Source organism: Lupinus angustifolius, chromosome LG11 (genome assembly GCF_001865875.1).
Source record: "Lupinus angustifolius cultivar Tanjil chromosome LG11, LupAngTanjil_v1.0, whole genome shotgun sequence".
NCBI classification, from domain to species: Eukaryota; Viridiplantae; Streptophyta; class Magnoliopsida; order Fabales; family Fabaceae; genus Lupinus; species Lupinus angustifolius.
In genome coordinates, this window is record NC_032019.1 from 454,294 (window position 1) to 694,746 (window position 240,453).

Below are 240,453 nucleotides of genomic sequence, written 5' to 3' on the forward strand. Positions count from 1 at the left end.
AAGAGATAAGTTATCACTTCCGGTCAATAAAATCATAACATGTGTTATAATTAATAATTTTCTATAAAAATATTCTTAAAATTAAATAAAATAATACATATATAATATTTTTACTGGCTGTAAGAGATAACTTATCTCATAAGATGTGATGAGGTACTTTATTGTTAATAGATAAATACTCCATGATGGCAAAGTTAGAGAAAACAAAACATTTCTGATTTAATAAGAGACTAACCCAAAGAACGTGGTTAGAGAAAAAAAGTTGTAGCACAATATTGTTGCTGCTAAACCTGGAAAGTCCACCAAAACAAGATTAACACTTAAAAAACAATTAATAAATAGCCATGTTGTTCATGAAGATATTACTTTATAATTGTGTTTCTTTTAGTATCATTATTATTAAGCTTTAAATATGGAGCACCTACATGATTGCAATTTGAAAGTGACATCACTCTCAACTACAAATAGGTAAAATGGAATTGATTTACTAGTTACATATATTTAACTAATAAATTTAGTGTTTATTTAATAATTTAGCTACTATAAAACGTTGTGGGCAAGTAAAATCTTTTGAACTAATATGGATGTGCAATTATGTATTATGAAATGTGACACAAATATAGTACTAGTTGAAGTTTATTTTGATGTGGAATTGTTCATTATTCAATATAAAGAAATACCAATATTACATTCTACACCAAATAAGTGTCATTATTCTCAGTTCTAACTGAGTGATAGTTACATATGGAGTTTAAGTAGGAATACAAATTACTTATTTTAGAAGTGTGTCCTAAACCTTGTCTTTATCTAATAAAATAGTGATATAATGGAAAATAAAATTGAAATTAATTGTTATTTTTTAATATGTCTTACATTTTTATTAGACGAGATATGATCGGAGATATGCTTTTGGACAAATTGCTCTTCACGAGTTAGGGTCATCTTCATTGACAAGTGAGCACTTTTGCACTTATACATCATATCATTGTATCTTAAAGATAAAAATGTCACATTTTTCTTCTTATTTTGGGTGTATTTGCTATCTCAATTCGCTCTTACAATTACCTAAAAGCACTTTACATAATTTAAGAAGATCAAGACCGTTGAATTTTTATTTTTGCCACGTGTCATAATCTCAATATGGTAATGGACTCTGGAGGATCCAAATTCATTTAAGAAAGGGGACATAGTTCAAACCAAACAAATTAAATAGAGGGGGCTACATTTGTTTCATGTGGACTGTTTTCAAGAAAATAATTTTTGACAAGGATGGTAATAATCTACATACACTCAACTCAACCACTCTTTCTCATTGTTATTCACACTTTCCTCTATCTTTATCATTCCACTTCAGCATTATGCATCATACATGTGAAAATGTTGGAACAAAAACATGAAAAAAGGTCTACATTCTTGTACAACAATGACAAATAACCTATCAATTCTGAATTGATTATCTAATTTGTCATTGCTTTTCTTTCTTGGGTACATTTTTGTCATTGCTTAAGATCAATGAAAGAGTTTGTAAAGAAAATACTAACTTTGTCATAACATCTTATAAATAAGAAACAAAGTAAAAGAAAGCAATGTGTTAGTAATTAAAGTTAAAAAATGGACAGAAGAACAACACAACAGGTGCATGACTACGTGTACCCTTAAGAGAGTCTCTTTGTTGGGTTACCAGCAACGTGTCAAGTAAGTAACAATAAAGATCACATGTGTCAAAATATTTATGTCTCTATCCCAAGTCGATCACATTATAATAAGTAATACAAAAATTATTTTCTGTTTATACGATTTCTTTTTTTAACTAGTTGACACTTTTTTATTCGATTTGTATACTAGTGACTTGGTTTTTGATGCACACACTATATCTTTCTTTGTTTAGACCACCAGTCTTTGTTCATACACTAGCCAGAGCAGTTGTTGTTCCTTCTCTGATCAAAAGGCTCAATAGAGAGATGAATACTATGGGTATGATGTTAACTTGGTGTTATTATAGTACTTAAATATTCATTCAATTCTTCCTCTTTGCTTCCAAATCAGTTAACAAGTTTTGGAACTTAAATGATTTGGAACTTGGAAGACAAGGTGTATTTTTGAGTGACTATCACATTAATTATAGTAGTAAACATATAGGTAAAGGGAAAGATAATGTTAAGTTATAAATATTATATCTTTTGTGATTGTGTTTTGACGCATGTATTGAACCAAAACCTTAAGATATTAGTTACTCGTATCTAACGTGGGACTTCACACTTGAATAAACTTTATTAAGAGATATGTTTTGAAGGATAACTCAATTAAGAGATACATGACCACAATTTTGACTAGGTTGAGTGTTGATGATTTTATTGTTCTTCTATTAGTCTATTCAATTTTACAATCCCAGAAAATGTAGCTCCAATTTCTTTATCACCCTAGTTATGGAGAATGAGAAAAAATAATTGTTCTCCACTACTGTAGCTTCTGAAGATGCATTCAAGGGAATATTAATTGCTCTTCCCAAACCTGGAGGTGGTGAATATGGAAAATTTTATAGTTTGCATGCTTTGAATGATCCTAGAATAGGTAAGAACACTACTCAGAACTGAACTATAATCTTGTACAAAAAATATAACCATACTAGTACATATCTTATGATAAATTTCAACTACATTGTTCATTTGCCTTATTGAAGATAGGTTGCCATACTCAATAAGGATACTTGTCGAATCTGCTATACGTAATTGCGACAACTTTAGAGTGACAAAAGATGATGTTGAAAAGATTATTGATTGGGAGAAGACATCGATAAAGCAAACTGAGATTCCTTTCATGCCTGCTCGTGTTATATTGCAGGTTTCCCCCACTTACATGAATGAATCCTTGGTTTGAAATTATGGAATTTTGTTATTTTTTGTTAAGTTATTTGCTTTTGTTAACAAGGATGCTACCGGAGTTCCAGCTCTGGTTGATCTTGCTTCTATGAGAGATGCCATGAAGAATCTTGGCAATGATCCTAACAAGATAAGTCCTTTGGTTTGTAACCAATATATCTTACCTTCTTTCACTATATATTTGCCAATCTTATAGTAAATGCATTTATCATACTTTTGGTTAATCAAATATGATATGACATACCACTTGGACACCAAATATGGCAATTTTGTTGGGATTATATTGAGGTGATATCGCAGATTTATTGCGTGTAGGTTCCGGTGGAGCTTGTAATAGATCATTCAGTTCAAGTTGATGTTGCAAGATCAGAGGATGCATTACAAGCAAATATGGAATTTGAGATACAAAGGAATAAGGAAAGATTTGGTTTCCTTAAATGGGGATCATCTGCTTTCGATAATGTGCTTGTTATTCCTCCCGGGTCTGGAATAGTCCACCAGGTAGAAATATTTATATGGATTACACAGTAACCGATTTATATCAGAAATATATCTTGGTTAGGGAAAGAAAGTATAGGGTTACAAATACACTCAAAATATCACAATCATATTGAATTGGTAGGTAAACCTGGAATATCTTGGACGGGTAGTTTTCAACACTGATGGCATTCTCTACCCTGATAGTGTGATTGGTACTGATTCACACACACCAATGATTGATGGGTTGGGAGTTGCTGGGTGGGGAGTTGGGGGAATTGAAGCAGAAGCAGCAATGCTTGGCCAGGTAAACATGTTGAATAATTGCAGTGGTTACCCCTTCTAATAAAAAATTAAGACGAGTCTATGTTATGAAATATTTGATGTTGCTCATAGCCGATGAACTGTTAATACTGTGATCTGGTTGCGAATTAGTTTACTAATTGTATCAAGAGCTGATAAATTTAACAAAGTTTCATCTCTCTATCACTAATTGTCAAGTATATCGTATGGACAACTGTTTGTGTTTGGATCAGTCAATAACATTGATTTTATCTCATGTTAGCATGTTCCTTCCTAGTCCTAATTAGTCTAGTCATAAAACTATTCCATTTTCCAGTAGTATTCTAACTTCGGTAATCTTGATAACTCTTTCATCCCTAAAGACTATAGTTTTAATATGACAGCCAATGAGTATGATATTGCCCGGTGTTGTTGGATTCAAGTTGTCTGGGAAATTGCAAGATGGTGTCACGGCTACTGACTTGGTTTTGACCGTGACTCAAATGTTGAGGAAGCATGGCGTTGTTGCCAAGTTTGTTGAATTTAATGGTAAGTTAATTATTATGAGGCTATTTAGGATAGATTGACTGCAGTTTCAGAAGTGAGTGAGCTTATTCAAATATGCTTTTAGGTGAAGGCATGAGAGAAATGTCGTTGGCTGATAGGGCTACGATTGCAAACATGTGTCCTGAATATGGGGCAACAATGGCATTCTTCCCTGTCGATGATGTCACATTGGAGTATCTTAGATTGACCGGAAGAAGTGAAGAGGCAGTGGGACACTCTTTCCTTTCCATTTTCCCTTGAAAGTAATTTGCTTTTCTCAGTTAATTTTTTATCGAATTTAATATTTGACCAAGTTTGCTGCTTACAGGTTTCAATGATTGAGTCATATTTACGCGCAAACAGATTGTTTGTTGACTATAAGAAGGTAATAATTAGAAGAAGTATATTTTGCAACCGAAGCTGTAGATTTAATGTCACGAAAACTTCTTGTTATGCAGGCTCACCATGAAATAGTATACACATCTCGTTTGGAGTTAGACCTGGGAGAAGTTGAATCTTGTGTTTCAGGGCCCAAGAGGTGTACAGACAAATAGTTTTCCACTTTTATTCCTTCGTGTTGTAACTTTCTCTCTTTTGTTCTGTTACAATTTATAATTTCTGAAAGGCCTATTGACCGAGTTCCATTGAAAGACATGAAGGCAGATTGGCATGCATGTCTCGACAATAAAGTTGGATTGAAGGTGACTTGGAGCATGCAGATGAATTTATTTTTTCTTTATTTATTTATTTTAAAAGTTGATACAATATATAAAACCTGGAAAAAAGTATTCGTTTACTAGGTCATGATGATCAAAGTTCGTACGTAATACACACTTATTTTCAATAGCAATAAAATCTCATTTCTTGAGGAGTAAATAATGATATCCATGGATCAGCCCTGGTGATTGTTCATTGTTGTGAGTGATGTCTTTCATATATATGTGCAGCCACTTTTCCATTTGTGCTTTGTGTTTAGCTCATTTGTTCCTTTTATTAAATTTCTAGCAGGGATTTGGAATACCAAAAGAAGAAAAGCATAAAGTGGTGAACTTTTCTTTCCAAGGACATCCTGCTGAACTTAAGCATGGAAGCATTGTAATTGCAGCCATTACAAGTTGCACGAATACATCAAATCCTAGTGTAATGCTTGGGGCTGGTCTTGTTGCAAAGAAAGCTTGTGAGCTAGGCTTGGAGGTTATTCTCGAATCTCAATACTTAAATGCAAATTCATCCGGAAAGTCAACTGCAAACACTCAAATCTGATTGATTCAATCAATCTTCTAACCATTATATCATCATTAAGATATGGTGTTTCTGTGTGTTCTTTATATCAGGTCAAGCAATGGATTAAAACAAGTCTTGCACCTGGTTCCAGGGTTGTTACGGAATATCTTTGGCAGAGGTTTTCAATAGGCGAATATTTCTGTCATCTAGGTTTTCAATATGCCAACATTTCTATTAAGTACATACCTTGCTTATGCTCTATTTTTATTCAGTGGCTTGCAGAAGTATTTAAACCAGCTAGGCTTTCACACTGTTGGCTATGGTTGCACAACTTGTATCGGGAATTCTGGAGAACTTGATGAGTCCGTGGCATCTGCAATTTCGGAAAATGGTACACAACAAAATCTATGATAATATTTTGATCATATTTAGTCATTAGGGCATGCCACTTTTCAATTTAAATGGCTTTAATCTTATTTAACAAGGAAGCTGCTTTAAGTTACCACACACACACACACACACATATCTTCCCTGATCTAATCCTAATCTTTGCAAGCTCTGCAGACATTATTGCTGTTTCTGTTCTTTCTGGAAACCGAAATTTTGAAGGACGTGTTCATCCAATAACAAGAGCTAATTACCTTGCTTCTCCTCCATTGGTTGTTGCCTATGCGCTTGCTGGCACGGTCAGTGTGTTCTTTTGCTTCCATAATATAACAGTTGCCTTTGAATGTGACTAAGATACAATCTTCAATTTTGAGAAGATGTAACACTTGGCTACTAATATCTAATCATCTTCTGTACCGAGGTGAGGTAATTCCTAGAGTACGTTGAGTTTAACACATCTCTGATGGATGAAGCACCAAACTAACTTACAAGCAATAGTATCTTGCCATGGAAAAATATGCTTTAAAACTTTATGAGGTCCACTTAGACAATGCATTACTTCATTCAAACATCTTTATGCAATGCCATAGTACATAAGACCGATGTCTCTTGAAAGAAAAATGATTCATAGATGGGAACTAGAGATTTTATTTGTATTATGAGAGGAATTTATTTATTTTTTCATATGCTTATTTTTTAACTTCAGATCAATGACAACTTACATTTCAGGTTGACATTGATTTCAGTAAAGAACCAATAGGAACGGGAAAGAATGGAAAGGATATGTACTTAAAAGATATCTGGCCGAGTAATGAAGAGGTCTCAGAGGTAGAAAAAAATAGAAAGTTTTAGCTATGATATTACTGCAATGATTGTTATTTTATTCTGAAGATTATCTACCAGTTAGGCATTGATAAGTATTGCTTGTTATGTGCATATAGGCTCTTCAAACTTATGTTTTGCCTGGTATGTTCAAGAGCGTTTATAAGGCCATTACAAAAGGCAACCCTCTATGGGATCAGCTCTCAATTCCTGCTTCCAGTATGTACTCATGGGATCCGAACTCCACATACATTCACGAGCCTCCTTATTTTAAGAACATGACCATGGAGCTTCCCGGTCTTCATCGAATAAAGGACTCCTATTGCTTGCTCAACTTCAAAGATGGTGTTACCACTGATCAGATTTCGCCCCCCGGGAGTATCCACAAGGACAGTCCTGCTGCAAAATACCTTCTCGAGCGTGGCGTGGATAGTAAGGGCTTCAATTCTTATAGTAGTCGTCGAGGAAATGATGAAGTGATGGTAAGAGGCACATTTGCCAATGCCCGCCTTGTGAACAAGCTTCTAAACGGAGAAGTCGGTCCAAAAACTATTCACATTCCAACAGGAGAAAAATTGACAGTATATGATGCAGCAATGGTGAGTATTAATATTTAAACATATAGGTAAGCTTCAATTATATATGGCTGCATAAAAAATGATCTCAACATAGCACAACAGTGGCTTGGTCTATATATTCAAATGCGAATAAGCTAACGATTGAATACGGGTCACTCACTGACTTGTTGAATTAGATTTTCCGCATGCTTCCTCTTTTAAATTATTTGGTGAATTGAGGTATAATTTATAGAGTACTGATTTTATGTTCCCTTGATAAATGATAATAAATCTAATGTGCATATCCTTCTTATTCCACCATGTTTTTTCTCAATGTACAATGTCCTGTTTTGACCACTTAATGCATCATTTGAGATTTTATTTGTATTTTATGTTAAGCCCATTTGTTGAAGTTCCACTATGCAAATAATTACTGTGTACTATCCTTTTTATAGAGGTACAAAAATGCTGGTCAGGATACCATTATCTTGGCAGGAGCAGACTATGGAATAGGAAGCTCGCGAGATTGGGCTGCTAAGGGTCCTCTGCTACTAGTGAGTTCGCATACAATGATGTTTATTATATTTATTGCATTCTTTTATTTCTGCACTTGTTTGGTTTACAAGTTTTGCTTGAATCCAAACATAATGGCGACTCCAATAAGTCATGTAGCCGAAAATCGGGATGTGACACAAGACATAGTGAGTGATTCTGATAGTCGAATCCAAGGCACAGCGAGTATGGGCAGAAGCCTCCGCCAAATGTGTCGATCCCTATTGGTAGGATTCCTTTATTGTGTTACAAATCCTTACTCATTGTCTTTTTGACCATAGGGGGTGAAAGCAGTGATTGCTAAGAGCTTTGAGAGAATTCATAGGAGTAATCTTGTTGGGATGGGAATCATTCCTCTTAGCTTCAAGAACGGCGAGGATGCTGAAACACTACAACTGACAGGCCATGAACTTTTCACAATCAATCTTCCAGGAAAAGTTGGTGAGATAGAACCTGCTCAAGATGTTGATGTAACCACTAACACTGGCAAAACTTTTACATGCAAGCTTTGCCTTGAAACAAAGGTAAATGCTTTCTATTGCAGTTGCCATAATATTATCTATCCTAAGATTGTGATTGGCCAATAAAACTAACACTAAATGGTTATGTAATATCTATATTTTGAACATGATTTTGCTTTACTCAAAGTGATGCAGATTGTGAGATTGGTGATATAATATAGTTGATTGAAATGCTTCATTCTAATGCTTAAGAAACACAATTTGTAGGTGGAGCTGACATACATTGATCATGGTGGTATTCTTTCCTATGTTATCCGCAACTTGATTAAGCAATAAGCCTTTGTTTGTTCTTTTGGGTTTCAGTGCATTGTGTCCTTCTATGGATACAACATCTATGAATTTTGGAATTCAATAAATTACATTTTACAATTTTTGTTGTTGTTGTTGATAAACCAATTCCATTTTACACTGTTCTTACACCTCATGAGTTTTTTTTTTTGGGGGACTATCAAGGTATCCTTCATCTTATGGATAAGGACCTAATCTCTTCCGATCGAAGCTTGACCTTTTGGTCATACTGGATCTAGCGGGACCTTATAACTAGACCAACGCCTTCTTGGTATATCCCATTGTTCCAATTTACTTACAATTAAACAAACTATTTCTTTAATAACAATTATAGAATTAATTTTTATGTCTGCCGTAAGTATAATTAAGTAATTTTCCTGATCCTCTGCAGACAAATATTAGAGAACAAAACAAATTGAAAAGTAATAATTTAAAATAAAAATTATACTAGTAACAGCATGCACAACCACTGAAGACAAAATAAAATAAGTGGGTACAGAATCTAGATAGTCCAAAGTAATTTGGGTGTGGATTCTTCTAAGATTACATGTCTGAATAAAATCTTGTCTCTATGTCTCAAGTCAATCATATTATAACAGGTAATAATAAAAATTTATTTTTTATTTTTATGATTTTTTTCTAACTAATTGACACTTTTTAATATGATTGATACATAATGAGACATCAAATCTTAGAAGTCTGAAATTCTTCTTTGTCTATCAAGAATAAGATACCCCATTTACCCAAAAGCACCTTATATTCTAAGCATCATCAACACACCACAATTAAACCAAGGTTCCAAACTAGTGGACTTGACTCATTGCAATTTCTTCACGCAATCTCATTGATCTTCTATATATATATATATATATATATACCCCCACCCCACCTTCCCATTCTCACCATATTCCTCACTCAAAGGTTTGTTTTTCCTTCAACCCAATATCTTACTACCCCGTATTGTATTAAGTTCTTCTTTGAAATATTATGTGTTCATTTAAGACTATGTTCCTAGCTCATGCATGTCAATAATTTGATTACATCTCTAAGGTAGCTTTTGTTATTGTTCTCTAATCTCTATGAATAGTAGGTTTTTGGTTTAGTATATTCAAAAGCAAGTGTACATATGGTTGATTTGGGAATTCAGATTCCTACAAGTTTTGATCCATTTGCTGAAGCGAAAGAATCAGATGCTCCAGGTGCAAAAGAGTATGTACATATCCGCATACAACAAAGGAATGGAAAGAAGAGCTTGACAACAGTGCAAGGGCTGAAGAAAGAGTTCAGCTATGAGAAGATCCTCAAAGATCTAAAGAAAGAGTTTTGTTGCAATGGCAATGTTGTGAATGATAAGGAGCTTGGAAAGATTATTCAACTTCAAGGTGATCAGCGTAAGAGTGCTTCTCATTTCCTTGTTCAGGCTGGTCTTGTTAGGAAGGATCAAGTCAAGATTCATGGTTTTTGACCAAATCTGTGTCTCAACTTTTTATATGTTCGTGTCTTGTTGTTGATTAAGGTTGTTGGGTTTGTGAGATTTGTCTAGTTTGATGATATAATGTATTAATGTTTATGAAATAAGTGAAGTCTATGGAGTTTATAAGAGTTGGTGATCTTATTGCTTTTATGTGATTCAAATCCATGCATGGTCATGTGGCTCAATGCATGTATGCAACTACTTTCATACTTAATAATTTAGTTATGAAAAAATACATTAAAAAAAATCAAAAGATAATAATTTTTAATTTTCATTGAAGTTATAAATTTTAGCCTTAAAAACATATTATAAAATATAATTAGCATCTTCATTAATGGAGAGAAATCTTTTACTACTAAACATGACAGGGGAGGTATTGGAAAACAAGGGTGAGAACTAAAATCAAGTGATTTGTTACTACAGTTTGATGTCATTTTTGCACGTCCTCCATATGTACCCAAAACAAATATTAAAAAAGAACCAATAAGAACAAGTATCACAAAACTCATTCAACCCATAATTTATTATTATAGGTATTTGTTACGGTATTTTTACAAATACTTAATAGGTTGAGTTTTTTTTGTAACCCTTAATTCAGTTTAGTTAGTAAAATTTTCCTTCCTAAATTTCCTCCAATCTTAGCAATACCGACCCCACATTATTTCTATCATTACCTTCATCAAGTTAATTTTATTTTATGTCCAAATATAAACCCTACCTCAATCGAGCTTGTTCAAGTGTTACATGTTTGATTCTTCTTAAATAAGGTATCTCGGTTGGAGTCTTGTGGATAAAAAATAAGTTAATTCACGTACTTGTAGATATTTTCGGCTCGAACATGATACATGTGGAAAACAAACAAAATATAAACCCAACCAAAGGAGAAAATAAATAGTCATACCCCCAACATTTCCTTGCTGTTACTAATTCTTCACTGCGATCACACCACAAAACCATGTCGTCTTCCGAATCCCAAGTACAACCATCACCTTCATCTGAACTTAGTAAAAAAGCCGCAAAAAAGGAAGCCGCCAAGCAAGAAAAACTCCGCCGCAAACAAGATTCCGCCGCCGTATCTTCCACCGCCGTCAATGACGACAACGACCCTCTCGCCGCCAACTACGGCGACATTCCACTTGTTGAACTCCAATCGAAAACCCTAGTCGATGTGAACGTCTGGACCCGCGTTGAGGCATTGGAGACATCAATGGAGGGAAAGAATGTTACGATCCGAGGGAGAGTTCAGACGATTCGACCTGTGGGGAAGAAAATGGTATTTTTGGTGATAAGAGAGAATGGTTACACTGTGCAGTGTTTGGTTCAATCTCAACCTGAACTCGTGAGTATTCAGATGGTTAAATTCGCCGCTTCACTTAGCCGTGAATCCATTGTTGATGTTGAAGGCTACGTTTCTGTTCCCGATGCGGCCATCAAAGCCGCCACACAGCAGCAGGTTCGGTGTTTCAATATAGTTCCTCAAGTTCTAACTATTAATTACTGTTATTCATTGAAATTAGTCTAAGCATTGGTCTTATTAGTCGCTGAATTTGTAACCATCAATAGTATTAGTTTATATGAAATTGTTATAATTTATATATCATGGAGACCTATTTCACTCACTCACTTCAATTTTAGGGCTAATATGATCTGCGTTTTTATGATTACAAGGAGTAAAATGACAATTTTCTGAAGTAAGATACTGATTTGAGTGAAAAGTGTTTAGTGGAGCACTGTAGTTCTTGCTAGTTACACATGTTTATTATTTACAGATTAGGTGGCTTTATGTAAAGAAAAATAATTGATTTAACCATGGATGAATAAACCATAAGACTTTTATTTAATATATGTAACTAATTCTGTATGAAATGTAAACTAAACATGGGAACCACCATTAACTCACTTACACTTCGAAGTTGTATTGCTATGTTAGAAAATGGTATAAACTTTAAGCTAATCAAACTATTTCCTGAATGGATCAAGTTAATGATTGTAAAATAGGTTACAGCTATTAACTTTTGTGAAAACTCCTTAAAGGGTTTGCTTTTAAAATGTTCAAATAGTTTCTAATTGAAGCTCGTTCTTAGAATTTATTTATGATATTTTTTTCCATACAATTGAACATTTTGTTTAGGATCTTTCTTTATGATTATGCTTTTGGGGTTATGTTCTTTTAGGTGGAAATTCAAGTGAGGAAATTGTACTGTGTTAGCAGGGCTGTCCCAAATCTACCAATTAATATTGAGGATGCTGCCCGAAGTGAAGTTGAAATCGAAAAGGCCCTTCAGGTACATTGATCAGAGTTATATGTGTATTGTTGCTTGTCCTTTAGTCTCACGTTTTGTTCAAGCAATTTATTTAACAAGTGTTCATTTTTATCCCATCTACATGAATATTGATGGATTTTTTTATTGTGTGCAGGAAGGTGAACAGTTTGTTCGTGTCAATCAGGATACACGCTTGAATTTTAGAGCACTTGACTTGCGGACACCAGCTAATCAAGGGATTTTCCGTATTCAATCTCAAGTTGGAAATGTAAAACCATACCAACTCTTAGTGTTATTCCGAAGTGTTAATTGAATTATTGATTTTTGAGTTATATTTGTCACAAGTCATGGTTGCTGTATATCTTGTTTATTGAGATGATAAATGCATACTGTGACACTCACATTTTCTATGTGATGCCTTGCTGATTGATCTGGTTTACTTTTAATGGCACTGTTGAGCAGGTATTCAGACAATTCTTGTTATCTGAAGGTTTTGTTGAAATCCACACTCCAAAATTGATTGCTGGATCTAGTGAGGGTGGAGCTGCTGTTTTTAGACTGGATTACAAAGGGCAACCTGCTTGCCTAGCTCAATCACCTCAGCTTCACAAGCAAATGTCCATATGTGGTGATCTTGGCCGTGTGTTTGAGATTGGTCCCGTGTTTAGAGCAGAAGATTCGTATACTCACAGACATCTGTGTGAGTTTACAGGTCTTGATGTTGAAATGGAGATTAAGAGTCATTATTTTGAGGTATATTAGTCATAGACATTTGTTATGTTGTTTCATGTGAAATATTGATAGACATAACTTGATTATTGTTGATTTGAATTTTTGGGCAGGTAATGGATATAGTTGATAGATTATTTGTTGCGATGTTTGACAATTTGAACCAGAATTGTGAGAAGGAACTGGAAGCTGTGAGGAAGCAGTACCCATTTGAACCTTTAAAGGTATTTATTTTCTATTTTCTTATGCAGCGGGTTTGGCATGCTATTAGTTGCAAAGAGTTTAGTACATAAATACATTTATTACATAGTGCGTATATGATGCTTTTGTGAAATTTTGTATGTGAATGAATGTGCTAGTTATTTTTGTTTCTGATCTGACAATCGCCTTTGAATGTGTGTAGTATTTGCGACAGACTTTGCGACTCACATATGAAGAAGGGGTTCAGATGCTCAAGGTAAGCTTAAAAGTTTGCTAACTAAATATTTAGTAACTGTTACATTGATAAGATCTGGTTCAGATGCTCAAGGTAAGCTTAAAAGTTTGCTAACTAAATATTTAGTAACTGTTACATTGATAAGATCTGGTTCAGAATTTGGAAAAAAAGCAAATGAATTTTATTATAGAACTCATTCTTATATATGATTCTTTTTATGATGTCATTGCTCCTGTTAAATCATTGATCTCCAGACTTGGAAAAGGACCTAAACCTACTATAACTACAGAATATCAGGAATTTACCATATGCATATCTTGCAGCTAGTAATGATTTTGCTTTGCAGGATGTTGGAATAGAAATTGAACCTTTTGGTGACCTGAATACTGAAGCTGAAAGGAAGCTTGGCCAACTAGTTTCAGAGAAGTAATTCCTTCTCAAGTTCTTGCCACTAAATATTTTGTCTTTAATGGTTTGAGCTGTTATTTTTAATATATTATAATTGGGCTGAAATTCTATTTATAGGTATGGGACGGAGTTCTATATCCTTTACCGGTACCCTTTGGCTATTAGGCCATTTTATACAATGCCTTGCTATGACAATCCGAAAGAGTACAGTAACTCGTTTGATGTTTTTATTCGAGGTAAACAATAAGCTATAACTTGATGAAAGTCTTTAGAACTTCACTCTTTATTTCTGGTTTAATTGTCATGCCTCCCTGCATATATAAAAATGTTTAAAAAATGAAGTCAAAATATGAAGAAAAACATAAGTGTGTGTAGAGAGAGAAGGTTTGGGCTTCTGTGACTGTTGTTTGATATGAAGTTGTGTGTATTCATTCACCCGTAGGTGAGGAGATAATTTCAGGAGCTCAGCGTGTCCATAAGCCAGATCTTCTGGAAGAACGTGCTGTGGCTTGTGGCATTGATGTGAAGACAATATCTACATATATTGATTCCTTCAGGTATGTTTTTTAGTTGTGGTTGCTTTGATTTAGCAATTAAGTTGTGTTAAATAAATGTGTGTTAGAAAGTAATTGGTTGAGTGATAAACATGCAGATATGGTGCACCCTTACATGGTGGATTTGGAGTAGGTTTGGAGCGTGTGATAATGCTCTTTTGTGGTCTGAATAACATTCGCAAAACATCACTTTATCCACGCGACCCACTCAGGCTTGCTCCATGATCATCATCATCATCATATTTTGTCCAAACAGTAAACATTTCTTTTACAATTCACTGAACATATCTTTTGAGCTAGCAGTTTGGATGCAATGTTTTGAATGGTTGGCTTAATTTAGTTGCTTAGAAATTATAATAATCATATGTTTGTGTTGACTCTTTTTAATGTTGGCATTAGAGATAGCAGTTAGTCCCAATGAATAAAAACTATTAATATACCCCCCACCCCACTTAAAAAATGTATATTCACTGGTTTATAGAGTTTAACTAAAAGTAAATTTGGAAAATAATGATAAATTAATGATCTGAACACTGTTTTGAATGGTTGGCTTAATTTGAATTATATAGTAAATATGCTTTTAAATGTAATTGTCTTGAGAATTCACAATTTTTAATATGGAATGACATAGATTTGGAATGAAATCTACTGTCCTATTTTGACGTTAAAAAACTCACTTAGATGCTCCACTTTAATGTTTTGCATTTTGGTTCTTGTTGTTTTCACCCCCAACCACAGGTTCGACCAACACTTTATTTATATATGTCCCTTGGAATTTGCTTACTTATTTATATATGTACAACCATTATAGATTGCATTACACCTTGCACCGGATTGAATCAAGGTCACTGTATCTGTTATAAGTCACAATGTTATTGTTTTCTCAACTTCATGCCACCAAGTATTGATAAGAAGATAAATTAGTGATGAACAAGTTCTTTTGTATCATGTTACTTCTTTCATAATGTGATGTGATGCACACCATCTTTGATGAAATAATATACTCCCTTCATTTCTTTATTTGTTGTTTTATTCAACAACAAAAAAGTTGTTTTTAAATGTTGCTAGCCAAAGTCATGAATGTCCCAAAACAATGTACTTCCTTTCCTAGGTGAGTCTTTATTTTATGATCATCCAAAACAAATTAAAACATGACTGAAATAATAACTTTACATGGCTGTAAGATAATCATATTAACAATATGAAGCCCTTCTCGGAACTAAAAGTATACCCCTCCCTTATTCACTCACTGGTGGGTCTTCACTGTTGGACATTCACAGTAGTGACATCTTGTGGTTTAAAATAGTTTGGCTTGTTGTTGGGTTCCACTTCTCATCATTGTACGAAACTCTTCATAATTGATTCTACCATCCTGAGAATAATCCAAGAAATGATGTGTTAGCTAAGGAACTAGAATAGAAAATTACAGTAAGTAAATAGAAAATAGGCATACATTATCTGCATCAACTTCAGATATAATTTCCTTTATTGTGGCTTTATCACCCATTCCATATTCTTTCATGGCTGTTTCCAGTTCATCTCTTGTAATAAACCTGTTGCACAATCAACAAAGACCAAAGTAGATGTGTCAATAAACATGCATGAGACTTTGTCAACAATCATGACAACAAACTCAACAGCCAACAGATTCTCAAGGAAATTATTTAACTTCAAAGTCTCAAGCTACAAGGATATAGAGTTGCATATTATAGGAAAACACTAGCTAATTACATAATGTAACATTTTGAAGAAGAACACAAAGATAGAAGGTCTTACCCACTATTGTCTTTATCAAAATATTGGAAGGCCTTGTAAAGATGCTCATCTTTTTCTAACCTGTGTCTATGCATTGTAGCTGTGATAAATTCTATGTAATCAATTGTGCCATTTCCATCTACATCAGCCTAAATTTAGGCATAGAAATATAAGTTTGGAAAGCTTCAAAAGCAAAAGCAGAAGAAAAATAGAAGACAAATCTTGTAATAATTTGTAAATCAATAATTGCTTACAGCCTCCATAAGCTGCTGCACTTCAGTTTCAGTGAGCTTTGAGCCAATTCTTTGCAACCCTGCCCTCAATTCTTCATAGGTGATTGTACCACTATTGTCTGTGTCCATATTTGTAAACATTGACTTCAACCCTTTGATCTCTTCTTCACAAAGATTCTCAGCAATGACCTAAAAGATCATTCAAAAATCACTCACTTTGTACAATGATGTACCCTTCTGATACAGTAATTATTGAAGAGCTACATGCAGCTTGTGGCTGGACTTACCTTGAGGGCAAGTTTCTTAAGTTTGTTCATTGCTCTGAATTGTTTCATTCTAGAAAGGACTGCACTATCTATTGGCTTATCAGGAGCATTTCCATCTTCTCTAATCCATGGGTGCTCTAATCATTCATACAGTACATGGATTCAATTAGTATACAAATTGGAATAAGTTAAAGAAAAATCTTAAGGGTGACAAAAACAAGCTATCTGTCAACATTAATAATAGTGGGGAACAGGTATAAGTCACTTCATTGAAACATTGTTACTTTCACCCTTCATCTTCAATAATTGATGATGAACAAACACAATAAAGTTACTCACCTAGAACACGAGTAGAAGTAATACGCTTCTTTGGGTCCTCTGTAAGCATCTTACGAACAAGGTCTTTAGCACTGTTTGATATGTTTGGCCATGGCTGACTTTCAAAATCAATATGACCTTGCAATATGGCATCAAATATACCCTTTTCTGACTCTAAAACACATAATTGATGAAAAAATTAGTATAAGCCTAAGAAGTAACAGAGAAAATACATAAATGGTAGGCTCTAATAGAAGTTGATTCCAATTTATATACCTGCCCAAAATGGAGGGACACCACTAAGTAAGATATACAATATAACTCCTGCACTCCACATATCTATTTCCTTCCCATATCTACGATTTAGAACTTCTGGAGCAACATAATAAGCACTCCCAACTATTTCCCTATGCACCTTTCCTGCAAATATTAATAACAAATGTTTAGCATATATTCAATTACAAGAAAAGATTAAAAGGCTACTTAGTAAGTCTTGACAAATCAAATACTACTTATAATGGATACAAAGCTGTAAAAATACCCCTCAAAACTTTAGCAGTTTATTTGATACTCAAAACATCATCAAGATCATGCTACAATTCACATATTATAATTTTGAAGATATCAGAAATAAACCATAAAATGGATATAAAAAAGTTACCTTCTTCAATGAAGACAGACAAGCCAAAATCTGTGACCTTGAGAATTGCCTTATCATCCTTACTAGACAACAAGAAATTCTCTGGCTTGAGATCCCTATGCATGACCCCCATGAAATGGCATATATGAACAACATTAACAATCTGTCTGCATATTGAAGCTGCAGCTCTTTCACTATAATGCCCTTTGGCAATGATCCTATCAAAAAGTTCACCACCTGCACATAGCTCCATAACAACATGAACTGAATTCCTATCCTCATAAGCACCTTTGAACTCAACAATGTTTGGTTGTCCACTCATATGCTGCATAATCTGAATCTCCCTCTTTATATCTTCCTTATCAGATTTGGTAACAAGTTTCTTCTTTGAAATGGACTTGCAAGCATATTGCAAACCAGTTGAATTCTCAGTGCAAAGATAAGTCACACCAAATTGGCCTCTCCCTAATTCTTTACCAAGTGTGTATAATTGCTTAACATCTTCCAATGGTTTTCCAAGGATTGTGTTTGTGACTGTATTTTGAACATATTTTGGGCTTGGAGCTGGAACAATTGGCTTCCAAGGTTCATGGGATTTGTTTTTGTTTTTGATGTTGTGATTGTAGGCCCCAGCATGTGTATTATGTCTGTAACCATTACTGTGTTCATTCCTTGATTCTCTTTTACTTATACAACCTCCCATAATTGTTATAGTTGTGACACAGAAACAGAAGGAAAAAAAGGATTTTGATGTACACTAGTTGAAACTGGTTGAGTAAAAGTATGAAAAAGGAATGAACCCAGATGAGAATTGAAGATGGGTATGAAGAAAAGAAGGGAAAGTTTGAAACTTTGATGAAGAGGGAATGGATTATTATATAGGATGTAGGAGAGAGAGAGAATTGAAAGGGTGTGGCTATGAGAGAGAAAGAAAAGATCAAATCAAAGGGAAGAAGAACAAGGTAAGGTAAAATATTGGATTAACAAAAAAAGATAAGAAAAAAATGGAAAGTAAAAAAAGGTTGAAGATTGATAATACAATATGTAAGAGGTAAGAGAGAAGAGGTCATTGCCAAAATTGGTTTAAGGATCAAATCTCAAATGTGACCACCACACTGCATCATTCACGGACACCACTTAATACTTAATACACCAAAATGGTTAATTAATTATCATATATATTCGAACAAGTATCTCTCCATTAACGGAGAGAGGTAAGTAATTCTTTTTATATATATTTCAATGTTAAAAATGTAATTTTACGATAAACAAAAGGATAAAAGTGTTATCACATGTTGTTTTTTCGTGTATTATTATATAGTATTAACCTCTCCATTAATGGAGAGGATCTTTACTCTATATACTCATATTAAGCTTTGTCTGATGATTAATATCTTTAATGAAACTACTAACCTTATTTTGTTATTTTCAAATATATATAAACACGGTTTCTCTCTTTATGAAGATTGATTATTAGGAAAACTCAATTGTAAAAGAATTTAGTGTATTCATTTAAAAAAGTAAATCTATGAAAAATAATGAACAGAATGTGAAGATTGATTTGATCTAAGTCATGAAAAAACATGATATGGGAGAACGTTTAAAACGTCAATAATGATTTGTGGATATGTCGACAGTCGACACACGCGCTTCGGATGTTCTTGACACAATCAAACATTAATAGGAAAAATGTTTTCAGTGGAAAAAATACATATATGTTGTGACACGTATTAATTCGAGTTTAAGATAATGGATATACACTAATGATATAATAAACTCTTATATTATTATTACATAGATATTCAACTTTTAATTTATGTCTGGTGAAGGTGGTATATGATACTTTTCAAGGTTATGAGAATATTTACACTAATTTGTTAGAAGAATATAGTAAATCTAGCAGTACTTGCAAGTATTTGGTTTTGATTTCATTTTCCTGATCTACAAAATGTTTACATGTGAAAATTAAGATATAAAATCAAGGAAATTTCAACTAACTTAATTGTAATTTTAATGAAATTATAGTCATGGGTCACTAAAAGAAAATCATTCGACTGAAGAATCTTGTGCCTTTTTACTTTTTAGGAATTGCTATGAATATCTCACTAGTATATAATTTCTCACATTTTGTATCATTCTATATAACATTATACCTTTTTCGTTGAAAAAATTATTTAATTTAAAATTGTAATTATTAGATATTTTTTTGACCAATCATATTTCCTAAAACATGAAGTGACACAAAATAATGAGACAACAGATATTTACCTGTATATAATGACACTAAGCAATAAGCAATAATAGTTGATTAAGATAAGAATGAAATGAACGTTGGCTTAGCTTATTGGTTACTCAAACAAGGAACACGTTTCTTTGGAAGCAAGTGCCCCAGCCTTTGTGCTCATTTTGGGCTAATTAGTAATTATTGCTGCTTAATTAATACAAACCTGCTCTTGCACTGTTCAATTCTTCTGTGACAATAACTTATTTGTCTAAGTTTTGGAAGCTACTAAATAACATAGCTTTCAAGTTACAATTAACTTTGGACAATGATGATTTGTTCAAGAAAATTTTATCTACATGTATCAAGTCAATCAAATTTCATAAAATAGTATATAAATATTAATTTATGTTATTATAATTTCTATTTTTAATCAAATAAGATTTTATGATTAGATATGTATATCAAATGGGACAGAAACGGGGACAGGTGATCCATCCTTAACTTTTTGGGTTGGCTTGCCTAGTTATGTTGCTTAATACTTAAGTAATTCATTCTAGTTTGGTTGGATGAGTGATTTAAAATTGTGGATGATAAAAAGGGTTACTAAAATAGTAAATTTAATAATGCATTCATAAAAAATAATTAAAAAAAAACATCTCATTTTTTATTATATTTCCTTTCTTCATCTTTCTTTCCCAATCCGAAACATTCTAAGAATTATATTCCTTCACACTCATGGTGTTAACTCAAGGGTTTTAATTGTCCCAAGTTCTGTAATGTTCCAATGACTAATAATTTCACATAGATCCACCCCTGGAAATTGTTTTTATTTTTATTTCTAATGTTTACATTTCCATACAAGGTCATCAAACCAATGAACATAATGATATCATGATATCGTAATTTATTAATTAAATTGCATATTCATATAATTATATATTTATGGTGTAAAAATTTAAATACAATTAATATATCAACTATCATTTATTTGTATCACTTTTTAAAAAAATTAATAATAATTAACTATAAACAATAAATAGTATAATAATAATATATAAAACTTGTTGCTTATAATTTTTTTCTCTATTTTTAATTGGGTGCTGATATTTGATACAATAGAAATTTCCACAAGATTAGAAAACAGGTAATCAGTGTGCAGATTGGAAAGTGGTTTTAAACTGTCAGTAAAGTTTTATACAAACTTATGTAACCTTCATTTGTTTATGATACTAATATTAAATATCGACGATGATTAAATATGAATGATAAATTACCCAACATATAATATTTCTTGTAAGTTTTATTTTGATGACCAATGTATGTGGCAGGCTGGGAGCTCCCAACTATCATGCAGACTCCAAAAAACGTTACAGTTTGAGAATTTGATGATATGAGTCAGATGTTTATCTTTCAAAATTTCAGTGCCCTGAACACTGACCACTAACACTATTTTATATTTTCTATCTATTTTCCGTTCCAAAAAGTTACATTTGATTTTTAGGCTTATTCATGTCATTTTAGAATTCAACAAATGGTTTCAAAGTAAAATATAAGCTTGAACTGAATTATAGAATATCTAAAGATGAATAATAAATATGAGTATAATTGAAGATAAAATATAAATTGGATTTATAAGACATCAAAAGATTAAGAATACCATAAAAAAGTTAAAACACAATGGGTGCACATTGTAATTACTTAATCATCCCTTTGATGTTAAACGATGCACATTGTCCCATAATTAGTGTCACTCTATGTGTTATGATCTTGTGATTGGTCATAAAATTACTTAAAAATTAAATTTTAATTTAAATATATTGTTTTCAACCAATCACAAGGTTCACATATATAGTGACATTAAATGTGCGACAACAGATGTACACTCGTTAGTAAATAATTGTAAAGATATGTTTTTAGAAACTAATGAGCATGGCTTTGCTGAGGCTATAAATGCTAGTGTGTGTCTGCATCATTTGTAAGCAATACATTTAGAGCATTTTCTTACCCCCCCAAAATTGAAATGCCTATTATCAACACTTTTCTAACTATGATGACCAAGTGGTTTTCTGTAATAGTAGAAGCAGTAACAAAGTTTAAGGAATACTTTTCTTCACCAGTTTTGGCTGCCATTTGTGGTTCTGCATTTACATCATTCATGGTAGTTTTGGAGAGAGTTCTTTTTGCTGCACTTATTTGCATTCTGGCACTTGGTATGATGCATTTATTTCTCCCCTCTCTATTTATTACTACCATTATTATTATAGATAATTTAGTCACTTATTTTATGCCTCAAAGTTACTGTGACTAATGGAAATAATATTTTATGGAAGTTATTATGGTCTTATGAGCAATGTTTGATCTTCTTGGCACAGGAGGGTCAATAATAGGAACAATTGCAGGAGGCATCAGAGGTAGAACCACAGTAGATGGTTTTTTTGGTGGTGCTGGCAAGGGAGCAGTTATAGGAGCCATTGCAGCCCTAGAATTGGTTAATAATGCTGCTAATGGTGAACCATTACCAGAGGTAATGTTTCCATTTCCTTAACTTACCAGAGCTTGAAAGCCCTATTAACTAGTACCATTCATACACATATATACAATTACTAGTACAATGCCATTGCTGTTCTTCTAACCTCTCAAGTTTTGGTGTTGAATTGTAGGTTCCCATGTTAAGCACTTTTTTTAATGCCAACATGATTATAGAATGGATGTGTTCAGCTGCTTCACGTGCCTATGATTTGCATGTGAGTATATTTTTTACATTCTCGGTAAATCATCGAAATTTGCGTAAATTTTAAACTGATTGGACTAACATTTGGTGGAACGTAACTGATCAGTTTCAGATGAATATATCGGAATCAAGTTACGGAGAAGTAACAGATATTGATGATAGTGATGGAGTGCCCCGAAGTTGTATTGAAAATCTTCCTTCTGAGGAATACAACTCAAGCAAAATGTTGAAACTGTACGATAAGATAAGTTGTTCAATTTGCTTACAGGTGAGACATATCTCAGAGAATTGATCTGATATTTTCTTCATATAAGACAAACGAATAGAAGTTGAACTTAGGTAACTGATAAATTAGTAGACACTTTTACCAATGAACTATGAACTATCATGAAATTGGACTATCAGAGAAAATTTAATATGTATTTAATGATGTGACAGTGATGTGTACTTACCATCCGAGGATTACTCACCAATGAACAATATATTACTACAATATTTATGTAAAGTTACAGTATATTTTGAAGAGAAATTGAATATATAGATAATTATTATTAAAATATAAATGAATAGTAGATTATGTATAAATTGTATATAAATCTTTATACTAATGTAATATAAATTTACTATCTATTTTTAATATAATATAAACTCATTATCATTATTCATTTTTAGAGTTAAATATTATGCATAAATGGCATAAGTATCTTTACATTATATATGTATATTATAAGATGTATAGTATAAGATTTGTTATTGGATTTAAACATGAGTGCATCATGAACATAAAAAGAGTTTAATCAATGGGGATCTAGGACTTGTGGATAAGGAGTGTAAGTTGCATTGAGTGACCTAAAAGGTAAAAGAAGATGACATATAAGGGTACAACATGTTATATAACGAATGAATACAAAAAATATTAACCAGATATTATATACACATACTTTTCAGATATTTATATGTATATTATCAGTGGTAGTAATATGCATAAATGATATGTAGACACTATATATAGATATTCATATAAGAATACTATTCTCATCAAATTATCTTTTAACATACATTATGATTTATGATTTGTTCTATAAAAAAAATACAGCATGACTTTGTCGCATTTTTAATATAATCTGATAAATATTTATTTTTTGTGTGGGGAGTCAATATTATAATGTAGTATGAGTATAATATAATAATTCTTAACACAAATGAAAAAGCATTTATCTCAGACATATACAACTAATGTATCATATTTGTTGTCTATTTTTGCAGGATTTTGAGGATGGAGAAATGGTGAGGATACTTCCAAAATGTGGCCACATTTTTCATCTAGAATGCATAGACAAATGGCTAATCCGACAAGAATCATGTCCAATGTGTAGAACTTGTGTTCTTGATCATTTTTATTAATTGTTCTGTAGTTGGTTGAACAATGGTTTATATAATAAAATATGCATCTTTTATAATTTTTTCGATTAGCAACATAATATAATATCAACTCAAAAGTTGAATCATGCAAATAACATAAATCTTCTATCCTCACTATTTTATATAATAAAATAGCCACCTAATTAAAACAAAAAATTAGTTTTTTACTAAAAAACAAGTCATCAATTTTTTTTAATAATTAAGGTGATTAATACTTATTCATGATAAATATATAAGATTTCACCTAAAATGTTGATCTAAAAAATTGAAATAGAAAGGGTCTGAAATTTCAGCCCACAGATTTATTTTCAATCATCTAATGAATATGGTTTAATGTGTCATTTTGTTAAAAATAAAGTAAGATTGTTATATTAATATATATAACACTTAATAAAAAATAATGAGGCATCTATTTCATAATGCCGATTGTGAATCCCAAAAATTGATCTTGTTCCAATTATGGGCACAGACTACCATGCTGATTTGCACCATATTGAAATGATAAGTTTTTCCCATGTTTGTTGGTATTCTTTATTTTTTTCATTAATGCCATGACCATGAGTAACTTCACTAGTTCCATTTCAAATGGTTTCAATCTTCTACATTTCAATTTTGGTTTGTTCCCCATGGATGATTCTATAGTCATTACTATTACTGTTGTATCCTAATTTCTTAAGATTGTGTGTATGTCCATTAAAAGTTAAAGAAACTAAGTCAGCGAAATTGTTCTTTCTGTAATGTTGTATGACATAATATCATTGGGCCATGACTGAATATCAACTTGATCTTATTGTTCCACATGATATCTTAGGCTAAAATTTAAAGAAACTTTCTCCAACAACAATGGATAATGTGCACAAAACTCCCCTTTAAAAAACCATCAACGTTCACCTCTTTAAAAGTATTGGTTTGTGAATATTATCTCAAAGTTATACATATTTTTGTACATATACAACAATGCATGGTTCAAATATATATATACAGTTATTTTGACTACCTACATATGTTTGTCTTCTTACATGGAAAGTGTAAGGTTGGACCATAAAGGTTCCTTCACAGATAGGATGCAGTCATGATTTCATATTATTTTGAAATAAAAATAAATAAATAAAGTTTAAAAAAATTTCAGCCACATGTTCTAGTAATGATATCTCCCTTGATGATCATGAGAACATATTTGTTGTCCCATAACTTTGTATCATTCTATATGTCAAGAGATGTGATTGGCTAGAAAAATATTTAATAATTATAATTATAATTTAATTAGTTTTTTTTCCAACCAAATCAGAATTATGGAATGGTACACAAAGTGGGACAACAGATGTGGTCGGCAAGCAAAAATGAGAAGCATTGCACCCTTTTTCACCATAACCTATATATCCAATGTTGTAAAGCAAAGTCTTATAAAAGCACTTGAATCATCTTGAATCAAAATCACCTAAAGCAGCTCTCATGGACCCTTATGAGAGACGACTGACACAAAATAGTGTGACATGTTTTAGGTTTGTAATATGTTAAGGTAGTAGAGCGTAACAATTACTATCATGTTGGACGTAGCTACCTGAGTTATTCTTGCTGAACAATGTGGTGGCTAGATCTCTATCAAAGAGGAAAATGAGTGTGTGCATGTCATGTGTGTGTATATATTGAAAAAATAGAGTATGAGTATTATCTTGGATTTGTGTATAAGCTCTAAATCATTTGTATCCAACACAGATATATTCGGATCTGTGAAGATAAAATAAATAAATAAATATGAAGATAAGATAAGATACGTTTTCAACAAAAAATAGGTAAGATAAGATACATTTTCAAAAAAAAAAAAAAATAGGATAAGATAAGATACGTTTTATTAATTTTATAAATTATTCTACTATATTTTATAGTTCTAATATTTGGAATTTTGGAGGCTAATGATTTACAATTTTCACTATATTTTCTATTTTTGATATTTTGATTTACACTTATAATTTTATCATATTTTATACATATATTTCGACTTGAATGTATAATATCTTATATGATTTAGAAAAAATGTAGGTAGACACATCAATTGTATATCAAATATCGTTATCTGTGCTTCTAAACACTTCTTAAGTTTGGGCCCGATGCAATGATAGGAACAATTCGTGTCATGAACTTATAATATGGAATTGAATTCAAGACCATTAGACTTCTAGATAAACAAATATGAATTAATTTAAATAATTTATTATACATCAAAAACTGTTATAATCCATAAGATAACAATAATCTAAATAAACAATAACCGATAATAAGATAAAGAAAACTATTCTAGATAACAATAATATTCTACAAATCCAAAATTCAAAAATCCAAATATAAGCAATGGGTGGAAAACATATTGAACGAGGTTGAAACAGAAGATTCTCCAAAGCTGTCACCTCCACTTATTTTCTGTCAACAAAAAGAGAAAACAAATTTTCCATTTTCATTCAAATCCAATACGCCATAACCATCCACCACCGCTTCCATAAGCACCAACCAGAGTAAGCTATTTTTCTTTATTAAATTTCTCTCTTTTATATTCTCTCTCCCCTTCAGATTTCATTCAAAACTACCTTTTTTTTTGTTTCTTTTAAGATACTACTTATATTGATTATTTTGTTTGTGTCCCTCTGTTCTGGAGCTGAGTATATATATATCTTTCAAATTTCTGATTTTTGCATCTGGGATTTCATTATCTTCCTGATTTGTGCTCCACCTTCTTCAAAGTTCTAATCTTTTCATTAATCAAGTTGAGTTCCACCAACAGATTTCGACCCTGATTCTATTTATTTGTGGCTTATTGATAAACTTCAGATTATGTTTTTTTCATTCCAAGTTCTTATTAATTATTATGTATGTATGGATACCAAGTTGATTTGAGAAATTCACTACCTCCTTTATTCTCTAAATATTCTCACCAAGTTCATTACTTTCACCAAGTTGTTATGTATCAAGACTAATGCAATACCTCATTCATGGCCTTTTTTTAATAATTTCTTTTGGGTTTTGAACAATGACCCTGATAAATTTTCAGGGTAATAGCTATCTACAATTTACATAATGGAAGGTGTTGTTGAGAGAAGAGTCATTCCCTCAGATAATAGTTGCCTATTTAATGCAGTTGGGTAAGCAATCGAATACAACCCCTTTTTTTCATGCAATATTTGTGCCAGCCATGATTCCATTTGTAATTGTTTCTCTCAATTTTATCATGTTCACTAATTTCAGATATGTTATGGATCATGACCCAAAAAAGGCTTCTGAGTTGAGACAGGTAATTTGCACGTAACTGAACCTTCATTTATGGCCCTTGAAATATTGTATCTTGATTCTTGAATATTTTGTTGTGCTAACAATTGTATAAGAAGCTAATATGCTATTGCTTCATTTGCAATTTTGCATTGCCTTGCATATCACTTTGTTTGTATCAATTCGAATTCCTTTTGCGAAACCAAAAATTCACTACAAAAATTTTGTTTGCCATTTGTGGAACAAATATTCCTTTAAGACATTATATAGAAATTTAAGTAAACTGGGTTGGCTTTTCAATCATGAAATGGTTACAACAAATGCAAATGATGAGTGAAATAAGTATATGTTAATGTTCTCATCATTCTATTTGATTCTGAACTGCTATTTCTTAGTTATAATGTCATTTTTGTATTACATGGAAACTTATTCAGCTGTATGTATAAATGCATGCTGGACATGGTTTTGTAAGAAGTTAGCCTTGGAGTATATATAATTGTGCCTACATGTTTTTTTTCCTTCTCTGGTTGTTCTGTTACCCTGCATTGGAACTTAAGCTTCTTCTTAGTTGGAACATCATTCCATCCGAAAAGTCCTTATTAATGTAGTTCTCATGACCGATGCTACATCACTCAACGCTGTTCATGTAATCAATTGCAACTAAAACCATGTCATCTTTAGATCATGCATTTATTCTTCATATGTGAAAGACACAGTTTGTCATTTGAGAAATATCAGTGATGTGGTACCTTTATATCCTTATATTGCCTAATATCATTACGCGTCAATCATGTTCTTGACATATATTACTTATGTATTTTGAGTTTTTGACTTAACATTTTGTGATGTCTAATTTGCTAAAGGTTATAGCTGCCACAGTAGCAAGTGACCCAGATAAATTTTCTGAAGCATTTCTTGGGAAGCCAAATGCAGAGTATTGTAGTTGGATTCTTGACCCAGAGAAGTGGGGAGGTTAGTTGATCTATGTCTTCCTAATCATGGCTGTTGTAATTATAGAAGTATTTAATGTATGCTGGGAATTTTTTTGCCTTCTAATGTGTGCAAGGTTTGACTGTATAACATCACATGAGAATAAATCATTTTCATTTGGAACATGGAAGCATAATGAAACTTACATAAGTTTAGGTTTGTTTATATTTTAATTTGTTGGCTTTTGCTTGACTTTAGTGCCATAAATATGATACGAAATATATATGAACAAAAGATGGTTATCCTGAAAGTTCAAAAGGAATATACATTGGCTTACGATTACAAACACCTTTACTTAAGCATCTAGATACTCAGATTAGAACTGAGCGGCACAGACAATTTTCTACAGCACTCGGTGGTTCTTTAAACTTCAGTCACATGTTTCTTTCTTCCCCCCCATGCTAAATGAGGCTGAAAGCCCGTGGAAATTATATAACCATAGGCTTTTGATCAAAATTTTATGGTTCTAGATTTTGTAGTTGAAAATTTAACATGAGTTTCAAAGGGTATTTCGAACTCTTACTTAGTAACAATTTTAGCAGTAGATCGCTATTAGTTTCCATTGGATGGATATGCTAATTAACCTACCTATTTCTTTGCATAGGTGCAATTGAACTTTCAATATTAGCAGAGTATTATGGACGTGAAATCGCAGCATATGATATTCAGACAACACGATGTGATTTGTATGGCCAGGTTAGCCATTTTGGTGCGCATTCTATAAGCTCTCAAGTTTTTTCAACCTCATATTGCTGAAATTTCCGTTCTCTTCTTTGACGGCAACTTTTGACAGGGAAAAAATTATTCTGAAAGAGTTATGCTGATTTATGATGGTCTCCACTACGACGCTTTAGCTGTATGTCTTTCCATTTACCAGAAATTACTTTGTCATCAATCCATTATCTTTCATGCATTTTGAGTGAGGAATGGAGGGGTAGGGAAGAGAACCTTAGAATCTAGATTGAACTGTATCTTCTCGTGATCTCCTCAAAGCTACTTAACTGTGGCTTGAGATGTAAGTTGTTAGCATTGCTGACATGTGGTTTATCTAGTTTCTGTCACACATGGATCACATACAAAATTAAGGTTTATATCGATTTTTCATTCATTTTTATGGGACTTGATGGTTATAACTTATAACTTGTGTGTGTGGGTCAGATGTCTCCCTTTGAAGGAGCTCCTGAGGAGTTTCATCAGACCATATTTGCTGTACAGAATGACAGAACCATTGGACCTGTTGAGGGGCTTGCTCTTAATTTTGCGAAGGAGCAACATAGGTACTATTCAATCCTTTATCTTCAAAGTAAGCTTGAATATGTTGAAAGAGGTTAGGATTAGCACATTTAGATGATGATAAAGATATATAAATCTTCATTTTTTTGCTTTCTTTATACCTGTCTTGTTGTAAATTTCCATAGGACTTGGTCTTTTTGGTTTAGAACCATAGGACTTGGTCTTTTTCATAATCATGTTATGCAACACACTAATGTTTATATTGGTGCAGGAAAAAGAGTTACACTGACACCTCCAACTTTACTCTACGATGTGGGGTGTGCCAAATTGGAGTAATTGGTCAGAAGGTAATATTCCTTAGCACTCATTCATTCATTGCATTATGATATAGGTGCCATTTTAGGTGTTAGCTCTTGTGATTCTGAGTACTTGTCTGTGAATGTTTTCAGGAAGCAGTGGAGCATGCTCGAACTACCGGTCATGTTAACTTCCAAGAATATAGCTGATGATTATGATGGTACACTGAAAGATACTATTTCACATGTTGATTTGAATGAGCATACATCATTGGTGCAAAAGATATTGCTTTGTTGCATTACTATCAACTCCTTTTATCATTTTAGTCAAAGTGATTAAACTACATTGTTTGTGCTTGGAAATTGTTGTAGCAAGTTATGGTGTAACTTTCTGGAAACAGTTTCTATGCTTTCGGGGACATCGTAGTTTACATCAACCTCCTCTTCAGACTCTACTGAGTAGGAGTCTCGTATATTGATAGCTCCAATAGTCTCAATCCTTGTTGATTGTTGTTGTTAGAAACCTACTTTACTTCTCCAGCAGCAAACCAGATGAAGAAAGAAAATAATTTTATTTGACATTATTTGTCCATAAAGAATTGTTATCACCACCATTGAACAACAATAACCAACAAAAAAAGTTAAACAAAATTAAGATGATGTAATGTGAATAACATCATATTAATCAGAAAGAACTTGATATACTGTTTTTATAAACAGGGGTACTTGATAATATATATAATTTTCCATGTATAACCTTCACAGAATAAATTGTCATATGGTTGATCATTACTTTCAATTATATAAAATTATGTGTTTTTATAATGAATGTTGAAAAGAGCTAGAATAAAATATAACTATAATATCATAAAATAAATATTTATCTACAGTTAATACATTATTCATGATTTAATTTTTATTTAAGAGATAATGACTGAAAATGAATGATAAGCAATACAGTAACACTATAAAATTCTACATACATTGTTAGTACTATAACCTCATTGATTTCTGTGCATTTTATGAAAATGGCTTTTCTGAAACAACTTTTTTATCCCTTTGATTGTATAATATAAGGTTATGATAAGCTATATTCAGATCTAAGACTAAGAGTGCATGAGAATAGAAGAGTATAATATAGTGTTGGGTCATTAAAATAAATCTTAATTTTCAGCAAGAAAGGCCAACCCCATGTGGGAGCACGTTTTAATTTGGAGAACACATAAGCTACGTGGAATTTCACTAGTGTGCCACGTGGATGTTCCCTCGGATGCTTTTCATTTTCGAATCTGGGATAAACCTGCACGTGACTTTCACAAAAATTATATTTTTAATTCAGAACAAATATGTACCAAATTATGGGACTTTATCAACAAAGAGACTTTTGATAGTTAAAGGACCTAATTTGTATTTTGAATGTATGAGTGTAATATCTATAACGCGTTTTATAGTATATAATTTATCATTCATTAGTGTTATTAAAAAGTATTAAAAAAAATAGTGATAATTAAATATGAATAGTGAATAATACAATGATAATGTTTCAAACTTATACTACATTTTTATTTAATTAACTTTGTAATACTGATGTTGTTAAAATTATTGAATTGAAACAGAGGGTGGGTTGACAAAATCATTAATATTCAATAAATACATAATTGTTTACTTCACCACTAATTTTCCCCATTCTTATTACTCTTCTTTCTCCATCTCTTTTTATTTTCTACTCTTAGAACCAAACATATTATAATTAAATGAAGTTTTTCAGGGACTCATAGACATGGCATTTGTTTCCCTAATTTCATACTTGTAAATTCTAATCAATGTGGAAAAAAAACAGAAATGAAATTAATTAACTATTAAACATAAATTGTTATCTTAAGAATTATAATTTTAAAATATTAAAACTAAAAAAACCTAATTAAATTTTAGTCCTATTAGGGGATAGATGTGTGAGTAGATCAATCATTTTAAAACTAAATTAAATTTTAGTGTGAAATTAATTTCAAATTGTAATTTCATACTTGACCAATATTAGATTTTGATTTTATTATTATATATATGTTTCATTTTTTTTTTTAATTTTAGTCCTATTATGGGATACATCATACATGTATCACTAGGCCATTCATTTCATTTACATCATAAATGACATAAAGTAAAGATATTTAAGAATTGCATATTTATATATATGATAAAACATGCAGATTTGTATTCGTACATGATGAGTGTACCAATCTCTTTTCTTTGTTGAACCCACACTCTCTTCTTCTCTATTCTTCTCTAAATGTCTCATTCTCATTTCACATTATGAAGATTCCTTACAACTCTCACCACGCGCCTTCTCACTCAGGTGATATTCACTCTCTCAACAACCCTTTCCATAAACGGAAACCCATCACAACCCGTTCAAAGAGACTCGGGGCTCCGACCGGTAAACGGAGCCGCCCTGAAACCCCTCTCTTGAAGTGGAAGATCAATGACCAAGCTCATGCCAACTCTTCGTCGCTCGCACCCTCCGTTCCGAGAACTTACCGGAACTCCGACAACAACAAGAACCGGACTCATGTTGCTGTGTCGGCACGGAGGCTCGCCGCCGGTCTGTGGCGGTTGCATATGCCGGAGATGGACATGAATGGTTGCCGGAGGACTGAGGATCGGTTGGGACTTCAGGTTGGATTTCGATTTTTCTGTAGTAGCTGCTTCAAGATCTTTAGCTAGTTTTATCTTCAAGTGAAGCTTTGCATCATGCATTTCATTTGTTTTTTCTGATTTCAGATTTTTTATTTTGCAGTTTATGTAGTTTATCATTATTTTAGGTTTTGAAATTTCTGCTGATTTTATTGTTGCTTGATTTTGAAGTGTCTATGATTGTGTTGAAGTGCGAGATAATGATACTCAATCCTTATCATCATTGCGTAACTTTCAGTATGGGAGTTGAGATTTATGGATTTGACTTTCTATGAAAACTAAAAAAATAAATTATTATTTCAAACCTACATCTTTTGATTTAGTTTGCTCATGATTGATGTGGCTATAATGGAAACCTAATTATGTTGTTGTTTGTGATGATTGGGCAAATGAGTTGAGTAGGGTTTGTCTGTGACTGTGTACTGTTGATAATCTATTGGTTTATGTTATATCTGTTGTCCTTCTATATTGTTAATATTGGCTTTGCAAATCTGTGTTCTTTTATATGCTTAATTTGTGACTTTATTTGGTTTTGCTGATTTGTGTTCCTTATGGATGAGATTCTGTTATTAGATGTCTATGCAACCATGCATTCCTCTTAAAAAAATGGTTTTCATTGATACTGCTATTGTTGTCTCATTTTTGTTCACATGGTTTGCATCATTATCAGATCTTTGTGGTTTCTTGGCATATAAATTTGATAGGTTTCTATTTTGATCTAATCACTGATGTGACTCATCTGCAGCATGGAATTGGCCATGTAGGCCTCCCATTCCATGGTCATCCAAATGGCACCACTCATGGTTATGATCTGAAGAATATATCTCAAAGTCCGCGATCCATCTCTGGGACAAAAAGTGGACACTTCTGCGAGGTATGATGTTTCTTATCAGTTGAATAAAATCATTTGAAATGTTAACAACCATTTATAATTGGGGTTATTGAGTGGAGGTCGTATACGTAACTCAAGTTAGAATTTTACCATTAGCTGTGCAAATGTCTGTCTTAGTCATATAGTTCTGTGCTTATGTCAAAGGATGCCACTTCCTTGAGATATGATATCAAACTGTAATCATAGCAAGGATGCTATATGCATTATTGTAAGATTTTTAGAAGGGCATGGATAAAATATTTTTACATGTTTCATGTAAACACAATTTGTAAATGTAGCATTTAAAATATTAGTCGTAGGATGAATTGTTTATGATTGAGGAAATTGTTTAAAGCTGTCCTGCTTTTACTTGCCAAAAGTGAATTAGTAAACAATTAAAGTGCTAATTCTAGACCCGTTTTGTGTTTTTCAGCCTGAGCCTCCTTTCCAGTTTTCCAACACTGAAATGGAGGGTGCAACAAAGTGGGATCCTTTATGTTTAAAAACATCAAACGTGGCGCAACATATCTACAGCCAGATGAAACTTCTTGACCATAAGGTAAGTGCTGTATCTGCTGTATCTGCTCTTGAAGCTGAACTGGAGCAGGCACGCTCGCGAATTCAGGAGCTTGAGACCGAACGCTGCTCCTCCAAGAAGAAACTTGAACATTACTTGAAGAAGGTAAGTGAGGAAAGGGTCCAATGGCGAAGCAGAGAACATGAGAAAATCCGTGCATACATTGATGACATCAAATCAGAGTTAAACCGAGAAAGGAAAAGTCGGCAAAGGATTGAAATTGTCAATTCGAGATTGGTTAATGAGTTGGCAGATGTCAAACTATCAGCAAAGCGCTACAAGCAGGATTACGAGAAGGAAAGGAAGGCCAGAGAATTGATCGAGGAAGTGTGTGATGAGCTTGCCAAGGAAATTGGAGAAGACAAGGCTGAAGTTGAAGCATTGAAGAGGGAATCTTTCAAATTTAGGGAAGAAGCGGAAGAAGAGAGAAGGATGTTACAGATGGCTGAAGTTTGGCGTGAGGAACGTGTTCAAATGAAGTTGATAGATGCAAAAATTGCTCTTGAAGAAAAGTATTCACAGATGAATAAACTTGTAGCAGATTTAGAATCTTTAATTAAGTCAAGAGGCATGGATCCCAACTCCAAGGAGATGAGAGAAGCACAGTCACTTCAACGAGCTTCTGCTGCAATGAACATTCAAGACATCAAGGGATTCTCATATGAGCCCCCTAATTCAGTTGATATTTTTGACATTTTTGAAGATGCAAATTTTGGTGAGCCCAATGAGAGGGATATTGAGCCATGTGTTTCTCACAGTTCCGCTAGTCATGCCTCAAATATTCACAAGGTGAGTCTTGAAGCCAATGTAGTAAGTAAAGATGGCATTAAGAGACATTCTGATGTATTTATGGACGACAATGGTGATATAGAAGGAGAGGAAAGTGGATGGGAAACTGTGAGCCATGCTGAGGATCAGGGCTCAAGCTATTCACCAGAAGGGAGTGACAAATCTTTGAGCAGGAATAATAGGGAGATTAATGTCTCGAGGAGGAGTGTGCTGGAATGGGAACAAAATGCAGGTGAGGAAACACCAATAACCGAAATTAGTGAAGTGTGCTCCATACCAACTAAGCAGTCAAAGAAGTTGTCGTCCATAGCGAGGCTCTGGAGGTCAGGCCTAAACAATGGGGATAATTACAATAATATCTCTATGGAGGGAATGAATGGGAGGATTTCAAATGAAAAGTTATCTAAGGTGGGAATCATGTCTCCTGATCATGGATTAGGTAAAGGCGGACTAAGTCCTCAAGACCTTCTATACCAGTTGAGCTCTCCTGAGTCTGGAAATCCACAATCACATCGAGGTATGAAAGGATGCATTCCTCGCAATACACTGAAGAGTAGTTTGAAATCCAAACTTTTGGAGGCTAGGATGGAAAGCCAGAAGTTTCAGTTGCGGCACGTTCTTAAACAGAAGTATTAGATATGAGCATGTTGTTCATACATGGCCCACCTGTATAACTTCAAGAATGAATGGCAGACAGAGAAGCAACTCATTTTAAATTGTCAAAGTGCAAATATGCTGCTATGGCTTAACTATACTGCTCAGAAGTGATGGGGTGCCATGAATAAATGCACATTTTCTGCCTCAGACTAGCTCGTGCTTCAGCTCTTCATTATCGTTCATATTTTGATTTGTAACAAATATTTTGATTCCCTATGTGACAAATAATCATCTTGGGAAATAGGTTGCTTTGTAATATGTAATGACAGTTGCTTGCTTCATTTTATGTAGGGGTCTTTTGAGTAAGCATGTGGCTTATGTTGTAACATGGAAAACAGATTGTCATAAATTATAAATGTATCATTATCTTTTCAGGATTTTGACTTTATAATTGCAGGTACATCTTCTATCCATAATTTGTGCTACTTAATATTAAATAATTAAACTTTTAACTTAAATTTATATCTTTCAATTAATCATAACTCATGTCATATGGATTGGTACATACCATGGAATATCATATGTGCTCAGTTTCTTTTACGTGTCAACTGTCGTAGGAGCGATACTTGTTGAAAGAGACAACCATGAATCTTGAAAGAAGTTAATTCCTTATCAAAAATGTGAGGAATTACAATTAGTGGTACTAAAAATTGTATTACTGTATATTTTTTGGTTGCCTTTGTTTCCTCCAACGTTATTGTTTTGCAGTATTTTTACTAAAATGTCTATATTGGCATAATAATTTAATAAGAATAAAACAGGAAAAACTATTTTTGACTAATATTTGAAGATTTAAAAGTATGGAAGGGAAAGAAGAGACAGAGTATGTAATAATATTGGAAAAAGTTGTGGAATTTGGTTAAAATTGAACGATTCTTAATTAAAATAAATCACTAATCACTCACCCGCCAAAATATTTTGTTTTCAATTTTCAGTGATTCCTCAACCATTGCTCAATTCATTCATTTTCCCTCTCCCTTTTCAATTTCCTCTATTTTCCTCTAATGGCGGATTTCGCAGCTCCCTCATTTTCTCTAGGGTTTGATCTCTCTTTCGATTCTCACCAATCCCCTCCTCTTTCTCCTTCCCCACACCATAACCACCACCGCCACGACGAGGATTTCCCCCCACAGGTCCCTGACTCCGATCCAGAAACCGGACCCGATCCTCCACGCCGCATCCTCAAGCGCCTCCGCCGAGCTCCTCCGCATTTGTGTTTTGATGTCGACGATGACATTCAAGAGTTTTCCTCTCAAGATGATGTTGATGATGGTGGTGATGTTGTTCAAGGAGGTAACACAAAACGTTAATATTTCTCCCAATCTCAGATTGTTCAACTTCTTAACATTAATCTTTTTTATCCTAAACTTATTTACAATTCAGTTTTATGTGTTGAGGTTTATGCTGTTATCACACTCACACCTTATCTAATATATACTGAAACAAGAGGTTGCTGAGTGTAATCAAATCAAACCTCATAGAGGTTAGTGTAATTTTTCCAAATAAGTTATGGCTTGTTTTGTTTTGCTTAATTTTAGGGGAAAATCATGTTTTACTCCCATTCAAGTGCTCTCTTAGTAACATTTTGATTGCAAGTTGTTTTCAATTCAAAACATTTTAATCCTAACACTGTTGATGAGCTGGGTAGTGTTGAGTATAGAGATTTTGATATAGCAGAACTGAAAGGTGTACACAACAATTTCTTCCAGTCAAGGTGTCTTGCATACATGAACCAAACTTATCCGGGTTAAATATTATTGTTCCCCTAGTTAAAAATTTAGAATGTCTAACCTGTCTCATCTGTTCAAATAAATATATAGTGTTAAACTGCATCATCTGGAAGAGGATATAGTTGTAATCAATCAAGTTTTATGAGCATTTAATGTTTCAGTCATTGTACTGTGATTCTGTTTTCTGCTGGCAGATTTTAAATTATGTCTTTGATTAGAAATGATTGATTTTGATTTTAAAGTTTTTTTTAATGTGACATTAGCACATGCATGTTGGTCAGCACGGAATCATTCTGTGTGTAGCAGCTCAAAAGTTTCATTGAAGGGTTGTGGAGTTTTAACTCCTTATTCATTGAGCAACTCTAGGGAGAGAAAAAGAAAGCAAGCTTCAGATATTCCCATTTCTCTTAAGATGGAGACAGGCCAGAGTGGGTTGACGTTTACAAAGTTAACAACTACCCCTTCTCGAAGGTTTCAATTGCTTGATTCTAATTCTGATGACCCGGTGGGTGAACATATTAATGCTGATCATAAAACTGACTCCTGCTCCAAGGAGGCAACACACAGCCAAAGCAAAGCCGCGACTTTTTTTGAACAAAATTGTTCTGCCAAGATGGAGATGGGTCAGAGTGCGTTAAAGGTTCCAAAGATAACAATTAGTCCTCTTCGAAGGTTTCATTTGATTGATTCTGATGACCCAGTAGGTGAAGATGTTAGTGCTGATCGTAAAATTGATCCCTGCTCAAAGGAGGCTACATATAACCAAAGCAAACCCGTGACTTCTATTGAACAAAATGGTTCTGCTAGGATGGAGATGGGACAGAGTGGGTTTAACTTTCCAAAGTTAAAATCTAGCCCTCTTCGAAGGTTTCAATTGATTGATTCCGATTCTGATGACCCAGCAGTTGGACATGTTAGCGCTGCTCAGAAAATCGACCCCTACTCAAAGGATGCAACATGTAAAAAAAGCACAGCTGTGAATTCTTTTGAACACAGTGGTTCTGCTAGGACGAAAACGGGACAGAGTGCATTCCTATTTCCAAAGTTCGCAAGTAGTCCTCTTCGAAGGTTTCAATTGATCGATTCTGATTCTGATGACCCAGTAGATGAAGATGTTAGTGCTGCCCATAAAATTGACCCTTGCTCAAAGTACGCAGCTTATAACCAAAGCGAACCTGTGACTTCCTCTGAAAAGAGTAGAAAAATGCCATTTGATATGAAACGAGGTCAGGGTCTATTGAAATATTTTTCTCCCCTGAAGAATTTTTCCATTCCAACACCTGCCCTTAATGAGGTATGTGAAGAATACTTTCGTTCTGCCAAGGACAAAGAAGTGGAGAATTCAGGGATTGATATATCAGAAAGTCACCCTGAAATGTATTTTGGGGTTAACTCTAGTTGCCAAAAGGATCAACAACTATGGGAGTCATCTGGCCCTCTTCCTCCTGCTCATCGTTATTTTTTCCACGAGGTTCCAAGAATTCAGCAATTAGTTCACAGGCGCTTGTGTAATTTTTCTCCGCTTGGTGTCAACAGAGTGAATCAACAACCTAATGTCTCACATATAGATTACGTGTAAATATTTTATTTTCTTATCCCACCATTTTTATCCTTTGGTAATGATTGAAAAGAAATATTTCTGCAAGTTATAATAAGTTCTTTGTGCATTTTGATTCCAGGGGACAATTTGGCTGCACGTGTGCTTCTAAAACGCATGAAACTCAAAAAGGTTTTGCTAACAGCTCAATAAGGGGGGCGAGCAAATCAGCAAATTTGACTGTGGAGGAAACCTTTGATGCTTCTGGGGGGTGGGTGGATCCAAAGATTAGTTCCCCATTTAGCAATGGAGAATCTTCTAGACAGAAAACCACAAAAAGAAATAGCAGGAGCAATGTGTCAAAAGGTAAAAATAAAACAGAGAAATCAACCTCTTCAAATGTTTCTTGTAGTTCTTCAAACTGGGTGGAACCCAAAAGATGCTCCAATATGCCAAAGGATGCAGGAAAAAGGCGTGTTCAAGCGAGTGCTCAATCTTCTGGTCATTGGTATACATCTGATGGAAGAAAGGTATGTCTACTGATAATTTGAAAAATCTAAAATATATTTAATGCCTTAATGATATTACCTGGTGGATTTTATTTTATTTTTTGATGCTCCTAGTATGATAGATTTGCAATATAATTTAAAAATGAAATGCAACACTCATAAGTGTATATAGATGCAATGAAATATCACTTTCACATTACATACCGCAAAGTCCAATATGTGAATTTGATGATTTATAATCCAGAAATTTATTCTCTGAATCTTTGTTTTAGTTATCTTGAATCCCCTGATTTGGCAAACCAAATATCACTCTTATTCTGTATCCTCTCACTGCAGGTTTATGTCAGCAAAAGTGGGCAGGAGTTAACAGGCCCAAATGCTTATAAACAATATCGAAAGGTACATCTATTTACAGTCTTACAGACTATTATGATTTTTTATTGTCCTTTTGGATGGAAATGGCAATGAAAGCCTTTGATTCTTTCAGGAGAGTGGAGCAGGATTCAAGAAATCAAAAGCAAAAACAAGTGCCAAGAAGACAAATTCAAAGAAGAGAAGCTAAACATTTGATGGCAAGGCATTTATTCCCCGTCTGGTCCTCATCCTGTAAATTGCTTGTATTTTTATCTTATCCCTACCATTATCCTACTCCAGACACGTTAGATTGTATTCTACTGTCATAAACTTCTGGTATCATGTTTCCCATGGGGGCACGAAATCCGGCAATTTGGCATGCAACATGATGTTTGAGTTTGCACTTGATGCTCAATGAGGTTTCAAATGCAAAAAATCATTGCAAGTGGTCATTGCTTCACATACGTCTTGCTACCATCAAACTGCAGCTTCGAATGTTGGTTCACCTTTTCTTCACAACCCACATTCCACAATGATTCTTTCATTTACTGTTTACCTATTTTTTATTCAACATTTGGTTCAAAAAACAATAGCCTGTGATGATGATCCTCATTTGAAAAGAAATGAATACATCGTGAGCTTCTTATTCTTTGTTAATAACTTAATACTACATTGTTTTCTTTTTTCCGAGTATGTTACGGGGAGAAGAAATAAAAAATGGTTTGAGCAAATGAAGATATTGTATCTCAAGTGTTCTAAGTAAATGAAGCCTGCAGACGTAAGTAAACTTGAATATGGACATGCAAGAGATTGATGAACATGTTCACAAATGATATGTGCAATTATGTTATCTATCTTCTCTAAACCATTACATCCTTTTTAGAATTGTAATGTAAGAAAAGGATTACAACATTGCATTTATATGGTAATACTACTACTACTAAACGCAATATAAAGCCTAAAGCTTCTGTAAAATAGGCTGCGAAAATCATCTGCTTAACCAAATGCAATCAGCTGGTGTTTAAGAATCATTTCCAGAACAGAAAGAAGAAATATGAAAAAGTAACTACACTGGCCAAAAGCAATAAGCTGATAAAAATTTAGATCTTCAGTTCATGAGGATATCAATCACATCATTATTGTCTTCATTGATGATTAGGAGTATTCTGCATGTCTTCTGAAGTTGGAGAACCCTTGGATCCCAATATCTGTTGGCACACCCTTAGACCCATCAAAATAGAAAATTCATTAGTCTTTAGATAAAATCAAAGGGTAATGATAAATGTGTTAATTAGAGCAGATTAACAATGTTTTTGCAACAGTACCCTACTACAGTACTATACAGTTTGAAATGGAAAACAGAAAGGGAAATCATACAAGTTTAACTCCTCTGTCTTGCTCTGGATATCACTTGACCAAAATACTGGGTCAGAGCACTTAGCCAAACAATCTTGTTGCTGCATCTTCTCTCTTAGCCACTGTTCTGCTTTATTGCACTCAATGATGATCTGAAACAATAAAATCATCACTTGATAGCTGATATAACAAAATATTTGTTCACCTATATGGCTATTTGTTTTTGTACCTGTTCTTTATTTTGGAGTGGAAGGGAACTTGCTGACATGCGACGCTCTACGATGGAACTTAGTAAATCTCTTGTAGCTTGGGCTCTTGCTTCTTCATCTTTATACCTATTCTCGATTGGAACGACCAGCTACAGCAAGAGGGAGAAGGTAAACAAGAAGTATGACAGGGGAAACATGGATATTAGAGAAGCTAAAACAAAATTAAACCTGTTTTAGATATTCAAGTTTAGCAGAATACACATGCAGGGTTTCATCTTCACCATCATCATAGAGCCACTCCTCGGTCTCTTGCAGGCCCCGAGATATATCATCCCTCTCTTGATCACTTGCAAAATTCCGATATGTGTTGAAGAGCTATTCACAAATATGCGAAAAAACTTAAATGTCAGACTATGAAGAAAAAAAGAGTGCTCAAACACAGAAAGAAAGCCTTTATTTATAAAATCAATGACACGACTGTATAAAAATTTAAATTTAAGATCCTATGCAGAACTGGTCGAAAATTATAATAGTAAAGCATCACCAGCTTCACAATCTTAGTTTAAGTTATACATTTACTCATGAGACTTGATAACCAGTCATTAAAGTCCAATCTACAGTGAGTATAAGACATTTTTGGTGCATTAAGTACTTCCACATTATCGTAGCGAAAGCTAAAGATTTAGTTTTAGAAAAAGGAGCACCTCACAGTAAAAGATATGAAAACAAAGGGTGAAAAAAGGACAATCTAATGGACGATTATATATTGTAGCAGATGAAATGCTTGACTGCATAAACCAAACATCTGAATCATAAAAACAAGTCATGTCTTTATCGCATGATGATATTTAACCTCTGTACCTTAGGCCTCATTTCATAGACATAAGCTTCCAAGGAATTCTTCTTGTCTTTAGTTAGCTCCATTGTTCTGTCCTGTTCAGTCAACTGGAGTTCTTTTTGTTGAGCTTCCAATATCTCATCCTTGGTCATTCCACCGTAAATATTCTCACTCACTTCTACATGATGCCTTCTGTTAGTTTTATCTTCTCTTGTACCATCAGCCTGAAAATGCATGATAGTAACATTTCATTTACACAAATGAATCATACCTGCAACGAAAAAATATCAACAAGATAAAAATGTACAGATCCATATTACGGAGATTATAATAATAAATCATGTCAGCCATGTCACAGAATTCAACATCAGATATACCCAGATAATGAAATTTAGCCTTACAGTTTTTCATGCCTGGAGGATGTTTTACTATAAATCTCGGACATCTAAGGTCTTTCATGGGGGTGTGGGGGCAATATGAGAGTACTTACTGCAGAAGCATGTGGAGATCCACATCTTTTATTAACAGTATCTTCGGTATCATTTACAACTGTCTTAGAATTGAGTTCAGTATCCGTTGCTTCAAAATTTGAATGATGGTCGTCTGTTGTAACTGAAGCATCCACACGCTCTTCGATCAACTGAAGACATAAAATGGTCGATGTACATAGCAAGATCTATCACAAAAATAATAGCGTGGAGAGATAAAAATGAGAGTTCGTACTTACTGTAGCTGATTCAATACAAACAATGCCATGCAAATTTAGTTGAAATTGAACTCTAGCTTTTGTCTTACAACCATGAGATCCATGGAACGGACCAATCTGAATAGAAGTAACAAAAATATGTGTGAGCATATATAAGGTGTGGACATGCATAACAAATCACACTTTCTTAATCACTGGTACAAGGAGCAGCAATATCTCGTAACTATTTGGAGTTATAGCATTATTGCACTGTTCTTGTAATAACAAGTCTTTTAATGTATAATGTATATTAGTCATCATCCTAGATTTTGGAGATTGTCATCTCTCTCTGTCGGGGAAACGTAGATAACAAAATGGTGCTAGATAAGAAGTGAAAGCTGCTGCTTGTCGTCATGACTACCTTCCACTAATAAATTTCCTTTTCTGCACACTGCACCAAAATCGTCTAGCATCAAAGAGTAAAAATTAAGAAAATGAAAACGCTTATAGAGGCTATACTGCATGCCTTTCGTGAAACACACAAAAGAGGAATGAGCATGGAGAGAGAGAGAAATAAGGAAAAGTAAGGAGACATAAATCACATAGAAATGTGCATAGGATGTTGATAAGTAAGTTCTAAAGCAGGCATACCGTGAAACTGCTAATCTTAGGAGATGTCCCTGGTGGCAGTTCATTCGGATTAACATAGAATGCTTCCAAATGGAGAAAATTTTTGCACTGAAATGTTAGGGTTTTAGCACTTGGAATGGTTTGTCCTTTTGGGAAAAGTACACTATTTGGTCCTGTATAAATTGGATTTTCGTCTGACGAAAATCCAATAGAAAAAGGGATAGAATCCTGGACCTGAAATAACATTAGAACTTACATTACTTTTATGAAGAATAATACAATATCTTGTAAAATACTACAAAGAAAGGTATATGATATCTAAGTTCAAATTGATATAAAAATGAGAAGTAGACATACAAAAGAAAGAAAATAAACCTAGGTAGCAACTGAAGTCATTTAATAACTATTACATCACTAAGTATCTACAAACTCAAAAATCCAATCTGCACTATATATCAGATAGATAAGATAAAAATCTGTGTCTTGTTTTAATATACAAACCTCATATTCTTTGACAGAGAAAATAGGACTAAGCATGGCACACTGTAGAGCACAACCACGACCTACACACTCACTCGCATTCAGCGTTCGGCTGGGTTCTCTCTTGAATACAGAAGTTAACAATGTAGATATCGCAGGAATCCTTGAACCTGAGCCAACAAGCTCAACAGAACTAATCTTTTCTGCAGTCAAGCCTGCATCAGCTAAAGCCTTGTTGCAAGGAATACATATTCTCTCCAGTAGGCCTGATGCCAAATTTTCAAACTCTTCCCTCTTGATAATGCCCTTAACATCTTTTTCATCCATCAAGCACTCAATGTTGAGAGGCGCCTCTGAGTTTGCGCTCAAAACTTTCTTTAACTTCTCACATCCTGCACGCAACCTAGTACATGCCTTGGCACTACAAGACACGTCAATGCTGTACTGTTCCTTAAATTTTGCGGCAAAATGACCGAATAAAAGCTCATCAAAGTCTCTCCCCCCTAAGCTCCTGTCAAAAGCATGTGAAAGTATCTTCATTTTCCCAGCCCGAAATGCAGCAATAGAAACCTGAGTATCACAATGACCTATATCGATAAATGCAACATTAACTGGATCCGTGGTAGGAAAATCTGTTTTGTAAATTCCATAGCGTGAGCTTCTTATTCTTTGTTAATAACTTAATACTACATTGTTTTCTTTTTTCCGAGTATGTTACGGGGAGAAGAAATAAAAAATGGTTTGAGCAAATGAAGATATTGTATCTCAAGTGTTCTAAGTAAATGAAGCCTGCAGACGTAAGTAAACTTGAATATGGACATGCAAGAGATTGATGAACATGTTCACAAATGATATGTGCAATTATGTTATCTATCTTCTCTAAACCATTACATCCTTTTTAGAATTGTAATGTAAGAAAAGGATTACAACATTGCATTTATATGGTAATACTACTACTACTAAACGCAATATAAAGCCTAAAGCTTCTGTAAAATAGGCTGCGAAAATCATCTGCTTAACCAAATGCAATCAGCTGGTGTTTAAGAATCATTTCCAGAACAGAAAGAAGAAATATGAAAAAGTAACTACACTGGCCAAAAGCAATAAGCTGATAAAAATTTAGATCTTCAGTTCATGAGGATATCAATCACATCATTATTGTCTTCATTGATGATTAGGAGTATTCTGCATGTCTTCTGAAGTTGGAGAACCCTTGGATCCCAATATCTGTTGGCACACCCTTAGACCCATCAAAATAGAAAATTCATTAGTCTTTAGATAAAATCAAAGGGTAATGATAAATGTGTTAATTAGAGCAGATTAACAATGTTTTTGCAACAGTACCCTACTACAGTACTATACAGTTTGAAATGGAAAACAGAAAGGGAAATCATACAAGTTTAACTCCTCTGTCTTGCTCTGGATATCACTTGACCAAAATACTGGGTCAGAGCACTTAGCCAAACAATCTTGTTGCTGCATCTTCTCTCTTAGCCACTGTTCTGCTTTATTGCACTCAATGATGATCTGAAACAATAAAATCATCACTTGATAGCTGATATAACAAAATATTTGTTCACCTATATGGCTATTTGTTTTTGTACCTGTTCTTTATTTTGGAGTGGAAGGGAACTTGCTGACATGCGACGCTCTACGATGGAACTTAGTAAATCTCTTGTAGCTTGGGCTCTTGCTTCTTCATCTTTATACCTATTCTCGATTGGAACGACCAGCTACAGCAAGAGGGAGAAGGTAAACAAGAAGTATGACAGGGGAAACATGGATATTAGAGAAGCTAAAACAAAATTAAACCTGTTTTAGATATTCAAGTTTAGCAGAATACACATGCAGGGTTTCATCTTCACCATCATCATAGAGCCACTCCTCGGTCTCTTGCAGGCCCCGAGATATATCATCCCTCTCTTGATCACTTGCAAAATTCCGATATGTGTTGAAGAGCTATTCACAAATATGCGAAAAAACTTAAATGTCAGACTATGAAGAAAAAAAGAGTGCTCAAACACAGAAAGAAAGCCTTTATTTATAAAATCAATGACACGACTGTATAAAAATTTAAATTTAAGATCCTATGCAGAACTGGTCGAAAATTATAATAGTAAAGCATCACCAGCTTCACAATCTTAGTTTAAGTTATACATTTACTCATGAGACTTGATAACCAGTCATTAAAGTCCAATCTACAGTGAGTATAAGACATTTTTGGTGCATTAAGTACTTCCACATTATCGTAGCGAAAGCTAAAGATTTAGTTTTAGAAAAAGGAGCACCTCACAGTAAAAGATATGAAAACAAAGGGTGAAAAAAGGACAATCTAATGGACGATTATATATTGTAGCAGATGAAATGCTTGACTGCATAAACCAAACATCTGAATCATAAAAACAAGTCATGTCTTTATCGCATGATGATATTTAACCTCTGTACCTTAGGCCTCATTTCATAGACATAAGCTTCCAAGGAATTCTTCTTGTCTTTAGTTAGCTCCATTGTTCTGTCCTGTTCAGTCAACTGGAGTTCTTTTTGTTGAGCTTCCAATATCTCATCCTTGGTCATTCCACCGTAAATATTCTCACTCACTTCTACATGATGCCTTCTGTTAGTTTTATCTTCTCTTGTACCATCAGCCTGAAAATGCATGATAGTAACATTTCATTTACACAAATGAATCATACCTGCAACGAAAAAATATCAACAAGATAAAAATGTACAGATCCATATTACGGAGATTATAATAATAAATCATGTCAGCCATGTCACAGAATTCAACATCAGATATACCCAGATAATGAAATTTAGCCTTACAGTTTTTCATGCCTGGAGGATGTTTTACTATAAATCTCGGACATCTAAGGTCTTTCATGGGGGTGTGGGGGCAATATGAGAGTACTTACTGCAGAAGCATGTGGAGATCCACATCTTTTATTAACAGTATCTTCGGTATCATTTACAACTGTCTTAGAATTGAGTTCAGTATCCGTTGCTTCAAAATTTGAATGATGGTCGTCTGTTGTAACTGAAGCATCCACACGCTCTTCGATCAACTGAAGACATAAAATGGTCGATGTACATAGCAAGATCTATCACAAAAATAATAGCGTGGAGAGATAAAAATGAGAGTTCGTACTTACTGTAGCTGATTCAATACAAACAATGCCATGCAAATTTAGTTGAAATTGAACTCTAGCTTTTGTCTTACAACCATGAGATCCATGGAACGGACCAATCTGAATAGAAGTAACAAAAATATGTGTGAGCATATATAAGGTGTGGACATGCATAACAAATCACACTTTCTTAATCACTGGTACAAGGAGCAGCAATATCTCGTAACTATTTGGAGTTATAGCATTATTGCACTGTTCTTGTAATAACAAGTCTTTTAATGTATAATGTATATTAGTCATCATCCTAGATTTTGGAGATTGTCATCTCTCTCTGTCGGGGAAACGTAGATAACAAAATGGTGCTAGATAAGAAGTGAAAGCTGCTGCTTGTCGTCATGACTACCTTCCACTAATAAATTTCCTTTTCTGCACACTGCACCAAAATCGTCTAGCATCAAAGAGTAAAAATTAAGAAAATGAAAACGCTTATAGAGGCTATACTGCATGCCTTTCGTGAAACACACAAAAGAGGAATGAGCATGGAGAGAGAGAGAAATAAGGAAAAGTAAGGAGACATAAATCACATAGAAATGTGCATAGGATGTTGATAAGTAAGTTCTAAAGCAGGCATACCGTGAAACTGCTAATCTTAGGAGATGTCCCTGGTGGCAGTTCATTCGGATTAACATAGAATGCTTCCAAATGGAGAAAATTTTTGCACTGAAATGTTAGGGTTTTAGCACTTGGAATGGTTTGTCCTTTTGGGAAAAGTACACTATTTGGTCCTGTATAAATTGGATTTTCGTCTGACGAAAATCCAATAGAAAAAGGGATAGAATCCTGGACCTGAAATAACATTAGAACTTACATTACTTTTATGAAGAATAATACAATATCTTGTAAAATACTACAAAGAAAGGTATATGATATCTAAGTTCAAATTGATATAAAAATGAGAAGTAGACATACAAAAGAAAGAAAATAAACCTAGGTAGCAACTGAAGTCATTTAATAACTATTACATCACTAAGTATCTACAAACTCAAAAATCCAATCTGCACTATATATCAGATAGATAAGATAAAAATCTGTGTCTTGTTTTAATATACAAACCTCATATTCTTTGACAGAGAAAATAGGACTAAGCATGGCACACTGTAGAGCACAACCACGACCTACACACTCACTCGCATTCAGCGTTCGGCTGGGTTCTCTCTTGAATACAGAAGTTAACAATGTAGATATCGCAGGAATCCTTGAACCTGAGCCAACAAGCTCAACAGAACTAATCTTTTCTGCAGTCAAGCCTGCATCAGCTAAAGCCTTGTTGCAAGGAATACATATTCTCTCCAGTAGGCCTGATGCCAAATTTTCAAACTCTTCCCTCTTGATAATGCCCTTAACATCTTTTTCATCCATCAAGCACTCAATGTTGAGAGGCGCCTCTGAGTTTGCGCTCAAAACTTTCTTTAACTTCTCACATCCTGCACGCAACCTAGTACATGCCTTGGCACTACAAGACACGTCAATGCTGTACTGTTCCTTAAATTTTGCGGCAAAATGACCGAATAAAAGCTCATCAAAGTCTCTCCCCCCTAAGCTCCTGTCAAAAGCATGTGAAAGTATCTTCATTTTCCCAGCCCGAAATGCAGCAATAGAAACCTGAGTATCACAATGACCTATATCGATAAATGCAACATTAACTGGATCCGTGGTAGGAAAATCTGTTTTGTAAATTCCATAGCCAAGACCAATTGCAGTACAATCATGAATCAATCTCAAAGGCTTCAACCCAACAATTGATGCTGCATTAAGATATGCCCATCTTTGCAAGTCGGTAAAGTATGATGGAACCCCAATTACACAATCTGAAACAGTGGTCCCCAAATCCTTTTCAGTTATAGTCTTCAAATGAGCAAAGAGCATTGCTAGTATTTGAACCGGAGTAAATGTATGTGTCTCCTCCAAGTATTTCAAGTGAATCAAAATGCCACCATCTGGGCCTTTAGAAGTTTCAATAGGAAACATTTTCAACTCATTTTGAACATCAGGGTCCACAAATTTTCTCCCTATCATTCTCTTCACTTGAGATATTGTGGACATGGGGTGCATCAAAGCAGAAGCAGCACCGGCTGACCCCAAAAATCGTTGCTTATCTCCGAAGCAAACCACACTAGGGGTTTCACGTTTGGATTCATCATTCAACAAAACATCAACCCCACGTTGTTTCACTACAGCAATGACACAATTCTCATTTCCAATGTCAAAACCAACAACACTCATTTCAACTCAGTGTATCCCTTCACCAAACTTCAAATGCAAACAACTAATTCAATCTAATTCACCCACTCTACTTGGCCAAGAATCCAAAATTCAAACTTTATCAGATTCCATAGAGCTGTATCAGAAACTATGCTTCACCCAGAGCTATTACTACAAACAAAACAAAAGGGTTGAAAGCAAACAAACACATCAAAATGAGAACTTTCTATTAATATAATGTAAAACTGAAACCACATTTATGGGTTACTGTTACCTCAAATTGTAAGGTATGAAAGTGAAGAAATGGTTTGAATGTAAGAAGAAAATGAAAGATGGAAACCTGAAGTTGGTTTTGGAGAAGAAAGAAGAATGGTAAAATGTTTTGGAGTTGGGATTTTGCATATTGAAATTGTGATGGTGAAGAGACAAAATCGCCATCTCAGTGAATTTGTCATTGGTCTACCATTTTCTTAGGATTTCATTTCTCTTTTAAAATTCACTTTTATGTTTTAATTCACTTTCATGAATGTTATTATTACGTGAACTTTGTTAATTAACATGTCTCATCTTCAATGGTTAGTGCTATCTATGTCTTTGACAAGGATGTATGAAAGGAGAGAAAAACTTGCAACAAGATATATATAATAAGTGTATTTATATGTGTTAGTGTTATTATTTATGATTAAATTTTAATTATTTAATTTTTAATGTGTTGGCAAAATTTAATTGATTATTTTCACATACATACGTCTCCATGCAAGTTTTTCTCATTCAACCGAACAGAATTATAATAGCAAAAATGTTATGCTTGCAATTCTTATTATAAAGAAAACTTCAATTAAATAGTACATCAAAATAAAAGTAATAAATTTTTAATTTTGTTGAATATGATAAGATTATATAATCTTACTCTAATTTAATATATAGTTGAAAACAAAAAAAGAAGTACAAATAATGAAAGTTTTTTAATGGTGACAAGTGAAGAAAACATAATAAATGACATAGAAAATATAAAGTGTTTCAACCTGCTTCACCTTCTCATATACAATTTTCTTCTAACCATGCTCAAGCAATTGCAAAACACACCATGTGTATGACTTTAGTTATGATGTTATATTTGTTTAGTAGTTGATTTATGATGGAATGGAAAATTGTGTTCATTTCAAAAATATCAAAATACTTTTTTATCCGATTCTGATATTATTTGTTTCTTTAGCTAACGACACAACATCTATCTCCTTCAACTTGCATCTTTTACAAGACCTTCATCATTAAGTTAACCTCTTAGTATATATAGATGATGGCATATGCTATTTCGAGTCTTGAAGATATTACACTCTAATGATTATCTCATTTTTCAAATAATTCTTAAACTAATCAGTGTGAAGATATTACACTCTAATGATTATCCCATTCTTCACATAATTCTTGGTCTTCTTACCATTCAGCTGTGCACTAATCACAATTGGCTGCAATCATAATATAATATGACTAAAAGGGGTGAAATTATTATCCAAGTTTTACAGATTTAATGATTCTATCATATTTCAGAACTGTTATATTGCTCAAAGTTGGAAATTATAATACACTTTATAAATGATATAAATATTCATCCAACTCAATCTTGCATGGTATACAGAAAATCAAGCCCCATCTATGTACATTATGTTCAATCTATCTACTACCAAGATGGTCAAATTACTTAAAAATGTTCTAATGTAAGACCATAACCAATACTGAATTGTCTGTACTTATTTTTTTCAATTATCTGTATACAAAGTGTAGAGGACACAAAATATGGTGAAGCAGTCATCCCAAGGATAATTGAAGAATGCTAGCAATTCTGGGTTCTTTGGTACTTGGGAGGAAGAGATGGGCACCTTTCATTCATATGAGGATATGCTTGCATGCTGTTGTATCCAGGTAACTCCATTCTATACTTGCCTTTAATCTGACAATAAGGAAGCTTCACTGTATCTCCATCATTGCACCACTTCGGCAACCGACTAGAATCGTTCTCGAAAATATTCAGAGTGTAAGCATCTTTTATCTGCATAAAAATAAGTCCATATGCACCTGGTCAAGAAACTACCTAAAAAAGTTCTGTAAATTCCGAAGTCATTGATTGTAAATTGATATCTGCCATACAAACAACTTGGTTTCATTTTTAAATTTATTGAAGGAGGAGAAGGACACTAATCAATACAGTAGTCATATTTGCATTAGTACAAATTTGACTACAGTTCAGCTCAAATTAGTTGTAAGAGCACAGAAAAAATACACAACCAAATACACATTTGATATCTCATCGTTTGTTTAAACTGTGTCGGATAAAAAACACTATAATATTGGAATGCAAAAGACAGAAATCAAATTTGCCAGACAAACTCACCGTAAACTCAGTCACTTGAACAGAACTAGCAATTGAATCAAACAATCCTGCCTCCTTGTACATTTCAAGTACAAAAGCAATACAAGAAGCTGACTTCCCATCACTGTAGATCCAGTCATCCTGTTCGGGAATTGTCAGGAGTTCATCAAAAGATGATCCACGTTTTTCAACTTCTACTAAAACTTCTGAAAGTCCAAGTCCCTGTAGAAACACAAAAAGTAATATGGGTCATTCATTTTTAGGTAATGGTGAAATTCCAGATTATCAAAAAATATTATAAGATAGAGGTGCCTAGTATGCCATGTGTTATGAATATTAGGTGCAACAACAATATATTGAATGAATAAAGAACTGAAATCCAATGGCTTAGTCAATGAATAGATCACATCACAAGCATCTTATGATACACAATTGAAAAATTCAATTTACTGTCATAAGCCAAAAATAATCAGTATCCTAATGATTTTTTTTAGCAAGGGGCAGGTAAAAATTGCGGCATACTTTAGTTCCAAGTCGTTTGTTCAAGGCTTCGTTCCACATATTTGCAGCATATTCAGGTTGGAGTTGGCTCCAAATTGTCATAACACAAGCAACCTGTAGAGCAACAAAGTAAATGCACAAGAGACTCAATCATGAACATAGAAAGAGAAGACAGACACCAAACACAGAAAATAGTTGATAGCACATTTCGTGAATTTGTTCTTCACTTTTTAAGAAGAGAGTGAATGAATTCAACAGCAATAGTTTGTTTAGGTGGCAGAGAAGCAACAACTTGCATAGAAAGCTCATGTTGCATTTCTGTAAGATCAAGATTATGGTTACTTTAATTCTGTTTAAAAATAATTCACATTTTTTATCGAAAGAGAGATCAGAAATATTACAGCTTGGAATTTAGAGGGAAACATACTTAAACTGAAAATTTAAGCAGAACAGCTAATTAAATTAATACCACATTAGCATCCAAGGGGGGTGGATAGTTGTTAGTTAAAGTGTCTATCCAACTGAAGATCAAGTTATGGTAACCATATAGTTTTCCAGCCATGCTCCGTGCATATTCCCATGCAGCAGTCTCATTAAACTTGGCACGTGTGTCAGGGTGCAAAGGAAGCAGCGCAATATGGGGATTAGAATCATCTTTAGTCAGTTCAAAGTCCCACCACTCATCCCAAGGAATCAAAGCAATTATATCATCTCCCTGCAAACAAAAAGAAAGGAAGGAAATAAACCACTTGCAACTTAACTTTAAACGCTAGTGCAGAGTTGACGAACAACCTTGCTTCAATTGCTCAAACAACCAAGTAGAATTCACTTATCATTAAAAAAACTATATATTAAACGTGATAAATATGATGCACTAATTTTAGTATAAATGTTGAAAGTAAATATTTTACCTTTTCATCTTCATGTCCCGACTCCCCAACCCAAAGCTTCCCATCTGAATCCCTTAAACAAACAGCAGTATGTCCAGCATAAGCTCCACTAACCCACTTCTCTAGAGTCTCGAAAGCGCCCCATCGTCCTCGAATTTTCGAAACGGCAAGGAAGTCACCAGAGTGAATATCATCAGCACTGACATTTGTAACCCAAGGCTGAGGGCGTTCTACAAATGAAGCTCCCATATGTTTCTCCAAAAACCCAATGTTAGAGTTCTCGCCCCATCCAGTATTTGAAAATAAAGGGAAGAGCTCCCAAAGTGCTTGAAGGGTACCCAACATTCCAGATTTCATGAGGAAAATCGATACACCATGGTTTTTTACCTGATTGGAAAGAGGGTAATGATCTCTATAACTATTTCAACACTGTACCAAAAATGGTCTCCAGAAAAAAGATACTTACATACTCGTACTCAGCTTTCCCTTCCCACTCTTTGAACTCAAGTGTATGCTCCCGCGACAGGAAATAATAATCCCAAGTTACACGATATGGAGTGGCAAAAATATAAAGATCTATGCATGTGAAACTATGAGCACTGCTAACCTAGATCAGCATAAAGATATTAATCAGTCAGTTTTCCCAAATCTACACGCACAAAAAGGGAGAGAGACAAAAGAATAGAGCTGGAAAGAGGCAAAGACTAATTATGAGTTATCAAAATAATGATGGCATTAAATCCAATGAACTCGATCTCTTCTAATGTATAATCTACATGACAACCAGAGGCAAATTTCTAAACATTTCAAAGTCAACTGTAAAACCAAAATCCACCAAACTACAACTCAAACACTTAATACAAACATACAATCTAGATCCCGTGGAAAGTTCTCTAATGTGGATATAAAGTATAGTAAGCTCCACAAACTACTTCGGACCCCGACTAATCCGAGTCGAATACGGAAAACCACCCTTCAAGTAAAAACTCTCTCAACACCAATTTTTATATTCACTCTAGTATCCTACGATCTTGAAGATACTCTCAAACACTATTATTCCCCAAAACTACAAATTACCTTACAAATAAGACCACTTTCGGTATATGCTTTATGCGATTCAATTTGAAATTTCTGAAGTTCCTAACTATCTTTGAAGCCCATAGCTTGAGCAAATAACACAGTTACCAGATTCCAAATAAAATTGAAAAGTTCATAACAACCACTAGAACTTAGACCTGTCATAAAATTAAAATATTCATAATAAAAAATGAAATAAAACAGTAGTCCCTCCATATTCCAAAATACTTCAAAATTTCCAAAGAAATGACCTAAAATAAAGGAGTATACCTTTAAATGAAGGGTTCCACCACCAAATTGGGTTTGACTCTTATTATGAAACTCCATCCAAGCTTTATTGTCGTAAAAGCAAGCACCTTTCCAGTTAATAGAGTCATCAATGGATGAAGAAGTAGCAGCACCAACGAATACAGGAAGAATATCCACTGCGCTGTAAAGAGAGTTCATGATTGGCCATGAAACCTGCTTAGGAAGCAGAGGAAGAAGGTCGCGAGGGTGAAAAGGGGATTTCAACGTCAGAAATTGGAGAGCCATGAAGAATAATAGAAGAAGGGTGCAAAGAGAAGATGGTGAAAAAGAAAAAGAAGCCATGGGAATGAATGAAAGTGAAGGAAGGAGTAAGAAGAAGAAGGTTTTGAATATTTTGGGGATGGAATTAAAACAACATTTCGTTATATATCATAATAAATAAATTAATTAATTAAGAGTTTAGTTATAAAATTCTTAAAGATGCTAAGGGTATAACCGTATCTATGTCCATTGTCCCTATTTAGCCACGTCACAAACAGAAGTTTTAATCACACATTGATGCAGATCTTCTGTCATATATAGTTCTGTTCTAGTCCAATCGGCTTTCAACAAGTAATATAAAAATGTCATATTTTGTTTTTAAATTTTTTTTGTTTAGTTATGAGTTAATTTTTAATTGATGGAGACATTGAATTGAGACCGGGTTTACCATCCCTTGTTCCACAATTATGTGCTAGCAAAATCTGAATATTGATGACAACTTGTGATAAATGGTGTGTACAAACTTAAATTCTTAAGGAACTGATATGAAAAGTCTTTGGGCAGTCATACTCCTAGAAAATAATATTTAGATGTCTCATCTTATAAGTCAACCTCAAACCATGTTCATTAGTACAATCTATGTTATTGTTAATTGTCTTGTGTACTTAATTGAATAGTGTTACATGTTGCATCCATTATCTGAGCATAACACAATGTATATGCACAAACACACGAAATTATCTAGCTTTCATTGATAACCATTGTTAGTTTGCATAAGGTGTATCTATTCAAAGTGAGTTTAATATTGTTAATTTAATGCCAAGTTTTTGTTCACTGGAGTAGCAATAAGATTATCAAATACAATATTTCGTAGTTCATTGTACTAACGTAATTGTACTATGACAAGTTCAGTTCTGGATTCAACAACACTGTATGCAAACACATAATCTTTGGCACTTGAGGAAACACTAATAAGCATAGGCAATGCACAAACCTATGTAATTTAATGACCTTACATGAATTTCAACTAATCACAAAACATGTGTTTTACGTAGTGTTGCTCCTTGTACTTTAGAAACAATGCTTTCTACTATCTGTTCGATGAATTTATGTTCATACCTGTAAAAACACAAGAGTCTTAATACATTTATGCATAGTTTTTGTTAAATTCTTATCAACCATAATATAATAACACATACCCATTTTCGAATTGCCAATTTTCCAAATTAGCAACTTCAGACAAAGCTAACCTCCATTTTTGCACCACATTAGAACCTTTACCAAATCTGTTTTCATGTTTTTCCATGGCTTTGCCATAACTATTTCTTTGATGCCAAACATCAAATGGTTTCACTTTGTAATATATCGGCCAAATTCGATGGTTTTGCATCCTCTTTCGCTCAAGAATATTCACAAGTTCGTTAAGACACCATGAGGAATATGCATAGTTTTCAGAGAAAACAATAATTGAAAATTTTGATTCTTGAATGGCATAATTAAGAGCTTGTGAAATTTGGTTCCCACGCTCCAATGCTTGATCATCCATGAAGGTCTTGAATCCCTTCTTGCACAAAGCATAATAGAGATAACTGGTAAAAGTGTGACGAATATCTTCACCTCTAAAACTTAGAAAAACATCATAGCGAGGCAAATTTTTGTTAACCAACCCTACAATCTCTTGAATAGTTTCATGAACATACCTATGAAATCACAACAAATATAAACCATATCATCAACAACAACAAAAAGTACTAGAAATAATAGATATAAGTCACTATGAAATTTCTAATTGAAAGTTATATATACTACTATGTACCCATTTTCAAAAGACCATCCTTTGAAGCTGGCAACTTCAGATAAAGCTGCTTTCCATTTCTGCACCTTCTCAGATTCCTTTCCAAACCTATTTTCATGTATAGTCATGGCTTCATGATAATAATTTCTCTGATGCCTTACATCTGAGGGCTGCACTTTGTAAAAGATAGGGAATAATACTCGTTGCTTCTTCAACTTGTGGCACTCAAGTATCTTGATCAATGCATCAAGATGGCACGTGGAGTGTGCATAGTTCTTGGAGAAAATAATTACTGAGAACTTAGATTCTTCAATTGCTTGGATATGAAATTTTGAGTTTTTTTCTGCATTCACCCATCCTTCATCTTCCATGAAGGTTTTGAATCCATCCCTATGCAAAGCATTATAGAGATAACCTGTGAAACTGTAACGAGTATCTGACTCACTAAAACTTAGGAAAATATCATATCTGTTAAGTGAACGTGTTATCCAACTCACAACCTTTTCTGCAAATTTATAGCTTTCTTCCAACCTACAAAAATCCAAGGCTATATTAATATATTCATGGAGTATAGTTTTTGATTTCTTTCTATTATAATGAAAATTTATTTATAGTAGTTTACCCTTGCGTTTGAATATGCCATCCACTCAAGTTGCTGAGTTCAAACAAAGCTGTTTTCCATTTCTTCACTTCTTGTGAGTTCCTTCCAAACCTATGTTCATGTTGAGCCATGGCTTCACCAACCCTATTTCTCAAATACCTTAAATCTGAGGGATCTAGGTTTACAAAGACAGGACAAAGAAGTTGGTTGTTTCTGAACTTGATGCAGTTAAGAATCTCAACAAGTTCATTAAGACAAAACACTGAAGATGCATAGTTTGCACCGATAGATACAATAAAAATCCTTGATTCTTGCATTGCTTTTAAACGTGGAGGAGAAATAGGAATATTATCATTCCTTCTAATAGACATATAATACTCGTTATTGTGGTTGTAGGTTAATCCCTTCTGGTTCATAACACTGTGTAAAGAATATGGAAAGCTTCGTAAACTGAGGCATCTTCCATAGCTATGATAAACATCATACTCATAATTCAGATGTTGTATGGCATTGCTATTCTCCATCACTGAATATTTTCAATATGAAATATCAATAATAATCAACAAGTACAAATTAAAGTAGAGTACTCAGTTTTTATAAGGATATATGAAAAAAATTCAAGTTCTGCAAGTGTGTTGTGCTTTTCTTCTTTCCTAGGATCCTTCTCAAGTCAATGAAGTCGTTTTAAAATACCCAAATGAATAAATAAATCAATAATGTTCAAGTGTGAACAAGTCTTTGATTTTGTCTGTTTAGTATTTTCTCTTTCTTTATATTATTTGTTCCCAACAGTATCAACTAATATTTTTGGATAGGCGTGTAGATATAAGAAGGAGATTATTTTTTTTGGTTTCTCACATGCATTCTTGTAGTGAAGGTAATCACGTTCGATCTGAGAATATTTACAGATATGAGAGACTAACTCTTTCAATGTGTATTTTTTTCATCTACACGTTAATGAGAATTAAACATATACCACTTGAATCAACGTTTGATTGATTAATAATGGAAGTATGCTATAATATTATATACTCTATACCTAATGCTATTTTGTTCTCTTGTTTAGTCTTTTTCTATACCTAACAAACTTCCCTACCAACCACCTCACTACGTACGACAATACCTACTCATATTCCTATCAGAAACATTTCTAAGTGCTATAATTTGTTTACATACATAGAAACTTTATCCCTAGTATATACCAAAAATCTTATAAACACCGAAGGAAAAAATATTGTATTTTCAATTCATTTTTTTCTCTTAACTTTTCTTTTCTCAATTTTTTTTCCTTAACTTTTCTCTTTTAAACCAAATATGGTGTAAATGCTAGTCTTATTTATTTCCTTTATTTGTGTACCAAAAATTGTTGCATGTAGTTTTCAAACGATTCTACCATGAGAAAGAAAAGTCATAACTATTCATTCCATGAAGCAAATTCATCTTTACATATCCATGTATTCTATTTAACTTTCTTTTATTATCATATAACACATATTAAGAAATATAGCATTAAAATTTGTTAATCTAGAGACATGTTTTTCAGGTATTCTTTTGTGATACTTAAGTCAAAATGTTTTATCAAATTCAGTAAATAAAAGACCACTGACCAATGTATCTTTTTAGACATTAGTAACTCAAGAGCAGCGAAGAAGAAAAAAACCAACAAACATGAGATAGGAAGAGAAAAGGTAATTAAGGGAAAAAATATTGAAATATTAAAGAAAGAAGTGTAGAACATATCTTATATCCTACAAAATGTGTTATTACATCACTTATTATGATTGGAAAAAAAATATTTTTTAGTTAATTTTAACTCAAATATTTTTTGATCAATCATAATAAGTGACATATAGAGTAATACACTTTGTAAAACAAAATATATGCTCCCGAGCAAGAAATGGCCCAGACTTAAAATGTTTAGATAAAAAGAAAAAGAGAAAAAAAATGTTGTTTTTACAATTTTATTGAAAGATAAAAATGTCATTTATTATATAGGTAAAGGATAAAAGTACCATATATTTCTATTTTTCAGTTTATGATATACTTTTCGCTAAACTCCTAAACATAGTGTGTAACTAAGTCAAATGACATTTGGTTAATAAAATATATTTATATGTAAAGAAGTGATGACAATTGGAAAAGTATCTTCTTTCGTCTATTTTCTTTTATAAATACATTTAATTAATTAATTATGTTAAGAAATCAGTTAAAAACAATTAATTGTTTTAATATCATAAAAATACGTATAAATAATTAAAATTATTTTTCAGCAAGTATTAAATGGGGAGTTATTTTAATTAAAAGTAATATTGTAAATCATAAATATATTTAATAACCTATTTATGTTTGAGAGAGAAAATATTAATGTTTTTCCTTATAATAATCAATTAGATTGACTATCTATTAAATTAAATATTAAATAAAAGTATTCAAGGAAAAAATATAATCAAGAAAAAAGAAAATCAGTTGTGATATTTGGTGGGAGATAACTTTTCCACACCAACCACAAAAATATTCATTCTACGGGTAATGGATATCTATAAAAGTAGGCACTACAATTATCTATAAAAATAATTTATAAGTGAGAACAAGTATTTACATATTCATAAATTATTTTTAATTAAGTATTTTATATATAATATAATTATTTCTTAATCTAAAATTATATATTATTTATTTTATTATTATTTTATAATAGAATTTTAATAATTGAAACATAGTAACAAATTTAACATCTATATAACAAAGAAAACTACATCCAAATCCAAAAACACAAAAAAGTCAAAAAGTGTATTCAAAAGTATATTTGATGTGATTTGTTTTAGTCAAACATTATCCCTTCAATTCTAATCATATTTTCATATTGTTTGAATTTCTGCATTTCCCATATGTGTAGACTCGTCAGCTTCTGGGTAAGACACCTAACTTTAGCTCTCTTCAATTGTGAATCAAAATGTGGCTCCTTCTTTTGTAGTACAAAAATTGGTTATTAGAATCAAATTACTATTCTATCAATGTGAGCCAATTTGATTGAATTTAAAGTTTCATGTTTTTTTCCTTCACTTTCTTATTTTTGTTCAAATTAATAATTTGGTTTTTTTGTTTGTGATTTTCTGATTTGAGTTATTTTTCGCCTTTTGCTTAAGCAATTATCATAATGGATTATTATAGTTGAGTTGGCATTCTCATCTTGTGGTTATTATGATCTGTGTTTGTAATTTCATATGCAAAGAATGTGTATCTTGTATTAGATATTTACCTGATTTTTGAGATCATGTTCCTCAGCCTATATATAATGGTTCAATTTTACTATTGCTCTTTCATGGAAAGTGGGTTTCCTTGTTTTTAGCATACAATTTCTTGAAGCTTAGTAGAGTTGTTTATATTGACAATATATAGATATTATATTCATTTGTATTAGTGTGTTAACGAGTATTTTGTGTCTCTCAATCAGTCCAGATTGTAAAGGACTAAATATTCAATTTTTATTAGAATATTTTTTTTTGTACTTTATATTATATTTTTTGTCTTTATTACATTGTTCAATTTAAGGTGAGAGATATGGTTAATATGTAACTGGATACCTAAGATTATATGATTTTTTTTGGAATTACATAGTTATATATAGTATAGCAAGAATAGAAGTATAGATATTGCTTTTATTTTATATCATGACTTGGCTTATGGAAGAAAAAACAAAATAGGTTATTCAATGAAAACTTTGATTACATTATGCTTGAATAAACCATTTACATCTCAGATCATTGACTAACAGTTACACTATTGTGAAACAGATCATTGAATAATTCTTAGAATATTTGGATATTTAAAGGAGGTAATAGGAATCATGAGTCATAATACTCTTGAAGGTATTAAGGGTGGAGGAGTATCCATTAAGCTAGGAACCACTGGAACAATTGGTTCCTTAATCACAAGGGAATTGGATGAGATATCTTGTACACAACACAAGCAATTATCTTCAAGAAGTGAACCTCGAACACTTGATGCTGGTTCATTTGCATGTGGCATTACAACTCCAAAAATAATACAACCAAGAAAATCATCACATGAAGCCAGTAGCAGTGGAAGCAGTGGTAACAACATAAAACTTGGAAGCCTTGGAATTTCTCATACTAATGCTAAAAATGAGGATAGAATACCCATCCTAGGTTCTGAAAACTTTCCAGAGGATAGAACCCTAGCCAGGAAGAAAAGTATAAGAAGGTACATAACATTGTTCAAGTTGTGGACTTAAAACGCCGGAACTCGAACAATGTGTATATACACAGTTGAAATTGATGGCTAGGATGAAGAGTCGTAGTTGTCTGATACATATACCATTGAACACATGCTTGGTTGGAGTTTGATACCTCCTCTTTTTTCCTTTGTGATTTTATGGAGTCATCTTCCTAATTAGTGTTAAATGATCTCACACTTTTCTTATTTCAGGACCATTACTTTTATTGTATATCAACAACAAAGTATTATAACCCACTGAAAATATTTGACGTGTAATACACAACTTCAAAACTTTACCATACCAAACTCCTACGAATCTATCAATTTTCAAGGGACCCCATCACTCAATTAAACCCATCCTTGTTGTGGTTATATATCATCATTACAAGTCGTGTGATTTACACTTTCTGTTTATTAACACAACACGTGTGTTCATGTTCAAGGTATCCACGAGTTAGGGAAATCTCAATCTAATCTCATTAACAATGACATTCATAGGCTATAGCTACACGTAACACATAGTGGAATTATATAGCTTATCACTTACAATGATATAGTTTGGTCACAATCTTTCTATATATTTCATTATTCAAAACTTACCAACACTATAAGTTTTCAATATCCAACAACATTAACAATAGCTCACTTCCATTTGGGTCTTACAATAGCTTTTTCATATATTTAAAAGGATCATTTTCACTTCTCTGATGATGACTTAACTTTCATATTCATAGGAAGACTTACAACACAAGTCTCGATCCAATACGTGGATCCACAAACAAACTTGTCTCGATCCAATCAATTTTTATACTACTTGATAGAAATTATGGAGCTAAAACAACTAGTGATCTACAACAATTGTGCTAAGCAGAAATCACAATAAACAAATAGCACAATCTTTTTCCTTCTCAATGCAATGGAAAGTTGAAATAATAAAATAGACATTCATTTTAAAATCGACTTTTAGAAGAGAATAAATAAGAAATCAAATATTTTTTTACTCTAAAAAACAAATAGCAAACAAACCTTAACAGTTTTTTTTTTTTTATCGGCAATTGTTAGTATGTTAGTTATTAATATGTTAGTATTTGTTGTGAGTGAAACTCCACGAAAAAATATTGTATTTTCAATTCATTTTTTTCTCTTAACTTTTCTTTTCTCAATTTTTTTTCCTTAACTTTTCTCTTTTAAACCAAATATGGTGTAAATGCTAGTCTTATTTATTTCCTTTATTTGTGTACCAAAAATTGTTGCATGTAGTTTTCAAACGATTCTACCATGAGAAAGAAAAGTCATAACTATTCATTCCATGAAGCAAATTCATCTTTACATATCCATGTATTCTATTTAACTTTCTTTTATTATCATATAACACATATTAAGAAATATAGCATTAAAATTTGTTAATCTAGAGACATGTTTTTCAGGTATTCTTTTGTGATACTTAAGTCAAAATGTTTTATCAAATTCAGTAAATAAAAGACCACTGACCAATGTATCTTTTTAGACATTAGTAACTCAAGAGCAGCGAAGAAGAAAAAAACCAACAAACATGAGATAGGAAGAGAAAAGGTAATTAAGGGAAAAAATATTGAAATATTAAAGAAAGAAGTGTAGAACATATCTTATATCCTACAAAATGTGTTATTACATCACTTATTATGATTGGAAAAAAAATATTTTTTAGTTAATTTTAACTCAAATATTTTTTGATCAATCATAATAAGTGACATATAGAGTAATACACTTTGTAAAACAAAATATATGCTCCCGAGCAAGAAATGGCCCAGACTTAAAATGTTTAGATAAAAAGAAAAAGAGAAAAAAAATGTTGTTTTTACAATTTTATTGAAAGATAAAAATGTCATTTATTATATAGGTAAAGGATAAAAGTACCATATATTTCTATTTTTCAGTTTATGATATACTTTTCGCTAAACTCCTAAACATAGTGTGTAACTAAGTCAAATGACATTTGGTTAATAAAATATATTTATATGTAAAGAAGTGATGACAATTGGAAAAGTATCTTCTTTCGTCTATTTTCTTTTATAAATACATTTAATTAATTAATTATGTTAAGAAATCAGTTAAAAACAATTAATTGTTTTAATATCATAAAAATACGTATAAATAATTAAAATTATTTTTCAGCAAGTATTAAATGGGGAGTTATTTTAATTAAAAGTAATATTGTAAATCATAAATATATTTAATAACCTATTTATGTTTGAGAGAGAAAATATTAATGTTTTTCCTTATAATAATCAATTAGATTGACTATCTATTAAATTAAATATTAAATAAAAGTATTCAAGGAAAAAATATAATCAAGAAAAAAGAAAATCAGTTGTGATATTTGGTGGGAGATAACTTTTCCACACCAACCACAAAAATATTCATTCTACGGGTAATGGATATCTATAAAAGTAGGCACTACAATTATCTATAAAAATAATTTATAAGTGAGAACAAGTATTTACATATTCATAAATTATTTTTAATTAAGTATTTTATATATAATATAATTATTTCTTAATCTAAAATTATATATTATTTATTTTATTATTATTTTATAATAGAATTTTAATAATTGAAACATAGTAACAAATTTAACATCTATATAACAAAGAAAACTACATCCAAATCCAAAAACACAAAAAAGTCAAAAAGTGTATTCAAAAGTATATTTGATGTGATTTGTTTTAGTCAAACATTATCCCTTCAATTCTAATCATATTTTCATATTGTTTGAATTTCTGCATTTCCCATATGTGTAGACTCGTCAGCTTCTGGGTAAGACACCTAACTTTAGCTCTCTTCAATTGTGAATCAAAATGTGGCTCCTTCTTTTGTAGTACAAAAATTGGTTATTAGAATCAAATTACTATTCTATCAATGTGAGCCAATTTGATTGAATTTAAAGTTTCATGTTTTTTTCCTTCACTTTCTTATTTTTGTTCAAATTAATAATTTGGTTTTTTTGTTTGTGATTTTCTGATTTGAGTTATTTTTCGCCTTTTGCTTAAGCAATTATCATAATGGATTATTATAGTTGAGTTGGCATTCTCATCTTGTGGTTATTATGATCTGTGTTTGTAATTTCATATGCAAAGAATGTGTATCTTGTATTAGATATTTACCTGATTTTTGAGATCATGTTCCTCAGCCTATATATAATGGTTCAATTTTACTATTGCTCTTTCATGGAAAGTGGGTTTCCTTGTTTTTAGCATACAATTTCTTGAAGCTTAGTAGAGTTGTTTATATTGACAATATATAGATATTATATTCATTTGTATTAGTGTGTTAACGAGTATTTTGTGTCTCTCAATCAGTCCAGATTGTAAAGGACTAAATATTCAATTTTTATTAGAATATTTTTTTTTGTACTTTATATTATATTTTTTGTCTTTATTACATTGTTCAATTTAAGGTGAGAGATATGGTTAATATGTAACTGGATACCTAAGATTATATGATTTTTTTTGGAATTACATAGTTATATATAGTATAGCAAGAATAGAAGTATAGATATTGCTTTTATTTTATATCATGACTTGGCTTATGGAAGAAAAAACAAAATAGGTTATTCAATGAAAACTTTGATTACATTATGCTTGAATAAACCATTTACATCTCAGATCATTGACTAACAGTTACACTATTGTGAAACAGATCATTGAATAATTCTTAGAATATTTGGATATTTAAAGGAGGTAATAGGAATCATGAGTCATAATACTCTTGAAGGTATTAAGGGTGGAGGAGTATCCATTAAGCTAGGAACCACTGGAACAATTGGTTCCTTAATCACAAGGGAATTGGATGAGATATCTTGTACACAACACAAGCAATTATCTTCAAGAAGTGAACCTCGAACACTTGATGCTGGTTCATTTGCATGTGGCATTACAACTCCAAAAATAATACAACCAAGAAAATCATCACATGAAGCCAGTAGCAGTGGAAGCAGTGGTAACAACATAAAACTTGGAAGCCTTGGAATTTCTCATACTAATGCTAAAAATGAGGATAGAATACCCATCCTAGGTTCTGAAAACTTTCCAGAGGATAGAACCCTAGCCAGGAAGAAAAGTATAAGAAGGTACATAACATTGTTCAAGTTGTGGACTTAAAACGCCGGAACTCGAACAATGTGTATATACACAGTTGAAATTGATGGCTAGGATGAAGAGTCGTAGTTGTCTGATACATATACCATTGAACACATGCTTGGTTGGAGTTTGATACCTCCTCTTTTTTCCTTTGTGATTTTATGGAGTCATCTTCCTAATTAGTGTTAAATGATCTCACACTTTTCTTATTTCAGGACCATTACTTTTATTGTATATCAACAACAAAGTATTATAACCCACTGAAAATATTTGACGTGTAATACACAACTTCAAAACTTTACCATACCAAACTCCTACGAATCTATCAATTTTCAAGGGACCCCATCACTCAATTAAACCCATCCTTGTTGTGGTTATATATCATCATTACAAGTCGTGTGATTTACACTTTCTGTTTATTAACACAACACGTGTGTTCATGTTCAAGGTATCCACGAGTTAGGGAAATCTCAATCTAATCTCATTAACAATGACATTCATAGGCTATAGCTACACGTAACACATAGTGGAATTATATAGCTTATCACTTACAATGATATAGTTTGGTCACAATCTTTCTATATATTTCATTATTCAAAACTTACCAACACTATAAGTTTTCAATATCCAACAACATTAACAATAGCTCACTTCCATTTGGGTCTTACAATAGCTTTTTCATATATTTAAAAGGATCATTTTCACTTCTCTGATGATGACTTAACTTTCATATTCATAGGAAGACTTACAACACAAGTCTCGATCCAATACGTGGATCCACAAACAAACTTGTCTCGATCCAATCAATTTTTATACTACTTGATAGAAATTATGGAGCTAAAACAACTAGTGATCTACAACAATTGTGCTAAGCAGAAATCACAATAAACAAATAGCACAATCTTTTTCCTTCTCAATGCAATGGAAAGTTGAAATAATAAAATAGACATTCATTTTAAAATCGACTTTTAGAAGAGAATAAATAAGAAATCAAATATTTTTTTACTCTAAAAAACAAATAGCAAACAAACCTTAACAGTTTTTTTTTTTTTATCGGCAATTGTTAGTATGTTAGTTATTAATATGTTAGTATTTGTTGTGAGTGAAACTCCACCTTCAACTTCCTACACCCTACCATCAAACCACCCTTATAACTCCCATTTTTGTTGATGGTGGGACTCGAACCCACAACCTCCTGCACTCCATTCCTTACGACCGCTCTCTTCACTATCAGACCAGCTTATGACTCCCAACCTTAAGAGTTTCTAATACCAATAAAATTGATTGTAAGTAAAAGAGAAAAAAATGAATGGAATCACATGTCCTATACGATGTCTCATTCTTTATTCTAAAGTAATACATGTGAATAAAAGAAAATTTTAAAAACAAATAATAATAAAATATAATATTCTAATTGACCGACATGAAATAAAACATATTTGAGATATATGATCTATGCAAGAAAAAAAAAAGGCAACGTGCGTACATCATGCACCCTTCCCATACCAAATCATTCTTTACATTCATTTTCTTTTTGTGATAGTGCATCTCGACAAAAAACATATATTCATATTCTAATATCTTCATAATCTAATATATTATCAACCCTCCAATTGCTTCTATTTACCAAACTACCCATTATTGATGTAGTAACTAGTAACCAAGAAGCCGGCAACAAAAGGATGTTTTAGGAAAACGAAATAAAAAATACCCGTCAACTATCCCTCTTATGTAACAGCAACAACAGTGGGACCAAAAAAAAAACCAAACACAGAACAAAACACAGAATAATGTCTATTATCACAAAACCAAAACCAAACCAAAGTCTCTTCCATGGCCAACAAGATCATTCATGAAACAACTAAGAAGATGTCACAACTGTGCAGGAAAGTTGTTCATTGGGGAGTGCTTCAAAGGGTATCTTTTGTTGGACAGTTTTTTCGGTTCATTTGGGATAGGTTTGTGGTTTGTTCTGTTGGAAAACCAGTTAAGTATCAGAGGTTGCCGCTTCAGGGTTCTTCATCTTTTACTGAAGAAGGGTTCATGCAAGAACACCACACTGTCATGAATAGTGGGTATGATACGGATTCGGATTTGGTGAACCTGAAGATTAGTTTATTGGGAGATTGTCATATTGGAAAAACTACTTTTGTGGTGAGCATGTTTCTAACTTCAACATATCCTATGCATAAGGACATTTTTTTTTAGTTCATTTAGATATTCTTATGGTTTTAAGGGCGTTAAGAACAGCTTATTTGATTTCATTAGTATACATTGTGAAAATATAGTTGCAAAAAATTGTTTATGATCTTCCTAGAATATGTTTTTAGCTTGTGTCAATAAACTTAATAGAAGAGCTTATGAAAAAAGGTGTTTTCAGCTTATTCAGAAAATATATCAAGTAAACGTGTAATTAAGTTGATTACCCCATAAGTTATTGATAAGTTAAATATATATATATAGTGGTACTAAGAGAATCCATAGTGTTGAAAAAAACTAATTCATAGTTAAATAAGAACGTTTTTGTTCCAATTTTACTATTGGAGAAGAACTGTTCTTTTGTTTATTTCACAACAGTGAACAAAATATGTATTATTATTATAGTTGAGATATCATTAAAAAATGAAAAAAATTATTAGAAGAGAGAAAAAAAATCAATATTAAATAAAAGTGAAGAAGAAACAAATGTGGGGTAGGTTCATGGAATCCATTTAAAAACGGAAATAGAGTTACACCATTAGAGATGATTTTGATTTAAGTTGCTCAATTGTTAAAGTGTATAAACAGATATAAAATAATCAATGAGGCTTATTTAAGAACGAAAAATGAGTTGCACCATCGTAAATACTAGTGCCTCAACTCCTTTTGTCAGATAAAGTATGTAGGGGATGAGCAAGAAAAGAAGAGTCTTGAGATGGAAGGACTAAATCTAATGGACAAAACATTATTTGTTGAAGGTGCTCGCATTTCATTTTCTATATGGGATGTTGCAGGTGCTTTACTTCAACTTTTCCTTTTCTCATTTTCTATGCTCTTTTGTTTTTTCAATCAATTTTCTATGCCAAATTGTTATGTCTATAGGTGATAAAAATTCCTTGGATCAAATTCCCATGGCTTGTAAAGATTCTGTTGCAGTTTTGATTATGTTCGATCTCACAAGTCGTTCTACACTGAATAAGTAGGTTCAGAATCATTATCATTATTTATCTGCTAATAAATTTTATGATAACTTTTTAGAAATCATGATTTTAATTTTGTACCTTCCTATGTTTTTTGCAGTGTTGTTGGATGGTATAGTGAAGCAAGAAAGTGGAATCAGGTACCATAAATTAACTTTACTTGGTTAATACTTTTGGAATTACTTGAATGAATTTTCTTTTTGTAAAGTTAAAGTCATTGATTAAAGTGTAGTACCCTATGCTTTTCAACTGAAAACTCTGCACAAAAAAAAAGAAGAGAAAGACTTTGAAGTAGGACAAAAGGATATAGTAACTGCATTTATTAATAAGCTTATACCTACTAGATATCAAAATGTCTTATTATTTATTAAAATAACAATCCAATTATAAGCTGATAATAATATCAAAACTTGAAATAATTTTGGTTAAATTTTTAAGGACCATGTTTTTCACTTGCAGACTGCAATTCCCATTCTAATAGGCACCAAATTTGATGATTTTGTTCGACTCCCCCCAGATTTGCAATGGACAATTGTAACACAGGTAAATAAATAATTATATTATTATTGCTACAGCATAGTTTTGTATCTTATATTAAAGGTATGTTTAAGTACTAAAAAAAGCATGATCAGTCACATTCTCTAAATCTTGCATGTGATTATTGCTCCCCATTTTAATGCATATATATAAACCTTAATTGACTTATGAATCATAGATAAATATTTGGGCCTACTTATTTAATAAAGTTAGAATAGTAATGTTCAGAGTTGATTACTTTGGAGTATAGATGGATAACCATACCGGATAGTTTGACTAGTTGAACCGAAATAACCCTGGAAGTGAATCAGACGATTTATTTCAATATAATTATACATAATTATTAATTATATAAAATATTGTATTTATATATAACTATATATTTATAGATAAAATTGATAAATTATGTATGAAATTATTCAGTTTGACCGGACGATTTAACCGTTTAAACTTAATACGAGACCTCTCTCAATTTGACATCTGGCACGGGTTTCATAATATTGGTATAGATGATATTCCTTAGCTTTTCAAATTTTATTAATTAAGTTACTATGACAAATGCAGGCAAGGGCTTATGCAAGGGCAATGAATGCAACCCTTTTCTTTTCAAGTGCAACCCATAATATAAATGTGAACAAAATTTTCAAGTTTATAATGGCTAAGCTCTTTAACTTGCCATGGACAGTAGAAAGAAATTTAAGAGTTGGAGAGCCCATAATTGACTTCTGAAATGCTCTTTACATTTATTTTAGTGTATAAATAAGGACAAAATGGAAGAGAAAAAACAGAAAAGGGATGAAAACAAGTTTAGCTATTCATATTGATTGCACTCTATCACCACCTACCTATGTACATAATTTACATGTTTTCTATATATAGGCCATTTTGATTATGCATCTTTAGAGAGAGGGTGAGATTGGGTCATTCAGTTTTACAGCTACAAAATTATGGTTGATGAAAAATTGTTTTTGCTTCTATTGTATGGTTGTAGTTGTACCTTAAGGGTTTGTTTGAGAGTTGTATTTTGAAGGGGAATGAATGGAAATGGAAGGCTTGTAACTCATCTTACAAATGTATTTTATGGCTCAAGTCTTCTCTTTCCCTTCATTTCTCTCCAAAATTCAACTCCCGAACTAATCCTAAAACAAATGGAGACAACAGAGGGAGAGGGATATAAATATCAATATGACAATCATTTGAACGTGAATCATCTGTTTTTAATGGTGTCTCATTCTCTGTCTCAAGTCAATTATATATTGACACTTAGATAAAAAAAGAAATTTTTGAAAAGCAAAAAGTAATAAAATGAAGTACTCTAATTGGCTTGGGACATGAAGTGAGACACTATTTGGGATAAGTGATATTCATCCCAATCATTTGAGTAGTGTGATTGATAATTTTTATTTTATTTTTTCTATCATCAACTTTTGCCTCTCCATCAAATTTTCTTAAAAAAAATCTAATTCTTGTTATGGCTAGGCATAATTCTCTTCATTTGTTTTAAGATTAATTTGTTAGAGAAAATCTAGATGGGTTAGTTTGATCTGTATTTATCCCTGATTTAGTTTATCTTATTAATTATGATTTGATTTGTTATTATATTATCTATTATAACAATTCTTGCTTACATGATAATTATATTTGAATTTAACCAATTTTTTTAAATTTACATATGTATTGGATTAACATTGCATAAAAAAAATTGGGACTATTTTTTTAAGTTGGAAACACGTTAACAAAAATTAAACCAATGGAAATATATTTAAGCCTAAAAACTTTCTTACAAAATTATAAATTAGTTTATCATTTGTATCCATAGAAATGATAATATTACATTTTGTAACGTGGACCCATTAAATCATGTATGCTTGCTTACTTTTTATTTGATTATTTTCACATAAACTATCATAAATAACAATAAAGAGTGGGCTAAAAAATATTAAAAGAAAATTGTTTATGATACTTATTCATTAAGAACAAAGTCAAAGTTATAAATAATTCAAGGGAATTCAAATGCTCCCTTAAATATTTTTGCACCAGTATATTCCAATGTAACTGAATTATATTCCACGAATAAAGTATCTATCTTGTGTGATCCATGAAGTCTTAGGGAAAGCCTAATTAATAACTATAAAATGAAGTATTATTAGATTTATATTTAAATATTTATCTAATAATATAAACATTTCAATTTTAATAGCTTTTTATTGCTGGTATACTCATTGTGATTGATAATGGAATGTGACTTGTAAATATAAAATTTTATTTTATTTATCATCAAGTATAATGTTGTTTGTTAAGAAGCACGTTGAATATTTCAAAAAAATCTAATAAAAGATATATATTAAAAATATATTCAAGTTTTAAATTAGATAATAAATCTAACTCTCTTCATAATTTTAAACTATCAAACTTAACAACTTATTAGATTAACTAATTTGAATTTATCTTTAGTTTAAGTTTATCATAACAACTTTTATTTATATAATAAATTATTTAGATTATCTTATACTTCACTTTCACCATTCATTTAACACTTATTAGATTGGAAAACTGCAATACCCCAAACGAAATTAGTCTCATTCATAGTAATAAACTAAGATGAATGAAAATTAGTCTCATTCATAGTACAATGATGAATATTAAAAAACAAAGAATTCTTGCAATTATAACAATATTAGTAACAATTTTTCTTCTATTCACAGAATCACATTAACTCATAGTAATAAACTAAGAGATGAATGAAAGTTATGAAACTAAATTACAAAAATGTAGAAACTAACAATAATATTACATTAGTTTCTTCATCAATTTAAATAACCGCCAAAGAATTCTTCTCGTGAGATAGTATGAGACACAAATTTACATCCAATGAGCTTCTCAAAGTCTCTCATCGAATCCATATTGTCAGTGAAACCAGTAGTATTCTTGATCAAATCGAGCTTCACTTTAGCCTCTCGTCGTTGTTTTGATATCCTCATTTGCTTCCAATTCGACAAAACTTTTTTCGTATCGTCGGGGTTGAAACAAGGAGGTGGTGGTGGATGATAGCCGATTTTAGAAGACGAGGGTTTGAAACTACACTCCCCTAGTAGGGTGCTCTTCCATCTCTTTCCCTTCAAAGCCAAACTAACTAATGGCTTCTTGGCTGATTTTTCCTTCCAAGATTTTGATGCCATCATTCAATACAAGTCTTAGTTAATGGTAATGTATATATATGAAATGGAGAAGATTATAATAAAGATTGAAAAAGATTTGGTTAATATTTAAAAATCGAATCTATCATGTATTACAATCTTCGCCAAAATTTTGGCAGATAATATTATAGTTATTCAAACATGATCACTATTATCTTATAACTTCACTTCAATGCTGTAACATAATCCAATCCGAATTTTTCCCTCCAAATTTATGTCATTTCAATTTATTTATTAAAAATAATTATCATTTAAATTTTAAGAAAACCATTATTATATTTTTAATATCTTGTCATTATCACTATCCTATTATAACAAACATGATCTATTATCTTATAACTTCACTTCAATGCCACATAACATCACCCAATCCGAAATTTTCCCTCCAAATTTTCTTTCATTTCAATTTATTTATTAAATATAATTATCATCTAAATTTTAAGAACACCATTATTATGTTTTCATTATCTTATGAACTAAACCATTTTAACTATTATTCAACAAAAGTTACTTATGTTTTTTGCATAAAGGGTTTTTTAGTTATGAATGATAACAAGGTAGATCGGGACCAAATTTTGCTTACCAAACTCTCGAATCCAGATGCAGTGGGACTGAAAAATGGTTACCATCCCTGCCCTGTCGGGATTCGAGTGTCCCTGCCCTTATCAAATTACGTGAACATAAGATTACCTAACTTCGTAACAGAACAGCACCATTAGACGGGAAGTAGACATAATGAAGAACATTAATACCCAACTGGCCTACTCTACCCTGCCATATTAGCCTCGAATTTCCCCTTTCGGTAAACTTACTAAATCAAAACAGTTCTAGTAAACAATGCCTTCATCAAATATAGGCATATAGAATCAGGTAATCACATGTCCATTAATCATCCATAAAATTATATTGGGCTCCATTTCATAAGCAAATAGATTACCCATCAGCCTAGCCACTGTCGAAGTTAACGATTTGCAAATTCTACATATGATTTTGGAAGTTGGTTCATACTATCGTATAATTTTAATGGAGAAACAAATTCAGAGACTCGACTAAATGACTAATGTATAAGTACACCTAAAGAATCACAGAGATATTAACATGACTGTCACTTCATTATAAGAATCCCAAATCCACCAAGATCATCCAAACGTATCTAGAAATATTTAAAAGAAAGATAGCAATATAATTAAGGGGATTGATATGGTACCTGCCTAGGCGAAAACCAAATACCACTCCACGCTGGTTAGAGGATCTTGTGTCCAATGAAGAGCATCTTCGTCTCTAATAAAGAGTGGTCGTCCTTCTCCTTCATCTTCATGTCTGCAGTGGAACCAAGGGCGGCGGAGATGAATCGTCATCCTACTCCTTCATCTGTGTCTCCTTCATCTTCATTTTTTTTTATTAATCTGAATTGGCTGAATATGTGAACCAAGTCATCCCTGTTTTAACCTAGTCGGACCGAATTTTTGCCAGTTCAAAACGGCCAAAAACAATCGTCCGGTTAATAGTGCGAACCAGGGTCGCTTGCAAGGCCGATCAGCGGCCAGACCGTCCGTTCCGGCTTGCATATCATTGGTATTTACCATAAAAATTGGGGTCCAATTTGAGAGGGCTGTTTGATATCCAGCTGCCCACATCTGTAGTCCCTCCACAGCCATTGCAAATGGTGTGAGAATTACCAAGGATAAAATAGATAAACAAGTGTAGTAATTCATTCCACTGACCAACTTTCCCCTCATGCCCTTTTTTGAAGAGATGTTACAGAATACAAATGCCAAATTTGATATCATAGTCCCCATAAAACCTGAAAAAACAGAAAGATCATGAAATCAAAGTCGGGAGGGTGTATAGAAGTCCTTGCAGAAAACTACGAGTATATAACTTGCTTGAATGACATAAACACCCAAGTATATAACAGTAGATCATCCTTGACGTTGGTGGCCTAACCCAATCAAGAATGGACAAAAGAAAAAAAAATAGTTCAAATATCCAGTTTGCCAAACAGAAAGGAGGGGATAATGATATTGCTTAACACAATAATTTATGATCAAACTCTCTTTTGCATGTGAAATTCTACAAATATATTACTCTCTTTTGCACATAAATATATTCTGCAAGTGCACATCCACTAATGATTGGAACTAAAGAGAGATAGAATGGCATCGGGAAGGTCTCACCGAAAAGAAATCTGGAAACCAGTACACTAAATGCAGGTTCGCCACTCTTGATAATATGGGTCAATGACACTGCAACTTTCGACCTAGTACAGTTGCAGCTACATGTCCAATTGTATGTGCAACAGTAACCTGTAGGCAAAACACCAAAAACTAAGGCCCCTGTAAGGATAAATAGATAAAGTGAAAAGTCCAAAATTTTATCCTCTCTTTTGAATCCCCTAGCATAGAGAATTATTACTCTTCCAAAACTTCAAAGGTCTCCATCAATGAAAAAAATCTACATCTCAGTTTCTTCAGCTTAATTCATATGTATGGTTCAAATGGATTGAAATTTCCCCCTCATCGAAGTTCCATTGATCAAAGTGTTAAACTACAGGATATCGAGAAATAGGACTAAAATTGTTTTAAAATAATATATATATACCACATGAACTTAACAAAAAACATAGCTTTCACTTTCCTTCTCCTATCAAAATTTTCCTCAGGAAACAAACAAAAAGTAATTAACTTACAGGGAACAAATACTTGTAAAACTCAAATTCAGTGTTGGGTGCATTAACATCATAAGAAAAACACATGCAAGTGAAAGAGTTTTGAAGTAATCAAAGGGTAAGGATAAGCAATCAACACCTTCTGGTTATAAATATTGAAAACCACATTCAAAGGCCACCATGTTGCAAAAATATATCCCAATCTTCATCTCCTTCAACCACTTATTTATCACCCCCATAAGCTCCAAAAAAAATAACTTTTTTCACATCTCACTGGCTTAATAAGAATCTCAACACCACCCACAACAGAAGAAAGTTGCAAGGACTTTTGCACTTAAATCAGAGAACCCACCAATTTGTTTCACAGTGAAAATCATGATTTGATGAAGTGGGTGGAGAACAAATTAATAAAAACGTAAACTTTCAGATCAAAATCTAAATGGGTTGCTATATTAGAGATTTGCGGACCTGAAACGTGAAATATACGGACCTGGGCAGAATATTATAACAGAGTATCAATATTTTGTTAAGTTGAGAAATTATTAATTAATTATAAAATGAGGTTAGATGTTTATAGCTGAAATATTTTTAGAGTTTAAAATTTATGTGTGTAATTTTTTTATATTAGTATATTATTTATTATTGATTTATATTATTTTTATTGTTTGAGAATCATGAATAATTAACATGTGAATATGATGAATATAAATGATTTATTAGCAGTATAAAAATACTTACATTGTCAATCTGAAATTTTCTTTACAAATTTTATTTTATTTCAATTTATTTATTAATTATATTTATCAATTTTAAGATGACCATTATTATATTTTTCAATATGTTATCATTATATAGTTCTCTTATCAATATAATATCCCTTGAAAATTTTCATCTTATTAGGGTTAATACTTAATACAACAAAACATAATGTTTAATTAAATTTTTATAGAAATACAACATGAAATAGTTACTATAGTTCTCTTATCAAAATCAACATGAAAGCTTAGCGTGGTTTATTAGGCCCAATAGATTGGGCCTGTGAACGTGGTTCATTTGGGCCAAAGGCCCATTTCCTTTCCTTTGAAAACTCCCCAATTCATTTTCTTCTAAAACCCTAGAGCTCTCTGATTCTTGAACCCTAATTTTTGAGATTCAGAAGATTGTTGTCTTCTCAGCACAATGTCGATGTCGAAGAGTTCGAAGATGCTTCAATTCATCAACTACCGCATGCGGGTTACCATCCAGGACGGTCGCCAGCTCGTCGGAAAGTTCATGGCATTCGACCGCCACATGAACCTCGTCCTCGGCGACTGTGAGGAGTTCCGCAAGCTTCCACCGGCAAAGGGAAAGAAACCCGCGGAGGAGCGTGAGGACCGTCGTACTCTCGGCCTCGTACTCCTCCGTGGTGAAGAGGTTATCTCCATGACGGTTGAAGGACCACCTCCTCCCGAAGAATCACGTGCTAAGGCCGTCAATTCCGCCGCATTAGGTGGCCCTGGTTTAGGCCGCGCTGCTGGAAGAGGAATTCCTGCTGCTCCTGTTATTCAGGCCCAGCCTGGGCTCGCTGGGCCTGTTAGAGGAGTTGGTGGGCCCGCTCCTGGGATGATGCAGCCGCAGATCTCTCGTCCGCCGCAGCTTTCGGCTCCTCCGGTTTCGTATCCACCTGGAGCTCCAGTGATGCGTCCTCCTGGTCAGATGCCAGGGTATCCTGGTGGGCCTCCGCCGCAGATGCGAGGTCCACCACCGGTAATGCCGCCTGGACAATATGCTCCGAGACCAGGTGGACCGCCTCAGCCGTATCCTGGACCGCCTCCTCAGTTTGGGCAGAGGCCTATGGGGCCTCCCCCGCCTGGACAGATGATGAGGGGACCTCCGGGTCCTCCTCGTCCTGGAATGGGCGGTCCACCACCACGCCCGGGGATGCCACCACCGCCTGGTGGGGTTCCTGTTTATGGACCACCCAGACCTGGCATGCCTCCTCCACCAAACCCTCAGAATCAGCAACAACAGTAATGGTAATTTTTATCACTCCTCTTTTATTTGCTGTGTTTTATAGCTATTTAGCATCCAGAAGAAAAATATATTTTTGTCATGTACCAATGAGGCAATGACTATTTGATTTACATTTATTATTTTATTTATGTTTTCCATCATTGTTCACCTGCTATTGAATTGAGATGACCACAGAAAACGAATGCGAACTTCTGGAAATGTGAAGTATTTTACTAAGTTTGTAGCTATATTGGAATGCAGGGCTGGACCATATTTAGGAAAAGGGTTAATAGAAGTGTTTTATGTTCTTTTTTGTTTATTTATTATAACCTCCTGTAGGTGATTTCCTACTTCAGTAGTCTTATTGATTGTTCTACAGCTGAAGTTAGTCTGTGGTACTATTGGATAGATGGCAGTGTGAAATTTTTGTCCGTGGTGTTTTGTTTGTATAATCTACAGGACATGCAAATTGTGAAGCCAACCTTCTATTTCTGTTTATCTAGGCTTTTACAAGTATACTCTTCCCTGTGCTTGTCACACACAAACTTGTCAGAGAATCTCTAATGTCACCTACCCTTCCTTGTTTTAAAGACTTTTATGATTCTAATTTTAAACGTTTTCTCCGTTCAATCATAAATTATGTAACCACGGTACTGGATTTTAGTTTTTTGCTGTAGTCTATGCTTAAACTTTGTACCTTTGCATTGTGATTCCTGCCCTGCTGAAATTTGCTGAGATTTTATAGCTTCGCCTATGCGTCTGTGGTTGTGTTTGTAAGTTGTACATGTTTTATCCATCTAATAGTCTCTTGTTTTATCTACTGTACATCAGTGATAGAATACCTGCTTGTGCCAATAAAATAAAAACATAATTTACTTTATTAATTTCTTTTTCTATGTGATTGACAAATAGGAATGACAAGAAACAAGTAAAATAGCATTACAACTGAAGTAACTTGGTTGGTTATTTTCACTAGTTCATACTCTTAGAGGTTAAGATAAACAATTTTCCCGTTTCCATAAAATTTGTATGTAGCTGTTAATACATTTCAGCAAAAATATAATACTAATGACATGTAGCTGATTTGGCATGCATTTCTTTGCTTGCCACTACTGGGCACTTAACATTGCATTGCCTCAAAATTTTGATGGTGATATAAAATTCACTCTATCTGTGACCTACACTGTCGTTGTATGCAACTCAAAGTCGTTTTATGCAACTCAAAGTCTTGGCATTGTGCTCTCTATTTGTGACCTACACTGTCATTTTATGCAACTCCAAGTCTTGGCATTGTGCTCTCTATTTGTGACCTACACTGTCGTTTTATGCAACTCAAAGTCTTTAACTAACTACCTCAATATTTTTAACTAGTCGGCTTTTATTTTTGTAGTGCATATTGAGCTAAGTAAAATGTAGAAAGTTTATTAGCAAAAGAGTAATTTGGGTTTCCCCTTTTTATTTCTGTATATTCCTTATGCCCTTGTGATATCTTAGGCCTTTGCACTTGTTGGACAACATTTTTTTATATAGAGTTCACTGGTTACTGGAAAATTATTGTGGACTACATATTTCCATGAAGGAAATCCATTCTTTTACTATGAAGTATTAACAACTAATGCACTTCATTGAGTACTAATCCATTCTTTTACTAATTGGAGTTTTACATGGCTGTAGTACTGCTGTACCTATGGTGTTGAATCTTTTTGTTTTACATGTTTGTTACATCTTGTAGTTAGATTTATCTTTTCTTATGACGTGTGTAGTTAACTATCATCCCTCATTTTTGGTCTAATCTAAATGGAGAACATTACATTATTGTGGCAGGTTTGTTATTTCCAGTGCAATGAAGATTTGGGACCATGGATTTCTTGCGCACACTTCAATATTCAGCTTGTACTTAGGAAGTGATTTTTGCTTGTACAACCTTGAATCATTCTCTCGTTAGGGATTTTTCTGTCATGATGGGGATGTGGTATGTTAGAATATGTTTCGGAGGAGGTTATGCTACTGCAACATGAGCATTATTAATATTAATCGGCTATGTACATTGTCAAGGAAAGAAATGTGAGATTGCAAAGATGGCTTGTTGATTTCTAAGTGTAGGACTGGATCTCTGACTTCTATATTCTGGTTATATGATATAATTATGACTTGGTTAATGTTTTCTGATAGTATTTTGTATATGTAGTTCCATGTGTTTGTTGTACTGGTGCGGTGGTTCTCACTCATCACAGTAGCACTACAAGTTAAGCACTCACACCTCTCCTGTATTTTCCATTTCTTCCACTCACTCTCTGCAACCTATTAACCCATCAACAGAGACACAGTAGATAGTACTTGTTTCTTTTACTGCATGTTGTCTTCTTGTTTTCTGGCATTGTCATCACTATGTGGAATGGCCTTGCCACACCCAAAATTCCTTTTCTTCTACATCCCATTATTACAACATTGAAGTCATTAATATTGATGGCTCTATTTTTCAATGCGAACGAAGTGTCCATACATTCCTGCTTCTAACCATTGCATTATGTCTATTTCAACCAAATTCTATCAAAGGTAAACATATTTTCAATCTGAATACCTTTAAAGCCTTGGGGACTCGCCCTCGATTTTGATAGAATTGGTATAGGTTGAGCTGATTTCAGTGTTCATAGTTAACTCTTGCCGTCATAGTCCAAGCTACATAGTCACTTCATAACAGAACCATTGTTGTACTTAAAAATTACCCTCCTCGCTCCATATTACGTGTCATCTTACACAATTCAACAATATCCCACCCCTTCCCAAATCATACCTATTCTGTTCGTCTCGATAAAACCAGCCATAACAAGGTTTATTTTTTTATTCTGTTTGTTAAACTTTGAATGAATTTAAGGAGGTAAGTTATCTCTTGATATGAGGAGATACTTTATTCTCATTAAAAATATAATAGTTGTAGTTTTATCAATTCATTTTCTGTCTGTATATGACAAATACAGGAGCAAAAAGAACTAGTAAAAGTAACTTGGTATAAATCACATGGTTTATGTCATGAGCCTTATGTAAGTTGATAGTTAATTATCAACTTGTATACTTTGCCTATAAATATGTCTTAAGTTCCTACAATATTGATAGGGTGCTAGTGTTTTTTATGGTAGTTATAATTCCTTGCATTCCTATTAATTCTACCCTTCCACGTTGAGGGTCCTATGTATTTTGACATGATATAGATATTGAATGTTAACTAGCAAAATAGTAGTAACATGATCAGAAATGAACATTCCATCTCTGACAATTACAGGAATGTCAAAATCTGTAACTGAGTAAGCATTTAGCACATATTATTACAAAATTCATTACATACAAGTACAGGACTTCAATGAAACCTTCAACAATGATTGGCTTTAATGCTGATCACTTCCAAGCTGCTGAAAAGAAAACCAGTTGCAGGAAGCTACAAATATAATATATGACTGAGTAAGGCTTTCTCAAGTACTAATGCTCACATGAGATGCAAGTGCACATAAGTTTGATTTTCATGATTTCACCCTTTAGTTGTATCTAATAATAATGCAAGACACAAGGTTGTAATTTACATATTGAATATATTAGTAAAAAGGGTGGCTCAGACCATGACTATACCCAGTGGCCTCTAACTCACAAGAGGGTAAAGTTACTACTGAGCTAAGGCACACTCTTGAAGATAAAAACAAGATAAAAAAGGCTAATATATTTATGCATCTGTAGATAAATAAATTATTAGATAATGATTTGAAATCATCATTTAAAAAGGGTCCAATTAAGAAACTCACTTTAAATTTAAATGATGCGCAGGAAAAGGCCTCAAATGGTATCATCTTGCTCATCCATCTCCTCAAGAATAACATATTTGGCAGCAGAATCTGTTGTGTGAAGCCCTGCCAAATCACCTTCCTTGGTATGGCCTTTCTGAAGCTTCAGATATCTGAAATCAGAAATAAAAACAGATGAAGAAAAAAAGACTAGTATATGATTTTTACAGTTAACAGCATATTGTAACTTGAACTCTAATGTTCTATTAGTTTATCAGAGAATATGCAGTTCAATTGTTTTACATATTATAAAGTGGTTGCATACTTTTGTTTGCTCTGTTAATATATGAAAAATGATTAAAACAAAATGGAAGAGGTTTTGGTAAGTATAAGTTCAAAACACAAATAACAAAAAAAAGAAAAATGAACAAAAGAATATATGTTTTTTCCATTATAAGTTAAGATATTTGTTACAATGTATACTAACAGTTAATTATATATTTGTTAAAATATTTTTTTCCTTTTCTTATTCCCAATAACTTTCAAACAATGCTATGGACACAGCATTCCAAGATCATGTGGCTAAAAGTCTAAAACCTTGACAGTCCAAAAAGCATCATGACACAGTTTTTCCTACACTGAAGCTTAAAAGCAAAGGAGAAAAGAATGATAAAAAGTTGCAGAAGATGCTTGAAAGACATGTCAAGTGATGACTTACTTGTACCAATTAAATAAACTTACGCCAACCATAATAACAAGGAGACCAACTCCTTTCAACCAAGTAAATGCATCATGGAAGTACAATACTGCAGCCTACAAACATACAACATGAAATCAGAAATTAATACATGCCTAGTGCCCCAAAGACATGCATGTTAGCAAACCACACTACAAATTTAGCGAATTCATTCGATACAATTTCACGAACTCATGCTGATAGTATATTTGATTCCGCATTTAACTTTCCCATGAATGCTCTTGTTTTACTTAACAAGAATCATATCAGAAAATAGTACATATTGCTGCTCATCGAAGCATACACTGCATCAACTTATTCTTGACATAATTGTACCACAGAGCTAGGTAGTCTAGAAATATCTAAGACTAAGAGAGGGAGTCATTGCATATTCATATCAACAAATGGGAATCATCTAAACAATAATTGATACCAATATGGTGATAGCCTCCTTGACAACCCCTGCTATTGTGATTGTGACTGCACTAGTTACCGAGACCAGAACATATTCCGTTAATACCTGCAACATGAAAAAGATCGAAATGTTAGAAGGAACAAAGGCAAATTAACTGATATGACTCTAAACAAACAAAATCTTATTCCCAACTAATCAAATAAGCAAGTCCTACTTGTGTGAGTATGGTTTCATAATTTAAAAAGGGGGAGGAAAGAGGAGTGCATTCTCCTACTGTCCTACCATAAAAAAGGCAAGTGTCCCGCCCAAAAGCAATAGCAAGCAAGTTTGAGTTATATGCTGCGAATTATCGAAGTATTTGTTTTCCCGGAATTCATCCCATGGATCCAGCGCAAGAGAGAGAAGAGCAGTTGCCACTGCCATAACTGGAGCTACATAGCTCATCAAGGTAAATGGATTTTTCAGACCTGAAATCATTTGAAAAACCATATCAAAGTTTGCCTAAAATGTAACATTAATTAGAAAGTGAACATGGGATGATAAAAGATAAAGGGAAGATAAAAAGAGAATTCAAAGAAGAAGAAAAGGATGGAATTTGATAATTTAAAAGTTAGCCCCAATAAGTCTCCTAAACCTTTGATAATTTTAGTCCTCCTAAGTCCACATTAAATTCTTGAGTTGTACCATTCTTTCTGTTAAACATTAACAACATTGTTTCCTCATTTTATTTTTATAAGTTAGGATCATGAATAAGTGCACTGGGCCACCCTTTAGTATCATGCGTTAACTTCTTATTCCCGAGTTTAACGATCAAGAGTCCTATGCTTAAACCTAAGAATTCAACACTCAAAATATCTTCTGGTCATCCTAGGGTACTGTCCCTGCAATTACTTATTTCCTGGGCCTAATTGACCTTTCAAGGTTATTAAGATCTGTCTAATAGTGTTGAAGACAATTTGCTTTGAGAAAATACTTCCAATATTTATATATCTTACATGGATACAAAAATATGCTACAAAGCAACAAAGGGAGGATTCAATTGACATGAAAGGAGTAAATAATAGAGGGCAGTAAGTAAAATGCCAACAAAAGTATTCTTCTTGCCACATAGTTGCACTGACCATTGCTGATCGATCAGCTATCCAACGAGGAGAGTCCGGCACAAATGTATCTCAAACTTATGGATTGATTGACCAAAACCAACAAGAAATAAATGAACAAGAGATTATTTTAATTAATCGAGAACGTTTATCCACTATTTCATATAAATCTACTGAGACTAAATATGTGCCAATAAACGATTAACGTGTAGTTATGCATGGCACTTACCATAGGCTTCTTTCTTTCATTTAGGTTTCCATGTCAACATGCATGACGAGAACGAAAATCAGGTTCCAGGCCAGAAAATGAAGAAGAATATTTAGTCATTAAGGGCAGAAAAAAAGAAAAAAGTTATGCTTGTGGTTCTATGTGTGTGATTGTATATAGATGGAGATTTATATATAAAATATATAGAAAAATGAAAATGCAAATATCATACTTGCAAAAGAATCTGAGTCATACACCAGCGAAAGCCAGACATAACTGCAGCAAGCGTAACGAGTATGAAACCCCATAATTGAAACTCCGTCTCTTTTGCAACTGCAGTGCACATCAATAATGTTCATAATGGAAGGTATGAAATACTGAATGTTATATATATTCCTAATGCTTGAGAAATGCACTTGACAAGTTTCAATTGAAAATTAAGAATCAAGAGAGTGGTGGCAGTGGTATTGTACTTGTGCATAGCATAAACAACACACAGAAATAAAAATATCTATAATCCATATCAACTGATAATCATTCAACATTCGAAAGTATGATAACCAGTTTGAAATATTCACTGAAAAACGATATTTATAATTAACTGACTAACTGAGAACTTCCAATAGCGCATGAGGAAGAACTCATCAGCTATTCTATATTCTGATAAATGGTCCTAAATATCATGGGAAAACAAATTATCTCAATTTCCTTAGTAAAGTGGCCTGGTTCTATTTACTTAACACTGTGCTTGTTGGCAACCAAATCGGGTCAGATATTTTGATTTCCTAAGTGCATTCAATGCAAACTGTAAATTCCTAAGGTGAACATGAAGGGAAACATCTATACCTGTTAGTAATATCCCGACGGAGATGACTAGGATGATGCCTGATAGTTTATAGCTTGGTGTCTCCAACCTTGCCACCAATATTAGCAATTCAATGATAGCATACACATACGGAATTATTAATCGTCATCCAGAATATTTAAAAGTGAACAATCAATCCTTTCAATATATTTACACAAATTACCAGTATTAGAGAACACAGCAGCATGCGAAAATATAACAGAAACTGCAGAGCACAGAAACATCATTTTTTACATGTTTATACTTGAAAAGAGTATGAAACATCATATTAGAGAACAAGAAGTCATTCTAAATGCATATCCGAATCTCATCGCATCAAGAGTTATAGGGCTGTCAGATCAATGACATATGCAGATTCATGGGCCTCACACCACTCCTCCCAACATTATGTTTTACGTGCATAAGCAGCATAACTAATTAAGAAACTCTAGGTTACTTATTCTTGCTTTGTAATGCAACTACATTGCAATGAAATGATAATTTTTCGGGGTCTCGTGTCAATTAATCCTGTTATGGCTTCTCTTTAGCGACCTAATCATGGCTCTTTTAGGGGTATTGCTACATTCCCTTTTTACTATTAAATTTTCTCTATTTAAACATAGAAAGAAAGCAATGTTTTGTTTGATTTTTCAGTAAAATGGTTTAGGCTGAGAAAGAGTTGAGGTAAACAAGAACGGCCAGCCAATGTCATTGTGCCTAATGTCTTCTATGAAATTCTAGACTTGATAAATTTATTTTACATAATGCGGCACTCGTACAAATTATCTCAAACAATCACAATAATGGCATAATCAAAACTCGGCTACAAAGACAAAAAAGGCAAGAAATTTACCTGAACGCAAAGGCAAACAGAAGGAGAAAAATTGGAGCCGCAGATTTACACTGCAAGAGCAAAAGTAAAGGTAAATGTTGAGGAGAGATAGTATCTTCAGCAGAAAAGGGGGAAATGCAGGATCTTATTCTGATGCAACATTTCAAAAGAATTTAAATGAAAATTCTCTCAGTTTACATGAAAAGCAAAATATTTTCACCAACCATTGTAGCAAAAGTGACAGAAATGGAAATCAAAGATGCATTGCTCAAGTTAACATCCATCGCTGTTCCTAGAGCAGTCGGTACAACTGTGAAAGGGAAAGTCCATCTGTGGCATTAGTTGATAGAAAAAGTAATATAAGAAGTGGTGAGAAAATTGTTAGAAAGTGCTTCAGTGTTTAGTACTGCAGAAGAGGGATAGAAAGTAAACCGAAAAGGCGGCATGTTTATCCATCCTAGGTATTTTTACAACGGGAAGAAAAAATATTTTTATCGTTTCCTCTAATTCATAAGAGCTATTCTCACCACAGATAATTACTAATTCTTTTCAAATCTAAAGCACTCCAAATAAAATGATCAATAACACTAAACGAATAGCCGAAATGTATTAAGAATTTTCAACATGGCATACCCAATCACCATAACGATGTAAGCAGAGAAAGCATAGTAATATTGAGATAGAAGAATTTAGAATTTACCTTTCAAAAAGTAATCACTCCAAGACATGACAACACTGGTTTGGAATCTACGAGACCAGAACCAGGTGATAAGTTTTGATAGAACAGCTTGCATTGCAAAGTGGATAGTGTTCATCATAAAAGGAGCAGGAAACTTTCCCATATCATTTCCTAACAGACTTTTATTATACCTGTTCGGATTAGTTGAGAATACGGAGAAGAATCAGAATCACAAATAACATTAGATAGGGAATCACAATTACCATTTGTGTTAGAAAGAAACTTACAGGGTCAAAAGTAGACTGAAAGTGTACCAAACAATTATGAAAAACAAGGCCTTTAAAATATTGGCAATGGAAATAGGATTGGTGACACTTTTTTCCAATGATCCGTGAGCATCCACAGAAAAGGAGGATTCAACACCAGTAACTCCCTCCTTGGACTCGTTTTCAATATCAAAAGACACATACTTCTCCGATCCATTACCTCTGTGATGAATAGTATCTTCATCCATGGTACTAACACCATTCAAATGCAAACTTCTTTGTTGAAACTTAAGGGGAAAGAGCTTCTGCTTATCTAAAGGTCCGCTTTGTAGCTCAAACTTCTGAATAAAAGGTAATTCAAAATCAGAGTCTTCTTCTACACTAGTATCTTCCACATTACCTAAATCCTGGTCCAAATGGACAACTCCATCATCATACCAACGTGAAAACGAAGGCTCTCTACGAAGGCCAGAACCTACGCTTCCACTATTGACATCGTTGATACCTGTGTAGTCAACCGTATCCGAATCCAATTCACTCTGTACCATCTCCTTCTGTATATTGAGTTATAGCCATTTCTATACTCCAAGACAAAATCTGGCAAGCTAACTTTCGTTCGATATTATCACTTATCATCCACCAAATCGGACAACATCAGTTCACTAGGGAGTATGCATGTGACCTGCTTTTATGATTGAACTTGTTAAATTACATCTACATGAACTGAAAATCATTCATCAGAAACTAACAATAATTCTCTTAAATCCCTAACATCATAAGAACATAGTTTCCAATTTAAAAGATTGCAATTGCTCCAGAGCTCTAACAGATACATTACAACACTCAAGAGTCTAACTCTGACCAGCAATAGTAAAAATGTTCATAGGGGATGGCTGCATCAACACAAATTATATTTAAATGAAACCAGAATAGCAATATTTTGATTGATGAGAAATCATGGAGGAAAAACAAGTCTTCAAAAAAATGATATACTAACATATGAAATACTCCATTTAGTCAACTACTAATATGAAACACTACTCACTGGTACCCAGAATAAAGGATTAAAAAACTGAAAAATTAAAGATTAACATAAAACTTAAGCTCTTTTCTAAATCATTGAGAGCATTATTTAGATTAAAATGAATAAAGATAAGATGACCCATCTGAACCAAGACTCATTAAACATGAAGAAAGTGAATAAAAATGCAATCTTTGAGATAAAAACATAATTTTGTTGATTGGGGTATGAGTGTGAAGTTTGTGATAGCAATGATAAATATTGAGCATGGAAGGAACCTGAGAGAATATAGATCCAATCTGTGAGGGAGAGATAGAGCTTGATTGAGTGTAGATTAATGTGAATCAATCAATTCATAAAAACAATAATATGATAGTTGTACTTTGCATCTTTCCTTCCATTTGAAGAAAACGCTTTGCTTTGAAGGTCACGGTAAGTCTTTGCTTTTCCAATTTATTCCTATTACCTTATGTTACATCAAAAAATACCTATGCATAACATAACATGACATTTACCTTGTAAATTTGTTACTATTACTATGGAAACATTTTCCCTGTTAGCTTCAGATCGATACACTCACTCTGTTCCTAAATCCTACTTTGTTTTATATCAACACTATTACATTACCTGTCTTTATTAAATGCTAAAAATGGTGAATAATAATATCCTTGAATTATAATATCAACACTATTAAATGTTAATTATAATATCCTTGAATGCTAAAAATAGTGACTAGTTACTCTAAAAGTGTATAATTAGATTGGAAGCCCATGTAGTGTAAAAACAACACAAAATTTTAGTCATCATGCTTCTATTAATTTACTATAAAACTATTGTTAAAATGGAAACACAAATATGGAAGTTTATAGTATTTATAGTCACACATTCACATTGCTCCCAAAATATGGTAATCAGTTTGGAAAATGTGGAAAGTGTTCAGCCAACAATCCCCAAATAACCCTTTACCATGTAAACCCAAGTGGCTGACAAAGTTACACCAAGTTTATAAACCAAACTCATATTTCAGTTTGTCAATATTTAGTACAGGTGGCATCTCACATCGCAATTGCAGAGTGATATCGAACGATAATTATGTGTCTGTATTGGGCTGCAAGTAACTACGTATCAAATTCAAAGATATTATGGGACCCAAGTGATTACAAAAAATCTTCCATTCAGTACTGATTTCCTCTGCTTATATTCTGCACCCTTCATGCTCATATGCCACCACAATCTTCATTATCTTATGTTACCAAATACCAAACATTAGTACTAGAAATGGAAACTGATCTAGTCAGAAGCAGAATTCACATAATTGCTTCTCACTTTCCACCAACTGAAGACATTTCATACACCCTTCTTCTCCCTATGGTAATATACTCTTTCTAACAACTCTTTTTACTTGTGTTACTGTTACTGTGTTTCTTGAGATGTTGCTGAAAATAAAGGAATTTGTTTGAATTACAACTATGGATGAGAAATTATTGAATATCTCTAAAGTGAGAAAGTAAACTGTTAATTAGTTAGTTGATGTGATTAAGACTAGGTATGGTTACCTGTTCACTTAGCCTTATCCTAAGTCCAATGTAAAGTTTCTATTTTATTGAATCAATAAATACTCCTCTTTGGAACTTGTTAGTATTCTCTTATTTTTATTTGATAAATGATGCAAATTAGTTTTGAATAGAGTGAAACATGCACCTTCTTTGAATTGTCTAGCATAATAACATATCACCTTCTTTGATTTTGCAATTAGACTGCAGAATACAAGTTATGTTTGTCTCTTATGCTGGTTAGAGTTAGTTACTGTTAAGTGTGTATTGATCTTGAGGTTCAGGACTGGAAATTTAATTGTTCAAGTTAGCTTTTTCCTTTTATGGTTAGCTTAGGCAAGAATAAATTCAAAACTGCATCAAATTAATACATCTTCAAGGGCTTTTCAAGCAACTTCTAATTCAAAGGTCTAAGCATTTTCCTATATCTTTTACAAGGAACTAATAAGTTTCTGTCTCTTGTATCCCCTTTTCATGAGTATTTGTTTGCACTTGATTTTCTTCACTCCATAATAGTTTGTCCCTTTTTTTCACTTCTTCCAGAACTGCAGTAATAGTTTGAGCTCTGTGCTCCGGAGATGTGATAATAAGGTGTATTTTGCACGCCAATCATCGGCTTCTCTTGGTTATTTTATGAGGCAGGCTTCAGTGGAAGAGGTACAGTGTTGTCATTGTTAAAATACTCCACAACATTCTTCACTACTTATTTTTTCTAAAATGATTCTTTTCTCATGAGCTTATATAGTACAATAAATTTCCAGGGTAGGTCAACTTCTTTTGTTGCTCCTAAAACCCATGGTGCTATATCTGAAAGTCCTTCTAAAGCAAGAGCGCCATGTTTTGCTAGACCTGCGAGAACAAAATCAAATTTCGCAAATTCAATGTTCCAACCAATGGCTCAGGTGCAGGAACATGGTTTTAGAACACCTGATCCTCCTGCATTTGCTAGGCCAAGCAGACAGATCAGAAGAGGAGACCAGTTACACGCCGAGAAAAAAACGCGCTATCCCGTTGGTGGTTAGTGCTTTGAACTCTGAAAGCTATCATAGCTAACAGATAGAAGTGTATAAAAATTTGTAACCTTTTCTTAGCAGGAATTGAGTGGTCTCCGAGGATGGATGTTGCTGAATCCGAAGGCAAATATGTTATCACAGTCGAAGTTCCAGGTGTCAATACGAGTGACATAAGAGTGGAGGTTGATGATCAAAAGTAAGAAGCATTTCTTGTTTACATCCTTTTATTAATTGTAATAGTCTCTGCAAATTAAGGTGTTGACCAATATTTCCTTCATTTAGCTATGCCAATTATCAATAGCAAAAGGGAGTGTGTGAAGAAAAGCATAATGTGTAATCAACTGTTGAATACTCCTCTTATCTAAGTCATTATTCATATTCCGAAATAAGGATACTAAATTGAGATTGTAATGTTGAACATTCTGTATAAATCATTTGAGGTGTAAGACTTGTTTTCTTTGCAATAAAATAGCTACTATGTGAACTGTGACAGGTTGTCTGTTAAAGGTAGTCGTTCTACTAGAAGTTGGACGGTCGAAGGCCGTCCAAATGCCTCGGTTTCTTCGTATCACAAGAGGGAGATACTATATGGACCATATGAGGTGGCTTGGCCGCTTCCTACTGGCGCGAACAAGGAGAGTGTATCAGCTGAACTTTTGTAAGTTATATGAAGTACTGTTATTTTCATGCTTATGCACACTTTTGTAATTTGGTCTATTTGCATTATGTTAATTCAGTTATTGGTTCAGGGCTGCAATAAATATATAGGTAACTATAATACTATATACAATAGGAAGATATTTGGTTTGAAGATTTGGCCTTGAAGCTTTGACACTGAGCTAAACCAACAATAGCAAGTTAATAATTTCTTCTATTACCACAAAAAGGTGGGTAAAAATATTATAAACTTGAAGTTCAATTCACATAATACCTTAAATAAAAACTAAGGGTAGTTTGAATCTATTTAATTTAATTAAAGAAGCATATAAGGCTATCAGCAGCAGAGTATATATATATACATGTGAAACTGATATATTTTTGCTTATTTTTTTTATTTTCAGGGATGGGTTTCTGCACATTATAATTCCTAAACTGTGAGTATCACCAAACAACATTGATTGCAGCATAAATGGGAGAATAGCAATCTAAGATATTCATTGTTTATAAAGTTTGAGATAAGTGATCCATGTACTAAGAACTACCACACTTTTAAGGACTTTGGTTATCATTTTTATAATTTTATTTGTTTCCTTTCACTGTGTAAAAGAAACCATCCTTTAGCATGGTTAGTAACTTGAGTAATACATAAGAAGTCCCAAAAAGAGGTCCCAAAGATTTCAAATGTGAGTGAAATTAGTCCTTTTTATAGTCAAATTAGTCTCTACCAACTGTTATAAAACAAGCTAAAAAAGATTAATTTCTCTTAGATTTGAAATTTTTTGGACCATTTTAGATCTTTTTTTGAAGTAAGATTAAAAATATGAGAAATTAAAATGGGTATTTACTCTACATAGGTGCAGATTTGATTTAATAAGCATTTTGAAACATGCAAGTATGTCTCTACCAATATATTTGAAATAGGGTAAGCAACCAATGATATCTAAAGTCTAAACCACAAAATATTCATTACCATAGTAAGATTCAGATATAGATATGTATGTCCATATAATAAAAGTTAAAGTACCCAAATTGAGTTTAATTAAGCTCAATATATAGTAAATAATTTCAGCATGTAGACTGGATCAACTTTGTCCTAAGCAGCAGGTGTTGGAGAAACAGCTAGAACCTAATATGAATATCATAGACAAACAACCTCATTAGTATAAAAATAATACATTGATGATGCACACATAGCAATAATATAATAGAAGGTACTATATACTTGAAAACTGTATATGATTGTAATAATATATATAAAAATCTAAGTACCTCACGTCAACTTGGCTGGTTGTAGAAGATTTTAATGTTAATAAAAACAGCATTCAGAGTGAGAACTAAATTAAATAATGTTTATAAGCATAAATGCATGCTTGAGGATTGGCATCTTTTATTATTAATTTGAGATAGCCTCAATATATTATATATAATTCAAATGACAAAAAACATTTGTTATAATGTAAAATTGCAAAGGATATGTTAATATGATGAATAAGGGAGGATTTACATAGTAAAACTATGACAAATGTTGTAATGAGTTCAGTCTATAAATTAAAAGGACCTAACCTTTAAATTCACACGGTCAAACAGTGTTGGGAGGAGGAGTCTTGGGCAAGTCTGAAAATAATAAAATGGCAAAAATTAAGATCCTATTATCAAAGTTGAAAAATATGGACAAACGAAATAATAAAATGGCAAAAATTAAGATCCTATTATCAAATAATATAATCTATCACCTTCTTCCTAGAAATTGTGACTTCATTTAGTTTTAAAACCACTCTTTTTCACAACAGGAAAATGTTCAATTTAAGATTGTTATAATCTTTGTATTATATATATCTATTCTTAGATAATTTCCTCCTTATAAATTTTGTACTATGCATATCATTAAAAACTTGCCTGATGTTATGTTTTGTTGACCGCAAAATATTTGAAGATTGTTGTATGCATCAGCCAACAACATATCAATAGTGACCACCTCCTTAGGGTTCTTAGCAACCCTTTCCTGAAAATTTCATTAGCAAACCATAAAAATATATATAGTAATGAAAAATTAATGAATCGTTATATAAACTTATCAAAATTTGTAAACTCACTCTCTCTACTTCTTCAACATTTTCTATCTTTTTTCGTTTTCCTTTTCGCTTAGGAGGAAGTGTACCATCAGCTTCAAATCGTTCAATTTCTAATAGAGATCGACACATAACTGGAAGAACCTTATGATAATACTCCTACGTAAAAAGAAGTTATTAAATTAAAAGACTTATTATAATAAAATGCTAAACATTTATTTCTTCATTGTGGCATGTGGGACAATATTATAGCTTGGTTACAAATCCATTATATAGTACATTATAAAGAACACTAAGGAATATGAAATGTTCATTTAAAGTCTTAACTAAGATACCTTGTCCCATTTTCCATTGGATCGTTGTTGTGCTTCAATTTTCCAATTCACACTATATTTCTCTTCTTTAGCTATTGTTGATTTTCTACAATTAGGAATTGATGATCTTTTGGACGAACTTCCATTCTAGATAAACATTGATTCACAAGCATATAAAGTATATAAGAAAATTATTAGTAAAAAATCAAAACCATATTTTATAAGTAATTTGATAAGAATGTACAATTAGGATTAAATGCAAATATTTGAATATCACTAATCAGAAACAAACCTGAACCACTTTAAGATAGCTTGAGTATGATTTATCATGTGGTATGGATGATATAGGAGTAGCAATAATCACATTGTCATGTGTTAAGCTCTGAACCTAAACATGCCATAAAAAACAAAACAAAGAAGAATGTAAATTACATATATTGAAAATATAATTAACATAAACAAAAGGTAATGCATGTGAATTTAATTACGTTATTAATGAATAGTTTGACATTAATATTCCTAAGGGAAAAGAAGGAAATGATATATAATATATATTTTAAAATCTTTGTTTTTCTTAAATTATTAATTTAATTAGGTAATTAATTAATATTTATTATTAATTTTCCAAGCCAAAAGTGAAGGAAATATGGTTTCCTTATTAAAATACCAACATGTTTTACAAGGCCGACCCTACCCTAATATCTTTAAGACCTAAATAATTAGGTCGAGTTGGCCAAAGAATAGAGGTATCTTGACCCTTGAGGTGTTTAATTAGTCTCAACAATAGATCAATTGTAGAATACAAATGAATTCTTTCTTGAGCTCATGTGAATCATGAGACAAGGAAGTTGGAAAAGGGAACCTTTGAAGTTGGATCTAAGATTTTAAGACAAATTCGATTATGAGGTACAAAAATTAGATCTAAAGATAAAAAATAAAAATAAAATTATGTAAACAAAGCCACAAATCCCAAAAACATTTTAGAAGTAAAACAGAACACATAAGGCAAAAGCTTACTCACTGATTCACTTACCTTCGTGAAAGAAGAATGTGAAAGCATCTCTAGTTTGTTCAGCAAATTATCTCGAATTTTGTTCCCTTCATAGATTATCAACGCTTTTGTATTTGGATCCATTTTTGCAATGTCAATTGATAATCTTACAACATAAAGAAAATGAAAAATTGAAGATGAAGAATCTAGAATGATGAAGAACAAGGGCATGACAAACCCCTTTCAAGTATATATTGTGGGGTTGTACATTTGGTGTTTGTTGCATTTCATTCATGCATTTCAATTTTGTCATATAGCTAAATAATATTAATTATTAAAATTTATTATATCAAAATTTAAGTTTGATGAATTATAAATTTAATCAATTATACAAAAAAAACATGTGAAAGCATCTCTAATTTGTTTAGCAAATTATCTAGAATTTGTTCCCTTCATAGATTATCAATGTTTTTATATTTGGATCCATTTTTGCAATAACGATTGATAATCTTATGATATAAAGAAATTGATAATATAAAGATGAAGATTCTAGAGCAATCAAGAACGGTTTAGAACAAAACCCTTTCAAAAATATATTGTGGATTGTACATGTAGCCTGGTGTTTGTAACATTTCTTTGAGGAATTTTAACTTTGTCATATATCCAAATATTATTAATTATTAAAATTTATTATATTAAAATTTAAGTTTGATACACTATAAATTTAATCAATTATAAAAAGAAGCATATGAAAGTTGTAGATTGTTCAACAAATTATCTCGACTTTTGTTTCCTATATAAATTATCAACGCTTTTGTATTTGGATCTATTTTTGTAATAACAATTGATAATATTATGATATAAAAATTTGAGAATTTGAAGATGAAGATTCTAGAACAATCAAGACGAGTTTATGACAAACTCTTTTCAAGTAAATGTTGTGTGGAACATTGTATATGTAGCCTAGTGTTTGTTGCATTTATTTCATGCATTTTAACTTTGTCATATAACCAAATATTATTATATAGTTTGATGCGCTATAAATTTAATCAATTATATTAAGAAACATGTGAAAGCATCCCTACTTTGTTAAGCAAATTATCTCAAATTTTGATCCATTCATAGATTATCAATTCTTATGTATTTGGATCCATTTTTGCAATAACGACTGATAATCTTATAATATAAAGAAATTGAGAATTTGAAGATGAAGATTCTAGAATAATCAAGAACAAGTTTAGGACAAACTCTTTCATATATATATATTGTGGAGTATATTGTACATATAGTCTGATGATTGTTGCATTTCTTTCTGGCATTTTAATTGTCATTATTAAATTATTAAAATTCATTATATTAAAATTTAAGATTGATCCACTATAAATTTAACCAATTATATAAAGAAGCATGTGAAAGGATCTTTAGATTGTGTAGCAAATTATCTCGAACTCTGTTCCGTAAATAGATTATCAATGTTTTTGTATTTGGATGCATTTTTACAATAACGACTGATAATCATATGATATAATCAAATTGTGAATTTGAAGATGATGATTCTCAAAAAATCAAGAATGAGTTTAAGACAAACCCCTTTTAAGTATATAGTGGATCATCTTGATGTTTGTTGCATTTCTTTTAGGCATTATAAAATTTATCTTATATCCAAATATTATTAATTATTAATATTTATTATTTTAAAATTTAAGTTTGATCCACTATAAATTTAATCAATTATATAAACAAGCATGTGAAAGCATCTTTAGATTGTTTACCAAATTGTCTCGAATTTTGTTCCCTTCATATATTATTAATGCTTTTGTATTTTGATCCATTTTTGTAATAACGATTGATAATCTTATGATATAAAGAAATTGAGAATTTGAAGATGAAGATTCTAGAATAATCAAGAACGAGTTTAGGACAAACTCATTTCAAGTATATATTGTTGGATACATTGTACATGTAACCTAATGTTTGTTGCATTTCTTTTAGGCATTTTAATTTTGTCATATATCCAACTATTATTAATTATTAAAATTTATTATATTAAAATTTAAGTTTGATGTACTATAAATTTGATCAATTATATAAAAAAGCATGTGAAATTATCTATACTTTGTTTAACAAATTATCTCGAATATTGTTCCCTTTATAGATTATCAATGCTTTTATATTTGGATCTATTTTTGCAATAACAATTAATAATCTTATGATATAAAGAAATTGAGAATTTGAAGATGAAGATTCTAGAACAGTAATGAACAATTTTAGGAGAAATGTCATTCAGGTATATATTGTGGGGTTGTACATGTAGCCTCATGTTTGTTGCATTTCTTTCGGACATTTTAGCTTTTAGCTTTGTCATTTATCTAAATATTATTAATTACTAAAGTTTATTATATGAAAATTTAACTTTTATGCACTATAAATTTAATTAATTTTATAAAGAAGCATGTGGAAGTATCTCTAATTTATTTAGCAAATTATCTCAAATTTTGTCTCTTATAGATTATCATTGCTTATGTATTTGAATCTATTTTTGCAATAACGATTGATAATATTTTGATATAAAGAAATTGAGGATTTGAAGATGAAGATTCTAGAATGATCAAGAACGTGTTCAGGACAAACCCCTTTCAAGTATATATTGTGGGGTTGTATATATAGCTTGGTGTTTGTTGAATTTCTTTCAGACATTTTAACTTTGTCATATATCCAAATATTATTAATTATTAAAATTTATCATATTAAAATTTAAGTTTGATGAATTATAAATTTAATCAATTATATGTCACCACATCATTAAAATTATTTGACTCCTGTAATATTAAAACCATTTGGACCAATAATGCACATAAATATTTTAGAATGATCAACCCTTTCAAGTATATATAATTCAAGACATACCCTTTCAAGTATATATTGTGGAGTCGTACATATAGTCTAATGTTTGTTGCATTTCTTTTATGCATTTCAACTTTATCATATAGCCAAATATTATTAATTATTAAAAATTTATTATATTTAAATTTAAGTTTGATGCAATATAAATTTATTATATTTAAATTATATATCTCAGCATCATTAAAATTATTTGACTATGGTATTTTTAAAACCATTTACACCAATAATGCATGAAATTGGTCTCATACTATAATAAATTATTATCATTATCTTAGTGAAATTGCTTGGACCAACAATTAATGAATTATTAATTATCAATGAATAAAAAATGTTCCTCATTAATGTTACATATTTAATTTAAAGAAACATTTAAAAAAATTATATATCAGATTAAATCTCATTTATTTTAATTTTTAAAATATTTATAATCTAATTGTTTCTCATAAATGAGAAAGCTATTACAGTTCATATATTCAATGAAAAGTAAGTTGATAATTGAATTCCTTCACATTTTTAATTGTGAAGTACATGCACTGAAATAAATGTTGACAATTTTTCTTTTCAGTGTAACGCTTTTTATAAAAGTTTTATACTTCTCCATTGTGAATATAAAATTACATAATCAATATATCATCTATTATACATGTACATTATTTTTATTTTAGAGGAATTAATCATAATTGATAGAAAGTGATAGATATTGTGGTGAGAATAAAATTCTTATACGACTAGCACATATATTACTCTCACTTTCTCTAAAATTAAAATTTCACTATTAAGTAAGGTTATTATACGTTAGGGTATGCAATTTAATACTTTAAAAATAACTGTTACAATTAGTAAATATAATATTTCTTTGAGTTTATATTTATGTATTAACTGTATAAGATTTTTTAAGTTATTAATATATTATTTATCATTTATATATTAATTATCATTGATTTTTAAATGAAAATAATATATATGAATAGTAAAGAATAAATTAACAATGTATTACACTTTACAAATCATCTGTACTATATTTATATATATACTATATGTAAAGCTAAAACTACAAATAATTATCATGACATAGTTTTCACATTCCAAAATTACCCTTTGTAACTCTTACATTAATAATCATCGTAAACTCTCAAATATTTTTTTTATTTTTTTCACAATACATCATTATTCTTCCACACATTTTTTAATTTTTATATTGCCTTCTTCAATTCTATATTTGATTAATTTTCTTACCTTTTAGTCTCTATTGAGTTTCTATGTAACATTTCTTATATTAAATTATTTTTCTTTAAAGAATGTAACACAAAAATGATACATATAAAAAAATAAGAACACTGGTCGATAGACACGAGATACCGATCTACCCGCCAGTATATATTAAATTAAAAAATAATCACACAAAAACATAGCACCATTATTCCAAAAATATCATAATAGACCATGAATAATAGTATTATTGAGATGCTTCAAATCAACCCACTCTGATATAATATATATAATACTATATGTGTTAATCACTTTAAAATAATTAATTGCTTTGTAAATTATCTTCTCTCAAAATCCCATATCAATTGCAGCACCTCACCAAGAAGAGTGAGGAAAATATATAAAAAAAAATTTATGACAAGAAAAAATGGTAAGACCAAGAGAGAATAATAATTTAATGGGTTTGTATTACAATCTAAAATGTCCTGTCTATATTTGAATGGGTTGTTGGTAACTCAAAGAAAGAAAGTTACAGCTTACAAGAATACTATAGAGGTACGACACTATCACGATTCACGTATATATCAATTCTCAAAAATTTCTCAAATCATGTATTAAATTAACAAGAACGTGTTATATCAGTTAGAAAAATTAATTTTTTTTTTACTTTAACTTTATTATCATTAGTTTGAGATATACTTTATGATATATTTTGAAACAAATCAATACTTATGAAAAAGATTCAAACAAATATTGGATAACTATTTTGGAAGGGGACCAACCTTCAATTATTCCTTAACAAAAAATAATTCCAATTACTTTATAACCTGGGACATTATATGTATTTAATATTTTAAAAATATTACAAAATAAAATTATTTTATAAAATATAGCAAAACTCTCGATGAGATCGTTTCCTCCCTGTTCTCATTTTCTAACTTCTATTGGATAGTGCACTCCTTGGGACCCACTTAGGCCATTTGTAGTGCAACCTTCATCATCAATTTACGAATAAATAAATTCTAAATTAATATATATATATATATATATATATATGATTATTAACCCAACCTAATATGAGAATTATAATAAGATGAGATAATTGAATGTGAATGCACACCTCTATTCTACTCCTAAGACAAGCACACACACACAAACCCTCTTTGTTCATTTACATTTTGAGCTTCACCAACCGCTCCTGCCACCTTTTCATCTCTTTCTTCTTTTCACATTAACATGGGGTGGTATTTCTCCATATCTATAGTGTTTTTTCTTTCTCTTTTCACCATTAAGATACATGGAGATGATCATCACAATGATGCAAAAAGAGGGTGTGATTTGTTTCATGGTAGTTGGGTTGTTGATGATGATTCTTCATACCCTTTTTATGAATCCTATGAATGTCCATTTATTGAGAAACAATTTGATTGTCAAAACAATGGTCGTCCTGATAAACTCTATCTCAATTATAGATGGAAGCCATTAGGCTGCAACTTACCAAGGTACACACAACAATATCCATTAATTATTTCCTTTTACTCAGTTTTTTTTAGACCATACAAACTTCATTGTTTCTCACATAATTACGTAGTTTTTCTGTTATTTGGCACGTTGTTAGAGGTTACATTAATGCATGTCATGTCCATAGTAACTAACGAAGTTAAAACAGAGAAAAAGGCTAACAAAGTTTAAATAGAGAGAAAGACAGAAGAAGTGATGGAAGGAAAGTCCTAGGGATGAGGCAGGGTAAATTGTTTTTTGTTTGCGGTTATGTTTGAACAAAGATACGTTGTCCCAAATTCTGTCTCGCCTTTTATTGATATGAAATAAGATTTAGTACATGATTCGAGACAATCTTATTGAGTAGGTTTAGGTCTAGCGGCTCCGGTTGGAAAATGTTCTGATTGCTTGATTAATTTAATCGTGGTCTACAACAACAATAATTTGAAGATAATTGTGGCCACATTGACAATTGGATAAAATTAGTCTTTGATCAAAACTGTGATTTTTACTTATTGAATAGGTCTTTTTATCATTTTTTTCCTTCTATTAGCAATTCTAAGATCAGAAAACACCAACCTTCATCCTGAATAATACAATTACAATTATTATGGTAATTGAATCTCAACAAATTCACCAGAAGGAAATTTCAATCACAGTTAAGGCTAGAGAGAAAATAACTATACTTCAAAGTTTTTTTCTTTTTTTCAAACGACCCCACTCTTAAGCTATTTTTGGGACAAGTACCAATCAATTAGTGCTACTTTTATAGGTAAAGAAGCTTTGTCAAGTAATTATGTTTCTGGTAAAATGACGAGCTAATAAAACATTAAGAAATAGTTTAGAATCTCTGGTATGATATCATACTATAAGACTCTAAACTTGAATGTGACATTTAATGTAGACTTCACATTTCTTCATGTCCACTTGTTAGTTTACGTCCTTTCTAAGCCAACTCAAGGGCTAACTAACAATCACATATATTTGTTTTTTAGTACTACCAATGAATGATATTCTCTCGCATTTTTTGTTAAGAAACTAATTATTTTCGGGTTTTGTGTCTGTCCCTTCCAACAAGTGTTGCTCCCAAGAATTGAATCTCGACGTTGAGAATCCAATAAAATTTTACACTACTAGATTAATGTTTTGTTGGTATCGGTGGATTTGTTTGGCACAATTGCATCTTAGTTTGGCATAGCAACTTAGCAAGAAAGTATTACTAAATGCATATCATTTTTCTATCATAATGAACATTAATCAATTGTCTCGTTATCATGTACAAGACTTAAATTTGACATGATTATCTCTTTTTTCCTTCCATTATACAAAATTTCCATTTGTTGACTTGAACTTTTACTTACCAAAATTTTGTTAACTGGACGTTTTTGGTATATTAGAATTTGAGATAATTCTTGTATAGATGTGAAGCACCCAATTTAAGTCACAAAGCTACTCACATTATTAATTATGACCTATAACCATTGTTTAACTATAATAGTTTCATATTAATTATTAATGTGAATGACCTGATGCACTCAACTTTATTGTATAAGTTTAATTAAGAAAATTTGTTAGATGGCATACAAGCAAGTCTTTGCATCCTTAGTTAACTTTTATTAAACCATATTTGGATTTCTATTTACCCATTATTTATCATATATATTGATCAAAGAACGTGTCATTAATTGTTCTTTTTATCGAGTTTAAATTTGTTAATTACTTTTTTTTAGTTGAAGTCTCTTTCGAACAGTAAATTTGTTTGTCTTACCACTTAAATGTCACGAATTCAGATAATTAAATCAATTTTATTAGTTTATTATGATAAGATAAGATTGTGTACATCTACCTTATATATTAGTACATTTAAACCAACATATAAAGCTAAGTGCACAATTGTACATACTTCCTCTATTGAGAGGATGTTGTTGCAATGTTGCCTTCATATATTCTATCCTTGAATATAATAGAAAGCTGAACATACCATATTATATCTAAACAAAATAATAATTTAATGATGAATGGAGCTACATATATATGATTGGAATGAAGTTTGGTTGGTATACAGATTCAATGGTGAAGATTTTTTAAGAAGAGTTAGAGGGAAGAGTATCTTATTTGTGGGGGATTCCTTGAGTTTGAATCAATGGCAATCACTTACATGCATGCTTCACATAGCTGTGCCACATGCCAAATACACCTTAGTTAGGACTGGTGATCTCTCCATTTTCACCTTCCAGGTTAGACTTTTATCACCTCTCACTAGAGTAATAACATGGTGCTATTTAAAGATACGAGTTTATGGTAGATAGTGTCACCTTAATTATCCAACAACATTTGCAAGAAACTCATTGATATGTAGTAACATTTGCAACAACATTTGCAGAGGTATGATGTTAAAGTGATGTTTCTACGCAATGCATTTCTGGTGGATACTGTAACTGAAAGTATTGGTCGAGTCCTAAGACTAGATTCCATTGAAACTGGAGATATGTGGAAAGGAGCAGACATATTGATATTCGATTCTTGGCATTGGTGGCTACACACAGGAAGAAAACAACCGTAAGTATAACTATATACATACACACACACACATATATATATATATAGCTAGAGATATTGTTCATAATTTTGACATGCAAGCTTTGGCTTATTCACATTAACTTTGAAGATGGGATTTCATTGAAGATGGAAGTAATAGATACAGAGATATGAATCGGTTGGTTGCATATGAGAAAGGCTTAAAGACATGGAGCAAATGGGTTGATGAGAATATTGACACTAACAAAACAATGCTATTCTTCCAAGGAGTCTCTCCAGATCATCTTAAGTATGTACACTCACTTACTTAGCTACTATTCTTCAAAGGGTATGCTTCATTATAATTAAGCTTGTCTGAAATGTTGCAGTGGAGCAAAATGGGGGCAAGCAGGTGCAAAATATTGTGAGGGGCAAATGAGGCCAGTGTCTGGATTAAATTATCCAGGAGGGGCACACCCAGCAGAATTGGTACTAGAGAAAGTGTTAAGAAGCATGTCAAAGCCAATTTATTTGCTCAATATTACAACATTGTCACAGCTTAGGAAAGATGGTCATCCATCTGTTTATGGACATGGTGGCCATAATGACATGGATTGCAGCCATTGGTGTCTACCTGGTGTTCCTGATACTTGGAATCTTCTTCTCTATGCATCTCTACTTCACAATTATGCTCTCTAGCTACTTCTTAATCCTTCTACTCATCAATCATATAATCAATTATATATATAACAACCTATATGCTATACAAGATATATTTCAGAAAAAACCAATAAACTTTGTGTAGGTGCAGCAATGTCACTTATTATCTTGTATTTCTATATATAGTAGTTGTTTGGGGTATCATATATGTATATATATTGAATTTTTCTTCATAAACATGATACTTTCTCAACTTATTTTTTAACTATTTTAATAATGTGTATAGGTTGAAAGTCATGTTATTAATGTCTTAGGCCATCCATCAATTATTAGACACATAAATAACATACTTATGCATATATAATGGTAGTTGATGTAGTGTGGTAAAAAACAGAAAATTGAAATAGCGCGTAAACGAGAAATGGAGAATAGTATAGAAGGGTTGAACTCAAATTAAATGATTGGAGAAATGTAGATATAGTCAAAAGAAGAATGAAAAGAGTAAAGTCCAAAATGGGATGCTGCAAATAAAGCTATGCTAGCTGGCATATACATTCATGAAGCCACTCAACTTCACCCACCACAATCATCATAGAAATAGGGAACACATATGTTCTATTTTTTGTGTCACTCCATGCCCCATTACTTCTAATTGATTGAAAAAATTATTTAAATTAAAAATGTAATTATTAAATAATTTTCTAATCAAAATATTTCCTGACACATAGAGTGACACATACAAGTGAACTGCAGACTTCTGCCCATAGTCATACTCCTCCATGCATTCTTTAATTTCCTTATCTAATCTCACTTCATCAATTTATTTTTCTTCTTTAAAACCAAATATTATTATCTCTTCAGTTTAAATGAACTTCTCATCCTACTCTGAGTTTATATTAATTATTATTGTAATTAAATATAGTTTTTTATTCATTTTTATGAGTTTCCTTATGCACTTATATTGTTTTTGTTAATAAAGTTAGAATGTCGTTGTGTCAATATCACCTTGTAAGTATTTTTATCTTCTAATAAAAAATTTACTATAAAAAAAAATCTGACTAGGATTAGTTACTAGCATATCGCCTCTACCTTATTATTTTAAGAGGCGTTATTTAAATATTTTGTGAAAAAGTTCAACTTCTTTCTCATTATTATCACCTTTATTGCCCATCATACATTTGGATGTAAACGTTTCGAATGAATATGATGAAATAATAGGTGAATGAATTTTTAACACTTGGAAATGAGAAGCTATATATAAATATATACATAAGCTCCTTATTGTAATTATGTGATTATTAGATTTTTCCTTATAAATTTTGTATCATTAGTACCCTTTTATTAATACAAGTTTTCTTATCAAAAATATATATAATAACTCTATAAATTATATGTTTGCGTCCAATCCATTAATTAATGTGGCCAACATCCAAAACATGAAAGCGTAAGGATAAGGATAACATGTACACAATTTTCTTGTCTCCCTATTTGGACCAATCAAACATCACAAAATAATATTAAAATATCAATTTCTGTTTTTATAATTTTTTTTTAAATGAATGAAACTCTATGATTGACTTAGTACACCAAGTGAGCATGAATGAGGACATGTGATCCTCATTCAGCCTAAAACGTGGTTAGGAAAGAGGACCACTTAGCATTGGGTACAAGGCTTTTTCTCTTAGTTCTTTGTATTTTTATTCCTCTAAGCGCGTTTTTCCATGCCCCACGACCCCCTCTTGTTACCACATATATCTCATTATCATATATGTCCCCATACATTAGTTCTACTTTTCCCTTTCTAACAAAATCACTTTCTATTTCCAATTATATTCCATCTCCATGTGGTGGAGCAACGTGCATGCATGCAAATCATAATTATAGAAGCTGTCCTAATGTCATACGTTGTTATGCGTCAATGAACATTATTATTGAGTAAGACATCGTATGAGACAAGATTTGAAATAATAAATCTATGTAATAATTACCATATGAAGAGGAATCACAAGTGTATATGAAAGGTTGAGATTACTCTAGCAAAAAGTTTGTGAGATTGTGTCTATAAATCAATCGATTAACATAAAATGGAAGTAATGAAGATGATATCTCCTCTACAAATCCTTTTCAGGTTCTAAGATTGATCATGAAGACCCTGGTCAACCACTCCACGACACTCAACTTCACTATATAGTGGTGGTACTCATCACTAATAGTGATGTGGTGATGTGGTGATGTTGTCTTCAACTATTTCTTGGTTCAGATTTGTTATTGCATTTGGACAAACAATAATCTCATATTTCACACATTGGTTAGTTTGCTTTTATACTTTCTAATAGTCATGATTATTCCAAAGATTATATTCTTTGATTTGGTTTGAATCACCCAAAACATTTTCTATCATATCATCTGGTTTAGAAAAAATTATCTAGCTATCAAATATATATTAATTAAGTATACTTGGAAACTAGTTGTTTTCTTTTTTCTAATAACTGGCATGGGTTTGGGTCAAAGACGCAACTAGCTTCATTAACCAAAGCCAACCAACCGAGCTTATTTATATTTAATATTTAATTAACAACCTAATAACTATACGCAAGTGTAGGAGGTCGTAGATTCGAGTTCCACCATCGACAAAAAAAAAATATGAATTATACACATGCAACAATCACATGACAAGGGGATATTATTTTGAAGGACAAATGGAATCTTTGTTGACCCTTAAAAATAATAAAAAGCTAATATTATTATACATCACAAGTTGATTAGGGACGCAAATGTTGTTAAGTAGTAGTGTCTTCACACTTAAAAGTATCAAACCAAACGTTTTTATAGGTAAGGCTTAAAAGTATCAATTCACATTATTCTGGCTAATCATGCCACCACATCTCCTAGATCAGGATCACCTTTCCTCAACGTCACATTTCTTATCTCAAACTAATCATATATTAACATGTAGATAAAATAAAAATTTAAAAATAAAAATAATAAAATGGAGCACTCTACTTAGCTAGAGATATAAAATGAGACATTATTTAGGACAGGTGATATCGTTAATGCTGTATGTCCTCTATACCAAGTTGCAACTTTGGATCTACCAATCTAACCATTAGGTTTGAGATATTTATTTTATGCTAGTGTCCCCACCCCACACCCCCTTACACTGGGACCTATTATAGCAAAATCACCTTTTACTCAATCTTATATTTTTTTATGATTCCTTTTTAACTAAATTACACATGATAAAAATGATTACTTTTTTAATATTATAAGATTAAAATCTTAACCTCGTTAAATATTATTCATTAAAGCAAAAACTAGATATAGTTAAAGCTTTCTACAAAAGCAATGCAAAAAAATAAACTTTACATAAAAATACAAAGTGTCTCTTATAAAAATATCATGGACAATTACCAGAGATATATAGTATACTATTTATGCTACCCAACCCTCTCTATCCTCATTTGATTAGTACTAGTACTAAATATAGACTCTTCCTCCTTCACCATTTTCCTTTTGCCCAAAGTGAAATAAACCACTTTGATGGAGTTCTGTTATGGTTATTCCATTCTCCACTTTCTTTCACTTCTCATTAGTTTCACTGTGTTTATTTCCCTCTCATACTTGGCTTCTGCAGCCACACCTAAGCTCATCATTCAAGAGGGTATAAAGCATTTATTCATCAGAGTTAGATAAAAGGAAATGATATTTGTGCTTGAACTGGGATCAGATTTGTTATTGTAACTTGGAAATCTCATTTGGCCATTCTTATATCATACTTTATAATATTACTTTACCATAAATACTACTATACAAAGTTTCATAAGGCATAGTCAATAGTTTTAAGATAATTACATATTTGTGTCTAGATTTTCAGATTTTTCATAATATATTTTGTTGGTGGTGGTGTTATATATGTGCAGTGAAGGCATTGGAAGAGATAGGGAAGAAGATTGGGAAGAAAGAGTGGGACTTTGGGGTGGACCCTTGCAATTGGAGTGTGTCTCAGTTTGATAATAGGAAAGGTTCTGAGAATTATGTGTTATGTGATTGCACCTTCAACAATAATTCATCTTGCCATGTTGTAACCATGTAATGTTCTTTCAATTCTCTCTATTCTTTCTTTCTTGATGTCAAGTATAGCAGAAAAAGCACATGGAATCATGTGGTTTAAGGAACCATTTTTCTTAAGTTTCATTTCATTATTCTTCACGTGCATTATTGCTCATTTTTTTACTACAAAGAAGACTTGAAGTTACTGTCAAATGTTTACACCGACATAAAAAATAGGGGTATTGCATTTTTTTCTTTAATTATGAGTTTATGGTTATCTTTCTTGGATTCCATTAACTTGGCTAATTGAGTATCATAAAGAAATTAAGAAAGGCTAATGATTTTTTGTACACCAATTTTCTTTCTTTATTTTTCTTTTTGCTTAGAATATGTTTCTGGTGGGTTGTGCACATTCTTATTATCCCCTCACTAAAATGTTCACTGTTGTGAATCTTAATCTTTTCTAAATCATACACTTTTGTAAGTATTCAATTGGTCTAAATAAGAATGCTGATTAAAAAATTGTAAAATGGTCAAATCATAATTATTATTGTCATCATTCTTAGAAAAAGAGAGTCACTCCAATCCAATCCACAGGACAAACCACATACTTTGACTTTGAAATAGGAGTTAGGATATTCTTCCATTAATGGAAAGATAAGTTATCACTTTTATACTTATATATGTAGATAAAAAAATTATTTTATTATATCTTAAGGATCAAAATGATAAATTATATTACTTTTTTTTACTCTTATTTTGAGTGTATTTGTCCTTCTGTTAGTAGAGAAAATCCTGAAATAGGCCCACTGTTTACTTTTATGTTTTTAGGGCTCATGTTCTGTCCTGTCACTATTGTTTTCTGTTCATTTTTATTTTCCTATATTTATGCTTTTGCTTCAAACTGTTTATTTTGGGTAAACTTTTCCTTTTAAAATTTGATAAATACATTTTTCTATAGTAAATTAAAAGTGATTAATAATTTTTAAATAGAATAAATTAGGATTGCATCTGGTGAGTAAAACAGATTCTTATTACATGAAAAAAACATTTGGGAATTGCATGATGAATAAAATATTTAAAAGAAAAAATTGGATGTGCATAATATATAATGGGATTAGTTATAGTTTCAACTTTGGTTAAGATTTATTGTTTTTTTAAATAAAATTATCTCTAAGTGAAAGAGCAAACTCTCAACATTTTTATAAATATATATAAAAAAACATTTATATGCTTCTAAGGACTTATTATATTGCACCTTTCAAGTTTGTATCAACATATTTATCTTTGTTTATTGATTAGATATATAAATGCAATTTCTATGCATTATATTTATATACACTTAGTGTATAAAACTTTAGATATATTTATTAGTTGTTCTAGCCATCATATAAATTCTAATGTTGTGTTTTGGATTTGATATTATTGTAAATGAACAGATACTTGAAGTCTCAAAACCTGTCTGGCACACTCTCACCAGAGTTTTCGAAGCTTCATTACCTCAATGCATTGTATGATGATAACCAAACCTTACCTTATAAACTAATATTATTTTCTGCATGGTGATGAAGTCCATTAACTATGTCTTACTCTTTCAAATAGGGACCTTAGTCGTAACCTTATCACTGGTTCTATACCTCAACAATGGGCTACTATGCATTTAGTTGAGCTGTAAGAACATTCTATTACAAATCTACCTTTTTCTCCTTATATTCATTTTCTATGAAAACCCAACTTAATCCTTATTTTGTTGACTCAATGTGTAGCTCTGTCATGGGAAACAAATTATCAGGGCCATTCCCAAAAGCTCTCACCAATATTACAACCCTCAGAAATCTGTATGTTGAAATCATTTTCTTTTTCTTTTTACATACATTTATGTGACTCAGTTACTAAGCATAATGGTGAATCCAATCTTCTTTCAGAAAAAGAAGGAAAATTTGTTTTTACCTAAGGAGAACTTGGCATAGGTGTTACAGGATTACTAGCTTAGTATAGTTCACAATTTATATCTTCTGTTCTGTTTATATTAAATATTTGTATGAATGGTACAGGAGTATTGAAGGAAATCTATTCTCAGGCATCATTCCATCAGAGATAGGAAAGCTGGTTAATTTAGAAAAAATGTAATTCTTCTGAACTTTTTCTTCTTATTGGATTGCAATGACAATATATATATACATACATATATATATATATATATGCTGTTTTCCTAGTACTATTGTGTATGACATGAATATGAATTATGTTTGTTCAGAGTTCTGTCATCAAATGCATTCACTGGAGCATTGCCAGTGGCACTTTCTAAGTTGACCAACTTGACTGATATGTAAGTAAACTCTCTTATCAATTTTTCACATCTTCTGGCACATCATTTCATTTAAAATTATGCATTTTCTAGCTCAATTTATTACTTATGTTCTTTTATTGTTTCATTTAAATCTTTCACATTTCTTTGCATACTTACTAACTTTTATGGAAACACATTGTAGGAGGATAAGTGACAATAATTTCTCTGGAAGGATACCCAATTTCATTAGTAAATGGACATTGATTGAAAAGATGTAAGCATTGTACTTGGTCTTTTCATATTGTATTTATTATATATATATATATACACATATTGTTTAGTTCATCATTTCATTTTTTTATGTTACAGGCACATTGAAGGTTGCTCTTTTGAGGGGCCTATACCTTCTAGCATTTCTGCCTTGACAAGCTTAAGTGATTTGTATGCTTCTCATACTGTATTTATTTATGTAATGATCATAGATTGTGAATATGTGAACTTGTGAAGTGATTGTTTTTGTTCATTCTTTGATACCTTAGGAGGATAACAGACCTAAAGGGTAGTAAACTCTCGGTTTTTCCACCACTAAGTAATATGAAATACATGAAGCAATTGTGAGTTCAGAGACTTATCTACTTTCTCTTTCTCTTTCTCTTAGAAGTGTTCTTGAAATGGCCTTAATTTTACTTGAACAAAATAATGCAGGGTACTGAGAAAATGCAACATTATAGGACACATTCCAGACTATATTGGGACAATGGACAAACTGAAAATCTTGTAAGTGGTTATACAAGTGACTTTCAATAGTTTTGGTACATTTGATTGTCATGTTTCAATTGAGAGTGTCTCAATAACAAAATGATCCTTGAAACACTGCATGCACAAAACAAGAACATGCTTTTCTTTTTTCATTTTCCATGTTGAAGTTGAGGATAAAATATCATTTTTCTATTAGCTTTTTCCCTTATATAAGACAAGTTCATTTATTTATCTCCGTTTCCGCAGAGATTTGAGTTTCAATGGCTTGAGTGGAAAGATACCTGAATCTTTTGCCCTACTTAAGAAGGTGGACAACATGTAAGTAGATGGATCGAATGAAACGTGTAATTCGAACATCTCATTTATGATGTAACAAAAGTTCAGCTAAATAATGCAGGTATCTTACTGGGAACAAGATATCGGGGACTATACCTGGTTGGGTCCTCCTTGAGAACAAAAATGTGTATGTAAAATTTCTCTAATAGTCATGCTTAAATGTTCACTGTTTCATCTTTATTTCCTTCAGTTACAACTGTGAATAACTCCCCAAAAATCATTTGATTGCTTATGCTTGATAATCAAAGCCATTGGGGTCGGCTAGGTGATCAAAACGACGCCATTAAGTTCTACCATAGCGCAAATTTCAATAAATCCATTAAAACAATTTTATAGTTGGATAGCTCATGGCTTATATTCTCTAGGAACTTTAATGTATTGATCTCTGCAACTCTGCATAAAGTTAACATATGTTATATTTGAGATTAAATGTTGACTATTGCAGCAACATGAGATAAACATTTTGATTACATATTTTGGTTTACAGTGATATCTCTTCCAATAACTTCACCTGGGATAGCTCAAGTCCACGCGGTGATTGTCAACGAGGGAACATGTAAGTTCTGCTTAAGTTGCATCAGTTCCAATATCCTGAATGAGTGTTAGTAATCAATTATCATTGCAACCGATCTTTCTTATTTTTGCAGAAATCTTGTTGAGAGCTACTCATCATCAATGGATAAAGAGTAAGTTATTGTGCTTAGAATATGAAGTGTCATCCTTTTATTTCTGATGATATATAACCTTGGAAGATGTCGGCGTTGCATTATACCTCTTCCTAAGTTGCGTAGCCGATAATCTGCTCTTGCATTTTTCTGATATATATAACCTTAAGTTACACTCTTTGTTGTAGAAGTAAGATTCATCCGTGCCTAAAAAGGAACTTCCCGTGCCCGGCTTCAACTGATGACTGTAAGTGTGACACAACACTCCAAATTTTTGATTTAGATTCATTTACCTGCCTTAAATAGTGATTCAAATACTGTTACCAGAAATTAAGTGAACTAAATTGATGATGAATTCTCAGCATTATTACATAACAAAACAGAGAATAAGATATTATTCATATAAGATGATTTTGATTATGCTTATCTTCACAAAATAGTCCATTGCCTAGTTTAAAGACATTAACCCGAAAAGAAAACGTTTCTCAGAGCTGTGCAGAAATTCAATTAACTTGAAAAGAAAGGGAGAATGAAATTGTCCATAAGGAAAGAAGCAACAATGTATCTGTTTTTCACAACAGAGCTAGAATAATTTGGAAGTTTTTTATCATAATCACGTAATCTTTTCTAAGATAATGAAATAACAAAATAGAGATTGTATGATTCTGATGAGTAATGATGACACCTTATTAAATAATTTGATATAATTGAACTACAAGTTTAAGGTTACAATACAAATTATAGTATGTTCTTTGTGAATTTTTCCTTGCTTTTTGTCCAACTTTTCCATTTCTAGTACGAGATTTCGCATAAAGATTTCTTTCTTTTTAATCCATTTTGGCATTGTTTCTTCAACAGATCATTCCTCTGTGCACATTAATTGTGGTGGTAAGGAGGCAAACATTCACAGTCTTGATTACGATGCTGACATAGAACAAAGAGGTGCTTCAACATATTACTCCAGTCAGAGTTCATGGGCTCTTAGTAGCACTGGGAACTTCATGGACAATGATATTGACTTTGATTCCTATATTGTGATCAATACTTCTAGACTCGTCAATGTATCTGTACCGAATTCTAAACTATACACAACGGCTCGTGTTTCTCCCCTTGCTCTCACATACTATGGCCTCTGTCTGATAAATGGAAACTACACTGTTAAGCTTCACTTTTCAGAGATCATTTTCATCAATGATAAGTCATATAACAGTATCGGAAGGCGGATATTTGATGTTTACATCCAGGTAACTATTACTTACATGATGCTAAGTAATTAATTTTCGCCGAGTCGTGCATTCATGTAGATGGAAAATATTACTAAGTGCTTTAAATGAAGGGGAATTTGGTGCTGCAAGATTTTGATATCGAAAGAGAAGCCGGTGGTACTGGCAAGCCAGTTGTGAAGACTTTTAATGCTACTGTCACACAACATACTTTGAAGATTCACTTCTACTGGGCTGGAAAGGGAACAACTGGCATACCGACTCGAGGAGTTTATGGACCTCTAGTATCTGCCATCTCAGTAGACCCTAGTAAGTAATTCTAACACCCTATACTCTTGTTGAACTTTTTTTTCATTTCTACCAAAGCTATAAGTACTCTTCATTTGAACAGATTTTAAACCTCCATTAAAAGATGAAAAGAGACACTATGTTACACTCGCAGTTGGCATAGTCGCTGCTGTTATAGTTGTTGTTCTTATTGTGCTGGGTGTCATGTGGAGGAAGGGATGGATAGGAGGCAAGGAATCTGTGTATAAAGGTATAGAATATGCCACCAAGTTTTTACAATTTTGCTTTTATGTTAGAGTAAGTATATCCATTTCTTTCTAACATAGCATACTTCATATTAGTATCCCAGCTTCTTCAAGAATTAGTGCTCATTCAATTATTTCTACAAAGTTTATTCAAATGTCAAAAAAAACTAAGTGATATTTTAATCATATATAAGGTTGTTATTGAAAATATGTTTCCATATCTGAATTTCCAATTTCATCCAGAGCTTCGGGGCATAGATCTACAGACGGGATTATTTACTTTAAGACAAATCAAAGCAGCAACAGAAAACTTTGATGCAGCTAATAAGATTGGTGAAGGAGGATTTGGTTCTGTTTACAAGGTATTTTTTGTGATCCTTTCATATTTCTGGTTTCCTATGCTGCCTTATGGTTGATTTATATGTTACATACTTTAATATACAAGAGATACTGCATGATATAATAATGAAAAAGAAAAATATCCAAATTTTTCCATGCTTATCTGTGTGATAATAATGCAAGACAAAAATACATCTTGATCATGATGCAGGGCCTACTATCAGATGGTACAGTAATTGCAGTAAAGCAGCTATCTTCGAAATCTAAACAAGGAAACCGCGAGTTTGTGAATGAGATAGGAATGATATCTGGATTACATCATCCCAATCTTGTTAAGCTCTATGGATGTTGTGCTGAGGGAAACCAGTTGATACTGGTATATGAGTACATGGAAAATAATTGTCTGTCTCGCATTCTTTTCGGTAAGTTTCACAATGATTTCTAACCTGACTCATATCTGCCATTTGAGTTAAACATATAGCCAAATAATTGACTATTCTGAAACCATATCTCATACAGGGAAGGATCCAGACAGCAAATTGAAACTGGATTGGTCAACCAGGAAGACAATTTGCATTGGTATAGCTAGAGCTTTGGCTTACCTCCATGAAGAGTCCAGGATAAAAATCATACACAGAGATATAAAAGCAAGTAATGTGTTGCTTGACAAGGATTTTAGTGCCAAAGTTTCAGATTTTGGCTTGGCAAGACTTAATGAAGATGACAAAACTCATATTAGCACTCGAATTGCAGGAACAATGTAAGTTCATATATAGTACTATTTCCCTTTTATGTTGTATTCCAATGTTCACTGCTTGTTTGTAACAAAATATGTATGAAGAAAATACATGTCTACTCAATTTCATGCTAAGTTGTGAATTAATTTGAAGCATGGAAGCTGCAAGGATCAAACATCTAAATTCAAGAACAATCTTCTTATAAGTTTAGCATAGGTGGAGGCACTAGAATAGTTTATACTTCTGTCACATATCATTTGTGTGTTTTATGTTATAACACAAATCTCAATTTCCTCCTATATGCTTGTTGTTATTCTGCAGTGGTTATATGGCTCCTGAATATGCAATGCGCGGATATTTAACTGACAAAGCAGATGTTTATAGCTTCGGTGTGGTTGCATTAGAGATAGTGAGCGGAAAGAGCAACACGAATTATAGGCCGGACGAGGAATTTTTTTACCTTCTTGATTGGGTACTTTTTTTACCTTGTCTTAAGAACAATGTCCAATCTTTAGGATTGTATGTGAAGCAAGTCAGAGAAACAATGGTCTTATACTAGTTCATATCTATGCAATTCTTTATTGAGGAACTTTACCCAAATGCTATATAGAGCCTGCAAGATAATGAAGTTGCTTCTTTCCATTCCACATTTTAGTACTGGTTATTTTTTCAGTCCTTCATAGTTTGAGTATTAATCTGCATGACATAAATTGATATCACTGAGTCTGAAATTTGAGGTTTATTTCAGGCATATGTTTTGCAAGAGAGAGGAAGTCTTCTGGAGCTGGTTGATCCAGATTTGGGTTCAGAGTATTCAAGTAAAGAGGCCATAGTAATGCTAAATGTGGCTCTGTTATGTACTAATGCATCTCCTACACTTAGGCCATCAATGTCCCAAGCTGTGAGCATGCTTGAAGGTTGGACTGACATTCAGGATCTACTTTCTGATCCAGGATATTCAGCAGTTAGTTCCAATTCCAAAAACAGAAGTATAAGAAATCACTTCTGGCAGAATCCAGGCACAACACAAAGCATGTCAGCACATAGTATATACACTGATTCCTCTAGCTCACATGTTGAAACAGGTGAGAGCTGCCATCTTGTTACAGTTAGCTCCGATCGATCGGATGAGTGAAAGATAGGGTAATAAAAAAACAGCCTATGTATTGACCGCGTAAGATTTTTTATCATGTCAACGCATCATTCATTATTAATGTTAATGATCATTGACTCGAGTCTTGAATGAAAGTGATATAGATTAACATTTTCATGATTTAAAAATTATCAGTAGACTTCATATATCTCAAGCACCCAGCACACATGCTTCAAAATTTATTTGATAAACTTATACATATGACTGTCTATGATATCTTTGAAGTTTAAACTATGCTTATTTATTACTTATACCATTAATAATTTCAAAGAGACATTGAATTTAATAGTAGAACTACTGAAATGTATACTAGCATAAAAATGCTGGAACAACAAATCCCACCAGCATCATTCATCTAGATGAGATACCAGTTGCATTACTTATCCATGACATGCTCTACTCATTGCATCTTCCTGCTTATAGCAAAAAATTAGTTAGGTAATAAAAATGGCATGAACCATGAATAATTTTCTTCCAGTACTTTCCTAAAAATTATATATCACCTTTTGGTCATGTCACGCTGCAAGCTATATCCCAGATCCAGCAAGGCGACGCTTCGAGGCATTTGATATGGCTACCTGACCAAGCTTGTCAGCATCATTTGATACACTCCTTTCTCTGATTGATTTATAATGCCGTAACCATTCTCCAACATAGACCTGAAACATTAAAATAGATTTGACGAAATCAGGGAAGAGAAATATGCGCAGTAACAATATCTTCTGGTAGAACTGAAAAGGGTAGTTATAGGTGGATCTAGTACAGGTCCATCATATCATATAGTTGCATTATGGAAATATTTACTAGCACCGGTGTTAAGAAAGATATATTGCAGCCTTAAAGTGATACAATACATGACCATTTTTCACTAAGCCACATGGTGCACAACATGTACAACATATTGAGACAAAATAGTGTATAGTTTATAATTATGATACATTTTTAATGTGCAAGAAAATCATGGCCACGGAATTGATTTAAAGACAGGAAGTAACCTGTTGAGGTCTCATAATCTTTGTATCAGGATCATCCAAGGATTCTCTCCAATGTGCCAAGTACCCGGCCATTCGAGGGATAGCAAACAAAACAGTGAAATACTCAGGTGGGAACCCCATGGCCCTGATAGTATAAAATCATCAGTTGAAGACTTCAAGTCTTGTAAAGTTGTATGATATTCTTGGAGGAGAGACATATTATCCTCCCTAGTTACAATAATTGGCTGTAATAATAGATTACCTATAAATTAATCCAGAGTAGAAGTCAACATTTGGATATAGCTTCCTCTTGATGAAATATTCATCAGATAGTGCAACCTTCTCCAATGCAACTGCTACCTAAACGGTGAAATAATTTCAAAGAGAAGTTAGAACTCAAAAGTTTTAACTAAATATAATGAACCAAATTGACATTACATTAAGCACAAGTTTTCTTGGTCGGGTAATAACTGTAGTGTGAGAACCCCTAAGTAGTGCTTTAAATTTGAAAGTGTAATAAGTTACTACATATTTTTGAACGACTTCATATTATCTGACTTAATCTGCTGTCCTGTTTTCAAACAAAAACGACATCTAATCTAATGCATATGCATTACGGGCCAAGCCTACATAGACAGTTAAATTTTAAAATATCTGTGAGCCTGTTCAGGTATGCATTATATGCACAAATATGTATAGATATATATACATTCTGCATTATAGTTCATAACCAAAATAAAAAATAATTTTTTTTAATTTTTCTAGTTTATCATTGTATTCAGAAACCCTGATTGGTTGATCATATGCCTCATGACCTGCACATCTAGCTTAAGGAATATATAGCTGACAGGCAGCACAATAGAGCATAGACAGGGACAATAAAATGGACAAACACCTCAATAAGAGGATCCCGGCCAACAATTGAAAACACTTCCTCTGCCAAGCTTCTTAAGACCTTTGCTCTGGGATCATAATTTTTGTACACTCGGTGTCCAAAACCAGACATCTTTCGTTTCCTGAAAGAAAAACACAGGACAACATTATCAATTAAAAGTTAACCTATCATTTTCCCTACTTTCTGCGAATAAGCAAGGCATCATGCTATATGTTAGTATATAAAGAAAGCATCTCATAATACTGTTATTTTATCTTAGATGATCTCTTAGGAGTTACTTTGTATTCATTAATTAGCTTCCTTATTTAATCAGGACTAGGATTCTAATTATTAGTATAAAAAGGACTACTGGTTTTTTCCGCATGACATTATCATACCATTGCACACCATATCAAATTGTTATTCATTTATTCTATTATTGAGAGTCTCTATTCTCTCCTTTCCTCCTCTATCTGAAATATATATATTCAACATCATTCTTACATTGCAGGGTAATCTTAAAGCTAACCACTAGGAAAAAGGTACGACATAGAAAACAAAAAGAAAGTAGTAGCCACCTGGCTTTGACACCTTCAATGAACTCTGGAATCTTCTCAACAGTTCCAATTTCACTCAGCATTTTGAGGACAGCCTACAATGGCAAATGTCAATCAGCATGCTTAAAACAAACAATATACATAAAATCAAGACAGAATTAACTATTTATAGTCACCTCATTAGCCCCACCATGCAGAGGTCCATACAGAGCTCCTACGGCTCCAGCAATAGCAGTGTATACATCAACACCGCTGAAATAAGATAATAGTTAAGCAATATTAGAATGACTACTTCATGTTGCTTGAGAATAATTGTAGTAAGATGTCTACCTTGATGAAAGGTGTCGGACAGCGGATGTAGAGCAATTCATTTCATGTTCTGCATGCAGGATGAAGATGATGTCCAGCGCACGAGTAAGCTTTGGATTAGGTTTATATGACCGATTGCCCCTGAAAACATGCACAGTGGAGATTTTATTTGTTATATACTCTAATTCCACACACACAAAAAAGAAGGTATATCTGGCTACCGTTATATCATCGAACATTAAATTATAGTTCTTTTGAAAAGAATTGGATTTGTAATACACAAGCACGAAAGTAAAGCCATCACTAAGCCATGAAGAAAAAATAAAATATGAAAAAAACAAGTTTGGCTTATTACAAAATGTAAATCGGCTAGAAATATCATACGACATACAAAGAATCGATCATGTATAGGAAGTTCTCTGTGTAAGAAAGGTGGTTGGATGGAAGCACAGGTGACCTTCCTGCCATTCTGAGAAGCACTGCAGCAGCAATTGTTGTTATCTGCAATTAAAAAAATGATATTGCAATAAAGCAGTAGGAAAGTTGCAAATAAGAGTTACATGAATACTGCACAAAATCCAACAGCATACAAGCTGTAAAACCAGTGCAAGAAGCATTCAAAATATATCAGATATAGGAAGGGTGAGTGGAGTAAAAAGAACTGAATAAGCAGACCTTTCCAATAACCCGTGCTATTTGTTTGTCTCTCACTTGCTTTGAGTTGTAAATATCAAGGCCCTGCATTAAATCATAATAAAAATTATACGAAAAAAGTCAAAGCCAAAACAAATAATATAACACAGGATTAACAATATAACATGTGGAATCCTAATAAGAAAAGAGTGCCACTCGCATGCACACTGAACTCACCCACAGGAAAAAGCAATATCCCAAGGGAATTTCTTGCCGAATATAAAAAAGCATCAAGTCTATATGGAAGGCAGGATATGTAGAATCGACGCAGAATATTTCAAAAGGTGAGGCAATAAGATGAAATCCAATACATGAAAAAGTAATATTGCCCCAGAAAATTAAGATATGCAGTGACATGTTAAGGTGTCACCATTTACTTAAACCAATGCAGAACAGTTCAAGAGGTGAGTAAGTTGACAGCAGTTTTGGTTACTTACTCTGAGAGCAGGATTCGCATCAGGATGAAAAACAGATAGAGCACTCATGGCATTAACAAGCACACCCATAGGATGAGCATCATGAGGCATTGAATGTATGATATCCTACAAAACAAATGTAAGTTGATACCACAACTCAATTAGATAACCATCTCATACTTTATCACAAGAAATGGACAATGTGATCTCACTCATTTTAAGAATCACTACTACAAAAGAACTCTATAAATGGTTGCAAAAGAAATTCCAAAGCTTGTCCATTAAAAAACAAACCAGTCTGGAAAATTAACAAGTGATCTTCTGGGACATGTACTACAGTTCTAAACATGATTGAAGTCATAGTCAGATTTTCTTTCAACCTTGAATGTATATAAAAAGCAGCATATGATTCCAGAAAACCCAGTTAGAAAAACTATTCCACCACATTTCTCTCATAAAAAATAAAAAACAGTGTGATTAAAGATCAACTAGACTTATTTAAAATTATAAAATATCACTGGCATATTAAATTTCCAACAGTAATACAAATGGTGGAAATCATTTACAAATCTAAAAGCTGTGACTGACTGAAAGAAAGAAGTTATCAGATAGAATTTTGAGACCATAAACCCACAGCAATAGTTATAAGATATAGCTCAAAAGCTCACCAAAACTCCTTGTGGAACAGCTGAATGCTGAGATATAGCGAACTTCCATTCCGCTAACTGACTTTCAGAAGGCAAATTTCCATACACTAAAATACATACAAAGATGTAGTCAATACATTCATCCTATGGTTAAAAGCATGTACTAATTAGCAGCAATATATGTCTATCAGTTAAAAAGATTTGTGCATATAAACAAGAGCCTCGGAAGGCCCCATACATACAATTGCAGTAAGAGTGAAAAAAAACTCACTTATGAGATAGGACACTTCCACATAAGTGCTTTTCTCTGCCAACTCCTCAATTGGGTATCCTCTATATCTAAGAATTCCCTCGTCGCCATCAATATAACTAATTGTTGATCGAACTGGAGCTGTGTTTAGATAGCCTGGGTCATAAAGCTTGAGCCCCTTGTCATTCTTCCCAGTCGATATCTGCAAATCAAATATTAGATAACCCCACAATCCAGCAGTATAAAACAATAAATAGATATAAACAGCCATACTATAATAACAGAGGAAAGTGACTTTTGTACATTAATTTTGTTTCACGAATTTAACGCCTCTTAATGATGTTTCCAATTAACAACTATATTATGTGCTTAACAACACTTAATCCATTAATAGCCCCGCTAATTACACAATACACATTATTGATGGTGGGTAAATTTATGCATTTATGACTATTGATTTATAAATCAAACGTTATGATCAAAATAATATATTTGCACAAATAAATAATAAATCATGGAGTTGTGATAATCACTGAATATAAGTGCACAATTTAACCACAACCTAAATACAAATGTGTGCATGTAAAATACAAAAATCTGGCTAACCAATGTATTATTTTAAATACAGGAGAAAAACTTGATAAACTACAAACACTGAAAAAAAGAGAAACTACAATTCGAAACAATTGAACAGAGCATAAAGGAGCAAAATTGACAGAGACCCAATTTTCCAAATAACGAAATCCTTTGAAAACGAAGATAAAAAATGAAACTTTGATGATCATGATTGATACCTTCTTGAAATCAGAAGCTTTGACGGTGCCATCAGGTGAGACCTCAAGCTGGTACTTTTTCCCGGTCCTATCATCGACGACGGTCAAAGTACCGTTGACGTTGGACGGAGGCGGCGGAAGAGGAGCGGAGAGGAGAGGAAGAGGGTGGAGGTGAGGAACAACGTGATCGGTGGAAGAAGGAACGAAGTGAGCAGAGAGCGTGGCCAAACGGCCACGCGCGTGAAGCATCGGTGATTCAGAATCGTTGTTTGACATTTTCTATGAAGAAATGGAATTTCGATGAGAAAGAGATGCAAACAATTGTGGATTGAGAAGAAGAAGAAGAAGAAGAAGGTGGTGGTGAGAGAGAGAGTAAAATACACTTTATGATCTCTTTCTTTCAATTATATAGTAATTGTCACACGTCAAAAGTACTCGTGAACTATGTTTTTTTGTGGATTAAATCTGCTTTTTTGTGTTGTTCTCTTAATAATTTTTCCATGTATGTTAAGAAATATATTTTGTTATCTAATTTTTTTAAATTTGTTTGTACCAATGATATCTTTTATTTTTTGGATACTTTTTGGGTTTATGTCTACTCTTCCCAACAAGTGTCGTTCTCAATAATTGAACACTTGATTTTGATCTTGGAGATCCAGTAAGTCACTTTTTGGGTCTCTTTCGAAGTTTGTGATTACGTCTTTCAACAAGTGTTGCTCCTAGGAATTGAACTCTCGACTGAAGAGATCTTGTGGGAGCACATCTGATGCCTCACTTTTTGTATAGCTCTATGTACCATCACCTTTGAAAAAATTATTTAAGTTAAAGTTATAATTATTAAATATTTTTCTAGTCAATCATACCTCATAATACATAGAGTGGCACAAAAGAGTGAAACAACATATGTGAACCCAAGATTCAGATCCAGTAGGGTCTTACGCTACTAAACCAATGTTTTGTTGGTAAATTACTTTTTATTTAAAATACATTTTCGAATGAGAACATGATGTATTTTTTTTGGATAATTACTGCACTCTCACATCTATTAATGAATAAGTCAAATAAGTATTTTAGTTAAATTTTCAATTGAAGTTATAATGTATTTTCCTCATTTACAAGATTCTGGCACGAAATATGAGGCTATAAATGAAATCTTATCGTATTTGCCTATTCCAAGTTTATGGTATTTTCCTATTCCAAGTTTAAATTAATTATTTTTTGAACAGATGTAAGATGTAGAACATATTTAGAAAATTTTGTATGAAAATATATACATCATGTATATCCGGATATAATATATTTATGATTTTTAGTATTATCATGTATATCTAAATTTTAATTAAAATTAATTTTTATATATTGTTGAAATTTTAGTGATTGTCTTTACATACATATAGATATCTCCACACAAGTTTTTTCTAATATTTAAGATTTTACTAACTTTTTTACTAAATATTCCACAAAAAGGAATTTATGTTTAAAATGGGAAGGGGGAAATCCTTCAAATAAGAAAATGGTAAAAAATGGGGTTGGAAATGAGTCGAACCTAGTCGAATCAGAGTTCAGTTCAGCTCGATAAAGATTAGTTCAGTTCAAAATTCAACTCGAGTTCGATCGAGTTATTTTTTTAGCTCGAGTTCGATTCGGTTAAAACTCATAAACTGTTTGGCTCAATTCAAATTGGTTCATTAACTCAAATAATTAATTATTTTTAAAGAAATATTGCTTATATATAATTGTTTATACATACAAATATAACATTATTTATATATAATAAAATAAATATAGAAAATAAAGTGTGAATCATAATACACATAAAAATTAGTTTATATATATCGATTCAGAAAACTAACGAGTCGAACTGTATCAAACTTAAGTTCACGTCGTTTATTTAGCGAGCTCAATTTCCAGCTCAAATTAGACTCATTTGGTTCATGAACCAAGTTTCTCGAGCAAAATAACGAATCGAATTTCGAACGAATACTGAATTGATTCGATTAATTGTCAGCCCTAGTTAAAAGGTTGAATATAAAATATTAATTGAGATCAAATTTTATTATATAATCCCTCTTGTAGGAGTACATGTAGCCAATAATAAACTTGCATTTGATAATACCAAAAAATATGGTTTTAAAATGGATCAATTTTCAATAACTACTCCTAAAAACACTTGATCCAAAAAGACCAGGAGAAAAAAAGTAGGAACTTTAAAATTTAGATATTTTTTCTCCGGTACTAGTTAGTATCTTGTCACACTAGGATATAGTTTATCTCATCCAGCTAATAAAAGTACACTACTTATACTATTTTGTTTAGTTTAAAAATATTTTTATAGAAAATGATTAAATATGATATTTACAAGTTTTGAGGAAATAAGTTATATCCTTTATTCTCTCCTAGCTATATGTGCCCTTCAATTAAATGTACCTACATGGCAAATAAGTTACTTGATTGAAAAATTCTGAATACAATACAAAAAAACCTGAGTACACACACTTTCATTATATATACTCATACTATAAGATATAGTAAGTGAATCTAAAGAAATAAGTTATAAATATTTTATTCTCTGAATTCAATTACGTAAAGAAATCGAAGTGGTTAAGTGAAGAAAATTTTGCGTGACGTAAGTGACAATCACTAGAATCTAACAATTCCGTGACTTCATCATCTCCACCCTTCTATTTTTTTTCATAGATTATAATATTATCCATTTTTATTAGTTAAATATAATTAGTGCATCTTTACTTTTTCTATAGTCATATATTAATTATATTACTATAGAGTTAAAAAGGTATGCATTATCCACGAACAAAGCTAGAAGAATTAATACATAACTGAGCTTAAAAATATATATATATATATTAATACTTTGTTGGAAAAGGTGAAGGGATTAGTCTATGTCAATTAACTCTAATGAATCAATATTTAATAGGTACCACCACATTCATTTATCAACTGTTGTATTTTGAACTTTTGATTGTTTTTTATTCAGACTTCAAAATAATTTCACAAATAAATAAAGAGAATAAATAATATTCTCATATGAAGAGATAATTTATCTCCTTAAATCTACTTATTGTGTTTTTTATAATATATTTTAAAATGAAAACTTGAGAGCAGGAAAGTAAGACACAGTATATTTAAGAAGATAAATTATCTCCCGACATTCTATACAGTGTTTTTGGTAGAATATCTGAATATAATTATCCTATGCATTGTTTTTGGTAGCAAAGGCAATGAAATTAACACTGATATCATCAGATAGGGACCATCGACCTGTGAGAGGGTTATACACAAATCCTGCCATCTCCTCCACCTGTTTTCAGTGCAAAAATGAAGTAAACAACTAAACATAATTTGGGTTTGTGAACCCTTCATTCATACTTATGATTACGAATTATGCGTCGATAATGTCTTACATTGATACCAGCTTGTTGCAGGATGAGGACTAGTTCCATTGGAGTAAGAAAAGTGGTCCACTGATGTGTACCTTTTGGAAGCTGCAAAGTAAACCAAAATATAGATGATCGAACTTAATGCGAAATGAAAGCTGTCGCTGCCGAATGAAGAAAAGAATAAATACCCAGCCGAGAATGTATTCTGCAGCAACTATGGCAGTTGCAAATGCTCTCATGGAACGGTTGATTGTCGATATCACAGTAGCTCCCTCTGGAATTGTTAATGCAGAAAGAGATTTGCAGAAGTCTGCAGGTTCTGCAACATGCTCAATCACCTGGTGAAATTCCAAGCAAACAACGTGAATATAATACCGAAATCAATTCCCAAGCAGAAGTATCTACTAAATGAAATATTCCATAAAAGGAGGTAAACTCTAGCATGCATCTCAGTGATTCAGGAATATTGAGTCTGATCATAACCATATATAGTGCTTTATCATATCTATATACATAAAGCTACATGTATGCATTCCAATGAGTGCACATACACCAGATGTAGGGGGCAGAAAAGAGAGAGTACCTCCAAGGCCATAACTGCATCAAATTGTCTTCCTTGTTCAACTAGTTTTTCTGATCAGTCATTCCAAAAAAATTGTAAAAATTGTGATTTGCGAAATACTGTGTATAATATGAGAAACATGAACTTAACGGTAGAAGGAAAAAAAGATAACACACACAAATGCAAGCTATTTTTGCAATGACTATCCTCACAGATGTAACAACATATAATATTTTAACAGCATACTATGTGACTGGCAATGAAAAAAATTGGATGGACGTAACAAACGAAAACAAAAATAGTTCCAACATGTAGAATGGAACAATGGAAGAACAAGGGTGTGTAAGTGTAACTATCATTTTAATTGAAAATTTATTCTGCCACTTGGCCAGTTTTTATTGTAGAAGTATGGCATCTTGTTTAAAGAAAAGTATCCAAGGATAGAAATAAAATTTCCTTTTATATTAAGACCAGACATGGAGAATATACAATCAAGGCCTAAAAGAGGTTTAACTTCCTTAACCTTTATCCACTGCTTTCTTTCCTGATTTCAAAACCCACTATCACAAAAGATAAATTCCAAGTTAAGATAAACAACATAAAGTGGCTATTAACTGCAAGCTGCTACATTAACAAGAAGTGAAAAGTAACTAATAACAGACTTAGCATGCACATCATGTTGTGAAACAAAGTACAAAAGAATGCTTGACCTACACATGAAATGAATTAAGATTTGCATATGTACCAGCTGTGGTGCAACAAAACTCAATATTTGAAGTTGTAGGATCCATATCCTGCGGACGGGAAATAACAAGTTGTTCAGCTAAGACTAAAGATGTCATGTACTAAGTTTACTTAACAATAGCAAGTTTTCAACAACTGCTTCTAACAATAAACAGTAATTTAATCAATTAGGGAGGACAATGTGACAAATTTCAAATCGTAAACAATTGTTGGCTGTAAGCTGTCATTCCATAATTTCATATCTTGCACAAGCTCAATGCATAATATCAATAGTCAAATTATAAAATGAGCATACAGCATGCAGTTGAGCAATCTTGATATTCTTCTCAACAGCATCAACACCCGTCACTGTAGCTCCCATTCGAGCTAATGGCTGCAGACCAAAAGAAAAGTATAAGTATATAACTATAACAACAATAAAATATCATTCGTTTGCATTTGAAACCAAATAACATGCATCAAAGAAATAATTTATCCTTCCACAATTCTAGGTAAGAAATAGAGTCACCACTGAACTCATCATAATGCTATAGATTCCCATGATAGTTATGATTAAAAAGAGTAAAGTCACAACCATAGATTTTGACATTTTTAGCTAATAAATATTGTCACCTCTAAACACCCCCACATTTCATTCTGGGCCAAAAGATAAAAAAAGTAAATAGGGCTTTCCCAGACTTTACAAGAGAAAAGAGATAACACATACCTCAGAAAGAATTCCACCTCCGCAACCTACATCGACAATTTTAAGTCCTTCAAGGGGTCGAACACTATTAGGGTCCCTCCTGGTACAAGGAAAATCTAATTATCATCTAATAGTGCCCCAAAGAGACAAAGTACATAAATCTATCATCTTCAGTACAAAAACTTTTTCTCCAGGTTTTTTCTTTCTTCATTTGGTTTGTGTCAAAAACTTTATGTTACAAATAATTTACTACAGTCATCTTACATAGCCTTACATGATCATGCTTGAATCAAAGGGGTTTACTTAATGCCAAATGTCTAATCCCATATGTCCCACAAGTACAAGTTAAAAATGACAATGACGCCTTAATCAGTAACATAAGTTAAGCGCATAAAGGCCATTAGAATTAGTGGTGGCTTGGAGTCTGATCCAAACAGCCCATTGTGTCTTAAACCCACTAAACTTTTCGTGTGAAGAGTGGAACTAAAACAATATAGCAGTACATCCTATCAATGTAACTTATAAACTAAACACACCACAGACTAAACATGGCAGTAACATGGTGTAAATGAATTGGAAAAGGTAATAGATATATAGGAAACACATCGATTGAAGGAGGCTGCTCACTTGAAATGCCGACAAAGTGTAGAGCGAATGAAAGCGAGCCTTGTCGGATTCATGACATGCAATGGTTTAAATGGTCCTTCAGAATCCCACCTAGCAGTTACAACAAAGAAAATAAAAAGGAAAATATAAGTCATTCATATTCTCAACTTAATACACACGTATCTACCTATTACTATCATTCATTCATCCACTGTCTTATGTGAACTTATGCACTTAAGGATATGAATATTTAACCAAAAGAAACATACACATGGTAACAAATTCAAATAGATAACAAAATTGCAGCATTTGAAAATTTTAACCCAGATAGAAAAGATTGAAACTTTCACAATATCCAATTTGAAAAAAGAAGACCCAGAATTTTATTATATAAAATTATGGAGGAAAGGTTACCAAGTTTCGGAAATGGCAGCAAACTTGGCAAGTTCATTATCCTTCAATGAAGATTTGGGAGTGGTGTGAGGATGATGATGTGGCAATTTAGAGAAGCATCGCTGAGTTGCATTCGAAGATGATTGTAGCAGAATGCGTTGGATGGTGTTTAGGTTTCGGAGATGATTAGAAAAAGCAGCCATTGTTTCAGAATCAGAGGTTTTGTGGAAAGTGTTCTCTCAAAATTGATTTTTCACCTCGTACCGGTTCGACCCATGGATGGAAACGGGTAACTCGGTTCAACAAGTCACGGATTGGGTTGGGCCCAATATACAATTGATCGGAAGAGGTTAGATATTAGAGCAACCACAATAATTGTTAAAGAATAAGAATATTTTTACTACTTTATTCTCTATCGTGTTATTTTTATTTTCTGTATTTTGTTCTTAAATAATAATAATTCTTGATTGTTTTAACCAAAGGAAAATGATGAGAGATAAATGTTGTGGGACTCAAATAAAAATAATAACACTTAATTTATAAAAACTTAGGAAAAATAGTAAGATAATGTGTTTGGTTTGAGGGTAATGAAGGGAAAATAAGAGGAGGGGAAGATTTTGATTAGTAGGAGAAAATATAGATATCATTTTATAGGTTTTGTTATCTTGTTTTTCAAAGACAAATATGTGTCACAAATTATAATTAAAATCAAATTATAAAATATGCGTATTAGCACACATATCATTGTGAACAATATCAAGAAGGTTAAAATCCCTCTAACTCTTATTCTTCACTTCCCTCCATAATTGATTATTTTAGAGAAATAATTCATACGGATTATTTTAGGGAAAGTTCCTATGAACCAAACCAAGTACATTATTAAAGTAAATAAGTAAGGATATATCATATGTACCATTGATCTAAAAAAAGTGCAAAAGCAATGGGTTACTTCTAATTCCGTTACATCATTAGTGACACAATTTATTTCTCCATGTTTATAATTAAACATGATTTTTTTGGAAAAATATACCCCACTATAAATAGTAGACAAATATCTCCATTAACAATCAAAGTATATTCTAGAGTAAATTTTTTATTAAATAGTTCAAATTTTAAACATGTACTGGAGTTTCATGATGCTGATGAACATTACTAATGTTTTCCCAACATGTGTTTACCGAATGATAAAAACCAAAAAAAAAGTGCAACATTTGAACGAGGAAAAGTGAATTTTAATAATCTACAAATCAAAAACAAAAGAAGACATATCAGAAACGTGATCAACATGTAGCAGATCTTCTATAGCCACCGTCAAAATCTTGCCCTTAGGGGCAGAGGACAGAGACCACAAAAACAACATAAACAACCATCACTTATAGTCAGCTACAATGCTATATAAATTATGATAATAACCGAAGAAAGTTGTTTGCATAAGCCATTGGCTTCACATCTGGGTGTGCCTGCAATTTCAAAAATGAACCAGACCACAACAGAAACAATATTAGTTTCAGATTGCTTTACCAGTTGAGAGTTACATTCTTAGTCTTACAAACTCAAACTTGAAGCAATACAAGACAATGTAGAGGGAAACTACGATATTTATTTTTGGTGAACAAGTGAAAGTTGAAACATTTTAGCGAATGAGAAAAGCATTATGTAACATAGCACGGAATAAAAATATACAAAAGATACTAACCACTGCAGAGAATGTTACGATGTTAGGCTTCAAATCAGGTGCTTCAAATCGAATAAAGGCACCTTTGTTACCCATCTGCATGCAGTATGCAATGAAAAATCACATTTTCTCGATTTTAACTTCATAGGAGCAAAGGTGATTCCTCAGGTCTTATATAATTAACTAATACAACGTATATATGACCATACCAAGCAACAAACGAAACAATACAAAGCAGAAGAACAATGTTTTTTTGGTGACAGAAACCACGTGTTTTTATTCCCACTTAATATGACAGGAAAAGCCGACCCCAACTATTGAGACTAAGGCTTGATTATTGGTTGTTAATATGATAGGAATTAGGAAAAAGGTGCAGATAAAACAACTTGAATCAATATGCCTAATTAATTGCCTCACTTGTCAAACTTATCACGACTTACAAATTTACATAAACAAAGCACAGACTATGCAAATGATCAATAACAACAGAAGGGAATAAATGACAATTATAATAACCCTTTCTTCTTGCATAGAAAAAGAACGGCTTAGTAGGGTCACGGGAGGGTACATGTACACAACCATACCCTCACAGATGAAGGTTGTTTCCAGGATTTGAACCCATAACCCTTTAGGTCACATGGCAAACAACCATACCATTGCACTAGCCCAAAACACTTCTGGCTTGCTAAAATATAAATAAATTTTCAAAATGCAATTTCTAATTCAATAAATGAACGGCAGTATCAAATTCACTCTTTGTTGAGTTCTAAAATGAATATGTAACATGATGGGATGTGACTCCTACTCCACAAAATCCATATCCTTCGCCCCACCCCTTCTCCATCTTCCCAACAAATCTCTAGAAAAAGTCAAGCCAATCCCTTAAACTTCTTACGAAGGAATAACGTTGAAAAATAAATATGAACTTTTACTTACCTGGTCACAATAATTTGGAGCAGAAAAAACAGTTATGAGTTTACCATCATGGTCAATCTCATAACCCTCATCCTTTACTTCATGAGATCGCACAACTAAATCTGCAGATTGGTTATGACTTATGTGTTCAATCACAGATTAAAAAACAAGTTACAAACCAATGAAAAACTGAAAAAATACCTAGATTGTTTTCTTGCAAAAACCTTTTTGTCACATCTGCACCAAAAGAAAGACCTACACCCCGCTTGCTTGGACCTCTTCCAGGGAGAGGTTGTGGATCACTCCAAAGCAATTCACACATCAATCCTGCCCATACCAAATATAACTACATAGAATTACTATACAAAAAGTAACAGGAAAGACAAAATAGGCAGAAGGGTTGGGCTTGATGCCTTTAATATGGTAGTGTTTATAGCAATTGAAAAAGGAAGAAAAGAAGGATGGATCTAACCTTCTTCTGGAGGCTCACAAAACCGATCAATTGCACGGATATCAGAGAGTTTGACCCCATCAACACTAAATAGACCTCCATGAACTACAAAAACTTTCTCATTTATCACATGAGCCAAAGGTAAACAGCAGAATACTTCCGCAAACAGTTCCACAAATGTTTCATTCAATTTTGAGCGCACCTCGCCCTCAAAACCATATATCTTGTTCATGTTCTTGCTCTCATGATTTCCTCTAGCTAGATAAATCGCTGAAAGTTATATGACAAGAAAATAAGATGATATCCCGGAGGAAAATAGATTATTACTTTAAACATGTGAAATGGATAAAGTGATGAAAGGAGTACCTAAGGATTCATACAAATTCAATCAAACAAACAACAGTGTGCAATTCAAAAGAAACAACAGTAAGCAGTTCAAAAGAAACAACAGAACTAAAAATAACAATTTATGAGGGTTAATTTCAAAAGAAACATAAGTTAAAACTTATAATGCAATTAAGAGCATCCTTTTGATTCTAAAAATTCTTAGGAAGTATCAGGGTGCTTAAGAGATAAGTTCATAATGTATCTATAAAATATGATAGACTGGTAGACATTCAGGGTTTACCTGATGGAGACATGCACTTAAATGCAAACAGGGTGAGGATGACTTCCAAAGAAAAAGATCCTCTATCCACAAAGTCACCATTAAATAGATAAGGATTATCTTCTGAAGGAAGCCCATTAAGCTCGAAAATATTCAAGAGATCATAGTACTGAAGAAGTCAAGAAAGGAAATAAAAATTTGAAACATGATTAAAGGACAAACAAAAATTATAAAATAAATCACTAAAGCCAAGCAATTACTCAATGAAAATATTTTCACATTCAAGTTTGTTTGAGAGAAATGAAACAAGAGAAAATACGCCAAACTGAGTTTTGCATTATTTTTAATTCTCAATGTTACTGTGGTAATGCTATCCACATCATTGCTGAGACTAATTTTTCCATTAAGAAATTAGCTAAAATTTTTGAACTCTTAAGAGAAATTCTCTGAAGTATGTCGTGGAACATAAAATCTTTTTCTAGTTTTATTTCCTAATTTATTAAAATAAAATTTTCTACTTATAATTACACACAAGCACCCCTACTCTCCCACCATACTCTCTTTTTTGTAAAACTAAGTTTTTTTTATAACAAACCAAGTAGACTCAAATAAAATATAAAAACAAGTTACCTGACCATGCACATCACCACAAACAGTAAAACGTTTGCCACTAGGAACATTTATATCCACAAGAGAAGGCAAAGCTCGCAATATCTCTCGTGTTTGCAAAACAATCTGGAATGCATAACTATAATAATGAAGCAGAACAAAAAGAATGAAGACTTGTCAATAACACTTCAAGAAACTAACAGCTATACAATGAAACTAATGTGTTTCAATACCGCTTATGTAAGAACTTCTGATTCTTGAAATCACCCATCATATTCTTCACAAAATCCAAAGTAACAACATCCCCCTCTATTCTTGCTCCTGAATATTGTGGCTCCACATCTAGCATAAAAAAACACCATTTTCTTCTAGCCCATTAATGAAATCAAGCTATAGTATAACAAAGTTAGATTAATATCAGAATTTTCAATTAGAAAACAAAGGGAGTGAAAGCCAAGAAAATCATATCATCACTACAAGCACAACAAAAAATCACCAACTTCCATTTCATCTACTCTCCTTACTGGGGTTTCTAACGGTCTCCTCCACACATGTCCAAACCACCTACACGAGATTCTTTCATATTTTCCATAATAGGAGCTACCCCAACTTTCTCCCAAATGCATTAATTCCTAATCATATCTTGTCTAGTGGTACTAGTAGTTAATTTTAAAAATCTTATTGGCGATTACCAAATAAATCTAAAGAGATGTGGGCTTGTCTATGGACATATGAACATGCAAAGACTAATATTGAATGATCTCTGATCATTCAAATTAAATTATACTTTGCAAATGCCAATCTCTGTGGCACTTGACCATATGCTAAAAGAATAAAACCAAACAATTGCAAAAGCTAGAACCTTAGAGCCTTAGACAAACACATAGCATATAATTTGATTTAAATTAGACTGTTTAGGATGTGATTCATCTTCCATTCTAGCACTTCTTTTCAGTTCTCTATAATGTATCATCTTTTATTTATACTAAAAATAAAACAACACCAATGCTCAAAACAATGCTTACATTGAAAAAGGCAAAAGAACCAATGGGCAAAGAATAGCTGATTAAAGATTTAGTAGTCTAAGATGCCATATTTAAAAAGTACCTATAGAGTGGAAATCTATGGATTCGGCAACTGAATGCCTTTGAGATTCTGGAACAGCAATTGCTTCTTCAAACTTAAGTTTCATAACAGCTTTTTCACATTCCTTCAATTTCTTTGTAGCATCAGGATCATTTGGGCACATTTTCTTCACCTATTTCAGTATAAGGAAATAAATCATATATGCTTGCATATTACCCAAAGTATAAGTTACAAAACATTAAAAGTGAGGTAGTCGCAGTAGTGTTAAAGGAAAGGAAAACAAAAAAAGGAAAGGTTGGCCGAAAAAGCTCACAAACAATATTCCAATAAAACAAAAATATTATGTCTTTGTGTATACTTTATCTACATTAAAATAAAAGGACTACAAATATTAACATATCATTGTTCACCAATGTTACAACGCCACTATTCTACAAATATGAACATTTTATTTTCATCCTGTATACCATGATATTTAAATGTCTTGAAAATATTTTTAAGAAAACAGACATATATAATTGCATATAACTACCTGCTGAAAATCTTTCAGTGCTTCCTTGAATTTTCCCATGGCAAGATGAGCAGTACCTCGCCTGTAATAACCCTATGACAACTATCCATAATTAGCACATGTTTTTTCGTTGTGGGTAAGTAAGTAAATGGAGGCAAAGCTTTGAAGTTTTAGGAAGCAGAAAAAAAACCTTTGAATATTTAGGATCAACTTCAATCGCTTTTGTAGCATCTTGTATTGCACTACCATATTCCTCAAGCCGGAGATGGGCAAAGGCACGATTGGCCAAGTAAACTGCACTTTGACTGTTCAGTTCAATTGCTTTAGTATATAGCTCAATAGCTTGGGCATATTTGCGAGCTGAAAAAGAAAGTCACAGGATCAGCAAGTCTGAACAAAGAAAAATGACATATTGTATTAGAACATCATGGCAAAACCCATTCAATGAATCATTTGTTTGATAATATCACCTTCAAAATCAATAGATAACTATATAAAGGGTAGAAGACAACGATAATTTATAAGAATACACTTCTATATTTGCTAGTGTGTGAGGATCAACTATGGAATACAAAAGTATAATGCAAAAATTGAGCTGCATTCAATAATTCAGCAGAGATATACAATGAATTTCACTGATTTTGAAAAAAGTACTTGAATAAATCACATCGTGATGAAGCGGCAAAAGGATTTAAACATTAATTACCACCGAATGCTTCATTGGCAAGGCGTTTGAACTCTTCAGCTTTTGAATTATCAGTTTCCATATTTGGCAAAACTTTTGTGCATACGATGAAGAAATTTAGAACATAACAGAATCCATCTTTAAACTTCTTTAATTCACAATACTTGACCTGCTGGAATAAAACATAGAAAACAAATTAGCTACAAAATTGCAACTACAAACCGGCACAAAATACTTTACTAGTGAAGAATCTCTATAATAATTTGGAACTCGGAATGCTCTAGTTTGTTATATTCAAATTACCAAGATTTTGGAAAAGACAGTTTTGCAAAGAGCAGTAATGATATATAGATAGATAAAAGTGGTAAAACACATATAAGACCAACATGAAAGGGACTTTTCTGCTTTTACAAGTTATTATTTAGATAATTGCAGTCTCTCTAGCTCATAACCCACCATTTTTCCAATCATATTAATATCAAATAGAACAATCCATTTAAATTATTCATAAACTTGGCTCTAAACATGTAGATATTCACAGCCTTATAATCACATGTCGATAAGCAACCTTATACACTCTACATGCTCATTTTACGGTTTATTACACACAAACTCACTTTCTTCCTATATAATAATATCATTATCACAAACCTCGTTTCATAATTTCTAACACAACATCCTCATACTAAATTTACATATTTTTTTCTTCAGAATAATGAACCAGAACTAACAAAAATCCAAAATCAAGTGCACACTATACATTGTCCAACAAAAAAGGCTTCTAAACAAGAGATGTAGGGTAAAATGATTAAAAAAATGCAAAAATTAAAATTGTACTGAGAAAGAAGCATAGATAGATTGAGATTAGTACTAAGTAGTAAATAAAACAAATAGAGTATGAAAAGCAATAGTGTAAGTGAGGAAGAAAAGAGAAAACGTTGAGAATTGAAAGATGCAAATAAGTGGAAGATTTTGAGGTACCTTGAAGCGGAACAAAGAGAAGAGAGAAATAGGAAGAGAGAGTTTGAGTTAGTCACACCTTTATATATGGACCTGCCAACTCATACTCTTTTATGGGCCCGGCCCATATGGCCCAATTAAGCCTTTTTCCTATATATTATATAATTCAACTATTTTTTTGTAAATTAATTATACTATTTTTCTTTTAAATATATTGTTCATAAATAGTATAAATTATATGTTTTCTAGCCAGCTTGAATATTAAAAACATCAATTCGAATTGCATGGACATTTTTTAATCTTAAACAAGTATCAAAGAGGTAGTTCAAAATCTATAAGTATATTTTTTTTACCTACCCAATATTCATAAAATAACTAATTGATTTAAGTTTGAGTTAATATTGTTGATGTATACAATGGGTCGTTGGTAATAGAGACAAATCCAACACTGAAATTAGAGTTATGTTTGACTATATATATTTTGTATACTATAATTAAGTTAAGAAATACCAGAGTCATGCTTGAGTATAATTATAGTTGCTAATTTTAATTTCTAATGATATTTTTATAAGAAATTGTTGACAAATTATGGTGTCTATTCTTCTATTTTTCCACAATTTATTTAATTGTTGGTAGATAATATTGTTCATTGAACATTTTCACTTTACCAACACAAATTATAACTAATAACCTTTTTAAGTGCTTAAGGTTATAGTTGCAACATCAGCTTTAGGCAAACTCATATTGAAGTAGGGATGGCAACCAGGTCGAGTGAATGTGAATACTATTTTTTTCATATTCATACTTATAATATTTGCGGTTCTTGGTAAAAGTTATGTGTGAGCACCGAACATATTTTTAAATTTACTTTTATATCTATTCTCTCTTAGGCATTTTTATTTTGAACGGTTCAATCTTCACCATCTTTCCTCAATATTCCACATGATAACTCTTCAACAATCATATTAACATGTATTACAACTATGTCCATAAAATGAAATTTAAAATAAATATGCAAATTGAAGAATTTTGTGAATGAAAAAGCCTCCCTCAATGGGAATACTCTTGTCATGTCTCACCACCCACCACCCAATATTTGTTCTTTACACCCATTCTCATCACATTCGTTACTCTTTCCCTCCTACTTCTCTCCTTAACCCAAAAAAAAATGAATGAGTAACCATGGAAACAAGACAACATTCGAAAGTAACCACACGAAAATAAGAGAGTAATAGTAATGATGGTTGGTGTATATGGGAGAAGGAGAATTGCTTCTTTTTCAAATGAAATAAATAAATAAAGGACGTCAAAAATTTATTAAGATGATGAGATTATTTATCTCCTTAAATAAATATTTTGTTATCATATAATATATATATATATAATCATTATGTGGATAATGAAATCTTTGTATATGTTAAAGTTATTATTATATTTTAATCATTAAAATTTAATATAAAATCTATATCTATATTTCTATATTATATACGAAGGCAAAATATTATGTAATTATTATTATGATGTAACTTTTATTTCCCATTTTCCCCTTAACATTATTTAATTTATACAAAAGAACCATGTAATCTTATGTAACCACCACTAACGTAATAACCACATATCTCACATTAAATTTGACATTATAATAAATACAAAAATTTATAACATATAATACATACAATAAAAAATATTATAGTTATCTAAAATTAAAATGTATAAAAATTAAATACTTAATATTATAAAATAAGAATACGAGTCTGTGAGTACGAAATATTTATCGACATGCTAATAATAAATAGATAAAATATAATTATACAATAAAAAATATAATATATAAAATATTTAATTAAAAAATTATTTAAAATACGCGACTTTCTAGCTGTAAATTATTTGTACCAGTATTGATGATACATGTATTTTGTCATTTCTATATTAAACAAAGATTTAATATGAACTTTTTAACAGTTGATAATTCCAAACAAAAACATGAAAGTTTGAGCTAATTATGAGAAAGTGAGATTCACATTAATGGGGTCCATGCCCTACTTTGCTGAAAGTTGAAAACAACATATTGTTCCCTGTCATTTTTTCAACTCATCCCTATCTTCTTTGAATATAATTTCACCTTTTAATATTCTTATTATAATATTCTATTAAAATATATGAGAACATAACTCATCTTTTAAGTACATTTAGTCTTTGATGTATCTAGTTTTTCTATATTATTATTGAAAAGATAATAAAATATTTTAGATAATTTATATTATGACAATTATAATGTTTCGTTTAGTTTTAGAAATATTTTTATAGAAAATAATTAAATATAATAACATATAAAAAAGTAATACATTTTTATAAAAAATAATTAAATATAACCTATTAAATATTTTTATACTAGAAAAAAGATAACTTATGGTAGATAATTTATTATCTATTAAAAATATATGTCATCATAAAAAGGAAATAATAAAACACATCCAAAACAAAAAAACATTTAATAATACATATTAAAGTGTTATAGACTTGATTCTCTTTGAGTAATGTTGTTTCGAGTTCGAAATATTGTGTATAAAACGAAGCTCATGTATATTTGTATGTTCCCGAATTAGACAAAATTTGATCTATTGTGTGCAAACATACTTGTCCGAAACCAATATATATATATATATATATCCCTAAAATCTTTATCTCTATCATTCCAAAGCTTGACTCCACACTCATTCTCAAATCCTGAATTCAATTCCAATGGAAAGCCCTTCCAATAAGCTCCAGCGTCGATTCTCGGTCGGAAGACAATCCTCTCTGATGCCGGAACGCAGCAACGATGGTTCCACCTACGACGGATCATCGGTTTCCGAGGCGGCGTTGGACCCGGCGGTAGGGTTGATGTATATGGCCAATGAAGGTGACTTGGACGGAATGGAGGAGCTTTTGGATTCAGGCATTGACGTCAATTACAAAGACATTGACGGCCGCACCGCCTTGCACGTCGCCGCATGTCACTCTCTCACTCATGTCGTTGACTTGTTGCTCCAAAGAGGTGCCAACGTTGACCCTCAAGATCGCTGGGGAAGCACGGTAATGCATACTCCTAACCTGACCTATCTCAATTTGAGTAGAAAGATACTTTATGTTCTTCATAGAATGTTCCGTTTATATTTTAGTCTGTGAAATTAAATCAAACATTAATTAAGATTATGTTATTCGAGGATTTTGTGGGGTTTGGGAGGGTATATATAAGCAGTCTTACTTTAGCAATAAGATATGTTGTTCGCAGGATTCGAATCTGCCACCTAGGGACCTCTATGTTACTAGGCCGCGATTTTAATGTTGTGCCGAGGCTTACCCTCTTCATATATTTACATTGTATGTGTTTTCTTGACTCTGATTATTAGTGTCTCAAAGTTGGAATTTTGGCTAATTTTGTTGATACGGCATAATATGTGATCTGATTATATTTTTGTGGTTTGTTTCACAGCCTCTATCTGATGCGATGTACTACAAAAACCATGACGTTGTCAAACTCTTGGAGAAACATGGTGCAAAACCCCTGGTTTGTATCTTCACTTAAGGCCTGTAGGCTGTAGGACCCTTTGTTTATGCACCCGACAAATAAGTGATTGTTATTTTGATTAAAAACACGTTTCTTGCACTGACTCATTTGTTTGACTGGGCTTTTACTAAAAAAGAACTGCAAGAAAAGCTTCAATTAAGTTTTGTTGAGAAGCTATATTTTTTCAGCTTCTAAAAATCATTTTTGCGCCTTTTTTTGAGTTCAATCAAACAGGCCCTTTATTCCTTAGTTTCCACTGACTTTTATTTGATTGACTGTATTGCATGCATTATTTTTTCCTTTTCTCTCTCCCTCTCTTTATGTAGATGGTACCCATGCATGTCAAAAGTGCTCGTGAAGTACCAGAATATGAGATTGATCCTTCTGAACTTGATTTTACAAATAGTGTGTGCATAACAAAGGTAAGCATTTAAATTTCCTTTGTATATAGTTAACAATCATGTTATTCCTTGCTTTCTCCTTTTATATTATCATATTCTTCCTGAGTCACCAACACCCATTTTTTCATTGCATATTTTGTATTGAATATAATTCGGATTTTAGGGAACTTATAGTATTGCATTATGGCGTGGAATTCAAGTTGCTGTCAAAACACTGGGGGAGGAAGTGTTTACTGATGAAGATAAAGTGTGGGTTGGTCTAATCATACTATTGGTTTTTTTGTTCATGTTAATTGAATTGATCAGTTCTGGATTTGTATTCTCATAGTGGATTTTAAATGTTCTTAACTGCCACCCAGAAAAGCATTTCTTGATGAGCTCACTTTACTTCAGAAAATACGGCATCCAAATGTAGTCCAGTTTTTAGGTGCCGTAACACAAAGCACACCAATGACGATTATCACAGAATATCTACCCCAGGTTAGTCTTGATCCTACACTGCCTGTAAGGAATTTTTTTGTGATCATTTCTATTTGCTCAATGTTTGTGGTGTTTATGAGAAAATTATGTTGGTTAGTTGACTATCACAGAATAGAGAGTAGAACATATGTTATTTGAACTTTGTCATTTTGAATTAGTCTTTAGATAGAATGTGACAACTGTAGTTTCAATAGGACTAATCCAAATCAAACATACATAGGATCTCGTGTATAATTATGAACTTAAGATCATAAAAAGTGCTCACCTAGATTTGTACTTAATTACTAGTTTTTTTATATGCAGTAATTGTTATTTGCATGGATCAATCAAATGTGTCCTTGTTCTGCCTAGAAGTTATAACTATCTGCAATGAAAGAATTTAAGTATTGATTACATATACCAGTTTGTACCCAGTAATTTATTGATGTCTGCCTTCAAATTGACCAGCCATCGATGTGGGAGTTTTGTTTCTGTTTATTCAGTAGTAAACTCCATAACTATGAAGTGGTAATAAATGGGGAAGTGCAAGAATATTAAAAGTGGGCATGAAAAGATACACGTTTATGTATGGGTGCTGGATACATAAATACTGATATACATGTATGAATGCGTACTGTATTTAAATATTTGTATCCCCACCCGAATTCTGCCATTTATCATTATTTAAATACGTACTTTAGATATTCAAATCCAGCTTTTCTTTTCATTTGTGTTTTACATGTGGTGTTTGCTGTTCCAACAAATAGAGAGATATCTCTACTTACATGTAATGTATTTCACTATTATCTGCATCTTTCACAAATGTAATTCCTAACAATTTGCAATGGATTGTCATCTTTTTAGGGAGATCTTCGTGCCTACTTGAAACGGAAAGGTGCTTTAAAACCGATAACAGCTGTTAAGTTTGCACTTGACATTGCTAGGTCAGTCAGGAGATATTGTATTACGAATTTATCACTACCTTTCATTAATGTTTGCATGGAACAAGTTGTCTAATTGGCTTGTTTTAGAGGAGTTAAACGATATATAAAAAAATCACAATTGGATGTTTGTAATAAATACAATACTGTCAATGCATATTTTGTAGGGGGATGAATTATTTGCATGAACATAAACCAGAAGCCATTATACACCGAGATCTTGAGCCTTCGTATGTTTTCTGCTCTCCTGGCCATCTAGTTAATATTCATATTCTTCTAGAATTTGTATGAACTATGAAGCATCATATATTGTTCAATAGAAGCATGCATTTTTCCTTTGTTCTTGAATGCTTTAAACTGTTTGAAGTTTCTTCATTGTACATGAGTAAGAAAACAGAAATATACTGCGGGATGATTCTGGACATCTGAAAGTTGCAGACTTTGGAGTCAGCAAGTTGCTTAAAGTTGCAAAAACTGTCAAAGAAGACAAACCGGTGACATCCCAGGATACGTCATGTATGTTCTTTTCCTCCTTAAAACCTTGTAAAAATCGTTGTTGATCATGGCATTCTGCATAAAGGCAATATTGGAAACTGTTCCTCCACAAGGGCTGTAATCTACAGTATCTTGCATATTTGGCAAAACCCTAAACCAAAGTGCTTTTTACACCATGACAGTGCCTACTAAATACAAATTTTGTTTGCTGGTGCTTAAGTTTTCTAATTTGAATTTATCGAATAACTTATCGAACTTGCTATCTCGTATTCATATAATTGGTTTATTTCAATATTATTGCCATTGGGTCTAGTTTGTGTATTTCTTATTGTTGAAGTAATTCAAAAAATGTATCAGGGCGCTATGTTGCTCCAGAGATCTATAGAAATGAGGAATATGACACCAAGGTGGATGTGTTTTCATTTGGTCTGATATTGCAGGAGGTAAAAGGCACCCTTTTCCCTCTTCCCCATCCTCAGGTGGACTATTCATGTGAAGTAAATATTGTAGACATTTACCTAATAAACCCTAACCTTGCAAATTTAAAGTAAAATTAGCTCTATGAATTGATGTTTGATGAATATTTTTGTGGTATTTGATGAAATAATACTACTTCTGATCCTTTTTATAGGAACCTCTCAAGAGATTGATTTTGGTCCTTTATATAGGACCCTTTCCAAATTTCTAAGCATGTCAAATGGTTATGTTACCAAAATACCCTCATTAGTTAGCATGTGGTGGAAAGAGAAAACAAGTGAGTCATATTTTTTGGTATAACCAATGGTATCTCTGCACCCTATGGTAAGAAGTTAATTTCTTTTGGGGTGTGTGGTTGTCCCTCCCAACAAGTGTCGCATCCAGGAATCGAACATTTGGCCTAGTACGACACTTGTGGATCTAGTGGGTCTTTACACCACTAGGCCAACACCTTGTTGGTTGAGTGAGTCATAATAATGAAGGATAGTTTTGCAAGAATAATTCTAATTATTTACACATTTAATGAAACTAATAAGATTAACTAACCTCCGTAGTTCCCGTGAAAATACCCAAAATGTTCCTATAAAAAAGCCTAGAAGTAGTATATGGTAATTCAATATTCCCCTGTTGATGAGATTTTTGCAATTCCAGATGAAATAAGGAATGTGTTAAGCGGTGTCAAAGCATGTTGCTTCAGGCATTTGAATTTCAATATTGTTTGAATTTTGATGCTTTCTTTTATAAGTGGGACCTCTTCCACTTATCAAAATATATACTGGGCGAAGCATGAGCTCTGCCCTCTATTATGAATCACATCATCCTAAAGATTGTGTATTTCGTATGACTGTTTATCATGTTTTATTACATATTGTTAGGTTTGTTATTTTCTTTGTGGAGGGTGAAATTTTGAATCTAGAATATACAAGTGGGCAAACTTCAGTGCCTGAGTGAGTAGTTATTTGCAGATATGTCTAACAAAATATTGACTGGAACACACACTTTTTTTGTTACTTTAGATGATTGAAGGTTTTCCACCGTTTTATCAAAATCCAGAAAATGAAGTTCCTAAGGCTTATGTTGAGAATGAGCGACCACCATTTAAAGCTCCACCCAAGCATTATGCTTATGGACTAAAACAGTGAGTATTTTAAATACACTTTATTGGCAACAGATTTGAATGCTGAGTTTCAGAGCAAACCACAAGTAAGAGATATTAAGTCCTTTCGCATTCATGAAATTTAATTATTCCATAGGTTAATTGAAGAATGTTGGGATGAAAAACCTTCCAGAAGACCAACATTTAGGCAAATAATTGAGATATTGGAAGACACCAACTACCGTCTTGCTCCAAAAGGGGGCTTGAAGGTATTCCTCTAACATGCAAAACTCAAGTTTTCTTCAATTTTAATACCAGTTGTCATAGTATTATCTTTAAATGCTTAAAAGTGATTTTTAATACCAAAAATCACAATGTACAGAATTTTAGCTTTAAGGACTTTTCTTGTATCATTGCTGTTATTAGCAGCATGTGTGGTTTATGTAGGCAGTATAAATGGCCACTTCAAGAGGGGTTGATGCCAATTTAACTACACAAGGATATAGTATATTTCATTGCATCCACCTTATCCCTTTAAATACAAGTATAAGCTGGAGAGTGAGATCATGGATCCAAAATCCACCACATTCACCTTTAATCCCGTTAAGGAAGAGTGATATGTAGAATACTTAAAAATATGACTTGTATTTTGCATTTCACTACTGATTTAGACTGATTTTAATTGTACCTACCTCAATATTAGATGATGAGTTATAGTGTATCAGTAAGGTTTTTGCTTAGTGACTAAGAAATCGCGTCAGATCCTGTCAACAACCTCAAAGTATGAGCCTCATGCATTTGACTGCCTAGTGGTAAAGTTGTTATGTAGTAACCAAGAGGTAATGTGTTCAAATCTTATAAACAACCTCTTTGTGGCTGCCCACATCTACATTCCTTGGACCCCAATAGTGGGCCTCATGCACTGGGTTGCCAAACAGTAAGTTGATGCTTAGTGACAATATGTTACAAGTTCAAATTCGGGAAACAACCCTTTTTGTTTGTGGAGATAAGACTGCCTACATCTATCTTTCTCATACCCCACTAGATGAAAGTCTCGTGCACTGACTACCCTTTTCAGTATTAAAATGCCCTCATGCTTAAAAAAGTGTGGATGTTGCTAGATTGTTATTTTACAACGTGGCCATGTATGATTCATTTTCAAATGTGTGTATTTTCTTGTATGGTACACAGGCTTGCACTCCTACATGCATCCAGAATCTGAAGGGCCTTTTTAAGGGGTATCGCACAAGTCCAACTAGTAAATCATCTTGCCCTACAATCAGATAAACAATTAGCCGTATAAAGCAAGAATTTGAATTTTGCTGTTTGAAGTGAAAAAACTTCTCGTGGTTTCCATATACATGCATGATTCGTCTTTCTTACTAAACTACCATGTCATTTTGTGATTTCTCATTTGATAATGTGGCTTCATGAGAACCTGTGCACAGTTTTTTCTACCGACCCTTGTGTCAGCTCTTATTAAATTGATGACAGTTTAGTTTTGACTGTACAAAATAGGTGGATATATGAAGAATTTTCTTGCCAAATAGAAATAAGGATAAAACATTCTTTGCAATGTTTAAATCTCTTCATCAGTAATTATGCTGCTGCAAATGATGTTCATGGTTAATACGAGCTGCCAATGTTTTTTGTTTTAGTGGAACAAATTTGTTACTTGTTTAAACCTTCATATATGTTTTTTTGTTTCGTTACAAACTCATTGCATATTCTTTCCATTCTAATTTATAAAAGTCTTCTCCCATATTCTAGCGAATGCATCATTTCACTTCTGGTTGGGTACTGAATTTGTAGACATATATTCAAATGACAATTTTACAATAGTAACATTATAAGTCATTCGAATAAGAGGAAACAGAAAATGTGAGGGTGTTAAAATGTGACATGCATACTGTTTTGTTTTGTTTTATAAATATTTTTGTAGAAAATGATTAAATAGAATATGTCATCATTTTGTTTCAGAACTACTCACGTTTCTGAAACACCAATAGATGGTCTCAGAACAAAGAAAATATCTCTCTGATTTTGGTGAAATGTTGATGAAGAATCTTACAACATTTCATTTGTGTACCACACAAGCAAAAGAGGAAATTAATTCATGATTGAATAAGCAGTAGAATGTGGAATGTACATAATTATCAAACTCAGAGATTGCTGCTATTTAATCAAACTAAAATTTTGTAACTTAAAATGATATAATGCTACAGAATATAAGCAGAAAATAGTACTGATTACAACATGCATGTTTACATTCTTTTCAATATCAACTTCAATGGATACTCATCAGTGCTTCTTTGCTTCTTTCTCAGCCTACACATATATATATAGTAGTGAAAGAAAATGTTAAATACACAGAAATATATATATATAATATATATATATGAGTGATGTAGTGAAGCAAAAAATATGTATGGCTAGTAGTTATATATATATATCATACCACTCTGATTACTCTCTCAAAAGCATCAGGGCCATATCTATCAATATAACGTTCAACTGCTTTCCTTGCATCAAAAGTCATCATCTGAAGGACCTTCTTATACTCCTCAGGGTAATTGGAAGAACCTCCATAATTTCCAATTTTAATGAAGTATTTCCTTACATAATTCTCATATATGTATGCAGCTCCATTGAACATTGGTAGCACTAGCCAGAGGCAAAACACAAGCTTCATGTATGGCCAAATAGGAAACCTATACTTATATTATTATATATATATATATTTAGCCACAGAAATAAGTAAACATATAATAATGCTAATAATATAAGGAATCTCTACATGTGTATAGTTACCAAGGTAAGATTTTGTAACATGAAAGTTCGAAGAGGGTTGTGAAGGAATATAAAACCCAATATGTTAGCCATTGTTGATCATCTAAGGTTGAAGGACTCTCAATAGCCCTCATTGATGCGTACCTATGACATTTACTCAGAAACCAAAGATTTTAATGACTCATATCATATAGTACAAAATATAACGTGCATGTCTTTGCATGCATGTGTAGGGTTCTATAAAATGATATAAACATTTACTTACAGAGGGTAAAGAAGCATAACTCCAGGCCTAGTGCAAGGAAAACAAAAAGTATCATAAATTAAGGACATATAGTGAGTATATATAATTGTATGTGGGTGTAACATTTTATCATAAGTGTTTTTACAAATATATTTTTATAAAAATGAAAATGATATATATATAATGCACACTAAATTAAAATAACTTCTAATTTAAAGAAAAAATGGGGAGAGATTTATTTACCCTACTATTGTATCCAAATGTCTTGCCATTGCTCCAAGAACACCCATGATGTAGAAGTTTTAGGAAGATTTGGAGCAAGATAATTAAGATGAATGAAGGAATCTAAGTTCTAAGTATATATATAAATATGTAGTAGATGCAATGAAGTATAATAGCAAGCAAAGGATTTTTGTGGGATGACACAAAAGTCTTCTTTTCTCTAAGGAGAGGAAACAACCATAAAAATTAAGGTATATGTAAAGATAAAGGGATAGGATAATATGGATACCTAAAGTTTTGGGTTTGCTTGTGCTTTTTTAGTAGTGCATATGTAAGAGAAACAAAGATTGTAATTTCATTGTAATTAAAAAGGTGAATATGTTTTTAATTTTAAAGATTTGTTTCTTCGTTAATGAGAGATAGTGAATTCTCATATTCCTTAACTTGTGTGATAGGTTCTTCAATCATTTTTTTGACATTTATTGTTATGCTAAGGACAACAAAACAAGGAACCTTATACCTTTAAATTGGGTTGGGCTCCTCTCCATAATTTTGTGGAGAATGAGAAATTTATTCTTTTAGTTTAAAAATTGATAAATATTTAGATTCTTTAATTTTTGTGTGTGCCAATTGCCAAATGTCAAGAAATCAACTAGAGAAAGGTTTCGTAGATTTGGAAGGAGTTAGACTCCTCTCCATTAATGGGGAGGCAAGTTAGGGAGAAATACACTAAAAACTTAATAGACGATGACATTTATGACATTTACTTTTCATTGATATTACAATTTTGACCTTAAAAATACACTATAAAATATCACTTGCCTCTCCATTAATGGAGAGGAGTCTTACTCATTTGGAAGTTATGGAGAAAAGTAAGCAACTTCTTTTACATCAAATCAAATTGATGATGAGTTTAAAATCTATATAATGATAATGTAAGGTTTTTTATACTGTCAGTAGATCATCTATCATTAATTTATATTACTTTTGTTTGAGAGTCAATAGTAGTTAAGAAATCAATGGTGGATGATTCACTAATAGTGTAAAAAACACTTACATTGTCAATGTATATATATTAAACTCATTGTTTATACAAGTTGGTCGAATAATATAATATGATGCTAGATCTTCAAAAAAAAGACTAAAAAATTAAATATTCAATTTTGGTAAGTAATATTAAATGAGATGAACAATCACAAAGAAAAAAATGTTTTTTCCTCTTTGGGTGATGAGATTGGTAATCCAAAAAATCAAATTGTTTCCTTCTCTTAATTTTCATGTTCACATATCTAAAACATCCATTAAAATCCAAAAGGAAAAATATTGTACTAACATTTTGATACATCATGATCTTTTTAACACACTTTTGTGCCTATTAAACCACATTCTTTTTCTTTGAACTTGAGTATATATATATCTTATAAATGCTATCATTAACATGTGACATATAAAATAAATGTATAAAAATCATGACTTTGTGTCATCTTTAATAAAAAAATCCAAATTAAAAAAGGTGACTTAATGATAAAAATAACTTTTTTTAAAGATGAAAAACAATGGTGAGTAGTAATTTATGGTAAAAATAAGAAACAGAGTAGTGGATTGATCTATCTCTTGTCTTCTATATTTTATTAGGGTTTGTTTCATTTTTCAGAGTTTACAAAATTCCTCTTTTTCTTTCTTTTAACCTTCACCAATCATGCCATAGAAATTGGACTATCATATTCCTCAACCATTTTATTTGATTATTTAGTGTTTGCAATTCCTCTTCACTTATTCATCATACATACATACAGGTATTTTTTTCTCTCCCTTCAATCTCATTTCTCAAATTTACTTGATTGTTATTTGGAATGTTATAAGATACAATTATGCGTTGCTACTTCCTACATACCTATTTGATTACTAGGTTTGCATATAAATTCTGGATTTTTTTTCCCAATTTAAATAAAAGGTGCGGTGTTTCTTAGTAATTAAAAAGGCTTCATGGGATAGTGCTTCATGATTGTGGGGATTTTGTTTTTTTTGATGTACCTATTGTAATTTATTTTATTGTATTTAATTTTGTGTGTGAAGTATTACTTATACTTCAGTTATAAAAAAATCGCATTCTCTTTACATAGTTTGACCCTACCTAGTTGGAAAAAGGCTTGGTTGTTCTATTTGCATTCTCTTTTAGATTTTTTTCATCATATATACATTCAGCGATGTTTGTATGTAAAGAGAGTAGATTGTGCAATGGTGTTATCCTTTTTATTGTATTTGTAACCCTTTAAATGTGAAGCCTTTGAATTCGATTTAACGGGCGTGCTTGTTTGCCAGGTTCGTGGGATGGACATGTCAGATGCTATAATTGTGAAATCCAGCAGGTTGAAATCTGTTGTATGGAATGATTTTGACAGGATTAAAAAAGGTGATACCTGTGTGGCTGTTTGTAGGCATTGTAAAAAGAAATTGAGTGGATCAAGTACAAGTGGAACATCGCATCTAAGGAACCATTTAATCAGGTGTCAGAGAAGGTCTAACCATGGCATAGCACAATATGTTACGGCGAGAGACAAGCGAAAGGAAGGGACTGTCACAATTGCAAATTTCAATTTAGATATAGACCAGAAAAAAGATGATTCCCTTAGTCTTGTGAATATTAAATTTGAGCAGGAGCAGATGAAAGAAGAAACTGTCAACACTGGAAACAGTAACTTTGATCAAAGGCGGAGTCGATTTGATCTCGCCCGCATGATTATTCTTCATGGATATCCATTGGCTATGGTTGAGCATGTGGGTTTCAGAGTATTTGTAAAAAATCTACAGCCGTTGTTTGAGCTTGTGACATTGAACAGGGTTGAGGCTGACTGCATGGAGATTTATGAGAAAGAGAAACAGAAGATGAATGAGATGTTGGATAGATTGCCTGGGAAAATCAGCCTTGGCGTTGATGTGTGGACTGCTACGTGTGGTTCTGAGTATTTATGTTTGACAGCAAATTACATAGACGAATCATGGTTGTTAAGGAGGAGGGTTCTAAATTTTATCATTATTGACCCTTTGCATACTGACGACAAGCTTTCGGAAACTATCATGAGTTGTCTGATGGATTGGGATATTGACCGTAAGTTGTTCTCCATAGTATTGGATAGTTCTACCAGCGATAGCATTACCTTAAGAGTGACCGAGCGACTTTCGGAAAACAGGTTTCTTTATTGTAACGGTCAATTATTTGATATACGCTGTGCTTCAAATGTTCTTAGTGTCTTGGTTCAGCATGCTTTGGAAGCTGTGAGTGAAATAATCAACAGGGTTCGAGAAAGTATTCATTATATTAAAAGTTCACAAAGAGTACATGAAAAGTTCAATGTGATGGCTAAAGAAGTTGGGATCACGAGCCAAAAGTGCTTATCTATAGATAATCCACTGCAATGGAATTCCACATATTCAATGCTTGAGGCTGCCTTAGAATTCAGGGATGTTTTTATGCTTTTGCAAGAAAATGATAGTGGCTACACAATTAATTTATCTGATGTAGAGTGGGAGAGAGTCACTGCCGTTACTAGCTACTTGAAACTTTTTGTCGAGGTTACGAGTGTTTTCACTAGGAGCAAGTATCCAACTGCAAACATATATTTCCCTGAGCTCTGTGATGTCAAGTTGCATTTGATTGAATGGTGCAAAAATTCAGATGAATACATTAGTTCTTTGGCATTAAGAATGAGAAGCAAGTTTGATGAATATTGGGAAAAATGTAGCTTAGGGTTGGCAGTTGCGGCCATGTTAGATCCTAGATTCAAGATGAAGTTGGTGGAATATTACTATCCACAAATCTATGGTAGCACTTCAGCTGGTCGGATTAATGAGGTCCTTGAGGGCGTGAAGGCCCTATACAATGAACATTCAATACGCTTCCCGTTAGATTTCGATGACCAGGGTTTGGCCTGGCAAGTTGGCAATGGCCCACTTTGCTTGCCCAGTTCTGTAAAAGACTCAAGGGACAGACTCATGGGATTTGACAAATTCCTTAATGAAACTTCTCAGGGTGAAGGTGGTAAGTCTGATCTAGACAAGTACTTAGAAGAGCCTCTTTTCCCCCGCAATGTGGACTTCAGCATATCAAATTGGTGGAAAGTCCACACTCCCAGGTATCCTGTCTTATCCATGATGGCACGAAACGTATTAGGAATTCCAATGTCAAAGGTTCCGCAAGAGTTGGCATTTAATAATAGTGGCAGAGTTCTTGATCGTGATTGGAGCTCACTTAATCCCGTCACTGTCCAAGCTTTGGTGTGTTCACAAGATTGGATTCGGAGTGAATTGGAAAATTAAGAGTTGCTTTTCCGCTGCAGCTCTGCATGTCGATTTTGGTAGCAGCATCACCCTTGTAAGTTAGATGTTCTAACTCCCCATGTCCACTTTCCTGACCTGTATTTCAGGTTCTGTTTGGTTTATAACCTTATGCAACTTATATAGTTGATATTATAACTTTCTTTGACTGCTCTATGCTTTTGTTGTTTTGGTAATCTGTGGCTTTATGAGGCACATCAAGAGATATTCATCTTTTGTATTTGTCTGCTTAACAGGGCCATTCTTAATCTCTAGTATATATTTTATTCAATTTTGCCTTTTTATTCACCTTACTTAAAAAGAATAATTTGAATTTATGCATCACATAATTTTATTTTTAAAAAAATAAAACAAAAGTTCCATCAGATATTTGATTCTGGTGTTTTGTCTAATACGATCACAAGTAAATAGGATACTCAACAAATTTGAAAGCTTATTGGAGAAATATATGTCTAGCATCATAGGTTTTGCTTGTATTGATATAGTATCTAAATGATGCTAACTTTATTTTGGGAGAATTACTTGCATTCACATTATATACCATTCATTAAGGAATCAATTCAAGTGGGTAGAGCATGCTTTCAATTCATGTCTCTCCATTCATAAAGCAGATTGCTACTATACAGATTCCAAGTAGGGATGGCAATAGGTCTGGATGGGTTCGGGTAGTATATTACCCAGACCCGCCCCTTTGCTTCACTTTTGGACCAGGCCTGTACTGATATCTGCTGGGTCTACTTCCCATGGGTCCTTGGGTACCCACAAAATTCAAAAATATCAAAAAATAATTGCGAATAATTTATGTAATCATGTATTTATTTTCTACAATCTTATATGTTTTTTAAGTAATCAACAAGAGAAAAAATTATAAAACATATTTAAAGTTTTAAACACATTTTAAATTGACTATTTCAACATTAAGATGTAAAATTGATTTAGTAAGAATTGTCCAATCAACAAAATATTGAGTTATACATATCAATTAAGAATATAACATCACATATTACTTAACAATATAATATTATTGCTTAACAACATAACAATCACATTTATGAATTAACAATATATATACAGAGGAAGGAACAATGGGCCTGGGTACCCGTGGGTCTGGGTACCTCATTGCCCGAATCTGGATCCATCCAACAACAGGTTTTAAAATCTCGGGTCTCAATTACCTGTGGGTACAAAAACATGGACCCAGACCCGACCCATTGTGAGTATTTTTTGTGGGTAGTCACGGGTCCGGGTACCCATTGCCATCCCTAATTCTAAGTTTATGTAACTTTTGAAAGAAATCACAAGCAGTCTCCTCTGTGCACTCTAACGATAAGTATGTTCTTTGTAGATTTAATTCCCTAGACTAATGAGTTGAGATTAATTACTCTTCCATTCCATTTGTGGAACAAGTGTGAATTGATGTTAGGTTGAAGCATAAACATTTTGTGTTGTACTTGTGGTCCTTACCTTACCTAATCAATCCGTTAGCCAGTACCTTTCATTTTATTCAATTGTGGTTCCCAACTCTTAACCATGGTTACAATGTTCCTATTATCAGCTACTACTACTGTTATATATTCTCTCTTCATATTATAGCATTTGTGGTCCAATCATCTATTAATTTGTGAAGGAAAATATGATTTTATTTTTATGGGCATATAAATTTCAGACACTATGATTGCATGGTAGGTATGAAGGCATAATTGCAGTTATGAATATATGGGTTATTGTCAAATCCCTTTCCATGTTAGAACAATATGTGGTCCTCAAAAGAATAAATTTTAAGGATTCAAATTTCCTTTTATGATGTCATGTCATCTACTACATAGAATATAGCCTTATAATAATGATTAATGGATATTAAACTGCTTCAGAGAACGTGTGGCATGCCCAAGATTTCAATCAAAAGTCTAGCAAAAATGGTGGAAAGAGAAGTGCAAATGTAGCTACAGGTAGAGTATCAAATGCATAATGAGAGAGATTAGGAGAAGTGTACAATGAAAATGGACCATTCACAAAGCTATTTCACCTAGCTATCAGTATGCCTATTAAATGATTTTCCCAAAAGAGAATCAAGAATGTGTTAGTATAAGGAGATAGATTATCTCCTCTAGTCACTAAAATTACGACATGTTTCATACTTTTACCTATAATGTTGATAAAAAAATCTATAAGCATTGTGTCTAAAAGAATGATCCCTTTGCATTCAGTGAAGTAAAAATGCAATTGGGAATCCAAGAGTTTGTTACAGTTGCTACCTGTCCTTATCTTTCCAACAATTTTAGGATCTAATTTTCCAAATATAACGAAATTTAATTGATCCATAAATTGATTATCAGACTAAATCAGACATAAAAGCTTTAGCTAAATCACCATTGAAAATTGTAATTCAAAGTTTCTTGACTTAATATTAGATATACTAGTACAAAGTTATTTTACTTAATATATATATTTCCTTCAATAATACCCTTAAAGTATTGATTAACAATTTTCAGATATTAAATATAATTAAGTCCAATTACTACTGATGGACATTTGTTATTCATTTTTACCAATATATGCCACTTTACTTTTTTACAAGTAGAACCATATTCAAGCAAACCGTAAAACTCATACCAATAAAATGTTAGTTTTGTAATGTAAGACTTTAGTAGAATGATAAAAAATTCAATTTTTAGGAGTGATACTTATTGAGAAGAGCAACTACATACACTAAGACCAAATAAGAAACAAGTCTTAACATTTTGCAACTCAACCCATCTTTACCCCTAAATTTAAGTATCAACATAAGACACAAATATCATATATATCATATAGTTGAGAATTATAAAAAAACAGAGGTTTGAAGTAGGAAAAAGTGAAGGACAGTAAAGTAAAAAGTGTTCAGGTGTGAAGGTAACAAATAATCTAAGATTCTGTGAGGTAAAATGCCAAAACTCAAAATCCAACAACTCTGCACCATTACTATATATGCCTCTCTTAGTCTTAGGGAATTAATATTTAGTGCTTTCCCAGTTTTTGCGTGTGAACTTTGCTTCATAATTTAGGATATGCTGTCTCAAAACATGTTTTCAAGTTTGTCTCAAATTAATTACAATGATGCAAAATAGATAAAATTATAAATGTTTAATTTTTTAACTAATGTTACATATTTTGTTTAGTTTATAACAGACTTTGAAACATATTTGAGGACAATAAATTCTTTCTTCCATGATTCATATCCCTCTCATTCAAATTGAACATCACCAAAGTCACTTTCAAAAAGACCCTTTCATTTCATGGCACCTCGCCTTTTCCCCATACATGAACAAATGAACGGTTAATATTATAGCTTCAAACTTCAAAGATGAATCCCAATGTACTTCCTCTCCCTTTCACCCTTCTACCCCTTTATTCTCTCAGGTAGTAAATTTTAGTGAGACTTGGAACAAATTATTCAATGGTCCCAACTCCCAACCAATAATGATCAAGGCTATCAATAAAACATATGTATCCTCGCACTCGAGGCAATCCTATCCGAGTTGGGAACATCCACAGGTATGTGGGGCTAACTCTCCCAATGAACATTTTTCCATCCACAAGACTCGAACCCGGATTCTTACTTAAGAAGAATCAAGTGTGTACCACTTGAACCAACGCCCGTTGGTACATTTGTGGTGTGTTAGGTTGATCAAGTAGTAATATAATGAGTTAGGGTGTGATTGGTATATCATTTGTAAAACTAAGTTGAGTTGAACTAAGTTTTGGAAACTTCAATTTTGATACAAGTAGGTTTGATGAACTAAAATTTTGTACCATTCAAACTAACATTTAGATATATAGTTATCAGATTGCCCAAATAATTTATATTATGATTTATCTTTCCATTTATTATAAAAAATGAAATCAATAGTGATGGATCAATTTTTAATAAATTATTAAATGAAAAATATAGTTCTCATTAAAAATATCAAAATTTAGATTAGATAATGAAATACAAATGTTAAGTTAGCATAATCACTAGATCTAAAACATCCAATTATATGTTTTTTAAATTATTAAATTAAATAAAGTATAATAATAACATTAGCTAGGTAATAGTAGATATATGAATTGATAATTTTTAATGGTATCAATAGAATTATAATAGTATTTGAAAATTAAAAAAAATTGTTTTACACTTTTTTCCAAATCATTATTTTGAGCCAAAACTCAATTACAACTAAGGGGGAACATATGTTAAGTAGCTTATTGGGGCATAGTACATGAAGGTCAGATCTTTTAGGAATAGAGATATTTTGTCTCAAAATTGTCTTAAATTTTAGCTCACACTAATGAAAATATATATGTCAATTAGAAAATTTAAACATTTATTATTATTATTATTATTATTATTATTATTATTATTATTCTTTTTGCTTCCTTATCATTGATTCAGAATAAGATTTGGAACATCAGATCTTTGTTATCATAATAGACCTTTGTGTAAGTAATAAGTCCATGAAGTTATAGGTTCGAGTCGCAGAGTCTTCCTCTTGGAGATAAAATACTACAGAAAATATTTAAGCTTAATAGGTGACACGTTCAATAAATTCATGGGCTTTGCATGTCAAGGCTGAGATGTTACACTAAACATATTTAAAAAAAAAATTGGAAGCTTAAAAGTGATTTTGAGCCTTCAACAAAATCACACTTACCAAATTTTTATGTATTGTTTCAAAATGAATATATATAGAGATATATTTTGAGATATTTATTTTGATCGGCAATTATTAGTATGTTAGTATTTTGTTGTGAGTGAGATTGCACCCTCAACCTCCTACACTCTACCATCTAACCACCTTATAACTCTTTTTTTGTTTGTTGATGGTGAGACTCGAACCCACAACTTCCTGCACTCCATTCTTTACGACTACTATCTTCCTCATCAGATATTGATTTTGAGATATTGATTTTGAAATATTGATTTGAGACCATCCAATAAGTTATTGATGGTTGGAGGGTCTATTATCTGTCCATAAATACCTGTCTGCTAGGCCATCCTCCTACTTCCATATTTTGCATCATTTTCATCTCAGTTGCAAATTGCAATATAACACCATTCAAGACCTACAACATTGTGAGACCTTTGTTTCCTTCTTTTTCTTATAACTCCATATTTCATTATTATCTATATTCATGGCTACTCAACACTTAACACCTTCTATACATAATAATAATCAAGATCACGTAAAAACCCTCATGCTTCATGCCCTTTAAATTGAAATAAACTAGTTTTGCTTCTTTAATTTCATCCTATATCAACTATATTTCTTTTTATAATTACTTTCAGCTACTGCTAATACCAGCCATGGAGCTTGATCCAAGTAATATTGAAGGAGGAGGAACAGAAGGGTGTTCTTCTCATCAGAAGAAAACAGGAAGAGGGAAAATAGAAATCAAGAGGATCGAAAACACAACTAATAGACAAGTTACTTTCTGCAAACGCAGAAATGGGTTGCTCAAGAAAGCTTATGAACTATCAGTGTTGTGTGATGCTGAAGTTGCTCTTGTTGTCTTCTCTAACCGTGGTCGACTCTATGAATATGCCAACAACAGGTCCTTCCCTTACATTTTATTTCTTCAATATCATATATAATTATTTCCTCTGATTTTTTATGAATTTATTGATAAGTTAATCTTTGGTGATTTGTTAGTGAGTTTATTTCTGTTGGTGTGTATATATATACATATCAGAAATGTCCATTTTATGAGGGAAATAAGACTACTTATCTTTTAATTTCACTCAAAAGATTTTGGTTATATAAGAAGTGGTTTGAATATAAAAGAAGTTTATGCAGTCACACCTAACATTTGAATATCTTTTTCCTTTTCAATATTTTTTGTTTGTTTTTCCACTCTATGAGCTTTGAAGAATATTATATTCTATAATTATTGCACTTTTTTGTGTCTTCCAAGTGGTTTTTCTTTAAAAGGTTTCAGATCTGTGTAAGCAATAGAAATATATGTTAAGGTGCAACAATATAAAGTAATATACATAGAAGCAGGTGAAGAAGAGTAAGAGCTTTATTAATTAGGGTTACAAAAATTTGCAGGTAAGAGATTTTAGCTTCCTTTCCTTGTGTGTGTGTGAATTCATACCTTTTTCAACTCTCTCCTTCCCTCTCAAATTTCTGTCTACATGTTAAATTGTTAACAATCAAATCTTAAAAGTTCTGCACAAAAAGCTGTAATGCACTCAATCAACACACTTTCTCTTCAATCTCTTGACTTTTCCTTAATATCACTTAGTACTTACTTGTCAGCTCAGCTAGGAAAACAGTGACATAACACAAGCAAGATCATCCAATAGGAGTTAGGGTTTCAAATTTTCACTGGTCACTCTTCAATCATTTCAATTATGAGACTGTAAAGCAGTAAGAGACTGATAATCAGGATTATCATCTACAAAAGTAATAATTGAAAAATTAGAAATATTTTTTAGGTTTTCTTTAATGGATCTGATTATGAACTAATTAGATCAGGTATTAGGGTTTCTGGACTTAAAAGGGGTGGGATCTCTTTAAAACTGAAATGGTTTCTTAGATAATTTGTGTCTTTCCTGAATGTCTAAATTTTGTTCCCCACTTACATAATTTTTTTTGTCCTTTACACAGTGAAGGGTTAATCATGGCGCAGTTAGGGTTTCCTAGCCCATAACTCATTGTCTGCAAAAGAAATGTCTTTGGTCCAGGGATTTTGAAATATTCTCCAATTATTTTTCTATTTATCTCTCAATACCTTGAATTTATTAGCTAAAAGATAGTTGTGAATTTCCTTAAAATTATTTTTATTGTTATCTTTATAAATATTATTTTTACTTAACAATTGATAAAAGTACAGTTTTCTATATTAAGTTGCAAAATACGATTTTTGGGTGACTTCAGATATGGTAACTTAGTTTTTCACTAAGGACATGAGATTATTGTCTTGTTTTAGATTCATTTCCTGAATTTTGAAAGAAGTTATATATGATAATGTTTAGATATTATTCTTTCTTGTTCTCTCATTTCTGATTTCTGTACCTGGAATAGCTAAAGGTAACACCAACATGATGATGTCACCTGAATTCTAAGAATAGATAAAAGCAAATGACTTCTCTTTTTTCATCAAATTTAATTTCTTTCATCTTTGTGGAATAAAGCTTCTCATTCCTCACGTCAATTCTCAACCTACTCTTAATTATGTGTTTTGGACATTTCAATCAAAAAGGAAACTTGCATTTACACCTTCTGAACAATACTTACTAGCAATATCTCATTTCATCTATTTTAACTATGGCATTGGTATATATTATATTCCTCAGAATTCAAAGAATGAAACTTCATCTAACAATTCAGCTATGAATTTGTTAATTTATTTTGGAGAGTGTTATACAGAAGAGGTAACAATGAAAGGTAAGGTGAGGGAAAGATAGAAAGAAAGAGATGGCATGCGCATTTCTCTGTTGAGTGCTGACACAAACTCTTTGATTTCTTCAACAAGAGCAGTACTACTATATTGTAAGGGTTTTGTAGTAATCGAGAAATAAGAAAATAAGGAAAGAGTATTTGCATATATATATATATATATATGTTTGTCCAATTGTCCACATAATAATTTATACATGCAGATATCATTTTGACTTGAAATAAGGATTCTTATGGCATGGTTAATACACCATGTGTAATGGCATGATGGGTAAAAGACACACGTTGTCTGAACCTAGGAATACTTATATTTGAGCCAATCACATTGTCGGATCTTGTGCCAACTTGGCAGGGACAACCAATCAAAGCTACAACAATATTAAGGTTCAGAGAGGAACCAGTAGCAGTGGCATTTTACTACTTATTATATATCATACTTAATATACTATAAAATTATGGTATTACTGTTACATGTAAAACAAGTCAATGATATATAAGAAATCATTGGTTTCCGTGTAAAGATTACATATTTATAATTTCAATGTCAAAAAAGATCACATATTCTTTGTTGTTTTGTTTAAGCAGAAGAAGAAAAAGAATGTATTAAAGGATATTCAAACCATGTATCTACATAATCAGTACCCATAGTAGAACCAGCTTAATTAATTGCAATGAAATTTGATAACTCTTTTAGCTTTGCATGTATTGTATGCAGTGTTAGAGGAACTATCGAAAGGTACAAAAAAGCATCTGCTACTTCCACAAATGCAGAATCTGTATCTGAAGCTAATACACAGGTATGTTTATTATTCAGATAATAGTATCAAACATAAACATTGAAAATTGCTCTACTTGTCAAATTGATCAAGCTGATGAACAAACTGCATTAATGAACCTTGGTTTGTCATCAAAATTGCATTTTATCCCTAACCCATCAATTTTCATATATTTCACATTGCTGTATCATCCTTTATGGTTTATGATAGATTAGGGTCAATAATTGTACACTTCATTTTTTATATATCAGCAACAAAAAATTCCTTAAAATCAATAAAAAATAGGAAATCCAAGTATTCCCCTTCCAAACTTGCAAACTTGGTACTAACCTTTTGATGACTGATGAAACATACAAGGGATTGTATGCTTTAGTTGTCACCATGAAAATTTAGCCATCATGTTTGTTATATTCAGAATTTCAGTTAGATTAATATCTCCCTATGAATTATTTAAATAGAAGTAACACTTTTTATCAATACCAGTTTTATCAGCAGGAGTCATCCAAATTAAAGAGACAGATCCGAGACATTCAGAATCTGAACAGGTTAGTCTCTTCTCTTAGAAATGAGTTTCATCATAATTTCTCAATTAATTAAATTATGAAATCAACCAGTGAATTTTCCCTTGCAGGCACATTCTTGGTGAATCACTTAGCTCTCTAAGTCTCAAGGAACTAAAGAACCTTGAGAGTAGATTGGAGAAAGGTTTAAGCAGAGTTAGATCCAGAAAGGTATTATATAAGCTTAATTAGCATATGATTAATTTAATTAAGCCATTTGGCATGTGATATGATTTATTAACCAAAGCATGCATCATGCATTAATATCGATAAATGCGCAACAATTAGTAAAGAAAAACTAGCTACAAGATGATTTCATTTTTCTCCTAGTATTGTAAAAATAAATATGCATTATTTCCCTTCTCATATTGTACTACATATCTTTAGTTCTTTGGTTTGACAAACCCAAATTCTTGCAGCATGAAACATTGTTTGCTGATGTCGAGTTCATGCAAAAGCGGGTACCCATCATTTCCTTTGATGTTATTAATTTCTGCTTTACTTGTTTTCTTCTATATCATTACATGGCAGCATATATAGTAGGACTTTCAAAATCATGTTGAAGATGGAGATGTTATTTTCAGTGTTTTCTTATCTTAATCTTCACTCCCACCACCCACCCTAAAATAAATTAAAAAATTACAAAGGAAAGGATATTACATGTGCTGAAGAAAACATATGACAAAGAATTACAAAGACTGAAACTTTTCTTTATTATTAATATTTGATAAAGTCTCAAACTGAAACTTTTCTTTATTATTGTCAGTGTTAATTAAGTTGCATCTCTAGTTATTATATCAAATACTAACACTAAGTTAAAAGCTAGACATCGGTTACTAAGGAGTGACTTTATTTCATTAATGTAAACAATTTTACTTTGATGATTTAGAACTTGCCATTGTAGGTTAAAGTTAAATATGGCTATTGCTTAGATAGGACACAACTTTATGTATTTATTATTTGCAGCACATACTTCTACCAACATCTATAAGTGTTATAGGTAAGCCCAATCAAGATTTTTCGGATTCACTTATTTCAGTATTTATTTATTTTTCCTCCAGAAAACACATGTGAGGATTCATTTCCTATAATTGTATTCTTTACTTTTTCTTCAACAGAAATAATGGAAAAATAACAACACAAACTCCTACACTGCAAATAGAATACTTAATTACATGGGTATAATACCTCTTCTAACAAATGTATACTTACCACAATGTGCAGGAAGTTGAGCTGCAAAACCATAATAACTATCTGAGAGCTAAGGTATCTCTCATTACTTCCATAACTAACACAGAAATCAATGTGAAATCACATCAAATTTGAGTGTCATTAATTCATGTTGATGGATATATGGTGTAGATAGCTGAATATGAGAGAGCACAACAACAGGAACCAAATATGATGCAGCAGGGAAATGTGTGTGAGACCATAGCATCACAACAATATGATAGGAATTTCTTCCCAGTAAATCTCCTAGATCCCAATCATCAATATTCACGTCAAGATCACACTGCTCTCCAACTTGTGTAAGTACTACCTACCACATTCATCTCTTACTGTTACAATATGTTGTTAAATTTCCTTAGGCAAAAACAAATGGTGCAATTAATGACTAGTGCATAAAGAAAAACATTGGTCTACGAAAATGAATTACAAATATCATTACTTTTCATATTTTACTAATTCCATTGGTTAAGGAAACATTAAAGATAATTTTGTCTAAGAAAATGTCATGCTTAACATGATGGGTAATTCCAATACTGAATTTTTTCGTTTGTAATCCTTAATTGATGCCCTTATTGTACTTATCAGAAGGATCCTATATAATATTAGGGCTATAATTTACAAGCTCTGGAAGACTTTAATCCTTCTCAAAGGCTCAAACAATATAACTTGGAAGTATGCTATACAATTAATAACACTATACTTCTATGGTTGGGTAAAGTCTATTAAGGGTTTTAAGAGCCCTTTCATTTCATAGTTGATGATTTCCCATCTCAATATTAACCATTTTGATATTTACTTATTTCCATTTTCACTTTTGAATGCAGTTGATGAGCTAAAAAGTCGCTGGAAATTCTGCTACAGCCTATCCATGATTTAATTAGTGCCTTTAAAATTTCCTTTATGAAGTTCTTCAAACTGAGATTTACCTAGAAAAAAGATACCATCATTTGGCACCTATACTTTATAAAATATTGTTTAACCTTTCATTAATTAAGAACTACTTTATATAAACTCCTAGCTCGTACATTTATGTGTTTGGTTGAACCTACTACTATAAAATATATGTTTAAATATGTACCCAGTATTGATTTTTTTCTTGGAAAGGTGTCTACATACATTTTATACAAATTTCTCCTTCCCCTAAATAATTCTGAGATTACAAATTAAAGTAATTGCAAATATTGTAATTATATAGTATCTAGTATATTATTGAAGTCAGTAACTTCAATATTATACTTCATTCTTAACTGTAGCTGCTTGTAAAAGCTAGAACTTAATATTATAATTAAGGACTAACATATGAAAACCTAATTTCATCATTTCACAAAAATGAACTATGAAAAAAAATCAGCTAATCAGTTCAGAAACAGTAATGCTGATAGGAATGTTAGACACTTTTTCAGATCTTGTTATCTTAGTGATGAAGTTGTGTGGATTGCTGAGATCAGATGATACTGAAAATTGGATTACGAGTGTGCATACATTTTCATAGTCCTTAAGAAGCTCATCAACCTGGTACCAAATGATGAAAGAAATTAACTTAGTAGCTATACAATAGAATAATGCTTAGTGTGCATCACCTCACACATACGTGTAATAATGATATGGAATCTACTTGAATAATTCAATGAAAACTGTACAAATCTGAGGTGATATATGTGTTGTAACATTATGATATACAGAAGCTTTATGTAAAAAATTGTGCACTAGGTTAGAGAATTCAATGAATGTGTATGATGGATTTGGTTAGAGAATTAAATCTGAAACATTGATTTTATTTTGCAGTGGTAAATATGAAACCAATGTCATGTACAACAAATGAGCCTTATTCAAAACATGGCTAGAAATATTGGCATAGAAAGAGTCCTAAGGGTTAAGGGCTGATAATGTACTTGAAAGATTAATGAGATTGTGGCCTCTGTATTCTTCAATCTGACTAATATACCTCTAAATAAATAAAGAGCAACTGTAAAAACTAGGTTCACTCCATAACATTATTTCAATTCACCAAAGTGCCAAATAAATCATGGAAAGGGATGTGTAGAATGGTGATGGGTGTTTAGTATATTGAATTTTCTAAAATTAATATGAGATTTATCAACAAAGCTATTAGTATAAGCGATGGGGATCACCTGTCCCTAATCATGTCCCATTTTCTATCTCAAATCAATCACATGTTGACATGTAAATAAAATAATATTTTTAAAAATAAAAAGTGATAAAAAGTAACATTCTGATTAGTATAGTATATGGAGTCCGGTAATACAAGGCTCTCCTAGATTTTTATACACCAAGAAATATATTAGTTAGTGGAATAAGTGAGAAAGAAAATCCCACTTATTTGAGTTCTCACTTGTTTTTTGGAAATGTTATTGTGCCGGTGTCTTATCAGTAATTATTTCTTTTAGAAACCAAAATTTAGGTAAATGTGTTGTTGATATCCAAAAATAAATATAAAGAAAAGTAGATAAAGATTATGATATTTTTATAAAATTTCTCCTTCCAAAATAATAATGGCATCAAATCTTAATCTAACAAACTATTAGTTTAGTGATATAGGTCGTGCGAGATTTTAAGATGAGTAACAGTTAATTATTCAATTATTAGAAATGATACTTATTAGGATAATAGTTATACATTTCGGAATGGATATGATTAGTAGATAAAAACATTGCAAAGAGGCTTGCAAAGAATAGCTGATGCAATAAATATGATGAGAAATAATGAAAAATTCACTTATGTTGATTAATTAAGGAATACGAATATGATTGATGATGATATTCTCTCTATTTTTCTTTCATACACTTATTTCCAATGTGACCTAATTCATATTAACATCAGGCATAAAATTTACTAGTTTGTTTTTTTTAGTGTAAAGAAAAGACATTTGCATCGAGATCTTCGTGAGCATGGTTACAAAAGTTTTGTTTTCTTCTTCCCCAACCTTATTAAAACAAAAAACAAAAATTGGGTGTTTGGTGTTTGGTATGAAATTTTTCCCAGAAAACCCAATTTGATCTTGAGTCACTGCAAAGCCATTTACACCAATTCATTCAACACTCAAAAGGGATCAAATTCAGAATTCTGGAGTTCCACACTTTACCACATGATTCCATTAGAGTATGTGTTTACAATTTTCCCTGTAATGTGAGTGATACAATTCTGTTGACCATATGATATCGACCCTTTATGTTTTTTCAAGATTTTTTTGTAAAAACTTGATCTTTTATACATTCATAAAAAAGGGTTGTGTTGCACATTACATGTAAATAACTCGTTTACTTCTATTTTCTGTTGATTTGTTTATTTAGTTCTATGTGTGTCCCTTTTTTGCAGCATGCTGAAGCGTGGATACAAATCAAATCAAAGGAATGCTGCTCATAATTGCAGGGTTTCGGTACTTGTCATGTTTCTTACATTGATGCTAATGCTAGTGGTTCTTTATGTATTACTTCAAACTGTTGGTGAAGAAAAGTACACAAAAACAATGAATGATAGTGAAAAACTTAGTTTAGCTCATGAACTTCCTAATCCTAAACAAAAGTGGAATACTTTTGACTCTTTCGTGCAATTTCATCCAACGAAAGAGTTCCGAAATGGAACAGATTTGATATGGCAAGTACCTGAATCATCACCTAAGGGTGTTCTTTTTGTAGCTCATGGATGCAGTGGCAGGGCCATCAATTTTTGGGACCAATCCCCTGAATGCCCTGATTGCATTGGTTTGCCCGAAGAAAGATTATTTGTTCTTCATGCTCTTGCACAAGGTTTTGCTGTTATTACTATTTCAAGTGCAAGAAGATGTTGGACATATGGTAAGGAAGTGTTACTTGTTGAGAACATTATAGAATGGTGGATTAGTAAAAGGAAGCTTGAGAATCTTCCTCTTATGGCTTTAGGTGCTTCTTCTGGTGGATATTTTGTATCTGTGCTTGCCACTACTATGAAGTTCAGTAGTATAGCGATCATGATTGCTGAGGGGATGTTTCACAAAATGGATATTAAAAGGGACTATCCTCCTACCCTTTTTGTTCACATGCCCAAAGATTTTGGAAGGCAGCAGAAAATAGATGAGTATGTGGATATTTTGAAAGATAAAGAGATTGATGTTGGTGTTGTTGAATGCGTAGAGTTCCCATTGTCACCAAACACCTTATCTGATAGAATTCCAGGTATTGATCAGAATCTTTCTGGAAAGTTATTTGAATTCTTTAAGGAAAAGGGCTTTGTAGATCAAAATGGATATATGAGGAGAGACGGACGAGTAATAAAATGGAAAAAGGCTCTTGAGGAGAAGAAAACGGTTTCACTCGATAAGCGTCTTGTGCCTCATATACAGGAGGAGCTAAACCTAGCATTTGCTTATCATGAGATGACTAGTGTGCATTCTGACCAAATTTTTAAATGGTTTGAATCTCATATCAATTGATTAGACCTTATTTACTATGCTCTCTGGTATTTAAATTCCTATATGCTGTAAGACAGTTATAATCAACAGAGCATGTATGCATTCAAAAGCAGTTGTATTCAAAGCGATTCAGGACATGCCCTTCCTCTTATTTTCAAAAGAACCGGTCTGACTCTGACATCCACTGAGTCACTTGTAAAATTTTCTATATCTCTTACTTTATCATGCAAAGGTCCAGTCTCAAGGGCTGGAAATTCTTGTTTGAGCATTTCTGTTGGAAGTTATTAATTTAAAAGGTGTGCCTCTAAAGTCTGAACTTTTGCACCAATACTGATGTATGACATCCTAAATTTTCTTCTGATGTTGGGTTCTTGTTTCGATATATTCTTTTTAAAATGAAGTTCAGATGGAAACATTTGATAAGTTTGAGATAAGAAAGACTAACATGATTTTTAAAACAAGAGGTGAAAATGATACAGTTTAAGCAAGTTTTAGTGGAGGATGTATATTTCGGCTAATAAGTTTTAGGTAAGTGGTGGAAAGTGTCTTACTTTGATTCATGACCTTAGTTTAATAAAAATGCATATAATCTTCCTCAGCTTTTAAAGCTTTGTTCGAATTGGTGGTGAAGTATGGAATGGAAAGGAATTCAATGGAATTCAATGGTGAGAAATGCAACTATTTGGATTTTTAGAAACGGCCATCGGATTTACTACAGATATCAGCCAAATGCTGATCTTATCTAAATGAGTGGCATAGACTGAACACTGCCACAAGGGGTTGGCTTCTTTTCTTCTCCCAATAACCAACACTCTCCAAAAAAAAGTATTCCATAAAGAAATATGTTAGAAAGTTGTTAACAAACCCCATCCAAATATCAGTGGACTAAGCAAAGAGCGAAATAAGTGAAATTGGCACCACTTATTGATCCAAAACCTTAAAAGTCTTAGGTTTATAAGTTCATCCAGTTATATATTCAATTTCTCCATAGTCGAGCGTGTGAGTTGGTACGCTTTGAATGTTTGGTAGGCTGAGGGTGTGAGTTGGTGTGTTTGTTTTTAAGCTTTAATGCATCTTCTGACTTTCCAATTGAAGATCTACTCTTGAATCTTGATTTATTGGGTTTGTTTCTAGCTTTAATGAAACTACTGACTTTCCACGTGAAGACTACTCTTGTATACTTCCTTTTAAGGGCACATAAATATGCAGTCACTGGACCATCTATGCCAATGCTCTTCAATCCCTCCTCTTTCACTATATTGCTTAGCACTTCCCATTTCATATAAGGACACACACTCTATCACCTTGGACCATTTATTGTCTTTGTTTATATTGACAACAAAACCATTCCCTTGCATTTTAATGGGGGGAGAACTTTTAAATCTTACTTGGAAAGATTGAAAGAATTCTACTATGGTAGACAACTATTTAACATTTGACAGTGTTAGACCTTGCTCATGTTTCCAGAATGCAGAAACTCACCCAATCATCTTAAATGCAATTCATGTAGTATGAATCATTCACATTTAATGTGAAAACTTACCATCATTGGATTATTATGTACTGCCAATTATCAATCCTTCCATAACCCCAAAATCTTTCTCTTGGTTTAATTTTTGTTTTGGCACTTCCTGTGGTGTACTTAGAAGTTAGAACCATCCTCAGTTTTTGTTTGATGAATAATACAAGGGATTCTGATTTTGCTTGCATTTTAATGGAGTTGGAGTGATTGTTGTACATTTAAATGTAGGATTTCTTAATAAGAATTTGGCATTGCAACATATAAAGGGCTTTATACTGAAGATCTTATATTAAGTTTATTCTGAAATAAGAAATCATAAGAACTTACATTAACTTATTAAGTAACAGGGTATCCATCTTAAGGTAAACTAACATGATAAGAACCTAAATAATGCATTCATAATATAAGTCCTTCAGACATAATTATGTTCTTTGCTAAATAATAAACTGACACAAACTAAATTAGTAATATCACTGATGTAGCTTCATTTTCCCCTCATTGGCCATCCTGAAGAGACGGGCTTGTGCTGCTGCAACCTTGTTTGAGGTAAGTGATGCTGTAAACCTGTCTCTGACTTGCTGAGTTGTGTAAGGGAACTTGTTGTTAACCAATGAGTTGAGAAAGGAAGCAGTTCCTTCTCTGTAGAGTGCTCCAAGCCCATCAGTTCTTGTGTTGGAAAGTGCTTGTGGCAAGGTGAGGCTGGAACCAAACCCTGGCATACTAGGAACAGAAAATGCATTCCCTAAAGTTCCCCACCACCCTAGCAGTTTCCATATGATTCCTTGGTGATTCCTCCAGTAGCTGCAATTTAGAGGAAAGTATGTCACAAGGTTACTTACCAGTGTGGGAAATATATTATAATGTGACAGTTTAGTTTATAGTGTAATGTAGTAAAAGGAACTTACTTGCATGTACCAGTGAATGGAGATGGTGAAGGAAGGAAAGGTGGTATGGAGGGGGTACCTGGGTTTATTGGGGTACTTGGTGGGCTCACAATGATTGGTGTTGGGGGGCTATCACCTCCATAAGTTGGTGGTGAGTTATAGTTCCCGCCTCCTCCCGAGGGAGGGTTTGTTGGTGTTGAGGGTGATGCAGGGTCTTGTGTTGGTGATCCACAGTTGCTACCTGATGGTGGTGATGGTGTAGGGTTGTAACTTCCATCACCTGAACCTGAGGGTGGTGATGGTGTTGGATTGTAACTACCACCACTTCCACTACATGAGGGTGGTGATAGGGTTGGATCATAACTTCCACCACTTCCACTACCTGATGGTGGTGATGGGGTGGGATTATAGCTTCCTTCACTTGGGGGAATTGATGGTGTTGGATTGTAACTACCATCACTTCCACTACCCGAGGGTGGTGATGGAGTTGGATCATAACTTCCATTACCTGAGGGTGGGGATGGAGTTGGATCATAACTTCCATCACCTGGGGAAGTTGATGGTGTTGGATTGTAACTACCACCACTTCCACTACCTGAGGATGGTGATGGGGTTGGATCATAACTTCCACCATTTCCACTACCTGATGGTGGTGATGGGGTTGGATTATAGCTTCCACCACCTAGGGGAGTTGATGGTGTTGGATTGTAACTGCCACCACTTCCACGACTTGAGGGTGGTGATGGGGTTGGATCATAACTTCCACCATTTCCACTACCTGATGGTGGTGATGGGGTTGGATTATAGCTTCCACCACCTGGGGTAGTTGATGGTGTTGGATTGTAACTGTCACCACTTCCACTACTTGAGGGTGGTGATGGGGTTGGATCATAACTTCCACCATTTCCACTACCTAATGGTGGTGATGGGGTTGGATTATAGCTTCCACCACCTGGGGGAGTTGATGGTGTTGGATTGTAACTACCACCACTTCCACTATCTAAGGGTGGTGATGGGGTTAGATCATAGCTTCCACCACTTGGGGGAGTTGATGGCGTTGGATTGTAACTACCACCACTTCCACTATCTAAGGGTGGTGATGGGGTTGGATCATAGCTTCCACCACCTGGAGGAGTTGATGGTGTTGGATTGTAACTACAGGTAGTTGATGGTGTTGGATTGTAACTGTCACCACTTCCACTACTTGAGGGTGGTGATGGGGTTGGATCATAACTTCCACCATTTCCACTACCTGATGGTGGTGATGGGGTTGGATTATAGCTTCCACCACCTGGGGTAGTTGATGGTGTTGGATTGTAACTGTCACCACTTCCACTACTTGAGGGTGGTGATGGGGTTGGATCATAACTTCCACCATTTCCACTACCTAATGGTGGTGATGGGGTTGGATTATAGCTTCCACCACCTGGGGGAGTTGATGGTGTTGGATTGTAACTACCACCACTTCCACTATCTAAGGGTGGTGATGGGGTTGGATCATAGCTTCCACCACCTGGGGGAGTTAATGGGGTTGGATTGTAACTTCCACCGCTTCCTGAGGGTGGTGATGGGGTTGGATCATAACTTCCACCACCCGGGGGAGTTGGTGGGGTTGGATAGTAACTTCCACTACCTGAACCTGATGGTGGTATTGGGGTTGGATCATAACTTCCGCCACCAGGGGGAATTGATGGAGTCGGATTGTAACTTTCATCACTTGGTGGAGTTGATGGGGTCGGATTGTAACTACCACCACCTGAGGGTGGTAGTGCGGTAGATGGTGGTGTAGAGTCTTGTGGTGGTGATCCACAGTTGCCACCTGAAGTTGGTGATGGGGTTGGATTATAACTTCCACAACCTCCATGTCCATTTGATGGGGTTAGATGAGAAGGTGGTGTGCTTCCATAGCTACCTCTAGAGCCATGATGAGATGGAGGACTGTTGTGTGAGCCTTCAAGAAGTGAAAACAATGTATACTATTAGTTGAGGAAAAAATATATCAAATGCTTCTTTATGAGCTTTTCATTTTCCAAACTTCAAATATGAAACTGCATGGCCTAGTGTATGTAGCTAGGAAAGTTCAAATGCTCATCAATAATATTATCTATTTTGCATAAATAATGAAGTAAAAGAGATACTACAGTTAGAGAATTACTGTTTTCACACAGGGAGTTAGATAAAGCTGTGTTATTAGAACTTCTTGCATGTGATGGGTTTGGAAAATAGTAGTTGTTCTGGTCCTCAATGGTGGTGGATATTACAGGGATGATAAGGTTCTGAGAAAGCAGTGCCAGCAATGTAAACATGGTGAGAAAAGCAGGATTGGTTATTGTCCTCTCCATTATCACTGAGTGCTTAGTTACACTCTGAGAATGAAGGGGAGTTAAGTGGGAATAAAATGGCTCACAGTGAAGTAAATATAAGCATTCGAAGGAGTATACGTGTTAGTTGGTTGTTGCTGAAAGAAATCACATGTCTTTAAGGATGTCTCATTCTCTATCCTGAACCAATCAAATTTTAATAAGTAATACAAAAATATTACATTTTGTTTTTAGAAGTTTTCTGACAATATTTGATTAGTCCTAAACACGGAATGCGACACTCTTAGGATCTTAGGAATAGATGATATGTGTCCGGTTGTTGCAGAGATGCATTTACTACTATTTAGTACGTCTTGTGGCAACAATGCATGAATATTCTAAAATAGCTCAAAACATAGATCTTGAATTGAATCCTTGTTTTCGTATGTATCTTTACTCATCTTCTTCAACTTTGGTCTTGTTTCCTACAAATTATTCATTTGAGTGAGATTTTTCGTCTTGTTTATTTGTTTTTTTTTTCTTTCTAAAGAGACTATGGAGTGGTATAACTTAGGGAGAATAACAAAGACATAGATGTGGTTGGGTCGGTGGAATTAAGATCCTCTGTACTTGTTTGTATCTCAATTGCTGTACTAAATCAATTAAAATGCATCATTCAGTTAAATAGAAAAGTCATAAATAAAAAATTATATTACTTAGTATAATTTAATTGGACAGACAGGATTTTTCGGGACAATTGGTCTAGATTATGGTTTGGTGTGTGATGTGTTGGTATATTTGGAAGTTAAATCGGATCATTGGTGATTAAAAAGTTTCAACAATATATGTCTATTTTTTTTCCTTCACAAAACTTAGTACGACAACTTCAAATTTTTACCCCTTGGATCATGATGCATCAAAATTTAAAATCATTGTTAATTAATAAGAAAGTAAAATGATAATCTAAGTAAGGGGTGATTTTAGTTTGCTCCTTATAGTCATGTTGGTCACACCTACCAACCAAATATGATGAATGGGCAGTATTAATGCTCTGTAACATATTTTTGATCTAATTGTTTAGTTTATGAGAATTTGCATATTAATTTCACGAGAAAAAAAAATTGAATTTAGGGAATGGGTCGTCGTGGACATGATAGCGCCTCACAAAATACGACTATTTAATGAGATTAAGGTTTGGTTTTATGTTTTTTAACGACACTAATGAATACATCTATCAAACGCCTATCACATATTCAACAAATACTTGTTTGTGTCTTTTTTCTCTTTCTTTTTATATTTAATATTTATATAAAAAGAAGAAGGGTTGTTTACTTGTTAAGTATGAAATTCCACTAGGTTCATAAATGAAGTTCCTCTTTATCCAGCTCATTTCCTATTCATCACTCTTTCAAGCTTTCATGACCCTAAGTAAGTTTATTGGAATCATCACATTAAAAAAAAATGGAGATGGAAACTATAAATCTCTCAAAAAATAATAGCTCTCTTATTCATTTTTGAAAAAACCAATCTAATACCATTAAGGATGATGATATTGTACACATTTTTTTCCATGCAATTTGAACATGAATTTAAGATTACAAATTAATTCTTCAAAACTTGGTAATATATTTTGTAAGAGTGGAGATCTACTTAACTTACTCCACATCCTAGCTATCAATTTTATGGACATCTAATGGTTTAGATTACTCACTTATTGAAACCATTGGATTTTCCGAGAATTGATGGCGTGAGGAATAACTGTCTCCAACCAACAATTCCTATCTTACTTTTATTTCCTCTGACATGTACAATAAGGAACCTTTATATTATGTTAAATATGCAATTGATTCATAAAGTCCAGCTTTATAACATGACTATGAATCATGATTTAACCAATTGGGCTTAGGCGGTTCCAAACAATATTATCTCCAAAATTGATGAGCCTACCTTTCTAGTTACTTTAACAAGATATTGTAAAGTTGAGACTCAAAGATGGTTGATTCTGCAGCTTTGATATCTACATGTATTGCTGCAATTATGAGCAACATGTTGGCTCAAACAAAATCATAAGTCAAACAAAAAATAATAACACTTCACCAGATTTCTAGGGATATTTTGCATAATTAAAAAAAGATCCTAAGGTTGACCCATAAAAAGATCAATGATTTTTTTTTCCTTAATGATGATTATGTGTCATTCTTTTGGGACAGTGAATCTATTACTATGAAGAATCATGCATAGTATTCTTAACAAGCTATGGTATTATAGCCTCTAGTATTCTGTTATTATTACAGGCTTTCATATAAGAAATTTATTAGCAAGGAAGTGACTTCAAGAGCAAGAATGGTTAGCATTATTTATAAAATACAACTTGTTTGACTTCATTCATATTCATCCACAAACCACAGGTTACTATAAATATGTGCATCAGCATATGATAATAACAACAATTTAAAGTTGAGTTCAATGTTTTCAAACCCCTTTATCCTTAAAAGTTCACAAATGTTTGTTGATACTAGCTATGTTCTCTTATGGACCTTATTTCCCTTGATTGCAGTAGTTTATTTCAGTTTCTTGAGGCACAAGAAATGCTGCAACAGAGACAAAAAAGTGCTGCCACCTGGGGACATGGGGCTTCCATTTATTGGAGAGACCATGGAATTCTTCAATGCTCAGAGGAGAAACCAATTGTTTGAAGAGTTTGTTGAGCCTAGAATCCAGAAACATGGGAAGATCTTCAAAACAAGGATAATGGGGTCTCCAACTGTGGTTGTGAATGGAGCTGAGGCCAATAAATTTATATTGTCTAATGAATTCAAGTTGGTGAAAAGCTCTTGGCCTTCTTCCTCAGTTCAACTCATGGGAAGTGACTGTATCATGGAGAAAGATAGTGACAAACATCGATACCTTCGCGGTGTTATAGGCACTACCCTTGGTTATGCTGGACTTGAGGTACTAGTTCCGAAAATATGCAGTTCGGTTCGATTCTATTTAGCTACAAACTGGAAGGGTCAAGAAAAGGTTAGTCTCTACCATTCAACTAAAGTGCTTACATTTAGCATAGTGTTTGAGTGCTTGTTAGGGATCAATGTGGAGCCAGGTATGCTAGATACATTTGAAAGAGTGTTGGAAGGAGTGTTTTCACCAGCAGTCGAGTTTCCGGGTTCTAAGTTTTGGAGAGCAAAGAAAGCAAGGGTGGAGATAGAAAAAATGTTGATCAAAGTGGTTAGAAAGAAGAGAAAGGAAATGGAAGAAAAGTTGTTAAGCAAAGAAAATGGAATGCTTCTGTCTAGATTGGTGCATGGAATGATCCAAGGGGAGATTAGTGAAAAAGAGGTAATAGACAATGTGGTGCTGCTTGTTTTTGCAGCTCATGATACTACTTCTATTGCTATTGCCATGACATTCAAGATGCTGGCTCAAAATCCTGATTGCTATAAGAAACTTCTACAAGGTAATATAGTTTCAGCTTTTCATGCAGTTCAAAATCATTACCCCATCTTTAAATTATCCAAAGTTCTTATAGTTGATAATTTGAAGTACTTTAACTTTATGCAGAACATGTTGATATATTGAATAACAAAAAATGTGGTGAGAATCTTACAATAGAGGACACAAAGAATATGAATTATACTTGGCAAGTTGCTAGAGAAAGCATGAGACTATTCCCTCCTATATTTGGCTCCTTCAGAAAGGCAATTACTGATATTGAATATGAAGGACTCACTATACCTAGAGGATGGAAGGTAAATACTAGTCTCTTCCTTCTTTATCTATTGGAACTACTCAAGTGAGAACAGTTCTCGTATAAATATTGTGAGAACAATAAATCTGAGTCTTACAATCAATCATGGATGGTTAGGATTAAAAGTCAGTTATTGGTCACATGATAGTCATGTGCGTATATCTTTTAATCTTAACCGTTCAATCAAAATCTAGTGGTTCATATTAAGTGTTCTCATTATATATATATTACTACGTTTGCCAATCTGTGAATTTAATCTTAGAACTTAAATTTTGGGGTTTTTTTTTGCTTTTTTCAGGTGCTATGGACAACATATGGGACACATTACAATGAACAATATTTTAAGGATCCTATGAGTTTCAAACCAAGTAGATTTGAGGAGACAATACAACCATATGCATATGTTCCCTTTGGAGGAGGGCCAAGATTATGTGCAGGGTACCAATTAGCAAAGTTGAATATCCTCATCTTTGTACATTATGTTGTGACCCAATATGATTGGTTCTTACTCCATCCAGAGGAACCAATCACAATGGATCCTTTGCCATTTCCTTCCCTTGGAATGCCCATAAGAATTTCTTCCAAATATACATGAGAATATGAGATTATGACCTCAAAAGAATTTATTTTTCAGAAGATAAATTAAACTATGTTTGTACACATTACCAATAAAAAATAATTAATATTATTCTGTTTCCTCTGACCTATGTTGTCCATGAATCAAGGCAAAAAAGCACATGTTACTCAGACATGAAACATTTTTTATATTAAATGTCTGAGTAAATTGAATGAAAAAATTAAATATTGAAACACAGGAATAAGAAGAGAACCAAATGCAGTAATTATAGTGATTAAAGTCAAAGTAATATGATGGAATCGGATGATCTTTTATCTAGCTTGTAATATTTAACAAGTGTTAAAGAGTAAAAACCAAAACTAAAAAAGCTTAACGTTAAAACTTATTATATGTTCAAATTTTAGGGAATAAAATAAGACCAGATAACAACTGAATTCCTTGTGAAAACAAATGGTGCCCGATTGTGTGTCCCAATGCGAACGAATGCAACTCCTCTCCAATACTGAAGAGTCCAGTAATAGAATATGTTAAGGGGTGCTAACAACTAGTTAGCTACTTCAATTACTACACTTGACCAATTATGCATACCTTATGATCTAATGGGATATCGGACCAATTATGCATACCTTATCATCTAATGGGAAAATGGATATCTTTTGTTTTGTCAGTTTTGAACTATACAATGTTGAAAAAGTTAGATTTTGCTTTTGATTTACCCACTGAAGAGTATATGCTAGTTGGCTACTTCAATTACTTCCTATGTAATGTATACTGGTTCTAGATTTTATCTCAAAAGCAATCTGGCTTCAGAATCTTTTTAATGTTTATGTTTTATTAAATCTGGAACAAAACAAGGCTGCATATGGAAATAACATTGGTTTAGAGCTCTAAAAATTTACACCCTTTCAAAATCTCATACAATTAATTTTATACAATAACAACCGAACCTTAATCCCAATCGGGTTCTAAAAAGTGTTTTGATTCTCCTAGAGTCCTAGCTGCATAACATCTTATGAATTACTGAATGACCAAGCTCTTTGGCCCAAGCATGGAAAATGGTTAGCTGTCATGCAAATAAAAAACTTAAGCAGCCTCACTATGTCAGTGTTGAACAAATAGCTCTCCTCCATATTAGTGTATTAATTAAAGTAAGTCTTCTAAACAAGTACAATGCACGTGATGTTAGGAATGTTCACAGCTGTATTTGCCTTTGATTCTTGCTGAATAGTTTTAACTTTATTTTCTGGGCAACACTTTGGTTTTGTTCACCCTTTCAGAGATTCCAAAGTGACTCACAAAAGTTGAACTGTCCTTTAGGTACTACTTTGCAGTAATCTATAAAATGGATAACGGTGTTAATAATAATGGATACTGCAACCATATGTATATTCCTGGTAATTCTCCTGGGGGTCAAAAACCTTAGTTACAACATTGAATGCTTTGATAATATCAGAAGAAAACCTGTGATAAAATTACCATTGAATTTTGTACCGAACAAGGCTAAAAACTAAGCTATTGTAACTGCTCTGGGGTCATTTTCTAACTAGTGAGTCGTTTTGTTAAGTTCATTTCTCAATACTATAGGATGTAGCATCTTTGAAGGTTCGACCTTGAGCTAAGGCTTTGAGGAATTGCACAATAGTTACTTCAAAGGAGACAAATTTTGTTCAGCATGTATACTTTGAGGTTTGAGCCTCAGGCTAAGAGCCATGTCTGTTACATGCTCTAGCTTGCTGTACTGATTGGCTTTGCTTCACTTCAGAAAGGAAAACAAGTATCCTGCGTTATTTTTGTCATGAAGTATCGTGCGTTTTTGTTTTGGTCGTGAAGTATCGTGCGTTTTTTTGGGTCCTGAAGTATAGTACATTTTAGTCCGTGTATACTGGAACATGCAAGAAAAAAACACATTTAAGTGTCCAATAAGTTCATTATGATGTTTCATTTTTGTGGCTCTTAGGGGTTGAAATGCTTCTTAACCATACACAACGACAGCTAAACCAAGCTACAATACTTTAAAAGCCGTATTTTAAATTTGTACTTCCTTAACAAAAATAGTTTCAAATTATAAAAAAAAAGTTTTAAATGGACAAAAGCAAACTGCTAATTAGCATATTGGGTCACTTAAAAAATTGAAGTCATACACAACATTATAATCTTGGAAATGAACGAAACTGTGACATACTCCAACAGCGTTACTAAACCACAATCACAAAGCATTGGTGGACAGAATCTAAGTACTTCATCTCCCAGCTGTTTGATTTGGATGCATGTCCACCCAACTTACTGAAACAAACACTGGCATTGACAGAATCAATTAAATAACATGTAGAAGGATGATAAAAGGTTTTCAACAAATAGATTATGTGCAACAATGACAACAATAATCAGACAAACTGCCACTTTTACAAGGTGTACATACCACTTGAGATGATTACATTGGAGCCGTGCTAGCAAAATAATCCATTAAGAGAGGTAAAGCTCTTGCTTATGGGGAACATGAGATATTGCTTATGGGAAATCAAAATCCTTGTTAATTGGACCAATAGTGTTGGTTATGTGATCATGATGAATATATTTGTTTTTACCTTAATTATATCAACTTTAGCTTGACAATTACGTTCTTAACAGAAAAACTCAAATTATAATCTTATGCATACTTAAAAGTTAAAAGACAAACTCAAATCATAATCGTATTCAAACTTGAAAGGCAAGTGCAAAAGACTTGTAATCACTCAGTACAACAAAAAGCCAGTAGTTTCAATAAACCGAGCATTGTTCCAACACACAAAATGGTTTAATCTTCACAATAAGCAACTAACGATCAAACTAGCATGCCATCTATGACATGAACCAAAATTCATAGGCTCCAAAAACAAAAGCCAAAGAAAACATTATTTTATAACAAACAACAAAATTGAAGCATAGTTATCACTATAAGAGAAAACTAACCTCTATAACCTCCCATTCAAATTCCCCTCCTTCCTTATTTGGTCACCAAAATTCACCTACGTTTTGCATAAAAGGCATAGATTACAGCAGCTGCTATGACAACAGCTCCCGTGGAACCAGCTGCAACCACAGGCCACTGCAAGTTCAACCCTTTCTCTTCACCTTGTGTACCATTTACACTGCCATTCACAATCTCGACCGCTTTCTCTTTAAACGATCCGATCACCTTCTCAGCTTCCCCTGCCTCCTCTCGCAATAGAGCAACTTTTGATTCCAAATTCCTAACTTTCTCCTCAGATTCTCTCAGTGCCTCCTGCAAATTCAATTTCTCTTTATTCCACTCCTCCGACTCAGATTTCTTACCAGCAGCATCACCCTCTTCCAACACATCAATTTTCTTCCTCAAGCTTAAAATTTCCTTCTCCTTTTCATCAATCTTTTCCCTCAACTCCTCCTCAATCCTAATCCTCTTATTCCTCTCCTCAACTTCCTTCGTCTCCAAAACTCCGACTCTCTTCTCCAAATCCCTGACCTTGACCTCATTCTCCGCCTTCAGCTTCTTCAACTCTCCCAATTCCCTCTCCAGATTCTCAACCCTAGACTCCTTCTCCTTCAAAACCTTCTTCGTCTCAGCCACCTCCGCCCTAGCCTCCTCCGCAGCACCCGTCTCCGATATGGAATCATGCTGGAGCCTCACAAGCTCCGTCTCAAGCTCCGCCGCCCTCGCAGCAATAGCCTCAACGGCCTTCTCCGCATCCTTCGACCGCTCCACCTCTTTCTTCAATTCTTCAATCACATCCCTCAATTCAACATCATTGCTCCTCAATCCCTCGATCTCCGCCCTCAGTTTCTTGATCTCGTCATTCGTCTCGGCGTTCTCAGTAGCTAATTCGTCTCTCTCGCTTTCCAACGCCTGGATCTTCACCGTCGATTCCACGCCATTGGCAACGTTGTCTTCAGCCATTGTTAATTCTGCAAAATCGAAAACAGAAGAGTTTAAGAGTGAGTATGTCAAAGATTCGAGTAATTAGTTTTCGAAAAAATAGTTTGAAAAAGTGGAAATAAAGAAGAGATAGATTTAGTGAGAAACCGTGGAGAGTGAGAAATGAGTGAAAGAGAAAAAATGGGAAAGATTTTGAGGGAAAGAGAATCGTGGGATTAGGGTTTGTTTGTGAAAATATCTAAAACTTTACCCAAATTCGCTTTTAAAGAAAAGGTATTGTGTGTTGTTTGTGATGTCAATATCTAATTGGGTATTTGGGTGTTGATAATTTAATACTGTGAAATAAATCGGCTTATTTTTTACCGTTCATTTAGATTATTTTTTATGAAAAATTAATAATTATTGAAAATGAGTCGATTTTTATATTGTTGATATATATATATCTTTTTCTCTAATTTTAATTTTATAATTTTTTATTCATTAATATAATATACTTTGTCCTCATCTCCAAGACCACTTCAATTCCTGAACATTTCCTACAAGATAATTCTTCATTCCAGGTTCCCACATACATATCCATCATTCTTTATCTACTTAGAATTCTTTAGTGTTTTTTAACCATCAATTTTCTATGTCACTTTAATGTTTAATTTGAGAACATTGCTATGTACATGTAGATGGATTTTAGTTGAATTAGCCTCGGTTCATTTAACTCAATTGCTTAAAGATAGATTTATAGATGAAGCTCAGCTCAAAAGAATTATGGTGAGCTCAAATAATGTGTATTTATTTTTTAATTTTGACAATTCAAATAAGATCCAATGAGTTACTTCTTATATAAATGTATTAAGATTTGAAGAGGAATGAAAATTTGTAATCAATTTTTATGAATAAACTTGGGTATTATATTGGTTTTATATATTACTTATAAATTTATATATGATTATAAATTTAATCTGTATACATTAAAAGATCTCAACAAGGGTATAAATAAACATATACAATAGTCAATTTTTGAAAGAATAGATATTATATTGGTTCAATTGGTTGTAAGACTTATTTGTTTGTGGATATTAAATTTGTGTGTCAACCTATGAAGTACGGATTCGTCAAACACCCTCACGTCTTGGTGTCCGACACGGATGTGCTCGGATTCGTGAATGATACGTATCCATAGAGTATCCAAAAATTAAAAATATAAAATAAATATTAAAACACGTATCCGATTCGTTTTCAATAAAATATAAGATGTATGGATTCGTTTTCAGTAAAGTATAGGATATATAGATTTGTTTCCAATAAAACATGATAAGATAGATTCGTTTCCAATAAAATAAGATAAGATAGATTCGTTTCCAATAAAACAAGATAAGATAAATTTGTTTTCATTAAAGTAGGATAAGATATATTTGTTATGGAGGGCAATGAGTTTAGGATAGATTTTTTTTTATTAAAATAGAATAAGATAGATTTGTTATGGAGGACAATGATTTTAAATTTTCATTATATTTTTTACCTTGGATATTTTTTATTTACACTTATAATTTTACCATATTTTATGTGTTTTTATTATTTTATACACATATCCTTGAACATATTGTATCCTATATTTTGGAAAAAATGCATGTCAACGTATCAAATACGTATCGTATCTAACACACGTATCAGTATCTGTGCTTAATATGTGTCAGGTTATCGTGCTAAAAAAAGCACAAATTTAATTTAGACTATTCGGGTGGGATCAGACAAAAATGACACAATTCTACTTCATCTGGGGTGGGATTTTAAGAATCTAAATAGGATAAGCCCATTTTGTAGGCTCTGCTTCATTCACTTGGTGAAGTATTTGGTTAATGGAATGTTGGGTAACCATTTGTGTGAGACATAACTTTGCTATTTTTAAGAGTTGCCCAAGTAGTGGCACGTCAAAATGGTGTCATGTTACATATTGGAATCATTTATCTCGAATCGTATCTCATTTCATGTCTCAAACCAATCAAAATGTAACTTTTTGTTAATTTTTGTTTTTCAAATTTTTTTTATTCATGTGGCCAAACGTAATAGGTTTGGGATATGGAATGGGACAAGGTTGGGAACAAGTATCCTTCTGTCAGTCATGTTATACCTTTTATGGTATATCTTGCAAGATCAAAAGTTAATATTTTATTACTCAAAGTGCAACCGTTGCTAAACAAGAAAAAAATAAGAAAAGTTCAATCATGAAGAGTAATTAATCAAGATATAGAATAAGTCATCCCATCTTGGCTTCCTCAAATATTTGTGTATTTCATAGCCACCCCAAAAGAAGTTTAAGCTCCTATATGGAGAAGAACTATTTCAAGATCAAAGTTCATGCTGTTTTTTGCTTAGTGATAAGTAATGTAAGTGTTGTGCTCATATTATTCACTAAAAATTAATGTAGATTGTGATTGCTTAGAGGATGCAATTATCCATAAAATTGTGTGAGGCATATAACAATGTGATTTCAAAGGCACTCTAGCTATTAAATTAATGAATCTTGAAGTTACACACATGATGTAAGAATTTAGAGTCATCAATCTCCAATATATATGTCTATTTTTAATGATTTTGCTAACTTATACCAACATGTGCTTTTTATCCTAATTAAATTGTGGAAGATTAAAACCTTGTGAACTTTATGAACCCATCAAATTGGATGCTCTCTTTTTCTTCATACCACATTATAATTCAATGTTAATGTGGTAGTAAATGGCTAACAGCCAAGAAATCAAACAACCATATCCCAAAAATCTCCAAAGCAAAGGTTTGACAACAAAATAAAGAGAGAGAAAGTGACCAATGACAACATGTGTATGCACCATGTTGCTTTTCACAATGTCTGATCTCATCCAGATTTTTTAGACACAATAGGCTGGCCCACTTGACCAAGATGAAAAACTCCGTTACAGTCCACATACATCACCTATTGATAACACATCATGATCTCGAGTCAGAATCGTCTCCAATATTACACAATGAGATGATAAAAAATCAAAGAAAAAGTAATTTATCGTAAGACTTATATCATTTTATTTATATTGAGATAACATTTTTATCTTTAAAATTATAAACAAAACGCAGAACTTCTATTAGGAGAGAAGATCCTATTTCCATAATCCCATATGAACTTTCATGCATTCTAAGTTCTAACTCAACTCTACAGATCATGAAAACAGATCAAGATTCCTAGAACCAAATACTCAAAATTCATAAGTACTTATGTTATACTAATCAAGCCAATCTTCATGCTCGAATATAAACTATCAAAATGCATATAGATAAATTAAAACATACTAAGCACTTTAAAAAAAAAGCCCAAGAACATAATGAAAAAAATTATTGATCCCAACCAAAAGCACAAGAACAAAAAACCAAAAGGGGGTAATTAAATTAAATAAAAAATATATAACTAATAGATTTGTAGTGAATGAAACCAAAAGAACCTAACCTAGGGTTCCATATTGATGTTGATGAAACATGATTATCAACCTCCAAGCTTTGTGTTCTCCTTTTCCAAGTTATCAAAGAAAGTAGCAAGAGTTCTCAAGGCTTTGATTTGAGACTGCAAAGCCATAATATATCCAGCAGTTTCATCAAAAAGATTTTCTACACCAAGTGATTCTCCATTTGGTACAATCCTCTTCAATGCATGAATCTTATTCTCTATTTCTTCTTCTTCTTCTTCTTCCTTCACAACATAACTTTTATCATTACTATTACTATTATTATTATTATTATCCTCCTTCACAGTTTCCTTTATATGGTGTTGCACCTTGAGTTCTCTGCTGCTGCCATCTTTCCGCCATAGCCTCCGGCTTCGACGGAGGACATGGAGGGATTTGTGAACAGCAGGAGGGAATGTAGGTATGGTTGTTTGTGTTGTTTCAAAGTTTTGTTCTTCCATAGAGGGATATTAATAAAAATGGTGAGAGAGAAAGAGAGGGAGAGTTATAAGAATGGAAGAAAAAGGAAGATGATAAATAATTGTACAACTCTAGAAATGTCAATGCCAACGAAGCTGGTCCCACTGCCTTTGTTTGGCCTTACAATACAACCAACTTTCACCTTCATGCTCCACACTAACACCATCTTCTTCCGATCTTCATTCTAGCTATCAATTTTAGAGATATTTAATGGATTAGATCTAGCCACTAATTTAAACTATTAGATTTTCTTAAAATTTATAGTTAGGATGAGAAGTAAAGAGTAAGTTTAAAACTCTTACTCTTAAAAAGTAAATGGATCTCTCTAATTATAAAAGAGGCATAGTAAGTTAGTTTTTTAAAATAAATGTAAAGTTACCCCAATATTCACAACCATAGGAAAGATGTGTGAAATGATGTAGTGCCCTAATGGATCCATAGAAATTGTATTAGTCAAAAAATTGATTTCTCATACTAATATTTGTTGGAAAAAACATTCAAATACCTTGAAAATGATTAATTTTTTACTCATAGGATAGAATAATATTATTCATTTAAAAAGTTACTGAAAATGAGAATATCATATTTTTGAGGTTTGTTAGAAGATTAAGGTATAAATTTATATGGTAGATGTAAAAGTGAAAGGGATATGGAGTGAAAAATATGTAACCCCGTTATGGAGGTATAGAAAAATGGACCCACAAGAAAGAAAAGAAAAGAGAGAAAGCACATGTTGTCACATGAATTCCTTGAACCTAACACCCACCCATGTGCCTCTCTCCACTCTTCTCTTTCATATGTTAATTAATTAATTATTAATTTATACTTTATACGCTTCAACAATATAAGTGAATTCACATAATTAAAAACAGAAATTGAAAAGAAACATAACTACTGTATGTAATTTATTACATGGTTGTTTGTATCAGTCAATGTAGTAATCCGTGAAAGCTATTACTCTATCAATTGCCTTAATTTACAGCCTTCTTTTATGTTACATTCATGATATATTTCTCATTCATACACACAAAAAGGAACCATTAATGACCACTTGAAAAGGAAAAGGAAAAGGGAATTAATGGTGGTTATCAATGTTTATGGAGTTTGAAAAGTATTAAATGTAAGGAGGAGACATGTTAGATTTTGCCTTAATATAAATCTGGAGTCTACTAACAATGTGTTAGTCTAGTGGTGTAAGGTTATAGTGATCCCAAAATAATCAAAAGGTCAATTATTCGATTCCTAAGAACGACACTTGTTAAGATAGACAAACACACACTGAAATGAATTAGTTCGTTACCCAATAGTTAAAGGGATATAATTAGTAGTACAATAAAATAGATGAGTTATATGTAACATATAAATGTTTGAATGTAATATGTTTATCTATTTATAAAAATTTAAACTCTAAGTATCACTTGTTTAAAAATAAGTCTTAGATTATTTAAATGTTTGTTATATTATGAGATCTTTACAGTACTGACAAATCTATTTTTTTTGTTTCTCATAGGTATTTTTGTACTGGAGACTCTCTTAGCTGATATTTTTTCATCCATAAGACTCTCGAAACCTAATTTAAGGGAAATTAAGTATATACTACTTGCACCAACTTAAAAAGTAGAAGTATACATTATTTATTGAAAAATATGCCCTAACCTAACGAGTTATAAATCAGCTCTTGATAAACGATTTAGCTTATTTCAAAACCTAATCAAATGCCTTATTTGACAATCTTTTTAATTGCATTGATGAGAAATTTCCCACATACACAAAGAATAGTCAATCATAAATTGTGAGGAGAAAAAGACATTGATGCTTGAGATTAATGCAACAATATTTCTAAAGTCTGAGAATAACAGAAATGTTATTGACATGTAACAATCTAAAATTAGTTTTTTTTATAAAAAAGATATATACGTGTACAAATTTTTTTATAACATAAAAAGTAACATGTTATACCATAATATTTTAATTTCTTTATTATTGATTAATTTATAAGTGACATATACTATTTTATTATATTATACGAAGATTTGTAAGAATTTTTTATAAAATGATAGTTAATTGCAATGATAGGGATACTAAATCACTTGAGAGTCATCATTGTAGGTCTTTATCCTCTGGGCATGAAAATTTATTGTGTGATCCGAAACCAATAATATTTATTATATTTAAGTCATTAATTTAACAAATGTGTATATTAATTTTAATTTATAAATATTGTATTCATAAGTTAGATACATCCAGAGAATGCAATGATTCTGTACTATACAATAATTTATTGCCACCCAGTGGGGAAATTAGTGGTCCAAGTTAGTCTACACAAATACCTGAATATTATTTTACTAAATCTTATTTCCACCGAGAGAATGAGAGATTATTTTGATATTTAAACTATATACCTCTTTATATAGTGTTCTTTTAAGTTAATTCAATGAACATATTTAAGGAAAAAAATGTTACAATAATTATAAAATACAAATAAAAGTTACAAAGATTATGTGGTATATGACAATTTGTGAGTGTAAAGTTGATTGATACTCCATTAGTGATACCAATTAAGGTTCTCTATTATCTATTTTTAAGAATTAATTTCGTTTTTATTAACCTTTTGAAAGTTAAAAAAACATCATCAACTTATTAACAATTATGACTTTTATAGTAAGAGATAATTGATGAAATTATTAATGATGGCTGATGAATAGATGAATGACAAATATAAAAAAATAAAATTTTATCGAAACTATATATATTAGTGTATATATTTATATGCTAATAAGAAAGATATAACAGTAAGATTATTTCTAAAGATACTTTACTAATAGTCCTATGGTGGAAATTGAGAGGAGTAAAGATATTCTCTATTAATGGATAGATAAATACAACAAAAAATAAAGGAAATAATAATATCATAAAACATTTGCATCTTTTATATATAATGTCATAATATTTTTGTTATTGAAAATACGGGTAAAATTAAATATTTGTCTCTTTATTAACGTGAAGATACTTATTCTATCAAAAGAGGTGAGGTGAGGTGGTTGTGTTTCCAATAAGGAAACCATGGGTGAGTTGGGTTATTGGGCCAAGAAGATCATTTGTCCTATTTATGTTCTAATTAGTGTACCAGACCAATTAAAATGTATCATTAAGTTAAATAGAAAAACTATAAATGAATAATTATATTACTTGTTATACTTTGATTGGATAGAGACACGAAGAGACACAGTTTTTTGGGATAGGTGATCTGGGTTCATTGGGTCATTACCATTGTATTTACTAATCTTAGTCCCACACCGTTTTCTTGTCACATTCACACACTACATCCTCTCTCTTTTTTAATAAATAAATCATACCCTCCATATTAATTTCCCATTCCTTCATATATTTTTTTCTTTCAATTTTGTTAATGAGAATCCATACCCACATTTATAATTTATGAGAGAGCTAGCTAACTATATAATTGAATATTGCATATATATATATAATTGCTGAGTGTTTTTCTTCAACTTTATAGCATCCCTTGTTTCTCTTTTGTTTGAACATGCAAAGATACCAAAACCATCTTTTGACACAAGAAATGAAAGTCTCTCACATGGTAGGGCTCTATTGATTCATAATAACATGTTTCTATTTCCACCAAAGCTAAAAGTTAGTAATAAAAATATACAATGAAGGTTTAATGTTCTTTGATTATCCTTAAAAAGTTATTAAATTCCAATGTAGTAAATATAAAGGGACACCTATGTTTTATCAAAGATTGTTCCTTTTGAACAGTATACATGGAAAATTGAGCAAAGTTGAATTACTAATCTTAATCAAAGAACATTCTCTGTATGAATGAACTAGAGAAAAATACTTACTGCAACAATATCATTGATCAGAATATTTTTTGTTTAATATATAAGTACATAAAAGAAAAGTAAATGCATGCAGTAGAAGAGTAGGTGAGAAATATTGATACATTTTGATTTTCTGAACTTGTTTAACTTAATGATCATCACATGAACTGACACAGAAATTAAATCTGTGAGCCCCTCTATCTGCAATTTGCAGCTATTGCGCTTGCATGTTGTAAATGTCAAATAATATCAACAAAGAAAAAGGATTCAAATGCATTATCTCAACCATGTGTTTCAATATATGGTAGTGGCAGGAGTTATTCATCAGATTCTCTCATAGCTTTGTAATAAGTCTCTTTCCATCACACTTTCCACTATGTTCATCTTAAAGCCACCCTCTACACACATGTCAATCTCATAAAAAATGTTTATGTACCTGATGATAATGTAAAGGAGTGTGTGGTTGCCTCTCCCAACAAATATTGTTCACTGAAATAATCATGTTACTGTTTGTTTGTTTTAATTTGTTTTTTTAATATAAGGAAATGATATATAAGTTTAGAATATATAAGGAATCTTTTTGTTTAAATAGTGTTTACTCATTTTCAATGTTGTTTTTGTTAGCAAAATTTTAATACAAAATAATAAAGCAAATGCTACTGAAGCAATAAATCTCTTCTACCCTTTCCCTTTGGTGTGTGCACCCTTTAGCCCAAAATATGAAAGAGTGGTGATATTGGTATACTTTCATACACACTTCATATTTCTTTCTATCTCTCTTTCTTATAATATTATCGATCGACATTTCTGACACATGAAATAACACATGTTATGGGATCAAAGATATACTCCCCTCTTTACATATGGAGTTGTATAATTTTCCTAGTATGAATCCAAAATTTTATATTTATGCTAATACATGATGTCATAGGTTCAAATCCTAGAAACAATATTACTGCTTGCAAGAGATAAGATTGCATGCAACTACCCTCGTCAGACCTCACTAAATTAGAGTCTCTATAAGGTACCATTCATGCTCACCAATAAAAATATAAAGAAAGATAAATAGCCAAGTGAAATGGAAGTTAACTATGAGTTATTATGAATAAAATGACATTATTGATAGACTTTAGTTCTTATTCTGTCAAATGTTTGCTCAAGTTTTGCACATTAGTGTCAAATGATGAACAATCTCTAAATGTCAAGGAATTATATGGGAACACAGAATGGTGTTTATAGAATTACTAGGACTCAATTTCAATTGTACAATTTCTTCATATGTTGTGTCCAAAGTTAATAGCTGTTTAACCAGAGAAAGCTGGTTCTTTATGTGGAAGCACTAGCTCATGTCATTCACAAGCACCAACTATCAGAAACTACAACTCCTCCACACAAAGCACCTTTTTCTCTACAAGGTTTTGCTCCACCCTGGTCAATCAATATTCACAAGACAACACTTTTTTCCACTAGAACATCCTTGTCGTCACACCATACTGAACAGGTCCAACTTTTCTATGAGCAGTGACACCAGCACCAGCACCTGCACTAATACCACCATATTGAGCCTTCGGCTGCAGCAAGTTTGTGTCAATAGCTATCCGATCATCTCGTTCTATCTTGTTCACTCCTGCCCTTGTCATGAAAAAGGGGTTAGTATCGATATTAATAGCTACATCTGTTGCTATTCTGGCATTGACACCACATTGCTGTTGAGCATGGTTTGCTTGTAAAGACACACCCTTATCAGCTTCTATTGGTGCTGGCTCTTCTTGATTTCCAGAGCTAGATCTTTGATAATAATATGTCGGTGGTATAGGTCGGGAAGGAAGAACAGAACCTCTTATGAATGTCCTTGGATCATAAGAATCCTTGACGACACTCGCATACTCGTATGGAACAACTGGCCCAACAACTTTACCAGGTTTTACTGAAAATAAAAATGTTAGTGTTTATTACTGATGTAATATACATATTAATTTTAACAAACTTATGATAATGATCACATACCCAATGGAATTCTTTGCATTCCCTGAATGGACCTTGCCACGGGGTTTTCCGCATCTCTAGGAATGTTATTATATTCTTCAGCTGTTTGACGGTTTTTGGAGGAAGCAATATTTGATTGCTGTTTTGGCAGTGCCATATTCGAATGTACAATTGTTGACCTATCAATAATCCGAAAAATATCAGTATGATATCCTCTAACTATGCTCATTATGAATGAAAACAATGGTAAATCATGGAAACAAATGCAGCTTGGAGTATGCGAGAACTATTTTGGTCCCGTGCTTGTGATGTCATCCCACACCATGCTAAGACATAGAAGAACAGGTAAATAGATGGTTGGAAATGCAATAAGAAAAGGGCTTCATAGATGATAATTTACCACAATATAAACCCTGGACTATCAAAGAAATATTAAGCCTGAATAAAAGGGTATTTGCAACTCTTGCATGTAGTGGACTAATCCACACTACAATTGACTACTTCCGTACTTCGGCACTGTATCCTATGTAAAAACATTTAGATTGATTAAGAGTGCCCATGTTAAGAGGATTATTTGTCACAAACACTTTTATTTTGATAAAACATGTTTTTGATATCTTATCAGTTGTTTGGTTAGGATTAAAAAAAACTATTCATACAAAATAAACATTTAGAAAAAATGACTCTAACATGGGAGAAATTAGAATCACTCATCAAACTTGCAGCCAAGCACAAAATAGTTTCTGATTTTACATAAATCATTTTTGTCAAGATTTCAGAAAAAACAATTTCCAAAGGATAAACAAACAGGCCCTAAATTAGAACTAATTTTGCATCACCAGAGCCAGCTGCTATATACTAGTTTCGTTTCACATATGCATCATTTCAATGCATCTCATGCGAGTGTATTTAACATTAATCTTAAGTATGTATGATACATCATAGTAACCTTTTACAAACAATCTATGATTGCAACAAATGATAAGCAAAATCCAAGGAGATAGTACATTGATCAATTACCTGGGAAGTGATGCATGCTTTCTTTCAAGTGGCATGACTGGACTACTTTTACCACCATTTTCTTCAAGATGAGCAAACTGGTTTTTGAACTGATCCACAGCACTGTGAAGAATAAGCACCAACAAATGATAAGGAGAGAATGATAGAAGAGAAATGTGAATAACCAATTAAGGGAAAAAGGACAAACATTGGAAATAAACCAAAAAATAAAAACCTTGGATAAAGAAAATTAGTTCTCTCTGTTCCATTTAAGTAGTCTTTCAGCAGTTGAGGATGGTACTCTAGAATCTCGCGGAAAATAAGCTCTCGGATTTCTTCCTTTGTGACTCTTCTCCTTTCAAATTCAAACTCCATTTTCGTAATAGGCTGGCAAGATGGCTCCCTCTCAATTCGTGAGAGTCCCTTGAAGTAAGGATCAGCTAATGCCTGAAAAAAACCAAACGTTTCAAAATTCTAAAACAGGGAGTAAATATTGTATCTGTATAGTAATATACTTGCTCTATGAATTATACCTTCTTTTGTCCAAACGAAGAGCATAAGCTAAAAACCACTTAACTATCCAACTAAAATAATTCTCATTACATATACATGAGAAATAGACCAAAATAAAACAAACCTCTTCGGCAGTAGGTCGGTCCTTCGGATCAAAAGCAAGCAATCTTTCCAATAGTCGGATAAGTTAGATACATCCAGAGAATGCAATGATTCTGTACTATACAATAATTTATTGCCACCCAGTGGGGAAATTAGTGGTCCAAGTTAGTCTACACAAATACCTGAATATTATTTTACTAAATCTTATTTCCACCGAGAGAATGAGAGATTATTTTGATATTTAAACTATATACCTCTTTATATAGTGTTCTTTTAAGTTAATTCAATGAACATATTTAAGGAAAAAAATGTTACAATAATTATAAAATACAAATAAAAGTTACAAAGATTATGTGGTATATGACAATTTGTGAGTGTAAAGTTGATTGATACTCCATTAGTGATACCAATTAAGGTTCTCTATTATCTATTTTTAAGAATTAATTTCGTTTTTATTAACCTTTTGAAAGTTAAAAAAACATCATCAACTTATTAACAATTATGACTTTTATAGTAAGAGATAATTGATGAAATTATTAATGATGGCTGATGAATAGATGAATGACAAATATAAAAAAATAAAATTTTATCGAAACTATATATATTAGTGTATATATTTATATGCTAATAAGAAAGATATAACAGTAAGATTATTTCTAAAGATACTTTACTAATAGTCCTATGGTGGAAATTGAGAGGAGTAAAGATATTCTCTATTAATGGATAGATAAATACAACAAAAAATAAAGGAAATAATAATATCATAAAACATTTGCATCTTTTATATATAATGTCATAATATTTTTGTTATTGAAAATACGGGTAAAATTAAATATTTGTCTCTTTATTAACGTGAAGATACTTATTCTATCAAAAGAGGTGAGGTGAGGTGGTTGTGTTTCCAATAAGGAAACCATGGGTGAGTTGGGTTATTGGGCCAAGAAGATCATTTGTCCTATTTATGTTCTAATTAGTGTACCAGACCAATTAAAATGTATCATTAAGTTAAATAGAAAAACTATAAATGAATAATTATATTACTTGTTATACTTTGATTGGATAGAGACACGAAGAGACACAGTTTTTTGGGATAGGTGATCTGGGTTCATTGGGTCATTACCATTGTATTTACTAATCTTAGTCCCACACCGTTTTCTTGTCACATTCACACACTACATCCTCTCTCTTTTTTAATAAATAAATCATACCCTCCATATTAATTTCCCATTCCTTCATATATTTTTTTCTTTCAATTTTGTTAATGAGAATCCATACCCACATTTATAATTTATGAGAGAGCTAGCTAACTATATAATTGAATATTGCATATATATATATAATTGCTGAGTGTTTTTCTTCAACTTTATAGCATCCCTTGTTTCTCTTTTGTTTGAACATGCAAAGATACCAAAACCATCTTTTGACACAAGAAATGAAAGTCTCTCACATGGTAGGGCTCTATTGATTCATAATAACATGTTTCTATTTCCACCAAAGCTAAAAGTTAGTAATAAAAATATACAATGAAGGTTTAATGTTCTTTGATTATCCTTAAAAAGTTATTAAATTCCAATGTAGTAAATATAAAGGGACACCTATGTTTTATCAAAGATTGTTCCTTTTGAACAGTATACATGGAAAATTGAGCAAAGTTGAATTACTAATCTTAATCAAAGAACATTCTCTGTATGAATGAACTAGAGAAAAATACTTACTGCAACAATATCATTGATCAGAATATTTTTTGTTTAATATATAAGTACATAAAAGAAAAGTAAATGCATGCAGTAGAAGAGTAGGTGAGAAATATTGATACATTTTGATTTTCTGAACTTGTTTAACTTAATGATCATCACATGAACTGACACAGAAATTAAATCTGTGAGCCCCTCTATCTGCAATTTGCAGCTATTGCGCTTGCATGTTGTAAATGTCAAATAATATCAACAAAGAAAAAGGATTCAAATGCATTATCTCAACCATGTGTTTCAATATATGGTAGTGGCAGGAGTTATTCATCAGATTCTCTCATAGCTTTGTAATAAGTCTCTTTCCATCACACTTTCCACTATGTTCATCTTAAAGCCACCCTCTACACACATGTCAATCTCATAAAAAATGTTTATGTACCTGATGATAATGTAAAGGAGTGTGTGGTTGCCTCTCCCAACAAATATTGTTCACTGAAATAATCATGTTACTGTTTGTTTGTTTTAATTTGTTTTTTTAATATAAGGAAATGATATATAAGTTTAGAATATATAAGGAATCTTTTTGTTTAAATAGTGTTTACTCATTTTCAATGTTGTTTTTGTTAGCAAAATTTTAATACAAAATAATAAAGCAAATGCTACTGAAGCAATAAATCTCTTCTACCCTTTCCCTTTGGTGTGTGCACCCTTTAGCCCAAAATATGAAAGAGTGGTGATATTGGTATACTTTCATACACACTTCATATTTCTTTCTATCTCTCTTTCTTATAATATTATCGATCGACATTTCTGACACATGAAATAACACATGTTATGGGATCAAAGATATACTCCCCTCTTTACATATGGAGTTGTATAATTTTCCTAGTATGAATCCAAAATTTTATATTTATGCTAATACATGATGTCATAGGTTCAAATCCTAGAAACAATATTACTGCTTGCAAGAGATAAGATTGCATGCAACTACCCTCGTCAGACCTCACTAAATTAGAGTCTCTATAAGGTACCATTCATGCTCACCAATAAAAATATAAAGAAAGATAAATAGCCAAGTGAAATGGAAGTTAACTATGAGTTATTATGAATAAAATGACATTATTGATAGACTTTAGTTCTTATTCTGTCAAATGTTTGCTCAAGTTTTGCACATTAGTGTCAAATGATGAACAATCTCTAAATGTCAAGGAATTATATGGGAACACAGAATGGTGTTTATAGAATTACTAGGACTCAATTTCAATTGTACAATTTCTTCATATGTTGTGTCCAAAGTTAATAGCTGTTTAACCAGAGAAAGCTGGTTCTTTATGTGGAAGCACTAGCTCATGTCATTCACAAGCACCAACTATCAGAAACTACAACTCCTCCACACAAAGCACCTTTTTCTCTACAAGGTTTTGCTCCACCCTGGTCAATCAATATTCACAAGACAACACTTTTTTCCACTAGAACATCCTTGTCGTCACACCATACTGAACAGGTCCAACTTTTCTATGAGCAGTGACACCAGCACCAGCACCTGCACTAATACCACCATATTGAGCCTTCGGCTGCAGCAAGTTTGTGTCAATAGCTATCCGATCATCTCGTTCTATCTTGTTCACTCCTGCCCTTGTCATGAAAAAGGGGTTAGTATCGATATTAATAGCTACATCTGTTGCTATTCTGGCATTGACACCACATTGCTGTTGAGCATGGTTTGCTTGTAAAGACACACCCTTATCAGCTTCTATTGGTGCTGGCTCTTCTTGATTTCCAGAGCTAGATCTTTGATAATAATATGTCGGTGGTATAGGTCGGGAAGGAAGAACAGAACCTCTTATGAATGTCCTTGGATCATAAGAATCCTTGACGACACTCGCATACTCGTATGGAACAACTGGCCCAACAACTTTACCAGGTTTTACTGAAAATAAAAATGTTAGTGTTTATTACTGATGTAATATACATATTAATTTTAACAAACTTATGATAATGATCACATACCCAATGGAATTCTTTGCATTCCCTGAATGGACCTTGCCACGGGGTTTTCCGCATCTCTAGGAATGTTATTATATTCTTCAGCTGTTTGACGGTTTTTGGAGGAAGCAATATTTGATTGCTGTTTTGGCAGTGCCATATTCGAATGTACAATTGTTGACCTATCAATAATCCGAAAAATATCAGTATGATATCCTCTAACTATGCTCATTATGAATGAAAACAATGGTAAATCATGGAAACAAATGCAGCTTGGAGTATGCGAGAACTATTTTGGTCCCGTGCTTGTGATGTCATCCCACACCATGCTAAGACATAGAAGAACAGGTAAATAGATGGTTGGAAATGCAATAAGAAAAGGGCTTCATAGATGATAATTTACCACAATATAAACCCTGGACTATCAAAGAAATATTAAGCCTGAATAAAAGGGTATTTGCAACTCTTGCATGTAGTGGACTAATCCACACTACAATTGACTACTTCCGTACTTCGGCACTGTATCCTATGTAAAAACATTTAGATTGATTAAGAGTGCCCATGTTAAGAGGATTATTTGTCACAAACACTTTTATTTTGATAAAACATGTTTTTGATATCTTATCAGTTGTTTGGTTAGGATTAAAAAAAACTATTCATACAAAATAAACATTTAGAAAAAATGACTCTAACATGGGAGAAATTAGAATCACTCATCAAACTTGCAGCCAAGCACAAAATAGTTTCTGATTTTACATAAATCATTTTTGTCAAGATTTCAGAAAAAACAATTTCCAAAGGATAAACAAACAGGCCCTAAATTAGAACTAATTTTGCATCACCAGAGCCAGCTGCTATATACTAGTTTCGTTTCACATATGCATCATTTCAATGCATCTCATGCGAGTGTATTTAACATTAATCTTAAGTATGTATGATACATCATAGTAACCTTTTACAAACAATCTATGATTGCAACAAATGATAAGCAAAATCCAAGGAGATAGTACATTGATCAATTACCTGGGAAGTGATGCATGCTTTCTTTCAAGTGGCATGACTGGACTACTTTTACCACCATTTTCTTCAAGATGAGCAAACTGGTTTTTGAACTGATCCACAGCACTGTGAAGAATAAGCACCAACAAATGATAAGGAGAGAATGATAGAAGAGAAATGTGAATAACCAATTAAGGGAAAAAGGACAAACATTGGAAATAAACCAAAAAATAAAAACCTTGGATAAAGAAAATTAGTTCTCTCTGTTCCATTTAAGTAGTCTTTCAGCAGTTGAGGATGGTACTCTAGAATCTCGCGGAAAATAAGCTCTCGGATTTCTTCCTTTGTGACTCTTCTCCTTTCAAATTCAAACTCCATTTTCGTAATAGGCTGGCAAGATGGCTCCCTCTCAATTCGTGAGAGTCCCTTGAAGTAAGGATCAGCTAATGCCTGAAAAAAACCAAACGTTTCAAAATTCTAAAACAGGGAGTAAATATTGTATCTGTATAGTAATATACTTGCTCTATGAATTATACCTTCTTTTGTCCAAACGAAGAGCATAAGCTAAAAACCACTTAACTATCCAACTAAAATAATTCTCATTACATATACATGAGAAATAGACCAAAATAAAACAAACCTCTTCGGCAGTAGGTCGGTCCTTCGGATCAAAAGCAAGCAATCTTTCCAATAGTCGGAGTGCTAAAGGATCTGCATTAGGAAATTTTTGTGCAAACGGTACAGGCTGCTTCTTCCTCATACTAGTTAGGTATCTCCTCGCCTTATCATTGCGTACCTGCATCGAACAAAAGATTGTCACCGGTAAAACATGATGTTAGTGGAATTAAGTTAAGCAATGCAGACATTTTTCCCTCTAGAGGGGAAAGAAATATTACCCGGGATATAGTATCCAGTGAGGGAGTCCCAAGCAAATCTGTCATCAAATCTAACTGATGGACAACATTTTTTCCAGGAAAAAGTGGCTTTCCTATTAATACTTCAGCGAAGATGCAACCTATGCTCCAAATATCAATTGCTGGTGTATACTGCGGTCAATACCTTCGTGTTAGTTAATCAACAGATATAAAACTAAAAGTATCAGATATAACTAGAAGAATAATAATAAATAATAGATTGGTCCTAGATCCTATGTTTAGTTGTTGATGGGAAAGGTGACAGAAAGTGTGTATCATGGATTGACATGCAACTTCTACACACAATGCTGATGAGCAAGAATTAGCAACGGTGAGTCAAGATAGTGCATATTCAGGATCTATGCTACTTGAATGATGTCCAAAAGAATCTCGGAAAAGACATACCTTTGAGCAAAATGATCCGCAGAGCTCTGGTGCTCTATACCACCTTGTAGCAACATAGTCCTACAGATGTGCATCAAGCAGGAAAACATCAGCCCCTAGTCCCCTACTAAACTAATATCTAGCTGAGATGGGAAAAAGGTAGATAGCAAACAAACAGAAATAATGCCGGAATGGAATACCGTCCAAAATACAGTTGTTGGTGTGTCATTGAAAGCAACTCTAGCTAAGCCAAAATCACAGATTTTAAGTTTACAGTTTGCATTGGCCAATATATTCTTTGGCTTCAAGTCTCGATGGTAGACATTGGCTGCATTGAATTGATAAGAATATTAGATAAGCAATTTTGACATCAATGGCATCAAACTTATGTTGATAAAAAGGCAAAAAAAAATGCAAAAAGGGCAAATGAATGGGTGAAGCTTTTGAGAAAATGTAGTATGCAAATTTAAGAACCAAGAACAAAGTGGGAAAAATCAACAACAGTGACTATTAGAGAAGATAATATGCACGATCTTTGACATATTTGTAGGCAAAGATGCTGAGGGTGATGCAATTTAAGTTATGATTTATGAAGTGACAAACACAAGTGAAGTAACTATTAGATATTGAAGAATACCAGTGTGGATATACTTCAGTGCTCGAAGTAACTGGTATAGAAAAAACTGATAGTGCTCTTTCGTTAGGTCATCATTAGCTTTAATGACTTGATGCAGATCAGACTCCATGAGCTCAAAAACAATGTAAATATCTTTGAAGTCCCTCCTAGAAGGAGGCAGCATAATGTGTTTAATTTCAACAATGTCAGGATGGCGTAGAAGTCTAAGCAACTTTATCTCACGGAGAATACGTGCAGCATCGGATATATGCTCAAAGATATCATGAATCTTTTTTATGGCTACGTTTTCACCAGTCTGAGTGTCAATGGCTGAACAGACAACACCATAACTTCCTTTCCCAACGACTTCTTGAATTTTGTAGCGGTTGGCATCACCATATTCAGAGAAAAAATCCATTTCCGTTGAACTCTGTAGCAAAGATAATAGAGTCATTACACGTAGAAAAATCAGGCAAGCTCAAATTTGCTTGTTTCAGAACATTAAAAATCAAGCTAAAGGAACAAAGAGATACCAAAATTTCATTAAAGATAATGAAAGTTAAAGGTAAAAGGTAAAAAAAAGGCAAATTAATTTATATTGGAAATATCTCAAGATTCATCAATAAACTGACCAGACATTATACAAACATGTTTTTTCAACTACGAATGTATTAAAGAATCATAGACTTCAAGATAGAGGGATAAGAGAACAGAAAATAATGTGCACATAAATTAGAAGAACACAGGCAAACAGGAATAGTAAACATAAAAACACAAATTATCTTCATGAAAACCTCACTCACTGGCCTTGGTGGAACAACACTATGCAAAGGAGAAAATTAAGCATCTAATACCATCTAAAAATAACACTACTCTTCTGATAAACCAACCAACACTTCAAGAGCATAAGACTCATCTTCTCTAATCTCTTAATCCAATTCACCATTTCTTTTTATTCCACTAATTAAAAATTATATTGAAACAAAGTGATATTTTTTATAATTACTTCTTGAACACACCAGCAACGTAACAAATAATGAATAGTATTGATGATTCAACCAAGTCCAATGCACTTAAAAGCGTGCAAAGCACACCTCAAAAATGAAAACCGAAAGAGTACATTGGGGGTGAATATAACAACCACCAAAGAGAACGCCATCAAAGGCAGTTAAAATACAAAACATGTATATTGCATCAATAAATGGAACCAAGTAAAGTTCAATTCATCTCAGTAATCACCAACACAAACAACACTTCAATTTTTTAAATCAACTAGATATAAATGGGTACTTTACTTCATTCACTCACTCACTCACAGATACATGAAAAAGCAATGATTTTTCACAAACGAATACAGAATTTCAAGGAGGGTTTAGAAATGGAACAACAAATCAAATCCACCTTTTTTCTATGATCTGGCTGCTGCATTCTATGACAACACGAACAAAGTCTCGAAAATGTTCTTATTGGGTGAAGATCAAAACGAAGTTCTCAATTTCCTCAGAAAAATTTCAGCCGCACTTTCCCCACCTACCCCTGCTTCGGATCACAAGCCCAAAATTCGAAGAAATTATTCTCTTGCCAAAATCCTTGAAGAAATAGCATAGAAGGATAATCCAAATGAAACCCCACATGCACCTCTTTTCCAATTCCAAAAGCACCGAACTTTTACTCAACCCCACAATCATGAAGTGAAAAAACTCCAACCCAGTGACAAAAAATCTCTCATTTTTCAAACCCCACCAAAGATCTAAGACTTGTCGAAACTTTTATTGAAGTTGCAGCTGAATAATGAAATGAAGTGAAAATGAGAAAGAGAACCCAGTAAAGATTACACCGACACAGAGAGAAATAATTTATATATAGGTGAAAAATATTTGAGATTTTTTTGAGGATTTGATCTACTTCTGTTGCGCTTCCTCTTATCCAAAGCGTATAAAAGTACGGTTCAGTAGAAATGGTTATACCAAAGTGGTGTATATGTTAATTTGGGAACTTATGAGGGCATTTTTGTAAATTGAGATTGTGTATAATATAGAATGCAGTGAGGTTTTAAATTTGTTATTTATCTTATTCATCAATTTTTATGGACATCTAATTGTTTAAAAATAAAAATTTCTCTCCTATAGAATAAAAGGTATTGAAGATTCACATTTTGATAAATAAAGAACACTGATTTTTTTCAAAGACAAGAGTTACACATTCTCATACAAAATACAATATATAATGACAATATTATTATTATATTTCCTACGAAATCATATTTTTATTATTGAAAATTTGAATAAAAGTAATTGACCTAATTTTATTCCACTACTAGTAACTTCTCCAAACCATGTAACTAGGGAAGTAATAATTGGAGTCAAATTGAATGGCTATTACAATATGGAAGGATTTTATATATTAAATGAATTATAAAATGAGTAATTATTCAAATGAGGATTATGCGAATATGGGTATAAATAGATCCCATTCATCTCATACACATATTGTTAGGTTGTTATTTTCAATAATTTTATTTATTTTTCTTTATCTTGCTCATCTAGAAGTCTTATTGTCAACCATATTTAATACTCACTTGTTTGCGTAAATAGTGTAAAAAATTATTTAAGACAGAAAGAAAATGGATAACACTTTTATATATTTTAATGGCTATATTTTTTCCAATAAGAAATAAAAATAGGAACATATGTAATAACTAGTAGTTACACATTGCTATGCACTAGATATAGAATTGATTTACCTTATTTTTTATTTTAGATGCAATTGTTGGCTATTTATAATTTATAAATATTTTAATTTATGAAATTTAATAATCAATTTATAAAAATGGTAACAAATCCAATATGAAATTTGAGGTCAAATGTGTAATTAAGGGATAATTATTAAATTGTCAATAAACAATGGTTTAAAATACAATGTTAGTATTCGTTTAAAATAAACACGATGGAACCGTGGTTATCGATGGTGGATGAGATAATCATTGGAGAGTATCCTTACTCTTACATTCTGTGTGTGGTTCTATTATGGGTGGGTGAGGAAACAACAAAAGAAAAATTAACTTTAAAAAACTACATGTATGATTTGTTAATTTATTAAATACGCCATTTTTAATGATGCCTTTCCTTGATTATTGCCATGAGGGAATAGTGTAGTTAGCAAAATCATTTTCTTAAAGAAAAATAATTTATAATATGACTTGTTTTTTTCTTTCAAAAAGTAAGTTGTGCATGTTTGATGTGTTTAGAGTATAAAATCATTCTTGTTATATTAAAAAAGTTTCCGAAATTAAAAATGGTGGATTTGATAAGATAGTGGTTTGAATATGTAGCACACAATATTAGCTTCATCCACAGAATGTCGCTTTTATAAAGTTAAATGATCTCTTATGCATCTGGATAAATAATAGTGAGGGGTTATTAATTACTATGATCAATCTAAGCTAAATTTTTGTATTATTTTATTAGTTAATGTGAGTTAGATGAATTGTTTTAAATTATGTCTCAAATTTTGCTAATCACCAATAAAAATATGTCATGTTAATTAAAAAATTAAACTTTTATTATTTTTTCATGTTTTTACTTCATTGCTTGTCATTAATAAGGAACATAATTTAACACATAGTTTAAAACAACAAATCGTTGTTTTTACTGGATATGGTAATAAATAATTTTTTTGAGTACTTGTAGATATACTTCTAAATTATCCACCAAAAAATATAAAGTAAAAAATGGGATTAAATAATACTTATGAATTATTAGTCAATTCTTTACGAATTAAATCAACTTTTTAATTGGCTAAAGTGTGATTTCAATGTACATAAAATCTACATGAGCATATATGTATATATATATATATATATGCATTATTTTCTATATGAACTATAACTAAATAGTGGCTCTATATAGCTAATATATTTTCTAAACGACCGTCCAAATTGAAAAGGTGACTTCATATTAAAAATGGAATATCTGAAATGAAAAACATGTCTCTTTCGTCTAATAATAAAAAAGTCATCACTATTTATATATATGTGTGTTTTGAAACGTTAAATACTCATCTTTTTTATATCATATGAAATTGGGTTATGCATGGTATAATAATACTTCAAAACAATGCAAATCCATGAAGGAGGTACCGTGTTAGTATTTCCTTACTTGTTCAAAATTAATAACCTTTAATGCTCTTTTATTTTTTAACGTTTACGTAGAAAGCGGAGAGAAGCATGAGATAGGAAAATTATTTTCTACTCTTCAACACAAAATGCTTACGCAACAAGGCACGTGCAATGCGTGTTTCACGTCGAAACTATCTTACATATGTCATACTTTTATTGATGAGATAAGTTACATTTATAGTAAGGTTAGTTCCTTAGATAAATGTTTTAGGTTTTATATCAAAACAAAAGTAAACATTTATATAATATATAGTTACAGAAAAAGGGAAAAGTGAAATAGTTGTAACTTTGCTTTTCATTCATGCTAATTGCTATCTACATTTAGTAACGTATAAGTCTTGCGAGCAGATATAATTTACCTATCTATATATATATATATAATATTCCATTTTGGCATTATAAAGAAATGAATTGACATTGTTTAATATTTATAACATAAATGTAACTTAATAATGATATATAAAATATGAATCGTGATCACAAGAAGGAGATTGCAAAGTGAAAATTAGAGATAGAAAGAAATAGTATGACCTAACAAGAGAAGCATCAGAATCAATTAACCTCTATGTTTTTTTTTGTTTTCTATGAGAATCTTCGCACCGGAGACAATCATGTCCGAACCGAGAACATCCACAGATACGTGGAGCTAACTCTCCCAACGAGTATTTTTTCATCCATAAGACTTGAACCCGAGACCACCACTTGAACCAACACTCGTTTGTAATTAACATCTATGTTTGGTTGCATGAAATTAGGTTGTCCATAACCTCCAACATGGACACTTTATCTGTCTTTGACGTATTCTTAATGAATCAAAAACCCTCTTTCTCCCCATGTCTTCTTCTCATGAAACTATAGTTAAATTGACACCAAAAATGACTTGGAAATATAATGAAAATAATACCAAATCAAGCTTTAATGCTTGAAGTTTATGTGACGTCACAACGGCCAAAATATAGCAATAATAAACTAAAGTATGATTATAATATATTGTATACCACGAATAAGTTTGTCAACGATTTCGATCTAATACTTTAAGCAGTAAAAATATTACATACATACAAAAAAAATACACTTCTCGTATATAAGCTGGAACTTATATCTAAGATCAATAATGGTGCCAGCTCATGCATAGTATTTGGTAGATTCATTCCTCTCCTTATTTTTTTTGTGTACATGGGGCTAACTCTCCAAACGGGTATTTTTTATCTACAAGACTCGAACCCGAATTTTTATTTAAGGGGAATCAAGCATGTACCACTTGAACCAATGCCCGTTGGTTCATTCCTCTCCTTGTGGATCATCTTTAGAAGAATTGTTGCTTAGAAACAATTTGAATGTATCCATCACTTTTAATCTACACACATTGATAAAGGAATTGCAGTTTATTGCTCAACCTATTTAACCCACAATCAATTTAGGTAAACAAAAATGTTATTTGAACACTTGCATTTGACATTAAGAGCATATAGTTTCACTAGAAAGAAATAAGAAAATGACAAAATAATATACTAAAGATACCTCTTTTCTTTTTTCCAAAGTGGATGGTGTCAACCTCAAGTGTCAAATGTAAATAAGATTCTCATCAATTCAAATCTTTTAGCTACTCAATTTTATATTACCGAGTGAGATTTTAATTTTTTAGTTTTTTTTCATGGTTATATTTTTTATAATCAAATTTACACCATTTAAAAAATATATATATATAACCCTTGATGGAGCATTTAATATTTTGGGGATATATTAAGGAGGCAGAATGAAAGAGACCTCATTTTTTTTTATGAAGGGTTGAGGTTGACATCATAAAGCTATACTTGGGGTTGGGGCGTAAAGGGATGCAGATCTGTATGTCTGCAACTTTGTCATAAATCAATTATAATGAAGCAGAAATAGATAAAATCATAAATATTTAATTTTTTTAAGTTACATAACATATTATAATTGATTTAAGATAAAGTTTGAGATATGCTTGGAGACAACAGATCTTTGTCCGGGTGTAACATAGGGATCCTGGAGCTGTATTAAATTGTTGCACATTTACACATTTACCCTTTCCAGTGTGAATGCTTTTATAATTACCTCTTTGAGTATAAATAGAGCTACATGGAGCGTAGTGTATACAAAAGAATATATACGTGTATAATACAGGTAATAAGGGATGGGAGAAAAGGATATGCTTAGCCTTGAATACATGACGGAGAGTTCTGCATGGTATCTAAATATTCTAAACTATTTATTAAGTAAAACATGTCAACTTAATGTGAAAAGTTATCCAAATATGTAATTTAATTGTTAGGGTTTATTTAAAATCAGATATGTTAGTCTATCTAAATGTGATACAAAAACAAGCATTTAAATATTCTAATATGTTTGATCCGAATAGTTAAGCTCATATTCCTATATATTATATTGGTTCTGTTTATTATGATAAAATCTAAATAATTTTTCGTCTTTACTAGCATTTTTGTTTAGAAGATAATACTTTAATTATATTTTTCATATTTTTTTTATATTATTAATGGTATTTCTTTATCTTTTTTGAAAATGAACTAAACTTTTTGGAGAATGAACTAATCATTTTGGGTTCGTGGTTGTCTCTCTCAATAAATATCGCTTACAGGAACTGACCATCGATCTTAAAAATTTCGTGAGACCTTATACACTAGACCAACACATTTTTGGTATATTTTTCATATTTGTTATTGTTTATTATATTCTTATCCAAGTAAGTATTAAAAATAAGACTAGCTTATTATATTGTTATCCAAGCAAGTAATAAAAATAATAATGAACACAAATAGATATGGAATATTTTATTAAAAATACAATATATAGCATGTCAAATATAACAACTTATTATTTTTGAATGAGTATAATGGTGTATAATGTGAGGACATGAATTAGAACAAATATAATATATTGGCAAATGCAAGGTGAACAGAAAGAGATATGGGACCATCCGATTGTCGGTTGCACCTACCGGACCGACAAGACGATAGACATAGTGACAGTGTCGTTGCTCTTTCTCCATTTCCATTTTTGACTCGACAATGGACATAAAATGGGTTGGTCATTTGCGGTCAGAAAATGGGCGTTGTGCTGGAAAGTTGGTGCTGCCATTCTTTAGAGGAATGTTGGTTATGGATTTAATATTGGATCAGATAGATTTCTATGATGATCAAATAGTCGATTTTGTTAACGACACTTATAGAGTAGTCACACAACTTAAAATAGATTAGATCCGGAAATAATATTAATTGATAAATAATACATTTAAGTTACTTCAGTAATATAAAACAAATTAGATTTGATCCACATTTACTTGCCCAATGTTGATTTGACATAGCAATAGGGTGGATCAAAATATGATACTCAGTCTCTTCTACTTTAAGGATTGAAAAAATACACAGGAACCTATCTCTCTCTATATATACTATATTAAAATAAATCATGAGTAAATTAAAATCAAATATAATGTAAAATTAGTGCTCCAAAATTATTTTTTCAGAAAGCTACAAGGGAGATCATAATTTTAATAGAAAAGATGTTAGCTTAACTTAATTATTTAAGCGTTATTGTAATTTAAAAATCGGTTTGGAGACAATACATAATATATTCCCCAATTGGTAATATGAAGATTTTGGAGAGCAGAATATATAGAGTTATAAAATTCGTTTTCTCTATATTTATTATAGGTTTTTATATGGTATATTGTGAAAATAATGCGAAATCGTAAAAATAAATATTATGATGAACTCTCATTGTTGATCAAGACATGAAAAACCTTATTTATAGTACAACATGTGTAAAATGTGTAAAACATATAAACAAGTTAATTAAAAGAATTGTTCAACCAATGTTTCACTTGATTTTCGAAACAACTAATCGATTAACTATTGTATTAATTGATTAACACTTACTCAGTTAATCAATTAACTGTTATTGTTGGTGTCTTGTTTCCATGGTGACTTTGTTATCCAATAAGGTAATATCATACAAACTAGGTAGGTATAGATGCCTTTCTTATTTGTGTAATTAAATGATGTATTATTAGTGTAAAATTTATACACATCCATTAAATTATGCATTATTTATTTAGATTATTTTTTGAAGAAACAATGACAATTAAATATAAATGGTAAATGATACTGTAACAACGTATATAGCTTGTATATTATAGTGCATACATTTTTTCTCTAATTAAATGTGGTTTTTTAAAATTGTTGTTCTTAGTCAATTCATTTTTTGTGTAATAACGAATGTTAATTCAAGTGATACATGTTTGATTCCCCTTAAGTAAGGTTTCAGATTTGAGTCTCGTGGATGAAAAAATATATGATGTTAGAGTTAGCCCCACATACATGTGGATATTCCCGGCTCAGATAGGATTGCCTCCTGTGCGAGAATACATGTGGGAAACCAACAAATTTAATTAATTGTTTTCTTTTTCGGTCAATTTATATAATTATATTATGACAATAAACTCAATTAAAACTCAAAGAACTTTGAAAAGTATTCTATAAAAATATTCAAGCCAAATGATTAAATGATTTTTCATAAAAGGGACTAGAGAGAATGATAAGGAAGTAACTTTGGGTAAAACTATTTTTCAATATACTAAACATGATATGATATGATAATATATACATCTAACTAAATTATGATTTTTTATGTTATAGTCTAAATTGTGTATTCTTTTTGTTGCTATTATTGTCTTTAAAAAGGTTGTTATCATTATTATTATCATCAAATTATTAAGATGGACAATAACATCAATAGGAAGATATTGCATTATGGCACGTATCCCGATAATATATATATATATATATATTGTCTCATAAATTATGTCACTGCGTACCAGCATATGTTGTCCTAAACAAAAGGAGAAATGATTAGGATTGCCACATGGGGGACAACAAACTTGGGGAACGAGTTCTTGTTCTTGGTTTCTTATTATTTATCTTGTTATTTTATAAGCATTGATTTCTAAAATTGTTGTTGCCATTTCCAAAATTTAAGATAATATTAGTTATTTTTGTATCAATTATAAATTTTTTTATGAAATAAATTAAAATTTTGAGAAATGTGTAAGAGAATTTATATTTTGTTGAACACGAAAAAACCGAAATTTTTTGTTTGGTTAGTAATGAATAAGAGAAATACTTTTTACTTGTTAGTTTATGAATGAAGAACCAACAAGACATTAATTTAGTGATGTAAGGTCTCATTAGATTACCAAGATCGAGAGTTTAATTCCTGAGAATAATATTTATTGGAAGGACAATCACAAATTCCGAAAAGGATTAATTCCTTACCTTTACGAAATAAATTATGTGGAAGAGTATTTCTACCGGGTATTTGATCCAATATGACCCAAATCATTTAAGGATAATTATCCCAATAAGTAAAGGGTGGCCCAAGTCATATTCAAACTCTAAGGTCTCGAGTATTGGAATGTTACTTTGTTTAACATTTTTTTAAAGAATTGTTTGGATAAGCTTTTACAAACATAATAAACATTTTGAGATTATAATTTAGAAACTAGATAGTTGGCGACTTCTATAAAATAATGCTGTGCTGTCAAAATCATAGCCACGAAATTCAATGACGTGGGATATTTATTTTGGAGTGTTGTTTTGGACTGAACTTCAATACTTGAATTGGATTAATTGCCATTTAGATTATGAGGTGATTAATATATCATTTGCAAAATGGGCTTCACATATTGGATCATGATCAAACTTGATATGAGATCAATATGTGTTATAATGTTTGATATTTATTCATAGCGATTGTAAAAATTTATACACAGTTAGTTCATCATTTATTTTGTTCATTTGAATGACTTTTTTTTAAAGAATTAATACTGATTAAATATGAATGATGTATAATACATTAATAGTATATGAGAATATATATTTTGTTATATGTGAATAAAATAATATATCATTTACCCTACTTAACTAGAGAATCCAATATTCTAAAATAATAGTACCTATGATAATTGTCTAATAAAATATTCTTATAATTTGAAAAAACATAATAAAATACAAGCCCAACTCCTTTGGACAACCTTTTTAAAGTACCGAGGTTGAATTGTTAGTTGACTAAAGATCAATAGTAAGCAATTAATCTTGTGGATAAAAAGTAGCTCAAAGTTGGTCTAATATTTGACATAAGTTAGTTATTTTTTATTAAAATAATATGTTCTATCATTGTGATTAGGTTTCTTATCTAATATAATAGGAATTGTTGGATTGTAAGATTTTTCTAAACGACTATAATATTTATATGATAATTGAAATTAAATGATAGATAATATAAAAACTTTTATATTATTAATATATACATTTTTTTCTCATTCTAAATAACCATCAAACTAGACTAGTTACAAATATATTTGATTAGATACCTGAAAATTATTAACATTACTCATTCTAATAATCATTTAATTATATATTATTTTAAATCGAAGTACATTTTCTGAAAGACATGTAAATATATCATTTATTAATCATTTATATTATTTTTGAGTAAGATGAATAATAATTAATCTATAAAAAATGCGTGAATATTATAAAAAACACTTATAGTATTACGTATCCATATTAATTGTTTCTTAGGATGTATTGTACAGATATAAAAGTGAGTGAAAGATGAAGAAAATAAGGATAATTAGATATATGTGGCATTATTTTTGCACTTAATTTGATTGAATATAATAATAACTTTTAACACGCGTAAGCGTGCGAACGGACGCCAGCTAAGATTCCAATACGTCACAATTTTTTGTTTCCCACCACATACATCATCACACAGGAGCTAATCTTGTTCCTTTTATGCGCCGAGAACATTCACAGATATTATACGAAGCTAACTCTTCCAGTAGATATCTTTTCATTCATAAGACTTGAACCCAACACCTTACTTAAAGAGTTAAACATATATCACTGAATCAACATCGGTTCGTAATATATCACAATTTGAGACGGAAAAATTAATATTAAATAATAAAATATGATAAATTTTATTTACAAGGAGAAAAAAAATTCAATAATTTTCTTGTAGCTACTTGTTCTTGTTCTTGTTCCCTCCAATCATTTTCCACTGTTTTGTTTTCCGTCAAAGTCTGTCATTTCATTTTCTGTTTCACTCTTCACTCTCTCCTTTCTCGCCGGCACACAAGGAAACCAAGTATTTGAGTGAAAGCAACAAATATCTCTGCTTCTACGAAACTCTCTCATATTCATAATTCTTCTCTTAATCAACTTTAATCCTTTATTTTTCAAACTACTCTCTGTTTTCTCATGATTAACAACTACTCGAGGTAATTCAAAGTTTGTTTTTTTCTTTCAAATTTTTGGTTTTTTACACATGATCGGTTTATCTATTATGTGGGTCTTCACTATTTTCGCTTATAATGAGAGGATTCGAACTGTATTGTATCGTTAGACCTAGTTAGGGCTTGATGTTTGTTATGGATGATTTGACATTAAATGTAATTCGTTGAAATTTTCTTGCTAGGGTTGAAACAATTTGACTAAATTTTACTGGGTCATGTTGGTTTCGACCTTAACATGCAAAGGCTAATAAGTTATAAAAGTGGTACTGATCAACACATTGTTGTGGCTATAGAAGTTGTAATCTTTGCTCCATAAGGTATTCAATTAATTGCATGTGAGTTTTTAAGCCTTTTCTGTTTTTGGTTAGGCCAAAATGTGATTCATCTACCTTAATTGATTGTGGCAGTTTTATTTATTATGGTTTGTGAAATATTTGTTTCACAATTCATGGTAGTTTTATATTGTATTCGAAGTCTTACCCTTTGTCACCTTTTGTTGCAATTATGTAGTTAGAAAGTGATTGGATGGACAAACATTCAGGGGATTCTATGCCAACTCATGGTGCTAAAGGTGCTTCCTCTTACTTCACGAGTATTATGTACATTCTTTCTCGGGTATTCAGATTTTAGAAAAGAGATAATCAAAATTTAAGTTGCTTTTATAGGTTCGCCTGAGATTTTATCACTTAATGTTGCCAAAAAAGTTGGAAGCAACACATGGGGAATACCAAGTGGGGCTGATGCATTTCATGCCTCAAGTGACGTTAGCTTATTTTCTAGTTCGCTTCCTATTCTTCCACATGGAAAAGGTAAGCTTGAAACCATGTTACTGACATATGAGATTCAAGTTACTTAAAATGACAATTGCGACATTTTTTGTTTCCCTTTTCTTCTTAATATGCAGTAAATTTTACTGATTATGAGCATTATGGCCAATCTGCCGATGACAAGTCTCCAATATTGGACAAAGTCCACAAAGAGGATGAGGGACAAGATCCACTTAAAGACATTACAGCCAATGCAATGGGAAAGATGCTTCCCGATGATGAAGATGACCTATTAGCTGGGATAATGGATGATTTTGACCTAAGTAGGTTGCCCAGTCAGCTGGAGGATCTAGATGAAAATGATCTTTTTGGCAGTGGAGGCGGGCTGGAAATGGATTTCGAACCCCAAGAGAGCCTTAGTATTGGTATTTCAAAGATAAGCTTATCTGATGGAGTCCCTTCAAATGGTTTTGGTCATTTTGCAATCCCCAATTGCATAGGAGCTGTGGCTGGGGAGCATCCTTATGGAGAGCATCCATCAAGGACATTATTTGTGAGGAACATCAACAGTAATGTGGAGGACTCTGAATTAAGATCACTATTTGAGGTGTTTAACCTTTAGCCCTATGCTCAAATATAGTTATGGCTATCATTAAACTATGCATTCTATTAAGTCAATGCTTCAATAGAATTACTTTCTTTCTCAGTCAGTTTACTTGCTGATTAACAAGTTTGTGCCCAACCTTTAAGTTTCTATTTCATACTAATATGGTCATTTAGGCCATAGTTGTTAGGCTATAAGTTGGTAAAAGTTGCTTCTAAGTTAGCCTTTGAAGTTTGAATTTGTTTGACTCTTGAAAGTTGGAATGAGTCAATATTCTTCAATTTTGTTGTTTAAGCTTGATATTTAATAAACATGAAGGTAACTTTTTTTAAGGTTCTTAAATAATTAATGATTTCTTAGTTTTTCGTTGACTCTTAAGATGCATTCCAAAAGTTTTGGAGAGAATAAGGAGACATAACTTTTTGGCAGTGTGAGCTTGATACTATTCTCTATTGTATCTGGTTGGAGAGGAACACATGCATTTTTGGGTGTTTCTTTTCCTTTCCATATGTTGTGGCTAGGGTTTTGCTTGTGGACTCTTGTGCTCTGCATACGGCTTAAAAGAGTGCCCTCTTCTAATATGGAAGAGATTGGACAGATGTATTCATTTTCGAGGCTGTTAATGTTAAGTTCAATGTTTCTCTTTAGATTCTATGTTTTGAAGGATGTCTTCCCCGTTATATATCAGGTTTTCAATTTAGTGAAAAGTGTTGGTTTGTCTGATGCAAGGGTTTGTTTTTTAACATGTCATTTCTTGTTTCCAAACATGATTTATAATAGAGCACTATGACTTCGTCCGAACCATGTAGCCGACCCGACCTAGTGAGATTAAGGCTTGGTTTTTGTTGTTGTCCTTTCTTGTTTCTTCTATGGACATCATTTGGAATATATACTTAATGAAAACAGTGATTCCTTAAGGTCATTTAATTTCTATATTGAGCATTGGCCCTGTCCTTTTAACTTGTGGTGGGTGGTTGTGACACACGTCATCTGAAAGTAATTTATTCATTTGTTTATTTATTAATAATTATAACCTATGGAATGTCATATTGGAGTTTAATTGGAGAGCCTTGGCTTACCCTTTTGTAATTTGGTGACTTTCTAAGCATGGATTTTGGGGAGTTAGTAAGAGGAAATACTAGTAGGGGCTCAAATAGTGTTGTTGGGTGGGTATATTCAAGTCTGAAGTCCCACATTGGATAGGATGCGATGAGTGGAAGAGTTAGTGGAAAAGACCCATGGAACCATTGTCTTAAGGTTTTGGTTCAAGACGTGTTGTCTCACTTATAAGTGGCTCTTCATTTTCCCATGGCTCGATAACAATGAGTCTCCTGGTGGTCGGAGCTCCCTGGTCATGGCTCCCAACAAGCGTGCTTCTCAATTATACAAATATAATTTTTTTTATTTGTTTGCAACTTGTGAAGCTCTTTCTTGCTTTTCTCCCCTTGTTCACTATTGTTAATGCTGATTCTCTTTTGATAGCAATATGGAGATATCAGAACATTGTACACTGCTTGCAAGCATAGAGGCTTTGTGATGATATCTTACTATGATATTCGAGCTGCTCGCACTGCAATGCGTGCTTTACAAAACAAACCCTTGAGACGAAGAAAGCTTGACATTCATTTTTCAATTCCTAAGGTTTGATTTATATAGCTATACAGTAGGTTTGACTAGTTATTATAATTGATATTCTTTGCATTATTTGAATTTTCCTCTTCTGGTTTCAGGATAACCCCTCAGAAAAGGATATTAATCAAGGAACCCTTGTAGTGTTCAATTTGGATCCATCAGTATCAAATGACGATCTTCGTCAAATATTTGGAGCATATGGGGAGGTCAAAGAGGTAAAACTTTAATTACTTATATGTCTTTAGTGTTCATCTCAATGTTTTTTCTTTGATCTCTGCTTAAATTATATGTATTGTCAGGAGTAGTTGTAATTTTTATCTTACAATTGCAGATCAGAGAAACACCTCATAAGAGGCACCATAAGTTTATTGAATTTTATGATGTTAGAGCAGCAGAGGTTGCTCTTAAAGCATTAAATCGAATTGACATTGCTGGGAAACGCATCAAACTTGAACCCAGCCGCCCTGGTGGAGCACGTCGAAAGTAAGTTGGATTTTATCATTGTTAGGATATAAATACTTTTCCTGTCAGTAAATGGAATTGTTCACTTCTGATCCAATGTATTAGTACTTGTTAATATGGAAAAGTAATGACATTGGTTGAAGCTATGCAAATCCTGCAATTAGCCAATTAGAAAATGAGAATAATTTTACTTTCATTATTGGCTTGCTTGACCAATTTTAAATGAACTGAAATCAGTGAGCATTTCCAACAAAAAAGGATTGTTTCTTGTATTTTAAAAAAAAAAGTATGAAACGTTAACGTTCAGTAATGGTGGTGGGACATTTAAGTTTCCACTTGATATGAAGTTTTGTGAGCACCATTACAGTGTTGAGGGTGTGGAGTCTGATGGTATGTAAAAGCCATGTAGACTTTGTGAAAGTTGCTCAATTGGTTAAAACAGTTTAGATCTGCACCAAAGTCAATAGCGCAATGCTAGCAAGTCTTTAACTAACCCTCACTGGTTAACACACTTTCTGTCATTGAATGGATTTCATGCGGGACCCACAAAATAGAGAGTGGATCCATGTGGTTTTCTACTTCCTACATAAAATCCATCCAATGATAGAGCATGTTGCTACTTACTAGCATTGCTTAAGTCAATATAGATAAAGAAGTAATGTTACTCTTGTAAGCCATGATTCCATTATTTTTATTCTTATTTTTCCAGCTTTCTAAGGAACTATAGCTAGGCAATTGCATGTCCTTGATTCCTCCTTTTCTTGTGATTATGTACAATACATGTAATTCTTGACCAGATACTTTTTCTCTTTTCGATCTTGTAGATTTAAATCATTGGTTTCCTGCACATTTTGTTTCTTTCATTCTCATTTTGTCATTAATATTTCTTTGGCATGGCTTGGGTTGAGCTAATATTGTGTGATATATCCTTTTACATAAATGAACCTATAAAAATCTGGCCCTACATTTTCAACTTTTAGCTTGATGCAACAAATGTCTGAGCTTGAGCAAGATGAAACTCGAACTTTTAGGCACCAAGTGGGTTCACCTATTGCCAATTCTCCTCCTGGTAAAAAAAATCTTATCCCTTAATCCAGTCTTGTTTCTACTGTACTGTTTTAGTTGTCATTTTAGAAAGGCAACTTAAGTTGCAAGCTAAATTAGTTTGTAATTTTCAGGTAACTGGGCACACTTTGGGAGTCCAGTCGAACATAATCCATTAGGTTCTTTCAGCAAATCTCCCGGTTTGAGTTATGGCAGCCCTATGAATACCAGTCATTTGCCCGGATTAGGAGCGATTCTTTCTCCACATTTGTCATCCTCTCCAAAGATTGCACCAATTGGCAAGGACCTTGGAAGGGCTAATAATGCAAATCAGATATTTGCAAGCACTGGATCTTCACAAGGGGCGGCTTTTCAGCACTCCATGTCCTTTCCTGATCATAAAGTTAGCCCTATGCCTATATCTACGTTTGGTGAATCAAAGTCAAGTTCTTCAAGTATTGGAACACTGTCTGGTCCTCAATTTCTGTGGGGAAGTCCAATTCCTAACTCAGAGCATTCAAACACATCTGCATGGTCTTCAACTTCTGGGAGTCTTCCATTTACTTCCAGTGGACAAAGGCAGGGTTTCCCATATACTAGTCAGCTCAATTCGTTTCTTGATTCTCATCCGCATCATCATGTGGGATCTGCTCCATCCGGCCTTCCCTTTGATAGGAATTTTAGCTACTATCCAGAGTCACCTGAAACTTCTGTCAAGAGTTCAGTTGCATATGGAAGTTTGAATCACGGCGATGGGAATTTTTTTATGAACATGGGTGCTCGTGCATCTGTAGGAGTTGGGGTTGGCTTTTCAGAAAACACGACTGGAATTAGTTCACTTAATTTCAGAATGATGTCACAGCCTAGGCATGGTTCCTTGTTCCTAGGAAATGGTTTGTATTCTGGACCAGGAGCAACAAACACCGATGGATTGGTTGAACGAGGCCGAAATAAGCGACCTGACAATAATGGGAACCAAATTGATAGCAAGAAGCAATACCAGCTTGATCTGGACAAAATTATGAAGGGAGAAGACACAAGGACTACATTAATGATTAAAAACATTCCTAACAAGTAAGAGCTGAACAAGTTTCCCTGTGAAATTGTCACTACAATAGCTCATTGTGTAGTGTGGTAATGGTAAGCCACAAGTTTCTTAATTTTTTTTACCTATTGTGATTAAGGTACACTTCAAATCTGCTGCTTGCTGCTATTGATGAGAATCACAAGGGTAGTTATGACTTCCTCTATTTGCCAATTGACTTTAAGGTATACTCATCCTTTACATCTGCCTGGTGGCATTTTATTCTTCGACATGACATTTCTTAAGGTTTGTTTTTGTTTGCAGAACAAGTGCAATGTGGGTTATGCTTTCATCAACATGGTGTCTCCTTCATTCATCATCCCTTTCTATAAGGTTTAATTTCTGTAGCATGTCCGAGGGCATATTTTTCTGCTACTATATTCAAAACTTAGTTTGTGATGTAACGGTCTCCTTATTGTGATATTGTATCTCAAGGGCGACAGTCTGTAGTTGCTTGGTTCTTGTTTATTTATTAAATATTAGTAAACATATTAATCGTTGGAAAGTATTTTCATGGTACTTTCGGTAATGTGCTGGTCCGAAGTCCACTTTAATGAGTCGTACTATGACTATTTATGCAGGCATTTAATGGGAAGAAGTGGGAGAAGTTTAACAGTGAAAAAGTTGCTTCAATGGCATATGCCCGTATCCAAGGGAAGAGTGCCCTTGTGACACATTTTCAGAACTCAAGCCTAATGAACGAGGATAAGCGGTGCCGGCCAATTCTCTTTCATTCAGAGGGCCAAGAGATTGGTGACCAGGTACATTTTGACTACAATTTTGTATACTCACAAGAGTGTTGGTATTTATCATTCATTTTCACTTTCAACATACTACTGTTTCTTTTTGTTTGTAAGTTACATCCATTGATCAATTAATTCTTACATTTAATATATTTTTCTCTAGGCTTGGTTCTTTCTGACTATATTTCTCTCTGCATATCCAGGAACATTTCCTCTCAAGCAATCTGAATATATGCATTCGCCAACCGGATGGTTCTTACTCGGATGATTTGTTGGAGAGCCCGAAGGGCAATTCGATTGAAAAGCTATGTTAGATATCTTGTTCCTAGCAACAATGGCTTGTAGGAGTACTAAGCTAACTAGTACATAGCTAATCTTAATGTGTACAAAGGCATGAGTCTGAATAAGCAAATAAGCAAAGAGCAGTAGTTTGTTAATGTGTAGAGAAACAATTGTAATTTAACCAGTGGAAAAGAATAATGTGGGGTGAGTTTCATGTGAAATTGATTCTGAGTGAGGTTTGTTGTGGCTGTAATGGCCTATTGTTGCAGATATGAATAATGTTTATATGGATTATGATGAATCATAAAAGTTGTATAGAAGGGAAACAAGGAACTCATGTGTCTATGATGATGTATATCCAACTTATTTATGTCTATCATAATATTATTGATGTACATTTCCTTCCTTTTTTCATAAAATCATATAACCAAAAAACAAATATATATATTTTCCATGGAATGATACCACAACTGAGTGATAAACTGATAGCACAGTCAAAGGTTAACCCATTTTTTACTATAACAAAGCTAAATCTTAGTGTGACAAGTAGAAATATGCTATAATATTATATCATATATTATGTTTATTTACAAGTAATAACCTTTATTTAATTTACTTTGACTTTTAACAATCTCTTCTACACATGATATTTTACAAAATATATTAGTAATTTATAAGGGAATAAGTCATTGGTGGATAATTTGTAAGCACTTCAACAATAAATGCTCATAGTTGGTTGACGGTTGTTGTTATGGTACTTAGATTTTATTTTAGCTTCATTTTTTAGAGTTATATAGTCTTTGACTATCATCCACGTGCTTAAAAAAACCATATTACTATAATTGATGGATTGCATAAATTTGTTCCACCACATGATAACTTTAGTTAAACCATATTTTTGACTCTGAGAAACTATAATGAAGAATATTTTAGGTGGCATGCTTAGTTATTAGTGGCTTAACTACCTCAAATATACTATAGAGTATACACAATTCCTCATCCTATTTGTACAAAACAACTCAACTACTTAATGACATGTGCATGAATGAAACATAAAGAGGGAAACAAAAATTATGAGAAGCCATAGATTCGTGAATGTTGTTAATGTTTGCATGCAAACTATATGTGTTGAACAACCCTATTTATATATATATATATAAATGGAATGATTAAGTGTTCACCTAACCACTAAATGAGGATAACATGAATTGTTGTCCTAACCGTCACACCAACAAACACAACACAAAAAGAAACATATGCAATCAATCTTAATATCAATCTACCAAACGTATGTTGCTTCAAGTGATACATGCTTGTGGATGGAAAAAATACCCGCTAAGAGAGTTAGCCCCACATATATGTGGATGTTCCCGGTTTAAATATGATTGATTCCGGTGCGAGGATAATGATGGGAAACCAAAAAATCTTAATATCTCTCTCATTTAAGCCTTGAATGCAAAGGAAACACAAGATAAGAAACTCAACTTTTACTATCACCATTACTCATTTACTCCTACATACTACAAGTAGAAATAGTCAAGGACAATTGGTATTGAGAAGAGCAATTTGACTTTTTTGATGGCTATGAAATGGGTTTTGAAAAGTCAATTCTTCAGATGGTATAGGTGATCTAACTAGCCATGGTTCTATAGGGACTTCAAAAATTACATAGGAGAAAATGTAAGGTTTAATGTGTTGGAAATTTGTTTAATGATAATTTTTCTCACAATGTTTTAGTACATTTATTTAATACTAACTCCATAATAGATAAATTAAAAACAACAAATAACAAATGATTTGATTATTAAAAAAAAAAACATGAAATAATTGACCACATGACTTAAATAACATCCTCTAACAAGTAACAATACCATTGATGAGAGGCTTAATAGGATACACACATTCCAATGACATTTAAAAGTGGTAGTTCAATGTGTGCTTGGGGCCAACATTTCACAAACATAGCAAATACTCTCAATGGTGTTCTCCAACATTAACCTACCTACTTTATATTTGTCAGTAATCAAGCAAAAATTGTAAATAAATCAAAATCAAAATCTAACATGAGTAAGAAAACAAAAGGAAAAGGAGGTATTTTTATTTGTATACCAACATTCAACATTTTCATATCATATTCATTATCATATATATTTCCTTTATATCTCACTTATTTTTTAATCTTATCTAAATACATGGTTTTCGTTGTTTAGTGATCATAATATCACATATTCAAATCTTAGAAATAACTTCGTGTATATTTATTCTCCACAGACCTCATTAAGTGGATATCTCCTGTATTATGCCGCCCTTTTAAAAAGTGTAAAGTAAAGTTAATGCCAGCAGTGTGGTTAACCAAATGCTATAGTCAATCTTAATCTGCAACACCCTTTTAATGACTCTATAAATATACTCTTTCTCCCATTAACTTCCCTTGCACTCTCAACCTTGTCTTTTTTATCTTTCTCAATCATCATTTCATTCAACAGTGTTAGAAATTTGAAGGAGTTTAGCATGGAGTTTCCAATGGTGCTCCTAAGGCTTGTAAACTTGGTGTTATACAAGTTGCTTGCTAACTCATGTTATAAAGCAGCAAGGAAAGTTAAAGGTTATGGCTTCCATTTTGGATATTTATCATCTAAAACACAACACCAACCTTCTTTTCCTAGTGTTACCAAATGTGATTTGGAGGGTAGAGTGTCACAAACACTTATTTGTGACATTCATAATGTACTATTGAAGTCTCAATCTTTCTTCCCTTATTTCATGCTAGTTGCCTTTGAAGGTGGTAGCATTTTCCGGGCACTTCTTTTGCTTTTGTCAAGTCCTATACTTTGGATTTTAGACTATGATCATAAGCTTAGAGTCATGACCTTTATCACCTTTTGTGGCTTAAAAATAAAGAACATGGAAAATACATCAAGAGCAGTTTTGCCCAAGTTTTATTTGGAGAATCTTAACCTTCATGCTTATGAGGTTCTGGCTTCAGCAGGGTCTAAAGTTGTGTTCACAAGTGTGCCTAGAGTGATGGTAGAAGGGTTTCTGAAGGAGTATTTGAGTGTTGGTGATGTTATAGGGACAGAGTTAAACACTGTTGGTAGCTACTTCACTGGTTTTATCTCTGGCTCTGGCTTACTTGTGAAGCATAGAGCCCTCAAGGATTATTTTGGAGATAAAAAGCCTGATATTGGGATTGGAAGCTCAAGTGTCAATGATCACCTTTTCATATCCCTTTGCAAGGTAAATCTGAAGTTAATTATCTACATTTTTAAGGTCACTATAGCATTACATATATAGTATATATTAGTACTAATTTCTTAAGTCCTTGGTGGTACTGTTTATTTCACTGTTGTGTCAGTTTTCTTAACTTCAGTAACTTTGCACATTATTCAATTGGTCATCACCTTATTCTTTATATTTTTGACACAAACCAAAAATGTTTTAATATGCTCTGCTAGTGTTGTTTCACCTTTTGGTATGTTGTTTTTGTTAGTAAAAACCATAGCACCTAAATTTAATTGAATTCAGATTATAATAAGTTTATGAACATGTTGTAATTCAATAAATGTACTATATCTAACTAGTTCCAGCTACATGATAATGACAGGAAGGTTATGTGGTGAACAATGAAGAAGGTAGGAGCAACCCAAGTTCAGTGATGCCAAGGGACAAATATCCAAAGCCTCTAATATTTCATGATGGAAGATTAGCATTCTTGCCTACTCCTTCAGCAACTCTCTACATGTTCATGTGGCTTCCAATTGGAATTCTTTTAGCCATTTATAGAATCCTTGTTGGTGTTCTCCTTCCTTATAAATGTGCCATGACATTAGGAGTTTGGAGTGGTATAGTACTAAATGTGAAAGGTTGCATTCTTCCAAGATCAGAGAAAAACAAAGGTGTCCTCTATATTTGCACACATAGGACACTTTTGGATCCTGTTTTCCTAAGCACAAGTTTGGCAAGGCCTTTGACTGCAGTTACATATAGTGTAAGCAAGGTATCTGAGTTCATAGCACCAATTAGAACAGTGAGATTAACTAGGGACAGAAAAAGGGATGGTGAAACAATGCAAAGGCTTCTAAGGGAAGGTGATTTGGTAGTGTGTCCTGAAGGAACAACTTGTAGAGAGCCATATCTATTAAGGTTCAGCTCATTGTTTGCTGAGATGGCTGATGAGATTGTACCTGTGGCTATGAATGCTAATGTGAGCATGTTCTATGGGACCACAGCTAGTGGTCTTAAATGCTTGGACCCATTTTTCTTTTTCATGAATCCAAGGCCTTGTTATCACATTCAAATCCTTGAAAAGGTTCCTAAAGAGTTTACATGTGCTGGTGGATGGTCCAGCTTTGAAGTGGCAAACTATATTCAGAGATTGTTGGGTGATGCTTTGGGATTTGAGTGCACTACTCTTACTAGAAGGGATAAGTATATGATGCTAGCAGGGAATGAAGGGATTGTTAAAGATGACAAGAATAGTAGAAAATGATGTTTAAGATTTATGGATATGTTAGTGCCTGTTTTGTACACTTGTTACTACTTTTTTGGTTGTCCCCTATATTTGTGATATTGTTTGTTTGTTTGTTGTTGCTGGATACTATGTCATTTATTTATGACAGTGATGTTAAGAGAATGGAAGTGTAACTATATTTACCTACACTCAACTTATTAGGTAGTGTGATCATGTGAATGAGATAGGAGAAAGTATATTAGTGGTTGTGATATTTCCTAGCTAATAAATTCCTACAAGACTTGTACTACTTCAGGTTCAGCTAACCTAAGCACATCAAATATTCTAATGACTTAGAAGAAAGAAACAATGATTATATAAAAGATGATATATTTTTTGTCCTAGTCTTGTATAATTCAAGAGATGAAGGCAACCTCAAAGACAATATATTATTGTTCTAAGGTATAACAATACCAACAAAATAAAACTGAACAATATAAGGGGGTGAAAAACTTATATACATCTCTATAAAAGACCATCAATTTTGTTGTCTTTTGTTTCTAGAAAGCATCTCTACTACCATGCATGTCTAGTTCTAGCTAAATGCTTTTCAGTCACCCAAAATTCCATTAAATGGATCAAAATTGTTTTTTTTTACAGAAGCAAAATCTAATTCAGAGATAATTATTTTCCAAAATGGCTAGTACCCAAAGAGTGACACAAATATATGCAAAGTTATTTGATGTGTCAGGTGCAGCAGAGGGAGAAGGACTTGTGGGTACTGGCACTGAACCAAAAACATTTGCACCACTTGAGTTTGTTGTGTTCAGCACTGATGAACTAGTGCTACAATTTTACACACCAAATTAATATTCAGATTTTTATGTTCATATTCTGACAAGAAAACAACTCAAAGCATACATATAAGTAAAGAAGGTCACCTAGTAGATTGATATTGGCATGTTCCAGTGCCTGCAAAACAGGTAAATACACTAATTAATAAAAGCTTGTGAGCAACAACAAATATAAAATAATACAAGTAAATCCCAAGAAAACAAACAAATAAAGTAATAGTACCATTTAAACAAATCCAATGAATAAAATTTGTACATAGTATTTTATGAATATGATACTGCATTTTGAAATCCAGCTGCACAAGTTAAATATTATTTTCCTTTGTCTCATTCATATATATATACACATTGATTATTTATGCATACTTTATGAAAAAATTGATGGACAGAAATAGTTCTAGGTACTAGTGACAATAGTCAATAAGATAAAGGAAGCTTTTGAGAAGCGGCTTCTAACAAAGTTGAAAAAGCAAAAAAGTTTGACTTTTGCATAATCTAGGTGGAACTTTTATAGCTTTAGTATCACACAAGTCACACTGAAAGTCTATTCAAAGATGCAGTAAAACTTTATTTTGTTTGTCTATTCAAAATGGAACCTAATAATCCTACACTGGAATACCATCATAGTGCTAGTGGAAATGTTGGATTTGCTTTACAATGCATGTAAAATTACTAAAGAAAATTGAAGTGAGAATTATAACAACAACAACAAAAAAAAGCTTACTTGGGTTAGTGTTAGTAATAACAGCAGTTCCACCAAAGTTGCAGCTATTTGGAACAGGATTCTTTTGATAATACTTATTGAATGCATAAGAAGCATGGTCTCTGATAGAATTTGGATTGTAACAGCTTCCACCAGATTGAATTGCTGAACAATCAACACTACCATAGCCACAAGCATAGTCCAATGCAACTTGTAAAGCAGTGTTTGAGGTAGTTGGACTTGCAATGCAGTAACTTATACCTGTAGAAATTGGTGAAGAATTCACTGTGGTTGGAGTTATAGTTGGTAATGTTGAGGCTGGAGATAATGTGTCTGGGTTGGAATTAGGATTCAGGAATGGTGGTGTTGTTGTAATGGTGGGGACTAAGTTTGGAATTGTAGTTATAGGAGTGGTAATATCCTTTTCAGTGGTGGAAATTGTAGCTGTTATTTTTACTTGTTTCATTTCATGAACTAGTACATTCACATGTCTAGGTGCCTCATTTTCTGTCCTACTACTTGAACCTGATTTGAAATGACAATTCAAGCAAACTTTTACTTTTGTTCAGATCTCTGTCTAAACCATGTGAAGATAGAAATCAAATATGTATGTGAAATCAAATTGTGTCTATAACATTAAACCCAACAATGCTACATTTTATACACTTAAACACACACATTACCTCACACCTATATAGTTTTTACTATATGTTTATATAACTAAACTCATCTCATTTTCTCCACACTTACACTTTGGTTCTGACACCTAAGCAAATGTTAGAAATGTGTGGTATATAATTAGCACTCTCCTATTCAACTTGCATGAAACTCAATACATTTTTGCTATGCATTAGAATAGTAGAAGAATTTTTTATTCAAATTACTTATTGTTATGCCCTTAGACCTCCTTCTATAGTGCATATAGAAGGACAAGTAGAGACATGTAGGGTATCCTATGAACAGAAAAATGAGTCAAAGCAGTTGGGCACTTTCTATCTTTTCAAGAAACGGTGGAAATGGAGAAAGGTTGGATTTAACTGCTCTATGTGAAACCCCTTAAAGATGAGGAAAATAAGTACTAGTTCAAGATTTTTATATGGTATAGATAGCTCTATGATTGCTTGAAGAAACTGGTTAACATAACTAATCAAACAATAGTGAAGGGAAAAAGCATTTTGAGGTTTCAGAATTCATGACATATTCAAGTGTTCCAAAAAATATCTATTAGTTAAAGAAAAAAAAACACAGAGAATCTATGCAAAAGAAGAAGTATACAAAGGGAAGCAATTGAAAACAGAACCAAAAATAGTTATTTAGTGAGAATTAAGAAACAATATCTTAAAGCAAAAGCAACTGAACAAGTTAAATCAAAGAGCAAAAAGGAAGAAAGAAGAGTAGAAGCATAGACTAAAGTAGAGAGAAAAGAAAATTACCTGAACAAAGGAATTGACACAGTAGGAGAAATATTACATACATATTTACACTCCTTTGCATCTTTAATCTTCTCTTCCTTCTTTAGCACTTAATTCTTTCTTTCACTTCTTATTATTCTATGTGGTATCTCAGTTATAGTAGTTCTTCCTTTGAGTCAATACAAGATAAAGGAAAGGAAAATATGATGAACAAGAGATGATGAATGATATAGATAAAGAAAAAAGAAAGGTGCTTTGTTTTATAGGCTAATCATGCATATATATTACATATATATATATATATATATATATATATATGTGAGGTGTAGAGTTGGAAGAAAAAAGGAGGGAAGAAGGTTGAAAAAGAAAGTAAAGGAAGAATTGTTTGGAATATAGATTGGTTGTGTGGGCTAGTTAGTCATGATTGTAATGATGGTGCTGATATGTGTATTTACCCTTTTTCCTTTCTTCTATTCTCTTTCTACTGTTATATATATATATAGGACTCATTCTTCTTCTTCTTCTTCTCTTCCTTTTCCTTTTCACCCTTTATACTTGGAATGATATGATACTTTGAACCATAAAGTTTCTTCTATATGTTACTACTCAACTTCTTGCTTGATCACCAAATAAGAACATTATATCTTAGCTTAAAATCTTAAACTAAGTGTTCAGTACTCAAATGCCACTCATAGATTTTTTTTAATAGTTTATACATATTGAAGAAGAAAAAACAGAATCTTCTAATTGAGTTGTTTTTTTGTTGCTTCAATCAAGGTGTGATAAGGCACATTAAGAAAGGTATGATATGGTTGTGTTGTTAATTGAAGGTAATGTGACTTATATGTCTATGAGCAGAAGTATCTTACTTATTACTGCTATTTTACTATGCTATCTTTTTATAAATAAAATCACTTTAACATATTCTATGTTTGTTGTGAGGAAGGGACAAAGATCACATGTCTTAAGTCAATCAAAGTGTTTCATTTTATTACTTTTTGTTTTTAAATTTTTATTTTATCTACCTATCAATATATAATTGGTTTGAGATAGAGAGTGAAACACCGTTGAGGACGCTCATAAGTAGAAGGATAGCCATAATGTTTCAGCCCAACTCATGTCTCATGTCACTTTTTGTCCATAGCCAGATATATGTTAAAGTTTGTTGAAAAAGTAATTATGACCACAACTTACATGAATCATGTCATCCTTGGAAGAACAACTTATCAACTTTATTTGCAATTTCACACTCCTTTATCAAAAGCTTATAACTTTTGGTGATTATATGTGAAATTGAACCCAAGCTACAAAACTAATAGAACCCACTTATGGTTTTCCATTATAATTATGATTTGAAAAAATTAAAGGCTCTCATGTGGGTGGACCAAATTAATTTGAGATAGTGAAAGTTCAGATCATTAATACATACAGATAAAACTCGTGGGACGTGACATTTTCCCACACATTTAGATACAAATAAATTAAATTATGTACTAAAGTTATAAAGAGATATTCGTACTTAAATAGTTTGTGTGAATGGAATAATAATTTCATTATCACGGGTCAATTTTACCATTAATTCTTTTACAATAAAATTATATATAAGTTTGTATAGAATGTTCTAATTCAAATAACATTTTTTTAGTACCAAGGTCTCTTCTCGCTAATAAAAAGAGATTAACTCCTTTTGAGATGAGAAATCTATCTTGTCATATAATTGTTTTATTTCAATGTTTGGAAGTTAATTTCATATGAATAATGTTAAGGTATAAAATGTTAGATAATATAAAATCACTCATTTGTCTTGGGTCTTTTCACATGACAATTTAAACTTTTGAGAACATTCACTCTTTTTTTATATAAATATATTAGAGTTCCATAATGGTAATTCACGTGACAATCTAACATGCATGGGTCATAGTGATAATTTTATATGCCTATAATCATAATCTTAAAGGAGCCCTCACAGATATATCATGCTGTTCCGATGGAAATGGTATCTTTTTTTGGTTTCTAACAGTAGACAATTATGATCGAGCGAGAACATTTACGCGGACGTGGGAGTGAGGTTAACTCTCGCAATGAGTATTTTGTCTATTTACAAGACTCGAACCCAAGACTTTAATTAAAAGAAGTCATGTACTATTTGAATCAACACCCGTCAATGATGAAAATGATATCTCAGTAAACGAAAACAATATTAGCGACTTCTGATTGTTGTCTTTACATTATCATCATATGAAATGAAATGATTATATTGCACACCAAAATATAAAAACCCAAAGAGATGTTTATTATATTACAGTAGAAGGTTAATGGAATAATTAGCACTCATAAAACTTTTAATTTATTTGAACATGGAGAACAGTTTCAATCTACTTCAAGATATTGGTTTAAATCCTAGTGTTCTTAGTTTGACTTTCTATTATGAGAACAATATTGAGGTTGTAATGCAACATCATACAATTGTAGTGTGATTTTCAAGTTAAATTAATATAATATTTTGGACCTATGAGATAAAGAACAATGTTTTCAATTAACATGATATATCAACCACTTGGATACCCCATCATATTCAAAAATAATTTTTCAAGAACATAATTTTTTTTACGGCAACTATCACAATTGATATCTTAGTGACCATAATAGCGGCAATTGTGGTTACCATGATCACACCTATGATATAAAAGCATGGTTAGAAAATCATAACAGTAAAATGTTCCACTCTTCATGGTAGTTTAATTAGAAAACAACATGTGATGTCTGCTAAAACCTGTAGAAACTTCAATTTAGCTCTGTCTGGCTAATAATTAATGTTTTATTTTTACTCATTGCACTAGCTTCTGGACACTTACAAATAAGCCTAGTGAAGGAATCTCAGCTTCTATGCTGCATGCATGTTTTACTTTGATCTTTTAACACTAAAGACAACTCAACTAAGTGACTAACTACATATGCAATATTGAACTCTCAAAAACAGTCTTTAATGTAGTTAGAATCAGAGCACTCATTAATTATAATTTGTTACAATTATTAATACAGCAGAATGAACATATCGTGTGTAGCATGATAGTTGTATTGTGTGCATGAGGGAAAACAGTCACATGTCCCAAATTGTGTCTCATTCCATGTCCCAGACCAATCAAAATGTAACTTTTTGTTATTTTTTGTTTTTATTTTTTCTTTTATTCATGTGGCAAAATGTGATAGGCCTGAGACAGAGAACGAGACATGGTTGGAGACGGGTGATCCTTGTGCGAGGGACAACTAGTGACAAATTAGAATTTGCTAAGTTTCAAGTTTTTGACAAGTTCCTTGATTGTGCCCAATAGTATATCTTAGGGGCATTGCACCATTAGTGAGCAGATTCTGTGGCCTTGCATATAAATTTGAGATATCATCACAATAATGCTGAGATTGATTGTGCATTATTGCAGCATGAAGTTGATCATGATCATCTTCCAAAGGAAGACGACCAAAAGTAGCATGCATGAATGATGCAGCCATGATTAGAACAGGACTAGAAGCAACCAAAGCACCAAAAACAACACCTCCAACAACTTGGCCTTGAGCACCAGCCAAGTAAATAGTAAGACCACGTTGCTTCCTCCTTGCAAAGTTCAACAAACTCTCATTCACATCACAACCAGAACTCACTTCCATTGCATGAAACTTGAGTGCATTAGCACTATCTCTTGTCACTATTATTGGTGCCTTTGCCTTGTTTTTAGACCCTGCTGGTCTTCCACGTGGATGCTTTAAGGTTTCCCCTTCAGCTGCAGAAGAAACTTGTGAAGCTGATTTTAGGAGTTTTGGAGAAATTAGAGTAACATCAATGCCATTATTGTCACACCTATTGTTCTGTTCTTGCTTTTGGTCCATTTCACCAAACATATGCACACACTTTTGAGGTTATTGTTTCTAGCAAATCAAATGATTGCTATCTTCTGTTACATGCATGTTTAAGTAGTAGCTAGTTTTTTTTATCTACAATCCTTAGTACGTTAGTATCTTTGTTATGAGTGAGACTTCATCCTCAACTTTTCAGCATCAAACTTTCTTATAACTCCGTTTTTTTTTGTTAATGGTATGACTCGAATCCACAACCTCATACACTCCATTCCTTACGTCCCATCTTCACCATCAGACCACTTTATGACTAGTAGTTTTATGAAAATAAATATTATACAGTTCTGAAAAGAATTGGAGTTTTTTTCATTATTATCTTCCTAATTCTAACTAACTTTGCCTCATGTCAATTTCCTCCTCATGCTATATATTTTATTACACTTTAATTTCCAATCATAGCAACCTATATCATTAGGTGAATTTAATAAATTTTTTGGTAATATGATAAGAATTGTGTTAGGCAGAACAATTGTATTGGCCTTGTTCCAATGGTAAATAGTGTAACTTTAGATAAGGAACTGATTCTTCACCAGACAAATAACAAAATTGATATGTTAACATAATTATATTTATATTGCAGTATTAGTACTAGCAGCAAATTGTTGCTTCATATATATGGCTATAGATTCTGGGGTAGGGTGCTGAAAGTTTGAAGTGTGTTGAGGAATGTGTCATGAAATCTTGGGGGGAGTGAAAATGTGTGAGTTAGATTTAAAGCACTGTTTCATAATCGACAAATCGACATGTGTTAGTTTAAGTGATATATGTTTGATTTCCTTAACTTAGTTCTCGGGTTGTATTTATTCATTTGTTTAGGAAAAATGGTAATGATGAAAGTGAGTATGATATGACCGCTAAAGTGACGGTGCGGTGGACCTGTGTTTGTCTGATATAAATGCGTTGTTGGGTTGGATTTGGATTTCATTCTCATTCTCATCTCATTTCCAATCTCTCTGGTATGCTTACTTTCTTCATTCCTCCATCTATGTTTGTGTGTGTCTCACCAATCTACCAACAAATTTATGCTATTTCTTCTACCCCAGATTCATATTCATATTATATCAAATTTTTATCATTCAATTATTTCTTAAACTTACCCATTTGAATTTTCATTTTTGTCATGTATTGTGAATCATTATACTGGAGTTTACTTTTATCAATATTTTATTGTCATGATGCAGTGATTATGAATATTAACCTAATCAATCAATAATGGTACTTGAGGCTCTAGTTCCTCTACTTGATTGTGATGATATGCAAGCTGTGAATGATGATAATACTAATTATTCAGCTTGTTTGAGCAATGAAATGAAGAATCAAGGGAATCGAAAATTCCATTCTTCTTCCAAAGATAGTACCTTGCATGGTGGAGGACTTTGGATAAATGGCCTTATTTGTGCTTTTGAGTTCATCAGAAAATCAACAGCAGCAGCAGTTAGAGAGGTAAAGAAGAATAAGAACAATGGCTTTCAGGGAAATCAAGATAATAAATTCAACAGCTTTAGTGAACCACCTTTGCCTGTTGAACTTGAAATTGGGGATCTTGATGATTTAGATGAACTTCATTATGGCAAGGATTATCACTCATCACAGTCACAGACATCATATAATGTCTTTGGCAAAGAGGGTCTTCCAAGAAGTTATTGGAGGCCAATTGGTTGGACTAGGATTTCTGAACTTGTTCAGGCAGTGTATAGTGATGATGGCTGGGCTTCGCAGCAGCGCGATTTAACGGATGATGAAAGTGATATTCCTGTTGCAGATGTTGCAACTCCTTACTGGGAACGTCCGGTGGGTCCTATTTGGTGGTGCCATTTGGATGCAGGTCATCCATTTGTTACTACATGGTTAGCTAGTTCTCACTGGTTACATCCTGCTATTAGCATAGCTTTGAAGGATGAAAGTAGATTAATCAGCGAACGAATGAAACACCTTCTCTATGAGGTAAATAACTTAGTTATGTTATTTGAGAATGATGTTGCTAACTTTTTAATTTAATAATTCCAATATGCTGTAATGCTATTGCCATCATGCAAATGTGTGCTTCAGAGTTCAGAAACACCCTGTGAGTGTCTTATTGGTTTCTATGAGCCTTTTCAGTAAAATCAAGGTGCAAATGCAAAGATATTCAAATTTATTAAGTAAGCTTTTAATGCCTTTTTATTAGGTTCCGGTTCGAGTTTCTGGTGGACTACTATTTGAACTTTTAGGACAGTCTGCTGGTGATCCATTGGTTGAGGAAGATGACATTCCCATTGTATTAAGAGCATGGCAAGCACAAAACTTTTTGGTGACAGTTTTGCATGTTAAGGGCTCTGCATCAAACATCAATGTATTAGGTATTTTAGAAGTTCAGGTTAGTTAGTCTCTTTCCCCCCTCATTGATCACGTTCCTCTTTAATTATCTGAATCTCTAGTTGTCTACAACTAAGAATTACTTATGTTTGGTTTTGCAATTCATGTAGGAATTGCTTGCTGGTGGAGGTAAAAACATACCAGTCTGCATTCATGAGGTTGTAGCACACCTTGCTTGCCGTCTTGCACGATGGGATGATAGGTTTATATTATTTACATGTTGCTAGCTTAGTTCAATTTAATATTATTTAGTTTGGATTTGGTCTAAAATCTTCGTCCCGTATTATGGGATGGAGGAAGTACTTATTTGGGATCATTATTTAGTATGCAGCATTATCATAATTGCAGATGCTTTTGATATCATAGGTTGTTTCGTAAACACATATTTGGGGCTGCAGATGAAGTTGAATTGATGTTCATGAACAGGTATTACATTTGCTTTGGAACACTATATTTAATTTAGTTGGTCATCAGACCACATTTGCTTGGGAGTCATAAGGTGGTCTGATGGTGAAGAGGGCGGTCATAAGGAATGGAGTGTAGGAAGTTGTGGGTTCGAGTCCCACCATCAACAAAATGGGAGTTATAAGGGTGGTTTGATGGTAGGGTGTAGGAGGTTGAGGGTGGAGTCTCACCACAACAAAATACTAACATATTAACAACTAACATACTAACAATTTGCCGATCAAAAAAAAATTTAGGTGGTCATCTTTCCTTTTTGGTTTATAACATGGATATGTGATGCTTTTTTCCCTTCTTTATAGGAGGAACCATGAAGATTTGCATCTGTTCACTATAATATTGAACCAGGAAATTAGAAGATTATCAGCCCAGGTAATTGTGCAGAATTAACAAGTGTGTTGTTAGAGAATCTGTTATAATACTGTTTTGAAAAATGTATTGTTGCCAGTGATGCTGAGAATTAAGAAGAAACTATTTGCAGAAAGGAGTTACTGTCATGTATGGGAAAATAATTGGTTTCTTTTAAAGCATTGTATTCCTCTTTGTCAATATCTGTATTTAGTTAAATAAATGAGAAATGTGCAAGAGTGAGACTTAGAATATCACATAACTTCATTGATTGCACTTCTCTAATCACTATTGTATGTCATGAATATAAATAATTATGTAACGTGTCTGCATCGAAATTTTATACATGTATCTGTACTTTATGTATGATCTACCATATCAGGTTATAAGAGTGAAATGGTCACTCCATGCGCGAGAGGAAATTGTGTTTGAACTTATTCAACAATTGAGGGGAAATGCAACAAGATCATTGCTGGAAGGAGTAGTAAAGAGTACTAGACAAATGATTGAGGAGCAAGAAGCAGTCCGTGGCCGCTTATTTACAATCCAAGATGTCATGCAAAGCGCAGTCCGTGCATGGTTGCAGGTTTTTCTAATCTTGATCAAATAGTGAAATATCTTCTATATATCAGCAAGCTACAAATGTTTCATCATTAGATTAATTTGTTTTACATCCAAGTTTCCTTACACTTTTGCTGCATTTTATTTAGGATAGAAGTCTCACGGTTACCCACAACTTAGGAATATTTGGGGGTTGTGGCCTTATTATGTCCATCATCACTGGACTATTTGGTATAAACGTGGATGGAATACCTGGAGCTTCAGGAAATCCTTTTGCTTTTCTTATATTCTCTGCCATTCTGGCTGTGTTAGGAGCAGTGCTAATTGGAATTGGTTTGATTTATCTTGGGCTGAAAAAACCCATGATTGAAGAAAATGTTGCAGTCAGAAAACTGGAGCTTCAAGAGCTAGTCAGGATGTTTCAACATGAAGCAGAAACTCATGCTCAATTACGAAAAACTGTGCCTCATAAAGATATTCCTAAAAGTGCAGCAGTTAGGCCAACAAATGGTGCACATCGTCACTTCACATTCTCAAAGTTGTTCCGTAGGTAAATATTTGCAGTGGTCTATAGATATTTGAGGTGCTTTTATATGGTGCAGTTTGTTATCATGTTACCAGCTATACTTTTGTTAAAGTTATGTTAAAATGTGAAGTAATTATTCACAGGTCGATCTTGGAAATGATTTATCTTTTGAAATCTTTGTTTGAGAAATAATATTTTGACATGGGTTATGTCATTGAATGGGTAACACCCTTAACAAGAATTCAATCTCTTTATTCCAAGCAGGCATGAGTTGAAACATCCCTTGCTTCACACTAACAGCTAATTTAAAGAAAAATCTTGTGTTGGAACACATCAGATACTAGAAAACTTCAGAATGTGTTAGCTGAATTAGTACATTACTTCACCAATATATTTGCTGTGATTGCAAGGTTTTGGTAACAAGTGTATAACAACTAGTTTGGAACAATTTTGCAGTGACAATTCCACTATTTTCATTTTAACAATCAAGGTAACTGGGCAAGCATACATTACTATAATAGAACTAGAACAGCAGCAAAACTAGTACAATAATACAGGAACAAATGGGTTCATCAATCAGTGATTAAGAATTAAGTTAAGCTTATCTACACAGTTATTATGGCTAGTGTTAAAACAATTTACAAGAGCCCATCAATAGATTTACATTCATACTTGCAGTAGTTCCCAGTATCACTAGCAGAAAGAATGCCAATTTTTCATATGAAATCTACATTGTTTGTGTAAACCTCAAACATGTGATTGGACCTTCTGGTATTGCATGGAGAATCTTGGGATCCATATTTTCAAACTCCAAAAGCCACACCATATGACCCACCTGATAAAAAAGTAGATGTATGATCTAATATACTAATTCCTCATGAAAATAATAAAACCTTTAACCCATACTAAGGATGTACTATTACCTTCCAAGAAAGGGCATGCTCTGGAGGTTTGAAAATTTTGCAATGCAAGTCACAAGCACAAGCAACTTCAGTAAGCTATTCTTAGTCCTTATACATTTTGTCCCAAACTGCTGCTCCTGTAAATAGATCAAAAAATGACTGAAGGTTACAAGGACTAATAACACATCAACATCTATTTTTGTTGTAATAACATCAACTCCCATGGGGTGGCACAATGTGAATTATGTCTCTCAAGGAAAGGACATGTTTTGAGCCCTTGTTAAACTATGTGGGTGGAAATGGTCATATTATTATGCTCATGGCATAGGTCTGTGACTTCCCTAACTTCTTTTAAAATACAAGAAAATGGTACAAAGAATAATAATAAGCATCTTACATGTGTCTTTCTTGTTCTCACATGAAGGAATCAAGGGGTACATGAAAATTGTGGTAGATCTTTCTTATGAATGAAGTTAGTTCTCACCTGGCAACAGAAGATGAGTTGAACAAAATAAAAATGATCACATCTTCAAATTTGACTCCTTGGTACTTCTGATTCTGTGAATTTGGAAAATTGGAATAATTTTTCAGTACTTATTTTTCTTTTCATATGAATATTCTTCACAATAATTTAAAACCATAATCTCCTAATCAAAACTTATTTTTATATCTAAATCTGCAAAGTATGCTTCAATAGATTGAAATATTGTACCTCTGTCTAATTCCATGGATGCTGTCAAGAAGTTCCATTATTTGTTGCAACCTGAGATTATTTGGTCTCTCTTTACTGTTTAGTACCAAGGTTGAGACATTCAAAACAGTAACTAGTTCAGCTTCAATTTCACTGAGCTTTTGATCTATATGTTCCATGAAATCCTCATAAGATGATATTTCTGACAAGCTGCTGGCTATATTCTTTTCATTCCAACTGTTGTTGCTAAAGGATCCTTGAAAATTCTCCATCTCTTTTTCATCAATTGGATTCCCTTCACTTTCCTTGGAAAGTTGCACATCTTGAACATCGCCGAGTTTCATCGTATTGGGATTCAAGTCATCATTGGTAAAATCATTTTGAACTTCCTCCTTTGGAGCAATGATTCGAACTGGACTTGAAGCATCTTCTGTTGTGTCTTCAATGTTCATAGTGTTTCCGATTAGCTGACTTTCTTTCAAAGATATTGCCTGAGACCACAATTGCTTATGTTGTAATACAATTATTTAAAGGTAGTTGTCTAGGTTTTTATGCATCTTGAACTAATAAATAAATGCAATAGTAAAGGGCGGCCAAATGCACAAGACTCCCACTTAGTGGAGTCTGGAGAGAGTAGATATACACAGCCTCACTCGTGCAAGCGGAGAGACTGTTTTCAGGTTAAAAATTGAATACACCGATGAATCGGATAATTCACGACATAGCTAAAATGACTGTTCTCTCTCAGCATATTAATTTAGGATGACATCATTGTCATAAATTCATAATGACAATGAAATGTGAGCATAATACTCTGATAGTACAGATGAATTCATTTACCTCACTTAGCTTTATGGAAAACTCATCAAGCAATTCAATGCGCCTTTTAGTATTCTCTAAAGCATTTAACACCTTCTTCCTCTGATAAAGCATTTCCCTTGCATCATTTTCCTCCCCCTTCTGAATTCTTATAGCTGCTTGTTTCTGAAGCTTATCTGCTGCCTCTGACAATCGGAGTAGCCTCAATCTAGCACTATTTGCTGCATCAACCACAACATGTAAATTTTATTTCATTTGAATGATTTTATTTTGTCCTAGTTTTATATGTTCTTAAAATGTACAAATATGATTGAAGTTTCTCCTAATTGAATTGTTTCTAAGACCTCTTCATTTGCATGTGCATATGATTACTACAACAGTGAATTGGTGTTGTCACCCATTATTTTAAGAGGAACCCTCTATGAGTATGACCCACAAATGAATAAAGGTTAAGATCAACCTAGTTAGCCATAAAAGACAAATCTTTATGAACCCTTTAGAGTTGGAATATGAAAAAAAAGTTTTTTCTCTGTGCAAATGATGTAACATGATAAATCATTGGGATTACTATAGTATCTCGTAATGGGTAAGTTGTAAGAAAGAGTAGTTGAATGAGGTTTGAGAGAGAGAGAGAGAGAGAGAGAGAGAGAGAGAGAGAGAGAGAGAGAGAGAGAGAGAGAGAGAGAGAGAGAGAGAGAGAGAGAGAGAGAGAGAGAGAGAGAGAGAGAGAGAGAGAGAGAGAGAGAGAGAGAGAGAGAGAGAGAGAGAGAGAGAGAGAGAGAGAGAGAGAGAGAGAGAGAGAGAGAGAGAGAGAGAGAGAGAATGAGGGGTACCCTTGGTTGTGGTGTGATTTGCCTCAGAATGAAGTTGATCGAGTTGAGAACGAAGGTGTTGGGTATTGAAGGTTGAAGAAGGAGAAAGAGCGCAGCACATGATGATGGGTCTTTGGGGAATTGGAAGTGCAGGCATGGCTATGGATATGCTTCTAACACACTTCATTATCAGTGAATTGTGACCAATTAGGTGAGTCAAATGTGGCTAATGTTTACTTCTGTTCATATGATATGTCTATTTTTTAATATATTAAATTTATGAAAGTGTAAGAGTATCATCAATTATAGGGATTTCAATGTTATATCTATGTGATACTTTTCAACTATGTAATCTCTTTTGGTGCTTCAAGTATTCCTTATATTTCTCCTTCTGTTCTATTGTTTAATTTAGTGTTAGAGTACAAGAAAAAAATATGAAGGACCCAATACTTTGTAGTTTGTACTTTGTATAGTGTCATATCTCATGTTAATATAGCTGTTCATGGAACTGAAAATTAAAATAAACTTCAATTTCCCACATGTTGAATACCCTTAAATATATGATCTTATCATCTCACAGTTACAACCCTACCAAACCATTTAGGCTTTTGTCTCAATTAATTTGGCAAATGAATCATTGAGTTCCTCCTTTGGTTGAGAAAAATATATGTACGATTTATATATCGTCACTACATCATCCACAATTCATATTTAATTATCACTTATATATATATTACTCGCATTTTGGGACTTGTAGCTTAACAACAATGGGTAGAAGGTTGTGACCATTGCATAAAACGTAATAATGGATGAATAGTGTTTAGGATATGAGACAGGTTATTAATGTTAGTAATTAAGGTGTAAGAAAAATAAGATCTAACTTGTTCAAGGAAGGAGGATTAGACATATAAAAAATGAAGTTTGTAAGACTGTACATTTAAAAGTAACACAGCATTAGGACTAAGATGCTAATACCATGTAAATGCCATAATAATTGAAACTAACTCCATCAAGAAGGGATTGTCCAAATCAGACTTTTCAAGCTTAGACATAACATAAGACAAACTTTAACAAAATGATGAGGAAAATGAAGCCAGATATTAGTTTTTCACTATCTCAACACTCTCAGAAGCATGCAAGGATAGCTAAAAGGGTGAAGAAAACTAACAATCATGTAATAATGATTCAAGATATAGCCTCCGCCGACATATCTGTACAACACTAACACCATCACTGACTCTACCCTCTTTGCATGGTTGTTGTATGAGTATCATATAATTCAATGGCCACATTGAATAAAAAGATTGCTATTTTATTCAAATGGGCTATCTCTTGTCTGATTCTCTTCTCAGATGCAGCAAAAAAATTCTCAAGGACATAAACTTGGAGATATATGGTATAGATTGGTTACTGAACTGGGTAGAAGTACAATGGTTAAATTGTACATGCAGGCTAAGTCATGTTGTCAATCCTATCCTTGACTTGTTTCGGGCGCATGGCTTTCTGAATGTCCCACCTTTTCAGCATCAGATGGACCTGATTCCTTCACAGCTTCAATTTCCATGCTGGCAGTGCGGCTTCTTCTTCTATTCCTTCGATCCTGAAAGTGATCATATTAAACAGTTGTTTAGCTTAAGTTTTCAGTGTTTTGACAAGCGTGGCAACCAAAAGGGACTCAAGACTTATGTCAACAGATATACTTCAATATTAAGGATAAAAGCACAAAAAAACTGCATACTGAAAGAGGACCTAGCTATTCATGTTATCCACTAGAATATTATTATGCACCTAAAAGCTATGCATGTAGAAACTGTACTTTCCAAATAATAAAAGTAAGAGGTTAATCTTGCTCTGCTTGTCTTTGAGCTATACTGAAAGGTGGTCAGAGAAAAGTAAAGTAGGCTGAAGAAAATCCAAATAATTCTTTACCAAGGTTTTCATGTAACGATTCATTCGATCTAGTTAGTGGTATCTTCGGTCAACATATGCATACGGGAAAATAATGATAAGAATGGAGGCAAAGTACAAAAGTAGCAAAATTGTGATTAAAGACTCAAGAGTCAAAAGTACTAGAGTAAAACAACATAACTAATTTATGGGAAGACAAGATATAAAAGCAAACCTCTCGGACTGTATATTCATCAGCTTCGAGCATCCTCACAACCTGACTCATTTTGGGCCTCTTTTCTGCATCAGGATCAACACACTTAAGTGCAACCAGAAGGGCACGCTTTAAAGCATGTGTTGATGGTTTAACTTCAAGGCTTGAGTCCACAACTTCCTCTGCCCTCCTTGTCCCAACCATCATCTTGAGCCATTCAACAAGATTAACCTGTCATGAGGATAAACAAAATCTCAGGAGTCATGAGCAATGTGATCAGCAACGATTCCTTCTAATGGAAGATGAAGTTACAAATGGCAAGCTGGCACAGCTCAAAAGGATTTGAGACCTCATTAGCAGGACGCGCATAGTCTACAGGGTCCCTTCCGGTAATTGCTTCGAGCAGGAGGACGCCAAAGCTATAAATATCACTCTTCTCATTTAACAAACCACTGTTAGCATATTCCGGTGCCACATAACTGAAATCCACAACAGAAGTAAGTTTTCAAGTGCACAATCCTTTATATAATGTATATAAGGCAAAGTTAACGGAATTTTCTCTGTATACCCAAATGTTCCCATTACTCTAGTGGTTATGTGACTTTCTCCAGAATCTAGAAGTTTGGCCAAACCAAAATCAGAAACCTTTGCATTGAACTCATCATCAATCAATATGTTGCTAGACTTTATATCCCGGTGAACCACTTTTGGTTCTATAGCTTCATGTAAGTAAGCAAGCCTGCCACCAGTACAGTAAAATAGAGAATTTAATCAGTCGGATTAGGTCCTACGTTGAAACTGCCATAAAAGTAAATTTTATAACTGATTAAGAAGGAAATCATAAAAATAGAGACAATATTGAGATTAGGTCTGGAGCTCTTTAAGACTTATGGAGTTTGGTTAGTGGTCCAATGGGGGAAGATAGTGTATTGTCGCATAGTCCAGAAATCGAGAAACATAGATAAACAATCAATAAAATTGATGATATATTTTAACATGCATAAAAGACTAATAATAATATTAATATTTATTAAAGGAACATGAAATAAAAGAAACTTGAAACAGGTTTACAATCATAACTATGTAGAAATGAGGATTTACAATAATAATGCCAAGTCATTTGGGACCAGATAATATGAATGATTACCATAGCCCATGTTTTTAAGTTGCTAGCTGAACTTACGCTTTGGCTGTGCCGAGTAAAACTTTCATGCGGGCTTCCCAGGTAAGTATCCCATGTTGGTGCATGGCTCCATGTAGCCATTGTTCTAAGTTACCACTGTTCACATATTCATACACTAGCAGCCTAAATATAATCCAATGAAAAGTACATTCAATATTCATTACAACAGAAAAAGAAACATAACGGAAAATGCTTAACTCAATTTTGGACCAAAGAAAATGTCAACCAAAGTTGGCACAATAATTCAGAAATAGAATAGAAGAGATAATGTGTACTTGTGAGAGCACAATTTTAATATTAAATGGATAATTTTGTCAAAGAGATGAAGGAAAAAAGGTTTACCTATTAACTCCTTCTACGCAATATCCAAGCAGACGCACAAGATTTTTATGTCTAACATGGCCAATAGCTTCCACTTCAACCCTGAATTCTTTCTCCGCTTGTCCCCTATGAACTCAATACAGAATATGATTGCATAACAAAATCAAAATAAAAACTAAAAAATGTCATTGCTTATGATTAATGACAACTACCGCTACAAGAAAAATTAAAGAGGACATATCAAACGATGATATAAAGTATCCTTACAAGTTGTTGAGAAGTTTCTTCACTGCCACCTCAGTTCCATTGATCAGTCTTCCTTTGTAAACAACCCCATACCCACCCTCACCAACAATGTTCTCTGCTGAGAAACGATTGGTTGCTTGTTGCAGATCTCTAAGCGTAAACCAGTGGCCCCACCCAAGATGAGAAAGTTCAGGCAAGCCGATTAAAGGAGAAGCAGTCACCAACCCTCCATACGACAATGCAGTCTGCTTGTTAGCATTCCCGGAGCTTCCTTCTTCCCCTGACATTGAACTGAATCCTCTCTCATGATGATAAATTGAGCTGCATTGACTTACATTATCGGGATCACTGAATCTTCTCATGCCCAAATGAACAGATACATTATCTGCATTCTTATCATTCGCCTTGTCATGAAGAGGAACTAATGCATTTTCTTGTTGAACATGAGAATTCTGCACCCCAACTTTGTCAACGTTGATATCTTTCGAGACATTTGGTATTTGGGATAGAGAGTGCTTATCCAGAGATCTCCTTGTCCTAGACTTTCTCCGAAAAATCACCCATATATATAATATACAAAGAACCATAACTATAAATGCACCAACACCTATGCCAATCAAAACCCATAGTTTCAAACCAAAAACTGACGTCTTCTTTGACAACACGACATTCAAAGAACTTCCCGATGACATAATCTGTTGTTACAACGAGTCAACCAATTTTGTACCCCAAATTCTTCAGCTGGTAGAGTTAAGGCATTCCCACCTGGGTGCAAGAATCTAGCTAAGTACTCCCATTACAAGGCTTCGAAAACACAAACCTTAACACTCTTTACAGACAACATTTCATGCCTTGCAACAATCCCATGAACAAAAACACAAATATCACCTAGTCAACTAATCATTAGTGGCAACTTTACCATGCTTTAAGATAATTCCAGTCTACGAAAAATTCGCCAAGCTAAATTAATAGATCTTTGATTCTCAGGTTTAATTAGCATACAATACAGCAAAAAGAATCCAATTATAGGAGGGACAAGCTTAAGGGATTCAGTTAAGGTGGATTTTGGGAACTCATTTGTTCTAGACCAAAAACCAATACTACACTTGAAACAAACATATAACAATACAAAAGGCACACTGAGTAAATTCACAATTTATTGGAAAAAGGTAAAAGGGCACAACAATTCTAATCGAGAAAGCATCACTTATGATCCAAGTAAAGAAAAAATAAAGTGAAATGTGAATTATCTTAAAAGTTGCTTAGAAACACAAAGCATTTACCTTTGCAGTGATCCTAGATCTTCTACCTTGAGTATCAAAAGAAGCAACAAGCTTCAAAGTTCATTTAGATATCAAAAGAGACTTGATGTGAATAGAGATAGATAAGTACATGAACACCTAAGCAACAGAAAATCCACATGCTGCAAAAGATGATGTGGCACACTAGTAAAATGAGCTCAAAGAGTAAGATATTCTTTATTAAAAAACAAAACTTGAAAGGGAATGCCAGATAAAAATCTTATTTTGATGTGAGATAAGAGAGAAAGGGAAGATTTTTAACAAGGGAGAAAAGAGAGGGTAATGAAATGGTTGATGGGTAAGAGCAGAAGAAGAAAATGGAAAGGAAACAGAGAGAGAGAGAGAGAGAGAGAGAGAGAATAAAGAAAAAAGGAAGAGTGAATGAAGAGAGAGAATAAGGTGTTGGAGTGAACCTTAATCCCCAAATCTAGGTTGGTCTGATATCTATTGTCCTATTTGTGTTAATAGCAAAATTCTTCAAACATGGTCATGGCATCATCTTCTGTACTTGCTTATTATTCTTTCTTGTTAGTAATGAATCAAAAATCTCGTCATATCAGGAGATAAATTATCTCCTTCAATCAGTAAAATAAATTATGAGATATGTTATATGTAATTATAAAAATGATTCTAAAAACTAGGGTAAAATTAAAATTAGCATTTCAAAATGTCAAAGTTTTTTTTATAATGTGTCAAATTAAAATTAGCTTATATTATTCTTAGAAGAGTTTATTTTGTTTTGTGTTTGGACTTGTAGTCCTTAAATTCAAAAAATAAAATAAGTAAATCAATCGGTTAATTACAAATCTATTCAAACTTGTCTTTTTTCCTTATAGAATAAGTACTTAATTAAGATTTTATCAAAAACTCTTAAATTTAATTACTTTTCTTATGTTGATAATATTTTTATAATCACTTTTCTCTTGTTAATAAAATACATGTATAAAGAACTAAAGCGTATATTTGTAACAAAAAGTTTCTTTATAACCTATCATACATAGTAAAAATGAGTTGATTTAATTTACCTTTAAGAAATTGTAAATTCTCATTCCTATAGCTAATTTCTTTAAAAGATTGAACATGTCAAAATCCATAAGTTTTGTATATGATGTTATAAAAATAAAAATTGCTAGATCACAATTAAGCTTGGTAGGTCGCCAGATTTATTTTTCCCTTTTTATGGGTAATGCTACCCTTAATGTTTGACTATGTATCCACGATTCAAAATTTATTCTTTATAGCCATAGTTCTGTGAGAGAAAATTGCAAGTTTGAGGAAAAAATTGAACCTTTTATTTAATGCAACTTCTCTCTCTTATTTAAATTTAAAAATACTATTTTCTATTTTTTTCCACCATCACATTATTTTTCCAAGACAATCCTACATAAGAACATCCTTAATTTAGTAAATAGTTTTCCAGTGGATTTTTTAACACAAAACTCAAACTCTAAATTTTATATATGATCACATTATATATTACTTGAACTATTATTTAGTTACCAATTAGTTGTAATCGATCACATTTCCAATAACCCAGATCTTCAAAATCAATTATGTATAAGAGTAGTGATCTATTTACTCTAAGCAGTGTTATTAAACTCGGATCGGTTAATGACTCGGTTCGGGTACTGGGTCAATGAGTCACTGGTCCAATCACTGGGTCAATGGTTGGACCGGTTAACTCGGTTTACATTAAAATTCTAAAAATTAATGATATTGTATAACAATATTTAATAATTGTATACTCAAAATTTAAAAACATTAGTGTACCTAATTAAAAAACCAATAAAGAAAATTTTAATACTATAAAATGACACAAGCAAGTTGAAAACATTATCATATATAAATTATACTTTAACTACAGCAAAAATGTACAATAAATTTAAAATTTAATTAAACAACAAAGATTTGGTTATAATGTAAGATAACAAGTGACAAACATAATTACATATAAATTAAAAATATTTGACTTTTTCACCTCATCAATTTGGTTATTTTTTTTTTTAATTTTCATTGACTCGGCCAGTCTAACCGGTCTGATCATCCAAATCATCAGTTTTACGCTTAAATTAACTGAGTCAAACCAATTTTGATACAAAACTGGTTAGATGAGAGACTCGAACCGGTTGGATGACCGGTTCATGGTTGAACCGGTCTGACCGGCCGGTTCGAGCCGAGTTTTATAACACTGACTCTAAGAGTAAATTTTTTAAACTTACTCTTCTACCTAGTCATCAATGAACTTCTAATGATTTAAATATACTCATTAATTTAAACTATTTGATTTTCCTAGAATGGAGAGCTAAGATGAAGAGTAAGTTACTTAATCATTTTTATTTCCTATATTTAATTCGAAAAACCCAAAAAATTGTAACACATAAGTAAACCTTGTCAAAATCCTCCTTTTATATTATAAAATTAATTTTATCCATGTAATCAACATTGCTTAATGGAAATAAAATTTGATTGAAGTAGATTTAAAAAACATATTTAAACACATATAAAAAAAATAATTAAGCTTTAAAATATAAAACACCTAAAAGTCTCTTTAAAATATATTTAAAATTTGATTAATGTTGATATAAAATAATTGTTTTATATTACTTAGTAAAATGTGAACAATTTTTTAAGACATGTGATCTTTTTCCGTCACATTCCTCGAAGTTTGGATAGTTGCTTGAAAGCATTAGCAATATTGTCCTCTATTGTTTGACTAATGGATAGTACTAGAGGACTCTCATTTGGGACAATATGATCCCTTTGGTAGGTCCATGTACCTCTAAGTAACTCTTCTGAACCCTTAGTAACCACTCCCTTCATTATTATTGTCTTGTGAGTTCCACATATCATTTCCTCATAATCTGTGTCCCCTCTTTCTCCTAGAATGATATACATTGTCTGCAACATTCAATCTCCAACGTACAAACAAATACCTAACATAATAAACACTCACTTATTCAATATCATGAAATGAATCATGCAATTATGCACCACATCAAGCTAATAACAAATAGGTAACCGATAAAGTAGTAGCGTATATCTGTTGTCCCATAATGTGTGTCACTCTATATGCCATAGACTTGTGATTGGTCAGAAAAATATTTAACAATTAAATTTTAACTTGAATATATTTTTTCTGACCAATCAATTCCGAATAAAATTCTATCTAATAATTCAAAAGATTTGTGTTTTATTTCATTTATCTACTATGGCTACCTCATGTAAACTAATACAATCACAATGGCCCAAAGGGGCAACTCGCCACTTTCTTGGGCTAATAGCATAGAACTTTGAAATTGAACCATTTTCAAACCCAAACGAAATTATATTCACTAAATTTACTAATACTCCTAATTTTTACTCAAAACTTACACAATACAAAAATATATTTAATATAAATACAAAAGATATTCAGCCAAGCCTTTATTCAGGAAGTCCAAACCCGGATGGAATCGTCTGTCCCCAATGATATCTCATTATCTGTCTAAACTAATCATACAATGACATATTGATAAAAGAAAATTTTTAAAAGTAAAAAATAATAAAATAGAACATTCTAATTGGATTGGAACATGAAATGAAATACTGTTTTGAACAAATGATTTATGCCCATCCAATGATTAACATTTCCCCTATTCATAACATTCTTCTATATTACATCACATTATTATTTCATTTTTAATATTCAACTTTAGACAATTCATATCATCTCAATTAAAACTCATATAACTATGACATTAACATAAAGTGTATACATCTATTTCTCTTAACATTATATTATCATATACCAAAAAAATCAACTCCTATATTACATTTTTTGTAGCAATCTCTTCTAAAAAGAGGAATTCAAGCATCATCTCTCATCTCATGGTGCAAAGCCTAAAACTATTAAGTATTTTCACTCCTCCAAAATCAAAATAATGCATATGTAATCATCATATCTTTTAAACATGATTATAAAAAATCTTTAAAATTATTATAAGAAACTGCATGAATAGTTTATTACTGAATAATCAATTGTAATTAATTTTTTTATTTGTCTCATAATTTGGTGTATTTAATATTTATGCATGTTTATAAAAAATGTAGTAGCAATTAATTAGTATGTTCCCCCGGTTACAAACTAAAGAAGTGAAGATATGAAGTAAATGAAAATGAAGTGGCATGGGTTTCTTTCACGCTATATATAATACATAATCATAAACTTTGAAGGGAATATATCCCTTTCCCTCTTTTCCTCTTACTTTATATATTCCCTCCACTACTTATTATTTATCCCTTAAAACATAAACAAACATATCAATGTTTTTATTAATATAACTATTTTTCATAAATAACAAAAATTGCTTTTTATCATTTCATTAATATAATTTCACTAATTATTCATATTGCTATAAAAAGTACTTATTAATATTAAGAACATAGCTGAAAGTCTAACTATTAATATATATTTTAAACTTGTGAATGAAGAAATAAATATAGATAAAGAGAGTTAGAGTAATATAACTCCAAATAAAGAGAAAGGAATCCATATGAAAGCTAGCCGTTAGGCACATTCAAGGAACGCGTATGTTATTAAATATTATATA

General features: G+C 32.5%; 41 protein-coding genes and 2 pseudogenes across 81 annotated transcripts; 21 read left to right on the plus strand and 22 right to left on the minus strand.

The window, feature by feature from the left end:
* On the plus strand, window positions 1,890–8,664 carry LOC109361374 (aconitate hydratase, cytoplasmic-like). Of its 5 annotated transcripts, none has more exons than XM_019606869.1 (20): window positions 1,890–1,974; window positions 2,467–2,571; window positions 2,681–2,841; window positions 2,929–3,021; window positions 3,195–3,380; window positions 3,502–3,663; window positions 4,043–4,187; window positions 4,270–4,412; window positions 4,513–4,569; window positions 4,643–4,722; window positions 4,810–4,885; window positions 5,190–5,378; window positions 5,519–5,586; window positions 5,681–5,799; window positions 5,973–6,094; window positions 6,525–6,623; window positions 6,737–7,216; window positions 7,630–7,728; window positions 8,008–8,250; window positions 8,455–8,664. In XM_019606869.1, the coding sequence occupies exons 1-20, from the start codon at window positions 1,962–1,964 to the stop codon at window positions 8,521–8,523; spliced, it is 2,709 nt and encodes a 902-aa protein (XP_019462414.1). In that variant the 5' UTR covers window positions 1,890–1,961; the 3' UTR covers window positions 8,524–8,664. The 5 variants fall into 5 exon arrangements, with proteins under 5 accessions (XP_019462414.1, XP_019462415.1, XP_019462416.1 ...); XM_019606870.1 differs by having other exon boundaries at window positions 5,193–5,378; XM_019606871.1 differs by having other exon boundaries at window positions 1,929–1,974; window positions 2,476–2,571.
* LOC109359299 (protein translation factor SUI1 homolog) lies at window positions 9,623–10,127 on the plus strand. Its single transcript, XM_019603915.1, has one exon. The coding sequence runs from the start codon at window positions 9,662–9,664 to the stop codon at window positions 9,998–10,000; it is 339 nt and encodes a 112-aa protein (XP_019459460.1). The 5' UTR covers window positions 9,623–9,661; the 3' UTR covers window positions 10,001–10,127.
* On the plus strand, window positions 10,888–14,787 carry LOC109361087 (aspartate--tRNA ligase 2, cytoplasmic-like). The gene is made up of 10 exons (XM_019606407.1): window positions 10,888–11,462; window positions 12,184–12,294; window positions 12,428–12,541; window positions 12,736–13,026; window positions 13,116–13,226; window positions 13,406–13,459; window positions 13,785–13,864; window positions 13,964–14,082; window positions 14,289–14,403; window positions 14,499–14,787. The coding sequence occupies exons 1-10, from the start codon at window positions 10,965–10,967 to the stop codon at window positions 14,623–14,625; spliced, it is 1,620 nt and encodes a 539-aa protein (XP_019461952.1). The 5' UTR covers window positions 10,888–10,964; the 3' UTR covers window positions 14,626–14,787.
* Window positions 15,435–18,558, minus strand: LOC109359088 (calcium-dependent protein kinase 2-like). The gene is made up of 8 exons (XM_019603610.1): window positions 17,634–18,558; window positions 17,249–17,392; window positions 16,994–17,146; window positions 16,676–16,791; window positions 16,410–16,577; window positions 16,177–16,304; window positions 15,854–15,953; window positions 15,435–15,772 (listed from the first exon to the last, which is right to left on the minus strand). Exons 1-8 carry the CDS (start codon window positions 18,313–18,315, stop codon window positions 15,698–15,700), a joined length of 1,566 nt encoding a protein of 521 aa, XP_019459155.1. The 5' UTR covers window positions 18,316–18,558; the 3' UTR covers window positions 15,435–15,697.
* LOC109359611 (NEP1-interacting protein-like 2) lies at window positions 21,743–23,971 on the plus strand. Its single transcript, XM_019604310.1, has 5 exons — window positions 21,743–22,046; window positions 22,209–22,360; window positions 22,497–22,580; window positions 22,674–22,835; window positions 23,834–23,971. Exons 1-5 carry the CDS (start codon window positions 21,857–21,859, stop codon window positions 23,969–23,971), a joined length of 726 nt encoding a protein of 241 aa, XP_019459855.1. The 5' UTR covers window positions 21,743–21,856.
* LOC109359156 (ubiquitin thioesterase OTU1-like) lies at window positions 26,345–30,157 on the plus strand. 5 transcript variants are annotated; one of them, XM_019603713.1, is made up of 10 exons: window positions 26,345–26,381; window positions 26,473–26,499; window positions 27,033–27,123; window positions 27,227–27,272; window positions 28,111–28,219; window positions 28,842–28,933; window positions 29,031–29,093; window positions 29,396–29,514; window positions 29,742–29,817; window positions 29,920–30,157. In XM_019603713.1, exons 3-10 carry the CDS (start codon window positions 27,059–27,061, stop codon window positions 29,974–29,976), a joined length of 627 nt encoding a protein of 208 aa, XP_019459258.1. In that variant the 5' UTR covers window positions 26,345–26,381; window positions 26,473–26,499; window positions 27,033–27,058; the 3' UTR covers window positions 29,977–30,157. The 5 variants fall into 5 exon arrangements, with proteins under 5 accessions (XP_019459258.1, XP_019459259.1, XP_019459260.1 ...); XM_019603714.1 differs by lacking the exon at window positions 26,345–26,381 and having other exon boundaries at window positions 26,389–26,499; XM_019603715.1 differs by lacking the exon at window positions 26,345–26,381 and having other exon boundaries at window positions 26,430–26,515.
* Window positions 31,986–35,654, plus strand: LOC109361029. Of its 2 annotated transcripts, XM_019606317.1 has the most exons (4): window positions 31,986–32,439; window positions 33,203–33,331; window positions 33,762–35,368; window positions 35,419–35,654. In XM_019606317.1, exons 1-3 carry the CDS (start codon window positions 32,077–32,079, stop codon window positions 35,328–35,330), a joined length of 2,061 nt encoding a protein of 686 aa, XP_019461862.1. In that variant the 5' UTR covers window positions 31,986–32,076; the 3' UTR covers window positions 35,331–35,368; window positions 35,419–35,654. The 2 variants fall into 2 exon arrangements, with proteins under 2 accessions (XP_019461862.1, XP_019461860.1); XM_019606315.1 differs by having other exon boundaries at window positions 33,762–35,654.
* Window positions 36,297–40,125, plus strand: LOC109359226. The gene is made up of 6 exons (XM_019603807.1): window positions 36,297–36,644; window positions 37,345–38,656; window positions 38,761–39,148; window positions 39,464–39,526; window positions 39,615–39,734; window positions 39,781–40,125. The coding sequence occupies exons 1-5, from the start codon at window positions 36,356–36,358 to the stop codon at window positions 39,687–39,689; spliced, it is 2,127 nt and encodes a 708-aa protein (XP_019459352.1). The 5' UTR covers window positions 36,297–36,355; the 3' UTR covers window positions 39,690–39,734; window positions 39,781–40,125.
* LOC109359612 (heat shock 70 kDa protein 16-like) lies at window positions 40,325–44,835 on the minus strand. The gene is made up of 10 exons (XM_019604312.1): window positions 44,831–44,835; window positions 43,701–44,337; window positions 43,221–43,433; window positions 42,612–42,707; window positions 42,375–42,524; window positions 41,908–42,108; window positions 41,275–41,421; window positions 41,067–41,195; window positions 40,859–40,989; window positions 40,325–40,702 (listed from the first exon to the last, which is right to left on the minus strand). Exons 1-10 carry the CDS (start codon window positions 44,833–44,835, stop codon window positions 40,627–40,629), a joined length of 1,785 nt encoding a protein of 594 aa, XP_019459857.1. The 3' UTR covers window positions 40,325–40,626.
* LOC109359546 (heat shock 70 kDa protein 16-like) lies at window positions 44,508–49,506 on the minus strand. 2 transcript variants are annotated; one of them, XM_019604250.1, is made up of 10 exons: window positions 49,341–49,506; window positions 47,918–49,237; window positions 47,438–47,650; window positions 46,829–46,924; window positions 46,592–46,741; window positions 46,125–46,325; window positions 45,492–45,638; window positions 45,284–45,412; window positions 45,076–45,206; window positions 44,508–44,919 (listed from the first exon to the last, which is right to left on the minus strand). In XM_019604250.1, the coding sequence occupies exons 2-10, from the start codon at window positions 49,085–49,087 to the stop codon at window positions 44,844–44,846; spliced, it is 2,313 nt and encodes a 770-aa protein (XP_019459795.1). In that variant the 5' UTR covers window positions 49,088–49,237; window positions 49,341–49,506; the 3' UTR covers window positions 44,508–44,843. The 2 variants fall into 2 exon arrangements, with proteins under 2 accessions (XP_019459795.1, XP_019459797.1); XM_019604252.1 differs by lacking the exon at window positions 49,341–49,506 and having other exon boundaries at window positions 47,918–49,300.
* On the minus strand, window positions 50,656–54,536 carry LOC109361042. The gene is made up of 7 exons (XM_019606341.1): window positions 54,176–54,536; window positions 53,295–53,435; window positions 52,850–53,215; window positions 52,408–52,653; window positions 51,960–52,052; window positions 51,459–51,659; window positions 50,656–51,116 (listed from the first exon to the last, which is right to left on the minus strand). Exons 1-7 carry the CDS (start codon window positions 54,494–54,496, stop codon window positions 50,901–50,903), a joined length of 1,584 nt encoding a protein of 527 aa, XP_019461886.1. The 5' UTR covers window positions 54,497–54,536; the 3' UTR covers window positions 50,656–50,900.
* On the minus strand, window positions 55,412–56,733 carry LOC109360142 (TMV resistance protein N-like). The gene is made up of 3 exons (XM_019604873.1): window positions 56,232–56,733; window positions 55,615–56,115; window positions 55,412–55,534 (listed from the first exon to the last, which is right to left on the minus strand). Exons 1-3 carry the CDS (start codon window positions 56,579–56,581, stop codon window positions 55,447–55,449), a joined length of 939 nt encoding a protein of 312 aa, XP_019460418.1. The 5' UTR covers window positions 56,582–56,733; the 3' UTR covers window positions 55,412–55,446.
* Window positions 56,829–57,335, minus strand: LOC109359613 (TMV resistance protein N-like). Its single transcript, XM_019604313.1, has one exon. It carries the CDS (start codon window positions 57,333–57,335, stop codon window positions 56,829–56,831), a length of 507 nt encoding a protein of 168 aa, XP_019459858.1.
* On the plus strand, window positions 60,659–61,066 carry LOC109359614. The gene has a single exon (XM_019604314.1). The coding sequence runs from the start codon at window positions 60,659–60,661 to the stop codon at window positions 61,064–61,066; it is 408 nt and encodes a 135-aa protein (XP_019459859.1).
* Window positions 66,922–69,861, plus strand: LOC109359005 (septum-promoting GTP-binding protein 1-like). Of its 2 annotated transcripts, none has more exons than XM_019603493.1 (6): window positions 66,922–67,322; window positions 68,047–68,161; window positions 68,250–68,346; window positions 68,448–68,487; window positions 68,807–68,890; window positions 69,449–69,861. In XM_019603493.1, the coding sequence occupies exons 1-6, from the start codon at window positions 67,002–67,004 to the stop codon at window positions 69,611–69,613; spliced, it is 822 nt and encodes a 273-aa protein (XP_019459038.1). In that variant the 5' UTR covers window positions 66,922–67,001; the 3' UTR covers window positions 69,614–69,861. The 2 variants fall into 2 exon arrangements, with proteins under 2 accessions (XP_019459038.1, XP_019459037.1); XM_019603492.1 differs by having other exon boundaries at window positions 66,923–67,322; window positions 68,041–68,161.
* Window positions 73,288–75,199, minus strand: LOC109359007 (annotated as a pseudogene).
* On the plus strand, window positions 75,841–78,908 carry LOC109360601 (small nuclear ribonucleoprotein-associated protein B'-like). The gene is made up of 2 exons (XM_019605614.1): window positions 75,841–76,764; window positions 78,566–78,908. The coding sequence occupies exon 1, from the start codon at window positions 75,929–75,931 to the stop codon at window positions 76,760–76,762; it is 834 nt and encodes a 277-aa protein (XP_019461159.1). The 5' UTR covers window positions 75,841–75,928; the 3' UTR covers window positions 76,763–76,764; window positions 78,566–78,908.
* Window positions 79,875–87,089, minus strand: LOC109360600 (probable sugar phosphate/phosphate translocator At1g06470). Of its 5 annotated transcripts, none has more exons than XR_002109187.1 (14): window positions 86,891–87,089; window positions 85,613–86,273; window positions 85,347–85,516; window positions 84,871–84,956; window positions 84,668–84,717; window positions 83,817–83,884; window positions 83,203–83,303; window positions 82,992–83,004; window positions 81,945–82,129; window positions 81,681–81,767; window positions 81,230–81,324; window positions 80,533–80,684; window positions 80,119–80,145; window positions 79,875–80,043 (listed from the first exon to the last, which is right to left on the minus strand). XR_002109187.1 is itself a non-coding variant. In XM_019605612.1 (13 exons), exons 2-12 carry the CDS (start codon window positions 86,137–86,139, stop codon window positions 80,564–80,566), a joined length of 1,503 nt encoding a protein of 500 aa, XP_019461157.1. In that variant the 5' UTR covers window positions 86,140–86,273; window positions 86,891–87,089; the 3' UTR covers window positions 79,878–80,145; window positions 80,533–80,563. The 5 variants fall into 5 exon arrangements, 3 of the variants coding, with proteins under 3 accessions (XP_019461157.1, XP_019461156.1, XP_019461155.1); XR_002109186.1 differs by having other exon boundaries at window positions 80,119–80,148; XM_019605612.1 differs by having other exon boundaries at window positions 79,878–80,145.
* On the plus strand, window positions 87,819–90,424 carry LOC109359504 (26.5 kDa heat shock protein, mitochondrial). The gene is made up of 6 exons (XM_019604197.1): window positions 87,819–87,983; window positions 88,709–88,822; window positions 88,927–89,182; window positions 89,260–89,374; window positions 89,672–89,836; window positions 90,240–90,424. Exons 1-6 carry the CDS (start codon window positions 87,834–87,836, stop codon window positions 90,274–90,276), a joined length of 837 nt encoding a protein of 278 aa, XP_019459742.1. The 5' UTR covers window positions 87,819–87,833; the 3' UTR covers window positions 90,277–90,424.
* Window positions 91,604–93,430, minus strand: LOC109359615. The gene is made up of 6 exons (XM_019604315.1): window positions 93,255–93,430; window positions 92,514–92,609; window positions 92,243–92,368; window positions 91,932–92,066; window positions 91,735–91,840; window positions 91,604–91,614 (listed from the first exon to the last, which is right to left on the minus strand). Exons 1-6 carry the CDS (start codon window positions 93,354–93,356, stop codon window positions 91,604–91,606), a joined length of 576 nt encoding a protein of 191 aa, XP_019459860.1. The 5' UTR covers window positions 93,357–93,430.
* Window positions 98,428–102,211, plus strand: LOC109359121 (protein trichome birefringence-like 43). Of its 2 annotated transcripts, XM_019603661.1 has the most exons (6): window positions 98,428–98,827; window positions 100,891–101,062; window positions 101,209–101,384; window positions 101,494–101,652; window positions 101,732–102,031; window positions 102,113–102,211. In XM_019603661.1, coding segments are annotated over exons 1-6 (1,074 nt in total). In that variant the 5' UTR covers window positions 98,428–98,561; the 3' UTR covers window positions 102,114–102,211. The 2 variants fall into 2 exon arrangements, with proteins under 2 accessions (XP_019459206.1, XP_019459204.1); XM_019603659.1 differs by having other exon boundaries at window positions 101,732–102,211.
* On the plus strand, window positions 105,447–114,796 carry LOC109360655 (probable LRR receptor-like serine/threonine-protein kinase At1g07650). Its single transcript, XM_019605691.1, has 24 exons — window positions 105,447–105,663; window positions 105,923–106,091; window positions 107,492–107,563; window positions 107,655–107,723; window positions 107,819–107,890; window positions 108,107–108,178; window positions 108,310–108,381; window positions 108,545–108,616; window positions 108,712–108,783; window positions 108,882–108,956; window positions 109,048–109,119; window positions 109,348–109,419; window positions 109,499–109,564; window positions 109,925–109,993; window positions 110,085–110,123; window positions 110,291–110,349; window positions 110,961–111,346; window positions 111,439–111,634; window positions 111,717–111,863; window positions 112,102–112,220; window positions 112,409–112,619; window positions 112,717–112,957; window positions 113,256–113,406; window positions 113,683–114,796. The coding sequence occupies exons 1-24, from the start codon at window positions 105,543–105,545 to the stop codon at window positions 114,067–114,069; spliced, it is 3,081 nt and encodes a 1,026-aa protein (XP_019461236.1). The 5' UTR covers window positions 105,447–105,542; the 3' UTR covers window positions 114,070–114,796.
* Window positions 114,253–119,925, minus strand: LOC109360656 (citrate synthase, glyoxysomal-like). 3 transcript variants are annotated; one of them, XR_002109202.1, is made up of 15 exons: window positions 119,602–119,925; window positions 118,829–119,009; window positions 118,579–118,664; window positions 117,932–118,036; window positions 117,477–117,539; window positions 117,193–117,302; window positions 116,823–116,942; window positions 116,669–116,744; window positions 116,514–116,587; window positions 115,957–116,077; window positions 115,324–115,421; window positions 115,083–115,206; window positions 114,591–114,746; window positions 114,466–114,500; window positions 114,253–114,424 (listed from the first exon to the last, which is right to left on the minus strand). XR_002109202.1 is itself a non-coding variant. In XM_019605694.1 (15 exons), the coding sequence occupies exons 1-13, from the start codon at window positions 119,854–119,856 to the stop codon at window positions 114,615–114,617; spliced, it is 1,545 nt and encodes a 514-aa protein (XP_019461239.1). In that variant the 5' UTR covers window positions 119,857–119,925; the 3' UTR covers window positions 114,258–114,442; window positions 114,476–114,500; window positions 114,591–114,614. The 3 variants fall into 3 exon arrangements, 2 of the variants coding, with proteins under 2 accessions (XP_019461239.1, XP_019461237.1); XM_019605694.1 differs by having other exon boundaries at window positions 114,258–114,442; window positions 114,476–114,500; XM_019605692.1 differs by having other exon boundaries at window positions 114,306–114,500.
* LOC109359219 (ubiquinone biosynthesis O-methyltransferase, mitochondrial) lies at window positions 122,701–126,213 on the minus strand. The gene is made up of 9 exons (XM_019603800.1): window positions 125,990–126,213; window positions 125,597–125,686; window positions 124,991–125,069; window positions 124,580–124,657; window positions 124,286–124,334; window positions 123,562–123,611; window positions 123,167–123,316; window positions 123,003–123,083; window positions 122,701–122,899 (listed from the first exon to the last, which is right to left on the minus strand). The coding sequence occupies exons 1-9, from the start codon at window positions 126,169–126,171 to the stop codon at window positions 122,792–122,794; spliced, it is 867 nt and encodes a 288-aa protein (XP_019459345.1). The 5' UTR covers window positions 126,172–126,213; the 3' UTR covers window positions 122,701–122,791.
* Window positions 127,086–133,141, minus strand: LOC109360982 (serine/threonine-protein phosphatase 5-like). The gene is made up of 12 exons (XM_019606241.1): window positions 132,529–133,141; window positions 132,013–132,182; window positions 131,844–131,915; window positions 131,333–131,483; window positions 130,459–130,567; window positions 130,247–130,364; window positions 129,638–129,785; window positions 129,031–129,279; window positions 128,760–128,885; window positions 128,580–128,680; window positions 127,665–127,739; window positions 127,086–127,428 (listed from the first exon to the last, which is right to left on the minus strand). The coding sequence occupies exons 1-12, from the start codon at window positions 132,587–132,589 to the stop codon at window positions 127,369–127,371; spliced, it is 1,440 nt and encodes a 479-aa protein (XP_019461786.1). The 5' UTR covers window positions 132,590–133,141; the 3' UTR covers window positions 127,086–127,368.
* On the plus strand, window positions 136,166–142,392 carry LOC109361158 (serine/threonine-protein kinase HT1). 3 transcript variants are annotated; one of them, XM_019606499.1, is made up of 13 exons: window positions 136,166–136,542; window positions 136,943–137,017; window positions 137,344–137,439; window positions 137,582–137,667; window positions 137,778–137,898; window positions 138,742–138,821; window positions 138,986–139,048; window positions 139,216–139,334; window positions 139,671–139,756; window positions 140,807–140,928; window positions 141,044–141,155; window positions 142,078–142,206; window positions 142,251–142,392. In XM_019606499.1, the coding sequence occupies exons 1-12, from the start codon at window positions 136,210–136,212 to the stop codon at window positions 142,171–142,173; spliced, it is 1,389 nt and encodes a 462-aa protein (XP_019462044.1). In that variant the 5' UTR covers window positions 136,166–136,209; the 3' UTR covers window positions 142,174–142,206; window positions 142,251–142,392. The 3 variants fall into 3 exon arrangements, with proteins under 3 accessions (XP_019462044.1, XP_019462043.1, XP_019462045.1); XM_019606498.1 differs by having other exon boundaries at window positions 142,078–142,392; XM_019606500.1 differs by lacking the exons at window positions 140,807–140,928; window positions 141,044–141,155; window positions 142,078–142,206; window positions 142,251–142,392 and adding an exon at window positions 140,666–140,788.
* On the minus strand, window positions 139,401–144,247 carry LOC109361159 (HVA22-like protein f). Of its 2 annotated transcripts, XM_019606502.1 has the most exons (6): window positions 144,164–144,247; window positions 143,942–143,968; window positions 143,698–143,820; window positions 143,345–143,597; window positions 143,185–143,214; window positions 139,401–139,411 (listed from the first exon to the last, which is right to left on the minus strand). In XM_019606502.1, exons 1-5 carry the CDS (start codon window positions 144,208–144,210, stop codon window positions 143,188–143,190), a joined length of 477 nt encoding a protein of 158 aa, XP_019462047.1. In that variant the 5' UTR covers window positions 144,211–144,247; the 3' UTR covers window positions 139,401–139,411; window positions 143,185–143,187. The 2 variants fall into 2 exon arrangements, with proteins under 2 accessions (XP_019462047.1, XP_019462046.1); XM_019606501.1 differs by lacking the exon at window positions 139,401–139,411 and having other exon boundaries at window positions 142,988–143,214.
* LOC109360664 (zinc finger BED domain-containing protein RICESLEEPER 1-like) lies at window positions 145,802–148,748 on the plus strand. The gene is made up of 2 exons (XM_019605702.1): window positions 145,802–145,938; window positions 146,465–148,748. The coding sequence occupies exon 2, from the start codon at window positions 146,474–146,476 to the stop codon at window positions 148,457–148,459; it is 1,986 nt and encodes a 661-aa protein (XP_019461247.1). The 5' UTR covers window positions 145,802–145,938; window positions 146,465–146,473; the 3' UTR covers window positions 148,460–148,748.
* On the plus strand, window positions 153,529–159,559 carry LOC109360666 (agamous-like MADS-box protein AGL5). 2 transcript variants are annotated; one of them, XM_019605706.1, is made up of 9 exons: window positions 153,529–153,572; window positions 153,786–154,051; window positions 156,617–156,698; window positions 157,161–157,222; window positions 157,309–157,408; window positions 157,657–157,698; window positions 158,462–158,503; window positions 158,600–158,766; window positions 159,292–159,544. In XM_019605706.1, exons 2-9 carry the CDS (start codon window positions 153,804–153,806, stop codon window positions 159,293–159,295), a joined length of 747 nt encoding a protein of 248 aa, XP_019461251.1. In that variant the 5' UTR covers window positions 153,529–153,572; window positions 153,786–153,803; the 3' UTR covers window positions 159,296–159,544. The 2 variants fall into 2 exon arrangements, with proteins under 2 accessions (XP_019461251.1, XP_019461250.1); XM_019605705.1 differs by lacking the exon at window positions 153,529–153,572 and adding an exon at window positions 153,585–153,682 and having other exon boundaries at window positions 159,292–159,559.
* LOC109360665 lies at window positions 161,324–163,359 on the plus strand. The gene is made up of 2 exons (XM_019605703.1): window positions 161,324–161,587; window positions 161,804–163,359. The coding sequence occupies exons 1-2, from the start codon at window positions 161,574–161,576 to the stop codon at window positions 162,894–162,896; spliced, it is 1,107 nt and encodes a 368-aa protein (XP_019461248.1). The 5' UTR covers window positions 161,324–161,573; the 3' UTR covers window positions 162,897–163,359.
* Window positions 164,701–167,703, minus strand: LOC109359616 (DNA-directed RNA polymerase II subunit RPB1-like). The gene is made up of 5 exons (XM_019604316.1): window positions 167,437–167,703; window positions 166,660–167,232; window positions 165,925–166,440; window positions 165,303–165,876; window positions 164,701–165,198 (listed from the first exon to the last, which is right to left on the minus strand). The coding sequence occupies exons 1-5, from the start codon at window positions 167,621–167,623 to the stop codon at window positions 164,868–164,870; spliced, it is 2,181 nt and encodes a 726-aa protein (XP_019459861.1). The 5' UTR covers window positions 167,624–167,703; the 3' UTR covers window positions 164,701–164,867.
* LOC109359597 (taxadiene 5-alpha hydroxylase-like) lies at window positions 169,939–172,223 on the plus strand. The gene is made up of 3 exons (XM_019604299.1): window positions 169,939–171,035; window positions 171,140–171,327; window positions 171,625–172,223. The coding sequence occupies exons 1-3, from the start codon at window positions 170,048–170,050 to the stop codon at window positions 171,919–171,921; spliced, it is 1,473 nt and encodes a 490-aa protein (XP_019459844.1). The 5' UTR covers window positions 169,939–170,047; the 3' UTR covers window positions 171,922–172,223.
* LOC109360931 (peroxisomal and mitochondrial division factor 2) lies at window positions 174,597–176,052 on the minus strand. Of its 2 annotated transcripts, none has more exons than XM_019606157.1 (2): window positions 175,960–176,052; window positions 174,597–175,824 (listed from the first exon to the last, which is right to left on the minus strand). In XM_019606157.1, exon 2 carries the CDS (start codon window positions 175,814–175,816, stop codon window positions 174,905–174,907), a length of 912 nt encoding a protein of 303 aa, XP_019461702.1. In that variant the 5' UTR covers window positions 175,817–175,824; window positions 175,960–176,052; the 3' UTR covers window positions 174,597–174,904. The 2 variants fall into 2 exon arrangements, with proteins under 2 accessions (XP_019461702.1, XP_019461701.1); XM_019606156.1 differs by having other exon boundaries at window positions 175,943–176,041.
* LOC109359524 (transcription factor PAR1-like) lies at window positions 178,509–179,777 on the minus strand. The gene is made up of 2 exons (XM_019604223.1): window positions 179,265–179,777; window positions 178,509–178,739 (listed from the first exon to the last, which is right to left on the minus strand). Exon 1 carries the CDS (start codon window positions 179,718–179,720, stop codon window positions 179,301–179,303), a length of 420 nt encoding a protein of 139 aa, XP_019459768.1. The 5' UTR covers window positions 179,721–179,777; the 3' UTR covers window positions 178,509–178,739; window positions 179,265–179,300.
* LOC109361315 (mitogen-activated protein kinase 20-like) lies at window positions 184,661–187,256 on the minus strand. 3 transcript variants are annotated; one of them, XR_002109290.1, is made up of 6 exons: window positions 187,204–187,256; window positions 186,802–187,013; window positions 186,588–186,689; window positions 185,589–185,746; window positions 184,967–185,508; window positions 184,661–184,908 (listed from the first exon to the last, which is right to left on the minus strand). XR_002109290.1 is itself a non-coding variant. In XM_019606758.1 (6 exons), the coding sequence occupies exons 2-5, from the start codon at window positions 186,939–186,941 to the stop codon at window positions 185,048–185,050; spliced, it is 861 nt and encodes a 286-aa protein (XP_019462303.1). In that variant the 5' UTR covers window positions 186,942–187,013; window positions 187,204–187,256; the 3' UTR covers window positions 184,684–184,885; window positions 185,010–185,047. The 3 variants fall into 3 exon arrangements, 2 of the variants coding, with proteins under 2 accessions (XP_019462302.1, XP_019462303.1); XM_019606758.1 differs by having other exon boundaries at window positions 184,684–184,885; window positions 185,010–185,508; XM_019606757.1 differs by having other exon boundaries at window positions 184,661–185,508.
* LOC109360848 (mitogen-activated protein kinase 20-like) lies at window positions 189,978–195,621 on the minus strand. 4 transcript variants are annotated; one of them, XR_002109225.1, is made up of 11 exons: window positions 195,173–195,621; window positions 193,793–194,201; window positions 193,356–193,483; window positions 193,177–193,236; window positions 192,754–192,903; window positions 192,498–192,653; window positions 192,096–192,307; window positions 191,882–191,983; window positions 190,883–191,040; window positions 190,261–190,802; window positions 189,978–190,202 (listed from the first exon to the last, which is right to left on the minus strand). XR_002109225.1 is itself a non-coding variant. In XM_019606001.1 (11 exons), the coding sequence occupies exons 2-11, from the start codon at window positions 195,197–195,199 to the stop codon at window positions 190,342–190,344; spliced, it is 1,863 nt and encodes a 620-aa protein (XP_019461546.1). In that variant the 5' UTR covers window positions 195,200–195,221; window positions 195,256–195,621; the 3' UTR covers window positions 189,978–190,341. The 4 variants fall into 4 exon arrangements, 3 of the variants coding, with proteins under 3 accessions (XP_019461546.1, XP_019461548.1, XP_019461545.1); XM_019606001.1 differs by having other exon boundaries at window positions 189,978–190,802; window positions 195,173–195,221; window positions 195,256–195,621; XM_019606003.1 differs by having other exon boundaries at window positions 189,978–190,179; window positions 190,304–190,802.
* LOC109360603 (protein MEI2-like 2) lies at window positions 205,011–212,263 on the plus strand. 2 transcript variants are annotated; one of them, XM_019605618.1, is made up of 13 exons: window positions 205,011–205,275; window positions 205,801–205,861; window positions 205,956–206,099; window positions 206,195–206,664; window positions 208,144–208,302; window positions 208,392–208,508; window positions 208,625–208,776; window positions 209,736–209,824; window positions 209,934–210,873; window positions 210,984–211,068; window positions 211,148–211,216; window positions 211,465–211,644; window positions 211,830–212,263. In XM_019605618.1, the coding sequence occupies exons 2-13, from the start codon at window positions 205,816–205,818 to the stop codon at window positions 211,938–211,940; spliced, it is 2,562 nt and encodes an 853-aa protein (XP_019461163.1). In that variant the 5' UTR covers window positions 205,011–205,275; window positions 205,801–205,815; the 3' UTR covers window positions 211,941–212,263. The 2 variants fall into 2 exon arrangements, with proteins under 2 accessions (XP_019461163.1, XP_019461164.1); XM_019605619.1 differs by having other exon boundaries at window positions 206,255–206,664.
* Window positions 214,309–216,568, plus strand: LOC109360604 (glycerol-3-phosphate acyltransferase 1-like). Its single transcript, XM_019605620.1, has 2 exons — window positions 214,309–215,145; window positions 215,513–216,568. Exons 1-2 carry the CDS (start codon window positions 214,420–214,422, stop codon window positions 216,395–216,397), a joined length of 1,611 nt encoding a protein of 536 aa, XP_019461165.1. The 5' UTR covers window positions 214,309–214,419; the 3' UTR covers window positions 216,398–216,568.
* LOC109360606 (glucan endo-1,3-beta-glucosidase 3-like) lies at window positions 216,796–219,629 on the minus strand. The gene is made up of 4 exons (XM_019605621.1): window positions 219,349–219,629; window positions 217,937–218,440; window positions 217,300–217,330; window positions 216,796–217,204 (listed from the first exon to the last, which is right to left on the minus strand). The coding sequence occupies exons 1-4, from the start codon at window positions 219,407–219,409 to the stop codon at window positions 217,033–217,035; spliced, it is 768 nt and encodes a 255-aa protein (XP_019461166.1). The 5' UTR covers window positions 219,410–219,629; the 3' UTR covers window positions 216,796–217,032.
* LOC109361000 lies at window positions 222,623–223,250 on the minus strand (annotated as a pseudogene).
* LOC109360998 lies at window positions 224,045–227,628 on the plus strand. 3 transcript variants are annotated; one of them, XM_019606265.1, is made up of 8 exons: window positions 224,045–224,192; window positions 224,418–225,180; window positions 225,404–225,592; window positions 225,702–225,793; window positions 225,958–226,017; window positions 226,356–226,425; window positions 226,784–226,987; window positions 227,112–227,628. In XM_019606265.1, the coding sequence occupies exons 2-8, from the start codon at window positions 224,449–224,451 to the stop codon at window positions 227,514–227,516; spliced, it is 1,752 nt and encodes a 583-aa protein (XP_019461810.1). In that variant the 5' UTR covers window positions 224,045–224,192; window positions 224,418–224,448; the 3' UTR covers window positions 227,517–227,628. The 3 variants fall into 3 exon arrangements, with proteins under 3 accessions (XP_019461810.1, XP_019461813.1, XP_019461812.1); XM_019606268.1 differs by having other exon boundaries at window positions 224,046–224,143; XM_019606267.1 differs by lacking the exon at window positions 224,045–224,192 and having other exon boundaries at window positions 224,376–225,180.
* Window positions 227,198–230,923, minus strand: LOC109360999. 7 transcript variants are annotated; one of them, XR_002109243.1, is made up of 7 exons: window positions 230,734–230,923; window positions 229,922–230,121; window positions 229,103–229,572; window positions 228,875–228,948; window positions 228,520–228,527; window positions 228,412–228,486; window positions 227,198–227,312 (listed from the first exon to the last, which is right to left on the minus strand). XR_002109243.1 is itself a non-coding variant. In XM_019606270.1 (6 exons), exons 1-4 carry the CDS (start codon window positions 230,897–230,899, stop codon window positions 228,912–228,914), a joined length of 873 nt encoding a protein of 290 aa, XP_019461815.1. In that variant the 5' UTR covers window positions 230,900–230,923; the 3' UTR covers window positions 228,046–228,486; window positions 228,520–228,527; window positions 228,875–228,911. The 7 variants fall into 7 exon arrangements, 3 of the variants coding, with proteins under 3 accessions (XP_019461815.1, XP_019461814.1, XP_019461816.1); XR_002109242.1 differs by having other exon boundaries at window positions 228,412–228,527; XR_002109241.1 differs by lacking the exon at window positions 227,198–227,312 and adding an exon at window positions 228,046–228,311 and having other exon boundaries at window positions 228,412–228,527.
* On the minus strand, window positions 231,733–236,199 carry LOC109360881 (probable receptor-like protein kinase At2g42960). 4 transcript variants are annotated; one of them, XM_019606077.1, is made up of 8 exons: window positions 235,847–236,199; window positions 234,585–235,328; window positions 234,339–234,443; window positions 233,997–234,119; window positions 233,382–233,552; window positions 233,163–233,292; window positions 232,835–233,044; window positions 231,733–232,312 (listed from the first exon to the last, which is right to left on the minus strand). In XM_019606077.1, the coding sequence occupies exons 2-8, from the start codon at window positions 235,253–235,255 to the stop codon at window positions 232,184–232,186; spliced, it is 1,539 nt and encodes a 512-aa protein (XP_019461622.1). In that variant the 5' UTR covers window positions 235,256–235,328; window positions 235,847–236,199; the 3' UTR covers window positions 231,733–232,183. The 4 variants fall into 4 exon arrangements, with proteins under 4 accessions (XP_019461622.1, XP_019461620.1, XP_019461619.1 ...); XM_019606075.1 differs by having other exon boundaries at window positions 234,585–235,383; XM_019606074.1 differs by having other exon boundaries at window positions 234,585–235,414.

Excerpts from the sequence above, each read along its gene's own strand:
- LOC109360664 (XM_019605702.1), top strand. The coding sequence starts at position 146,474 with ATGGACATGTCAGATGCTATAATTGTGAAATCCAGCAGGTTGAAATCT.
- LOC109361158 (XM_019606498.1), top strand. The coding sequence starts at position 136,210 with ATGGAAAGCCCTTCCAATAAGCTCCAGCGTCGATTCTCGGTCGGAAGA. Across the intron at positions 137,018-137,343 it reads AACATGGTGCAAAACCCCTG|ATGGTACCCATGCATGTCAA; the intron begins GTTTGTATCTTC and ends CTCTTTATGTAG. Across the intron at positions 137,668-137,777 it reads TTTACTGATGAAGATAAAGT|AAAAGCATTTCTTGATGAGC; the intron begins GTGGGTTGGTCT and ends ACTGCCACCCAG.
- LOC109359597 (XM_019604299.1), top strand. The coding sequence starts at position 170,048 with ATGTTTTCAAACCCCTTTATCCTTAAAAGTTCACAAATGTTTGTTGAT. Across the intron at positions 171,036-171,139 it reads CTATAAGAAACTTCTACAAG|AACATGTTGATATATTGAAT; the intron begins GTAATATAGTTT and ends AACTTTATGCAG. Across the intron at positions 171,328-171,624 it reads CTATACCTAGAGGATGGAAG|GTGCTATGGACAACATATGG; the intron begins GTAAATACTAGT and ends TGCTTTTTTCAG.
- LOC109360606 (XM_019605621.1), bottom strand. The coding sequence starts at position 219,409 with ATGCAAAGGAGTGTAAATATGTATGTAATATTTCTCCTACTGTGTCAA. Across the intron at positions 217,331-217,936 it reads TATTACTAACACTAACCCAA|GCACTGGAACATGCCAATAT; the intron begins GTAAGCTTTTTT and ends CCTGTTTTGCAG. Across the intron at positions 217,205-217,299 it reads TGCCAATATCAATCTACTAG|CACTAGTTCATCAGTGCTGA; the intron begins GTGACCTTCTTT and ends GTAAAATTGTAG.
- LOC109360600 (XM_019605612.1), bottom strand. The coding sequence starts at position 86,139 with ATGGTACAGAGTGAATTGGATTCGGATACGGTTGACTACACAGGTATC. Across the intron at positions 84,957-85,346 it reads GAGTGATTACTTTTTGAAAG|TTGTACCGACTGCTCTAGGA; the intron begins GTAAATTCTAAA and ends TCCCTTTCACAG. Across the intron at positions 81,768-81,944 it reads GGACACTTGCCTTTTTTATG|GTATTAACGGAATATGTTCT; the intron begins GTAGGACAGTAG and ends TTCATGTTGCAG.
- LOC109359612 (XM_019604312.1), bottom strand. Across the intron at positions 42,525-42,611 it reads TTTGTATTGAATCAGCTACA|TTGATCGAAGAGCGTGTGGA; the intron begins GTAAGTACGAAC and ends TTATGTCTTCAG. Across the intron at positions 40,990-41,066 it reads CACTCCAAAATAAAGAACAG|ATCATCATTGAGTGCAATAA; the intron begins GTACAAAAACAA and ends TTATTGTTTCAG.
- LOC109361029 (XM_019606315.1), top strand. The coding sequence starts at position 32,077 with ATGAAGATTCCTTACAACTCTCACCACGCGCCTTCTCACTCAGGTGAT. Across the intron at positions 32,440-33,202 it reads AGGATCGGTTGGGACTTCAG|CATGGAATTGGCCATGTAGG; the intron begins GTTGGATTTCGA and ends ACTCATCTGCAG. Across the intron at positions 33,332-33,761 it reads AAAGTGGACACTTCTGCGAG|CCTGAGCCTCCTTTCCAGTT; the intron begins GTATGATGTTTC and ends TGTGTTTTTCAG.
- LOC109359613 (XM_019604313.1), bottom strand. The coding sequence starts at position 57,335 with ATGGAGAATAGCAATGCCATACAACATCTGAATTATGAGTATGATGTT.
- LOC109361159 (XM_019606502.1), bottom strand. The coding sequence starts at position 144,210 with ATGGGTGTTCTTGGAGCAATGGCAAGACATTTGGATACAATAGTAGG. Across the intron at positions 143,969-144,163 it reads CATTTGGATACAATAGTAGG|GCCTGGAGTTATGCTTCTTT; the intron begins GTAAATAAATCT and ends TCCTTGCACTAG. Across the intron at positions 143,215-143,344 it reads TTGAGAGAGTAATCAGAGTG|GCTGAGAAAGAAGCAAAGAA; the intron begins GTATGATATATA and ends ATATATGTGTAG.
- LOC109361374 (XM_019606869.1), top strand. Across the intron at positions 2,842-2,928 it reads CTGCTCGTGTTATATTGCAG|GATGCTACCGGAGTTCCAGC; the intron begins GTTTCCCCCACT and ends TTTGTTAACAAG. Across the intron at positions 5,800-5,972 it reads ATCTGCAATTTCGGAAAATG|ACATTATTGCTGTTTCTGTT; the intron begins GTACACAACAAA and ends CAAGCTCTGCAG.
- LOC109360931 (XM_019606157.1), bottom strand. The coding sequence starts at position 175,816 with ATGGCTGAAGACAACGTTGCCAATGGCGTGGAATCGACGGTGAAGATC.
- LOC109360982 (XM_019606241.1), bottom strand. The coding sequence starts at position 132,589 with ATGGAAACTGATAATTCAAAAGCTGAAGAGTTCAAACGCCTTGCCAAT. Across the intron at positions 130,365-130,458 it reads CAGAAGTTCTTACATAAGCG|TTATGCATTCCAGATTGTTT; the intron begins GTATTGAAACAC and ends TCATTATTATAG. Across the intron at positions 128,681-128,759 it reads TTTGCAAGAAAACAATCTAG|ATTTAGTTGTGCGATCTCAT; the intron begins GTATTTTTTCAG and ends ACCAATCTGCAG.
- LOC109359156 (XM_019603713.1), top strand. The coding sequence starts at position 27,059 with ATGGAAGGTGTTGTTGAGAGAAGAGTCATTCCCTCAGATAATAGTTGC. Across the intron at positions 28,934-29,030 it reads GATGTGATTTGTATGGCCAG|GGAAAAAATTATTCTGAAAG; the intron begins GTTAGCCATTTT and ends AACTTTTGACAG. Across the intron at positions 29,818-29,919 it reads TTGGAGTAATTGGTCAGAAG|GAAGCAGTGGAGCATGCTCG; the intron begins GTAATATTCCTT and ends GAATGTTTTCAG.
- LOC109359546 (XM_019604250.1), bottom strand. The coding sequence starts at position 49,087 with ATGAGTGTTGTTGGTTTTGACATTGGAAATGAGAATTGTGTCATTGCT. Across the intron at positions 45,207-45,283 it reads CACTCCAAAATAAAGAACAG|ATCATCATTGAGTGCAATAA; the intron begins GTACAAAAACAA and ends TTATTGTTTCAG. Across the intron at positions 44,920-45,075 it reads AAGACAGAGGAGTTAAACTT|GGTGTGCCAACAGATATTGG; the intron begins GTATGATTTCCC and ends GATGGGTCTAAG.
- LOC109360666 (XM_019605705.1), top strand. The coding sequence starts at position 153,632 with ATGGCTACTCAACACTTAACACCTTCTATACATAATAATAATCAAGAT. Across the intron at positions 154,052-156,616 it reads TATGAATATGCCAACAACAG|TGTTAGAGGAACTATCGAAA; the intron begins GTCCTTCCCTTA and ends TATTGTATGCAG. Across the intron at positions 157,699-158,461 it reads TCGAGTTCATGCAAAAGCGG|GAAGTTGAGCTGCAAAACCA; the intron begins GTACCCATCATT and ends CACAATGTGCAG.
- LOC109360999 (XM_019606270.1), bottom strand. The coding sequence starts at position 230,899 with ATGAAGTGTGTTAGAAGCATATCCATAGCCATGCCTGCACTTCCAATT. Across the intron at positions 229,573-229,921 it reads TTTCCATAAAGCTAAGTGAG|GCAATATCTTTGAAAGAAAG; the intron begins GTAAATGAATTC and ends TTGTGGTCTCAG. Across the intron at positions 228,949-229,102 it reads ATCCATGGAATTAGACAGAG|AATCAGAAGTACCAAGGAGT; the intron begins GTACAATATTTC and ends CCAAATTCACAG.
- LOC109359219 (XM_019603800.1), bottom strand. The coding sequence starts at position 126,171 with ATGGCTGCTTTTTCTAATCATCTCCGAAACCTAAACACCATCCAACGC. Across the intron at positions 125,687-125,989 it reads GCTGCCATTTCCGAAACTTG|GTGGGATTCTGAAGGACCAT; the intron begins GTAACCTTTCCT and ends TGTAACTGCTAG. Across the intron at positions 123,317-123,561 it reads ATGCAGTTATGGCCTTGGAG|GTGATTGAGCATGTTGCAGA; the intron begins GTACTCTCTCTT and ends GAATTTCACCAG.
- LOC109360655 (XM_019605691.1), top strand. The coding sequence starts at position 105,543 with ATGGAGTTCTGTTATGGTTATTCCATTCTCCACTTTCTTTCACTTCTC. Across the intron at positions 105,664-105,922 it reads TAAGCTCATCATTCAAGAGG|TGAAGGCATTGGAAGAGATA; the intron begins GTATAAAGCATT and ends ATATATGTGCAG. Across the intron at positions 110,350-110,960 it reads CCCGGCTTCAACTGATGACT|ATCATTCCTCTGTGCACATT; the intron begins GTAAGTGTGACA and ends TTTCTTCAACAG.
- LOC109359611 (XM_019604310.1), top strand. The coding sequence starts at position 21,857 with ATGCCTATTATCAACACTTTTCTAACTATGATGACCAAGTGGTTTTCT. Across the intron at positions 22,361-22,496 it reads ATGGTGAACCATTACCAGAG|GTTCCCATGTTAAGCACTTT; the intron begins GTAATGTTTCCA and ends GTTGAATTGTAG. Across the intron at positions 22,581-22,673 it reads CACGTGCCTATGATTTGCAT|TTTCAGATGAATATATCGGA; the intron begins GTGAGTATATTT and ends GTAACTGATCAG.
- LOC109359299 (XM_019603915.1), top strand. The coding sequence starts at position 9,662 with ATGGTTGATTTGGGAATTCAGATTCCTACAAGTTTTGATCCATTTGCT.
- LOC109361042 (XM_019606341.1), bottom strand. The coding sequence starts at position 54,496 with ATGGCTTCTTTTTCTTTTTCACCATCTTCTCTTTGCACCCTTCTTCTA. Across the intron at positions 53,216-53,294 it reads GGAAAGCTGAGTACGAGTAT|GTAAAAAACCATGGTGTATC; the intron begins GTAAGTATCTTT and ends CTTTCCAATCAG. Across the intron at positions 52,654-52,849 it reads CGGGACATGAAGATGAAAAG|GGAGATGATATAATTGCTTT; the intron begins GTAAAATATTTA and ends TTTTGTTTGCAG.
- LOC109359005 (XM_019603492.1), top strand. The coding sequence starts at position 67,002 with ATGGCCAACAAGATCATTCATGAAACAACTAAGAAGATGTCACAACTG. Across the intron at positions 67,323-68,040 it reads TTGGAAAAACTACTTTTGTG|ATAAAGTATGTAGGGGATGA; the intron begins GTGAGCATGTTT and ends TCCTTTTGTCAG. Across the intron at positions 68,891-69,448 it reads AATGGACAATTGTAACACAG|GCAAGGGCTTATGCAAGGGC; the intron begins GTAAATAAATAA and ends TGACAAATGCAG.
- LOC109359616 (XM_019604316.1), bottom strand. The coding sequence starts at position 167,623 with ATGGAGAGGACAATAACCAATCCTGCTTTTCTCACCATGTTTACATTG. Across the intron at positions 167,233-167,436 it reads TAACTCCCTGTGTGAAAACA|GCTCACACAACAGTCCTCCA; the intron begins GTAATTCTCTAA and ends CACTTCTTGAAG. Across the intron at positions 166,441-166,659 it reads ACCACCATTAGGTAGTGGAA|GTAGTTACAATCCAACACCA; the intron begins ATGGTGGAAGTT and ends CATCAACTACCT.
- LOC109359121 (XM_019603659.1), top strand. The coding sequence starts at position 98,562 with ATGGGGTGGTATTTCTCCATATCTATAGTGTTTTTTCTTTCTCTTTTC. Across the intron at positions 101,063-101,208 it reads TCTCCATTTTCACCTTCCAG|AGGTATGATGTTAAAGTGAT; the intron begins GTTAGACTTTTA and ends CAACATTTGCAG. Across the intron at positions 101,653-101,731 it reads GTCTCTCCAGATCATCTTAA|TGGAGCAAAATGGGGGCAAG; the intron begins GTATGTACACTC and ends GAAATGTTGCAG.
- LOC109359504 (XM_019604197.1), top strand. The coding sequence starts at position 87,834 with ATGCCACCACAATCTTCATTATCTTATGTTACCAAATACCAAACATTA. Across the intron at positions 89,183-89,259 it reads AACGCGCTATCCCGTTGGTG|GAATTGAGTGGTCTCCGAGG; the intron begins GTTAGTGCTTTG and ends TTTTCTTAGCAG. Across the intron at positions 89,837-90,239 it reads AGTGTATCAGCTGAACTTTT|GGATGGGTTTCTGCACATTA; the intron begins GTAAGTTATATG and ends TTTTATTTTCAG.
- LOC109361315 (XM_019606757.1), bottom strand. The coding sequence starts at position 186,941 with ATGGAGTTTGAATTTGAAAGGAGAAGAGTCACAAAGGAAGAAATCCGA. Across the intron at positions 185,747-186,587 it reads AAGCATGCATCACTTCCCAG|GTCAACAATTGTACATTCGA; the intron begins GTAATTGATCAA and ends GATTATTGATAG. Across the intron at positions 185,509-185,588 it reads AATGCAAAGAATTCCATTGG|TAAAACCTGGTAAAGTTGTT; the intron begins GTATGTGATCAT and ends TTTTATTTTCAG.
- LOC109360601 (XM_019605614.1), top strand. The coding sequence starts at position 75,929 with ATGTCGATGTCGAAGAGTTCGAAGATGCTTCAATTCATCAACTACCGC.
- LOC109359226 (XM_019603807.1), top strand. The coding sequence starts at position 36,356 with ATGGCGGATTTCGCAGCTCCCTCATTTTCTCTAGGGTTTGATCTCTCT. Across the intron at positions 36,645-37,344 it reads TGGTGATGTTGTTCAAGGAG|CACATGCATGTTGGTCAGCA; the intron begins GTAACACAAAAC and ends ATGTGACATTAG. Across the intron at positions 39,527-39,614 it reads CTTATAAACAATATCGAAAG|GAGAGTGGAGCAGGATTCAA; the intron begins GTACATCTATTT and ends TGATTCTTTCAG.
- LOC109360604 (XM_019605620.1), top strand. The coding sequence starts at position 214,420 with ATGGAGTTTCCAATGGTGCTCCTAAGGCTTGTAAACTTGGTGTTATAC. Across the intron at positions 215,146-215,512 it reads TTTTCATATCCCTTTGCAAG|GAAGGTTATGTGGTGAACAA; the intron begins GTAAATCTGAAG and ends TGATAATGACAG.
- LOC109360998 (XM_019606265.1), top strand. The coding sequence starts at position 224,449 with ATGGTACTTGAGGCTCTAGTTCCTCTACTTGATTGTGATGATATGCAA. Across the intron at positions 225,181-225,403 it reads TGAAACACCTTCTCTATGAG|GTTCCGGTTCGAGTTTCTGG; the intron begins GTAAATAACTTA and ends CCTTTTTATTAG. Across the intron at positions 226,018-226,355 it reads GAATTGATGTTCATGAACAG|GAGGAACCATGAAGATTTGC; the intron begins GTATTACATTTG and ends CCTTCTTTATAG.
- LOC109360656 (XM_019605694.1), bottom strand. The coding sequence starts at position 119,856 with ATGTCAAACAACGATTCTGAATCACCGATGCTTCACGCGCGTGGCCGT. Across the intron at positions 115,422-115,956 it reads GCCGGGATCCTCTTATTGAG|GTAGCAGTTGCATTGGAGAA; the intron begins GTGTTTGTCCAT and ends TTCACCGTTTAG. Across the intron at positions 114,747-115,082 it reads AGATTATGAGACCTCAACAG|GTCTATGTTGGAGAATGGTT; the intron begins GTTACTTCCTGT and ends TTAATGTTTCAG.
- LOC109361087 (XM_019606407.1), top strand. The coding sequence starts at position 10,965 with ATGTCGTCTTCCGAATCCCAAGTACAACCATCACCTTCATCTGAACTT. Across the intron at positions 12,295-12,427 it reads AAATCGAAAAGGCCCTTCAG|GAAGGTGAACAGTTTGTTCG; the intron begins GTACATTGATCA and ends TATTGTGTGCAG. Across the intron at positions 13,460-13,784 it reads AAGGGGTTCAGATGCTCAAG|GATGTTGGAATAGAAATTGA; the intron begins GTAAGCTTAAAA and ends TTTGCTTTGCAG.
- LOC109360603 (XM_019605618.1), top strand. The coding sequence starts at position 205,816 with ATGGACAAACATTCAGGGGATTCTATGCCAACTCATGGTGCTAAAG. Across the intron at positions 206,100-206,194 it reads TATTCTTCCACATGGAAAAG|TAAATTTTACTGATTATGAG; the intron begins GTAAGCTTGAAA and ends CTTAATATGCAG. Across the intron at positions 208,509-208,624 it reads CATATGGGGAGGTCAAAGAG|ATCAGAGAAACACCTCATAA; the intron begins GTAAAACTTTAA and ends TTACAATTGCAG.
- LOC109360881 (XM_019606077.1), bottom strand. The coding sequence starts at position 235,255 with ATGTCATCGGGAAGTTCTTTGAATGTCGTGTTGTCAAAGAAGACGTCA. Across the intron at positions 233,293-233,381 it reads AGAGTAATGGGAACATTTGG|TTATGTGGCACCGGAATATG; the intron begins GTATACAGAGAA and ends TGTGGATTTCAG. Across the intron at positions 233,045-233,162 it reads ATGCGCGTCCTGCTAATGAG|GTTAATCTTGTTGAATGGCT; the intron begins GTCTCAAATCCT and ends TCCTCATGACAG.
- LOC109359524 (XM_019604223.1), bottom strand. The coding sequence starts at position 179,720 with ATGGAAGAACAAAACTTTGAAACAACACAAACAACCATACCTACATTC.
- LOC109359614 (XM_019604314.1), top strand. The coding sequence starts at position 60,659 with ATGAGTCATAATACTCTTGAAGGTATTAAGGGTGGAGGAGTATCCATT.
- LOC109360142 (XM_019604873.1), bottom strand. The coding sequence starts at position 56,581 with ATGGAAGATGAAGGATGGGTGAATGCAGAAAAAAACTCAAAATTTCAT. Across the intron at positions 56,116-56,231 it reads GGATGGTCTTTTGAAAATGG|GTATGTTCATGAAACTATTC; the intron begins GTACATAGTAGT and ends GTGATTTCATAG. Across the intron at positions 55,535-55,614 it reads AATTGGCAATTCGAAAATGG|GTATGAACATAAATTCATCG; the intron begins GTATGTGTTATT and ends GTGTTTTTACAG.
- LOC109359615 (XM_019604315.1), bottom strand. The coding sequence starts at position 93,356 with ATGGATCCAAATACAAAAGCGTTGATAATCTATGAAGGGAACAAAATT. Across the intron at positions 92,369-92,513 it reads GCTATCTTAAAGTGGTTCAG|AATGGAAGTTCGTCCAAAAG; the intron begins GTTTGTTTCTGA and ends ATGTTTATCTAG. Across the intron at positions 91,841-91,931 it reads ATGTTGAAGAAGTAGAGAGA|GAAAGGGTTGCTAAGAACCC; the intron begins GTGAGTTTACAA and ends TGAAATTTTCAG.
- LOC109360848 (XM_019606001.1), bottom strand. The coding sequence starts at position 195,199 with ATGCAGCAGCCAGATCATAGAAAAAAG. Across the intron at positions 194,202-195,172 it reads AGCCAGATCATAGAAAAAAG|AGTTCAACGGAAATGGATTT; the intron begins GTGGATTTGATT and ends TCTTTGCTACAG. Across the intron at positions 193,237-193,355 it reads CAACAACTGTATTTTGGACG|GACTATGTTGCTACAAGGTG; the intron begins GTATTCCATTCC and ends GCACATCTGTAG.
- LOC109359088 (XM_019603610.1), bottom strand. The coding sequence starts at position 18,315 with ATGGGAGGTTGTATAAGTAAAAGAGAATCAAGGAATGAACACAGTAAT. Across the intron at positions 17,147-17,248 it reads TGTCCCTCCATTTTGGGCAG|AGTCAGAAAAGGGTATATTT; the intron begins GTATATAAATTG and ends TATGTGTTTTAG. Across the intron at positions 16,305-16,409 it reads TGCAGCAGCTTATGGAGGCT|GCTGATGTAGATGGAAATGG; the intron begins GTAAGCAATTAT and ends GCCTAAATTTAG.